Raw genomic sequence first — 280,006 nt, 5'->3', positions numbered from 1 at the left:
TTCCGCGGGCTCGAGAATCCCCGACTTGCAACTGTCTGCCGGTCGGGTGGCCGCCATGAAATCGGCAGCTTCCGGTTTTAGCCGCGCGTATTATGCATTGCGGAAAAGCGTCCGCTTTACGTTCTATTTGCGTCGGTGAATCGGGGGGGGAGGGAATATTTTCCCTGAGGTGGGGGGGGGGGGGGGGGGAAGACTGCACAAGCAAAGTGGCGTAAGATAGCACGGGACGAGGGCCTTCGCTGGGGGGAAAGTCGGGCCCGACCGGAAGCAACGGAAAAGGAATTGTTTCCGCAGCTCGAAATTAATTTGAATACTCGTAAGCATGTCGAGGAATGATTTTTCCCGTCAAAGCAACCCGATTAAAACATCGTTACTGAGTATGATCAACAATTTTACGAAATGAAATTAGGTCACAAAAAGAAGGAATGAACTTTCAGGAAAGGATTCCAGGCTCCCACCGGGAAGGGAAAATTCAAATAAATTTAAAAATATCACATGTACATCGTGTGTCAATTTAGGTGTCCATTTTATGGTTTCGATCCCAAGTGAAAATCACCTAAATTATGATGTCTGATGGTAAATACGACCTGCAACGCTGGGAATTGGTTCGGAAATGGAATTTTCTAAACCATCCAGGGAGTAGCCAAACCGGGCTTCCCGGGGTGGAAAATTCACAGTTGGGACCCTCAATTACGCTGCACTGAAAATAAACGGACAGTAGGGCAGGGAGTCCCCGTACACATACGTGTGGCATTGTGGGGCTTTTCCGGATGGAATCCCATCGAAGGTGCACTAATCGAATCGAAACCCTAGGAACCCGAACGGCAATATCGGTCGATTTTCCTCGTGCGTTGGATTAAATACGTACCGGCCATAAATTCATTACGAAAACAATGTATCGCAGGCGTAGGCGATTGGACAATGCGTAGAAACAGTGGGAACGTGAAGGAGGAGAAGGAGGACGGGACGATGCGTGAGCGAATGCACTCCTCTGATTACACACACGAGCCAATATGAACAATGTTGGGATGATAAATTTACTCAAGGAATTAAACTTCAATTGTTAGAAAGGCGTGCGGGTTGGTGGGCGTGCAATAAGCCAAAACTGCCCGGTATGCTATTTTCCGGCCTTTTCCTCCAGCGTTCCCACACCGGTGTGAACGTGCCGAAGTCAAGTCGTTGCGTTTTGTTGTGTCCTGGACTAAATTTATATTACTGTTTGTTCGTTGGGTTAGGGTTTTCACATTTTAATAAGCTTCTTCAACATCGACTCTTGTGTGTGTTTCACACGTGCGTGCGTTGAGTAAACTAGTTTCGCAATTATCCTACTCTAGTTTTACCTTGATGAAAGGCGTACCGCATCGTTTAACTCGTCCCTTGGGTGAGGAAAAAAGGCTCCAAAGTCAACTGATTGTAATCATCGGCCAATTGAGCGGCAGCCGGGGGAAAAAAAAACCAACGGGTCAGAAAAGGAAAAACGTACGCAGCAGCAGACTGATTTAGGCAACGCAACACGGCCATTTTTCCTTTATTCATGGGGCACCGTTTCGTGACGCTTGACCGAAAAATTGAAGCCACATGTGGACGCAAAGAATCCTCCCCGGTAGCTCAAGTAGTACTTAGCATCGACCTAAGTAAACTCAACCTTTTTTCCCGGAAAGGGGGAAAAACCTTTCCGTTCCGTACCTGACCATTTGCGGGGGGGGAAATTTGCATACTAATCCAAGGGCTCGTGGGTGGCTGGTTGGCCTTTTTTTTCCCGCCGAAAGTGGAAGTGGAAAATGAGCTGCTTTCAACCGAGTGGTTCGCGTCCCTTTCATTCAATCACCAGCGATCTTCCATCACACCGTGCATGTGGAAAATGGTGAAAAAGTGTTGCCCTCATTTGGGCCACATATCAGCATCTTCTCCTGGGCGTTTGATGTACGAGATAACGCCATTGTACCGGGGTTGCAGCTTGCGGAAAACCCTTTTCCCGCCCCTTGTTTACTTAGGAGCGTCGGTGGAGACGGCGTATAAATCTTTTCCAGTTTTTCCGCCCGCGGAGGAAAAAAAAGGAGGATTCCTCCTAGTTCCCCGGCAGTCCAGTGAATATGAGTGGCTTTGGTGGTTTTTCCCTTCCTTCTCCTTCTTCGGTCTTCGGCTTGCTTGTGGGTCAAAATATACGTGAGCAAACATAAACTCGCACCGAACTCGATCCCAATAGACGTTCAGCTTCGCTCGGCACATTTGGAATACATTTTCTTTACCCCCGGCGAGTCGAAATAATCATCCCGCAAAAAAAAGGCGCGGTGGGTTGAAATGAAATTTGTGGTCGGCGCTTCGGCGATCAAAACTAATGACCTGTGGACCGACCAGGGGAGGGGGAGGGGGAGATGTTGCGGTCAAAAGAAATACATTCACTGCGCCGAGAAGTGAATTTCGGGAGCTGGGTGGAGGGGAGGATTGGGTTTCGGTCCTTTTCAGTATTCGTTCAATTTTTGCCCAACCGTCATGAATTGTAAAGTGGTTGAGGAAACAACTTTTCCTGGTTATATCGTTTTATATTTCGTTTTGTTGTTCAGTGGGCTTGCAAAAGGAGGGGGAGAGACGTTTGCTGCACAAAGGGGAAAACGGGCAAAGGAAAACGCCGTGTGCATCTTTTCACCGCCCTCTTTTGGGGTGGCCCTTTTTTCTGGAGAGGAAAAGGAAGACATAAACGTAAATATAGCTTCTCGGCGGGATGCACCTCGTCCATTTTCTCGGCTGCCCCCGGAAAAAACCGCACACAACACACAAAACCCCGCATTCACAAACCCGGGAGAAAAGAAGCACCGAGCGAGCACCGGTCCAACAAGAAAGAATCCTCCCGAAAGGAATGATCGCCGCATGAACTCCGAAACCGAAAGCTGGCCAACGGACCAGCTTTCGTATCCCTTTTCGGAGCCTGGCACGACGGGAATGGAACCGCGTCGGCTGCACTCGATTAGTGCGGAAGTTCCGGTTTGGTGAAGGTTAAACGAGATGCGAATAATGGCGCTACATTTCGTTTTATGAGATGCAGTTTTGTGTTTTGACTCGGAAACGGGGAAAGGAAGCGGGGTCCGAAGCGACCAACGAAATATGTATTTATTCGTGATATCTGTATAATGAGACACAGCGAACGCTTTTTGATGGTCCGGTGGGGGTGAAGTTGTGCTTTCCTTATGCACACTGGTCCAGCATAAGCACCAAGTAATCGTAAAACGATCCTTCGTGGGATGAAATTAAATGATAACATCTCTTACGTCTGCCCGCTCTAGCGTCACTAACTCGGGTTCCACATTACGGCGCGACGTCCCGTCACGAAACGCGACGTCGCCTGACAGGCGGCTAAACTCCATACAAAAAAAGTGTCGCACAAACCGCGCTGGTGTAGAAACAGCGAAAAACGCGACGTCACGCTTGCTCTTGTCAAATGTCAATTCGAAACGAAAACAAGCCGACAGCTGGACAAAACGTAAACAAACCGAAACACAAACGCGAACAAAACGGGCAATATTCTCCACGAAACATCGGATTTTTCGTTGTACTACTTATTTCTAGCCTTCACAAATGTAACTCAGTTTTAATTGATATTTTTACCAAAGTTTTTTCAGGTGCCGAAACGTAAACAAACAGCTCTTCAACAAGTAGGAGATGACGGAGAAATATATACCTCCTACGGTGGGGCAAAATATCGTCGATGTTTGTTTTAGGTTATTTTCTCAGTAAATTTCAAATGTAGAAGCGCCAAACTCACTCAGGGTGCATAAAATGGACATATGGCTGTCACAGTCGGTCCTACAGCACGAGCCCCTGCATAGGAGCTCGTGTCAGAGTCGGTATGCCTCTGAGTACGAGTAAGGGAACTAACGTTCGACTTAACGTAGGAGGATATACCCCGACTCGCATAAAAGAAGAAGAAGAAGGGTGCATAAAATATGTAGCTAAACAAGTATCATGCATTACTACGTCCAAATACATAAAATTTTTGAGCCGAGTTTGCGCTCCAATTGCGTAATACATATTTCCACATACTCCCCTACCTCTGTCGCGCTTTGCTTGCGCGATTGTTCTGCCGAAACTGGGCTACTTTTGAAACGGGACGTCGCGCTGCAGTGTGGACCCCGAGTGACTGTCAAAATATCTTCCAAAGTACGGGAACGTAAAGAAACCGGGCTCCAATTTCCCCAACAAAAGGCACATCAAACATGTCGCTAAGAGGGAGAAACGGCGCACGGAGCGGTGGAAATTTCAATTATTTTGACCGGAAATAAGAAATAATGAAGCTATCTATCTGTCACCGAAGTCGGCAATCGGTCGGCAAAAGGGCGTCCGGGCGAAACCGAACGGCTAGGAACGGCAAAAAGGAAAACAATAGAAGCCAGCAAACTGTCCTTCGTGTGTGTGTGTGTGTGAGTTGTGAAGGAATGGCAGAAGTTTATTTTTATCGCCACGTGGTCGCTAATAATAAAGTGATGTGATGCTTCCGGTGGTTATTCCAGTTTCGATGTTTTTCCTTTCGGGTCGTCTGTCGTCCGAGTTTTTTCTGCCTGAAGAAACACATCCATCGTGAAGCCGGTGGGGTCGGAAAAACTAAACCCAGTTTTCCGTAAACGATCGCTTACAGCGTCAATCGAGATAACCGATGTGTCTTTGGGCACGGCAAAGAGAAAGGCAAAAACAAGCGGGAAAGCTCGGGCGATGTAAGCCTCGCACCTTGTTCTCGGCTATCCAGATGTAGTTGTTATCATCGTCATGATGATTGTCTGTGGAAAGACATTTTCTGGTAGAGAGTTTTTCCGTTGGAGAGGTGGGATGAAAGATGTTGATAGGTTGTACTGTGGAACGTAAAACACAATCAAAATGATAATTTATGTTTTCGCGCTTCATCGGTGTCGGCAGTTCGGTTGGAGAACAACACAACGACAGTGTGGATTATGTGCTGCAAACACTCGCACCAGGATCGGATAAAAACAGGTACAATTTATTGCCCAAAACCCCATGCATGGAAGTGAAAGAGAATTGTTTCTTATGGTAAAGATTTATAAATTGATACTAAATTGTCTTGGCGCGCGGAAACCAATTCCTCATTCAGGGCAAACTTTTGCTCAAACGAGCCGGAAAAGCCCACTGTTCGGTGAAACCGTTCGTGTTGTTCGGTGTGGAGGGATATCGATTTGCTCGAAATAGACACGAAATTTAATCTACGATCAACATTTATTTTCTCCTCGTCCCAAGATGAATGCATCGAGAATTGAGAAACAATCAGATCCCGCGTGGGAAACGTGGGAAAAACGCGGGGGAAGGAAGTGATGGGTTTTCCTTCGACGTCTTTGAGAAAGCCCCACGGGTGCCGCAGGCGTGAGATAATAAGTGAAACGATTGATTTCACTTGGCACGAACCGTCCGTGTTCGTGGAGGAGGGAACGGAAAGGAAAACCGGATGCGCATCGGAAGGAAAACCCTGGCGAGCTCTAATAGTGCCCAAAATGGGTGTTTTAAATTAATAGCAACTGCCGAATGTAATGGCGTTGGTCTGGAGGTAGGTTGGTGGGTGGGTGGGAGGCCCGCGGGGGAGAGAGATATGCTCATCCACCATTCATTTGCTGGGGATTTCGTTTCGGTTCGATCTCGTGCTTTCTGCGTTTGGGTGAGAGTTCCTTTGGAGCCCAACGGGGGGAGAAAAAAAGTACAAGTACGATACTTTTGCAAAGCCCCACGGGCACCACGACACACACACACACATACAGCTTGGCCCGGTTCGGTAACATCATTTGCAGGCCGGGTGATAAATTACCCACCACTTTCTAGGCTATTTAGGGTGAGTTATGGTTCGCAGTTGAAATCGTTTGTAAATTAGGCGTTGAAAGGCTGCGTTAGGCTTTCTCTCACTTTTAATGTTCACACATTTTCTGCTCCCATGCGAGAGAGGGAGAGAGGGAGAGAGGAAACCAAACGGGATAGTAATAGTGGACAATGAAGCATTTATTTCAGTTGGGCTCGGAACGGAACGGAACGGGCTTCGTTTGCCCCGTTCGGAAGCCATTTTGCCAGAACTGAATAACTTGCCCTCGGATAAACAAATACCGGATGTCTGATAATGATACTCCCAAAAGGGCTGGGGCACTCCGAAAAGTGGGGCCCTTTCAAAATTGGGGGCCTATTGTTCGGGAAATAATACGCCCGATTGTGTCTTCGCCTTCGCGCCGGATAATTTCCTCGCGCGTGTTAATGGAAATGGAAACTTGTGTGTGATTTGAAAGCAAATAATGCTGCTTGATTTTGTGTTCGAAGCGTACGGGGTTCGCTTGTGGTCGTACCGCCCACCCACCGCTACAAGATGATGTACGAGAACTCACGCGGGAAAACCCCCGCTTTTCGAGCCCTAGGTATTAGCCCCTAGAAGGGTTTCGGGGGAAATTCGACTCCAATTTTCGCCCGCGGCAGGCAGGCAGGAAAAACGATCGCACCGCGCGGAGGTGATGATATGAAATTGAGTTTTCCCCTCGGCGTTGAGGGTTGGAGAGTTTTTGGTAAAATTAATTTACAATTTAGATGTACAACTACTCGAGCCCGTAAGCCCGGGAGTCAGTAAACACGACTGACGTTCGAGTGGTTGAATTCACTAAAACATCGTTTTTCAACCCGGTTTTCCCCGCGGGCGTGGTGTGGGGAGCGAGAGGGGGAAAACCGCGTTGCCGTTTTGAGGAAAGGCTTTTGCTGATAATTGGCATAATATTCACTGCTACATTTGCGTTCGTCGTCGTCGATAACGTTGGCGTACCGAAAAAGGGAAGCGCGTGCTGTGGAAAAGCGAAGCGACCAGCGCGACGCGCACATTAGTTGGGCCTGGAATCGAAGACCGCAGAGTGGGTTAATTGAAGCAGTCAAACCTTTTGAAACGCGTACCATTCCGCGCGGTGGTGTTGCGATAAGTCCTCCCCGGACGCTTTCCACTTTTCCGAGCAAACACAAACGTCGCGGCGTCGTCGTTTTGAAGGGAAATCGTTCTGTTCGCAATGACACCGATCCGGGGTACTGCACCGGGAAACATGCTTTCTGTCGCGCTGATATCTTTATTGTTCCCCCCCTCGGTTACACACCCGAGCCCCGGCGAGGTCCCGCAAACTAGTGATGGGTAAATTTGACAAAAAAACGAAACCGCTTCCGAAGGTAGGTGCAATACTCCGAGCTCAGAACCGTCCGGAACCGTCCGGAGCCGCTAGTCGGCAGCCGGAGCCGTCCGGAGTCGTCGGAATAGTCGATAGCCGGAGCCGGCTCCGGACTCCAACGACTCCGGACGGCTCCGGACAGCTTAGGACGGCTCTGGACAGCTGCGGACGGCTCCGAACGGCTCCGGACGGCTCCGGAAGGTTCCGGACGGCTCCAGGCTGCTTCGGACGGCTACCGACTATTCCGACGACTCCGGACGGCTCCGGACGGCTCCGGAAGGTTCCGGACAGCTCCAGGCTGCTTCGGACGGCTCCAGACGGCTTTGGACGACTCCGGACGGCTCCAGACGGCTTTGGACGACTCCGCACGCTTCCGGACGGCTCCGCACGGCTCCGGACGGCTCCGCACGGCTCCGGACGGCTCCGGACGGCTCCGGACGGCTATCGACTATTCCGACGACTCCGGACGGCTCCGGACGGCTCCAGACGGAATCGTGGGTTTTGCTAAGCAGGACTTAGAGCCGTTTTAAGGATGCTCAAAAGAGGTTCCGGGCGGTGAGTGCGGTTCCGAGAACCCATCACTACCGCGAACTATCTGTGGCGGATGTACGAATGTCGCTGAAATCATCATTAACGTTTGAAGCGCGCGGAACCGAAGCGGCCGCCCGGGAAAACTGATGCAAGTCGCGATCTCATCAAGGCGGGCGAGGTGTTAATGTCACGTGCCGATCACGGGCGTGTCAGGGGGCGCTCATTTAAGGACACATACATACAATCTGGCTCGCACGTACGGGCGTCCCCAGTTCGGTCGTTACAGCAACGTTTTGCGGCAACGCCAGGCCGGTCCTAGGACGGCTTCGCACCGCCATTAGCTTCCGCCGGCGAAAGGAACACATTTAGTGACTGGTGCAATCATTGTACCACCGTTGTATCATTGTGATGAGGCGCGTTGAAGCGTGGAATTGGAATGGAATTGCCTACAGAGCTCAAACGTCTCATCAAAATCTTTCGGTACGTGTTTCGGGCAAAGGTTGCAGAAAATTATCTCAAATGCGATTATTTGTGTTTATAATTTTGTCTTCCTACGAAGTGTCATAACGTTTTACAGCGAAGTAGTTAAACCATGGTATCCATAGTAACGTATGTAATTTCAAGGAACAAATGTAGTATAACACGAAATCTGATAATAAACGTAGAGTTAAATTTGTAGAATAGTTGTCCAAGCAAATAAATTTAGTTTCGAAGTAAATTTAACGACCGAAAACATTCATCCTGAGAATGGTTGAACCCGTTGAGGACAAGGAACCAGTCAACTATCCAACCTCGAACTGTTCGAATCTTCAAACCAACAATAGACAGGCGTTTAGTGTGGAAGTGTGCTTGTACCGCTTCACACGAAACATGCTCGAAGGCAGCGACCACTTGCCCTCTAATCGCGTGGGATTAACGTGTTAGCCAACGGCTAGCTTCTTGCCGTCAAACCGTGAAGCGTAAAGCATCCTAACGCCTCCATGATTCCGCCGGGGCTTATGTTTAACACTTTCCGGGTGCCAAGAGCCACCCGTGCCGGTACTTCCCACAAACGTTCAGGGTCAAGAGTGGTGTCAATGTTTCCATGGCGCAAGGTTCACCTTTCGCTGGCGGATCTCTGGACTGTTTACACTGCCCCTTTCCACCTCGCACTTTCCCTGACAAACGCACCGAATGTGCTCATCAAATTAATCGAATCATTCACACCCGATAAAAAGGGAATCTTTCACGTGGTCCGAGGCGGCTAGAAGGATCCTTTCGCAAGGGATCCCGGAGTGATTGCACTCAGCCAAAGCCTACGGGGCTTTCCCGGAGACAAAGCCCCCACCCAGGAGGTGGTTGGTTGTTTAATTTGAATCGTAAATACTTGACCGCTATTAGGACGACTTTGTGTGGGTGTGTTTGCGTGTGTGTGTGTGGGGATGGAGCGGTGGAAGGTTTTATTTTCCCCTTGGTCAACGAGCAAAACGAGCAGTCTTACGACAGGACGTTGAGATGCTTCAAGTTCAAGAGAAGCTTTTCCGGGAAAGGGGAGTTGAGATGGCTGACAAAGCAAAGTCACCCACTTTCTCACAGAAAAACGATTTCAAAGCAGTCACCAGCCGTAGGAAGAATTACGAACAGAATTTAGATGGCGGATTTCGGCGGGGAAGAAACACAAGCCGTGCCATTTAGGAAGTGTGATCTTATTTAATTATTTCTTTCCGAGAGGCATAAGCTCACAGAAGTCATCAGCAAAAACGACGGAGAAAGGAGCCGGGTTTTAGAGCAGAAGGAACTAGGAACTGGCAGCCTTAACTGAAGTGTGAACACGATAAGGGATAAGGAGGCAAACGTTGGATGGATTCTTCACGAACTCCGGAACTAAAGGCAGAACCGAGTGTAGAATCGAGCAACATTCCAAGGCGAGGCACAGTAGTTGTCGAGTCGTTTGCCAGAGAATGTTGCCAATAAAAGCGATCGGGGCTGCAAATGCCCGGGGGATGGAGGAACGTCCCAGTTCAAGCCCAGCCCGTGGCCGGACATTTGCTGAAGATGAAGGAAGGCTCGGACTTGGATGTTGTGTGGGTTGAAAGGTCGAGGAGTAGGGATAAAGTAAACAGAACTCGTTGAACCTCATTCACACTCGTGCTTCGTGTCTAAAGGCAAGTGATCGGCTTGCTTGTTGTTTACCCGTGCCTATAAGGCATGTGATTCCGTTCCGCATCGGACACCGGAACACAGTTTCTCATTTGCTCTGCCACTGTGTGTTTATCCGGGCTTGAGCCAAGCGAAAATGTTTTCGCAACATCACCTTTAAGAACTTTCCTTGGAAGAGGGGCTACGGGGAGTTGGTGTAACTTTTTCATTAGATTCCTTGGCGTTGGACACGCAGGGAGGAACGGTGCATAAGAAACCCTAAAGACCACTCCGTTTCGGTCGTATCTTTCGGTTAAATGAAACGAATCCTTCCGATACGGAACATGCACTCGGGGTTGCATACTTGTTTGCTACCGCTTTTCTCGATAAATATGCCATTGATATCTGTTTGGACCATGTTTCCTGAGCTTCGGGGACTACTCCCTGGGCCGGAAGTTGAAAGGTAAACATTTGCACAACAATTTGATTTCATTTGTTTGCTTCGTTCGGATTCATTGACCTCGCTTGGAGCACAAAGACAACCAGGTCTTTGATGTCCAGACCTCCTGGACCTAAATTGGAAGTGAAAAGACTCTTCCAAATGGGGCAAGAGCTAAAGCGTGTCATGGGAACACACATTACGTCAGAATGTCAGTGGTTTGACGTGAGACTCTGGTCTTCAGGGCTTGTTGCGGTTTTGTTTGGGATCGTTTACGATGCAATCTGCAGTTGTGAAGCGCACTTCATTTCCATCCAAAAAGTTGTTTAAGCTTGTTAAATAACGATCGCCGCACTTGCAAAGCCCTGCGGTTTCGTCAAATTCCAATCCCTCTCTCCCTCTCATCCTTCTCTGGTTCGTATCCCTTTCCGGATTGTGTTGTGCATAAATTTGCGATGGAATTTCCCGACCGACGCCATTGTGTGGCGCGATCGTGAAATGATATAAATTTTAATCCTCCTCGCAATGACCTCATCAGCATCATCGTGACATCACTCACGTCCTCGGCTGGCCGTGGCCGTACAAGGGGTGACTTAAATCACGCGAGCTCCTACACTCCATTAGACGGAGGCCGCGGCCATTGTGCCGGGGATCAGACGAAAATGTGACGAATTTTCCGGCGCATCGGACGGGTTTATTACTGGCAGACTCTGACCCCGAACGCTTTCCATCGGGGATATGATGATAACTTTTCGCACGATGGCTCCCGAACGAGGCATGCTTTCCCGCACGTGATGGTATCGTTCGGGTCGTTGGAATTAACAGCGTCATGCTACACTGCACCGGTGGGCGTTATTTATTAGATGCCGCTTATCAGCATGTCAATTGGCCGATGCGTTCAAAGCGAGCTGCCCGACAGCTTTCGGGGATGGTGTTTTTGTTGCTTAAACCCTTAGTTATAGTGCGGAACTCCAGGATTGCCGAACAATCCGTCAAAATGCCAACGTTTCGTGACGCGTTTTCATGATGTGGTTCAGAATTTATTTTGGTAACTCCTAGCTGATACCAAGCAAAAGCGAAATGGATGAAATGGATACAAGTTATCTTGTACTGGAACTCAAGTTCTGTTTACTCTTAGGATATATCCGCGTATAGCGTTGAAATATTCAACAGAATACATCGTCGCAAGTCCTTGTCGACGGCGACATTTGCTCAGAAGATGACTTCTACTGACAATAAGTTGTTAATCAACGGAATCCGCTGGAGATCCGCGGCCCCGGCATCGTGAACAATGGATTATCTTAAAGGGTCGCTGGCCGACATTGTACCCTTTCCCATCCTCAGGGCTGCTTCCTGCTTTATGTGGCGATTATCAGAATCCGCTGCTTTACGATTCCACTCCCAGAGGGAGACCGGAAGCTTCCGCTTACCGTTTTGTCTTCTTCCTTCCAGGGAAAGTGCCCGGGCAGGTCGTTACTTTGGTGCACGCTTATCATTTCCTGTGGTTCGTCTCCCGGAAACCCGCCCCCCTGGTTCTCCCTGAATTGTTTGGGATCGCCATGGGAATGCACCTGAAGCATTTGTCCCCGGTTTCCGGTCGTGCTTATTGTGTGGAGCTATCTAGGCGAGCTGGAGCTTATGTTTTGTTGTTCCCCGGATTCCTTGGTAAGTGATGACTTTAATTGCTCATTACTCCTATCGCCAAGGATCCCCTTTGAGTCGGACATTATCTCGATCGCACGCTATAAGCGTTCGTGAGTGATTTCTTTCGCCTTGTTCACCCTATTGATCAACAATGGGCGCATTTCTATAGTTGCACGATTTATTGGTGCGCTCGCTTATCATCGGAAACGCCTTTGTTACCGCCAGGATTTCCTGCAAATGCATCATTCATTTGGCAAAGTCCTGTTTAAATAGCGCACCGAGAAACAGTAAACAACAGCGCCGTGTGACGAGAGTGGAAAGTAATTAAAAGCATATGTTTTTAATGGGTCAGCACTGTCGCCATTTGCTTGAATGCGGTTTTCACTCTCTTCCTTCGCTCGGTGGGGGGAAAACCCTTTTCCCGGGGCTCTCGGTTCTGCCCTGATCCTGCTTCCTCGTTAGTTTCCTCCATTTGCCGTATCCTTTTCAATTAAAAGTGTCCATTTATTTTGCAATGAACCATTGAGCGCAGCCGTCACAACTTTCCTCCCGTGGAGAATTTAATGCCGCGTCGTGTGGAAAAACTAAAAAAACAAAGAACCAAAAACTCAGAAAAAACGCGTTGTTAGTTGTTGTTCCCTCGAGCCGGGCGAGTTGGTCGCCCTTTGGTCAGCACTGGTCGCTGTTGTTTGAAGAATGTTGATGACGTTGCAAATAGCATTCCGGCCAACGTGAAACTCGCAGCTACTATGCAAATATCCACGCGGAAAAGTCAAGCCATCCGGGGGACGGGATCGGGGTGGAAAAGTTTCGCGGAAAATATGCAGTTTTGACGCGATTTTTCGAATCAAATGAATACAAAAAGGGAACGGAATTTCGGGGAACGAGATCCGAACATGACTATTTGCAGCATGTGTCGGAGAGTAATGAGAATGAAATATGTTTTACACTCCTTTCCTTCATTTTATTCCACCTCGTTCGGTTCGGGATGACTTTCTATGCTGATGATTGCCGTACAGTTTTTTTTCCTGGTCTTGGTTGTATTGAGGGAGTAGAACTAAACAAAATAATTCCCAGCAACGTTAGTCGAACTCTCTCTCTCTCTCTTTGTGCAGTTTTGAAGGCTTCCTTTCTCCCTTCGGTAGTAAATTTGGAGAGTAATTCTGAAAATGGTTACCTCCATCCCGTTCCCGCCCCACTAAATCGCACAACGACAACAACAAAACATGTCGGGAAGGACGAAAAGGAAAACGAGGCGACGATCTCGTAAAAATCACGAAGGAAACGATCTAACTTTAATAATGTTTTTAATGAGAAAAAGTTGCCACCGATGGGCGGCTTCAGCACGTTGTGCAGCTCGTTGTCTTCCTGTCTCTTTCCCTCCCACGACTTACTCGACGAACTGCGGGAACCGGAACCACCGGAAAAGGTAGGAACCAGCAGAACGGGTTTTTCCTACCGTGCGCGGGGGGGCCGGAACGTGAAAGTTTAAATATTTCCGTTTGTTGTTTATAATAAAAATTTTAATTTTCCTTCCAGCCAGAACGTGGAAAGTGTGCCACCGGGAAAAGCCATCTCTTCCACCGACTCCGAGGGGTGGGGGGGGGGGGTGGGGGGGGGGGAGGTGATGAAGGTTCGGATATTTTCCCGCCTTCGTCGAAAGGATTTTCCCGGCCATTGGATATAACGGCGCGATGTGAGGTACGGGGTGCGACTTAACAGAGTGGCTATCGTAGTTCGCTCGTCTGGAATCTTAACCTCGTGGCACGGTTTGAATTACCTCTCTTTTTCCCGACCCTCCCGAGAGGTGCGATATTCGTTAATTGAAAACACTTTCCCACGCTCTTCGAGTGGTAGCGATTAAAAGAAAGGTATGTAAACGACTTGGATTATTGGCGCGTGAAGGTTGTAGGAGCAAAAAAAGGAGCTGAAAAATACATGGCTCTAGGATGCTTTAGACGTGCGTCAGCTGCACAAGACCTTGTCTACTTTATGAGAAACGAGTGTAGCTTTTAATTATTGCGAAGATTTGCTTTAAATGTCGGTCATTTACTTTCCGGTGGCGAATGATGAACTGCTTGCAGCACCGTTCTGTCGAATGAAAGCTGACGGAACGGATTTCATTACGTCAGGAGCTACGGAAAATGGAAAAGAAATTAAATTCTCATCAACCATTTGCTTGCGAAACGTTCCGGACCAAGTGGCCTTGCCTCTGCCACTGAGTGGTTTGCTTCTCTCGCTCGGACTCGTTTGCTGTTAACAAACTGTTTCCAACGTCCATTAGGAAGTATGAGGTATACTGTGGCAATCATCGGTGTGAAACATCCGGACAGTTGCATCATGTCAAAACTGCCCTCTTCTGATGGATATTTCCAGCATCGATACCTTATTCATGACGTACTCAGGCTGATTGCATATCGGTAAAATGCTGGAAAAACTGATAATAATAGAAATTTCGTTCATTTCCCCGAGATGCTTAACTGTTTTTCCCAGAATCCGAAGTACGTAACCATAGAGTCGATTGGTTCGTTGCATAACTCCCGAACAAAAGGCTATGATTTTCCCAATGTACCATACAATCTTCCATGGTGAACTGGCTTTTGACGGGAAGGAATAACAAACGACACTTTTCCTCATCGGGAAAGTTTGAATTAGCAGGGACTTTTCTTAAAAAAAAAAAAAAAATAAGGTTCGAGTGGGCACAAGTGGTTTGAGTTTTGAAGAAAAGAGATTAAACCAACGCCCAACACAATTGCCAAGCAAGCCATGAAGGAGGGATTCTTTTGAACAGTCTAAGTCAGGGTATTCTTCATAATTGAGAGCTGCCGGTGAACCATTCCGGTGAAGCGATTGGCCATTGTTTTGTGCACTCTTCAACCGGTGCATCGTCCCCCGGGGGCTTTGTTGCCCAGCAATTGGTCGGTTGTCGAAGGGTTTCCTTGCTCGCTCAATGGAGATGTGAAACAAAGAAGAAAAGGGGGTAAATCCTCTTTTAACTTTCCCGATGGCGAAAGGGAAAGGGTGGGCTGGCCCGGATGTCCTCGAGATGCACAATGCATGCAGGTCTTCTGGTTCGAGTGCAGGTGCTACTTCCGGGGTCCTTGAGATAGCGTCGGATAGAAGAGATCGGTATCGGGCATAAGAATGCTTTTGATTTATTGATAAACGTGCCAGTGGAGGTAGTTAAAGTTGGTGCTGTTGTTTGGTTCTTTGTTTGGAATCAATGAGAAGTGCTTTCTTTCGCGATATCCAGACATCTTGGCGTCGTCTTTTGCCGAGTCAAAGGAACTCTAGTTTGAATCCATCTGTGGTCTGGGGTTCTTGGAGCGGGCGAAATGGAGGTCGTCTTTGCCAGCCGGCACCATCGAGTTGAACTGAATGAAGATGATCAAGTAGGTGACTAAACCGGCCACCAGCTGTAAAGAAACTCGTCCTCAGTGGCATGTAAACTGTATTGCCTACACCGTGATTCACTTACCCCGGAGAGCATGTTGTAGTTGATGGTGAAGAAACCGAGCGCCGAGAAGCGAACGCTCGCGATCAGGTTCGAGAACCAGATGGACGAATGCTGTGCCTGTTGCCCTGGTCTCATCGACAGCTTGGATAGGAAGGACATCAGCAGCTTCGACTCCTGCTCGACACGCTCGCAGATGAACGGCAGCGCGACGATGGCGATGACGTTCGCTAGGATGATGCCTCCGGAGAGGACGAGTGACTCGACCGAAAGTCCCCGCCGTTCGTCGATGGAGTTGAGGTGTAGGTAGCAGTAGTACGACTGGATCGTGGTCACCGTAAAGAGCGCCGTATAGACGGTGAGGAAAAGTGGGCCAAAGTAGGACTCAATCTTCTCCGCCAGGTCGATGGAGCGTGAAACGATGGCGAGGATCTGCAGATCGTCGGCGAGTTCCCGCCGGTTGGAGGTATCGTCCAGCACCACGTTGACAAGGGCCGACCCATCGGTCAGCTTGATCGGAGTGGCAAAAGCGGTGGCGACCTTCTTGGCGCTGAACTCAAGCCCTTGACGGTAGTATTGCTCGACCAAGGCGTTCAGGTGCTGGAACCGTTCGTGGAGCCAGCTGATGAGGAGAAACGCGTGGAAAATACCCATCGCCTGCACGACGAAGGGTATCTGAGTGGCCAGCCAGTACCACTCCGGTGGGGAGTGTGGCTTCCCGAAGCTCACGAAACCATCGTACGCGACTAGAAATGTTAGTCCCAGCAGGACCAATCCGTAGCGAAGCAGGAAGTTGCCCTTGGTCGGCCGCGTTAGATCCGGGAGCTTGTAGCTACTGAGCTCCCGGTCGATGACCAGGTATCCCTCGAGGATCGCCTGCAACTCGGACGCCTTCAGCTGAGGAACGATCCAGGCCACCGTGAGTGCGATCGTGTTCGTGATGAGCTGGATGTGATTCGCGATTCCGGTGATCAACGCAGTTCCGTAATCCACTCGAAACGACTCCACCAATGCGATCCAGACCAGCACAACCAGCACACTAACGGTCAGCTTCATCCAGCGAGTATCGCGCACCACAAAGCCCTCCTTCTGGCTCGTCATCTGACCGGGAGTTAGCGCAAAAAGGCGGAAACAATTGAACGCATACCGGAACAACTGCTCGAACTGCTTGCTTTCAACGCTCGGTGCCTGGAGAAACGAAGGCCGTTGCTTCAGGAAGGAGTTCTTCTGCCTATCAAACCACTTCGACATGGCTAACTCAACTGTCGTCGTCGTTGCCGTCACCGTCGGATATGGGTTCTGCATCGGCTCGCGGTCTTGTTTTAATACCTCCGCGCAAGTTCGCTCTCCCGCTTCCGGCCGGATAATGGTGCCTATTGTGCAATCTCTCTTGCAGAAGTTATCCTTCGCTTACTGGTTGATTACACAACTTTTGTGCTTTCTGCTTTTGATGAGTCAACCACTTCCACTGGGGGAGTCCGATGTTCGATCCAACTTTACCATCGATCCATTTCGAAGCAAAGAGGTCCAGAAGGCGAGGAGAAAGTTTTCCGTTTATCAATGAGCCAAGAAATATCGCTGGCCGCGGCTGCAAACAAACTTTGGCCCGCATCCATTATGGATGCATTTTCGTTCAGCGACCGACCGACTAATGGACCACAGCCGAATCGTCGGTCTGGTGACCGATGGCTGGTTCGCATTTCTGTAGATTCGATTTTCCTTCCTTCGACTCCGGCTCAAAACTGTTTAATTTTGGTGAGCAGTTGCTTTTCAAGTTTCCCTAGTTCGCCTCCGGATTTTGCTGGACAAGCAGCTGATCGCGATGGGCGAATGGAAGAAAAGTTGTCCACAGCCGTTTGGTTTTATGGGTTTTTTTCGTGGTTGGTTTTCCCTCTTTTTCCCTTTGCTTGATTCGAACTCTTTAATTGAATAGTGGAATAAATTGTCCATTTCGGAGTGAACTTTTTTTTGTCAAAGTCGACATTCTCACTGGAGTTCTCTCGATAGAATCAATAGACAAGAATCCAGAGGCTTACGTGGGTTTTGTGGTTTGCATTATGAGCTTTTTTGTGCACTTCTCATTGGTTGGTAATTTATGCAACGTTTGTTTAGCAAAAAAAGAGTGGAGATTTACATAAATTAATGAAATTATCTCGTTGAAAGGGAAACATTAACCGATAGAGGGAGCCTTAAGGGTGATAAATTTAATCATTACAATTGCAATCAAACTTCAGCTACACTTTTCATCTGTTCAGTAGTGAGAATGATTCCACGCGGAAATGCGATAACAAACCCTATCGTAACTCATATTAATGGTTGGGGTGTACTCTATCGTAACATATTTATTGTTTCGGACGTACTTAAAAAAGCATCTGTTGAAGTTTGTACATTAACTACATTGGAGTATTTAATTACAGCTAACGATGGTTGATACGAAGAAAGCTAAGGAAACAAATTTCCTTGTGAGAGACAAGCAAAATATATCTCCAGGTTTGTTATATTCATCATTGACTGGATGTCCAAGTTGAGGCTTCAAGCTAATAAGGAGCATTCAAAAAACCGCTTGTTTGCAAAAGTCAGTTCGAGAGTGACTTTCCGCCAAAGAAAATGTTTTCCTTCACCAGCAGCGAGTGGCCACGATGAGTACGATAACGTCACCGAACGATGAGGCAACCTTGGCCAAGCCGAGAAATCAGCATCGTTACTCATCGACTTCGGAATTGAGCTGTTCGTAGCGTGCCCGAGCCAGCGTGGCCAACCTTTTCCGTGGCCGTCGTTGAGAACGTTTATGTTTCATGTTGATTTTTCAACACGATTTGTTATTCGCCGTTGCCCTCGTTTGCTCTGGGTCGTCATCATCATAATCATCGTCGTCATTAAAATTACCGGCTACCCCTGGGTTGCCGTTGTGTTCGTGTGCTTAAATTCTATGTTTGCAAATCATTTATTGAAGTGAGCGAGTGCACTCGGTGCGTCAACGACGGGGGAAACCGGAACAACTCGCAGCGGGTTGACAAACAACTGTGTTAACCGCCAACATGTGTTCCACGCAAATGAACCCGCACGGGGGACAAAAGTCCAACAATAAGAAAAAACATAAAAATTGAAAAACGTGCAATAAGTCATACTAAAAACGCAAACAACGTGCTAACTCACAACAAATACAGTCGGTTATGTTTGTGTGATTATTGTCGTGTGATCCGTGCGGGATTCCGAACCAACCGTCTGCACTTCATTAGTGACCATCGACCGATTTAAATAATTCGTTTTTATACGATGAAAAGTTTTAACTTACCATTGTGTTATTCGTCGAAAAAAAGTGAGAAAAACCACAATTTTAATCATGCACAATCATGGTCCATTCGTTTTGCATATTTTTCATTAAATTACAACAGGATTCGTCGGCCACAAACCTGTTGTTTTTTGTCCGTCTCGAAAAATTCTATCTCGTTCCATATCGATTGAAGAGAGCAGTCCACGAAATTTCATGCTGAAGAGCATTTCGCGCAGGCGAAAAAGTTCGAACGGGTTATGCTGTAGTGCTCTCTACTTATGAAGGCTATAGTGGAAGGAAATTGTGGGAAAAGAATGAAGTACACATTAAAATTCAGCACGTTGTTCACACGGAATGAAGTGCAGTTATCCTTAGGTTTTTTTCATCATCCAAGGTATAACCTTCCACGAGGTTCTCGATAGTCTAGAAACAAGTCATTTAAATGTCTATTTGAGTGCTCTACGGAAGCTTAAGGGTGTAAAAATCTAAACGGAATTCGTTAAAAAAATAAAACGTTGTTGATCAATTTTAAAACTTTATCAAACAGTAAATAGATGCTTTACAGCAGAATGCACTTTTAAGTTTTTATAAAAGATGGACATTTATTTCGATGCCTATCATATTACTTCATGCTCTAACAACTTAAACAGACTTCCTTTATCTTGTGATACAAAAGAGATCTGAAATATGCTTCTACTGTAAGCTATAAAATCAGCTTTATTATTTAATCATCTTATCTACTTGCCACCATTCCCTCTAGATTGAATTAAACGATAGATTATCGGACTTTTCTCATGAAAAAATATCGCACATCGACAGAATGATAACACAAAATTATCATAATTCTCAGTGTGACTTTTCTTATCCGAACAATTTTTATCTTCACGATGCATAATGCCTTTGTCTGGCAGTCAAAATAAAACCGTATCATCGAACTGATAAAAAGGTGGTCGAAACAAAAAGACCAAACACTTCTTCTTGCTCCAATCTGGCTTGGCATGCAATCAACATGCTGAAGAAACCCGAGACGCCTTCTGGGGTTCGATTAAAGGACCTGACGGACCGTTCCGGTGGGGGGCAAATAAAATATAACGATCTCATTATCCGCTGCCAGTCAGCTTGTGTTCACACATGTACGCCCACAAATACACACACATGGCTCGATGGTGGGTTTTTCTCTGCCGTACAACTCGAAAGGCTGACGGTTCTATTCCCCCGGTGCATTGCGTGTCATTCGAGGAAAACTGTAAACGGAACATTGCGTCTTGCATCCATCTGAACATGGTCGAGTGTGTGTGTGTGTGAAAGCTCGATTTATTCGATATATTTTATTTCACATCGATACCAGACAGTTACCGGCGAGCTGCGGGTGGTAAGAGAGATAAATGCACCGGCACCTTTTCTATCCCGCTGTTTAAGGAGCTAAGCGAAAAGAAAAAAAAAGAAAAAAAAAGCCGGGAACAACTTGAAGAAAAACCGCTAGCCAACAAACGAAACAAGCTGGTGTTCTGTTTCAATCTGCGGTTTTTTCCATCGCTGTTCGATAACGAATTGTGGAAGATTCAGCTCGAATGCAGCATGTGGGCTTGTGTCGAGCTCGTTATTTCGACTCGGTATCGTTACACAATGCGCCTTAGGTGTCGATGTGTTGGTGGTCAAGGTTTTATAGATATCAAAATGTAAGTGGGGATTTTTCATAAACTCCATTTGTCTTACATAACTAATTACAATATTTGATGGCGATTAAAATAATAAGCTTTGTGCCTAAACTAGTTTATATTTTCATTTTGTTTTAATTTGATGAAACACTTACACTATGATCAAGGTAAGAGTAAGGAGTTCATTCATTTATATGTTCAAGTTTTAATAGTGAAATGACAATGATTTGTTTTGGAAATATTTTCATGTTCCAATACTTTGTCTTGTTGTCTTTTTTTCATCATAAAATACGTTGATCATAAGTTTTGCTCAAAAGTGTTTTCCTTTTTCGATCCGGTTTGTTTTGTGGAGATAAGAGAAAAGCGCAGCGACTGAAAAAGGTACAATTTTTCCGATAAAGAAAGCAACGGGAACCGCAGTAACGAACCGAACAATCGTAAGGATCGCAAAGGAAACTACATTCCTGTCAATTTCATATGTGCTTTAGGTGGGGCTAAGCCTCACACACACACACATTGTTGCGATGATAGCAGGTCAATAGAACGATTGTCGAGGATGCCCGGTGAGAGGTCCTAGAACATAATCATCACCAATCTGCCGCTAAATTGAACCCCGGGAAATGTTGGCTACCTGGGGTTTGCCCAGCGTTCGCGTGTTTTATTTCGGATAAAATTGTTGCCATTTTGGGAAAGTGCTCGTTGTGTGGATGTGTTTGTTTTCCGATTCGTTTCGGCGTTCTGCCATATGTGGCGCGCGCGTTTTAGAATAATTCAAACAAACGACGCGAATTGGCGGAAAATCCACCCTCCGATGATGCGATTGCATCCAAGTGCCGGTGGAAAACTAACCCCTTCACCGCCGGCTAATCGTCCATTCAGGTGGGAAAACCAGCGCGACCGAAGTGAAGTGCTTTTCCGAAAGGGTTGCAGTGTGATTGTTTCGGCGAACAAAACAATGCAACACCGACACATTTTCCGACCGAGCGCGGGTAAGTGTTTGGAGGGGGTGGGGGAGGAGATGGCCATGATGGAAATAATGTCACGTGCCGCGACGCTACTTGAGAGCGTGTTTTCGGTGGGTAAACTTTCGAGCCCGGCGTTTCCTTGCGTCCTCCGTGGCAAAACCGTTGGAAAAAGGGACGCTAGCAAACTGCCATTAGCAGCGTTTTCCCGCTGGAAGGCGTGGGAGTAAAGGAGGAGGTTCGTATCAGTTCCCGTTTGAGAAGCTGTTAGCTGTTTTTCCACGCTCGCGCATTTTGTGGGAGTGAATGGCGGCACCGATTCGAAAACCCCTTAAAAAGGAGCATTATTTAGCGTGGCCACATTCCCCGGGATGGATGGAAAAAGTATTCATACTCCCTTCGCGAGCTGGGGGCGGAGGGAGGGAAAATGAGAGGCCTTGCGAAGGCGCACCCACCTAACTTATCCGGTTCCGGTCGGGTCGAGTCGAGCGACTGCGATTTTCATTAAATCCTGCGCCAGATGGTTGTTATGAAGTCGAAAATTGGTTTTTATGGGTGAAAGCGACGCTGCTGGAAAAGTGAAACAGGGGGGGGGGGGGGGGGGGGTGGGGGGGGGAAATGGGGCATTTTTCCATTCGCGCTGGCTTGGGGTTCGGGGGTCATAAATTTGACCACCCGTTGAAAAACGCCGACCCACTTCTTGGGACGGGGAGGAAACGCGAGGGGGGTTGCCAGAGGAAGTAAATAAAACATCGTTGGCAATTGGGAAGGGGGCGGCCATTGCGTGAAGCGTCCGGGAAAAAGTTCAACCAACACCGTTTACCTTTTTTTTTTCGTTGGTTGTTTTTCGCTTCCGAATCGACCTTTTGCTAAGACTTGAGCTGCGAGCTGATTTGCGAAAGTCAAAGGACCTCTACAGGTTTAAGCCGTGTCGTAAGCAGTCGCGGGATGAAGCGTCCTTCGATGGAATGCGCCACCCGATGGGAAATTCCAACCCTGACAAGCTGGAGGAAAGCTGCGTGTAATCATGTTCGGGAATGAAATTACGTTTTACGACGCGACAAGCGATTGGCTCACGAGGAAAGCGCTACGTCGTTCGTCGTCGGGTGCGTGCTCGCTTTTTCCGGGGCCGACGATGACGATGACATTCGATGCAGTTATGCCAACGTCAACGTCACCCGTGCTCGCGGACGACGGTGAACGTCTGTGGAAATGGAAAACGGCCAGCCAATTGCACCGGAAAGCCGATCCTCCACTCCCTGATAAGATGAGGTTAGGTTATGGTTTGTGGTGGCGACGCCGAGGTCACTGCTGCAACAGATACCGGTTTGGATGTGGTCCAGCAGTCCTCGGGTTTGACGTCTCCGGTGGTTCAAGCATGCACAACACGGCGTCGTCCAACATCGGCTTCATCGGCATTCAATTCGAAGGATTCCGATCCGGTACGGCTGAACCGAACGCCACTCTTCGCGAAACTGATACACTGTTCTACTCTTACAATGCCCTTGTGTGTGTGTCGTTATGTGCTGCTCGTTGAGAAGTGATTTATTTACCCTAGACCCACTCGCCCCTCATTCCCTTCCAACTTGTGCCATGTTTTCGAGTTCGCTTTCGAAAAGCTGGCACGTGCTTTGGCATAACTTCATTTCGCATGTACACAAGGGTGCACGGGGACGGCATACGAGATCTGCAGGCTCTCGGTAGTCTGGTTCCAGGTATTGCGTGGAAAGAATGAACGAACTTTAACGTAAAGGACGGTTGGAGCGCTTCGCATCTTCGAGTAAACACGACGACCCCGACGGCCATAAACAGCGACCGGATCGGAAGGAATGTCTCCGGTGACGTCAATGCAAGGGCATTTTGACCGCATTTGTATCGGAAATACGCTTCACCATCTCGCGGATATATACTCTTCCTTTCGCTTCATCTCTCTGGTTTGGGCTTCATCTGGATCGCGGAAGGAATGTCTGATTCGAGTTCAAACAATGCACTATTCGTTTTCCTCACAGCTTACTACGACTTCGTTTGTAGTTGAAGAACCTGCCACGGTGGTGTAATTTGGCGCTGGTTTCCCCTTGCGAGTTCCCGCTTGTTGTTGTGGGTTTTCTCTAGTTGAATCCTTTTGGAAATCAGAGCGAATTATTTTCACGCTCATTTACTTGCTGTAACAATTGGATTCATTTCTCTCTTGATGTTAAAAATAAAAATCTCCTTACGATTGCAGTGCTTGTTTCCTTTTCGCTGCGATGGAATAAAACAGCTGGAAGATTGTTCAAAGAAAATGATGGAATAAAACATTGCTGGGTTATAAAATGGCCGGTGTAATAAAAGTTGGTTCGTTGTTTTTAGTAACGCTAGGCTGTAATTTATATAATCAACACGTGATCGATTGGAAATTTATCTTCTATTACGGCTCATCTTCTTTCGGAACGTTTTGAAACTTTTCTCATTTCCCTGAATGTGTCCGTAATAAGTTCTTTTTTTTTAGAGCAACTAGTTTCAGCACTCCACAACACGCTCTTCACGGACGAAAGACCCGTGTGTTCGATCAATTTACACCCAATCACTGTCCAATAAGCGGATCAAACCCGGGCGGTCGTGTAATGCCCCATTTTCCGAAACCTAATCCACGGGCCGGACATCACCGCTTAATTAGTGATCCGCCGAAAACGAAGCCCACGGTCCATGATGATGCGGGGTGCTTCTGATTTTCCAAACGCCGGAATGCATCAAAGAGGAAGGAAAGGAGAAATGGCGAAAGAAACACATATCGTTCCCAATTATCGTCTGAAGTGGCCTTTTTTTCCCAAACCAAACTACGGAGTGTTTTCCAGTGTGGGGGAAAATGTGTGTCCAACTGATGGAGCGGTTTCATTGCGGTGGGAGAAGAAAAAAAAAGGACTGATAATCATCATGGCTGGAGCAGTTCTTCTGGGGGAGCTCGTTCTCGGGTGAAGCATGAACACGACCGGTCCGTTTTCGTACAGGGAACATATTTGCAAAAGGCCTGTTGTCGAGTGAGTTGTTGGAAAAGGAAAAAGAACAACACTCCCAACACTTGAGATGACGAGCCATGGATTCGGAAGAAAAGCCCATCACAACGGGGACGGGTCCCGGAATGGGACATCGGACTCGCATCGAGCATCGTGAAGACTTGCTTCATTAACTTCAAGAGGGCTGCTCGTACCGACGACAAAGAGGCTCGAGAGGGGAGCGGAGACTCGGCTGAAGGTACCCGAATTTGTCCTTTGGCAGTAAATGAATCGGCATCGTTTAACAGAATTGTCGAATGACTGAACGTCCCTTACCCGGGGAGGGGCACATTTTCCGGTACATATTCATCCAACCACCCTCCGCCCCGTGTGGAAGTTGGGCCGTTGACCCAAAAGCCCACAATCCGGTCGGACGGATGGGGATTTGCTGAATTGACTGAAAAAGACCGCACATACACACACACACACACTCTTTTGTGAGGTTACGGTGAGCGCCTTCGATAACGCTCGCCTTCACGTGTGCAGGGCCGGAAGTTGCACGTCGCCGGTACCTCGAATTGCGCCATTTTCCAAGAGATCAACTGCCATCCACGAATCCCTTTTGGCAAGTTATCAGGATGGCCCGGGGACATTATGATCCCGACTGTTCGATGGCCGCCCGTTTGTTCGCTGGAATGTTTTCTACTCCCGGGGGAAAGGCTGACAAAAAGGTACGGAGGCGAGGTCATCTTCATGTTCGGCTTGACCGGAAGCCGGAAGCGGGGACAGTCGGACAAAGAACACACTTCACCCAAAAGCCCATCCACAAGACATTCATCATCGTACAGATCATCGCCGGGGAGCGAAAGTGGGTGCTTGAAAGGAAAATTCGGGTGGGAAAATTCCCGCAGATAAAAATCCGGGATTAGGACACGGAAAAAAGAGTATGTTAGTCATTCCTATCCAACGTCAACGGGTGAGCAAGGGGGAGGCTGAGGAAAATCAAAACACAAGCAAAAATTGAGTTCCACTAAAACTATGAGAAGATTCCTGTGAGGTATTAAACAAACCCCGTTGATTCAATGAAATACTAGCTGATTAAGTGGAAAGCCAAAAAATTAGAGTTGTGTAAATTTGATTCAGATTCATGAATGTCAAGAGATGAAACGTCCACGCCTATGAAAGAATCGGGGAGATTCGTTACAGATCCATGAAAGATTCATGAAGATTCATTATATTTCCATTAAGCTTTCAAGATTAAAATCCGCAAAGATTCATGAATCCATCTGAATGAATCTTAGGTGAAAGATTCATATGAATGAATCTCGCGAAATGATTCATGAAGCACAACACTATCAAAAATAAATACAAGTTTCCCATCGCGTGTTCATTGACGTTTCACTCCTTTCCAAAATAATTGGAGGAAAAGTAGGCGCAAAACATGAAACGACTAATTCTAAGGTGATGTTGGGATACAATGTACACTCAACCTTACTTAATTTGATGCTCTTAATTAGCATAAGAGCTGGTTCTTGTTATAATCCTTAACGTGTTAATAACCAACGGTAGTTACTCAGCTCAAAAAGAGAAATAATCTGACTCAAAACAACATCACTTAAAAAGAATGAAATACCGAAATCTCAACCCGAATGGTATCGCTTTCAAAATATATTTTCCCACAGGTTCCTCAAAAAAGAAAAAGGATAAACCCTCACGCTGTAGCAGATTCGAGCAAAGAAAAGAGCTCCCTGTGTTCTTTCATGTGTGTGGTATAGTTATCTTTCCCACGCTGCCGGTTCCGATCGCGTGAGCCTTCTCGTACCGCACGAGTTTTCACTTCGTTCGTCGTCTTTTTTCCCTTTTTTATATTGTTGTTACGTTGAACGGGGGGTTTGCGTTTGCGTTGAGGGGTATTTTTCAGTTTGTTGATGATGGATTACAAGCGAGCGCACGCAGTTCGTGTGAGCGATTTACTTTTGCGGACCCGATTGAGGTTTCCCGGGATATGCTCACTTCACAATGCGTGTGTTCCCGAAAGCGTCGCGTGCACAGTTCCGGATGTAGTGCCCCCTTATGCCCTCCCCCTCCCCTCCCCGTTTGGCACAGGCCGGAAATTGATTACATTGACGAAGTTGCTTCCTTCCAACCGGGCGGATCGGGTGAGTTCCTATATGCTGGATGTGTGTTTTCATTGCTTTTTCAATCGCTCGTGTATCGCTTTTTTTTTCAACCGGTTTAACACACAAGTGCGTGTAACTCGGTGGGGAGGTATAAAAATAAAATCAAAGAAAGTAAGGATAAGGAGAATATCGAAATTGGTTCCTCGAAATATTTCTCAAGGACGGAGGTCTCAACCGAGGAACCCAATGGAACGTTCGGTTTACTACCGGAAGGAGAAGATTTATCCTCCGGAGATAAGTGAATGAAGTAAGTAAGAATAGATGCCAGTTCGTTCGTTCCTTCTATTTTAGAAATCCTTGAACAACATTCAAACGTGTACGTCTTTGTTCTTGCCGAAAGTTAATCTAATTGATTGTGAAGGAAGACGAATTCAACAAAACACAATCAAAGTGAGTGGTGTATTTCAAAATTTCATCGAACTGCCGAATAATGTATCTAAGTGAAGTCTTATGCTAAGGCTATATGAACATAGCACTTTTAGTCAAGGCCAATTTGGTTGGAAAAGTATTTCCCAGAAAGGTCCCTCCCGCATTGATGTGCTTTATGGCAGCATATCGTCCTGCAAAGGATTGCAAATTTACATTCCACTAGCGTTAGATTATTCCTGGACGACATGAACTTCGACGTAGAGTGGTATCATGCTTGACCACCCTCTCGTGGCCATTTTCCAGGTCCAGGTAGCACATGCTTGAATATTCTTTCAGTAGTAAACTTTCATGTTCGAACGCAAAGGGGATAGAAATAAACTCACCTTCGGTGGCATAAAGTATCCCTCCCCCATTCCCGCTTTTTTAACGAAAAACCACAATGCAAAGGCACCTGGTGGTTGCTTTCCAGCCTCCCCCCTTCCGATCTACCTTTTCCGCTCCATTTCCACTCTCTTTCTTCACGGCGGTGTGCATTACGTTCCACGTCACTGGAAATTGAGAACCGAGTTCCTTGACTCAACATCCGAGGTGGTGCAAGAAATGCCTTGACCCGATGCTGTGGGGTTAATAAAACTTCACCAACGCACCCGGAATGTACCTTTGACCTGTCCGAGCTGTTCGTCACACAAAAAAAAAACGCCTCGCAAGGGAAATGGGGGGGGGGGGGGGGGGGGGGGGGGGGGGACAAAAATTGACACCCAACCTCTATGCATCTGTGAACGTTCAATTTGATAGCGATTGGAAGAGGAGACAAGTTTTACTTGAAAAAGGAAAAGATGGAAATAAGTGAATGTTTGAACCTTAGGATGAGAAAGAAGCCGATCTTCCTGGCAAGAATCCGATACACGACGGGCTAAAGCAAGAATGGCCAGGTAAAGAACGTCCGAGATAGGATGGTTTTCGTGCAATAAACATGTATGGTATCAATATTTCTTGGCTTTCGTGTCTTGCCTCCAAAAAACCACCCGGAGTTACAAACACGTCTCAGCCTTGTCTCCCGGGAGCCCTTGGACGAGCGTGTGCATTCGAGAAAATAATAATAAAACACCGTTTGGGTGACACAAACACACACACACAAGAGTGAGGAGAAGATTGTCCTCCATTGCAGGGGGGGGGGGGAGAGAAAAGATGAAACATAATAATATTTTCCCGCTTCGTGATTGAAAAGTGAACCGAGCGGAAGAAACGGCTCGAGACGAGAATGTGAACATGTGAGCCGCTTTTTCCCTGCTTTTCCTTATATTTTTTTTTTTCTCGGGTTCAAACCGAATCGATGCTGGAGGGATGAAAAACAGGAAGGGGAACGATGGAAGAAGATTGAAATTGAAGAGCTGGTGCAGAACTTGTCGTATTCCGCTTCTTTCTGCGCGAGCCTACGTGAGTGTCATCCGAAGGAAGAGCTTATAAGAACGCGGCACCAACTTTCTCACGTACACCACGCCACGCCAAGGACCGAGGAGGAGTTTGTTTGGAAAAGGTATTAAAAATTGAATAACCTTACGTGCATGTCCCAGACAGCGTCCCCCCACCACCCTCTCACCCCACGCCGAAGGAGCATCCGAATTAAATGTGTCACGAACACGAAGAGAACGAAGGAGGTCATGATGGAGGCGCCTGGTGGCTCTCGATTTCGTTCACCCTGTTATTGTCGTCTAATTGTGTGCGGGCCGGCGAACACCCCGAAAGGCGCACACACACACACACACACCCGACGGACGGTTGCCATTTGGTATTCATAAGGACATTCCGGTGCGCCGGTGTTCCCGGTTCATTTCCGACGTAATGCGCATGTTAGCGCGGAACAGGGGGGGGGGGGGGGGGGGGGGGGGGGGGGGGTATGAAGGCGCTCACATGTAATGAGTGTCCCAAGCTGCCGGTTAATGCCGGTTTTTGCAAGTGTGTCTGAAATATTAAACGACATTTGAGATTGTGCAAATTTAAGAACACACGAAACCGCCCGCTCGAGACATGCGTTTGCGACGCGAAAGGAAAGGGGGAAAGTGAGGCAGGGAGGGAGGGAACGAAAATGTGCCGGAAAATTATATTTAACTCTCACGAGCGACGGCTCGCTCTGTGTGTGTGTGTAAGCCTAGCCCGGAGTCTGTGTCACCGAATTGGGCCAACGGGACTACGGTACAACTTTCCCGGGCCTCGATGGGGAGGGGGGAGGGAAAACCACGGGCGAGAAAAACTCGCATTCGGACGCATCGCCACGATGTCCGCAATGCATCAGCATTCCTCGGGGTTGCGGGCCACAGAGAAAGTTAGTTGGCCTGGAAACATCAACCCGGCGCCGAGCCGGGAGCGACCCGACTTCTGACATTAGCATCGTTTTAAGGGTTGAAAAGCCTGCGCGGGGGGGGGGGGGGGCGAAGGGGGCTGTAAACAAGGATAAAGTTCGGCAACGTGTTGCCCCAAACTGAAGCGGCTTGCTTGCTGGAGGCCATCGAACTGCACTGGGGCAACGTCGGGGACGCTTCGGACGGTTGGCTTTTCCCACATTTCCACAGGGGGGAAAACCTTCGGGTATCGGATGTGGTCTGGCCGTGCGCCACACATCCATCCCGGAATGCGACCCCGAGCGAAGGTGGAAAGAAATGCAGATGAGTGGGGAAAATATTATAGGGGAAAAGTTGGACACGCACGGTGGAAAACTCTCACCCGCTCGGGTGGAGATGGAGTTTACTTCCTTCGAGGTGCATGCTGCATGCATAAAACCCCCCCTCCCCTTGATGCGCTTCGGTGATGATAAAGTGGGAAACCCGGACCGATCTGACGTGGCCCGGCCGGCATCGATCCGGAAAACTATCCGCCCCGGAATGGAGTGTAATGCCACAAATCGTTCAAGGCAAGGCTGCAGCGTACCGTGGACGTGTTGGTTTGTTTGGTCGAGTGGAAAATCGATCGGAATGTGGGCGATCTCGACGGAGGGAAAACCCATTTCTCGCTCGGACTACGGGAACTATTCACTTCGAATATTGTGAAAATCTGTTTTACACACAGCGAGCCTCATGAACGTAACGAACTTTACGCTTATCGACACTTCGAGGAATCGGAAATGTTTACGGACGAATCCTTTTGAGTTTTCCAAAGACCAAACGTGCTACAAAAGGTAACAAAAGAGTAACAACACATTTCAAAAGCTAAAAATCATTCTCGAAACATTCTAAGATGTTTATTGCCCCCTCCTCCTCCTTCCATTTCGAGGCTTCCATCGTCCGACGAAGCGTTCTAAATCCGGCTCAAATCTACTTATCGGCCATTGTCCAGAGTCGGTGAGATTGCTCGGAAAATCGCTCAATCCGACCGATAACGACCATCGAGTTTGATGGAAATTTGCATCGTTTCACCCTACCCCCATTTGTCTGCCGAATGCATTTCGAAGCAAGACGCAGGCAACATTGGCGTCGTGTTCCGGGGGGAAAAATGTCCAAAGTCAAGGGGATGTGGATGGGTGTGTGCGTGCCCGATCAGCATATCGATTTTGAGAAGCCATAACCGTAAGGGCGCCGCCAACAAGATGGTCTCGTCGTTGGAGCACCAACATTCGCGCTGGAATACCATCGAAGGGAAGAAAAACGAACGTTGTTGTGTTGTGGTGTCTGTGTTGTGTGTTGCTGTAATACGTCGGAGATGATGCCGATGATGATGGCGGTGATGGCTGATGAAGCAGTTTGGTAAATATGGCAGCGCGATGGCCGACCGGGTGAATGAAAAAGATCCTTCGCCTAGTTCGCCATCGAATTTCCAGACGCTGATGTTGCTACTTCTTCGTGCGTGAGGGTTTTTCCTTCACCCTGCAACATCGAAGCAGTCCGAGCATAAAAAAGCGCCATCTAGAAATAGGAGCTCTACCCGAAACGCGACCTACTACGATTGACGTGGGATTTACCATTTCCAAGCAAGCGATCGGATCCGATCGTTCTCGAACCGATTGTTGTTGTGTGTGTGTTTGTGTGCAGTGAGCGCGTCGTGTTCGGCCATGTTCTTAAAAGCCACAGCATCGTCTCAGCATAAGCAGAAGGTTGTGGCTTTCGCAAGCATCATAAAAAACGACACTCTACTGCCACGATGACGCGTAGAAGAAGCTCGCCATTTTTTTTTTCAGGCCGTCTTCAGGATAAAAGCGGATCTCGTTGTGCTCGAGCACGCTCTTAGTCCCTCTTACCCTCTTCTCTCCCCCCCATGTCGAACCCTCTCCACCCCCCACGGACGCATTTGTTAGGAGATTTTGTTTCGACATTCGATGTTTCAGTTTGAAAATTATTAGTAAAGTTTGTAGCCTACCGTCCCTCAAAGCCCTCCTCCCACTTCATCCTCCCTCTCCTTCCCAACCTTGTCCCTTTCTCCAGTTTCTTTCGTATCTAGTTCCACAACGCTGGCGATGATGGCGACGGAATACCTACTGTTTCCGAAAAGCTGCCCGTGATTTGATGAGCTTCGGAAATGGAACGGGATCCGTGTTCGGAATGTTTGAGCAGCTTGAGCACGCCATGCAAACCAACCCTCCTCTCGGAGGCTCTGTTTATCGAAACCGAGGCGCTAATCTTATCAGCGGGTGCGTATTTCGTGCCGAGATAGTCGCAAGTTTTAAATTGGGATACTTTATCGGGCACTGCATCGGTACGCGCCCGGCTACAGTTGAGAGATTGTAATGGCTTCCGTGAGACAAAGGCCCACCGTCGGTTCCGAAAGGCTGGCCGAAGTCTAATTTTCCTACCCCATGCCACCCCCGCTCATCCCTACGGTGTGTTGCGTGTTTGATGCTGAAGTCAATCAAAAGTCAATTTTCTAACTTAAAATAACCCGCCATTTTGACGGTGCTCGGAAAAGGTTTCTTTTCTTTGGCGAGGGAGTGATTTTTTTGCCGAAAATAACATTTATGTTCGTATCTTTTCGTGGAGGAAAATGTGTTACCTAAAGGTGCAGATAAATGACAGCAGCTTTCATGCAACAGAAACTTTCAGTCGTCTTCATTTCAGTGGACGCGTTTACACGACTCACAACAAATTAACGCTTACTGTCAACCGGCAATGATGAGTCGATAAACAAACTATGTAGAATTGTAAATGAGTTGTATTATTTCGTCTCTAAAATTACTAATAATACTCATTAAGCGTTGTGAATCATGGAAGTGAACTTAAATCGCATAAAACGACTTTGTGTATTTCGTTCAACGATCATTTCAAATGGTTTTATACTGTTGACTCCTTCTAATGTCCTTATTAGACGAGGAATTTATCTGTCATCTTTGCCCAGACTTTAACTATCAAAGTAGGCTCTGGCAGGGCGTTTGACATAAACATGATGTCCGCTCGTGTAATAACGAAAAGTTCCACAAAATAGATTTTGCAGTTATTTGATCATTTTCATGTTTGAATTAAGCGTATTGTTCAACCTGGAGTAATGAACAAAATCTGTTGCAAACAATAGAGCAAAAAGTAAACAAATCGTCACTTTGACATATCAATTCCAGTCGAAAGAAAATCGGAACCGGTCGTGCCCGATTCCGATTTTGAGGAAGGAATGTATCTGTCAAACGCGTTTGGCAAATAACTTCTGGAAAAATATGACAGATACATTCCTTGTCTAATAAGGGTATAAAGCTGTCAGTTCCACGAGCTGTCAAGAAAATTTCAATTTTCTAGTCCGGCTACATTAAGTGAAATTTTAGTTGCGCAACTCAAATTGTTTGTTTATTTCACGTTTAGACGTGCTAAGTTGGGTATCACATGAGTGAAATCAGTGTTTGACAGTTGCTGTTAAATGAAAGTTGCAATCGTTTAAATCGCCTTTAAGGGACACTTTTAAGGCCACAGAAGAATCCATTGTTGAGTTACATTTTCCGACCTAGTTGAAGACAAGAGGAAAAGTATTTTTAAATGAATATGAACATTTGAACACTTCCACTCCCTTCAACTGTTTTGCAAGTCATTCATAGCTGAAAATTGTTTAAAAATAAATATTGGCTTTTGATGTCCTCCGGAAACGACGACAACCAGCTGTGTTTCATGAATTCCACGAGATAAAAGAGCCAAAGGAAAGGCGTTCTTCCACCAAAGAGTTGTTTCAACTTCGGCTCGAGCTCGGTAAATAGGCTTGGGAAAGGATTCGGCTTGTCTTGTTTGTCACCTTTGTTTTGCCACCACACGGAGGCGGTCTGGTGATTTTTGGAGAATTCGATTAATTTCCCCACCCCGTGGGAAACTGATACCTCTCAGGGCAAATATTGACTCAAACGATACGCGCCCCTCCGCAGCTTCCGGGTGTGCGTTAGTCAAACAGCGAAACCTTATCTCGCTGCCACCGGAAGCCGTCGGCAAGCGTGTTCGATATGGCGTCACGAGACCTTCGGGCCCATCTGAGAGCGTCACGCGAGCAGCTTTCTTCACGCGATGCAAAAGACGCACCGGCCCCGGCTCGTTATCTTAATTAGATCCATAAAACGCAAACGACGCTGATGAACTTGAGCGCTGTTGCTGTTTGAGTTGTGTTCGCCTGCATTCGGGGTTGACTCGATCATGTTTTACGACGCGTGTTCTGCACACGCACGCTTTCGGCAAAGCGAGATTGATGAAGCATTCGAACGAGTTTGGCACCTGAGGCGTTATTTTCTTCTTGCGGTTTGGGGAATCCTTTGAGATAGGTATGTCATACATAATACAAAGAAATATACATGATGCAGCTTTTCATCTCTTGGTTGTTGTTTTTCGTTTTTCTATTTTCGTATCTAAAAGCTCCCGCGATGAATCAAAATTCATCCAAGCATGGTTTAAAACATGAACGCAGCAAGATTCATGTTTCGTTTCACTTGACTTTCGTTTCAAGCATTCGTCATTTCGATTTACTAAATCCCTGCCCACACTGACGACGTCAAATCTCCTTCTCCGACTGAAATGCTTAACTCGTGTCAAAAAGATCCCACCGAAGTCCGCCAAAATCACGACAGCTTTTTTTTATAAATTTCTTTTTCCTTTTTCGCTTTCGGATGCAATCTACAAAATCACAAAACAAATCCATCCCCAAAACACAGCTTTTTCGTTTATGTACTCTGTTGTTGTTGTTGAAACATTTATTATTATCGTCGACTTTTTGCACCAAAAACAAAAGTCCCGCGTCCGAAATCACGCCCGTCTTTACAGTTTGCGAGACGGGTTTTTCGACTAGTATTCGGAGGTCGTGGCGTGTGAAAAGTGTGTCTATGTGGGGGAATTTCCCCGCCCGCGCACGTGTCGAGCGTGAGTCGAGCTGATCGTGAATCATGAAATCGGTTGTTTTATGCTAGTTCTTTTTTTTTTCCTCCAACGCCTTGCCTTCGTACGTTACTTTTTACATTTTATAAAACGTTCAACATGTTTCTTGCCTCCGTTTGTTTGTTTTTTCTTTTGTTGGCGAAAGATGAAGAGTAAAGCTAGTCTCCGATATTTGAGAGAACCTTCGACGATTTGTTTCTACACGTTTTTTCATTTTAGTTTTCCAATTCTTCTCCCCCAACATTGGGAGGGACATTGTGTGTGTTTTTCCTACTTCACAGGATTAGTTGGGACGTCATTTGCTTTGCAAACAACGATCTCAAATTGAATCAACTAGTTACACTAACCGCGACCTCAATCCCTTTCGTTTATACTATTTTTCTACTTATCCTTTTTGCTAGATAGACTCTACGCTATATGTTGCTTGTTGGAAGATGGGTTTTTGGTTGGTTTTCTTTTAGGTAGGGAAGCTTTTCGACGAGGGAATGGTTCCATGAAAATCAAATCACTCAGTTTCCTACTTTCTTTCGTCACGCGGTAGTGTTTCTGTTTCGTTTGGTTAATTCCTTCCATTACGCTGTTCATTGTTATTTACAAAACGGTCGACGGTCGGTCGGATTGTGGGCTTAAAATGTCGATTACACTTGTTTGAGCGTTCGCTTATGTATAAACCATGGTTTTAGATGAGATTTCTACAATTCCTTTCACGCGGCCGCGTGTCGCGCTTCTGTTTACCGATAGGGATCCTCGTTTCGTTCCTGATGCGTTCGTCGATTTGTAAATGCTTCCATCCTTTCCCTAAGTTTCCTCCATCGCCGGCCATCGTTTCCTCTTTCCCTGGATCGGTAAACGGACCCATCCACAATCCCGTACCGAACTCTACGAGAAAGGGATTCGAGGGATCCTTGCGTTGACTTTTTTTCCCTTCCTTTACTTTATTTACAGTCGAGATTTATCCTCTCGGGTTTGGCGAGAGATTTCTACAACCCTTTCCATTTCGCTACGCTTGATTTGGTTGGTCGAATCGGTGCAATAATCGATCGCAAGGGTAAAAGCTACCAAGCTGGTTGCTTTTAGGGGGGAAAACGAATGGGTAACGGAAACGAAAAGCAGTGCCCCATTCAGTTCGGGACAAATGGGGAGAAAAATCAAATGGAACATGCTTTTGCTGAACTAATCCGAACAATCTGTAGCACAAATCTATGTCCATTGGATGCCGGTGGAGTCAACTTGTTGCAGAATCTAATGGTTTTTGTGTACGTTTTGGTAAAAAAACCAACGAACGGATTTATCGTTTACCAATTTCGTTGAAGACGCTAATAGTGATGGGTTCTCGGAACCGCACCCACCGCCCGGAACCGCTTCCGGAGCATCTTTAAACCGGCTCCGATTCCGGCTTAGCAAACCCACGATTCCGTCTGGAGCCGTCCGGAGCCGTCCGGAATCGAAATCGGAGCCGACTCCGACTACCGACAACTCCGACGGCTCCGGACGATTCCGAGCTCGGAGTATTGCACCTACCTTACGGAGTCGTTTTCGATATTGGTGGAGTCATTCGGAAGCGGTTCCGGTTTTTTGTCGAATTTACCCATCACTAGACGCTAGCAGACGATTTTGGGAGATGGTATCTTATTTTCTGGAGCTTGAAGTACATGTTTTTACATAGTTTAAAAAGCAAGTTATGGAAAGACAAAAATATCTACGAGGTTTGTTTTACCTTTGGGACAACTTTTGCACCGGATCGAAGGGGACAAGCTTCTACTTCGAGTGTCATTTATGTTGACTTGTTTCATTTATGTCTTCACACAGCTTCCTGATCGTCGTCAGCTGTGCTGTACCGATGCTATACGGTCACCTCCTGGATTTGGACGCGCTTTTTCAGCGTGGCAGTGTTGCCAGCCGTTGTCGCCGACGCCACACCTGCCGCCACCGTCGCCCCCGCCGCTGACCCGGACGTCCCCACGCCGGACGGGTTCGTGGTGTGATGGTGCGCGTGATGGTGCAGGTGATGGTGATGCTGATGGCCGCCGCTGGATGCGGGACTTCCGGTGCCGGTGGTTGAGTTCACCAGATCCACCGTGATCACCTTGTCCTGCCCCGGGCCTTGGTAGCTGTGGTGGTGGTGGTGGTGCTGATGGTTGCTGGTGCTATTTACAAGGATGGACGTCAGGGGCGCCGGCGAACCGGTGGACGTACCGAGCGAGGAGGTGGTCGTGCGGATCGGTGGAAGGGGAGCCTTGCTGGCACGGGGAAGTGTCAGATGGTGGCCATCGATCGCCGCCGGCGTTATTGTCACAGCCGTATAGCCGACATTGCCGTGAGGTGAAGTGGCCTGTTGAGTGAGAAGAATACACAAAAACGGTGGTGAGAAATCATTCTGTCTCTATTCTCACTAAGGAACTCCCTGAAAATTGAAATCTGATTCCTCTTTTTTCCCCTAAACCAATCTGTGGAAAGTGGAATCTCCACTGATTAATCGTGTTTCGACCATCCATACGACCTAGAGAGGATTTGTTGGCATGCATTTTATCCACAACATTCCTCCCGCGCCCCTTGCAACCCCCACAATCGGGGCTACTTCATCATCATCAACCGTTTTAGTGGAGTTTCACTTTCGCGACCACTCGGTCGACCCGAAATGAATTAATTGAGCATTAAAACACCTCCACCACGGTGCAAAACTCGGTGACTCGGTTCTCCAGCTTTTCCCAGCTGGTATGCATTATTCATGCGGCACGCCAAACGGTACATATAATTAACTGCGGAATAATCAGCGACGAATTTATCATACGGGATATCTGCTAAATGCCGTCACCGAAATCTCATCCGTCACGCGTGTGTGTGTGAGTGTGTGGAGGAATTTCTCGCCTCCACGAGATGTCTGTTGCGTTGGGATTTTATTACCTTGACGTACGTGAGCTTTAGACGAGTCACTTGAGGGTCGATTTCTTCAACACCAGAGGCGCTCGATCTTTCGGTGGCGATCGTGTCCTTAAGCGGTTTAATGAGTGAAACCTTTTCCGGTTCACTGGACAGCCCCAAACAGCTCGGTAGCTTTTACGGACCTGCTTTTGAACGAAGCAGCTTGCCAGTTAATCAATCAATCAAGTGCAGACTTGTGGTTAGACGACGGACATCCGACACACACGCACACACTGGTGGGAATTTCACATGCTGTCCGGAACGAGGGTCACCTTGGTTCGGTCCATGCAAGATGTTATGTTAATGTATGCAGCGAATCGCAAATCTGCCCTCATTTTTATCGCTCGCCTCTTTTCCTCGGCTAATGTTCCCCACGCAAGATAAATCGATATGCATGATGGGGCAGTTTCTGTCCGTGATGAGATTATCCCGGATAAAATATGGCTCACACTATTCGGTGCTCGCACGCACGCACGCACGCACTCACTAGCGGACTTTGGGGCACACAATAGCAATGGTGTCCGGGACGTCAAGACTGCCTTTTCGAAAGCACTTCCAAGGGAAAAGTTTGTTAGTGCGGGGAATGGGGAAGGAAATAACCTTCACGAGACGAATTCTTTTGTCGGGATGAGGTGAAGTGATTCGTTCGTTCGTTCGTTAAGCCCGACCCGATGGTGGAAGGCATTTTTCCCGGGGCAGTTGATTTATTTGTCACGAACCTAGTGGCACCGACTTCCGTGACCTCCGGGAGGGAAAATGAGCCGCACAAAACAGGTTCACCGGGGAGGCTGGTATCATATTTTGTCACCCGAGGAGCTCCATTGTGGGAAGGTTACAGAAAGAAAAAAAAAACAGGAGATGATGAGGGAAAACAGGAAATGGAAATTTGCCGAAACCACTTGTTAACAGATGAACGCGAAGTATTCAAGTGAGTGAACAACAGGCTTCTTGGAACACTTCAAAAATGTTCTTTTTACGTTCGTTAGATCTTTTTTTTAATCTCGTATTCAAGTACCTTTTTGTTATATCACCATTTTAGCATTTTTGCGTTCATTTTCATTGAGTTCTTTTCCCAGAATTAAGTTGAATAAAAATAACATTTACCACGCGAAATGATGTTAAAAATAAGACCACAATTGCGTTTTGGCTTCACCGAAATCATTTAATCAGCAAAACCCACAAGCAAGTGGCTCGAGATTGCCGAATTTATTTTCCTCTGCTTCCCAATTCCTTCTATTTTTTTTTTTTTTTTTTTTTGAACTCAGCCAAATGATTGAGGCCAGCAATTGGCCCGCTTCCACCGGAGCAGCATGATTCCATTCCATCTATTTGTAGTTCAGCGAGGGGTTTCACTTTAAAATGCCTCATTTGTGTGCACTCGGGTTTTTGTTTTTATCTTTCTCTATTTCGTTTGCATGTTGATGGTTACCTTCGACGGTACCTTCGCAACACGAGAAGCGCACCGTTTTCTGTTTGGCTGTTTTTTTTTTTTTTTGTTTGTTTGTTTCATTCCAGCATCTCCAGCCAGACATCAGAAATACGTTCCTTGCGAAGCAGGCGGTGTGTTGCTCTGGCGCTCGAGAGAAGGGTAAATATCAATTACCATTTTTTATTTCATCTTTTCCGCTTATCTTTTCCTTACCATTCTTCCGACTCGTAGAGCCCGTGCTGGGGAAGATTCTCAGCGTGTGATAGCATTTCCATTTTTGTTTTTGCCTAGCTTTTTGCTCAGCCAACTTCCCATTTAGACCTTTTTTTGTAGCCCTTTTTTCCAGATTCTATTTTCCGCACGCACTTTTCCGTCCGTCGCCTACTGCAATCAAAAAATGGTGCCTCCGCTGTGGGGAAATTATTGAGGCCTGCTGCGTTTGTATTTTTCCAGCCGAAAGGGGCCCCCTCAGGAATAAGCTTGTTTGTAGCAAATTCGTTACCGACCATGGGGGCCTCACTTTATTCTGCCTACCGAAGGTTTCTTTTAAAGGACTTCAATTGGAATTGTTCTTGGAAAATTTAAATAAAATTATCCACTCCCAGCTCGGGGTTCACCGAAGTTGAAACAAACCGAGTTTCCCTCAGTTTGTGTGTGTTTATTTTCGCATCGTCGGTGCGGGGAGAGTTTGGTTGCGGAGGGGGGGGGGGCAGCCGGCTGGACAAGATCTACAAGCCGGTACAACTTCCGGTTGTGGATTTGCCAAAGGCTAAGACTATCCGATTCCGATAGCGTCCGAGCATCAATCAGTCATCCGTCAGTCCAGGCTGCTGACTCAGACGGAAATAAATCTCCAAATGGTTTGGTCCTGCGCTGCCTGCACTTTGTCTTTCCCCTCAAAAGGGACGCATCTGGATATCGATTTTGTTCCGGTCGAAAGCTGGGGGATAAAATTCAATTCCACAACACGACCAGAAGGATTCCGGTTTTTGCATAGATTGAAAAGATATGCGGCAATGTCTTCATTTCAAACATTGGAATATGCAGGCGGGTACAAAGATAGATCGATTCCTAAAATAGTCCCCCCCCGTTCGATGGGCTGGATGGAGATGAGAAACAAATCAACCTCCCTGTGGGCGGAAGACTTCCTTCCTTAAATCAGCCACCGCTGGACGTACGAGTAATTAATGAAACTCAAATTTGCTTGCCATTCGGAAAACTAGTTTGCATACGTTTCAATCAGGAAAATACGCACCAATGTTATGGGGAAATGAGTGATAAGAAAACGAATATTTAATAACCAAGCCACTCACATTTCACTCATCCATCACCATTAGTTTGCCGACCCGGAGTCATGCTTTCAAAACACGCAAATTTTTCGTTCGCAATCAAGAGCAGCTTTACATAAAGATTTTCATTACATGCCGGAAAATGCCGGGCGCTGCCTTCGGTTTTTGACACAAATGATTTTCTGACCATTTGACTGCTCCATGGTCAATTATGGACTTGTGGCGTTTTTCTTTTTTGACGAAAATTAAGCCAAACAAGCCCCGGTACGAGTTGATGAAAATGTCAGCAAACGATTTAATCAGGAGAACGTGTTTGCACCTCCTTCTCGTTTTTTTCCCGCCCTAAGACCTCAACCGTAGACGAACTAACGTCAAGAATGGGGGGAAAGAAAACATGAAGGCTCGGTCGACTACCGACGAAAGCAAAGAAGGACCAAATTCGCAAGGGTGAGAATAAATTGAAAGGAGAGCTTTTTTCGGGATGAAAGAAATTGATTCGTACCAGAGGAGAGAAGGAAAACATTCCCTCGGTTGGGTTGTGCCGAGGGACTCGAGACACCGTTTGTCCGCTTTTCCTACCCCCCCCCCCCGCCTGCGTGGCATGGAAAAGCTGGCTCGGCGGCTGGCTGGCAAGTAAGCAAGCGGGCACCAGCTTGAAGCTCCGGAAAAAGGAAGCTCGGTCGGCTGCCCCCTTTTCGTGGTATTAATGGAGTCCATTAACGACATTCAGCTAGCATTATTCGTCAGCAAATTGAGATGAATGAACGATGGCGTCGTCCGGTTCTGTTTTTTTTCCTCCCTTCTCTTCGCTTCTCTCTCTCTCCCCACACTCCCCACAGAGCGAGCTGATACAATGAGCGTGGTTTTGTGACGTTTATTGGCATTTCCTTCGGTCGAATTAATGTTGACCTAAACAATCATCGGGGGGGAGAGATTGTGAAAGGGGGAAGGCGGTAAAAGTGAGCTGCAATCAGATTTCGTCTTTCCGGAGCTTTCTTTCGTATTCATTAGAGAGCTTAGAAGCGACGGCTTCGAGAGTAAGAATCACTTATTCACCGATGCATGTCCGTGGGGTGAATAGATTTTCCGACCAATAGATATTTATATCACGCGCAAATCAATCTTCTTTTCATCTTTTGCGATACGCTCTTGTGGTGATCTTTTCAGTTTCGCAATGTGTTCGTAAGTGGAATGAATCGTTATGTCAAAGATAAACAAGTTTAAAGTCTTCTCTGGTATTTTATGTCCTTTCTACGATTGTATAGAAAGAGATACTTTGCTGGATAAAAGGTGTGAATCTAAGAATTTTGTAAAACATCGCGTTAAGAAAACACTCCAACGGAATGAACGTCAACATTTGCACTTGAATGTGAGTAAACAAAAACAGACAAAAATGGTCCGTTTTTCCTACTGCGTTCAAATTTTGTGTGAACATGTCAAAACTCAAACACCAGCCGGTACACGAGGCCGCGGCGCATGTGGAAAACTTGCGGTTTAGACAGAGACGTTATTTGTCTTTCATTCGCTTGCCACTTTCACGTGACGGGACCGAGATGGCCAACCAGAAGGGAAAAGCGTGTTGCGATGGCATTTGATTTATTCAACACTCGTCGCCGAGGGGAGCCGAGGTTGTCAACCGAAAAGGGGCAATCAATTTACAAACACAAATTCACGTCGTCAAGTCGGTACTGCTTTCCCATGCAAAGGACGAGGAAACTGTACTAAGGAAAGTACGGGCACCAGCTGTGTGTGTGTGTGGTCGATGACGGCTCGAGTTTTAACTCCGAAAGACAAACAAGAATCGTCTAAGAGAATGGATAGATTGGAGCGTGCATTTGGAATGGTTTTGCTTGGTTTTTTTTTCTTTGGTCCGTGGAAAACTCGAACTCGTATAGGAAATAAATCAATCATCATTGTTTTCTTATTTACATAGTCCGTAAGTCAGCGGAAAAAGGGGAAAGAGAAGGTAATAAAAAAGTAACGCAACACAAGTGTTCACATGAGACATTGTACCGGGGGGGTGGGAAGGAAAACCAGCCCTCGGGGTGCTGGTTATCAAATCCTGACGTCCAATGGCAAACTCACCTGTTGTTGGGAAAACGGCTGTTGCCGGCCGCGCGAAGACGAATCGCAGAAGCTTCCGGTGGACGAGCGGCCCAATGTGCTCGCTCCGGAACGGCTCGCCGTCGTCGTCGTCGACGGGGAACCGAGGTTCGTTTCCTTGCACCCCGTCCCGTGGCCCCCCGTGCACGTCGGCACTTGCTGGTGCAGATGGTGTTGGTGCTGATGGTGCTGATTGTGGACGCCGGTTTGGTTCGTGCCGCCGCTTCGCTTCGGAAGTGTCGCGTAGCTTGGCGGTGGTTCGATCGAACGCTTCGCCTTGACCGGCGACGGGCTCGGGAGGGTGGTGAGCGGAATCTCTGCTCGAAGGACATCCGGGAAATGTGCACGAGCAAAAGCGATGGATCAAATTGAAGATTAATCAGCGGGAAGGAGCGTGTCGTGGGGGAGGGAAAGATTTATGAGAGACACTCACCCGACTCGTCCGGAGTTCCGTTGCTGCCGGACAGGGAAGTGGACGTCCCGCTCGTCGCCCCGCTGCCCCCGATCCCCGCCGTCAGCGTCCCCGACGTCGACGACTGCGAGGCCTGCGATTTCCGTTTCGTGCGGTCGCGCTGATAGTAGATTCCGGCGAAGATCAACATGTTGAGCAGCAGCAACAGACACCCGACGCCGACCGTCACCCCGAGGGCCGCCGTATAGCTGTCGAGGGGAGGGGTGGGAGGGAAGCGAGTGATTAGAAGGAAATGAAACCATCAACATCGGGCGGATCGCGCGCATCAATCACCTGCGGACGGCGTTTTACCTGTAGTAGTGACGATTGGCGAGCTTTTCCAGCAGCTCCTCTTCCTCCTCCTCGGTCAGTACGTTACCCGGGGTGTCCCCCGGTCCCCCGCCAGCCTCCTGCAGCACCTCGCCCATCGTCGGGTCGGGCGTACACTCCGTGCCGAACGACTCCTGGCGCGACTCCTGCGCGTCGTTGATCAGCCCGTTCTGGTAGAGGGACTTCGGTCTGCTGAAGGATTCTGCCCGAACGGAACCTGAGACGAAAGGGTGGGAGAATCAACAAGGTACACTGATAAGCATTCATAATACACTGCCAACTGGACAGGTTAGGATCATATAGCGTTGTTAGGTCAGAATCTTTCCCGACCTCTTGATAATTTGTCTTTGCAACTCATAGAACATTATTCTCCACCAGTTTACAGACGTTGCCAGCAAACTTTATCTCGAAAGCGTGTGATTTTGTCTTTAACGCACTTTTGTTTTGAAATGACTCATCAACTCATCAAAGCATCTGGTATTGACATAGCTCATCGAATTTTGCCTCTAACGCATCTTACTTTGTCTCTAACGCATCTGAGTTTGTCTCAAGCCGAAAATCACTGCATAAACAAAGTACAGTAAACATTATTATTTTTATACGCTTTAAAGTAATTCTTATGTATTTTGGAATGATTTTCCATATAACTTTGTTGTGTTTGAATATCAAAAAAGATCAATAACAAGTCTAAGTAACCTTTGGTAGACGAAATATAATTCATTACGATAGTCTACTCCTTTTACCCTAATTAGACGTGGACTTTAGAAGGAATTTTATTGTCAAAATTGGCTCTGGCGTGACATAAGGGGGCTTGACAAAAACATGACAGAGTTTGACATAAACATTACGTCCGCTCGTGAAATAACGCAAAGTTCTACCAAACGAGTTTTGCAAAGAAGTTAGGCATGCTAGGTTCCAGGTTTTCGGAAGGAATATTTCTGTCAAACGCGATTTGACAGCAAAAGTCTGGACAAAGATGACAGTTAAAGTCCTCCTCTAATAAGAGTATTTAGAGCAACAAATTGATTAGCTAAAAAAACTACTTGCTGGATTTTCTTACTAAATTAAATCAGCTTTTTACCAAGACATCATGGTAAACTACAGATTTTGAACCTCCGACGGAGATCGACGGACGTTCCACGGACGGACGGCTTGTTTACCATATTGCTTCTTATTGTGGGGCGAACTGTGATCAAAGGTTCATGCTGTTTTCTACCTCATAGACGTGAACGTTTCGTTCCAGGAATTTTCGCGGAACATGCGGAACTTGCTGAAAGATTCTGCCAAGTCATTAACCAACGAACTAAAACCTACTATAAAGCCGTCCGCCTCAGGTTCTTCGGTTCTTTTCCGCCAAGCAAGCCTGGTCAAGCTCCGGAGCGTTGGCGTACTGCTCCTGCCAGTCATGGCCACTCTCGCCGGCGAGGGGCTTTCGAACACACTGGTTTTTCTCGCACCAAAGTCCCGTTTCCGCCTCGATGCAAAACAACCGACCGCAGAGACGGAAACGAGTCGTTGAGATTCAGTCGATCATTCTCGTCCACCATCGTTTCGTTCGCCCAAAGCATGGGTTTTCCACAAAAAAAAAAGGCGGAAAACATCGGCGTTCCCGTTCGTAAATGTGCTTTCGTGCGCATCCGGACGGTTCGTTGGCCGCGCCAGAAGCAAAGATGGCGCGGTCTGGGTCCTCTCTCTTTGGGAGTTATGCTTCGGATGGCGACTTGGCGGCGCAAAGTGGCTAGCCACATTTTATTTGCCGCCTTTCGGACTCGCAATCTGAAACTGGGAGTGAATGCAAGCGTGGTGTGTGGCATTGAAACACGGTTTGCAGGTTTTGCAGTTTGTTGCCTCGTTTGGAAGCCATTTTGTTGTAAGCTGTAAAGCTTTTCAAAGGGGCATGCGTTTGCTTTGTCAGTTCAGAGATGTAGTTCTGTTTCAACTTTACTAATAATCGATCAATTGAGGGTAAAGTTTTCCAACATTTCCACACAATCTTCCATCGAACTTCAAAATAATGACGCCCAATTTATTTAAGTTCCTGCAATTTAGATTCAAGTCGCTCAATCTCACGCATTTCTTATCAAACATCGCTTGATCCTCGTCTCAACTTCTCGAACCAACCGACACTTTGCCTAATCGACAAACTTTCCACCCGAGCGAGGGAAAGCGCGGTGTCTTTTTCCAATCTTTTCGTCACGCAACTTTTCCACGCTGGGAGTTGCGGTTGCGTGAAAGTGTCGTCCGTGGAAGCGCAGACACAACCGCGAAACCCTGTTTGACGTGTCACCTTCACCTTTGCCACCTCCCACCCCCTCCCCACCCCACCATCCTTGGTTGACACGTCGTCCAGTGGACAAACTTTCGCTTTAACTACACAACTACGCCGCACTACTTCTACTTCGTTCGGGGAAGAGTTTCTCCTCGAGGTACTCGTGATTAGGATCAGTCTTGAGGCGTGTCGGGGGTTAGTCGGTTGGCTTTTTCCCTCCCCCCCTTCGCACACCAGTTGATATGGTGTAACAGTTTTGAAAGTTTTTCCTGCAGGTTGACGGTTAACTCCCCCTCGTCGTCGTCCTTTTTTGGCTCTGCCAACAAAACGGTTGATCTTGAATAAACTGTTCAGATTGTCGGATGAATCTCTCGTCTGTTCGCAGCTTTTTTGTCACACAATCTTCTAGCATCGTCGTAATTGAGTCGGTGACACGCAACTGTGGCCCCGAAATTCAGGCCAGAAATAAAACGACAGAGAATCGTACTGTGTGGTGGAAAATAATTGCACGATATTTCGTGGCGACATGTGTGCGTGTGTGTTTGAGCGGGAAGGGAAAACTTTACCGAGATTCGAGCAAATGACGAGCGCTGACAAACAACGGCTTGTCGGGGGACCTTTCCCGGTGAAAGGTAGCGAAAAGTTTTTCCTTTTCCCCCCTCGCAACCCGGTTGCCCGTGATTAACGAATGGCGTTCCACACCATCGCACATATGCTCCTTTCCGATTTCGGGATGGATTCCTTCCAGGGGACACTCCGAGGTCGAGCCGTAGAACTACATTGTGTGAACTTAATTTTGTTTCCGTGTGCGGGTGAAATAGGCGAAAGTTGGGCTTTAGGGGACGGAAAAACTTACCCGCATAGTAGTGTGGTTCGCGTTCGCGAAAGTGGTGATGGCGCATGGACACTTCCGGATCGCCCGGTCGGTGCAGCTGCGGGATTAGGTTCAACCAGAGCGCCATCTTGTGTCCCCGGTAGTGGGTTCGCATTTTCGGCTTCGTTGCTGCAAATGACACGGGGGGGAGAAGAAGGAAATTGTGGTGTTAGAATGGGGAAAACCGACGGGAAAGTTCTGTATCTGATGTTCTCTATTTGTTACGGTTAGTGCAAGAGAAACGAGGGATTTTTGTTTAATGTTCATTTGTGATACTTTGTGTCGATTTAACATTCCTGAAACCCCAGTTAATCATCTTCAATTTAAAGTGAAAATACAAGTCCAAATATAATCATGGTTGAAATGATTGAGTAGCACGACCCGTTTAATGTTATTTAAAAACGTTTGACAGTGAAATTAATTGGTGACAGGTATTTAAAATACACAACACGCTACCTCAAAGCATTGGGAAAATAAAACTCCCTCCTTTCGAACGGTGTGCGCATTTTTGTGCCATAATTTTCCCGTGCTTTAAAAATTTAAAAACCTTCCTCCGCGTACGGAAACGTGGGGATCATGTGTGAGCGAAAATTATGATCCCCCGGGTAGTTTTTGGTAATTTTTCATGCGCATTCACCGTTTCCGAAGCAACCGGCAATAGTTTCGAGCTGCATCGCAATTTATGCTTGGAGACATTTTTCATCCGCATGGCATCACGAGAGACGTCGTGGGGATGATTTATTCTCACGATCGGGCGATCAAAACGGTGCAAAATGGGGAAAAACTTGTGGGGGGGACGCGAGAAAAATATATGACAACCAGCCCGAGGGAACAATGCGACGAAACTTATGCGTCGTTTGCGATGCGAAAGTCGAAGGAATCTATCAGCCACTGTCTCGACTGTCTGCGAACTCCCGAAAAGAAGGATTGCCAGGCAGCTCGAGGACGAATGTTTCGAGTTTCGAAAACAAAAAAAAAAAAGGTACACAATCCAATCCTTACACTAATGCATTTCACCTCCCCCTCCGAAGAGGGGTGGGGGAAAACGACGGCGGTGGTGTCGTTTCTCAAAGATTCTTGTCGTCCAGCACTTTTTTTTTGGCGACTCGGGCACCACATGGCACATTTGGCTTTGATTAGCATCGTTTGGGCAGGAAAGCGAGACGTGTCGAACGTCACTCCAGAGTGCTGCTGCTGCTAAGTGAATGGAAATTGGATGACAAATGAAGTTCGTTCTGTTGGCAGGGTTTTGTTTTTCCGTTTCGTTTCGTTCCCTATCGCATCGCACAATTTGTTTGTGATGCAGATATCAGGTTGACTCTCGTGTCGGAGAGGTTTTCAGAATGAGACATTTTTCATGCTATGTAGAAGAAATATCATTTTCTTTCCTCTTATTAGAGGAAAGGTATAAACATGATTATCTCGCAGAGGATTAATTTCATACGACATTCTTACTTATCGCAAAAATATACAAACAAATATCGAGTTTACCCGCTGTTATCTGCTCGGAAAAACAGCCATCGGTTTTGTTCTGACAATAACAACCTATCAGTGATCAGTCGTCGATATCACCGGATGTGAAACATGGCCTAGTTCCCGCTTCCAATGCTTTCTGGGAAACCCCCCTTCTGTGGAGCTCAAAAAGCCCCGGCATCAGGTTCACACACGAACCAAGGAGGAGCCAACTGGATCGAAACGAATCATCTTCGAAAGCATCACTAATGCGAAACATTGGCAGCCATTCGGGGCCGCAACCACTCCGGAAAATGGCCACCCCCGGAGAGTCGTACGTTGAAATGAAACTTTCAATTTGGCCCACGGTGTGTTTCGCTCCACGACGTGCGCATCTTTTACTTAACGGTGCCCGGCTTATCGGTTTGCCGGTTTTGGGAAAATGGTTCCTCCTAGAAGAATCGTCCAGGAAAGGAAAGCGTACGAGATTGGTTTCCCGCCCTCCCGGTACGCGAATAATCCGGGTCGCCTCCAACCGATGTTCGGTGGAAATTGGATGGAAACAGGTTCCCGCAGATCGTATACCTTATCCAACGCGGCACAACAACCGAGCGGATTCGAGCGAATTGACAGGCGACACACACGGAAGGCGCATAGTGGAAGGTATTAAATTTTCTTCACCTCGTGCTGGAAAAGTCGAGCCGCGGCGGCCCCGAAAAGTACGTGTCTTACCCGATGCACCCGAGCGGAACGCATTGTGCACCGATGTGCAAGTGCATTCGTTGCTAGATTTGCACGAATTCGCTTATCCATAAAAAAAGCGTACGCTCCCGGTTCAATATGTTCGATTTGCGATTGAGTCTTGTTGAACAAGCGCATTGCTATTAGGAAAATTTGTACCGCCTTGCAGCGAATGGAAACGAAGCGCTAAAAACGGCCTCTGGAGGTTGCGGAACTGACAAAAGGTATGAAAGATATTAAGAGGATAATATGAATGGAGAATGCAGGTGAAAGCCAATCTTTCTATTCAATGCAAACCAAATCCCTTTCCTTATTTTCCCACGAAATCTTTTCACGAAGTGTTCCGTGAACCGCTGGCATAAAGTTTTCCTATAAGACGTCGTCCTAATCACTGTTTAATCTGGCGGAGCAAATAAACAACATTAATTTACTCTCCGGTTTGTCACTCGCCGGACAAGTTTAGATTAGAAGTTTCCTCGATCGTAGCGAACCAGTTTTTCCTCTGTCCTCGCTTTCCATCATTCGAATAAGAAATACTTATCTACTTTGCAATAGCCAAAGACACGCACCATGATCATTTTTATCTTTCATTCAGATTCATGAGCGAAATGGCGCAACGGAGATAAATCCATCCGGAGCTCGGAGGGTCGCCCGAGTCGCCCCATCTTTATCATAACTAAGCCATCTTTAAGACATTTCCATCCCTATGACAACTGAAATAATTCACTTTCGGATGTCACTCTGGAGCCGTCCCCGGACGGATGCTGGTTCATTTTAAAACACAAACCGTAGCCATGGCAGCCATTATCCCTCGTCCGAAGGCTCTTCATTAGCGTTATCCTTGACGGAAAATCGTCACCGTATCACCGCTCGCTCGCTCGTTCTTTCGACGACCTTTGCCGTCGTCGCCTTTCGTCGCCATTGATTATGGTTGATTTATGCACGGAAAAGGAGAGAAAAGCTTCAATTCATTCTGAGGGCCATCCGCACGAACTGAACCGAGCCGACTCACTTCCGACGTCCGGGGCACGTTGCACTGCGGATTTCATTCGGAAAAGTGTCCCCGTTCGCTCGCAGACCAGAGGCGGAAGACGTTATGGGTGGTGCGGCCACCAAGACCAGCGTCGAGTTGTTTATTTTTCATTAGATTCTTTTCGCCTAATGAAAGATGCAAACAAAAATATGCTTCATTTCATCGTGAACCGGTTTCAATTTTCCACTCAAAGGGCCTCTGTGCCGTGCCATTGTCTTTGTCGTGGGGTTGTCCCTCGGAGGGCCTACCGGCATTCTTTTATGTGGCAGCTTTCACTCTCGCTCGAGAAGAGAAGTGGAAAGAAAAATGGGACCCCTTTTGTTTCGGCCTAAGCTTTGGTTCGGGGTCGTCATGGTTCGTCGGAATGCCGGGTTGGAACGTAGTTCTGTGTGTCTACTTATGTTGTTGTCACTCATTTTCTTCCGAAGAAAATGGATTGTTTCACGCGAGGCAAGAGAAAGGGCACGAAAAGGACGTGCTTGACCTTCGACTTCGAGCAGGCTCTGATTTAAAGATTTTCCCACAAACACCGACACACGAAGACGAAAACGAATGACTTTAATTTCGAAGAAACATCGTCCTTTATTGTTTGTCGATCAGATAAACGCCGCTTTAGAGCGAGCTTTAAATAGAAAATGATGCTTTCTAAGGCTGCCGGGAAAAAAGAAGGAATCAAATACAATCCCATTTTTGCTTTACAAAAAAACAAAATCCATAGAACCACACGAAACATTTTCACCGGAAATCAAAGACCACGCAAAGAATGTTTTGCCATGGGATTTCTTCGTGGGAAGCGTGCTTATCCTTGTTGCGTGATTTCGATTTCACTCGGGTCGGTGGGGGGATGGAAAAAGAAAATGGCCGGACAACATCTTCCTCTAAACGTTGTTGTTCAACGATGTGAAATATTTTCCACTCGAGCTGAAATTACATTAAAAACGGCCACGCGAGGCCGTTCGAATGACGTCCGATAGCAATTGGCAGAAGATGATATCGATTTTATGGCCACTTGAACACGAAATACGAAACTCCGACGAAACAAGCTCGGCACTGGATGGAGAAGGAGGAAAAAAGCGATTCCACTTCAGAGGAAAACATACACAACGATGTTGAAAGTTTGTGGTGTCCGGGATGAAAATCGATCCGTGATTTAAAGATGAAGAAGGAAACGGTGAAAGGGAAGAACCCGAAATCCATCATGCCGCACCTTCGTGATTCTCTCGGACAAGGAAACAAACAATAAAACTGGCCCCGACCGAACCGGTGCGCCGCGCACAAAGATGATCAAAAAGTTTTCCATTTAATTGTTTATCCCAAAGTTGACCATAAATCTCTGTCTGGACAGGACGAGTCATCGATTCGGTCTTATCGGTTCGACAAAGGAACGGGAAAACGTGCTACTAAACACCATCGAGGACTCGGACACTTCGGAGTGTTTCTCTCATCTCTCGGCGAGCCTGTTTTCTTGTCCCGCGGGACGCTTCGAACTTCTGGGGAACTTCTAAAAATCAGTTCCAACTTTTCGTCACCCACGGTTGTCCCATGGTGAACATTTGTCTTCACCCCTCCGCTTCCCAAACCCCTCCAATGGTCCATCGCCATGGTTGGGAGGGAAAAAAGGCCACAGATGTAGGTGACCAGCATCCAGCGTGAAACATATCTTTGTGCGAGCAAAAACCTTTGAAGCAACTGTTACATTCCACACATCCCTGTTTTTTGTGCGCATTTTCCGACCACTGTTTGAGGTTGATCTAGCGTGTTGGCCAGTGGTGGTTTTTGCTAAAACAACTCGCAAGAAACAGAAGTATATTTAAAAAGGGAAAAGGGTCCACGAGCAGGTCCGAAACCGGGTGGAAACTTTAGCATCCGCAAATTCTTCTTCTGCCCCGAAACCATGGGGCTCACCGGTCCCAGTAGTAAACTGTCTAGCCGACGTCGGCCATCCCATGCGGGGCCCAGCTTGTGCACTTCATAGATGGGAAAAAGATTTCCAGCTCCAGCTAAAGGGGGAAAACACTAGGGGGGCACTCCGATGCACAGAAAGGGGGTGTGGAGGAAAAAAACCCCGGCCAGAAAAAGGCGAAAGCTGTTCCGGAAAATGGAAACGGCCAGAGCGGGAAAATGCACACACACTGATACACACCGACTTTCGCTGATCCGATAAGAGCCTTATAACTAAATTGAATTTATCTCCCTCGTTTCTTCACTTCCTGGTGTGCTTGTTCTTTTTTTCCACCCCGTCCCCGGCTCGAAATGGGGACACGGGGACCTTTTTCTCGCTTTTGAGGTTTAGATCCTTCTTCCACTGGCGAGCGATAGGAGCGTGCAAGTGCCGCAAACCCTTGCAGCCAAACGGGGGGCAACAACGATGGAAACGTTGGGAAAAACAGATTTACTGGTAGCAAAAGTCGTCTTCAAAGAGGGCAAACGACATCCTTTCGTCCGGGCTGAGGGAGCTGATGCGTAGTTCATGAGGCGAAACACAAATTATTCATGCCAGGGTAGGCCAGGGTTTCTTTGAGCCCTCGAGAGAGGTTTCGCCCCCGAAACAATCGCAACGACAATCATTTCCATCGATCTCACCGTCTCGGATCCGGATTCTTGACTGTGACTCCACGGCTCAAGTGTTACTAGAGCGAAAAGACCACTACCAGGGGGTGGGTGTTATTTATCTACGTACATCTACATCCTTTGCAATGGGAAGATAGGAAGAAAGAGAGCCGAGGGAAAGGGGGACGAGAAAAAATTATGGCCAAAAATTAAAGAATCACCGTTCGGTCCGGGGCCGAGTCGAGTTTGCATAATTCACCGGAATGGACTTGACTTTCGTCTTCTGGCACGTCCGTACTAGTGATGAGCGGGTCGACCCGAACCTATCGGGTCGGAGCGATCCGTAAGCGACCCGGAGCGGTTCGGGTCGTATTCCCGATTCCAACGACTCCGGGTCGACCAGTAGGTGCAGTTGTCCATATGCGAGCTTGACCCATTGGTTCGGGTCCACCCGAACTCGTTGCACCTACGGGTCGGAATCGATCCTTCAAGGGACGGATTCGATTCCGGATCGATCCGTGAAAAGAATCGTACAACTCATCACTAGTCCGTACGAACGTGGGGGAGGGCCGTCCTGGTGCTTAAGATATCGCCCAGTGAAGTGTTGTAACTCTTGACCCCCTTGACAAACCTCACACCCCCTTCCACCACCGCTCGCCTTTCTATACTCACAGATGCTGAGATACTGCTGCGTGGTCGTTTCGTACGTTTCCCACGTGATCTGGCGGAAGCGGGTCCGCTCCTTGGCGGTACCGTAGTCCGGGTGGACGGGCGGGGGCGACTGCACCTGGCCCCCCTGCTGCTGGTGGCCGGCCTCGTTCGGGTCGCCCGTCTTGCAGAAGTTGGTCACAAAGTTGAGCACGGCCTCGTTGACGCCCATATCCTGTCGCGAGTAGTTCTGCGGGAAAACCGGTCCACCCTGCACGAGCGGCAGCCCGAAGATGTACGGCAGGTCCTCTCCCCGGACGCTTCCGAGGCGCTGCAAGGGGAAGTGGAAGAAAAGAAGCCCGAGCGTGACAAAAAAGAACAGGAACCACGATGGCGTGTTAACTCCATTACAGCGATGACCTTTTTATTCCCTCGCTCTCTCTCTCTCTCTCTCTGAGGAGCGATAAGAAACTCAACTAAATCATAGTTTTACATGGCACTCACCGCGGGAAAGTTTTAAATAGATTTCTCCGAACAACTGTACCTAAATCACTCCAAACTATAAATCTTGGTTTAGAGGTTAGAAGAGTTTCCCATTCAGTTTGGAAAGTTAAAATTCACCTTCACCGGAACTCAAAGTAAACTAACATACAAAAAATACTACACCAGCTCCCAACTCACCTGTGGATATTCGCTTTCCTTGCTCTGGTAGGCAAAGTGAAACATGTACGTCTTAGCACCGCGCCTCGCGTGCAGATAGGCAACCTTCACGATCGGCGCGACCGTGTGTCCGTCGCTCAAGGCTTCCATCGTTGAATCTCTGTTGGGAAATAAAAAAACAGTGAAACAATTTATTATAATCCTAAGCCGGGCCCCGTTGATGAGGAACCGGAACACCAAGTTCATTGCTTTTTGGAGGAACGAATGAAGAAAATTATTCCGACGACGGAAAAGCCCGACTGCCATCCATCAGTTGGGAAATAAACAACACCATCCAGCAAGCTTTCTTTAAGTCAGTATTCAAATACATTCTCGACGGACGTCCGGGCCGGGTAGGGAGGGAAGCTTAACGTGAAAATTAGCCACCCGGGGAAAAAGTATTCGGCACGTCATCGGCCGGCGTCTTCGTCATGGCTGGATGGTGGCGGGAAAAACGGAAGCAGGTTGCAGCAAAAGAGAAAGTCGGTCGGTTTTGAGCCTTAAGCCTTAAGGTTTTCAGATTTCCTTGACCAGCACCATTCGGTGGGAGGGCTGGCTGTTCTTCCGATTTTTTCCCCCACGACCCACAGCAATATTTTTCCCCGCCCCGGTGGAAAAAGCTACAAATGACAGAGTGATGACAATAAAAGTAGACGCTAGCAAATGGGCGAAAAAAGGTGGCGAGCCAGAAATCGAGAAAACACACCGATAATCCCGATGACTGGCAGGGATGTGGGTGGGGGTGGAAAATGACCGGCCTTTTTCTATGGCGAGGATTTTACTTTTTGGGGATGTGAAAAATACAGCTTTCAGCACCCGGTACTCCCCTCCCACGGGGGGAAAGCGAACGTTTTCCCAGAAGAATAGGGCGTCGCCGGTAGACATTTAACTGATGTTTCAAAAGCTTACAGAGAGGAAGAGAGAGAGAGTGAGCTCTACTGCTTTGTTTTCCGTGGGAAACTCCCGTGTGCGTTTCATCATCGCATCCTTCCCCATTTTCCATTATCATCCTAAAGTACGATTTCAATTGAGCTGCGGATTGGAAAAACGGAAAACTTTTCGCAACCGCCGCTACCGAAACAAAGGTAAAAAGGAAAAGTGATGGTGACAGTTGACACTTGCTTTGCGGTATCGATGGTTGAGCTGGGTTCCTTTTCCTCGGAAGCAGTTTCCTGGGAAAAGCTTAAGGATTCAAGGAGTGACACTGCAGATCTCTCCATTTGCTCGCTGAAGCTGCAGCCGGTTTTCCCGGGGGAAAGCTGTCGTTTGTCAGTGCCGTCGACGATGTTATGGCGAATATGTCAAACCATCTTCAGGTTCGATTGACAGCTTTGTCAGTCGGATTGGATACCATTTTACCGTACGCAAGGTAAGTAAGAGCTGTCCAGTAACAGCTTCATCAGGTGTTTGCGTTTTACTCGGGGGGGAAAAAACATTGCCAAAACCCCAACGGGAACATTTCAGCTCTCAAGGGCAGGTTATACATTTTGTATCAGCACAAGTCCGGAAGGTCGAGCGGAAACCGTTCATTTGGAATTTATGCACGTCGGAAAAATGAACCCACGAGCCTGAGGTCTAGGATTATGATTTCGGTTCCTCATTTCACGCTCTGCAATCGAGGGTCGGGAAGAAAAAGGACGGTATAAATCCCCGAACCTACGGTCTTGGAGTTGAAGGGCAAGTAATAATTTTCAGTACAAGCCGTTGATTGATGAGCTCGTATAACTTTCCGTTTTTCTTTTTTCTGGGACTCCACATCGCCAACCGGCCGAAGATTATTCCAATCACCATCGATATTAAGGGCTTTTCTTTTCGCCCCCCCGTTCCGATCCAATTTTTCCGATCCGAGAGGTCAACCCGAGAGCGGGTATTAATATTTATTGCTATTCTCTCCTGCCCCCGCTTGACCCCCGGGGGTGTACCGGTTCCATTGTTTTTCCACGTTGTGTGACAAATGAGCAAGAATTATTCACATCGCGTACCAAACTCGCCACTCATGCCGGATTAACTGCTTCCCAACTGTTTGATATGGAACTTGATTTCCTGCCCCCCACCTAATCTCCCGTGCAGCCGCCCGCGAACGGGGGAAAGTAATTTGTTATTTTAATTGCAAATTGTTCTCTTCCAAGGACGCGAACAATGGTTCAGATAAAAATGGATTGTGTTCCGCGTATAGTCTCACACACACACACGCGCGCGTTTCGGGGGCACGGAACAGGAAAACATTAGCAGAAAGCATGAGCGATTGGAATGTTCGAAACACCGATTAGGAAACATCCATTTGGGGCTTAGTTTTGCTATGATTTATCACAGCAGAAGTCAACTTATGCTCAAGCAGGAACATTCGCAACTGTTTTAATTGTTTATGCTAGATGGAATGCGGTTTAAGATATAGGGTTTGCCACCTATGTTCAGCTCTAACCCACCGATGATTGAAATAGCTCCTTAACTGTTGTCTCTAACTCGTCTCATTTTGTCTCTAACTCATCTGACTTTGTCTCAAGCCGAAAATTAAGAAATAAACAAAGTAATTGTGGTTATGATACATTGTAAAACTCCAAGAACAATAAACATTATTATTTTTGTATGCTTTAAAACTATTCTTATGTATTTTTGAACATTTTTGCGTTTAATTTTTGTTCGATCATGCATACGTATGTCAACTAAGAAGGCTACATTGTGGTGTTTACCTCGGTGTCATAAACGTACTTGCTTGCATCAATGTATGTCACTTGACAGCTAAGATAGTGCGTTTATGCCACCGGGTTAAACACCACAATGCAGCCTTCTTAGTTGGCATGCACGAGTGAAAAGCATACGCCAAATTGTTTAAAAATACATAAGAATAGCTTTGATTGTATGCTTCAAATTATAATGTTTTTTGTTCTTGGAGTTCTACAACGTATCATAACCACAATTAGTTTGTTTATTCCCTGTTTTCGAGACAACCCAGATGCGTTAGAGACAAAGTCAGATGAGATAGAGACAAAAGGAGATGAGTTAGAGGCAACAGTAGATGAGCTATTTCAAAATAAAGTGAGTGAGGGACAAAATCACCCGCTTTCGAGGCAAAGTTGGCAACGCCTATATAACAAGGTTTGAATAACGATCGAAAGTTCCCAAACCGAAATAGTGTAAAGGTAATACTAATTCTAGACTTTAAGAACTATGCTAGAACAAAAGGCTCATTGTAGAATAATGGAATATTTGTTCGGTCACTGACTCACAAATCACAGGCTTATTAATGGCCTCGTTTAATGGTGATAGGTTCGCGATCCAAACCGTCCCCCTTATTGACATTCGAGAGTGCTGTTCTGTGTTGACATTTAATGCCCGATCGATGCAACAGCTCGGCGGAACGTCATAAAACATAAACCGGAATTAGCGCCGAGGAGTATGATTCAATGCCCCGGCATAATCAATGTGTATGTGTGCGCTTTGGAATGGAGTTTGGGGTCACTAAAACAACCCCATTCCATCGACAAATCGGACGGTGATGTGCATATGGGTTCGAACGATGCACCCGACTAATCCTATTTCACGCTATTAATTGGCTCCAATACTACCGATACTCCAGTCTCGTGTCTCGTAACAGCTGCCCCTCACCCACCCCCGAAGAGACGGAACCGGAAGCGAACTGCCCGGTAATCAATTGAGTAGCCTCCCTTGAGAGAGGGAGAGCTTTTTCCAAACAACCGACCGTCGCTTCATTTGAGAACAAAATTTCATTACGGAAACACGTGTTTTTCCCGCTTACAGAAAGTGCCCCCCCTGCGGACTGTCATCCCACTCCGGCCCTTCGAGAAAATTCCAGGAAATCCGGCCCCGGATTACTATGCTAAACCGTCCACTGGGAGCCGGTTCGGATGAAGGTATTTTTAGCTGTAATATTATTGCTGCTCCCATCACAATTAAGGCGTCCAGTCTACACATCAGATGTACACACACCGGTGTCGGTGTTGGCCGGTGTTGTCAAAAATACCACTGGGAATCGACGTGGGGAGGGGCGTGGGGGAAATTATGCCAACCCCGGGGATTGGATCAAGCGTTGCAGTTGGATCGCAAATGTTATCAAGCTACCGACAATCATGCCACTTAACAACCTATATCCTATGCCGGGGTCGTGTCCGTCCTCGGGTCCGGGAAACTGTGTACATTTCTTGTTCATATTCCACACTGCAGCACCGGAAGGAGCCAGATTGCAGTATCACTCCCCGCCGCTCCACCCAACTCCACCCCGGTGCGAGCAAAGTTTAATCTCATGTTGGGAATTAAAATTTCACAAAATCCAATTTGGAATCAAAAGTCTCGTTTTACTATTTCCGTGGCCTGGTTGTGGGAAAATCCACCTTTTTCACACAGCCGAAAGAGGGTGGAGATGGGAAGGAAGGGTGGACGTGTGCCACACATACGCATCGATGCGATTTTTCCCAAAACGAAGAGGTTGAAAACGGGGCCTTCTTCCTGTTCGACTCTATCCACAACGATTGAATTCCTCTCGGGTTCTTATTTTTCCAAAAACCAAGAAAAGAGACTGCTTTGAAATTCGAACATCGTAGGCCGGGGGTAAAGGAACGCCGTGGACGGAGAGGATGGGAAAAATTTTCATTTTCCATTTTCGTTCCAATTTCTGGCCCGTTCCGTTTCGTTTACGATTGTGATTTGGGGCGGCGCGCGTGTTTCGCAATCGCGTCACGTTTTTCTCCCGGGCGCCCAAATCTGTTTCCCAACTCCCAACTTCCCACTCCCCTTGGCTTCGGCTCGGATGGAAGCTTTTAGGAAGCAAATTGTGTTATTTTAACCAATGTGGAAAATGGTTCTTAGGAGTTTTTTTCTCTTCTCTCTCGTTTGTGTTTATGTTTGGGTTCGGTTTTGGATACGGTGAGTGATTTGAGTGAACCAGTCTTAAGACTGGACAAACAAGTTCTTCATTAGATTTTGAAAAGATTTGCTCACGTTAGGACATATCAGCTTCCCCTGGGAGCTCACCGCAATTCGCAAATTGTGCCAATACCGGGAGTCCCTCGGGATTACGGGGTGGACTTCCGTAGCTCGACACAATTACTCGTACCTGATATTGATTGGATGTTGGATTGGTTTGTCCCAGTCGGTGTACTCGTTACGGACGGCCGAAAAAATCTCGTTCAGGTGGAACGTGTACGCGTTGCGAATGTACGTCCGCAGCAGCCGGTTGCGCTGGTCCTCCTCGAGTCCGTACTGTAAGGTGAACGAAAGGAGAGTCGCGATCAGTGTTCAGTGGGAAAGGGCAGAAAAAAGAGGGCAACCCACCTGAATGTCGGAGGCGCTGAAATCGTTGTAGCTTTCGGTGGTGGTCGCACCCAACATCAGCTCGCTGGTGATGAACCCCTCGCCGGAGTGCTCCATCGCGAACTCCGGATCGAGCGAATCCTCGAGCGGAAGGAACGGGCCCCAGGAGGGCATGAAGCGGACGCTGGTCAGCCGGACGCCCATCAGCGCCTCGATCGGCTTATCGCGCAGACACTCGGTGATGTCGTCCGTCGATGGCTTACGTCCGTTCCGACCCGGAACCAGATGGCACGCCATTTGCTGCGAGACCTCGAGCCGAACCGCGTCCGGATCGGGGATGAGTGCCCACGGACTGAGGGCTGATCCGCTCAACAGAATCGCCCTTTGAACCAAACCTTGAGTGGAAAAAGAAACGAACGGCGAGGTCTAGGTGAACACGTGGACACCAATTAAAAAGATAAGACTCAATAACTCACCCTTTCCGGACTTGGCGATGAGCACGAGGTTGGCGAGGGCGGCCCCGGTGTCGTGGCCGACGATGGTGATGCGCTTCGGGTCGCCCCCGAACGAACCGATGTTGTCCCGGACCCAGCGCAGCGCCAGAATGATGTCCATTAATCCTAGATTACCGCCGGAACCCGGTGACAGTGAGGCACGAGTTTTGAGAAAACCTGCATAGAAAGCGAAGCGAAAACAATGAACCATCTCATGATAACCGCTTCCTGGAAGAATGTACACCATTTATCAGCAGGCGAAAAAGTATCGCTGGAAACAGGTACGCCAACGCGGTTCATTTTCTCATCTCACAGAAAATAGGGGGTTTCCCTAGCAATTTTCATTCAACTCGCTAATTTCCCTCCCCCGAAAATGGCTCGCTGGAAGCTCCTTTTCGGGGTCGGTGCCCATAATAAATATCTTGTTATTTGTTACGGTTCCGGTGCAGATTCCACGGCCAAGGCCCCACACTGTTGTTTATTATCCTTGCGAAAGAAGCCACCGTCATCTTCGAGGCACGAGGAACCATTTTTCAATCGGACCAATCCTTCGGGGAAATTTGAAACCAAAGAAAAACGCAACCACGAGCTCGAGGGGAGGGAAAATAATTCAATCAATTATTCAACCGAAATCACTTTTCTTGAGGCTACTTCGGTACTACGGCCCAAGAGAGCTTGATTTCTCTCTTAAGGGGGTTGGTAAAAAAAAATGCTGCATTCATTTGCAGCGAACGTTGGGGCCAAAGGTCCAATGGAGCGACCGTCCGGGTCATCGACAAATAAAACAAATAAACCATTTCCTGATGTTTATCTACTGATTACCTTTTTGCCAGCTCGGAAAGGCAAGAAAGGGGCCACCCGGGCCACAATCCATTTCCATTTTCTTTGCCATTGCGGTGTCAAAGACAAGAGGTTCGAGTCGAGAAGAAGCAAAAAAAAGGCAGACTTCAGGGAAGGACAAAGGGCTCGTTGGACTCGTAAAATTGATAAATGGTAATCTGCTCGGCAAACATATGCTCACTAGCATCATTGAACAAAAGGTGAAGACGCCCGACCTCGCAACCGTTTCGATCCTTCTCGATCAATGCACAATTGTGTGCCCCCACCTTCGTTTGGAGAGCAAATAAGAAGCACTTTCCCAGCTTCTTATCGTGCCGTTATCGTGCCTTCCTGGAAAACGGACGCGCATTAATCTAATTCCAATAACGCGAGGCAGTTTACCTTCACAAAAAAAGAAAAGAAAACACGGAAGAAAGGATTTTCCGGAGAGAAGGAAAGTTTATTTATTGACTCACGGTTGTTAGGGCCAGCGCAAAAGTTGGGGTTGCAATTTTTCCGTAAATTTTCCCCGCTTACTTTTTAGCTGCTTGATTTATGGAAAACTCATGGGCAAAAGTAAACATACGCCCTTGCGCGCGTTTTAAGCATGATGGCCAGCTCTTTACCACCTAGCTTTTCTTCCCCCTCACCCCTTTTCTCTTTGCTACATTTTTTCCGACCTGAAATTTAGCTGCTTCACTTCATTGGCGGGCAGGAATGGAAAATGCAGAGCAGCGATGTGAAACAGCGAATAAATTCGATTATTGCACCGCATAAATCAAACGATGCACTGGATAGTTTCAGCAGCCATTGAGCCGACGTCGGCTCATAAACCATTCCCTGTGCTTTTGGGGTGGGGGGTGGACCCGATGCCGCCTCGAAACAGACAGCTCACCTTCGTCCCCCCGCCCCGTTCTTGTACAGCAGCCGTTACATCCAGCTACACGATTTTTTCGCAGCGCGAATCTCGGCGGAATTCGTACGACACGGCCCACGGGAGTCCTTGCCTTTGACACCAGGTGGAAAACTGCAACCAAACGGGTTCGGGTTTCGTTTCGAGTCACAATTCAATTCCATTTGCATTGCTCCACTCCCATTCGGGACACTTTTTTTCGAAACCCGCGAGTCTCCTGCTTTTTTTCGTGGTGATTTTGTTTTCTTCTCCACCGGATCGTTTCACCGAAATCACAACACCACCACCACCAACCTAAAGAGGGGGGACGGGTTGAATTTTCAATTTGGAAGGTTGTGATTTACAAGCACCTTTTGCAGCAGTTTTGTGTAGTTTTTCATGATCCTGGCCTGGCCCGATCCGCCTTTGTTTTTTTTTTTGCCTGTCCGCTTTGCTTAGATACTCATTCGACCGAAATCGATGCATGTTCGATGCACTTTCCACCATTTCGCGCTTTGTAGCAATGTTGAAAACAAGTTGAAACGATATCAGGACGACAGGGAAAATCGGTAACAAAAACCCTCCTGACCAGGCCTGACCGTTGGCCGCTTGCTGCGAAAGCATTATCCATTATTTAAGCCGATGGAAATGTTGAAGGAAAAAATTTACATATTTCTCCTTGCGTAGCGAAATCGATCTAAAATGACGCAGTGCGGAACATAAACTCCAAATTGGTATGAGCATACTGTTTTTTTTTTCTTAATTTTATTTCCCCATCGATTCTTTCTACACACAGTGACGATCGAAAAAAAAACAAATTTAAATTAATAGGGAAAATTGCCCACTTATATTCCAAATCATGCTCTGATAGAAGTAGCGAAAATTCGTCAAACTTCTCCGGATACTTTTTTTCTACTGTGTTCCATTTTTTTACTAAAGACAAAAAGAACAAAATGAAAAATAACAAACTTCAGCGAGGTGGAAAATTTGATGGCTCGCCCCCGGTACTAATGCGTTGCAAATGAAAGGGAAGCTTAAAATAAACCTAAAACGCTTGTTGTCAAAGTGTGCTCTGGCGGAAAATTGTGTTTAAAAAAGGTAACATCGGGGACCTGAGGGAGGTTTAAGTATTGCAATTCATCGGTGAAAAATGGGAGAGCAACTTTACAGGCCGTACCTTTTTTAGGTTCGGTTTTTGTTCGCAGCTGTACGCTGAAAGGAATGACAAATGATCAAGCGCTGAATGTCACAAGTTTGGATTGAGTTCAAAATAAATGTTACAATTTGCGTTAAATGGAAAAAGTGGAAAAAATAACTCCCTTTATCTATCGACAATCAATAAATAAGAGAAAAAGTTGCTTATATCGAATACACATTCACTCCCAACCATGCAGTGTAAAGGACTTTTTCCTCCACCTCTCCGCAACACAAAGCTTAACGAAGTGATAAACCGGAGTCGTTCATAAAAATTTGGTCAATTTGCACTTCAATGTTTGCAGAACAGATAAACCCTCCACCGTTCCTTCTCGCCTGATAAAGGTAACGCTATCAACATCAGACCGGGTGAAATCGATTCGCATTTACAAGCAATTTTCCACGCAAAATTTCACTCTCCATTTACTTTAATACACACGCACACACCGACCGCCCGAAATGGGGCGAGTTTTTCCAGCTCCCCCTGCTGAGAGTGAAGGGTTCACCATAATGCAAATGGGGACAGTTCTTCTCACCCACGCCACAAATCTTTTTCTACCATCTCGACGAAACGAACGTGTTGTGTTCGAAATTTTGAAAAGGAACTCCGGAGGGAAGTGAGATCAAATCGAGGCTCCCAGCGTGTGGCCCCACCCCCCGGAGGGTGAAAGTTTGGGCGTAGGTGTTGGAACACCTGCGGTTAAATTACACGTCAATTCAAATGCAATCTCTCCTCGTTGGCCCAGTTTTTCACCAGGTTTAGCTCCTTGCCTTTCGGTGGGGATGTATTTTTTTTTCACCTATGAGTTAGAGCCAATTTTGAACCGCCACCATCGTACAGGTACCTCCATTAACTGTTTCGTGCCGGAGGAAGGAAAGGGCGAAGCCCAACCACATTCCCGCTTTGCGGCTTCTCGTTTTCCCGAGACCGAGACTCGTATTCGCACCGCGGGAGGCACATACGTACCACAGTTTTCGATTCCTCCTCGGAAAACATCCCTTATTCACCATTCCGTTGGCCAACGGTAGTGGAGGAGTCAGGGAGTTTTCGCCCCATTTTTTTTTCCTTTTGTGGTGAAAAATAGGTGTTTAGGTGAGAATATTACGAAGATCCCGGTCGCACGCGTGCCGAATTCCAAATGTTAAGCCTCAATGCCAGCCACCCTGCACCGACAACCGGCTTCAAGTTCTGGATCTCGCTTTGAAATGCGTGCATGAGTAACCTATAAATATTTGTGACCCCGTGTCTTTCCCGTCGGCAACTCCGGGGGAGCTCTATTTATTTCCGTTCGGAAAGTTCACATCAAGTGAATTTTATGAAGGCACAGCTGGAGAATGACGTCTCGAGAAGACCGCGGCTCTGGAAGTCTTGTTGAAAATCGCTGTTAACTGAAGTGAACGAATGGCATGTTCGATCGTATTTCATTAAACCCCGCTGAGGAGGCATTCTTGTGTTTTGCATCGGAAATATGGATGCTGATTTATTTCCGGATGTTCTCGAAAACGTAAAAGAACGATTTCAAAATCGAGACCGCTTTTAAACAACTGTCATCAACCTTGTCAAAAATATAAATAAAGTATGTTTTATTTAAATTTGACTTATTATTTACTTGAAATTGATTCAACCTCAAAACTCCTTAAAAAAAAAATCCATTTTCATGCTTGGTAAATGCCTCAAAATAATTGAACGAAACAAGAGCGTAGTGAGACGTGCAACCAATACTTTTGCGGTCAAACAATCAATTCCAGATCGCGAGTCCTTCGTCTGCAAAGGACGTCCCCCGTGTCTACATCCACTCGTGCATGAGTTTTTCTATTCCTTCATCCACTGGACAGTCGCAGTTTCGATTAAACGAAAAACAAAAACTTTCACAGCAACTATCCAATGTCCACGTTCAACCCAGAATATCTTCCACAGCAGGTGACTAGCGTTCATTCCAGACAAGCCATCAAAATTGCCATTGTACGTGTTTCGCATAGCTCATCGCTGTTTACATTTTGCCAAAATATTTGTCAAACCGTGCGAGCTGGAATGGACAGCCCGGTGCGTCCGGATTTTTTTCCGACCACGGTAGAGCATGAGACAGAGTCGCGACTGATCATCTAGGTCCAGTTGGAGTTTGAAAGTCCGGGGAAAAAGCGCCCGACAACCCATCGATAAGACCGGGGAAAGCAAGCGAACTCGCACTCGCCTTGCGACTATAAACTTTTCCGTCGCAATAAATATAATTCCATAACGAAAACCTGGAATCCACTCGCTGGGCGCGTCCAACATCGTGCCATCGGTCCGGGTTTTCCGGACAGAGCTGTCCCATTTTCCCATCCGAACGCCAAACGCAGCACAGCTGGAAAGCGATAGAATCATTTTTCAGGATTTATTTATCGTCGCCCAGATTTCGCCTTCTTTCCCACCGTTAGCAACGCTCGGCAGGACGGTTGTATGTTCACCGAATTACACTCCGAACGGTGGCCATGGTGTCGTGGCGATTGCAGTTCGCGTCCCTTAGACGATTGCAGCCCACAGGGTAGTGGAGTAGAAAAGTTCTCCGGTGGAAAAGTTGAGTTTTATTTGACATGCCTTCGGTGGAATTGTTCCGATATTTCCTAGCGCGGGATGTAATTGTGGATGAAATATAACACATAGTGCAGCACGGACACATTCGTGCGCCACGTGAAATCATACGAGAGTCATTTTGTTCAATCTGCTAAAACAAGTGTTTCTCACTTAGTTGCCAGCAATTTCAGTTACTGTTTTTATTTATTACACTATTTATCTTCCGTAGAAACAATTCCTTTTCTCTTGCAACATGCTTTTTCATAACATTTTACTGCTTGCAAGAGAATAGTTATGTGCAGCATTACTTTATTTCCCAACAGCTCAACATTTGAATAATGGTATCTCCCATTAGATCTCGTTTTATTCCGGCGATTATTACACTCTCTCTCTTTATCGTGGCGTGCTGATAATAAACTAATTATATTACCGAGCATAAATATGCCGATCATCTACAAAACTTAGGTAAAAAAGCATAATTGGATGATTTAGTACCGTCATAAAATCAGGGGGGGAGCTAAATAAAATCCCCGAAACCTGCCCCAAAAGGCAATAAAAGAATGCGGACACACGCACATGAAAAATGAATCCTTTCCATCTGCCATTTCAGTCTTTTTGATAAGTAATGATTTATGGTATAATTGTGCGAAAATGTGTACGAAAGTGAAAATGTTATTTTTACCCTTCCCCGGGCGAAATAAAATCCAGTGCAGGAGAGGACAGAAAGCCACCTCCTAAGCCACCCGCCGACAGATGGCTCGTACGTGGGTTCAGTAGGAGGAGGACGGGGGTGAGAAAAAGGATCGGAGCGGGGCAGTGAATAATATAAATTTTCATTATCCCACCGACGGCAGCAGCGGTAGGCCGTCCCAGCATGGGCCCCTCGGGTTGTGGTGGTGACACTAGCACAGATTGTGGAGGTCACTCGGTAACGAATGGCAAAACGGACCGACGCGAAATGGAACTAGATTTACGAACGCATTCTACTGTTGGATCTGCCTTTCCTTTGTGGGAATTCTAGCACGGCTTCTAATGAACGATGACGCTGATGATGACTTAGCTGGATGCCGAGGGCAAGCTCACAAATATCTTGAATCGATCGTACCGGAACGCAAAACGTCGAAACTAGTGATGGGCACTCCGGAGCGCACTAACGCCTCCGGAAGCGGCTCCAGACCAACGGTTGCGAAGCCGGCTCCGGTATTAGCCCGGGAGCCGTTAGTTCGGAACCGGTAGTTCCGAGTCGTTAGTTCGAAGCCGTTAGTTCGGAGCCGTTGGTTCGGAGTCGTTAGTTCGGAGCCGTTAGTTCGGAGCCGGTAGTTCGGAGCCGTTTATTCGGAGCCGTTAGCTCGGAGCCGGTAGTTCGGAGCCGTTAGTTCGGAGCCGGTAGTTCGGAGCCGTTAGTTCGGAGCCGTTAGTTCGGAGTCGTTAGTTCGGAGCCGTTAGTTCGGAGCCGTTAGTTGGGAGCCGTTAGTTCGGAACCGGTAGTTCCGAGTCGTTAGTTCGGAGCCGTTAGTTCGGAGCCGTTAGTTGGGAGCCGTTAGTTCGGAACCGGTAGTTAAGAGCCGGTAGGTCGGAGCCGGTAGTTGGGAGCCGGTAGTTCGGAACCGTTAGTTCGGAGCCGTTAGTTTGGAGCCGTTAGTTGGGAGCCGTTAGTTGGGAGCCGTTAGTTGGGAGCCGTTAGTTGGGAGCCGGTAGGTCTGAGCCGGTAGTTCGGACTTGGTAGTTCAGAGCCGGCTCCGGAGCCCAAAGCTCCAAATTTTACCGGAGCTCATCGGAGCCGGCTCCGGTTGCGGAGCCGATTTTCCCATCACTAGTCAAGACGTACCCGATGCGATGGTTGAGTAAATATTCCGAAGTGATGATGCTAGCAATAAACCGGATGGAAAGCTATCTCTCCGTCCGGGAAGCGGAAGTAGCCAACGTATACTTACCGAGTATTCCTAAACGAAAATTGACTGTAACTACGATGACGTGACCGCTGCTGGCCAGAACCGAGCCGTCGTACGAGTTTCCCGAGCCCCAGTCGTACGCTTCGCCGTGGACGTAAAAGAAGATCGAGTACGGTGCCTCCAGGCCGCGGCTTCCTGCAAAGTAGACGAAAAGCACTGAGTTCAGTGAGAGCGGAGGCAGGCGGAAACAGATATGGAACAGATAAATCGAGCACTTGTGTGGAAAACCAACCAACCCGCTCCGATTTCCACCGACGATATACATTTGCATTCTGTGGTTTGGTCCTGGGCAAACCAAACGCGATATTGTTGAGTGGCACACTTTAGTCTGGACAGTCTATTATGTTGAGGTGTTGCGGTTGATTCGAGCAAACTTTCTCAGAACTTCCGTTTCCATGAGATGTAATGAACAGGGTTAACCTTACAACCGAGTTTGATGGTTAGATCGAAAACAGGACCGAGGAAAACCGATTATGAAGCCATTGCATTATGTTTGCCAGCTGAATGCCATCTTCTATGAATTCTCTTCAGGCTTGTGGCTAAATCCTGTTCATCAATTGCGACTTGCGCGATTCAATGAACTTTTATCTTTTATTTCAGTCGTTTTCAAAATCTCACTTGTTTGTAATTCATTTGAATCTTTTCAATTTCCATTCGTAGAATTCATTACTAATATCCAAAACATGACGCCATGACAACATTCAAATTCCACAAAATACGCTTCATTCGTTTCCTTTTTATGTTATTCAAATGTTGCCGCAAAAAAAACACTCCATGTTTCCGCTTGGATAACAAACCAAATAAAAAGCCCCGGAGATAATTAGAAACATCCAGCGTCCGCTTATTAGTCTTCGCGGTTTGATTTCTTCTACGAACATCACATGTAAAAGTAATTTATGGTTGCAATTGGCTTGCGGTAGAAAAAATGTAGCAAAAATCGACATCTGCCTGGCAAACAAATCCACCGGAACGGCGCGCAGCGGTTCTCATTAAAATCAGCTTGCGTCATCATGTGTAATGCCGGTTAGGCCAAAAAGCAAAATGCGGTGGGTTGAAATCGCTTTGAACTGAAGCGAAAGCCCCGACGGCTTCCCGGAAGTACACACCGGTGCTGCCTCGAATAATCCATTCGGCAAAAATAGGGCCCCGGATATGATGAGATCAACGACTCAACCTCCGCCCTCCTGCCCGTGCCTTCGCTCCGTCGCCGCCAACGATTCGAAACGTTTCAGTTGAAAATAATAAGAACTTGTGTGGCTTGTTGTTCTTTGTGGGCTTTCGAAAGGCCCCCGTTTTGGTCGATGGCAGACAAAAGCCCACCAAAGCCGCACACAATGGCAAGGTGAGCAAGGATTATTTCCACCGCAAATCCGATAGGAAAACGAGAAAATCATTTGAGGAGCTTCCTTTGCCAGCTACAACGATCGATTTCAATCTGCGCCGGCAAAGTTTATGGCAATCGTTTTTTGATTGTGGACCTCAATCATCGCATAAAATATAGAGTCCTGGTGAGTCCTGGCGAGTCCTGGCGTGTCCTGGTGAGTCCCGACCGATGGCTTCCGAAGGCGTCCAACAAGCAAGCAAAGCGTCATGATGAAACTTAATTAAAAATAAATAAATGGAAGCACAGGTTGACGCCCGCTGTTACACATTTAATTAAGATTTCAATTAATCCACTTTCCTTTGCCCTGTTGCTTCCATTCATACCACATATTTTCCACACCGTCCCTTCCTTCGATGATCGTTTTTCCCCCTCCGAACCCCTTTCCAGCGAATGCAAGTGTCCCAGGGAAGGGAAAGGAGTCAATCTTCGATTTAAAGTTGGCGAAAAGATGTCATTGAAACTCCCGCTGTCTATTCATTCTAAACCTCACCAGGGGAAAAGTCTTCGTTAGGACGTTCTGGAAGTGGAAAGGATAATTTTCTAACGAATCAAAGTCAACTCCTCACCAACGCGGGACCCATTTTCTTACTGTTTAACGACTTCAAAGAATTCCTGAGAAACGCAACGTTTTCATTACATCAAACCAGAGCTAGTTCGTCGGCTTCTTGTCGGGAATCTAGAAGCTTCCAGGACCAGGGCTCTTTCAACTGTGATTTAGCAGTCAAACAAGGATATTTTTATCGTAAATGTCGTAATAAAAATGGGGAGTTAATTTTCAACATTATTGATGTTCGCTGGTTGCAAATCTATTAACATTTTGTGAAAATCAAGTTTTGAGTAGAGTTGTGTAAATCTGCTTCAGATTCATGAATCTGAATGTATCTCTGCCTTATAAGGGATTCATGAATCTTTCGGCGAGAGATTCATGATTCCCAAAGACACCCCAACTGATGAAAAGTCACCAGCCAGAAATAGGTTGAGGGAGGTCTTTTGAAAGATTCATGAAAGATTCATGAAGATTCATAAAGGTTTCGAAAGATTCATTAAGCTTTGAAGATTCAAATCCGTAAAGATTCATGAATCCATCTGAACGAATCTTAGGTGAAAGATACATATGAATGAATCTCGCCAAAAGATTCACTAAGCACAACACTAGTTTTGATTTTTAAGTTGAGATTTTGCTACAATTCTGACAAATTTCAAAGAAAAGCTTGCCAACCCCTGCTTTGTGCTAACTTTAAACTTGTGTATCGAGCAGAAAAGCTTCGGCTCCCCCTTATTCGACTCGACTAATCGACCGATAGACCGAACTCTCGCAGCTGCTTGCGAAGTTCTTGGTATGCTTTCCCCTTCCCGGCCCTCACCCCCGCAGCTGGGGCAAATCTGGAATCGAGGAAAATCCCTAGTGCCATTTAATGGGAACGCCATCCGATCAGACAGATCCTCTCCCCATGGCATTCATCCTTCGGAATCGTAAAACAACTTCCAACGTACTCTCGCCCGCGTGCGATTGCTCTTTTCTGGTCGCGTTTGTCGCTCGTTAGGCCAAGATCCGAGTCCGATGATGGAAAACTGAAAATGTTAAAGTTGAAATTCAATTATCATTTATCATCTGCCACGAAGCCAACTGTGTCCCTTTTCCGAGCGGGGGCAGGAGCGCACACTTATTCCCGGTCGGTGGAAAGTCTTTGCAGCACCACCTACACATGCAAATCTCTCAGTTTGTTCTCGGTGTTTATTCGCTTCGCTTTTGGAAGGAATAGATTTGAACCGAGGGAGAAAAAAAAGCTGGTAAAATTAGATAAATTGTCGTAAAAGTGGATTCAATGCGCAAGAAGAACACATAAATCAGAAGAGAGAGACAGAGAAAAACGGTAGAATTTGAACAGAAATTAATGACAGAATGATTGCATCGGGAACGGTCCGACACGACCAACGACAGTTTTTTCCGAGGCGCAGATGTTGAATGCCAAAGAAAAGTTTATGTTGTTTTTTATACCGTCATAAAGATTTAAATTTGACGGTTATTTTCGCTGAAGCGAGTGTCTTTTGCTGGGACATTACAAAATCATTGCATAAAAGTCTCGTTCGCCATCTTCAGCAATCAAGTGCAATAAAACTAAACATAAACAAATCCTTTCCACACGTTCAATACCTGCATTTCCCCCACATTTCCACCTAGGCGTCATGGTGAGAGGTTCGCTGTTGAATATTATCCTAATCGAAAACAACATCAACATCATCTCGTCTTCATCACCGATCGTCATGAATTCCATTCCAGGCTCCATTCTCTCCTATGCAACCGAGCGTGTGTGTGTGTGTTCGAGGGAATGGATTACGAACAAAGCGCGTTGCCTTTGGGGGGGGGGGCGGGGTGAAAAAACGAAAGTTTTCGGGATTTTCGCACTACCTCCCGGATGGAACGGATACCGACTCTCGTGGTTGGAGGGATCCGATGGAACGGTGTATGTCCTTCTCGTGTGTTTGGATTTGATAGCGGCTTTTTGCAGTTTTTCCCGTGTGTGTGTGTGTGTGTGGGAATTTTATCCGTTTATCGACGCTCGCCCCGATCGAGGAAGCATATATTTTTGTGGCGCTAGCATATTCCGACTGAAATATTCATAAAAGTTTCAGCCACAGCCCGGTGGTTGGACGGGGGCGCGGGGGGGCTTGCAGCATAGTTGTGGGAGGGAAAACTTTAAACCCAATCCTTTTCCCCCCCCTTTCCCGAACGAAATTCCAAAAGCAGAGCAGCAATCCCTGTTGCTACAGGATGCTGGTTGCCGTTTGTTGTTGTTGTCCTGAAATTCGCTGTCCATCATTGAATTTTACTCGCTCTTTCCCGATATCCAAGCTGCGCCGTTCCGATTTATGAAATGAAAAAAACGGGCACGACGGGTTCGGTGACGGTGATGGGCTAAAATTGAATTTTTCCCCTTCAATATTTATTCGGTTAGACGTAATTTAATTCCGGTCGACTTTTTGGAGCGGGAAAGGGGCGATATTATGACAGGCGAAAAAGTTAATCCACGCCTTACAGCCGCCTCATTGAGGCGGTGTCAACCCCGTTGTTCGTGCCTCGTGGATTTTGCATGCCGCTTGTCCATTAACGTTGACGCCTTTAAGGGTAAGCGGATTGGAGAAAGCGCTCCGGCTCGTTGAAGAAATTGGGATAAATTGAATACAGCCGGTTGTAAACGCAGCACCAAGCAGCGCGCCATCTCTTGCTCGTGAATGATTTATTTTGTTCACATTTTATTACCGGCATCATAAATCGAATCATTTCTGGCCCGGAGGACAAATAAAGCGGCAGAAAACAAACACCAGCACGACGAATCCAGCGCTTTAATGCGATAAGCGGAAAATGCAACGGCAGCGGAATCATATCAATTCTCATCTCCGGTGGCTTCTCGACCATGAAAGGCGGGGAAAAACTGAACATAAAACACAAACAACCCTCCCAAACACATGTCGAAGCCGTGCCATTTACATTTCCCAGATAAAAAACGAAGCAAAAGCGGACGAAATCGGATCGAAAACTATCGCCAAGGTCTCGCGAAATGGCCCACGCAATTTCACTTTCGGTCATAAAGCCTCTCCGCGGTGGTGCTGAAAGAAGGCAAAGGCGAAGGTAAAGTGCGGCTCGATTTGAGTAAATACGCCTGAGCAGACGCTTTTCGGCGATAAAACTTCGGCAGAAAGCACTCCCCGCAACGAAGGTCAACACGCGAGTTTGGTAGGAAATAGCCAGAAGGAATATTACTTTGCGTGTTTCCCCGAAAACACACTCTCGTTTGCATTTCGCTGAATTTAAGACAAGATTTAAAGTACATGCGTACACTACCGACCGTAGGAAGAGGATGTTTGGGTGTAATATAAAACGATAAACGAGTTTTCGCACGCCCTACGCCTCGCATCAGGGAAAACGAAGCTTGATATCGCGCGTTTTACTGGAAAAATATCGCTCGCTCGTAACGCCTGCACACGAAGCACAGGTCTAATCTGCTTAGAACATCGTTAAATTAACTTGCCGGTGCTTGCCACTATTTTAATACGATCGTGCAAACCTTCTTTCCCTCTCTCTCTCTCACTTGCACTCCCTCGCTCGTTCGGAAGCCCTTTAGAGTTTTGATACATGGCTCTGTTTTCTACCGAACCGAGCCGGGATAAACGGTGAACCTCATCTGATAATGGGCTTCTGCCTCCACACACCCACCCACAACCTGGTGTGTGCGGGACTAATTCCCCTATCGGGCACACATCGAGTGGGCTGATGGAGGACAGTGGGGGCCGCCCACCCCTCGACCCGCTAAAACACACAATCTCTAATAGTTAGAACAATAGATTAAATTTTATTACTACAATTACGACACGCCACTAACTAGAAAAGCGCAAGGCCTCCTGTGTGGAAACATCGACCACGAAACCACGTGGACGTGTGGGAAAAACCACACGGAAAGTGGCATGAGGCCACCTTTTGGGACGGAGGACCTCGCTCGGACTTCGTAATTACCCTCGGTTCGTCTTTTTTGATGGCTCCATTTCTTCGCCTTATCACTCGGGCGACGGGTTGGGCTTTCATAATTTGATGGTGAACGAGCTTTTCACTCACCCCCAGTGTCGCTCGTTTTCACTCATTAACTCTTTTCCGATGACGAGCAGAGGTTTCCCTTTAATGGTTCGAAAATTGGCTCCGGGAGGGGGAGTAAACATTTAATCCAGTTATCGTTCGACACGAGAAACGGAAAAGTCACCCGTTGTATGAAAACACGGTTTCGGAATGAATACTTAAGATCATTAATGAGTCTCGGGGGAGGAATGATTTGAGGCGATGATCATAAACCATTTATCAACCATTATTCCGTTGCCTGGGGTCAATTTGATATCAATAATCTTCCTAGAGGGAAGTGGACGTTTTAAAAGGTTCCTTTCCTGGGTTTTCCGTGCGTTATTCATGTGGGAGTTTATTAATGTTTTCTGGTTGAATGACGACAACCAGAGGGAGAGAGAGAGAGGACACTCTTCCCTTCAAAGCTCATCATGAAACTACGCAAAAGCCAAAGATGGCGGCACTCGGAATCGTAATTTATGAATTCAATTAGTCTAGACAAGGAAAAGCGAAACCAACCCCCTCAGGGCAAGCCAAAACATAAAACACCCAACCGAACTACCGACAATCAATCGGATGGGTCGGCTAGATCCTGCTGGGTCAACTAATGGAGTGGCCCTCACTTTTTCCTGCCTGCCTGGAAAAAAATGGATGCGACAGCCATAAGAAGCGAATTACTTCGTTAGTAAAAGGGTAACTTGTTTGTTTGTTGAGATAAAGTTGTTTGTCCGGGAGGTTTTCGGCCCTCGAGGGGGTGAGAGTTGACCTCATTTCCACTTGACGGTGGATCCTTGGGCCAAACAAACTGCATACTTGCAGGGATTTCTTTCGCACACAAACAAACATTGGCCGCCGGAATGGAATGGAAAAGAAAGTCGCTCTCCGCCTTGTTAGAGGCACAACCGCGCTTAAGTGTTCGAAGCGGCACCTCATTCAGGTCCCGGCAAATTTACGGTCGATGAGCGCGGAATTTATCGCCACTTTTCGCAGCCAACGAAGGGAAAAAACGCCTTGGTTACGAGAAAAGGTTTGAACATATCGGTGGAAACCTACCGCTTCCGGGGACGTAGATGTTGAGCGTCAGACAGTCCTCGCTCTGATTGGCCAGCAGGGGCTGCAGTCGCTTCAGATGCTGGTAACGCCCCTTGGGCATCGACAGGAGCACCGCGGTCCGATTGCTGATGTCCGGGAAGTTCTGTGAACGGAAGAAGAAATCGAAAGCCGGGTGAGGTTCGCATGTTACAAAAGGCATGAAAAGAATAAACGGGATATGTGAGAATTATGAGTCGCTATTTCGGGTACCCCCGGGGGTGAGGCGAGAGGGGGTACAAATGGTAAGGAGGGGGGGGGGGGACCAAACGACCCAGCAATCGTCCCTTTGCCGTCGGGTTCCGATGATTAAATGTGCACTTTGCCGCTGCCAAGTTGGGGTTGGCTTAATGGAAATGTTCAATTTGGAAAAACGAACTCCCCGGAGCTCCTTCGATATGGCGTCGTCGAGGCGAGGGCAAGCCGCGGTGGACGGGGTGTCGAAGTGCAATTTTCAGTTCCAGGATTGTCGTGATTTACTGTCCCATCCCGCATGTCCCGAAGGTTGGAACCGGTTGGAAGCGGCATCTCTCCGCTCCGTTTCAAAACCAATCTCGACGGCGATGAGAGGTCGACAATTTTCCCCACAATCAGGTTCTAGTTTTTCGTCCAATTTGCTACCGTCCTCCAGCCAGAGACTGGTTCTCGTTCCTTTTTTTTACCACTCCCGCCTCTGATAATATCGATGATGCATCACCTCCAGCAGGATAGTTTGGTGGAAAACAGCATGGAAACGTTGGCACTTGTGCACTTAAGCTCCGGCCGGTAAACAAACCCAATCTGTTCCGCTGATTACTCGACTCGGCGATGGTCAGATTTTTAGCAGACGTCGAGGAGAGATAATGGAGCAGCTGGCTATTTATCTCCCGTCTTGAGGTTGAGTCATAAGCAAACAACATGTTTTAATGGTGTTTATTTGTAAAGACAACTCGGTTTGTTTACCGATCAATTAGTCGATGAGGTCGATTAGATTTAAAATGTGTTCAAAGTCGTGGCGTCTCTTTGCAATCTAAAGCATTGTGAGTGGGTAAAGCATAGATATTGTTCTTTGATCGTCCTATTAGATGATTGATGATTGAAGCGCCAATATAATCGAATTTAGTTAAATTATTTGTGTTGGCTAAACGCATTTTAGTTGTAAACAAGGATACTCCCAAGGTTCGTTTATGTGGAACGATTTGACAGATAAACATAGCGCCATCTTGGAATTTAGGATACCCAAAACAAACACTCGTAATGAACATTTGAACTCAATTCTGTAACAAAAAACAGCTAAACCAGGATGTAAAACACATTCGTACTGATCGACTGCTGCCAACCATATGATTCCTGTATCAGAAAATCAATTTTTTTTTAATTTCAAGAAAAACTGCTGTGCTGTGAAGAGCTGTGTCGACCCAACTTCTAGTTCTAGTAATCTTGGTTGTAAATAATTTCTCTTTCCATTCAATATTCCGTAGACTCTACATTTAGCATTTTTCCTTTGATCGATCGAAAGGAATGGAAATGATGAGTTAGCCACCTCAAATCCTTTGGACTTTTGCTTAAGGCCATTTTTCCATCCAGAAATAAGCCACCGGGCAGCTGCAGCTTTCAATTACACTAAAAGAGTGAACCACCCGACATGAATGGACTGCAGCCGAAGGCTCCCTCTTCTCGATCGGTTTCTTGGCATGCATGACGAAAGTGGTGTGCTTTGAAGAAAAGTTCCCCACACAAACACACACACATAAACGCTGGTGCAGCAAACGAAAACCTGCAAGAAATGTGCATAGCGATGGCCGGAGAGGTGGTTTCCCACTTTCCCACTCCACTTTATTCGCCGCCTATTGCATACAGTTGCCCTTTAGCCTGCAGCATTCCACTGAGGACCCTTTGGAAACGGGCCGTTCCTATGCACTGAAGATTTTCTTCCAATCCACTCGTGAACGAGCATCCTCTGTGTCAGCATACCCGATGCCTTCCATCCAAGCAAGCGGGAAAAACATGGAAAACAAGGGCAAAAGAGCCGGACCAACTTGAACGGCGCGTCCGGCGTATCGATCGATTTGTCGTTTCGTTTTGAAGGCCGGAGGAGATCGTCTGATGCATTCTGAACCCTTCGCTTAAAACAGAAAAGGGCGTCAGAAGCTTTGCTGCGCACAAAACCCCAAAACCCCTAAAACCAGACACGGCCGGAGGCTCTCTTCAGAGTAGCTGGAGCCTGGTGTCGTGGTTTTGCTGCAATTTCCCGACCCACAAAGCAAATTCCTTGGGCTGGCAAAAAGACGAAGAAGTGGGTCGTAAAGCGGAAAAGTTGCTTGCTCGCTCATAGCGTGCACACTTCACTCGGTTATCGAAATTAAAAAGCGATGACGAGGCGTATCACCGACGTCTTTGCCCGGTCCTGCTGGACCACTCCAGGCAGGGGCATTCATATTTACGGCCCTCAGGATGCGTCCCCCTCGTTCCCCGGACCAACCGGATCTCCATTCGGTGAAGTAATATTTGTAACGATAATGAGAAAAATTTCCACTTTCTCGAAATTTGTGTGCGCCACTTTGGCCACAACCTCGAACGGAGGTAAGAACGAATGCGGAAGGAGCCTCGAGACCAGTTGGTGTGCCAATAAACACGCCCATTGCACACTCGAGCAAATGACTCTTTATCGTCCGGGTTTTCCGTTTCATCCGCTTTTCCTAACGGCCGCATCACGAGCATCAAGACCACGAGTGATGGATGAATATTGACTTTTCCCTAACTGCCTGCTCGCCTTTTCCCACCGTTCCGCTGGGGAAGGAAGGAAGAGCGACCGAACGATGAATGGTATCGATCAAGCGAGTACCCGAAAGCCACGCCAAGGAAGGAAAAGGTGTCATAAATGACTTGTTCGAAGGATAGTAAGCTTCCTCCCGTACCGAGGGGGGGAACTCGATTAGACATCCTTCGGATCCCTTGGAGGACGTTTGCGCTCCATTCTCACGCTCCTCGAGTAGTTCAAGTGCTTTTTCTTTGTGTGTCTGTCTGTGTGTGTGTGTGTGTGGAAGGAAAAGTTTTGTCGAACATTATTTCTCGTTCGTTGATTTCGCCCCATTTCCTTATTGATCAGAGATTCGGGTAAGTTCTCCTTTACCCAAGACGGAAGACGTCTTTCCCGAGTTAGGATCCCGTCGATGCAGGATGGAAAGATGTTGAACAAATTATGTGCATCCACTGCTCTGCGCTCGTCCTGCATGTTTTCCTCGTCGTTTCCACCAACTGGGACACCTGTCCCAGCAGGGGATGGTTTATATCCTCCACACGTAATTCCACTCGTGTGTGCAAAGCACCGACCGTTTTCATAACCGATGAGAGAAAATTGCTTGAATAATTGAAAATCCTATCCTCGAAGCCGATGTGCAATTATATTACGCCGGCTGTACTTGTATTGATCGAATTATCTCAAAGTAATCAAAATTCTTCATAACAAATAAATCAGGTCCACACCATTGCCCTTGGTATTGCTGGAGAGTAAAAGGAAGTTTTGCAGACCACTTCTGTTTATGAAACAACTTCTTGGTAAACTTGTTGTTATAACGAGCTTTTGTCTTTTATTAAAAATGGTTCTTAATACAAAGCAATGGGTTAATACGTTGACTGCCATGTCACCCAAAAATGGGTGACAGCAAAAATCCGTTCTAACAACTTTTTAATCCATAAGTAATGAAAATGCAACATAATAATTATAGTAATATTTTATATCAATGCTTTGGAAAGCTAAGTTTTTGCTTAGCCTTCAAAAATCGTTGATTTAATAAATGTTATAAACAAATTATATTATAAAAGATTGTACTAAAAACGTGTGCTAAAAACGCTTGGCAGTCAACGTGTTAATGATAGTTTTGTTTTTCCAAGAAAATAAGTTAAAATAAACTGTTTCTAACAATCCTTTTCTTTCAGAATCATTTTTAGATTAAACTATCACGTAATGTGACTTGCTTTTGGTAATGCATCGTTAACATTTTCATAACACCTTACTTTGAAACGCTTTGTTCAAGAATGTCCTTGCCTTCCAACGTAAGGGAATGAATAAAAAAAGTCAACCACGAAGCACTGACCCAGGGGGAGGTCGTTCGCGATGTAAGCAAGGTCGAAGGTAGAGGAGACATAAGGAAGAATTTTCCCGCAACGCCTTTTTCCACGAAATGTGCCAGAAAATCACAGGCCAGCGTTACGCTCGCACAGAGGCTGGAAAATTCGAGCATTCGCTTCCGCACGCGGGCAAGAACGAGTTCCCCCGCCCCCTCCCCGTTATGAGTGTGGAAAACCTGGTGAAATATTATAATGATTGTGTCGAGTTCACTGTGCAGTTCGTCCCTGCCGGAAAAAAGGGCGAAAAGAAAATGGGGTGTCGGTTTCAAGGCACGTTGCCAACGCTGGCCGTTAAATATGAACGTGTTGGCGTGCATTTGTGGAGCGCATGTACGTGCGATGTACGTATGAGGGGGAGCGACTCCTCGGCTCGCTAACAATGTGCGAATTAAAGCGGAAACAGATGGGAACGGTGCCGGGCAGCAGGGCGGGCCGGTTTTTCCGGCTTCCGACCGGGGAAGCCGACCATATGGATGGGCCGTTACATTCCTCCAGGCACTTTCGACAATTTCCTTCACCAGAAGAGCTTATTTTTCATTAGCCATTTGTCGACAATTTAATGCTACAAGTATGTTTCCACTCCCTCCCCCCCCCCCCCTCCCCCGCCGTCTTATTCCATCACCAGTTGAAGATGTTTTTTGTTGCTTCTCGGGAAGCAGGTTTTGCAAAGTCATGGAACTGACCTGAATTTTTGACGAAGCAAGAGCCCGGTCGCCAGTTTTCAAGCGCCCTCCCACGGGGATACCCCCCCACCCGTGCAGGCTTCCCGCCAGGAGGTGGAAAAGTTTGCGCTCCGGTACAGCTGCCGACACGTTTTCTTTCACGTGGAGGAAATTGGTTTTTTAAGTGTTCGCATGGTTTGCTCGCAATTTGTGAACTAAATGATTTATACCATTGTGGCATCCATTACGACGAAGGAAGGAGGGATGGGGGGGGGGGAGTTGGAAAAAAGCACAGATGTTTGAAAAACACCAACATGCTGAGTGGAAGTGGAAAAAATTGTTTCATCTCGCCCGTTTAATAAAGGAAAACTACAACGAACTAAAACACTTTCAACAAGTATTTACAGCTGACATGAACTCTGCGCAAACTTATTGAAAGCAAGTATTGCACAATTTATTTCTTTGTTCGGAATTAATTTCTCGCAAAGCTAACAAACGAAAGAAGGTGCAAAAGAAGTCTCTTTCCTACAATCATCAAACTCTTGCTTCCACTTTCGGTGGCCAAAAGTTCCCCATTGCTCGAAAACAAGACATTTTCCACGACAAAACTCGAAAAGTCGAACTCGAACAACAGACGAAAACTATAACTAACCAACAACAAATTTCCACTTTAAATTCATAAAACATTTCCCGAACGCGAGATGGAAATGTGTCGAGCTTTATTTTCACGTTTTCTTATAAACCCACCCCCAAACCGAAATCCGTCCCCAACTCGCTTGGTGCCAAGTGGAGAAACACAAATTGTCTGTCTTGAAGCGGAAGGGGAAGTGAAAAAGTTGGAAAATAAATCAGTTTTCACTTCCACCCCGGGCTTACAGGAGACGATGCATAAGTAGTTTCCTTTTCTGTTTGTTTCGTTTTTAACACAATTATCTTCCTTTCTTCGACTGCATTCGTGTTTTCCACTGCCACCGATAGTCCTTTGTGTTTTTAGTCTTTTCCTTTTGAAGCAACTCTATTTCCCATTATTTAAAAATGCGTCCCCCCCAAACAGTTTTTCCCTTCCAAGCGATCGGCCTGGTACCAAAAATGGTTTCAAAATGATTTCCTTCCACTCCATCAAGAAAGAACAGGGAAAGGGGACAAGGAAAGTGTGCTTCGTGCTGAGAAAATATGTTCAGTCGTCTCTGGAACACTCCAACCCAACCATTCGCAATCCTGGGACTTGACCAGATTAACCTAATGCGGAATTGCGAAGTTGAAAGGAAAGGAAGTACAGCCAGCATACGCTCTGCAGACGGAACGGGCGCTAGTTCAATTTATCTTCCCCAAGATCGTGCCGAGATCGCTTTGGAGAGCTCGCTCGGACGGAATGGCTCGAGCTGAGGGTGAAATTACGCAAATGTAAACTCCCATTCCGGTCGAATGCACTCGACTTCGTTTGCAAATCGAATGGTGGCAATGCAAGCAAGCGACGAGCGGGCGAGTGTTGTGGCTCTCGCTCGATGAAGAGCACGAAAAAATTATGATATTAATTTCCTGGGTAACTTCGAGCGCTGCACTTCGGTGCAAGCTGGTACCATTGAATGATATAAAAACTCTCCACTGGATGGGATTTTGTTTTCCTTCAAAATAAAAGTAGGAAAAAACTGTGTCTGATTCACTCAACTTTTCCTGACTGGACTTTAAAAAAGCAAAGATTCCATCCTCAGTTTTTGTCCCCGCTTGGAGGGTGCATTTACAGAAAGCACGTGACAGAAGTGGTAGAAAGAATGAAATAATACTGTCCAGCCCTCGACTCGGACTGACTGGAGAGATAGAAAATGCATTTCCTGGCATTCCACAATGGAGTGGAAAAAAAATCCCCAACGCTGAAGTTACTTTCTAGCCGACGGAGGGAATTCAGAATTCTGCCTTCCAGTGTCACTTGAAGAATTTATCCTATTAGTGGAACAATTTATCCACTTTTTTTTTGGGTTCATTTTTCCAGCGCTGAAAAAAAAACAACCATTGGCCCTCGCTTATCGTACGGAGTGATGATGGTCCCATTTATCATCCCAGACCATCCGGAAATCACGTCACCCGACGGAGCGGCGCGGAACCCCAACCGGAACGCAACGTGGATGGCCATCGACGTGGATGGAATTGAAGATGGAATTTTCTCATCAGCCAACCCCCGGTCGGCATTGAATTCGGTGCGCGTCGTGAAAACCCCTCCAAGGGCTTCCGCCTCGGCGTGCCACAATGGGATATTGAATTTTTCGCCCTTGCAATGTGATTTTTGAAGCACACGCTCCGAGATTCTTTCGTCGTATCCAGTCGGGATCATTTCATTAGCAATAAATTTTCCCATCCCCTAACCCGGTGCCTGTTGAATGTAGTGATGGTGAAATATTATTAATGGCCGCGACGCTTTGTTTACTTCGTGTTTAACAAATCACCGCTCCGATCGGGAAATGCTATTTTTCATGAAACACCAGGCGCCTCCACCAAATGTTAATTAATTTATTCAATAAATAAAATCGAGCCAATGGAATGAAATATGATGCAAAATACTTTCCAATCCCTTTAAAACATAAATTTGAGCAGTACGCTTTCGCTTACCTGCGGGCAAACGTTGCCGAATGTGTCCGCTAGCTTAGTTCCGGTCCAGGGCGGAAGTTTCTTCGGTGGCTCGAACCGCAGGCTTCCAGTCGGCGGCGTTGCATACGGGACGGCCTTGAACACCTACAGAGGGAAACAAATAAATCGGTCACCTTCAAGCCACCCCCTCCCCCCCACCCGAAATATTAAATTTACCTCCACCGGTTCGAGGTGCTTCGAGTTCAGCTCGAGAATGACGCCCCGGATGGCGCCGGACTTGGTCTCGACGATCCGGGAGCTGTAGCGGGGGCCCGCCCGCACCGGCCCGACGGCAGCACCGAGGCAGCAGCAGAGCAGCCCGAGCCAAACCGTGGCGCGCACCGGGGGCAGGAAACTCGTGCACCGCGCGCTGCAATCGTTCACTTCCGGCGGGCGTTCCGGTTGGGTGTGGCGGTAGGATCGCTTTGGCCCATCGAGGGCCCGCATTGTACAGTGCGATGGGCGCCGGTGGGGAACATTACCGGTTCCCCGCGTGAGGATCGGCCATTCTACGCACGACCCGCCGGCTGAGCGACACTTTCCCGGGCGTTCGATCGCTCCGGCTGCGACATACCTTCCCCCGAAGCCGAGGGCAATTTTCCGGCGCAATTAATATTCCTCCCTCGCACCGAAACTCAATTCCATGCACTTGCTACGGACGGCACACTCGACACAAACAGATAACCATTACCGACCGGCCACGCCGAAGGAAAACGGGCTCCGGCTGCAGAGCATGTTTTTAACAGATTGCTTCAATTTATTTCAATTCACTTTCGGCAATTTGCTCGGGAAACCCGCGCAAAACATCACTCGTTTTGCATCACTGATTTAATTTTCTCTTGATGATTACACAACCTGAAAGGCAGAAGAGAAGAAGTACTACAATTAGTGCAATGATCTTGTTTGGTTCAGAGTTGGAATTAAATTTCCCTTTTCATCATGAAAACGTGGTTTGTGAGTTCGTCTGATTTTGAATTACCACAAAAGGTTCCCCCAATACCCATTCGTACTTGTAGTTTCCCAGTACAAATTTTCTTAGCATGTTTTTCCAGACAACTTCTTTCATGTTAAAGTTCAAAAGGATGAAGTAATCGGGACGACGGTCGTTCGCCCGAACGACTTCTTCATACATGCGGAAGTCATTGGAAAACTTAAAGCGAAACCAAAGGCACCCGTTGGAAGAAAGACAAGGCAGGCCTTCGGGGAGGCATTAGAAAATGACGGGGGGGGGGGGGGGGGGGCGAAAGTTGAACCAAAGTCATTTAAACTTTCCGTACAAGCCTCCAAATAGTCCTCAAGTGCATCCGTTCCGCTCCGTGGCGAGAGTTTTGCCGCCTTCGGATGCAATCTCAGCTCGCGAATGAAAACCGACCGCGCCGAGTGTCGAAGTTGAAGTGAAAAGTTCCTGAACACTTTCCCCATCGATGAAGCCGACACCTTTTGCTCCGCTGGCTCGAACATTCCCGCGCAAGGAGCCCGAACACATTCGGGGCGGTGGTGATTTGCATCGGTACAAATTAAATTAATTTGTTAGCGAAAGTTTCCCGCCCAAATGTGCAGCAAAAGTGCACCATTGGCTGCTCCTGGGGGTTGAGCTAACTTGAGCTGCCACACAACGCAAACAAACACGCCGCGAATTGAACACCCAAACGTCTGCGCTCATTCGAACGAGCGAGTGTGAAAGCCGTGAACGTTGTGCTACTTTTTGCTCCAAGGTTCAGTGATTTCTGAGTGGAGTGGGTTTGCCACGGGGAACTACTTAGCCTTTTACCACTTTTACAGCGCCCAGCCCGGTGTCAGCTTAAGGGTGTGAAAATCTGTGAAAAGCGTTCCCCCATCCCAGCCCTTCTTCCGTCGACGGTCCAATAAAGAGTCTTTCAAAAGATGCTCGTTTGCTAATTTCATGATTAGAACTCCCGGCCCGGAACGACGCCCAGCTCTGTGAGGCTGCAGTTCCTCTGGCCCGAAGAATACGCCGGCCTCCATTTGCCAGAGCTGACTAACACATTCGAAACGAAATGCGTCTTATGCGCCCTTGTCGACCAAGCGCCAGAAAGTCTGGATGGCCGGGAGTGCTTCGCGGCGGTTCGGTGCAATAGCTATTAGGAGATTAAATACTTTAACTAAAATTAAGCTGAAACACGAGTTTCAGACCCCCTCCCCCCTCACTCCTCCTCCCACGGACGGGGTTTCCTTTCTTAAGGAACTCGAGATCGCGACCCGATGCTGGAAGGAGTGCGTTTCGAAAGTTGATTAGAAAAGTTCTCCTTCCCAAAAAGTTTACCCACCGAAGGAGTCGAAGTCCGCCCGGTTTTCCACTTTGACAACCATATCAGCCATGTGTGTGTGTGTTGGTGTGGATCGATCCATTAGAAGTGCCCGAAACCGGTCAGAAGGGATGCGGATGGGGTCGGAACGGAAAAGCGCATATGTTTCCGTGCTGCAGAATGTTGTACGGCTGTTCTTCTTCAATAGTTGTTCGTTAAGAAGTTTAATAGAAACTAACCGTGGGAAGGAGGGACTGGCTGGCTGGCTTGGTGTAATTAATTCCTCCGCACTACTACCTTCTAGAATCGTGGTATTTCGTAGGAGTCGAAGCATGCCGCTTAGATGACTTAAGAGATTACCTCAACATTTTGCCGTTAGGTCCTCGGGTGAAACATGATACCGCTCGAGCCACGCGCCGAGGGAACTTCTGGAAAGCCGTTGCACTTGAACATGGGCGTGATTGTAACGAGAGTACGGCTTCCTTCCTGTACGCAAAGATGTCTTACACTTCGGAGTTACGCCGCCCCCCCCGATTCCGGATTAGGCTGACTCGTGACACGGAAACTTGGGTACCGTTGATATCGACCGTTTGAAGGCTTAACTTGGATAACGTCAATTGTTCCATTAATGGCGTGTGAAGCTCAACATTATGCTGCGTACCTTCCGGGTGCCGTAAAAAACTGTATTTATTTCGGCTCGCTCCAAAACCGACCGAAATCAATCAAAAGCCCATTCGGAAAAACCGGCCAAAGGAGCTGCTCGGTTATGCATGGTCGATGCGAACGTTTACTCCATCACATGAATCATCCTGAAGGGTCATCAAAAGTCGTTAAACAACGTGACCCCCGACGAGAGTCTCCGCACCCCCCGATGGAAGCGGGGGATGAAGGATGTGTTATGCTTTCTAATCACGACTCGGCGTCCCACCGAATTGTTTACCTCAAAATGGGGTATCTGACCCCGGGTCGATCCGATTGCCGATTCCGCTGCGTCGTAAATCGATCCCCAATTTCTCGGCGCGGTTTTCGGCGAGTTTCGGCCGCCCACGAGGCTCCCCATGAATTTTCCCTTTATGAATAATGATTTTTCAATCCAATAAATCTTCCAGCAGGCCTCTTACACCGATGTTTCACGCTCCCCGGGGACCAGAGCCCGGGGGTTTTTGACGGTAAGCATGCTTACCCGAAAGCCCGGAATCATCGCGGCACGATCTCCTCGTAGGGTTTCGCGCTGACTTTTGGAGGGGCGAAACACACACACAGTCGGTTTCAAAGGATCGAGGCCAAACACCAGCGCACCTCCGCGGCCATTACTCGCCGCACGGCGAAACCCGTCGATATCCTCGCATTCCATTACGATGTAATCCAATTCAGCCCATCTGTTCCGAAAGTGCACAAGTTGATTCCGCGCGTACGGCTTCACGGCCCGGCCCGTGGAATGGAAAAACAAACTGATTCTGCTTCTTTGTCATGTTTTCCAGATCAACCGTAGCCTACTCGACCCGAACCAGCCGGCTTTCTGTGTGTGCTTTCCTGTTTCTGTCTTTTTTCTCTCCATCGTATCTGTTTTGTTTTACGAGTTCGGATTTCGACTGCTCTACGGCTTCACGGAGGACACACACACACACACCGGAAGACCGGAAGCCGGCGACGTCCAACCAGGCGCAAATAGAGCGTATAAACTCGGGGAAAGAAATCCTTTTAGCCTCATTACGGGCGGATGTTATTCTTCATTATGACTTTATGCTCGGCAGGCTCTGGAACTACTAACGATGGGCAGTGCTATGTATGGATTGTTGCTACCGGCGACGTACTGAGCCTAGACAGATCGGTGTGGAATGGACGCAGTAGGCAGGAAGTAACGCTATTTGTGTCCACTATTTTCACTTCCTTCCAACCTTCGATACTATGCCGTAAATTCGATATTCTGAAACCAATTTGAGATGCAGCACAACTGTGCTATTCCCTTTTTTAGGTTAAACCCTTAAGTGAGGTAGAATGAAATTAACAGCGATATAAATAAACATTTGCCTGAACTCGGCCATCGAACTAAATTATGAAATGTTATACAGATAAACCATCTATATCTATATATATATAAAATTTGGTTAGTAACACCCCGGCTAAGTGAGGGTAAAAACAATTTGAAAAATCAATAATACTCCAACAGTCCTTCCCAGGAGTGTTTCCAAATGGCATCCCTAGCGGTTCCCATCGACTGCTTCGCTTCCGGTGAGCGTTCAGTTCATTCCAACGTGTTTGTTGTAGCTTACCTTTAGCACCTTTTAAACCCCACCTCTCGTTAGACGGCGGGAAGCCAGTGGTAAGCTAATGGTACTCGAAGCTTTTTCGCTTTTCGAATTTGTCTTTCATTTTACTTTACCTCCGACTTTATGCCCCCACGCCAGGCATTGTGGCTCGGAGTGGAGTGTTTTATTGCGACCGAACGCTCGATTCTCCATTGTGAATTACCATCGGAAGGCACTCGCCACCATTATCCGCTCTAGGTTCGAGTGTTGGGGTGAATTCTCCATGATCTGATTTGGATACCGAAGAGCTGCTCAGGACGCATTCGGTACGGATAGTGGGTTTTATTTCCAAACTCCTCATTCGAAGGTGATTTATAGTGGATCATCAAAATGAGCTTCCCATCAACTTTATCGACACACATAACCCTGCTCATATATGACTTCAAAACATTCACCCCGCCACCCTGCGAAGCAGTAAACCCGCTCTCCTTCCTCTCGGTAAACAGCCCCTTTTAATGCTTTTGATTCACAAAGTTAACCCATTACGACGGGAAGTACCCCCGAGGCCGTGGAGCGGAGATACTTCCCGGGACTTGAGTAAGTTTGGTTTTTGTTTTGCGCCATTCCAACACTTTACCTTGCCGAAATAAACGCCATCGATTGCCACGTGCAAGGTGAAAGTGCTCGTTTGCTTTATGAACTATTGGTTGTGGAGCAGTCTTACATCGAGTGGCGTCCTGGGCGACGGACGGTATTGTTGCTCGCGTTGTTTTCATTGTGCCCTCGAGTATCATTATCATAGGGAAGAAAGTGTGTTATTGGGTCCATAAACGGGAAATGTTACGGGACGTACGAAAACAGAATCCGTGACCTAGGATCGATGGGAAACAAAAACATACATAAAGGATACAGCAAACCTGCCTCGTTTGCCCTGAAGTAAAAGGCATGGCGCCCGATGAGCATGAACAGTCTGACAAGGCAGTTTTTTTTTTGACATGGCAGAACTCGTTTCCCTCGCTTTAAGGGGTGAGATTCGCGAAGAAACAAAAGAAATCCATATATGGGGGCCCATAAAAAATCGTCATACGGATTGGAGCCATCTGACAGTGGAAGATAACGATGGTCAAATAGTCATGGGCGCCATTTTGGTGCACTGCTCTATGAAAGCGGATGACAGAACTCGGCCAATGGTCGCAGTGATGGCTGCAAATAGGCAGAACGCTAGTCGCTCTGGTTAGGAATAGATAGAGCCTTTTTGTTCAAATGCTAACGTCCAGCTCAGAAATGATAATCCAGTTCGGTGGAAGAAGATTCTTCCAGGTCGCTTCACTGGACGGACATCAAGTGAGCTCTGGAAGGGTAGAGATCGGATTTCCTACCAAAGAAAACACGGAGAATGCGCTCTCTGTACGATGGTCCCAATTCCTGCTCTCCAGGGATACGAAAGAATGGTTCACTGTTTCGTTCTGCAGCTAGGATTAAATAAAGGCGCGTGCTTCTGTTCCTACACTGACAGACCAGAGTAAGCATCATGTCCAGCAAATAAAAACATGTTAGTTAAAGCACTAACAGCGAGTAGTTATCTTTTACGTCATGCACAAACTACAACTAAATTTTTGCTCAGAAAACATTAAGCGATGCGTTACTGAAGCGATTATACTCCGATGCAAAACGTCCTCATAAAAATAATCTCTCCGCATATTTACATTTTCCCCGCTCGAACAAAAGCCGACTTCTTTTAGAAACACCACCAACAGTAAAAATCTGTCATCTGCAACCAATATCTTCTGCGATGTCCATTGGTGCTGAATCTTTAACCATCTGCAAACGACCGTAATCGAATTAGGGCTGACCGTCCCAAGAAAACCGGTGTGTCCATCGTCGAAACTTATGAATAATTGATGTTCTACTTTGAAGCGTGGAGCGAAAAATCTCCATCGGATGCGACAAAACGATCCGTCCGGTCCGGGGTGGTTTCCGGGGTTTTTTTTTTCTCCAAAGCATCCCGAACTGGAGCAAAAAACATGGACGATCCTGCGGGGACACCGTTCTTTTTTTTGCGCCCTCTATTTCCCTTTTCCTACGTTCTTTTCATCTTATCGGGTGGATTCGGGTTGGTTACTTTTTTTTTTACTAAAGACAGGAAGCATCCTTTTTCAAAACGGCCCACAGGAAAAAAAAAGGAAAAACTTATTCACATTTCGGGAAAGATATTTATGCAAACTAAGCCTCAAATCCTATTATACAAGTGTCCCAAAAATTGAATCAAACTTTTTTTTCTCTCAAACCTGAACACGGCCCGTCTTTCTTTTTCACTGAGCTGTGGTTTCTATTTTCACACGCCCAGCTTTGTGTGTGGCGTCCTGCGTCTGGTAGTCACATTTCGACGTGACGGATCTACGCGAGAGAAGGGCCGAGGGAGCTACCCTTACTGTGCCCGTAAATGAATCGCACGTTCATTTTGCCTTCGTCAACTTGCGACAGAAATCTCACGTTTCCTTGCGTTAGTACGTTCGTCGCCACTTTGACCGGCGAAAGAGTTTTTGGGGAGATAAAAAAGCTAACAAATCAATGTAAACAACTTTTTGACAGTTTCAGCAATGGATGTCAGACCTTCGTTCGATTCCAGGAGGAATAAAAATAATATAACCAACTGTTTATGTAGTTCATGAGTACAACATTTGATTTTGAAGAATAAATTAAATGGCATTAGTATTAATCACATTGGCACAAGAGACCATAAACAGATAGAAACTGAAATAAACAATGAGACCTAGATTTGTTACACCTAGGTCTACCTAGAAGATCTAGGGTACCTAGAAACAATGAGACCTGAAGTAAACAATCAGACCTTCGTTCGATTCCACGAATAAAAATAATATAACAGTCTGTTAATGTTCATCACTAGTACAACATTTGCTTTTGAAGAACAAAGTAAATGGTATTAGTAATAATCACATTGGTACAAGAGACCATAAACAGATAGAAACTGAAGTAAACAATGAGACCTAGATTTGAATATATTAAATATTTTGAAAGGAAGGGAAAAACAAAATCAACTTGTTTAATACAGTTAAAAAGCAACAACAGTTCATTTAAGGTTAATGAAAGTACCAACAAAAAGTTGTCCCATTATAAACAGTAAAGCTACCTTCCCTTTAATTTCGGCAAAAAAGGGTTTCTTTTTGCACTCTACCTCAGTCCAACGGTAGTACGATAATGAACCATCGTTGTTTAGTGGAAGCGGGTCCGGTCCAGCAGACAAAGGGAACAGTGATGATAATTTATTCTAGGCTACCACCGCAAGTCCAAAAATACCAGTGAAAACTCGATGCCAACAAGCCAAACGTAACTCAACAGCGTTCGGATAATGAGATGGGAGACGGGAAAAGTGTGATTTGATTCAGTTCCGATTCCCTTTGGTGCACCTCATTATTTTTGCACGTTGCGGTTTGTCAAAGCGAAAGCGTGGATGTTAAAGAAAAGATGCTTTGAAGCGCGTCGGCAACATTCGAACGCAAACATGTTGGAACAGATGCAGGTGTTTTAACAAAAAATCAGTCAGTCTGCATCCTGAATGCCAGCGCTGTTTTGTCGTGATTAACATATCAAATTGCGTAGTGGTCAGTTGGAAATATATTTCTCATGCTGTCAGTCGGTGCAAATCCTGACATCTTATTTGGAAAGCTGAATCCGCAGTCCAACCACAGTCGAGTGCCACTCTGCATACCGCATTGCACAAATCGACTGCTTTGCGTGCCGATCAACAAAAACAACGATGTCAAACAGTTCCACCACAACTGGATGACCGCACGGCACAGTTGTCCTATGTCGCTAGGACTAGGAAGTGAAAAACAAATATCACTCGATACGGTCGAACAGCTACGGAAAATTAAAGTCAAAATCGCAAACCGACAGCAAACGTTTACTCAAGCGTAGGGGGAAATTATGCACTCGGGTTCCAAAAATTCAAATTTATGTTTTGTTTACAAACTTTTCGGCAAGCATTCACCAGGGGCGCGGGGTGGTGATGAGGGAATCTTCCGGGATGGGCAACGGTTGACAGAACTAACCGTATTTAGATTTCACATTCATGTTTTCCCCACATGTTCCGCAAAACCCTCGAACCCATCCGAAAGGATTTCGGATCGACAGAAAGCTATAACCGGAAAATGAAAACAAAAAACCATGCTGAGGGGGTGGGAAAAGCGGTCTGATTGGCGCTGGCAAATTACTGAGACCAATATGAACGGTGATAAATCTTCTCACACCATTCGTACGTACCCCCCCCCCCCCCCCCCCCCCCCCCCGTACCTCTACAACCCGGAAAACGGTATTTGAATATCATCCCTTTTTCCATCACTGCAACTGTTCCGGGGATGAGCTGGTCGGGTTGTTTGCGATGCCCTATCTGTTGCCGCAACCCGTTAGAACCGAACGGCTTCCGTGGGACACTTTTCATACCCTCGTTCTAGCACAAACCCATTTCCCGGGGCTTGTTTATTTTTTTTTTTTGAGCGAAAAATGGGCTGCGTAAATTTTCGGATTTCTATCAACTTTTCACCCGCTTCAGCCCAACATATTTCGATCGGCCCTATCCTAGCTTCCGGCTCCGCTGCCGGGAAATCAAGTTCAATTCATCCCCTTTTTTTTCTCTGTGTGTTGTTAGAAATGTCTCTCTTTTTGACATCCTTTGCGCGCAACAACCGCGTAATGCCGAAACGAGCGATTTACGTAAGCATTCGTACTTGTTTTTTTTTTCTTTTCTGCGCATTCCGAAGCGTTGCTGCGTGTCCTATTTGCGAAATCCCCATGTTTGCCGTTACTGCACGAGCTCTGGAAAGGATATTCTTTTAATTCCACCCTTGCAGCATCATCCACTCCGCCAGCAAGCCAGTGAGGCAGAAGTTTAATTTTCTGTTTCATTTAAAATCCAATGAAACTGTAGCTCAACGCAAGCTCATATATTTATACACACGCCCGTGCGTTCGCATGTTGGCGCTATAATTTCGAGCGTGTATTTTTTCCTTGTTTCCGGCTATTTTATTTTTTAAATGGAATCCTGTTTGGGTAAAACCCTTCGCTTTTTTTGTCCTCATTTTTTCTCTCTAGGACCCATCTGTGCCCGGTGATGGCGCCTTTTGAACGTTAGAATGAACTTTATCGAACCCTCGATTCGATTTAACATCATTCAGTGCCATCGCGTTCCCGAAAGCCGTGCCTGGAAATCACTCATGCGAATTATGTAAAAACCTTTTACCATCACCAAACGCTCCCACATTCCCGCTTTTTTTTTGCTTTACCCCACTTTCAGCGTTTTCGGGGGTAAATGAGAGTGATCCACATGGATAATACCCGGTGGCAAAAGTTGTCACTTCCACAAAATGGGAAAACATCGTAGCAAAGGGAAACACGAGCAAACACTCTCACACACATCTAGGCGTGGGTGAGAGAACAACGCCACCCCGTTAAACATACCACGGTGGCCATAAAAGTGTTTTGATGCCAGTAAGCAATTCGGGAGCTTAGCGGGCCCCAAAAAAAAGCGGTCTTCCCCTCGCCAAGCTCGACTTACGAGAAAAAAAGATGCCCAGCGGATGCTAAAATGGATCAGTGCCTATAAAAGCGGTAACGGTAGCCGGCTTGTGGGGGATTTTTCTCGATCCTACCGCGTTGGCATGCTTTTGGGTCCCCGAGCCGATACATTCTTTCCCTCGCAACTAAACTCAACAATGTGCGTAGGTGGATGAAGTTGGTGCAAAGTGCTAATGGCATATTTTTAAAAATCCCCCCCGTCCTTTGTGCAGGCGAAAAACATGCACGGAAACATGAAACAGTTTAAAAATTGTCCCCTGGCCATGTTTTGTTTTTCCGCCACTCACAGCTGGCTTATCTAGATATCAACTCAAACCGGGTAACATGACCAATTTCACAATTTTAGAAGATAAAACAGAAATAGATAATTCAGTCTAAAGCTGGAGTACTCCGAAAATTTCATAGCATGCGCACATGTTAGAACAGTTTATATTGGACTACTTTGATTCGTTTTTTCACGAAAAAAAACCATCCGGGTCCAAATTGGACGAATATGCAACGGATATTTAATCACAACGAAATCGGAATCGGCTGAAACAACCCGATTACGGGATGGATGAGAATGAGAAGCAAAACGTGCAGATAAAAAAAAACTTCGTGAGTGGTTCTGGATTGTAATTTAATAGTTTCCATTTTCTCCCTGTGCCCCACCGGGCTCCGAACCGTATCGTATTGCGGTTTCATTAGCGTAGCAATAATTAAACCTACCCACACGTTCCACCAAAACCCCCCGGGTAGTTTATTGCGTGAACGTGGATTACCGGGCGCCTCCATTTGCCTGTTAATTTACGTCAGGCTTCCCGATCGATCGTTACTCGGAACGACGACACTCGTCAACCGAAGTGCAGCAGCAGTAAAAGCGGGATGAAAGCCTTCGGTTTTGCGGGGAAGTATGCTATGCTTTAGTACTAACTAATTATCACACCTTTCGAACGGTGAAATTAATGCAGTACGTTTCAAACGAATCATGATTGAAAAAAAGGTTGGGGAAAAACCGATAGCTCCACAATCAGACCGATGATGGAGTTTCGATTGCTTCTGCATAACGATGAAACATCTTCCTTTATATCTTGATCCCACTCATGATATTTCGATGGTATGTTTATCGTCTTCGTCTTCCTGAGTACAATCAGCCCACACTCATATCCGTTCGTACCATCGAGCTTTTCCGAGGCTTCCTCCCGGGCAGACAAATCACTCCTCACCGGGAATCATTCTCACTTGCATAGCGTATGAGCCGACTATTATCCCCATTTTGTACACAAGCGAATTCCACTTGGCTTCCGATTGGAAAATTCGTATCCGCTTCATTCAGCGCTCGCTCTTCTCAACAATCATGCAAACAGCAATCAATAACAGTTATAATAGAAACGTGTTCCGTACCGAGAGCAGAAAGACATATTTGTTCGATTTCTACACTTTTGCCACCATGCTCCGCAAAAAGAAGAATGGTTTCGAATTTGAACGTTTCGTTCCCATTTGACCTTCTTGACGGGTTTTGGTTTTGTTGATTCATATTTTTGCTGTACAACAAACGGGTCCCTCACCCTCGGGTTGATTTAAGGGATACATGCATGTTTTTATCAATGTCGTGTCGTGTATGAGCAACGACGATGTCTATGGGAAGGTTTATGTGTTTGCATGTGTTGCCTTCTTGTTTTCCTTTTTTGACCCAACACCACTTCCTCCTGATTGGTTCGATTGCATTCTGTGGTCACTATGCTAAAAGCTGTGGCTGCTTGAGAGCCAGAATTGCTTGAGGATGGTATCCTTGGAGTTTTACGACAAGCTGTAGAAACGACACGTGAATATTGGTTTTCTGGTCAGCAAATAAAACCTACCCAGCGACGATTGTTTTCGGCTTCTCGTGGTCATGTGTTCTTGTTTGGACGTACAGCAAAATTCTTCGACCTACACCAAAAACCCCACAACAGCCCATCCCGAAAGGGCATGTGCATGAGATCAGCGAATATTTTCATGGGTCATAAATCTCATCCACATTCAATTGCGAGGCTTGTCGAAACCAGACATAAAAAAAAAGCGAGAGGTAATGGACAAACTGCTGCTTGTGCTCGGGCGAGCACATTTATGTTTTGCTTTGATGTTATGTGAAGTGATTGAATTGATTGGTTAGTGAGTCAGTGGAATACATTTTGAAAACCCTGCTCACGTGCACGCTTTTTGCTATGAATTGTACGCTTCGATATTCTATCACGCGAATCGCTAGCTGAATAATTCATTCCAATTGAAATACAGTGAACTACAGATAATAAAAATTAAAATTAAATGTGAATTGTTTTTTTTTTTATCCAATCCATTGATTCCTCAAACATCATAGGAAATAAATTTATTTAATGTTTAATAAAAATCTTAAGTGCAATAATACCATGATATTAAGGATACTTTACGTTCCTGAAATTATTTCAAAATCACTTTGCTTTTCTATTTCAAATCGACTGAAAACATCATTTAATTTCCGAAGCCAATCACAAAATTCTGATTTCCGGAGCTGAGAGAAACATCAAATCTTATTTGCAATAAAATACAACACGCTGATTCTCCGACGACAGTATTACAGCATTTTAGATTGCAAGAAAACTCTTGTCAAATCAGTGCCTATTTCCCATTGCATCCCGTTTTTCCTCTCGTGGACAAATTTACTACCATCCTGAAGTGATTTAGTTAAGTTTTTCTACTTTAAACGATTTCCTTTTTCACACAATTTACTTGTAGCCCGGTACCATCAATTTCATTTGAACAACATGGTTCGAAGCAGCTTCAATAGAGGGAAACGGAGCTGAAAACGAAAAAGAGAAAGAGAAAATTCGAAACCACCGCTTTTCCGGATGCATTTTCCTGAATGTACAGCTTCGTTTTTTTCTTCATCCGATTACCGGTGCCAGTTTTGGATCGGAAGCGAAAAGTGCTGTCTGTTCGGGGAAAGAAAGAACCGAGAATAAACCACCCCTTCCATTTTCCTCTTTCCTCAGTCCACCCACCCACCATCTTGACGTGCAGTAACGTACGAACGAATCCGGTTCGTTGGTACCATTTCGTAAGAGAATTCCGTCGAATATTTACATTTTATCTACAATTTAAAATTCATTCCGACCAACCGGTGCAGCTACGTGTTTGTACAACGAAACTGAAACGAACCCTCGGTCCCGCAACTGCACGATGATGTTGACGTAGCAAAGTGTTAAGTAAAACAGAACGAGTGGCGAGCGGGGCGGGACGGATGGGAAAATAAATAAACATGATCGAAAGGTGGTCCTCGATACGAGCGGACGGAAGCATTTGGGTTTCTTTTGCCCAGGAACAACTTAGGAACTTTGGAGCTGCAACTGCATCGATGCAATGGTATTGGGAATGAGGCGGGTAGAACGGAGAACAACTTAAGTGGAGATGGCACCCATGCGATTCTGTTAATGAACATTCCTCTTCCCTTCAACGCGCGGTGTAAAGTAAGTTCGCACTCGGAATTGTAAAAGAACACAAGGCTTGAGCCGCAAAAACATGGTAATGTTCATGAAAACATCCTTAGAAGGATGAAAACATCCACATTATGTTTCGTACCAATCCAACGTAATAGTTTTCTCGGCTTCGTGACGCGTAGGAAACAGAATTGTTACGAACGCAACGAGTGTCAGATGACTATGATGCAATTGATTATTACTGTCAAGCCAGCCTTACTTATCTTACGAGATCCTGATAGGCTTTTACAAGACTCTTACGGATTAATACTTTTTTTCTATACTTGATTTTCCGCCTTTGCTTGTTGCTACGCTCCAAGGGCATTTATTTCAAAGAGGCATTGAATTCATTATACCTTTCCAGCTAGATAATTCTAAATCCAAGCTAATCCTTCCTAGGAAATTGAAATGTTTTCCATCCCAAAATGCCTGTGTTCCAATTAAGCCGCATGCCGTGTGTGCCACTAACGATGCTCAGCCGACCGTGAAAACGTTCAAAAACGCCAAGAATGTGTTTTTATTTTCCGGGCTCGACAATCCGCTGCATAAACCTTATTTGCGCATTAATGTGACATCTACCATCTACCGTAAATGAATATTATCCGACGCACGGTTCCTTTGATGTGCTGCACATGCTGTAGAGCCTCCTCCCCGGCACAAAAGGGGGTTTTCTCATCAACCGTGCGCATAAAACATTTTTCTTGCATTAAGCGAGTGCGGAGCGAAAAGAATGGCACCAAATCCTCACAAATCCTTCTCTCCCGACTGACCGAGTTCGTTCCAGTGAGGATGTCGTAATTGTGTGAGTGTGTGTGTGTGTGTGTGTACGTGGTGCAGTTTTCGGGTCAAAGGATCGCGGCAGTATGTCTTGCGTTGTCAGGGGCAACACTTTGAAGCGGGCGCCGCACACAGGAAGCCACCCAGGCCGTCGAGTGCATCGTTGCATGCGGCCCTTGCGAAAGAAACCACCGAGCGGAACCGCTCTTGAAGATTAACACTTCAGGATTCACTTCCACCCCTGTCCGGAATCGAGAAGCCGCGCAACCGCGTGTAAAATATAGTTGAACTCCTGCGGAAACTTTATGATCTTTTCACGCTTTTCCCACTTGGCCCCGGACGGCAGCTCGGCAGCGCTTAGCGATGCGGTTGCACGGTTCGAGAAAAATCTTCCCGACGCGACGTTCTAGCCACTGAAAATGTGTCCATCCCATTATACCACCAACTTGCTCGACATACTATGTGTGTGTGTGTGTGTGTGTATGTGTCACGGTTTCTGTGCACTTGTTTCAGTACCGTCCCTTTAACGGAACGAAGGCTTTTGTTTTATGTCTTCCAGAAAGACGGTCGGTGAAGACGTCTGCTTCTCTCGCTTTTCTCCAAAGGAAACCCCCCGAGGCAGGATTTTCCAACCCATTCTTGGGGCAAAAAAAAAGGAACCGTACAGAACCGGTTGCGGAAGAAGAAATTAAAGTACTCGACCACTTCGAAAGGCTTCCTGAACTTTGTAAAAAGATCTTCGGCCCTTTCGCTGGTTGCAGAGTGCTTTGGAAGGTTAGATTTATAATGTTTAGTAACAAAAAAAAACAAGGTTGACCTCGTGAAGGTAGTAAGCAAAAACAGTTTTGTGGCAAAAAGTAAGCAAAATATGGGCTACAATGTTAAAGAGAGTGTTTGAATAAATCAGTAAGGTATTATAGAGAACATTTGTTCCTACATTCAAATATAATTAATTCTTATTTACCATTTCCTTACAATGGTGTTCTAAGAAGGATTACAATCAAAATGAAGCACTCTTCTCTATTTAAAACAAACCCCTGCCTCCTGTACGGTATGAAAATAAGCCACCTTACAGAATAACAAGTAACAAGTAAATAAAAGTATATAAGCAGAAACACCGTCAGCTTTCCCATCAACCGAGGCTCCGTCTTTCACGTAATTCGCTATATATCGCTGCCACAGCGGGTGTAAAAAGCACTCTGAAGGATAAACGCAAGAGTTATGCACACTAAGACACTGACATGCGACCGGGGTTTTTCCTGCGCGCGATGGAAATGATGCGACACAAAAATTTCATTGTCCCATTTCGGTCGTAGATCTGCGCGGGCGTCTCTTCACCTCCACCAGATCCTTATTCCTTTCCACTTTCGCTTCTTCACAAACACAAAGACACACATTACCCATCAAATCAGCTCGGTGTGTCTTCCTGGGGGGGGAAAAGGAAGTACATTGGAGCTGCGAGCTGGAGCGATTCACGTGAACTCGTGCGTTTCCCTCACAAGGCGCACCTTGATTGCCGTATGTGTTTGTTTGTCATTCCGTCCCAGGACACCGAGCTGTCATAAAGTATGTGACAAACGGGAGGAGAATTCTTCCGGATTAAAGTTTTGTTTGGTTGACTGACGGAAGCTTTCATTTAGTTTCCTCATCCAAGAACAGGTTGAGGAAGTTGATGTTTTAAATGTTGGAAAGCTTTCCCATTACTGTTGTTAATCTCTGATCGTTTTTAAAATCATACTAAATTTATCTGAATCTCTGCCATTCATGATGGTTCAATAAATAAAGCTGCCAGAAACAACACTCGTATATTTGCCAGAGCCGAGATTTGAGCAACTCCAACCAGTTCCCATTAGCTAGCACCGGTATTCCCGCGTAATTGTGTTGCCTACTGCGTTCATCCGATGATTTGGTTTGTTCGTTTTGCATCCTTTACGCAACCTTTTTTCCCCGTGCAATACGCTTTCAGACGATGCCACGCGGAAGGATCGTAAATATTTGATCAACTATTCGCCGAGCTTTCAATTCACTTGTGCGAGAAACGGACCGAAGCAAAATAGCTGCACCGGGGAAACGGGGTTTGTGGCCAGCATTTAGCAGCTGAAAGGTTGATGATAATTTCATTGGAACTTTTCGCTTCATTCCGACGGTGCTTCCCGGATCCTTTCGCCTATCGAATCATCGATCTCATCGGGACTCATTTCTCCGGTGCGCTTTTAAGAGCCAAACGGATCGACGAAAATCGAAAGCGAACGGTGAAAAGGCGTTTATTGCTTACCTTTTTGGATTTGGATTCAACTTCGTCCGACGTGGCCAACATGGCCCCGGGGTTTCTACTTCCAATGGGGGAAAATTAAATTAAAATGAGTTTTTTGTAGTTCCTTCTCCGAATCGGAGGTTAGTGGTTTTTTCGAGTGTAGTTTCTCGGTAGTTCCGTTTCCGTTTGGTTCGCTTTCCCAACATGCGCGATTCCTTCATACCGCTCATGCATTGCACAAGGGTAATTTAAACGAAGCACATCGGAAGTTTGAGAAACAAACGAGAGTGAAATAAAAAACTATTTAACAACTTTTCTTCGCTGAAAACAAAGTTAACAACATTCGAAAGCCGTACGAAAAACCAACACAAGCACACTCGAAACTTTCAGGCGAAATTCAATTTTCATTCCTCTGTTCCATGTTCATGTGATTTGCATCGTCCGGTGATAATTTGGTACTCCCGGGCACCAAATGGCCACCACCGCTGGCGGCGATTAGCCACCGTCCGGGGAAGCCCGTTCCAGCTGGTTCACTTCAAACTTTTTACCTCACGAAAAAAATGCTTTTGCGCCAAAACCAACCTTTACCGTCGCGAAGACCTTTTGCGAGAAGGTTTCGGCAGCGCGATAATTAATTCAGGGCTCCCCTCTGGTGCGAGGAGCGGGGAAATTCAATGAATGGAAAGTAATTTCGTTTCCACATTTCAATTCCCATGGAGCGCTTTCCCTTTTTCTCACGGCGCACCAAGTGGAAATTGGCGACATTTGAAAAATTGATTTATAACACAACGCTTGTGCTTTTGGGGAAGTTCATTATTCAAAAAACGAAAAAAATACGTTATAAACAGCATAAATGATTAAGTTGATGTTGGCTCGTTTGGAACCCAATTAAAGCCACTGTGCGGCGTGTGGTTATACGACTTTTTGCTAACAACCCTGAACAAAAACTGGTCGAAGGGATTTAGGCTATTCCCTTGAGCTCTCGAGTAGCGGAGAGAACCAGAGGAAATGGCTTCACTCCCACAAAATGAAGATAAAGATTAGCCCAACAGGCAAATCCTCTTTTCCCTGTAACAGGATTTTCCGTTTTTATTTCGCATGGAAACGCAGCTCTACATGTTGATTTATTTATCTGGTTGGTTCGAAATTAAGCACGCTTGAACGGATAAACCGCTCGCAAACAAAGTGCTAACAGAACACCGAACCTGCAGTTCATCATGTAAAAACCTCCTGGCCAGGGTATTTCATTTGGGAAACTAATAGACGAATTAAACCGAGGAACCGTACACACTGGTACATTCCCCAAAAGATTTCCCTTCAATCGCTCATCAGAAGCCACCGGGGACGGACAATTGCTAAGGTGTTTCCCGGATGAGGAAAGTTGAACACACGCGTTATCCTTTTCCAACGAAACGATATCCTGGCTTCTTTTCCGCTCACACACACGCAAACAAGAGCACAAATCCACTAACATCACGTATGCATTGCGGTCAGACGAGTCCTTTATCCCACAATCAGCAGCTATCCTTACCGACTTCTGTTCCCGTTTTTCCTGTTAGTAATACCTTTCTCTCGCTGTTGTTTGCACAAGGGCGAGGGTTTGGCAGCGAGGAGAGACGTTTCGAATGATGATTAAAATTTGTTCCCCCCCCCCCCCCCCCCCCCCCCCGGACCGACACACACACACCCACACACATAACACATTTTGCTTAAGCTTGAATCCTTCCCTGTGCAAACACCTGATACCTGGGGTTTGTTTGGCAAGTAGATCCTCCGGAGGGATAGTTGGCTTTTATTATTTTCCTCCGCAGCACTGGCTACCTTCTCTTCTACTGGTGGCATGCTTTCCCCGCGGCCAGAAGTCCATTGTGAACACAATTCTGTGTGTTGCTGTTGGCACAAACCCCCAATACAGACGATGGTTATGCTGATCGTGTTCCCTTCCAACCTGCACTCGTCAATGTATGAAAAATAGCATCGTCCTATGCTTGGGAAAAATGGATGCGAAAATGGACAAGCGCAAAAATGCGAACCTCTTTTGGTCCGCACGTTCCCTCGATGATCTGCCTCGAACCGAAAATGGCAACTTCAAGGGGCTTGACCGGCTTAAAGTGACTGGATTGGACTCGTCGTTGGTGCTCGGTTGTACATCGAATGTGAAGGTGAATGTTAATATGAAATTCAAATTACGTGTTTGAGAACATTAAACCCATCCAGCGGCGGCGATGGCGGAATGGTGACCACCCCCGGGCGAGTTTGTTGACCGACCCGAAACGCAAAAAGGACGCGTCAGTTGGATAATCGTAGCACATCAACATTCTAACGCCAACGCTAGGCTCAAGAGCGAAAGTTCCGGGCGATCCTTCCTGGCGAGCTGGCGTTCGCTGCATAAATTCCACAAATGAATCGTTCGCTGACCGCGCCGTCGTCGCCACTGGGGGAAAGGGAAAGTCCTGGGAATGTAAACATGGTTGGAATTTTTAATGACGCGCACCAACGTTACCCTCGACCGGCTGCATGCGCGCAGATGTTGACCGACGCCATTTTTTGGGGGGGAGGACGCAGAAGGAGAGTGCTACGAACCCGACACCGGGACGCGTTGGAATCCATAAAAGGATTATTATGTAATACCGTCTGCGTGGCGAACATGCTTCGGATGATCATATTTTTCACGCACTCCAGGGATAACACAAATGCAACAGAGGGTACAAATTTAACATAACATGGTTCTTTTTATCGTGAGTTAAGTGGTTTTAAGCCTCATTCACGAAATTCTTTTCCATTAGCTATTCATTTATCTGAACAAAAAATTTTTTAATAATCTATTGAAACATTAAGGTTACAAACGGGAGGTTACTCCGCCAAACGTCGAAAGGAATCAGTTTTATGATGCGCCGGCAACACATTAATCTATCACTTCATCAAGCCGCTAAATTCGCCCTGGAAGAATTCGCGTGAAAATAAACATTAAACTACGCTCTACCGGATAAAGGTGTACGCTGGTGCGTTTTTCCTTCCCGTTGTGGGAGCATGGAAATCCCCTTTAGGCGCTCCTTTGGTGACTGCATAATCTAATTTATGGGTCCATTTCGTTTGGCCCGATTTCGTGGCGATGTCAAAAGGATCGCAGCGAGGGTACAGAGGCAAGCGGACCGAAAGTCCCTGGATGAAGAAAATGGAGCCAAACGCTCGTAAAGGCTTTCGATAAAGGCCAACCGAGATTTACCCGTGACTCCGTATAGCAACAACAACAAAAAAACGGACATCAGTTTCATTGCGTTGGGCTGGTCTGGGCCGGGGTCGGCGCGAGGGTTTTCGGCTTAACGTCATTTTCTTTTCAACCCAACTCACTGTACGACGGTGCTCTAGGGAAAAATGATACGCCAACTTTACAGTTCGGTGTAAAAATACACCAAGAAAGTCCAAAATGAAACGAACACCCCTCCTAAACGAGGAAGCATGTCCGGATAAATTTTGCACCAAGCGTAACCTCGCAACGGGGAAAGACGACACCTCGGCAGGCGAACGATGAAGTAGGACAGTTAACGTGGGAACCCGATCCAGCGTGAACGAGGGACGCTTCTATGCAAGATAGCGATAAACTTTTAACGCTACTGGCAGGGATCCGTTGGAAGTAAATTGACTTGACAAGTGATACAAGCAAAGAACTCGTCGGATCTCGAATTCGTGTTTCGACATGCAGACAATATTATTTCAAGCCTGCAATGCGGATGACTACCTCGGAACAAAGCAGATGACATTGCCACATACTGGTAACATTACGATGGTAGAATTTCAAAAGCATCACAAATCTTAATCACCCAATAGGAAGATGCATGTTATTGCAGGACGGGAAGATACAAATCAACAACGAATACAATTGACACTTATCTCAATACACTTAACTAGAATATATTAACCCTCCCTTAGCTTAATGCACCCAAAAAACTACATTTAAATCAGTTTCGGATGTTTCAACATGTAAGAAGTTGTATCGAAAAAACTAACCACGTATCGTGTAAATTCATACAAAATAAATATTTATTCTTCTTACGCCGTTAAGAACACATGTACGTCAGGACATTTATCTACTTTGCAATGAGATTAATCGCTCGCTCGTTTTGTACGGAGAATGTGTTTTGTGGCTACGTCCACTATCTCATTTGAAATACCCGAAAGAAACCATTTGTTTTAAAATACAGTGGTAACAAACTACAGGCTGTAAAATTCAGCTGCACTACGACGTGATACGAGATTGGTGTACAATATATAATTATAAGTATACGATTAAATTTAAAATTCATGCGAGAACCTTCATTGTCTCATTTCTGTCATTGTTGTCGATGAATGTGTTTTGTTTTTTTTTTTTTGTTTTTTCTTAAGTAAATCCAGCTAGACAATGCACTAATTCTTTTCATTTTATAGGCATGCGTATGTCAACCTTCGTTCAATCAAATAAGCATATTCTGATTATCAAATATGTTGCTATATTTGGTTTGGGATTCCTCATTACGTCGACCACGCGGTCGTTGGGTCGATCGTTGGGTTAAAATTTATGATTATACTAATTCATTTCAATGGCAAAAGTAAGTATTTAACGTAAAATAAGCTTTGTCATGGCTAGTGTTATGTTATCGTATGAAAACAGATCTACGAATCGATTAGTAAATATACGAATATATGAATATGTACGTAGAAAAATGTGTTGCACGATCGTCGTTCGCTTCGTTTAGTGTTTATAGTTATCGTTCCTGCGTATAGCGCAGCAGAGTAAAAGGGAGAGTATCAGTGTCAGCAGCTCGATGGCCACAATCGCGGCCCCTACATAACAGATCAGTTTCACGTTTTCCTTTATTGCTTTCACCACTTTATCCATGCACCCCTAGAAAAACAGGTGGAGAGAAATTAAATTATAAAACAAGAAATCGACAAGGGATTAATAATTGAGAGCGAGACAGTGACGGCAGTTCATCTCAGTCCCACGTTCAACCAAGGCGTTACAGACATGAGTACTCCATGTAAGCAATCTTAGATCAAGGTACTATTTTTAGAACAATGTATTGCCCCAAGGCATAAAGCGATGAGGCCCCTGGTCACATATTTCTTCGATGAACATGTCCCATTGGAATAGGCGAGAAATGCCGAACCGATGCGAGATGACGTCTGCCACGCCGTTCAAAGCGGCACACATGTTCATGATAGGGCGTTACCAGAAGAGTAAACCCAAGATGTTCGCACGAACATGAACACTTATTCGTAAGAAAATAATTCTACTCACGTCCGAAAATATATGTGCATCTTCCGTTTTCGATGCCACGAGATGCATCTGTGTTGCTCTTTTGCATTCTTCCGAAGAGATATTGGGCACGCAGCATGTTTCCGGGACCTTGTAGTTCGACGGTTGATTGGAAATCTCGATGCTAGGTGTCGGACGCTCTACGTTATTAAAAGCACTGGACTTCCAATCATTTGGCCCTTCCGCACCACAACACTTGTACTGAATGAATAATTTGTATTATTATAGAATATTAGCAAGCCTAGCTTAGTGATGCATACGTGTTTTTGGAAGGCGTCCAATGTTTCCGTGCGCGTCGGAATGATGCCGTATTGGGTCTGCACCGCTTCTTTTACAGCCGAACGCACCACATTGTCCAACTTGTCGGAATTTTGAAACGCCCAGGCACCGGCAGCCAGCTCAGCCACGAGCACCATCAGCAGGCAACAGAAAAACTACGAAGAGGGTGGTGTACGGAAGAGCAAACCCCATTTCTTAATATTCATTTTCATTCAACATGGGCTACAAGATTGTTAACCATTACCGATGTAAGCATCCATTGAGATTCCTTAAATGCACCACAGCAGCCAAAAAATGCAACGACTAGCATCAGCCCACCAACGGCAAGAAAGATGTACAATGCAATCAAGTAGTGCGTTTCGTTTTGGGTAATGGAAATCAGGAAGGTGGGGTCGGAAAGCATCCAGATGGCCAGCGAAACGATCAGAAATCCGACAACCTACATCGAAACAATCCATTACTCCATATTTCATTACATTGAATGTCCAAAAGTAAGTATGATTGTTGGGATATTTACCCAAAACAATAAATTCACAAGCACCACAAGGTATTTCACCACTGAACAGCACCCTTTTATAGCCATTTCGATTTCCTTTTCTTTTCAAGGAAGTCACAAGCAGAAAACTACACAGGCAAACACTAGTGTTTCGGAAATATTTCGGATTATTATCACTACTCGCACAGCAAACGCCCTCGGTTTACAATTTGTTTTGCTTCTGAAAAAACGCGTCAACTTGGACAGCAAAAGCTGACGCTATTAGTCCTACCTGTTTATACCTGTGTGGTTCAAGACTCATCATGTCAGTTGTCATGTTGACAGCGAGACATGACCAAGATCAATCTTGTGACAACCTTGGTTGTTTGGCCGTTACATTACCACCACGTGCCACTTTGTAAATAAACTTTACGCATGTAGAAATAAATGCTACACAAAATAACCATTGAAAACATGCATTCATGTAATGCTTCACCCCTAGGCGGAGATATTGGAGTGTATTGTGTTTGTTCATTCAACACTTGTACTGCTTTTCCACTTCTCACTCCCACAAGATGTTGCTTTCCATGCTACGGTTGATAAGGAATTGGATTGCGCAGTGTTAGTTTAAAAACGGAATATTTGGAATACCTGTTTATTAATTTTACTGAAAGTTTGGAGCTTACAGTAAATTTGAAAAAAAATGAATTTAAAATTAAGAAAGTGAAAGCATTGTTTGAAAAAATGTATTGTTTGTCTGGTTGGTATAAATCTATTTATAATTTGATTCTGCACACAACCAGATCAGATTGAAAGATGCATTGCCAAAAAACTTTCCAGATGATTCAAATTTAAATACCAATTGTTAAAGCTATAAGCTGCTTCCTCATAGCTCAGATGATTCAATGTTCTTTTAGTTGTTTCTGAATGTCTTATCCCATTTCGTCGCATTAATCGCTTCTCATTGCGGAAGAATTGCTGTAATATATAAAACCGAAGAGTTACGAGCTTTTGAATGCTACAAACGTATCAATTATTTTATAATATTTGCATACTCATGCCCAAGAGATAATATCGAGAACCGTCGACGACCCGGAAACATGATAGAGCATGATGAAGAAAGCTATTCCCTCGTGTAGCGTTATTCATATCTCGTAAAGTTATTATAATTTCGTGCCACATGCTTCCGAATAATGTAATATGCTGCGCCATTTGTCCTCGCTCTCGCTCTACACTGGCAGGGACTTCCACTGTGACCAAACCGTGGAACCGTGGGGAGGAAAAAAAAAGATGACAACACGACGCGACGGCACACACACACAGAGCGCGTCGAATGCGAGATGTCGAGATGAATTATGATACAGCTTAATACAGCATAATCATTAGCATAAAAATGAAACCATCAGGGTGACACAGCGCCATCGAGCGCAAAATGATTTTGTGAAAATTCCCAAAGTGACATCAGGAGCAACATCGAGTCTCGTGCTGGAGTTTCCCGGTACCCCTTCCAATCGGGTCGGCGTCCACGTTCATTGAAAACGCGAGGCTCTTTCCGAGACTCTGAAAGCGATTTGTTCAGCAATTCCCAAAGCTCCCTAAGCAACGAAGAATTCCGCGAACCCTCGGAGGAACAATTTCACCCACCCGGACCAGTTCACTTTATCATAAAGCTATCACACGAACATGATATTGATGTAATCATTCTTCCGGGAGTCATATAAGCGAAGTCCCGGTTCAGTCGTTTGCAAATCCAATCGGAAGATCAATCGAAAGAGGAAGTTAATAAAGCCGCAAGTAGATTTTCGCTTGGCCAAATTGCACAACGATGAGTAAGGGAGCTTTGTTTAAATAGATGGCTTTGTTAACACAGTTTCATCACGATACATACGGCTGGCAACATCAATCACGAAAGGAAGTAAGAAAAATTGGATACCCCACCAATCGACCAAGAACATTAAGGAAAAGGATCTTATGATCGTTAAAATTCAGAAAACGTTTCCAGGATGCCCTCAAATTAATCTTAGGGCAAGATTTACTACAGGAAAAAAGAAGAAGAATGGATTTAGGCTGTGAAAAGTAGGCCATATACTAAAGACAGCTGTTTTAAGATTCAAAACTTTTCCTGTTCCAGCGATATAGCTAAGCGCATCCAGTAGACCTACTGCCGAAACGACGGACGATTCCTTTGTTTTACTGATGTTTACCGAGGTGGAAGGATTTGAGGTGATGTCTTGTGGGCATCTTTTGGGTCACTTCCGAACATGCCCTTTTGAACCGTCAATGGGGAAACTTTGGCACCGACGGCAACCGACGAACGAAATGGCTGCGTCGTCCGCCAGTTCAACACACAAAAGCAACAAACAGATTCAAAGATGAAACGGAAAGTTGAACGAAAGGCTTTTCGGTACAGACATGAAACAAAAAGAACGATGGGTGAACCCTTGTTAACAATTCATTTATATGTTCGTATCTGCGCTTCTCTTTTGAAATCCGGTTATTATGTACCGGAATGTTTTTCAGGTCACGTGGATCGATAGAGCGATGCTGTTCCTCAAACAAATATTGATCTGTTTTCTGAATATGTTTGCTTGTTCACTGAATCTTGCAAAGGATTATTTGGGTGGCTTCTTTGAACAGCTTGTAGAAAAAAAATTAACAAGCGAATGAAATTAAATTCTGTTATTTTCATTAAATTAAAATATATTGTTCTTAGACGACTAATTCCTCGAAGACTGATCCTATTAAACCTTCCTCAGTCTTGATGCAGAAGGCGAACCGGGAGTGATGCATTCTGTCACGTTATCCCTATTTTACTGGCTTGCTCTGATTTTCGAGGCGAAACGAAACCGAAGCTAATCATTCATATCGATCGTTCTGCAGTGCCATTCTTTCTGGCGGTGATTAATTTTCCCGCCTTTGCCCAAGGATAGACGAGGCGAAGAAATGACTAACGCCAACCCTGAGCGGCAAGAAAAACGATTGGTGTGTCGCGTTTGTGTTTTTTCTCGCCGAGCACAACGCTAAAGGTAAAGCCGGCAAGCAGGCTTGATAAGTTGAACTCATCATAAATATTCATCAGCGTTTTGACCGGATTTTCCATGTGGCACCGGCTCCTCGTTCGTCGTTGGATCGTTCGCCCGGGGCACGCTCGTGACTGTAAAAAGCCTCCAAACGATTTCGACGCCGCAGGCAGAAGGAAGACAACTTCACTCGAAAGAATGACTAATTAAGCTTGCCCACAAAACGACACTACTCCAGGTGTTTCCTGCTGTGCGGAGGAGGGCGCATCATGCCATCGGCTGCCAGTGAGGGGGAGGGGGTCCTTACCGAAGATATTCCCGCTCGGAAATTCCAGCAGAAGTTGTGAGCCAAACTTCCAAGCACAGAGTAAGACAAAAAATATGCTGGATGATTTATGAAGCCTTACACGGATGATGGATCAATGATGAATGTGGGAGGAGATTGGAGAAAGTGGCGGGAACAACTTTTCCGATTCAAAAGTGACTAAAGCTTTCCTTCCTTCTGCCATTAGAAGGTGTGGGAGGAGGTAATCTTATCGGCTGTGATGGCGGAAAAACTTTTACTAACGAAGGTTATATCTCATTTGATAAGGTTGATCACAAGAAATCCAATTGAACTTCGGAAATTTCGAGCGGTTTTTTCAGTAACCTTCTTTTGAGAACGAATATAGAAAATAGGCTAGAGTATAATTGTTAATTTGTAATAAATTTCGTTTGTCTAAAATCGCGTACAAAGTCTCCATTGTCAAATTATCACAATAATACCAAGGAGCATCTGTAGCTAGTGTTCAGTGAATGGTCAGATAAAAGCATCTAAGTTGAAAATCTTTAGTTACTGTCTTCTACGTCAAAAGTTGAAGAAAACTTAAGAAAAGAATAATCCTGCTCTTACAAAAACCATCTTAATTTTAACGTTCAGCAAGGGAGATAGGTTCAGGGGTGTACTTTCATAAGCCATCATAAATTTCCAATGCAAAAGAATATAATGTTTCCAGAACGGATTGATTGCATGCAAACCCATCAACCTTTCTTCACTTAGAGGTTACCGGTGCATCGGTCGACAAAGAAACGTCACCTGGCCACAGAAACGACCAAATGATACGTGAGCGGTTTACTATTCCGTTCCAGTGCACCGGATTTAGCAGTTTTTTCACGTCAAAAAGTCCATCCCTGCCAGATGACCGCACTGCGGATCATCCGTTTGTCAAAAAGCTTTCGCTGAGCGAAGGAAAAACGACCGTGGAAAAGAAATACACTTTTTGGTGTGGGTTACCTGCACAAAGCAGCAACAAGATTGATAGAGTCCCTACGCCACAGGAAGACGAGATTTACCATGGAGTATCAATGTCCGTGAGTCCGCTCGAGTGCAGCACAAATCGTTTGTCAAGGTGCGCCACGTTGAGAACGTTATTTATAACCAGATGGTATGGAATTGCTTACTATTGTGCTTCGTTTTGAATTTACCCAAAAAACAAAAATTCTTATAACTCGGTCAAAGTTTCAGAGAATATCCTAGAGCTATTACATTTTGAATTTGTGATGAAAAATTGAAGCAATTTAAAATGGGAACACTGTAATGTCGGAAACGTTGAGAAGAAAGACGTTGCTAGGCTCTTGGGAGCTTTTTACAGGACCTTGGAGTCCTACCACCTATCTAAAAATAAGCTTAGACACATTCCTGACACATCCTGCTCAATTAACGTGATCCTAATTCATCGCCACCCTTTTAACGCGGGAGCTGTTACATGGCGTTACAAGCAAGTACTTGAAATCCACCGTTGTTCCATCAAGTACCTTCTTATAAAACATCGTCACTTTAACACGTTAAAATCCTTGTTGAGCGCAAACTAAACGTGACAGTGCAGATTGAATCAATTTTCATTATGTTCGTCGCAAACAAAATGGAATTTACTGAGAAAGAAATGAAAAGACTACAAGCTTTCTTTAAAATTAAATTACTGTCAAAAGTGGAGATAACGTCAAATCGTTATGCACTAAAACTAAAGCTTTTATTACTTATATAATTTTCTGTGGAAATATGTGATATTGTCAACAAGTTTATTTACAACAATATACTTCCAGTACTTTTTACAAGAAATTGAAGCAAAATGTTAACACTTTCACGCGGTCATAGAATACGTCCATCATAAGCCACGTTTCACTCAAAATGCGCTCGTTCTAGTTCACGGAACACGATATCTGACGATCCTACATGACAGGGCTATGAAAAAACAAAACCCAGTCCCGTACGGGGTAGATGTTATGTACTTTGCACCGAATCGAAAACAAACCACCAGGCATACCGCAACGGTTAAGCTCGCCCAGATTTACGCCGAACCGGAAAGAAGCGTCCCAATTAGCTTCTGCGCGTACCGTCTTCATCTTGCCCCCGAGTAAATGAGACGTCCACAGCAGACCCAGGGAAAGTCGCTGAACCCAGCGTTCAGGCACCTTTTCTCGGCGTAGGTTTCCCGGTTTGCAGCGTAATAACGATAGCGCTCATTAGCAGCACCCCGGCTGAAATGGGACCCGGGTTTGTGTGTGTGTTTGTGACGGGCTAGGGGGGATGGCGGCAGAGAAGCGGGAAGGGGTTGTTTGTAAACCGTGTTGATGGGGATGCTGGGAGAGATAGTTTTTAAGTTGCTGCTCTATTATTCCACCTCGTTCGGAAGCGGTTTTGCTTTCACTTCAGGCCACAGTAAAATCGACCCGAAGCGTTATCCTTGTGCAGTTGGAAAGCAAAAGCAAAAACAAAAGCTTGCCCACTACGGCGGGATGCCACCGGAAGGAACGGTATGCAACTGTCACCTGCAGGCAGTTCCTGGGTCAGTGCACACAGCACAAACACGGTCCAGAAGGATGCTTACACAAAAACACACAGACAGTTTCACTCGAGTTCGAATGAACAAGTGAGAGACGATCAGGAGCAGCCAAGCATTCTTAGCATGTTTAATTAAAAATTGTGCTCTTTGCATTTTCCTCACCACTATTCTTTTTCTAATTATTCTTCTTCTTCTTCTTTCATCAATCAGATTTTTCATATTGAACTCTCCTTGCTTTAAAGTATCATTCGTTTCATACTTGTTTACTCTACTTAAACCGTCAAGTATGCTATTCGGTATGTGTATGGAATTCAGCATCGTTATTTATTCTCAACGTTTGAAGAGAAAGAAAGAACTTGTGAGGAATTCCCCGCCATCTTTCAGGGAAAAAATAAACCTTAAAATACCTGCTGCATTCCATTGCAAACAACACGGGTGGTGCAATTCAATTAATTCTCCCATAAATTCCAATACCAAGGTGATAAATCTCCAAGCAAATTTAAAATCCACTCTAGCGTAACTGCAGAAGCTCTGGCAATTTGTTTTTTTCTTTAGTTATTCTTCTTCGCTATTGATGGCGAGCTAAATGCACTCGTCGTATGCTGCACCCAAGCTGCTCCGTTTCGTGTGCCTGTTTATTCACATCTCTTTGACCACATTCGCATTTTTCCCAGCCCGTATGCGCCCATTTGCTTCTCTTAGCCAACCCATTAGGCCACGTCTTTTGTCGATGGCTGTGATTTCGAACCGAGGCTTAGGTGGTTTCTGGTTCCTCGCCTCCTATGATGTCCCATGGGAAAACCACCAACCGAACCCCGTACGCCTATCAAAAGAGTCGCCTATCGATTTCGGAACAGCCCGCCGGTGTTATTTGCCAAGCAATCGAAGGATATACAAACGACTCCGGATACGCTGGACAGGTGCAAACAAGGACGAGGGATGGGGGAAAAAAACGGAGGGAAAAAATGGCAAACGATGCCAAATTAGGGATACAACACGCGAACGTGAAAGGATGCAAAAGAAGAATCAGAGCGAACAAATTGTTGAGATAGTACCGAAGGCCTTCTTTTTTTCAATTTTGTGAGTATGTGTGCTTGTGTGTGTGTTCTGCAGGTTGCGGGCCAGATTCTGCCCGGATGCGGAAAGTTCAAAGCGTATCCCGGGCGAGATGCTGGGAATCCAGAACCGGGCGGCGTAAAGACGGGTGCTGTACGTAGTATCGAATATCATCAACGAGTATAATCGCATATTCTCTGTCCGGAAATAAAAGAAAAACTCCACACAACGCAGGCAGGAATGGCAGGCAGGATAATAAAAGAAAAATCCGAGCGACTCTTTTTCCGCATCAGCACCGCACTAACGGATAAAATCAAATAAAAGAACTGATAGAAATTCATGAGACTATCGTTAGATGGCTATCGGGTGCGCGTTCGTATTGTGTACGGAACCGCTGGAAACCGAAATCCTAGGCCCAGTGGGAATTTCATGCTTTTTCCATACTGATTTGGACATTCTTTCTTCCTTTTTCTCGCATTCTAATACATAAAAACTCCCGCTAAACTTCCGGTAAAAATGTGTAGACTGCATTTAGATTTCCACGCTTGCTGCGTGGAGATCGAAACCAAACTTAAATACACTAGGCGTTTGTTCACTTCATATTGCCTTATCTGTAGACTTCTTCAACAGAGTCAATTTAAAAATGCTTTAAAAATTATATATTATTTTGAGAATTCATCTTGGTAAAACACGATGTTATACTTCTTCAATTCTTCAACGACTATATTATCTATCGATTTGTTGTTCGAGGAAAACAACATCTTGAATTTTATAAAAAGATGCTGCCAATAACTATACAACATACTTTAACACAGCAATCTCAACCAATCTTGCAAAACACATTCTTTTCGCCGCAAACAAACCACCTACTTCCCGATCCCAACGGTACGATAGAACAATCCCTCAAAACCAAACGAAATTCTTCTCCAACCGAATACCGGTTCCTGAACGACGTTCGCAGCTCGTAATGAATGGGTTGCAACATAATCCACAATCATCCTCAGCCAAACAAACAGCCCGTTTCATTATCATTATATCTCCCCGTTGGGATGGTTTTCCTTTCGTTCCGTTCTCCCGCCTTTCCGCCAGCAGGACTCATTTCTATTTATCGCGTATCATGTTTATCTCGTTTGCTCGATGCCATTTTCCACCGGCGAACAATAACACGCTCCGCAACAACAACTATAATTCAAACAAACAACAAAAGCGGCCAAAAGGAAATGGGGGGGAAAAAAACCAGTTGGCAGAAACGAAGGAAAATCTTTCTCCAGCCGCCTCGAGGGTTTTTCTTCTCGCCCGCACGATGCCAAAGGTGGTTTATTATGTGTGTCTTCCAATCGACCTTTTCGTTCGTCCTTTCGTTAAAATGGCAGCTCCTGCGGACGTGTGTGCTGCTGGCGGGGACACGGGCGTGTGTGTGTGTGTGTGCTTGTGTGCAAACGCCATTCGTTACCCGACCCGCTTTGTGTCGTCTCGACAGCGAAATGGCGACAAAATGCTACTTTTAAGACCACGCGCACCGAATGTGACAAGCATCTCATAATCATTTTCGTCCACGTGCCTCCATTCTTTGCCTCCTTCCCTGCGGGTTTCTGCTCCATTTTGTGACACACATACGACGTCGTCGTGGGAGAATGAAAACGATCGTGGTATTAGCGTCCTTGGCGCTGACTGTTTGTTTATTTTTTCCCTTTTGTTGATGGTCGTTCAGTCAGCCCGAAAACCTGGCTCATGTTGTAAAACCGTGATCTTTTCTCATCAAAAGGCATCAATTTCACACCTCACCACCCCTGCCGTACCCTTCGCCCCGAGTGTAATTCTAGGATTAAATCAACAACGTTTTACTTCTGCCGACTGCTCGGGAACGTCGTTTGCCGATTTGTTGTTTGCGCCGGTAGAGTGGAGGAGAAATTTGCCAACCATGGCCTCCCGCACGTCATCGCCCGAGAAAGACAGAGAGGCAGACGAACGTTTGTCAAAAGGCTTAGAAGAATTTTCAAAATCTCACCACTCAGTCATCGGGGTGCCATCTGGACTCGTCCGGCGATCGATCCAGCCAGGTCTTCTAGCAGCAAGTGAGCTGCTAAATCCTTACCAGCGATACGCTTTTACAAACTGCTAGGCGTTAAAATCCATCAGTAACGGAAGACGTGTCGGGATCACTCCGTTCTCTCAACACCCCCCGGATGATGAACGAGGTTTACCGAAAGGCTCAAACGCTCACACGCACAACGTATCGCCGGCCATCGCCATATCGTTTGGGAGGAACGTGAAGATGATCCATCCGATGGCCAAACGAACCGAGAAGCGCTGGTGTAAAGTGTCTTATGTACAAACACGAGGAAAAAAACTGGAGCCGTTTCAAGCGCCTTCGACGATCCATTGAGCGAATCCGGCGCCATTTTGGAGTTTTGGTCATTTACTTTAATGTGTTTATCCCTTAAATCCCGCACTTTTCAACCAACTCCAAAGCAAACAAATTTTAACCTCCGACCACAGTTATGGAGCGCGCTCGGTTCCGTTCAACAAACCACGAACGTGACGTGCGGAATTCACGTTACATTTAACCGAACCAACTACCGGCACAAATGGCAGGACGAGGGCAAGAAAAAGCAACACCAAGTCGACCAAGTCAAAGCTCGCTTTTCGGCACAGCTTGCTGAGGTGCCCGCTTTTCAACCCACCGCCATAAGGTAATGCGAGGTGAACGTTCTGAAGGTCAGGACCATGGTGGCAATAATTATAAATCATTTCTTTTTCGCTCCCGTTCGAAGAACGAAAGCACGAACCGCCGCAAATCGGTAAAAGAGTAGCTCCTGTTTACATTTACCTCCGATGGCTGTAACGGTTTTCTCTTCTTGCCTTTGGGGGGTTTGTTATTTTATGCTTCAATTTGTATGCCTCGATACACACGCACGCACGATAAGCCAACGGGCGAGTAGGAATTGAATTTTGATGGTGTTACTTTATTTACCACATTTTAAGAGAAGAGAAAACGTTTTCAACTGGCTCAGGATATACGAAATGGAAGTCTGATTTCCTATACATCAAGTTATTAAGAGTAAAAAGAAAACACTTTTCATACAGTTGATATTTCCTCACTATGTTAACCTAATAATTGAATCTGACAAAGCAACAGCTTCAAAACAGATTTTAAGGAAATCCAAAAATAGATCTTTTTATCCCATTTCATTATCAATTCTTACTTGAAATTAAAATACAAGAACAAATCAGATTACTTCCACCGTTCCTTTTTATGTTTGCTCACGTGTTTTCTTTCTCTTCAAAAGGCAGTGACGTGTTTTTATTTATTTAGTTTCTACCTTATTCTCTTTCCACATTTTTTTAAAATATTAAAAAATTGTTTTACGTACTTTTAATAAAATATTTCTCTCCTTTGCACGATCGCATGGCAAGATTTATTAAAAGACGTGTTTCATCTTTCCGCCGCTTCGTTCAATAGAGCTCGGTTCGGAGTGAACCGTCTTTCAAGCCTTCTGAGAAACCAAACCCCGGATCTTGTACCGTGTGATTAGCTTAACCGAGGACTCTTTGAACCTATCTTCCTTGAGTGCAGGATGAGACATGGCAAATGTTCATTAGCAAGTGTCTCGGCTTACCGTCTTATTTTCTTTTTACGTGCACAACATCAAGCTTACAGGAAATAGCTAAGAGTATGGTTAATTAATTACAACGCAAAATCCATCAGTTCCGGTTCGCATTCACGTGGACAGGAAATGATGGGCCTTTTTCCTTTCATCTCGTTCATTACAGGGTTCCTTCTTCCGGCATTGTTCTCAACGTGAGCCGGACCTACGGTTGGTGACACAATCAAATGGATGGATGTCAAGGCACATTTTCTCGCTATTTAGCGCAAGATGCCGTGATAAGAAGGAGCTAAAATACTTTGCGGAGTCATCAATATTCAACCAATTTGAAATGTTTCTTCCTCAAACATGCGTATAAGAGGAAAGATATGAAGCTTCCTGCTTTTCCGATTAAACCAGGTCGCAACTAATCCAGCTAAACGTTGCCATATCCGGCGAAAGGTTTCTTCCTGTTACCTCGAAGATTGCAATATTCATCTAAAGCGGATGCCACATAGGAAGATAAAGAATCGAAGGTAGTAGAACACCCCATGCGGAACCGGAAATTGAAGCCTCGTCGGTGCGGTAAATGAGCAACGATACCGTTACACGTGGACGTTTCCGAAGGGCGAAAGGAAAGTCGGCGAAGGAAGGAAAACAAATCAAATCATTCGTATTCTTTCGCAACGGATGAGAAACTCTGCATCGAACATCGAACCCGATGTCACCGATATCTCACTCGGGGTTTGGCCGGGGGTAAAAAAAACCTATTGCAGCTAACACCGGAAGTTCGGGAAAATTCTTCCCATCCCCCGGGAAAGGATATCCCAAGCGCGAGCTTATGCACCATCTGATGAAACACGGTTTCCACATACGCCCAGCTGTTTCCGCTTCAATTCTACCCGAAGAAGGTTGCTTAAGAAATGGTGTCAGTGAGTCCGCACGAGGTGTGACAGTGCGAACGGAGCATTTGTAAATTTTCACGCTCTTTTGGTTTGTGCTGCTTTTCCGGCCGAGCAGAACACGGTTTCCTCTTTCCTTCTTTTTAGTTACGGAAGAATAAGCTCGTGCGAAATGGATGAAACAAAGTAAGTTACTTCTGCGAGTCGCGATTTTTGCCGCACACAAAGACATTGTGGTTTTCCGAACGTCTGGTAGAGTCATTTTCTCGGTAAAACCAGGGCCCTGCCAACGAATCCCATCGAGCTCTGTTTCAATGGAGATTCTCCCTTTTCCAACACCTGCCGTTGCTTTTCCAACTATCCGCTCGAAAGCTGTTGAACCGAATGAAGCAACTTTCTTGCTGTGTTTCCCTCAACATCCCTCCATCACCTGCATACCGTGAAGAAGAAAAAAACGATCATGAGCATTTGGCAGCACAAGTGGAATCGATTTATTTACGCTTGCACAAATATTCCCCGGGAAAAGGCGAAAAGCGCTCCACCTCCGGGCGGTTTTATCCTTTCGGGTTACAAGTCAAGCCCGAACGCCCGAAGGTTTGGAAGCAGCGCGTGTGAAGTGGCCGTAAAGCGGACGTGGGAGCCGGCGTCTCACAATCGTGACACGTGATGCGTGACAATCAACATCGGTGGAAGTGGGCTGGAAAAATACACTGTCACACAGTATGTTAGGCATTTGTGCGCACGACACCGCCCGACCACCCCCATACCACACTCGAACGGGTGCTTGCCGGCACAAGTGTCATTCCGAGAAAAAGGATGTCCTTAAGTGCTCCGGAAGAAGCCGCAGCCCATACGGGTTTCGACAGCTTTTCGGGCTAGATTTACTGTTGACATGATTTTGACGCCACTCCTCAAAGAAGGGGGGGAAGAAAAACGATGTGGGAACCTGTTTTTAAAGGCACCCCCTTCAAAAAGCCTTAATGGATCCTAACACTTCACACTCACACGACACACACACTCACACGAAGGGTAAACGTATCGGTGGAACAGGTGACTACAATTTGCATCATCGACGTGGTAAATGATTGTTTGCCGGAGTTGTGGAACAACGGTGCGGAAAACCCTGTTGAATCGTGGAAAAATGATGCCCAGCTCGTTCTACCTTTCGCCCAGGAAGTTGGTGAAAGCTACCATCCATCTCTGGTGTGGCCTCGTTGGGAGGTGATTGATTGTGACATGATAGACATGGACAAAGCAATATGCTGATCAGATGATTTCGAGGAAAAGCCGATCCAATTGATTGCCCGGAAGAGTAATTGGCGTCATTTTGAAGGGAAAACTACATTAGAGCATATTTCTCTTTTATTCGAACGCAAATGGATATTGTTGTGATGCGTTTTACATCCTTTTCCACCAGTGGGCGCTGTTTCAATGATTGCATTTGCAAATATTACAATTGGATTTTCATTTGTTGTGTTCATGTCAAAAACAAAGTGCATTGAACTAAAAGGTCAAAACGATTAAAAGTATTTACAAATTGCCTGTAAAATACCATTTTCCAGCAAAACAAACGATTGCCTGACTTTTGAAGTTTTTCAGTGAAGTTAATCAAGAACAAATGAAATACTTGCTTGACAATCAAAAAGTTGCTCAAATTTCGCATCATCTATGACAATTATTTCTGAACCAAAATTAATTGATGCTGTCAGGGCAAACGAAGCTAAACATTTCACCCATATTTCCCTGCCTTTGTAGAAAATTCCCTCTCATAACTAACATGCGACCTTCTGGTACCAATTTCGGGACAATTACTTGCAACTCATCGCATCCGGAAAGCAGGACACCTATAAGTATAAGGGAAACAACAACGACAGGAACCATTTTTGGCCGGAGGAGCTTTAGTAGACCGACTAGCTGGTTGACTCTTCGGTTACACTCACATCACCAACAATCTGACCAAAAGGTTTCGGGAATGGAAAACGAGAGGGAGAGAAGGACATGATGCTTGGGAAAACATTTTCCTCGTTTCGGAAATTCGAAACTGCGGAGAGGGAAAAGATCACACTAGGCTAAGCATTTTTCCTCCGAGTTTCAGATTCACTACTAACATGGACCATCAGCTGCCTTGCATCGAGCACAATGCCCATAAACTTACATTTCCGCATCCGGAGCAAGGTACAAACAGTGGCGTAAAAGTTGCACCGAGGTTTTGCGATGATCGATGGAAAGAGAGCGAGCAACACAGAGGTTGTGAGTCTGACCGATGTACGACGAGCTGGCTCGACGAGTGGCGAAAGTTTGTGCTGGCAGCAAAACGAACAAGGGCCCGCGGTGAAGACTCGGTCTTTCCCGTCGGTGCCGTGCACTGATTTTCCGAGCGAAAAACATGACAGCAGCATTACATCCGCTTGGCCGTTGCAATCCCTGGTTCGGGCAGCTGCAACTGGCACACTTCCCTTACCTTTTTTTCCCGGTCCCGGTACTTGTCATCCAAGGTAAAAGGACACACTTCAGCCGGACCACCCGGGGATAGGTGAATCATGGAAAAACGTTTCAACCCGTTCCTGCGAAGGAGTGGACTTATACGCCTTCGGAAAACGGACGACCAACGGCGGCGGGAAAAAACGGAACCGGACCTTGCAGCTTATAGCGTCCGCGTGAGCCCCGTGTTTGCCCGTGTCGTGTGTCAAACTTTCTCCTACAATTTTCCAAAACGATGGCCACCTGATGGGACCACCTGGCAAGAGAACGAGCTGGACATTGTACGCTTTTGACCTTCACTGTCAGAACAGGAGGAGAAATGTGCGAAAAAACGTCCGGTGTTTATAAGCTTCAGCTCAGCTTGTTTTCTTTTCCCTCTCGATTTTCACACACCATCCCCAAAGGAAACACCGAAGTGTCCGAACGGCGGCACGGTGGGCTGATTAAGCATTTATGCTAATTAATTAGCTTAGCCCTAACTCTTGTTTACTGCTAACTCGAAATGGTTATACCTTCGACCAGGTGGTGAGAGTTTTCCAGCACCACCAGCACCATTGCCTCGAAGAAGACGCCTCCCACGGCGTTCCGTGTGCGTCCGGTCCGGAAAAAGGTAATAACATCCATGAAACAAACTGCGAAAAAGTTGTTACCAAAACCGGTAACGAGGACGCGCGGCCCGGCTTTTTCGCCGTCGTGAAACAAGTTTTATGGTTCGAGCATCGAGTTCGACCAACTATAATCGCATCGTCCCGTCCTGTCCCACAGTTTTCCCACTTGAAACTACATCGACGCATGCTGTGCAGTGGCAGGGGGGGATGGTGGCGACGTCTGTTCCAATTATTTACAACTCAACCAACCTGATTATGCCCTCTCCACCCACCGTTAAGTGGCCCTTTGGAGCAGGTTTGCGTCAACATCCCCTTTTTCGATGCGAAAGCTAAAAACGCAATTTCCATGCCCGCCTTTTGTTTCCGTCGTTTTGCGTTCGGTACTTTTTTTTCTCTCGCGCGCCGCAGAGATCCGGCTCATTTTCCGTTTAATTTATTTCATCAATGAACATTCACCACAGTGCTGCTTTCCCGTTCGCAATGTCAATTGCATTCAAATGGTCCAATCGAGCGTACTCCCCGGTGGCGGTGGGGGCTTTTCTCGATAGTTTTATTCCTTCCGTTCTTTCGCCACCTGTGTGTGTGTTTGGGTGCGTGCTTTCGAGAGGACATCGATGGAATTGCGGTTCATTGATGGTTAATTGGCAAACTCAAAGGGGGGAGGAAGAAATATTGCTAGCAAAACAAACGAGCAAACACATTGCATTGAGCGTGAGTACTAATAACGATCGAGCTGGAAATGTTGGCATTTGTGCTTCTATACATTAGAACATCAAGTGCTTGTTAGCCCATACAGAAGCGACTTGTACAGAAAAAGTTTGTTATAATAATTTCAACAGCATTCAACGTACGTTTTTTCCCCCCTATAAAACCTGTATCGTTCAACCATTTTTCCGCATGAAAATGAATGTGCAGAAGAACTGACAGGCGTGTTTTTTCCTCGAAATCGAACTATCAACATACATCATCATCGGTCCATTCAAGTGGAAAATGCAACATATATCAAAGAATGAAAACCAATGAATGGCTGGTGAATGATTTCGGAAACAATTTTTCCCCCCCAATCTTCCGTTATTTCCATCTCTCGTGCCAAAAACATACATCAATCATCCATCAACACCTGTCTAGTAGTGATCCCTTAACCGTGCTCTCATGCTGTTGCATCTGCCACACACGTATCTCTTTCCAAACAAGAGCAAAGCACACAAAAAAGGCGAACCGAACACACGCCCATTTGCTCCCATTATTTTCCACCGGGAAAATCGCTGATGAAAGACCCCGGCGGGGATTCGGATCAGCCTTTTGTGAACTATTGTTACATGATTGGAGATGCCAATATAGATATTTGTGATGCGCGAACAGCGAATCCCACTCTCCAATCAAAACTAAATTTGATGCCCGGATACGATCGTTGCTTCATTGTTCGAATTTCAACCGACCGCTGATCTAACATTTTCCTATCCCGATCCGATTGCACAATGCCAGAAATAAATGATGATTTAAATCATTCACTATGAATGAACCGGCTCGTGGATCATCGTATATCCGGCGTGGAGAATCAAACTCGGTTGCGTTTTCAAAATTTCCAACCGTATACTATTGATAAATCATACCGAATGGTTCGTACTGATCATTTCATTCCCAACCGTGCATTTAATTCGATAGGCTGTGATGAGAAACCAGAGAGCATCGAAGTGTTGATTTCATGCAACTCAACGGAATATTGATTATTGCGATTTCATTCATTTCATTCATCCAGCGAAGATCACTTCTATGGAGAATTTATGCCTCAACGAAGGCCCGTTTAGGTTAACATTCTTTGATCCAAAACCGCGGCTCTTAGCCACGCTGGTCCTAATTAGAGTAAATTACTTCACCGACAACCACCCAACCGTCGCTAACCATCCACGACGGGAATTCATTACTTACCCGGCCCGGCTGGTAAATCTAATACCAATTACGATGATTTTGACGCGACCGCGCGTTCGTTAAATGCCACCAAATGACGTCGGAATGACAAACGATTATGGGGCAGTTTGTCAAATTTCGTTCCCTCCAAACAAACGCCCTGGCCTGGTTGGGAGTCGACGACATTGTACCGACACCAATCGAGCGCGTCCGGTTGAGCACGGTGAAACTTTTCGCACCGAATCGCACCAGCCTGCCGTACCCCCGTACGCCTGTCGGCGTATTTTGACGACTCGAGCGAATTTATTTATTTGAAGGTGAAACAAAACCCCGAGTGGCTCGAAGGATGTAACGACGACGACACGGCATGATTGTTTAATGGCCGGTCGATTTGGTCTCCGGTTAATTTATGGCACTTTACTGCTCGCTACCTGTGGATGAATGGGAGGTACAATGGGGGAGTGGGAAGCGGGACGGTTGGCCCATTTATCACCATGATAGGCGCGAACTCGCTGCTTTTCCTCATTTTTAAAGCCGAAGTCAAAAGCACTCCACAATTCAGCAGTTTACTTCTGTTAACATTTATTGTTTCAGTTCGTTGCTGTTTGGTTTCTTAACCACGCTCGTTTGTTGGTTCCATTATAGATTTCAGACATTTTAAAAAGAGCCTTCATTAAAAAAGAAAGTAAAAATTTCTTTTGAGAATGGGAAAGGGTAAAAAGTATTTAATTTGTTCTTTCTATCCTATAAAAGTGGGATATCAATTCTCAAGCTAAACAATTTTCCTTCCTTTGCATTTCAAATGAAAGAAACATTATTTAATACCAATTCTTAGAAATTTTATGATTTTAAATTGTTAACACTGTTCATACGAGACTGGTTTATAGAAATATTCCATACATAAACTCCTTCGAATCATATTTTACAGGTATATCCTATCGATTCATAAATTCCAGAATAATTTGAAAAAGAAACTTTCCTCGCCCTCAATCACTATTCAATCAATACTATGCACTTCGAGTAAATTGTCTGCCATATTTAATGGAAGCAACCGGAAAGGAAACACCATCGCCCGAAGAAAGTCTAATTGAAATCACTGCCTGCTCGGAATATGATTTTAATGGATTTCCCTTTCCTCCGAGCGCTGAGGCGAAACCGAAACCGGTCTCGGAAAGCTTTATTATATTGCAATGGTGCGCGTGAAATTGAATTCCCCTTTTTGTCCGTCCGCCATTTGCCGGCCCACCCCACCTCTACGGCACGTTCGTTGGTCTCCAATTAGAGGGAAAAGATTATTGGAGACGACGCATTGTGCGCCCACCCCACACCAACAGACGGCACACGATAGCGATTCCGATGAATACGATTTCGGAAATCTGTTCAAATTTTGGACATTGTTACGATCGTAAAAACTAACGACCCCGGCCCCCGGGCGGTAACTTTCTTGAAAAGTACCGGGCGTCTCCATTCGGCATGCCGAGCTCACCAAAGCAACCAGGCGCCTCCATTACAAAATAAAATCTGGTGTCGTTCGGCGTGAATGCTGACAATAATTGTCCCAAAACAGCTCCCGGCAGCGGTGACAGTTTGTGTTAACGGAATATAGTCTGCCCGTGGTGTTTGTGTCGAGTGGCACTAGGTCGTTGATTTCGTTAATTTTTCACCAACCAATTTGACGTTGACACGTGGAGCTTATATTTGAAGGGGCGTAAGTGCTTCCGGCAAGCGTGCATATATATGAAACCGTTTTCCATCGAAAACCCTTCTTTGGCCTTAGACAACTTTATTTTTAAATTTGATTTCTTATACCAACCACCCCTGTTTCAACCAGCTGTCACCGTGTGACTTTCCGGCCAAGTTTGCAAAAAGCAATTCGGAAAAATATCGTATTACACAGAAACATTTATCACACCAAATGGCTTCCCACGGTGCATGAATTTTCCCCCCAGGGGGGCTTCGTACTCATTGCTCTAAATATTTACCAAATTTTAAAAGCTCTCGATTAAAACAAGTCCTCCTCGAGTGAAGAGGGAAACCGTTGACGCTCGAGTACTCCGTACAACATTGAGTGAGACTACACACGCGTCCCAAATGCGAACCAGCAGTTTCATTGGCTCTCGAAAGCGCGAGGTGAAACAATACTCAACATGGGGGCTGTTTCCATCCATCACGCTTGGTCATCGCAAGCTTTTACCATCGAGATCGGGGGCAGCCTTTCGGTACGCTTTTCCCCAACGGGAACGAAGCGAAAAACAATAAATAAAACAAAAGAACAAATGAGGCATCACTACACAACGGAGCTTAAATATTTTCCGTGCCAAGCGGAAACCTGCTACCCGTTTTGTTTTACGCGCACAACATACATTTAAACCGTGGCACAAAAATATCGCAACCTGATTTCTGTTTTTCTTTCCCCCACAAAATTTTCCAAAACCGGAACCAAGCAAACAGTTTGCATGTGGAACAACGAACAGTGTGTGTGTGTTTTTTTTCTCTCTTGTTTGAAGATGAACTTCGGCTCACAACGTTGTTGAAGAGATTGGGCCAAAAGTGATGCTTGTGGTCACCCACAGGGCACTCTAATGACAGGCACTCTCGCCTTCCGGTGCAGAAATGGCTGATGAATGTATGTATTTCCCCCCTCCCCTCTGTCCCACCCATTTTACAACCATCAACTGAACCGGAAAGGATATCAGAAGGCTTTGAAAAAAGCGGGCGTGTGTGTGTTATTTTAGTGTTTTTCGACCGTCCGTTTGTTCAGTGCGGAGAGACACAGTGAAGTATTCTTTTCCAACACCGTTTCATGTCAACCGCGCGCCCTCTCGAAATAAACCGTTGTTGATGGCCACTACACCTCTCTCTCTCGAAAAAAAAAAGTTGGGGTTCACCCTCAAAGGTAAATATTGAAAAACACGTATAAGCTTAAAGCTGTACCAGGATAGCGAACGGTATTTGCTACACACAACACACTGTATTTAATTAGCTAGCAAACAGCTACGGCAAACATTATCGTTTCTTTCGCGCGGTGAGAGATTTATTTCGGTTGTTTACGATCGTCATGGAAAACATCAAAGTTGAAACGGTTGTTCCTGTTTGTTGCACAATGACATAATGTTTGTTCAAGAAAACCTAATGAATCACAATTTAGAAACTTTAAACAACGAATAGGAAACGCTTTAAACTACTCTGCGCCCCCCCTCGATGGCCATCGCTCGCAGATGGCAAAGAGTTGATAATAAATGAGGCCTACAGTGTACCTGACATGCTGTAGTTTGTGATTTAAGTTATACGAGCAACTCGACGCCACAACAAGCGAAGTGAACGAACAAAAACCCGCAAACCCGGAAAACCGAAACCACAACCACCATGTAAAGCTACACATCATCTGCCGCATGCCTGACACCAAATCGGAAGCGTTCGGGTTTTGGGGGATGCAAATATGTGCGCCCACCCACGAATACCGGGAGTGCCTTTTTCAGCTAGGAAAGAATTTTCACCATTAAGTTCGGGCGCGATGTTTTGTTGCACAGTTCTATATTTTTGCAAATGTTTCGCACGATAAAGCGGCAATTCGCCGGATTGGAAGTGAACGCCGCACACAAACACACACACATGCACTGACTTATGCGGAGTACTTTACCGTAGGGGGAACTGCCCTTTCGACGACTCTGCTCGTTAACCTCGGGCTCAGGCACCGCAAAACTTTGGCACCGAAATGCATCGCTTCGAGGTCCCAAGGTTCCAAGGTTCAACATGGCGTCGGCAATCGGAAGCAATGCACTGCGACAACTCTTATCCTTCCTTTCCCACACACTTTCCCCATTGCACTGCAGGAGTGTGGATTTCGATCGAGGGCAACGCAATCCTCTGTGCGCGATATCTAGCTCCGAGGGCATTCCGGCAAACCGAAACAAAAAAGTACTTGAGCAAGGAAAGAAACGCAAAAATACAAACCAAAACCGTAGCCAAACTGGGGAAAAAAAGTTAATTAAATTTTGCACTCTCTCTCTCAAAACTCTCGAGGGTCGGGAGGGGCCAGACTTTCTGGACCGGCGCCAAATGTGCTAATCCGGATAATTGAAATTAAAAATTAACAGAAAAACAGCAGAACGTACATCTAGCGCCCGGCTGACCACTCCCGGCGGGTTGGTATCTGAACTTTATTGGACATCTTTTCCGGTATTTTCCACTCAAAGTCGGGAATGCGTGAAGCAATGTGATCGTCCACTGTTGACCGTGGCCTCCGGTGACGCCATACCTAATGGATATCGCATTAGAAAAGATGATTGTGTTGCACCGGTTTCATACAAACCACTGCTACCCTATCCACATAATGCCCAGTCAAGAGGCTAATGGACTAATTTTATGCTTCGAGGGGAGCTTTTTTAAATTCTTTCCACCTGTACCTAAGACGTGGTTTGTTCCACCCGTCAATCCATGATGTAGCTTTAAAACGGCAGCTGGGCGTGAAATTACAACGGCTTCAGCTGTTCGTGCTGGGTGGAAAACGTAATGAGAACCTCCGGGAGCGAACGCCCCCTCCGACTCTAAGAGGATGAAATTTCGACAACCACAAGATACCAAAGTTTGTCACGCGCCTTTCCACTTTTGCCCGAGTGAGCGGTGGCGGCGGTGTCGGGAAGCGTAATTACAAGCACTAATTAAGCCCATGATAGATGTCGATTGGAGATGGTTGGCACCTTTCCCGCACCAGAACGACGCCCGGGCATGATTTCAGGATTTAAGGTATAATTATGAATCATTCGCAAGATGCTGCTGATGGTTGCGAAAGCTGGCGGACGGCTGGTCCTGGGATTAACCACAACGATGGCGTTGTCGACTGCGAATGCCAAAACACCATCTTCCTCCCTCCAAAGTTCCCGGTAAGTTGGGGAAGGTTAACGATCCGGAAAAATGAAACGACAACCGTCGTCGCGGTCCAGACAGGTCGAATGTGTCGTCGCGGTCACGGCAGCTCAAGATGGTAAATGGGCAGGCTGTTTATCTTTTGGACGGGGGCGGCACAACACCTAGTCAGCAAAACGCAAGGTCCAGGGACGTGCCGACATGATGTCTAGGAGTTAATTAGGCTACTTCGCTGCCATTAGAAGCTTCATTATCATCATCAACGCGGGAGCGGCGAGGAGAGTTTCATTGCGTGTCTAGTATTTATCATTCCCAGAACATTGTTGTCTTCACCGATTTTTACCATCTAAGTTCAACGAACCTTTTCTGGGTAAAAGTACTTAAACTCTCAAGCAAAAAACCATTACTCCCTCTTCTAAATTCATGTGTCTTAAAATCGTCCATTTCGATCTTTCTACATTACGCGTTATTGGGGGTTTCTTTAATGCACATAACTGTGGCTTTAAATACGATTGTTCGCCTCAGCTCTTACAAGCAGGTTTCCTTAAAGCGATAGCATTTAAAAAGCTTTAATTGAATTAAACCACGTGCCTCACCACATATAATGGTAGACCAGCACACGAGACCCTGCGAAGAATGAGCTCAAGCCAGTAGCCTCGTTTTAGACAGCTTACATTTATTCCAGTTAAGGATACTCAAAGGAAACCTTAAGACTCTGACACATACACACAGCTGTCGTCACAAACCAAAGGACCGGATCTTTCTTTCCAAACCCCGAGCAGGTCTTTCTTTTCATACTGAAAACTCTCTCTCGGTAAAAAGTACCTTTGAGCAATCTTTCCCCAACAAGCCAGCGGATGTAAAGATGCAACGGTGTCTCCTCCATTCCTCCACTTGCCTGCAGAGCCTCGCTTCGTTTGCCAAATGCTAACCATGGACTCGTTTCGAAATGAAATACCATTGTTGACAAGGCTTTAACACAGAGAACGCTTCAGTGGAGTGGAGGTTGGCAACTTGGCAATAATAGCAATGCGTGCAAATACATCCATCCTACGCTCATACCTTTCTGTGTGTGTGTGTGTGTCTGCTGCGTTACCAATGCTCCTTTACATTGGGACCACCCCGGGGCCAAGTTTTGAGTGTTGTAAGAAGAGAGAGAGAAAGAAAAAGGCATCCTTCAACTTCATCTTCATTTCTGCTGCAGACGAGCAGTTCTTCAAAAGTCTCGTCGTCTTTCCCAAAGCAGCAGCAGCAGCATCGTCGACGCGAGCGTCAGGGCATCCTTTTTCACCATTGTTATCCTTACCACTCCACGCGTGAGGTTTGTTATAGCTCGTCCCACTCATAAACTCGCTCCGGGCGATAGAATAAACGTTTTACTAACCTTAGTTGGGGAATGTAAAATATCAGCACAAATGGCGCACCGTCGTGCGGTGACGATAGGTACGGCTATATGGACATGTGTTGGTGTGTGTGTATATGTGTATGTGTGTTCCAGTTTGTGGCTTTGAATAAACGACCTAAAAGCTGCAGAAGAAACACCACCAAAGTCAGCAGAATGAATCATTTTAATTTGAAGATATCTTTCGTGTTCTGGCAAACTACCAACTGTCGGCCATTAGCAACAGCCCTGCTCTTTGTCAAGCAAGGTAGTTTTAGGTTAGGCATACATACATACACCGAGTACTAGTTCTCAGCACATCTCACTTAACGCTAAGTTTCAATGAATTCTCCTCGGCGTGACGCTTTTACGATTAATTCTATCAGTCAAAGACGAGTGTGTGTGGCAAATGAATTCATGCTAACTATTCAAACCGCTTTTGTAGAGTGCTTGTTAAACTAACAAGTACTTCCTAAACGCCCTTTCATTGGAAGAGCTCACACTTTTGCATGATTGAATAGCATCTTTCCACGTCAACTCAAACGCATTCACGACCATTCCGCTCCGCAAGGGGAGGGTGGAGCCATTAATTTTCCATTTTCCACACTTTTTCCAAACAAAAGCCTTAATGAGGCCGAATTTGGAACATGATTAATGGGTCTTCACCGAGCACCATGTTGGATGAATTCACTCTGCGATGTTTGCGCATCGGCATGAGAATGCTTTTAAATATTTACATTTGATGGAAAATAAGACTCTCGTGAATTACACAATCAAGAATATCAAGTCATATATACTCCTAAGTTGCAAATTTGCTAATTGGTGAGAGTTTTATGAACGCATTACGTTTCCGCTATTAAGAGTTAATGAACCATCGCAATGTGTTACCATTACTTGGGGCGTGGGAAATGAAACATCTACGCTTAAGTGGAGATTCACGTCCACTTCCTGGCAAGATATGGATGGCAATTATTTATCAATTTAAACTGTCGGATAAAATGTACCCACCGAAAGCTCCTTGCGGCGAGAGACGTTTTCCAAGATTACATTATGGGTATCATTTCTCACCATATACATTTCGGAAAACTTGAAGCCGGAAGGGCGTTCGCGGTAAATAATAATCCATTTTCAAGCCACATTATTAAGAAACGCACCCCCCCCGGATGGGGCGGAAGCGCCGACCTGACCGCAAGCTATCCTACTCTCTCATCCCATCCCTGAAACTGTTGTCCAACTAATTAGATTAATGGAAAATGCTATCGTCGTTGTCTTGGCCGGTTTTTCGGTTCCCAGCACCGACAGTCATCTGTCCGAGCTTAATGCCAGCCGAAACGAAGACATCTTGCAGAGCAGGCGGTAAGAAGTAAGGTTAGGGATCCAAACCCACTCCCCCCGTCCGACATACCGCTAATGCCATTCCGGTGTACGGCCCACAAACAACAGCGCTTTAATTAACTATTTTTGCGCATCGCTGGTTTGTCCCAGTGACGAAGCGGAAAGGTGGGAACCGGAAAAGTTCCCGGGATGACTCCGGAAACCGCACCGGCATTTCTGCGGATAGCAAACACCCACACAAACGTCCGCCCGGAAGCCTTGGAGTCATGTAGAAAACTTTCCGATACAAACACGATAGGTTCGTTCGAGTGATAAGAGGCTGGATGCTTTAGGGCGCGCTGATGAACTCCCATCGCAATCCTAGGGTGCGTCCATCCTTGGATGACCAAGGAGTTTCGCTGAACGGGAAAATCTCTCGAAACGCGCTTCAAAGAAAAGACACTGTCCGTATTTATCTTTCCACCCAGGGCTGGGGAATGTTCGTTTCTCTGTCATGATGCTATCCACATTAAATCGGAAACTGATCTCCTTTCTTCCTTCCGGTGCTTTAACTAAAGGCAACGTTATCGTTGCAAAGCGTAGTTCCATCCCGATGCTGTCATCCATAACGCTGTTACAGATGACCGGCAAGCGAGGTGGGCAGAAAGTGCCTGCGGAATAATTTATGTTGCCGCAGTGGAATTTTTCATTTCTCCACGCCCCAGCAGTGGGTATTTCCACCTCCGATTTGTCACTCCTGACAAGAGATGTGATGTGTTTCACGTGAAACATTCGGTCCATGTTCATTTGTCAACACGCCATATTCCTACTGAAAACATTGGAATGGGATTTCGACCTGTACTATGGTGAGGAAAATTCAACTTCCCTTCGGTATGAAATTGAAATAAACATCTTTGTAATGCTGGTGCGAATCACCCCGGAGGAGGAAGGTAAGCTCTCCTTCATAACCACCGTAAAATACTCCAACTAACGAGCTTTAACCATTACGCAAAGGGGCAGATGAATCTAACCCCTCAATTTTAACCGAACAATCAGCCGGCTCAAATTCTCAAAGACCGGAGGGCAGGAAAAACAAAAGTGCTCCCAACGGAAGCCGCCACTACAACAGCTGCTGTCTTGATTAAACCTGAAAATTCATCCCCGTCAAGCGTCTACACGAAATGCCAATTTGCAAACTCATTTTCACTCTTTTGCTTTTTCCCATCCGTGTTGTTTTTGTTTGCCTTCGTACACGGGGGGCCCTCCCGTTTTCGACTTTCACCTGTGCTGTCCGGAGGGGAGGACGAAGACAAACTGAAAATGATAGGCTGAATTAAATTTAAATAAATTACCTTCTTGCGGTACGGTTTTTTTTCTGTCCGCCATTCATGCCCTCGTGGCAAGTAGGCTTATCATTCTAGCTGTCCTGATGGAGGTGCGCGTACTGTTCACGTGAATTTTCATCGAACTCTACCCACGCCACGACTCAGTTTTGCGACCAACCAGGTTTTGGAATCGACGTAAGAGATATTTGTTTACCTTGCCTTGTAGAAACGACACCCACAACCGATTGAACCACCTGCTAGCACATAATGAATGATGGATTGTGGTGTTTGCCACGTTTCAAAGGCGGCTATACAAAGGCATCACTTATTATTGTAAACGGATATTTGTTTTCAGCACTTCGTCCCATCGTACCATGGTGAATCTGTAGGATCTAATTATGAGAAAAACTCACGAACGGGTTGTGGTTCGATCGGTCATAGGCAGTTTCACTTTTATTTCATCTGAAGTTTCTGCCATCTCCATGCGAAAAAATCTGTTCCACTTGAGCACTAACGTACAACTTCAAACTTGATACAAATAAATCAAAATCAAATTCCATTTCCATGGCAACATAACAGCTGAAAAGTTGCGCTGATCCCACGTCACGTTCCGATTGAATTATAAAAGCGTATACATGCGCTTCTCGGAAGGAACGTTCGGTGAAGCATCTACCCAATTTGGCGGCCTGTTTTTAATGTTGTGGAAAATTTGCTTCTTTTGTCCGTTTTTTTTTTTTTTGCTTTCGAATCCAATTCAGTTTCGCTAGGCTTCAAGGGGAGAGTGTTTTTCTATACATTTAAGGTAGCTGCTTTTGTTGCACACCCGGAAGTCGCCCGGTCAGTCCCTTTTTCCTCTGATAACGTTTAGCTCGATTAGCTTTTGTCTGCTTTCAAGGTAATAACAAATAAAAGAACCTTTTTTAACATGGCCCAAAGAGTGGCCATTTTTTTTTTTCGACCAACCGTGAAGGCACATTTGTAAGTGGAAAATTTTTTGACGCAGAAGAAATCGCCAGCCCGCAAAACCCGTTTTACCCCATTCATCGTGTTGCGAAGCAGCGCTTACCTTGCGTTTCCATTGGCAACGAATCCGAATGTTTCACCAGCGTTAAACTCTCCTCGAGCAAGAAGGTCCACAACGACAGTTCCACTCGTAAGTTAACGTTAAATCGATGTAACCTATTTCTTTATTTCAACACTCTTCACGCCGCACGCAACCAACACTACTATTCACTTTAACTGTAGAGAGAGGAAAACAGCAACGGCGTACAACAGATGCATCTTACCGGACGATTATCACACGGGCGTTAAATATCATCATCATCACCATTACTATGAATATTTTATAATCCCAGCGTATCGTAACCAGCACGTTTCGTGCGGTGCAGACATACAGGAACACACTCTTTCACACGCAAGCACCAACGAGAAACACACAACAACACACCAGCGCAATTTCGGTATCGACCCTCGCAAACCTTGTGGGTGGGTTTTTCCGACGTTTAACAGTAACACCTACGAAAAAAAAGAACCGTAACAAAATGAAATTGATAAAACGAACTGACGGAAACCATGGACGGGGCATAGTTTCCGGTTTCTATCACCCACGATGATTCTGCAATTCCTTGAAGTGGGTTTTATTTCCAGCAGCTCAATAGAGATATATGATCACTTGTTGAATTCGATTTATAACTGGCTAACACGAAGGAACTTGCCCAAGTCCTTTAAAATAAACGAAACAATTGGAAGAGATCTTTAACGTGGTAACAATTATCAATCATTGCATTTTAACTGTCGCACGGTGCGTTATCTTGTCATTAAATTCCAGTGTCATCAACTACGTAGCGTGTATCTGTACATCAGAAATCTGTTTGATAAGAATAATTGATTTCCGATAAAACACTCTGTTGGCACCAGGTAACTCTAACTGCTCTTTAAGCAGTTTCGGGGTAGATGATTGGTAGTGTTTTATTATTCATTTCAAACATCGCACGAAGAATGTCAATTTTTCAACACACCTCCGAAACATCACCTTTCCACATTTTTTTGTGCTTCATCCGGCCCACCGGGAGGGGTGGTTGGGGAAATTTTCATCCTTTCCACTCGCCATCAATTGTTGTACACACTTTCTAAAACCAGGCCAGGCTTCTCGGAAGCGGTTCAGCCGTTCCAAAACACTGGCCCCAGCATTTCCAAACAATTCATCTCAAACACACCGGCGCCTACAGCACCACCACCACCACCACCCACACTGGCAGGGAAAGCGAAGTGGAATGAATTTTTCATTTCCATCTGGGACCGCTTTTGCTGCAGCGTTTTGCAGGCCCCCCCTCCGGAACTCCCCGGATGGCTTTTGCTCGTGGAGGCTTCCGATAAAAGCGCACTGAAATTGTTTCACCGTTTGTCGGCACACACACACACACACATACACCGGGAACATACACACACGTACGGCACGTCGTTTCGGGCACGCCCGGAGGGCAACATTGTCCAGCCCTCGGGGAGACCGGAAGTACGGCGCGGTATTCCACCTGAGTAAGCGTTTGCTTTTGCCAAGCTCCGTTTGTGACTTCATACAACGGTAAAACGCACGCTTCAGGGCCAGTGCAACCGATGCAACCGATCCCTTACTCGGGGTTTCGGTGGTTTGCTTATCGATTGCAGATAAAACGAGCCCGCGCCCTCAGGCGGAGCAAGAACGTGGGATGAGCTTTCCCACCGCTACCAGCCCGAATTCCATGCGACCGCCTCCAATGGATTCGTACCGCCGACACCGAACACGCCGCGCTCCGGTCGAGGTTGGAATGATACTGACAGGCGATCTGAAAAGGCGCCTACGATTTCGTGCCACGTGAAAAGCGTGGTATCTCACGCCGATTCCACTCACTCTCATGCTTTAGTTTTATCGCAAGTTCCCTTCTCTCGGTTTTCCAACAAGGACGATTACGTTCTCTCCAAGTGGAAACACTTTGGGGTTTTCCGAGAGTTCCTCCGAAAATGTACGTACAGTTGAAAAAAACATCCCAGCTGACATTCGTCGACTTCCCAAGAAGAGTTGGTGTGAGAACCAAAAAGCAGCTGATTCTGAGAAATTCAGTGGTTTCTGAGTTCCTTGAAACTCACGTAGAAACCAAACCGGCCGCTTGTTGACAAAATGGCGCTACTGTCGCCTCAAAGGATGCAATATCTGGTAGCAACAAACAAGTATTTCCACAGGTTTGTTGCATTTTAGTTTGAGATTTTTTTCTTCTTTAGTTTATGGAGTATATTTTAATAAATTTTATATTTTGCTTTGGATTCTTTCATTATTAGTTTCAAAATTTAAAAAACCATTTATTCTTTACAAAAAATTCATACATTTTTTCAAAATTTCCTTACCCTTGACAAACAGAAAATAACGAATGCAACGAAAAGAGAAACGAATCGCGATAATACAGCACGCAGGGCAGCGAAGGGCAGAGAGGGAATATTCTCATATTGCAAAAGTTGAACCAGTGTTTCGCCACGGCCAAGAAGCTCATCTTAACTCTAAACCGAACTGGGAAAACTGATTAAGCAACTCTGAAGTGCGGACCATGTAAAATCGCTCGCTGCCGGGGGAACCCGCCTGTCCAACCGGTGAAGTCAACGTTCCCGACACCCGGGAGACGCAGTCAAGAAGGAAACTTTTTCCGCTTTTGCAATTGACTGCCTGTCGAGCTGGTTGCCCTTCATCCCTGAGGGGGGCTTAGTTTTCTTTTTCTTTCCCTCCTGCTTGGCACACGGATTCACATCAAAACCATGACGTACGCGTCCATGCATCGAACTACCACCAATCCATCGCTATGCTAAACTGGCTGTTCTTGCCTTGCTGCTGCATCATCTTGTTGGAGTTTTAGTGAATAGGGTTCACAGCAAGACAAAACACAGGTTTATTAAAAAATCTTTCGAAAATATCAGTCTCAATACCTGTGTCTTACACTTTGGTGGTAAAAACAACCCCAAAGTCTTAACTGCACGTTGCCAAAATAGTACCACATACGTTCGCTATCATCTGCAACAGACGAAGACCAATCTTTCACGAATCAATTGCTCGCCAACACTATACGAACGATCCAATTCGCTCGATGGATTGAACTGTGTGTAAAAGGGATCGTTTTGTTTCGTAATTTGTACCGCTTCGTTATACTTCTCCTCGGCGGTAGTGTCGTGCATGCGATGCGACCAGGGATGAAAAGCGTGAAGGAAAATGGACGGCAGCAATCGCAATTGGACATCAATGTCGTCGTCGTCGCTGTCGCCGATGTCGTTTGTCGGTGGGCCAATTTCACTTTTCCCCTTCCAACAGCATCGGCGCAGCTCGCGTAACGTTCGCTTATAATGCCACCGCTCATCCGGCACTACTTACCGAAGAAATTGGATTCTGGTTTTATTTCCCCACCTTACACCGGGCAGGCGCTTGTACCCGCCATGGTGGACGATGTTGTTCGCGAAAGCAAGCGATGGAAATCGATTAAAGCGGAAGCGACGGCATCGGTTGAATGTCGCCCAAATTAGATCAGCTAATTCTTGGCGACTTTAATTTGGTCCAGTCTAATACCGGTGCAGTTGGGGGGGTGAACGAGTTGAGCGGTAAACTGGAAGATAAACATCTAAAAATGCGATGGGTAGTTCCAGGAAATAGGAGCTTATAATTTGATTTGGCGGTGCACGAAATTAAACAACATTCTCTGTCTATCGATGCTACTATACTGTTTCCATCTCACAAAGATGTACCGATCATTCGAAAGTAATCGTAGAAGCCACCCATTTGGGAAGGAAAACCCCCGTACTTATTATTATCAAAGATATGTTATCGTGTAGATAAAACTTATCACAAACATCACAATTATCTTAGATTTAATTTGAATGCATGCTTTATTCACCGGAAAGAAGCACTCGAGCCTTATCAAACCGTTTAGATGAAGTTAAGAATCCAGCTGCGCACGGAGGAGATACGCGTGAACACATCCGGACGACCAACCGCACAGGGAATGCCCCAGGATACCACCCCGATGGCGTAGTTGTCTAACACAAGCGCGCCACCTTCATCACCCTGAAATGTGCATGCAAACGGCTTTGTTAGTGAATGTTTCGATAACGCCAAAACTCACTGTTCACGTACATCGCAGATACCCTGACCCTCGCGCGTCAGCGTGCACAGCGAAGATGGTCCAACGCGCCACCCTTCGGCTCCCAGGAAGTTGGCACAGTCCTCGTTGCTGAGGGTGTTGACGTTGAGGAACTGAAGAGCGTTGGTATTGCTACCTCCAGCCTACAATTGGTAAAATCCTCGAATGACAAGGGTTCAAACTTTGAGGAGGGAGCTTGGTAAGTCACCTGGGAAGCGCCCCATCCGAAGACACGAGCTCGGACAGCAGTTCCGATCACTTCCGCTGAAAGCGCCAGAGGTTGGATCGACTGCGTCAGAATCAAAGGCAGAGCCGTCTGGAACAGGGCCACGTTGTTCTCGAGCGTGTTGACGTTATAGTTCGGGTGGGTGATGATTTGAATACCCCAGTAGGGTACGGCAACAGTGTTCAGGAAACGGGAACCAGCCACAGCCATCGTGGCCGTTGCCAACCGTCCCGATAGACATTGGGCCGACGTAAGAACGAACCGGTTGCTGAGCAAGGTACCTCCACACTGATGTATGTTGATGGAATTGCGCAGCGAAACCATCCACGGGGCGTCACCGGCCACTGCATCGATGCCACCGACGACACGCCTATCCGGACCAGCTGTTGCGGCGGAAAGACCTAATTAGATCCAGCGTCTTTTCCTCCTTCTCAGGAATGTGTTATAGCTACCGATAGCTGCCGCAACCACCAGAATGGCGCTCAACATCAACACGAACTGCTGCAAACGAGCCATGATGGGAATCGACCAGAATTGACTGACTACTGTGATGGGCTTCCGTTTGGCGGACACATTTTATGGGCTCGCACCGTGATTATCAGCCGCAGACCCCCACCGATTCCAGAGATTAGATTTGGTGACGTGCGTTAATGGCAAGTCACTCAAACTCAAAGAAAATTCCATCTACAGCTGATATCCCTTATCGGAGGGGGTCTGGGGTACGATGTGTAGGAGCAAGATATCGTACGATTGACGGAAACCTAGACACCGAAGTGTGACATCAAAAACTGGTTTATTTTGAAAGGTGGATCAGTTTGAAGGCTCCCTGACCGTTCCTAGCTTGAGCAACAAAAATGGAGTAGCTCACATTACGTTCGGATGATCGAAAAGGAAACGGGAATCTCCGGTCTAGTTTTTTCCAAAATCGAATGTTTATTTTATGATGCACCTTTTTCTTTTAGGACGTGGAATGTCTTCGAGCGGCCTCAGTACACTCCAGTCATTGCGGAAATCCAAGCACGGAACGATGCAACGCGCACATAGACGTCCGGATAGCCGGCCGCACAAGGAATGCCCCACGAAACCAAACCAACGAGCTCACCATCGTTCACCAGCGGACCTCCGGAGTCTCCCATGCAGGTGCCCTGTGTCTGCCGGCTATAAGTACACAGACTGGAATCGACCACGACTCGGTTCTGCAGGCGCTCGAACCGCACCTTGCACTCTTCGTTGCTGATCGTACGCAAAGCGACGTACTGCATCACGTCCTTCTGGTTCGACACGGCTGTAAGTGAGGACAGACCCCAACCAGAAGCGAGAACCGCGCGTCCCTCCGGAGTGAAGGTGCGTGCCATCCTCACCGGGAATACCACCGAGTTGAACGACATCGCCGTACGGGTGCGCACTATGGCGACATCGTTCTCCTGTGTCCATTCGTTAAAGTTCGGATGCACAATGATCTCCCGGACGTCGTAGCTGTGGCCTCCGATAGACTTCGAAAGCGCTCCAACTACGGCCACCATCTCGGCGGGCTTACGCCCGAGGCCACAGTGTGCAGCCGTGAGGATCCAGCGATCACCAATTATGGCGCCTCCGCAAAAGTGAAAATCTGCCAAAGTGCGCAGCGACACTTGGTACGGAAATTGACCCATTACCGCATTGAGACCACCGATGATGCGTCCATTCCATGGAGACGCACCTAGGGATTCATCTGAGGGTTACAAAAGTTGGAAACCGTTAGCGATAACCTTTCACAACTTTTCAGCAAACAACGGGACCCGTACCAGCACTGGCCAGTGCGGCCAAACAAAGCACCACCAGAGCGGAATAACGGTTCATCTTGGCACACAATTCACTTTCTACTTGGTGCGGGTATCTACTATGTCCGTTGCGATCGTTCGTACTATTTTATAGTAGGCTCTATTTCATGTTTTTCTTTTTGCTATATCACCTGCCAAAATTCGACACTCAACGGTCGCAAAACTGACAGCCTACAAACCGCGATCTGATTGCGATACGATAACGGTGGCAAACGGTAAGCTCTCGCTGGATCTTGTCACCTCACTGTCAGTTGATTATGATTGAGCGCTGCGCCGTCTGGCTGTAGAACCGTATCTCTATGCTCCATTGCGTTTTCGGCTACTTCTACTTAGGGCATAGCATTGCACTTTTATGAAACAACCTGCTTCACACCACGTTCGTGGTAAGAAAAAGGTGAGAGAGTATAGCGAACTGCATTTCAGGTTTTAGAGAATAACCGAGGGCCACAGGCCAGTGAAGATAATTTTACACATAATTTTATAACACCTCAAGCTTTGTGGGGCACCAACATAATTAGGTTCGGTTTTTTTATCCAAACATGGAAGAAGAACCATGCCTATAAAATGTGCTCAACTTTTTCTGTACGCTGGCGAACATTTGCTCGACTTCTCTGAAGTAATAAGCTTCAACACCGAGCGTGACCCGAAGGAAAGAATGAAACAATGGCCATTAGAGCGAGAGAGAATGCTGACCCACTGAAAGCTCCCGTAAGCTTCAGCTGCTCGAATAATGTGTTTCGTTTAGAGTTGTGTAATTTCAATTCAAATCCATGAATCTAAATGGCTCTTTGTATTGGTTTCGAAATACATGTATCTTTTTTGGGAGATTCATGAATCCTAAAGATTCATGAATGTTTAAGAAAACCAGAAAAGGGAATCCCAAAAAATGGATAGAGAGTTGTCGTTTTCTTGGTCGCACGCCAATACATGAATCGTGAAAGATCCATGATAGATTCATGCAGATTCATTAAGGTTTCGACAGGAAATTCATCAATCTTTCAAGATTCGAATCCCAAAAGATTCATGCATCAATCTGAATGAATCTTAGGTGAGAGATTCATATGAACGAATCTCACCAAAAGATTCATAAGGCACAACACTAGTTTCGGACGCTGTAAAAAGCTCACGTTCAGCACCTCGGTAGGATATGGCTCTTTTCGTTGATCCGATTCATTTTCATGTTGGTTGTAATTTTTCGATCTTTTAATTTGTGTGATGAAACTTATCGATTAAGGATTTATTTTACTAGAGCATGTTTAGATGAGAGTGTGGGCCAGAATCCAGCCACGGTGGGACGAAACGCGTGCATACACATCGGGATAACCTTCGCCGCAAGGGATGCCCCAGGAAACGATTCCGTGCAGTTCGGCACCGTGCACCAGCGGACTTCCCGCATCTCCGAGACAGGTGCCCTGTCCGACCGGGCTGCTGCTGCACAGAGTCGAATCGTAGATACGAGCGTCGTACGGTGCGGTGAAGCGAGCCCGACACTCCAGCGGAGAGATGATGTTGACCGCGATGTACTGCAGGTTATCCGGGAACTGAGGGTTTGAGAACTGCAAGAAAAAATTTTTGTTTGGTGAGAGTTCAAAATTGGTTAACGAGAGTGATTGTACCAACCTCAGTGCGTCCCCAGCCCGAAACGAGAGCTCCGTATGCCACATTAACGTTGTACGATCCGAGCTGCACGCCCTGCACGGCGTCACTCAGAACCATCGGGGAAGCAACACGGACGACCGCCACGTCGTTGGCAAGCGTCTCCGACGCAAAGTTGGGATGAATGATGATGCGTCGTAGGCCGAGGTTGAATCCACCCTGGCTCAAGCGGTAGGCACCGACAACTGCGAAGGTATCGCCCGGAGTACGGCCAAGCACGCACGACGCTGCCGTCACGATCCACTGCCGGTTGAGGACGGCTCCACCGCAGATGTGCATGTCGGTGACCGTGCGGAGCGACGCCTGGTAAGGGAAATCACCGTCCCTCGCATACTGCCCACCGACGATACGACCCCTCCATTGCTGATACTTAGGATCTTCCGCAAAGTTTGCACTGACGGCCACCGTCAGGAAGCCGAGAATCAACACAGTGGCGGCGGTACTGGCGCTACGGAACATCTTGTCACTTCGTTACACTTTCTATGGAAATTGTCCTCCACCGTGCGACGATCACACGATTTTATACACCTACATGTGGCTAATAAAACGAAAAAGAAGGGCGCTTATCATCCAGAAACAAGCAGCAGCCATCGCAGCTGCGCCTTTGGTTTGGATTAGGATTGCCGATAAAATTCGCCACAACCCCCACCACACCCTGAAACGAGACTATTACAGCACATTGATAACAGAAGGAGTAACATTCCACCTATCAACGTGGAGAAGTGTAATCAGTCTCATGGGCGCTATCATCAAAACGAATGCAATCCTACCACGCACCTGATGCAGGTGTTTATTACAGGTCAATCAATGCAATTAGCTAACTTAATCGACTAAAGCTTCCCTCGGCGCTTATCATGCAAGACTGAATGATAGAGTTGCAAACCGACAAAATAGAAATATGTCTATCCGACTAATTCCTACCCGTCATGCTCGTTATCATGGCTATCGCCAAATATAACCCTAAAATAGAAAGCTATAAGGTAAGTGCCTTGCTATGTCGCTTTGATAATTGAAATATAATCGTTTGTGTTCCCAGAGATTATTGTCGATCAAACCCCGTCTGCGCGTGATGTATATTTTTGGATCGAGCCTGGTTTCAATCGTAGCCATGAAGCTTCGACGCTACATTGATTGTAAACTTGTGTCCATGAGAAAAAAAGGATATGGAAATTTCGAAGTTGGGCATCCACATTCCTGTTTTGCTGATTATGATCTTCATATTTAGAAAACTAAGTAATAAATACAAAATACTTCGCTTATTTACGTTTTAAATTGCAATGTTTATTCACTTCTTCAATTTCTCATTTTCCAAAAATCATACAACGCTATTATCATTTTCCTGTAATCCAGAATACTAAACAGCATTCGCAAGTATCCAGGTGACATAGGAAGCAACCCGAGTGAAAACGTCAGGACGTGGGAATCCACAGGGTAACGCAACCCATGAGGCTACCCCATGTAGTCCTCCGTTGTGCACCAGTGGGCCACCTGAATCTCCTTGACAAGCTCCTTGACCTTCCGGATTGGTGGTGCATATGGTACTGGTGAATACTGTTAAAGTTTGTGTGACATCGGACCAGGCATCGTAGCATTCTTCAAAAGAGATAATCTCCGTGTTGAGGAATTGCAGATGATTTGGAGTGGGTCCCTCAAACTAAAATGTATAGAAAATGTTATCAGTCCTTCACTTCTAGATTTACCTTCATTTATCTTTACCTCAAGGTCGCCCCACCCAGAAACAACAGCCGGACCACTTTCAGCATAATGAGCTGCGATTGGCATCGGTTGCACTGCCGCGTTATAAGTGATGTAAGGGCTCACTTTCAATAGATTGATATCATGCTCATAAGTATCGTTATTGTAATTTGGATGGTTGGTGATCCGAACCACTTCGTGTGTAACACCTCCATTGTTTAAGAAAATGGAACCAACCACTACAAATTTGCTCCTTGTTGCGTCCACGTCACAGTGAGCCGCCGACAAGATATAACAGTTGTTGATGATCGTGCCGCCACAGAAATGACCCATGTTAGCATCCCTTAAAGACGCTTGATACGGAAACTGGTTCGGTGCCGCATCTTGACCTCCAACGATGCGTCCAGGATAGTTATCGGGAACCTTAACTAGAAAGTGTAGATGAAGAGTGCGTTAAAAACCCCCAAATAGAAGACTTCTATGAGACTACCTACTCCACCCGAGAGCCGAAGTGGCCAAGCCGATGGCGATCAGAATGCTCAGACGAAACATTTTCTTGAACCGGCCTTCGATTGAATGATTGTCTTGCTGCTAGAGATTCCTTTTATATGCTCTTTTCTTTTGGCAACATTTAATTGAAAAGCTCGGACACATTTTCTACACGTAGAGCCTATTGTCAATAAGGCGTATTTCCAGGAAATTGCACTCAATCACCTAATTTTTACACAAAAGAACCGGTGATGGATCAAATCAATTTAGGTTATCTTAATGTTTTATGACAGTGGCACCAATGATGTACGACACTTCTTTTGCCGTGATTTGGACATTTTCCGCGAAATGATGGCTGAGGTCAACATTTGTAAATAAAAGGAATAATGTAGCTTAGCGCAAACAGTATTAATAATAATAATTTAATATAAATAAATTCTTGTTATTACTATTCGAACATGATTGTTAAACCTCATTTGGCTCATAGTTTTATCAACAGTAATTTATATTTAATTAATAATCTAAATTTCAACCCTTAAAGGGTAAAGGGCTCATATAATTCAAACACATATAATAATGTGTTACTTCAATCATTTTCGGTAACATTTCTTCATTACATTTTTTTAAACCAGCCAAAGGCAAAGCTCCTATTTTTTATTTTTTTTTTATCGAGTTTTTATTTGTTTATGGGGCAACAACTTCTTAGAACCCTTGTCAACCAGTCACCCTTGTTTAGTAGTACTTAGTTTCACAGTCTCGTTCATTGTAGAACAAACCCAACTTTTCTTGGTTTTCCCAGCACTCAACTAAGGCAGTTGTTTATAAAAATCCTACATGCAGTTAGCTAACGTAATCTACTAAACCCTCCCTGGTCGTATGTCAGATAGAAAATAGGAGTTGAATTGCTTGTGCAAATAAAAAAATGAGAAGCAGGTGACAAATTTACATATGTGACATTTGTATTCAAATGTATTTAAAATGTATAAAATTTAATCCTACACATTGCTGTCACCAAAAGTGTCAGTATGATTTGTAAATATGATATATAATAAATAATATATAATAAAATTCTTTCTGCATAAAGCGCATAAATTGGCATTGGCTAAATCAAAAATAGTTTAGGTGTTTCCGTTTAACAACTGTTCGATACGTCAAAAGATGAAGTGGAGGCTTAATATCTGTTACCCCTATCGCGGCGTATTCAGACTTCCTTGCCACTACACAATCAGACTTCCTTGCCACATACATAATTCGATCCAGTATTTCATAAAGCAAGTAGAGTTTATATTTGAAGCTTTAAACAGGGTGTCGAAATATTTTTATATTGCATCATTTATTTTAGATTATGTTCAATCGCTCATATTCGTAAAATCAGATATAATCGCTCATATTCGTAAAATCAGATATAACGCGAATGTGTTACACTCGAGTTGCTTAAACCGCATTAGCAAGAATCCAGCTGACAAAATAGGCCACCCGAGCATAAACATTGGGACGAGGATCGCCACATGGTCTTGGCCCCCATGAAACTACCCCATGTAATCCTCCGTTATATACCAGTGGGCCACCTGAATCTCCAGAACAAGCTCCTTCACCTTCTGGATTGAGAGTACATATGTTTGATTCCAATACTGGAAAATTCCCTGATGTATTTTCAGTACACTCTTCATTTGAAATTATCGGTGTGGGTAAGAATTGCAGATGATTTGGAGAGGGGCCATCCGTCTAAAAAACATGTAGTAAATTAGATATTTGTCACTTAAACAAATAATTATTTTCATCTGTCATTACCTCAGTACTTCCCCAGCCAGAAAGAACGGCCTCACCACTCTCTGCATAATGTGCTGCAATCGGCATCGGTTGCACCGCCGCGTTGTATATAATGTATGGACTCACTTTCACCAAATTAATATCGTTTTCGAAAGTATCCACAACGTAATCTGGATGGTTGATGACCCGAACCACATCGTGTGTAGCGCCTCCATTGTCTAGGAAAATTGATCCCACCACTACAAATTTGGTGTTTGTTGCCTCCGGGTCACAGTGAGCCGCCGACAAAATGTAACAGTTGTTGATGATCGTTCCGCCACAGAAATGATCCATGGAAGCACGCCTTAAAGACGCTTGGTACGGAAACTGGTTCGGTGCCGCATCTTGACCGCCTACGATGCGTCCAGGATAATTATCGGGAACCTTAACTATGAAGTGTAGATAAAGAGTGTGTTAAAAACTCACAAATAGACGACTTCTATGAGACTACTTACTCCACCCGAGAGCCGAAGTGGCCAAGCCGATGGCGATCAGAATGCTTAGACGAAACATTTCCTTGAACCGACTTAAAGTTGAATGACTTTCTTGCTGCTAGAGACTCCTTTTATATGGTCTTGTGTCTAGACGACATTGTATTTGAAAAAGATCGGACACAGTTTTTACACTTAGAACCTGTTGGCAATAGGCAACGATTAGGTGATGGATTGCGAATTTCCAGGAAATTGCAATCCATCACCTAATTTTGCACAACTCGCGTGCACTAAAGAATTGGTGCTAGAATCAAATCAATCTAGGTTATCTCGATGCTATATGATACTGGTGTCCAACATTTCTTTCGCCGTGATTTGAACTTTTTCCTTGAAATGACCACTGAGGTTAACATTACTAGATAAAAGGAATAATGTAGCTCTGCCTCGGCATACAGGTTTGTTCACAATAATTTATATTTTAATAAGAATCTCAATTTCAACCCTTTGCGCTCATACAATTGTACAAACCATGTACAACATAAATGTGTAGAAACTATCCTGAAAATAGAATAAAAAGTCTGTTGACTCGAAGGTATCGATGAAGTTTTTATTGGAACATTTGAATAGTTTAAGCCGTAACATACGTTTGGACTTAAATGTAGGGAATCAGTTCATGGCGTGTTACCAACTGCAGGACTGACTAAAAAAAAAAGTTAAGAATACATTTTAATACAGTCATTTTTGATAACATTTCTTTATAATTTTTTTTAACCTGGTAAAGGCTAAGATAACGGGGTGCCCATGGCGCAGCGGTAGCGCGAGGAAACACCACGCCACAGGTGTGGGATCGAATCTCTGGCACCCCCCGGTATTACGAACGGCTGACCACCGACCGTCTTTCGATCACAAAAACTCTCTTCGGAGAGAGGCCTTATTCCACTAGGGGATGTCGTGCCAAATACAAAAAAAAGGCTAAGATTCCAAAGAACTTATTTTATTTACTTTGTTATAAAAGGCTAAGATTCCAAAGAACTTATTATTAGTCGAGTTTTTACTTGTTTATGAGGCAACAACTCCTTAGAACTCATAACTCTTGGAATCTCATGTCAAATGAGCCTGTCACCCTTGTTCAGTCTTACTAAGTTTCATAGTCTCGCTCATTGTCGAACAAGCACAACTTTTCTCAGTTTTCCCAGCACTCAACTAAGGCAGGTGTTTAAAATCTAACCAATGCAGATAGAGTCCCAGCGTGCAAAATCGTCATGCTTTCTTCTTTTGTTGTTAACAATTGTCAATTAGACAGAACGAGAAAGCATGAAGATTTTGCGCGCTGGAGTAATCTACTAAACATTCCTTTTTCGCATGTCAGCCGAAAATTAGAAGATGATTTTCTTATGCAAATGAGAAAATGAGAAACATATTCATAAGTCAAATTTTTATTCGTACCATTTATAATCAAATGTATTATGAAATTTAATCCTACATGAGTTCGTCATTATCGTCAGCAGAAATGTTTTTATAATTTTAAAATATTGAAATCATCGTTTTTATTCCTTTAGATTAATACCAATGGATAGCATTGATAGATGTTTTCGGATCAAGCCTGATTACGAAACTCCGTAGATAATCAGCCATTTCCATTTAACTAACAATAAAGTCTATACGATCTTCTACCAACAACATAAAAATACAGTATTCGAGCAGAAATTTCATAAACGCTGGAATGAATATGCGAAGATAATGATGCGAAGAAATATGAAACGCCTTCAAAATGATGTCATAATGCAATATTTATTTAACAAGTTACTCGATTGTTCGTTATCATAAAATCCAATCCAGTCGTAATCTTTATCTGATGAATCAGAATATTAAACAGCATTAGAAAGAATCCAGCTAACATACGAGGCAACCCGAGTGTAAACGTCTGGAAACGGACCTCCGCAGGGATCCTCACCCCACGATGCTACTCCATGCAATCCGCCGTTATGGACCAATGGACCGCCTGAATCTCCACTGCATATTCCTTGACCTTCTGGATTGATGATGCATATGGAGTTGGGAGAAAGCACTATGTTTCGAGTTACACCGAGTACATTATTACACTCTTCGAAAGAAATTATCTCCGTATTGAGATATTGCAGATGATTTGGAGATTCGCCACCAGTCTAAAATACATGCAATATGTTTGACGTTTATGATGCTTTCACCATTTATCCTTAAAAAATTGTGTTAATATCGTAAACTAGTTATTACCTCAAGACGACCCCATCCAGAAACAACGGCCTGACCACTTTCTGCATAATGTGCAGCAATTGGCATCGGCTGCACCGCCGCGTTATAAGTGATATCAGGGCTCACTCTCAGCAGACTAATATCGTGTACCAAAGTATCATCATTGTATTCTGGATGGTTGATGACCCGAACCACATCGTGTGTAACACCTCCATTGTCTTTGAAAATGGATCCCACCACTACAAACTTCGTAACTGTTCCGTCCGGGTCACAGTGAGCAGCCGACAAAATGTAACAGTTGTTGATGATCGTACCGCCACAGAAATGAAACATGGTATCATCCCTTAAAGACGCTTGGTACGGAAACTGGTTCGGTGCCGCATCTTGACCGCCTACGATGCGTCCAGAATGACTATCGGGAACCTTAACTAGGAAGATAAAGAGTGTGTTAAAAACTCACTACTAAACGATTCTATAAGATTACTCACTCCACCCGAGAGCCGAAGTGGCCAAGCCGATGGCGATCAGAATGCTTAGACGAAACATTTTCTTGAACCGGCTTTCGATTGAATGACTTCCTTGCTACCAGAGGTTCCTTTTATATGTCTCTTGTGTCTTGGAGACATTGTATTGCAAAAACTTGGACAATCACACATTTCCTACAAGTAGCAATTGTTCTTAATCGATCAAATTTCCAGGAATCGGCACCCCATTTCGTTATGTCACCCAAGTCACGTGCACTAAAGGATCGGGGTTGGATCAAATCAATCTAGGTTATCTCCATGCTATATGACAGTGACAACCTCGATGATCAACAACGCTAACTACGTTTGCCCCGATTTGAACATCGTTCATAGATAAAAAGCAAATGAATTTTATACCCCAACTGTAGTAATTAATCGTAGTCTGCTTAATTTTAAGACTTTATTGTTATTTTTATTGAAAGTTTGTTATGTTTATTAATCATTAGCAAAGACAGTTAAGATTCATGTTGCTCATCTAAAGCGACTTGCATCATTACGAACTCCTCATTTTTAACCCCCAAACCTTTTAAGTCTTTATAACTGTACGGTACCTAGCCTAAATGTTACGGTTTTCTTCTTTGCTATCATAACGACCGTCTACGGACATGCCTGCTCCATTAAAGGCTTACTAGTCTTGTTCCCTTTCTGTACGTGGATAGTCCGCCCTCTCGTAGAGGGCTGTGATGAATAGTTTAACAACCATTCGGCTGGTTCTTGGTTAAAATATGCGTTTCTTTACTTATACAGTCCGAAATGCCAATGCTTCAACTGAATCCAGATTGTTCAGTTAGTTTTAACTGAGCATTGGATAAATTTTCCATTGTCTAGGGAAAAATGATCCAACCACCACAAATTTCGTCATGCCCGCCTGCAAATCAGCTATGATTCGTGCCCGTCTGCCTTAAAGACGCTTGGAATGGAAATTAGTTAGGTGCCCCATCTTGACCCCCGGGATATTTTTTGGGACCTTAACTAAAAAGTATAGATAAAAAGTGTTATGACTTCTATGAGACTACTTACTACACCTGTGAGCCGAAGTGGCCAAGCCGATGGCGATCAGAAGGCTCAGACGATACATTTTCTTGAACCGGCTTTCGATTGAATGACTTCCTTGCTGCTAGAGGCTCCTTTTATATGCCTTTGTGCTTTGACGACATTTTATTGAAAAAGCTCGGACAATCACACATTTCCTATACGTAGAGCCTGTTATCAATTGAAATAATTTCTAGGAAATTGCATTCCGTCACCTAATGTTACGTGCAAAAGTCACGTGCACTAAGGAATCGGTGCTAGGATCAAATCAATTTAGGTTATCTCAATGCTATATGACAGTGGCACCAATGATGTACGACACTTCTTTCGCCGTGATTTGAACATTTTCCTAGAAATGATTGCTGAGGTTTTTAGTCGATCGTTTTCTAGTCAAACTGCTAAAAAACCTCATGGTGTAGTTCTGAGAAATAGTTTTCTTATTTGTATTACTTTCTTGAGTCTGTATTCTGTATCGATTACTAATAAACAATACATATAAGGTCTTATAACTGATAATGAACTTAGATATTATGGCATTTTGAAAAACAGAAAAAGCATTCTTTAGCTCGAAGGTACCATCTGGTTCTGGCACAAAATTTTAATTTTTTAAAGTTTAGAATTTTTGCAAGCAGTTCGTGTTGATAGCTTGGCCAACTCCATGATGACGGTCTAACAGTATTAAAAACTAGATATGAAAACTCTATTGCTTGACTTTTAGAACTGCTATAAAGGAACCTGTTGGGGCCTTTACTTTGTAGACCAATCATTGATTAGATTAGAGATTGATAGACCCCTTATTGCATACTATGTCTGACTTTAACGTCGTTGGCCACGTGATTGCCACAACACATCCTCTGTCAGTTTCCGTTCTCATCTCTAGTATAGCGCTTCCTCTGGTATATTGTAAACGTTATCCCCTAAAGGGTACTTCATTATCGCCAGCAGGATTGATATAGTAATTTAGTAGTTTAAAAATAATTATTTGTGGTCTTAAAGAATAACGCCGGCGAGAGCGGACTGTGGCTGATAGATATGTCTAGAAACTTCGTTAAATATTTTATGATGTTAGCATTCGTTCGGTATAGAGGAGAGAGAAACAAAATCTAAGCTAATAATTTAAAGCTTAAGCTTAAAATTTAAATAAACACGCTTATGCTGCTCATCTACGTTTACATTATAACGTTTAGAAAGTAATGTAAAGCTCGTTTAAAATTTTATTTTATGCAATGTTTATTTGACAAATATCTTAACTATACGTTTTCATAAAATCCAATAAAGCCGTGCTCATTTTCTTATAATTCTGTTCCTTAAACAGCATTGGCAAGAATCCAGGTGACATAGGAAGCAACCCGAGTGTACACGTCAGGACGCGGAGCTCCGCAGATTGATGGTGCATATGGTGGCGTTGTATACTGTATACGAGCCCGTCAATCCTGACCAGGCATCGTAACAATCTTCAAAGGAGATTATATCCGTATTGAGGAACTGAAGATGATTTCGAGAGTCACCCCCAGCCTGAAAGAGAGTAGTAAAGAAGATGTTATCAGCCTTACACTTGTACATTTACCTTCATTTATCTTTACCTCAAGGTGGCCCCATCCAGAATAAACGGCCGGACCCCTCTCTGCATAATGTGCAGCAATTGGCATCGGTTGCACCGCCTCGTTATAGGTGATGTATGGGCTCACCTTCACCAGCTCGATATCGTTTACCAAAGTATCATGATTGTAATCTGGATGTGTGCTGACTCGAACCACATCGTGTGTAACACCTCCATCGTCCAGGAAAATCGATCCCACCACTACAAATTTAGTATAATTTGTATCCACGTCACAGTGAGCCGCCGACAAAATATAACAGTTGTTGATGATCGTGAATACTCAGAATGCTCAGACGAAACATTTTATTGAACCGGCTTTCGATTGAATGACTTCCTTGCAGCCAGAGATTCCTTTTATATGTCTCTTGTGTCTTGGCAACATTGTATTGCAATAGCTCGGACACATTTCCTACATGTAGAGCGACATCTTCGACGTACTACAATGTTAACTACATTCGCCCCGATTTGAACTTTTTCTATGAAGTGAACGCCGAGTTTATTGTTTGTAGATAAGCAGCGAATGAATCTTGTGTCCCAACTGTAGTAATCTTAGTCTGCTTAATTTTAAGAATTTATTTTTATTCCCATTTTATTTTTCATTTATATTTTTTATGTTTTATCTCGCTTCCCCTACTTGTAATAATTTGATTCGCTTGCTAAAACTATATGATTCTCTGAGACGAAACATACAAATTAATAGCCCGGTCCTTAGGTAATACAGGATACGCTCTGCGCAAACGGATGCCTCGCGCGCCCTTATGTCGATCCCAAGTCGAAGAGTGTGATCGTTGGATGCTGCACATTGACCCCGATGGATACCAGGCGCCCACATTAACTGATAACGGCTTCTGTTTTTAGTGAAAAACCCAAGGCTTACCCATCTGATCAAGTCCCATTACAACATTATTAATCATTAACAAAGACTGTTAAGACTCAATTAGCTCATCTAAAATAATTTGATTCATTACAAAAAACTCAATTCTCACAATTTTGAACTATGTACTACCTCTTGCATTGCTTTTTTTTTAGTGACCGGCATTGTAAAATGCCTACCTTGGTTTTATTTTTTATGACAATTGACGATTTGATGCAAGACTGAAAGATAGAGTTGCAAATCGACAAAATAGAAACATGTCTATCCGACTAATTCCTACCCGTCATACTCTTTATCATGGCTTTCGCCAAATATAACCCTAAAATAGAAAGCTATTAGGCAAGTTCCTTGCTATTTCGTTTTGATAATTGAAATATTATCGTTTGTGTTCCCAGAGATTATAGTCGATCAAACCCGCCTGCGCGTGATGGATATTTTTGGATCGAGTCTGATTACGATCGTAGCGAAGAAGATTGTATGCTTCGAGGCTACTTTGATTGTAAAATTATGTCCATGCGAAGAAAAGAAAAAATTAAAAAAGTTACAAAAGCTAATTTAGTAAAAAAGGATCTTAGCTGAATTGTGGCAGGGATTTAATGAGCAAGTAGGATTCATTTCGAATGTTTAAACTTGAAACTCCAAATAAAACATTCGAAGCTGGTCATCCACATTCCAATTTTACTGATTATATTCTTCAAAACTCAAAATTGAGCAATAATAACAAAATTCAATGATTATTTACTTTTCAATATGCAATGTTTATTACTTATTCAAACATGTTTTCCTAAAATCGTGGAACGCCGTGACCAATTTCTTATAATTCAGAATTTTAACACATTCTCGTTCAGATACACGCATAGGTGTAATGGCTCCGCATCGGTTTGCATCCGATCACATCATTTTGGTATGCTGTTAACGCTGTCTCCTGACATGCGCCACAGCTTACTGGGTGTAAACAAACATCAAATGGAGTGTAAAAGAATTTTACAAGGCGCATTGCTGTTCTACGTAAAATCGATTAAAGATTGGAAAAGAATGATTAAACAAGGCGGCCAGATACGGAGGAACTGGTGTAATCGCGCCGGTCGTAAAGCGTTGCAACACCTTGAATTGTACGGACATTAAAGTGTTAAACAGCATTGGCAAGAATCCAGCTGACATAGAATGCAACCCGAGTGTTAACGTCAGGACGTCCATCTCCGCATTCAATTGAACCCCATGAGACTACACCGTGTAGTCCTCCGTTGTGCACCAGTGGGCCACCCGAATCTCCCTGACAAGCCCCTTGACCAGCCGGATTGGTGGTGCATATGGTGGTGTTGAAAATTTCAAAAGAGTGTGGATCTCCATAGTAGGCATCGTAACAATCTTCAAAAGAGATAATCTCCGTGTTGAGGAATTGAAGATGATTTGGAGAGGGTCCCCCAGTCTGAAAAAGAGAAGTATAGAAGATGGTTTCAGTCTTTTACTCCTATATTTACCTTCATTTATATTTACCACAAGGTGGCCCCACCCAGAAACAACGGCCGGACCACTCTCTGCATAGTGTGCAGCAATCGGCATCGGCTGCACCGCCGCGTTATAAGTGATGTAGGGGCTCACTTTCACCAGATTGATATCGTGTTCCCCAGTAACATCACTGAAATTCGGATGGTTGATGACCCGAACCACTTCGTGTGTAGCACCTCCATTGTCAAGTAAAATTGAACCCACCACTACAAATTTCGTATCTGTTCCATCCGGGTCACAGTGAGCCGCCGACAAAATATAGCAGTTGTTGATAATCGTGCCGCCACAGAAATGACCCATGTTAGCATCCCTTAAAGACGCTTGGTACGGAAACTGGTTCGGTGCCGCATCTTGACCACCTACGATGCGTCCAGGATAATTATCGGGAACCTTAACTAGAAAGTGTAGATAAAGAGTGTGATAAAAACTCACAACTAGATGACTTCTGTGAGACTACTTACTCCACCCGAGAGCCGAAGTGGCCAAGCCGATGGCGATCAGAATGCTCAGACGAAACATTTCCTTGAACCGACTTTCGATTGAATGACTGTCTTGCTGCTAGAGATTCCTTTTATATGGTCTTTTTTTTTGTCAACATTTTATTGAAAAAGCTCGGACACATATTTTCTACACGTAGAGCTTATTGTCAATAGGGCGTATTTCCAGGAAATTGCACTCCATCACCTAATTTTGCACTAAAGAACCGGTGATGGATCAAATCAATGTAGGTTATCTCCATGCTATATGACAGTAACACCTATGATGTACTGTACTTCTTTCGCTGTGATTGGGACATGTTCCTCGAAATGATGGCCTATGTTAACATTTGTAGGTTAAAGGAATAATTTAGCTTAGATCAAACCGTACTAAGCTATTTCTGCTAAATTTTAAGCGTTTTTTCGTTCTTCTGAAAATAATAACTATTTACTACTGATCAAAAATGACTTTTAAACCTCAGTAGACTCATAGTTTTATCATAACTGTAATTTATATTTTAACAATAATCTTAATTTCCACCTACAAACCTTTTAACTCATACAATTCAAACCATGTACAACATAAATGTGCTAGATATGACGGAATTTTGGAAAATTGAACGAATAGTCCGTTAAATAGAAGGTTTTTATTGTCAGATCGTCAGAGTCTTTATTGGAAGTTTTGAATAGTTTAAGCCGTAACATAAGTTTGCGCTAAAATGTAGAGTGGCAGATTATGGTGTGTGAACAGCTCCTCGACAGACTACCAAAGGTCTTAAGAATACGTTTTAGTACAGTCATTTTTGATAACATTTGTTTATAATTTTTTTAACCTGGTAAAGGCTAAGATTCCACAGAACTAATTTTTGTATTACAAATACAGTATTCAAGCAGGAATTTCATAAACGCAATTTCATTGATGTAACAGCAACGTACACTAAGAAATGTTAAACACCTCCAAAATTATGTTATAATGCAATATTTATTTAACAAGTTACTCGAATGTTCGTTATCATAAAATCCAATCCAGTCGTGATCTTTATCTAATGGTTCAGAATATTAAACAGCATTTGCAAGAATCCAGCTTACATACGAGGCTACTCGAACGTACACGTCGGGATTCGGACCTCCGCAGGGCATTCTAACCCACGATGCTACTCCATGCAATCCTCCGTTATGGACCAATGGACCACCTGAATCTCCCTGGCACATTCCTTGACCTTCTGGATTGATGATGCATATGGAGTTGGGGGAAAGCACTATGTTTCGTCGATTGAAACCGAGCATATCTGCACACTCTTCGAAAGAAATTATCTCCGTATTGACGAATTGCAAATGATTTGGAGAGTCGCCACCAGCCTAAAATACATACAATATGTTTGTCGTTTATGATACTTTCACCATTTATGCTTTACAGAAATGTATCGTTATCATAATTTAGTTATTACCTCGAGTGCGCCCCATCCAGAAATAACACCCTCTCCACTTTCTGCGTAATGTGCAGCAATCGGCATCGGTTGCACCGCCGCGCTATAGGTGATGTATGGGCTCACTCTCACCAGATTGATATCATGTGCCAAAGTATCATCATTGTATTCTGGATGGTTGATGACCCGAAGCACATCGTGTGTATCACCTCCATCGTCTAGGAAAACTGATCCCACCACTACAAATTTCGTAACGTTTGCATACGGGTCACAGTGTGCCGCCGACAAAATGTAACAGTTGTTGATGATCGTGCCACCACAGAAATGACCCATGGAAGCGCCCCTTAAAGACGCTTGGTACGGAAACTGGTTCGGTGCCGCATCTTGACCGCCTACGATGCGTCCAGGATAATTATCGGGAACCTTAACTAGGAAGTGTAGATAAAGAGTGAATTAAAAACCCCCAAATAGAAGACTTCTATGAGACTACTTACTCCACCCGAGAGCCGAAGTGGCCAAGCCGATGGCGATCAGAATGCTCAGACGAAACATTTTCTTGAACTGGCTTTCGATTGAATGACTTCCTTGCTGCAAGAGATTCCTTATATATGCTCTAGTGTCTTGACATTGTATTTGAAAAAGATCGGACACATTTTTTACACGTAGAACCTGTTGTCAATAGGGCGAATTTCCAGGAAATTGCACCCCATCACCTAGCAGTTGCACAACTCACATGCACTAAAGAATCGGTGCTAGGATCAAATCAATCTAGGTTATCTCAACGCTATATGGCACCGATGTTCGACAGTTCTTTCGCAGTTATTTGAACATTTTCCTCGAAATAACCACTGACGATAACATTACTAGATATAAGGAATAATGTAGCTCTGCCTTAGTCGTACGAATAAAACTAATTTAATAAAACTAAGATCTATTCATTACTAATCAAAATTGATTGTTAAAACAAGTTCGGCATAGAAGTATGTTAACAGTAATTTATATTTTAATAATAATCTCAATTTCAACCCTTTACACTCATACAATTGTACAAACCATTTACAACATAAAAGTGTAGAAACTATCCTGAAAATAGAATAAAAAGTCTGTTGACTCGAAGGTATTGATGAAGTTTTTATTGGAACATTTGAATAGTCTAAGCCGTAACATACGTTTGCACTAAAATGTAGGGTATCAGTTCATGGTGTGTTACCAACTCCACGACTGACTGAAAAAGAATTTTAAGAATACATTTTAATACAGTCATTTTTGATAACATTTCTTTAGGAGGTAAGGGGGTGCCCATGGCGCAGCGGAAGCACGAGGAAACACCACGCCACAGGTGTGGAATCGAATCTCGAGTCTGGCACCCCCCGGTATTACGAACGGCTGACCACCGATCTATAATATACCGTCTTTCGATCACAAAAACTCTCTTCGGAGAGAGGCCTTGTTCCACTAGGGGATGTCGTGCCAAATACAAAGAAAAGACTAAATTCCAAAGAACTAATTTTTTTAAATACTTTCTTTTATGTCGAGTTTTTACTTGTTTATGGGGCAACAACTCCTTACAACTCATAACTCTTGGCATCTTATGTCGAATAAGCCTGTCGCCTTGGTTTAGTCATTCTTTGTTTGATAGTCTCGCTATCGTAGTCAACTAAACCTTCCCTTGTCGTATGTCAGACAGAAATTAGAAGTTGAATTGTTTGTGCGAATAAAAAAAACGAAAAACATCAACCACTCCAATATTAACTCCCCTTCCTTGCTTGCGGCTATGCTTCATTCTACCAACTCTACGAGCGTCTGGATTGACGATACATACAGTTGGTGGAAAGCACTATGTTTCGAGTAACACCGAGTACATTCCAAACTGGCGATTTTTGTCTCGTTATCATATCGTTACCATCTCGTTTGTTAATTTTCGATCTCCATAACGAGACAAAGTGTCCAAAAAAGGGGTGGGGATGCAACATTCAATCGGTTAAATTGTGGTGGTGTTAGTGCCAAACAGAGGTTACGAATGTGTGCGTGCTATTTCACCATAATGGCACGCACACAACTATATAATCCATTTCGGATGTCAAATGAGACGGAGAAGACGGTGTTGTATTCTGCCCGAGCCGCCAACGCAGAAATTTTTATTTTTCGTAGAATTCCTCCGTTTCTTCAACATTCTGCTCTCCCAAGGGCGGCTTCTTCCTCCGGTGTTATTTCTGTTGAACGAAACAAACCAAGGAATAGAATTAGTGAATCGCTGTTATAAATGGTTATGATTTTGCACTACCACTTTGTTTACTTACCGATTCTAAGATCCGGCCAACGCATTCGCCTGACACTGTTCCCGACTTGTTGATGGATCCTATTAGTTTCCGTTTAGGTGCCATGAACATTGAAAATTCAACACACTTTTGCGGAAGGTACAACACTTTACACTTTCTCACTCGACTGTTCTAGCGCTGGATGTTTCGAAGACTGAAAACTTCATCGCGTCGCGATTGGCAGTTGGTGCGTGATGGCATGCATACAGACGACCTTTTTTATTCTCTACATGATTGACCGACATAAAGTGCACCAACACACATTCGGGTTGCTGTGCAGTGTGGGAATGCTACACGATCGGCTCCGCTATTGTAATGTGTCAGACTGAAAGGGAAGATGTGAAAGGGCAGATGTGACTTCTCCCCTAGCACACCGGTTCATCATTAGAACGAGAAGGAAGACAAAGTGTGCAAGAGAAAGCTGACAGTTCTAGACTCGCGGGGGTAGGAATCTGTAGAAACGGGGCAATGTTGCATGTCGCCGTCAGTTGGGTTATCACACTCTTCGAAAGAAGTTATCTCTATGTTGAGACATTTCAGATGATTTAGAGAGCCGCCACCAGCCTAAAATACTGGTGGTTCGTTCGTTTATGATACATTCACCTTTTATGCTTCAACAAATTGTGTTGTTATTGTAAACAAATTATTACCTCCGTATATCCCCGTTTTCGAGCAAACGTCCTACTTCATCCTACTCACCATACAAAACTGCTTGATATTTGTTTCGTGTAGGACGTTTTTGAGGACAATTTGCTCGAAATCGCCTAACGAGTTGCCGTAACTACATGATAGCAGCAAAAAAAAATTAACATTCTGTCAACCGGGACCCTTTCTGCATAATTTGCAGCAATTGGCATCGGCTGAAATTAAAATAGTTTATAAATAATTAATAGTTATTGAAAATAGTTTCCGTGCAACAGCTGTTCGTGATAAATAAGGTATTGATGTACTTATCTGAAAAAAAGAATTATTTCTAATGCTAACCAGTCACGCCTTTTACCAAGTGAAATGTAAAATAAAACCCAATGAAATTACACCATTATCTTTCTTTTGGAATTAAAAATACATTACATAATTCGATCAAGTATTTCATAAAGCAAGTACAGCTAACATTCAAAGCTTGAAACAGGGTGTTGAAATATTTTTATATAGCACCATTTATTTTAATGAACATGTGTTACGCTAGAGGTGCTTAAACTGCGTTAGCAAGAATCCAGCTGACAAAATAGGCCACCCGAGCATAAACATTGGGACGAGCAGTACCACATGGTCTTGGCCCCCAAGAAACTACTCCATGTAGTCCTCCGTTATATACCATTGGGCCACCCGAATCTCCCCCACAAGTTCCTTCACCTTCTGGATTGTAAGCACATATGTTTGATTCCAATACTGGAAAATTCCCTCCTTCATATGCTTCAGCACACTCTTCATTTGAAATTATCCCTGTGGGCAGGAATTGAAGATGATTTGGAGCGGGGCCATCCGTCTAAAAAAATGCATCAAATTAGACATTTGTCATTTACTCGAATAATTACTTTCATCAGCCATTACCTCAGTACTTCCCCATCCAGAAACGATGCCATCACCACTCTCAGCAAAATGTGCAGCAATCGGCATCGGTTGCACCGCCGCGGTATAAGTGATGTATGGGCTCACCCTCATCAGATTGATATCGTTTTCCAAAGTATCATCATTGTAATCTGGATGGTTGATGACCCGAACCACTTCGTGTGTAACACCTCCATTGTCCAGGAAAATGGATCCCACCACTACAAACTTCGTATCTGTACCATCCGGGTCACAGTGAGCCGCCGACAAGATATAACAGTTGTTGATGATCGTTCCGCCACAGAAATGACCCATGTTAGCATCCCTTAAAGACGCTTGATACGGAAACTGGTTCGGTGCCGCATTTTGACCACCTACGATGCGTCCAGAATGACTATCGGGAACCTTAACTATGAAGATAAAGAGTGTGATAAAAACTCACAACTAAACGACTTCTATCAGACTACTTACTAGACCCGAGAGCCGAAGTGGCTAAGCCGATGGCGATCAGAATGCTCACACGAAACATTTTCTTGAACCGACTCTTGATTGAATGACTTCCTTGCTAGCCGAGATTCCTTTTATATGTCTCTTGTGAATCGAGCAATGTCTTGACGACATTGTACTGAAAATTCGTATCCAAAACACACATTTCCTACAAGTAGCAATTATTCTCAATCGGTCAAATTTCCAGGAAATGGCTTCCCATTGCCATATGTCACCCAACTCACGTGCGCTAAAGAATCGGTGCTGGATCAAATCAATCTAGGTTATCTCCATGCAATATGACAGTGACATCTTCGATAATCGACAATGCAAACTACGTTCCCCATATTTGAACATATTTGAACATCGTTTATAGATAACAAGCAAATGAATCTTGTGCCCCAACTGTAGTAATCTTAATCTGCTTTTTGTTATAAATTTATTGTTATTCTTGGGAAAGTTTTATATGTTTATTAATCATTAACAAATACTCTTGAGACTCATTTAGTTCATCTAAAGTAACTTGCTTCATTACAAAAATCTCAATTTCAACCCTTTAACCTCTTAACTCCTACAATTTAAACCATCTACTACTTTTTGTATACGGAACTGTTACGCCGATTGCCGCGTCTAATTTGCAACGTTTTCCAGGAAGCAATTGGCATAAAAGTTGAGTAGTATGGCTGAGTAATGTAGTAATAAAAGAGCACCAACATAATAGCCGAGGATCATGGCATGGACGACGGTATGGAGCGGTAATGAATGTATATCGCCTTCCAAAGTATAAACATTATAATGACCCGAATCACATCGTGTGCAACATCCCCATTGACTAGGAAGAATGATACCACCACCACAAATTTCGTCATTCCCGCCTGCCTTAAAGTCGCTTGGAATGGAAATTAGTTAGGTGCCTCATCTTAACCACCTACGATGCGCCCTGGATAACTGTCAGGAACCTTATCTATGAAGATAAAAATTATGTTAAAAACTCACAAACACTTGATTACTTCTATGAAACTACTTACTCCACCAGAGAGCCGAAGTGGCCACACCAATGGCGATCAGAATGCTCAGGCGAAACATTTTCTTGAACCGGCTTTCGATCTAATGACTTTCTTACTGCTAGAGATTCCTTTTATATACACTTGTGGCTTGGCGACATTTTATTGAAAAAACTCGGACACTCACACATTTCCTATACGTAGAGGCTGTTATCAATTGAAAGAATTTCTAGGAAATTGCACCCCATCACCCGATGTTGCACAACTCACGTGCACTAAAGAATTGGTGAAAGGATCAAATCAATCTAGGTTATCTCATGTTATATGACATCAATGATGTACGATACCACTTTCGCAGCGATTTGGACATTTTTCATGAAACGATCACTGAGGTTGTCGTTTTCTAGACAAACTACTAAAAACCTCATGGTCTTCTTCTTCTTCTTTTTGGCGTAACGACCTCTTGGTCATGCCTGTCCGTTAAGGACTTACGAGACTTGTTTCCCTGTTGTACGTGGATAGTCAGTCCTCTCGTACAGGGGAGGGTCCGGTCTCGGTTGGGATTCGAACCCACGCCGTCGAGGTGGTATAGCTCTTGGAAAAACCTCATGGTATAGCTCTTGGAATCCTAGTCTTCTTATTTATATTACTTTCTTGAGTATGTATCCTATTTCCATCACATATAAACAATTAGGAGGAGGAGAAGGAGGATAATACAACGATTATTGTGTTCAAAAAATAATGTAAAATTCGTTTGTTTTTTTTTTGCAATGTTTATTTCGAAGTAATCCAATAAAACATACTCAGAAAATCCAATAAAGCTGTCATCATTTTATTATAAATCATAGTCTTAAACAGCATTGGTGAGAATCCAGGTGACATAGGAGGCAACCCGAGTGTACACGTCAGGACGCGGAGCTCCGCAGGGTGTCGGAACCCATGAGACTACACCGTGTAGTCCTCCGTTGTGCACCAGTGGGCCACCCGAATCTCCCTGACAAGCACCTTGACCATCCGGATTGATGGTGCATATATTACTGTTGACTATTACTAACGATTGTGTGATATCGGACCAGCGATCGTAACAATCTTCAAAAGAAATAATCTCCGTGTTGAGGAATTGCAGATGATTCGGACGGTCTCCGTCAGTCTTAAAAAGAAATGCATAGAAGATGTTATCAGTCTTTCATTCGAATAATTACATTCAATTATAATTACCTCAAGACGACCCCATCCAGAAACAACGGCCTGACCACTCTCAGCAAAATGTGCAGCAATCGGCATCGGTTGCACCGCCGCGTTATAGGTGATGTAGGGGCTCACCTTTATCAGATTGATATCGTTTTCCACAGTAACAGGATTGTAAGCTGGATGGTTGATGACTCGAATCGCATCGTGTGTAACACCTCCATTATCTTTGAAAATTGATCCCACCACTACAAACTTCGTAACTGTTCCATCCACATCACAGTGTGCCGCCGACAAAATATAACAGTTGTTGATGATCGTTCCGCCACAGAAATGAAACATGGTATCATCCCTTAAAGACGCTTGGTACGGAAACTGGTTCGGTGCCGCATCTTGACCGCCTATGATGCGTCCAGGATAATTATCGGGAACCTTAACTAGAAAGTGTAGATAAAGAGTGTGTTACAAACTCACAAATAGATGACTTCTATGAGACTACTTACTCCACCCGAGAGCCGAAGTGGCCAAGCCGATGGCGATCAGAATGCTCACACGAAACATTTTCTTGAACCGGCTTTCGATTGAATGACTTCCTTGCTACCAGAGATTCCTTTTATATGGTCTTGTGTCTTGATGAGATTGTATTGAAAAGTCATTTCCAAACACATTTCCTACAAGTACCAATTGTTCTTAATCTGTCAAATTTACAGGAATTGGTACTCCATTTCCTTATGTCACCACAACTCACGTGTACTAAAGAGTCGGTGATGGATCAAATCAATCTAGGTTATCTCCATGGTATATGACAGTGACATCTTCGATGTACGATAATGCAAACTACGCTTCCCGATTTGAACATCGTTTATAGATAAAAAGCAAATGAATCTTGTGCCCCAAATGTAGTAATTAATCTTAGTCTGCTTAGTTTTAAGAATTCATTGTTATTCTTGGGAAAGTTTTATATCTTTAGTCATCATTAGCAAGGACTCTTGAGATTCATTTAGCTCATTGAATGTAATTTGCTTCATTACAAAAACCTCAGTTTCAATCCTTGAACCTTTTTATCTCATAAATATAAACCATGTACTACCTTATGTAAATGAATGTTCGGTACCTAGCCAAGACGTTACGTTCTTCTTCTTTTTTAGCAAAACGAACGTCTACGGTGATGCCAGCTACTTGAAGGATTTACTATACTTGTTCCCTTTCTGTACATGAATAGTCAGCCCACTGTCCATGCCGCTAGGCAAAGTTCAGTTTCGGTTGGGATTCGAACCCATGCCGTCGAGGGAGCGAAACCTTTGTAAAGTACATCATTATCTCCAGCAAAAAAACAGAATTAGCATGGATTGTGTACTTCCATGAGACTACTTACTTCACCCGAGAGCCGAAGTGGCCAAGCCGAAAGTGGTGATCAGAATGCTCAGACGAAACATTTTCTTGAACTGGCTTTCGATTGAATGACTTCCTTGCAGCTAGAGATTCCTTTTATATGCACCTGTGCTTTGAAAACATTGTTTTGAAAAAGCTCGGACACATTTACTACACGTAGAGCCTGTTGTCAATTGGGAGGATTTCTAGGAAATTGCACCCCAACACGTAATGTTGCACAACTCACGTGCACTAAAGAATCGGTGAAAGGATCAAATCAATCTAGGTTATCTCAATGTTATATGACACCGGTGATGTACCATGTTACTTTCGCAGTGATTTGAACATTTTCCATGAAATGAACTCTGAGGTTATCGTTTTCTAGACAAACCACTACAAACCTCATGGTATAGCTCTTGGAATCCCAGCCTTCTTATGTGTACTACTTGCTAGAGTCTGTATTCTACATTTGTCGCTCGGAACCCATACAACTAGCAGCGCACTTAAATTTGTTGTAACGTGTGACTTAGTGGCTAACGGCGGCATCCAATACAAGGGCGATTAGTAGGTCGAATCCAGTCCACAGCACTTCATAGTTTTGCTTAGAGAGTTCCCCGCATATTGGGTTCCCCTTCATGTTGGCAGGCCCCCGCAATCCTGAAGAAACTATCTGGCTGGTCATTGCAAGGTGCGAACTAAGCTCAAGGCATTCTCCAGAGAACAAGCCGGGGGCTATTGGCCGAGCGGTTTGGTTACTGTATTCCAGCGGTAGCACCGGTTAGAAAATCGGCTCATGAGCTCTGGGGCTCTGCGCGGCGTGGGTTTCGAATCCCAACCGAGACCGGACTGGACTCCCCCACGTACAGGGGACGAGAGGACTGACTATCCATGTAAACTTAGGGAAATAGTGTCGTAGGCTCTTAAAGGGCCGGCATGACCAAACACGGTCTTTACGCCAAGACGTCCTCGTGGCCAACTTCTCCCGACGACTCGTCTCACAGATTGCGCACCCTCCTCTCTATATTCCTACATGCCGGTGTCTGCTCACCCAGAACAACCCCTTGTTGCATGAAATGTCTGACTTAAACGCCGTTGGTCACACCACATCCTTTGTCAGTTTAGGTCCTCATCTCAAGTCTACCGCTTCCTCTGAAATAATGTACATGTAAACCGTGAAAAAGTACTTACTTCATTTACGCCAGTAGGATTGATTTGAGGAGGAGGAGAGAAAAACTAAATCTAAACTAAGAATTTAAAGGTTAAGCTAAGAATTTAAATATACACGCTTATGCTGATCATCTACGTTTAGATTATTGTGTTCAAAAAGTAATGTAAAATTAGTTTAAGTTTTTGTTTTTGCAATGTTTATTTAACAAGTAACTCAACTATACGTTTTCATTAGATCCAATGAAACCGTGATCATTTTCTTATAATCCAGAATATTAAACAGCATTGGCAAGAATCCAGCTGACATAGGAAGCAACCCGAGTGTAAACGTCAGGACGTGGAAATCCGCAGGGTTGTGGAACCCATGAGACTACACCGTGTAGTCCTCCGTTGTGCACCAGTGGGCCACCCGAATCTCCTTGACAAGCGCCTTGACCATCCGGATTGGTGGTGCATATGGTGGTGGTGAATACTGTTAACGCTTGTTGGACATCGGACCAGGCATTGTAGCAATCTTGGAAAGAGATAATCTCCGTGTTGAGGAATTGCAGATGATTTGGAGGACCTCCTCCCGTCTGAAAAAGAAGGAAAACAGTGGATTTATTAGCATTTACACGAATCATTCCTTTCTTCGTTATTACCTCAATTGCGCCCCATCCAGAAACAACGGCCTGACCACTCGCTGCAGAGTGTGCAGCAATCGGCATCGGTTGCACCGCCGCGTTATAAGTGATGTAGGGGCTCACTCTCAATAGATTGATATCATGTTCAAAAGTATCTGGATTGTAATTTGGATGGTTGATGATCCGAACTACATTGTGTGTAACACCTCCGTTGTTTAGGAAAATTGATCCCACCACTACAAATTTGCTGTTTGTTGCGTCCGGGTCACAGTGAGCCGCCGACAAGATATAACAATCGTTGATAATCGTTCCGCCACAGAAATGACCCATGTTAGCATCCCTTAAAGACGCTTGGTACGGAAACTGGTTCGGTGCCGCATTTTGACCACCTACGATGCGTCCAGAATGACTATCGGGAACCTTAACTATGAAGATAAAGAGTGTTTTAAAAACTCACAACTAAACGACTTCTATCAGACTACTTACTCCACCCGAGAGCCGAAGTGGCCAAGCCGATGGCGATCAGAATGCTCACACGAAACATTTTCTTGAACCGGCTTTCGATTGAATGACTTCCTTGCTACCAGAGATTTCTTTTATATGCCCTTGTGCCTTGACGATATGTGCAATACAATTATTGCAAAGTCATATCCAAAACACACATTTCCTACAAGCAGCAATAGTTTTTAATCGGTAAAATTTCCAGGATATGATACTCCATTTCCTTATGTCACCCAAGACGTGCACTAAAGAATCGGTGATAGACCAAATCAATCTAGGTTATCTCCATGTTTTATGACAGTGACATCCTCGATGAACGACAATGTAAACTACGTTCCCCATATTTGAACATTTTCGATGAACTGATCGCCGGGCTTATTGTTTATAGATAAACAGCAAATGAATCTTGTGCCACATCTGTAGTAATCATAGCCTGCTTAATTTTAACAATTTATTGTTATTATTGCGAAAGTTTTACATCTTTATTACGCATTAACAAGGACTCTTGAGACTCATTTAGCTAATCTACAATTTAAACCATGTAGGCACATACATATGTAAATAAATCTGCGGTACCTTGTCTAGATGTTACGTGTTTCTTCTTTGTTAGCATAACGACCATCTACGGACATGACTGCCCCATTAAGGGTTTACGAGACTTGTTTCCTTTCTGTACGTGGATAGTCACTGCCTTTTCAACTTTTACAATCCGAAAGCCCAATGTTTCAAATTAATCCGTATTGTTCAGTTAGTTTTAACTGAGCATCGGATAAACTTACTCCCGTTAACACTCCTTGCCGTCGTCCATGCCATGATCCTCGGCTATTGTGCTGCTGATTCGTTCTTTGAGCAAACTAGCTCAACTGTTGCACCGATTACCTCGCCTATCTAGCAATTGTACCACATCGTGTGTAACATCTCCATTGGCTAGGAAAAATGAACCAAACACTACAGGTTTCGTCATGCCCGCCTGCACAACAGACATGAGTCGCACCCGCCTGCCTTAAAGTCGCTTGGAATGGAAAGTAGTTAGGTGCCCCATCTTGACCTTCTGGATAACTATCGGGAACCTTAACTATGAAGTATAGATAAAAAGTGTGATGACTTCTATGAGATTACTTATTCCAACCGAGAGTCGAAGTGGCCAAGCCGACGGCGATTAGAATGCTTAGGCGAAACATTTTCTTGAACCGGCTTTCGATTGAATGCCTTTCTTGCTACTAGAGATTCCTTTTATATGCTCTTTGTCTTGACGACATTTTATTGAAAAAAACTCGGACAATCACACATTCCCTACACGCCTGTTGTCAATTTGTAGAATTTCTAGGAAATTGCACCCCAACACCTAATGTTGCACAACTCACGTGCACTAAGGAATCGGTGCAAGGATCAAATCAATCTAGGTTATATGACACTGACATCAGTGACGTTCGCCACAATTTTCGCGGCGATTTGAACATTTTCGAAGAAATGATCTTTGACGCTGTCGTTTGTCGATAAAAATCGAACGCTATTGCTCCTATTTTCGTATTCTTTTTATTTATAAGTATTTCTTTTCGCTCTAAATAATGTAATGTGTATTTGTCACTTACAAACATAACTTTTAAGTTACCAGACTTGCTGCTTTGCCACAATAATCTAAATTACAGCCCTCAAACCTTCCTATAGAAATTTTAAAAAAATAGTAATTACTTTTTGTAGGATAAATCTTTTGAACCTAGCCCAAATATTAATACGTTTCTAAGAATGTAACATATCTAAATACGTAACTCCGATTCTATCGTTTGATTTACAGTGTTTTATAGCAACTTTTGAAATTTGCTAAAGCTCTGATGTAATTCTGCGCCAAAATGTAGGCAATTAACGACGCATGATTTTTGAAATTTGAGAACATTACATTATTGTCTGCTTCTTAGTTCTCCTAACTTATTGTGTAGTTTACCTCAAATCTTCTCTCAATCACATCCCATAAAATATGAATACAATTCTTTACATTCCGTTCATTTGGTGTTATATATAATTATATAGTTCTATCGGTTTCCGTTACCAAACGGGACTTTGTCAAACGTGGAAAACCGAGGCTGACGAAAACCGGGACCAGACTGTACATTGTTTTTCATTGCACTTTCATTCATGGCATTACGTCATACGAGAAACTTTGGCGCCGTCGAACCACGTGAACTCTACTCGATACTAAGCTTGCTATTAAGGACGCCAATGTTGCTCTGATTATAGTTAAACTACTTTTAAAACCACCCATCAATGGTGCCCTCAAATGGGATAGCTTATCTTTTATTGTATAGAAGTTGATCTAGCGCGAAATTTCTGGTCATTGTTTCGAATTGCGGACGCGTCAAATAACTACCCAAATGAAGACAACGAAGTGCGAGAAGCAAAAGATAGAGTTAATTTATTGCACTTTTTTGTATGCATTTCTAGGACCAAGAGACGAATGACCAATAAGGTCAAAGTCTCTAAAATCTAAGGAGGTAAAAGAGTAAATGAGGCCCCGGCCGCCATGTTTTCGATCGTGGCTACACCTCTTGTGAACGTTTAAACTGAATGTATGCAATTGGTGATACATTAATTCGTTAAATTCAACCTACGAATATTTGAACCGTAGTGTGTACCGTTAATTTCTGCTACGCAATCAACCTAGGGTGTGCGGTATGAGGGGGGCCCACGGGCCCCGCTTATTTCTGAAAACTATAACAAACTCTCTTTTTCGGTAGACCTAGCGCAGTCCGCTCGCTGCGCTCGCTGCGGGCGCGCCGCCGTTTCCAAATCATTTCTTCGGCTAAACTCATTGTTTCATGCTGTCCATCATGTGTGGTATAGTTTACTTACTAGTAACTTAACATGTAAAAGTATGTTAACCCGCATTCAACCTCCACTGCGTGATTAGTTTAAACCGTTATGTTCTTTTAAGCGAACCGTTAGCGTTCAAAAATCGAAACGAATGCATGTGTCGCGCTTTGCATAGCTTCAGGCGCTTAATGTGAACCAGCAGGAAGAGGAGAATCTAGCCCGGGGCCTCATTTAACCCCTGGTCACAGCGTTTTTTCCCATGGGAGAGATAGGAGCTGTCATGGGCTGTCACCGCAGACGCAAGACCTTGCGGTTTCTGTACTAAAAAATCAAACGAGTTTGATTCTTGCCGCAGACTCTTGCGTTTTTATATGTCAACAGTAAATATTGTTCCTAGTAGACTTTAATGAGATTGTATGCTCACATAAGTGGTATATTCAAACATAAAAGTATTATTTTTGGCAAAAAGCTGTGCTCGATTGACAGATCAAAAACGCAACCGCATGCGGTTGCGGAAAGCTGTGACCACAGGTTTACTCTTTTACCGTCTAAACTTGATATTTCTACTAGTACACACAGAAGTCTTGAAAATTAATGGATACCCCGTACAAAGGATGTGCTGTTGAGCAATAGTCTATTCATGCATTAACGGCGTAATTTTCTCGGTGGTTTAGAGCGTTTCAAACATATGATACTGTAGAATCATATTATCTTATTTTCGCTTGTCATCCCGTGATACTGTACTAACTGGGTCCTACGACCGATCTTACCTAGGCTTTCCCCCGCTTCAACAACAGACATACACTTTTCTCTTACAGTGTGATTGGAACAACAGCTGTTGCTGCTATGCTGCGCATACCCAGCAAGGCACACAAATCTTAACGAAGGCGTAAGGCGATTTTGCTCGAAAGTAATGTTGATAAAAAGATCCTTTATTCACTACAAATCAATTCCCGTTCGCATGATCACAATCAAATACATGTCTTTAAACGATCTAACGACCATTTAGACAGCGTTGGCCTGGATCCAGCCGATGAAGGAAGAGACGCGAGCGAACACATCAGGCTGGCCAAGTCCGCACGGGATGCCCCACGACACAATACCGTGCACAGCGCCTCCCTGAACCAGCGGGCCACCGGAGTCTCCCATGCACATGCCCTGGCCGTTCGGGCTGAGCGTGCAGACGGTCGAGTCGAAGATGCGGCCAGCGTTGCCAGTAGCAGTATGGCGATTGCGGCAGTCAGCCAGCGTGATGATCTGGGTGTTCAGGAACTGCAGGTGGTTCGGGATACCAACGTTGGCCTGACAGAGAGAGAAGAAACGGCTCGATTACAGCAGATGCTTGCCGAGAGCTTCATGCAGTGGACTTACTCCGAGCTGACCCCAACCGGAAGCGACGGCACCACCGCCGGTGACGAAGTTTCCTCCGAGAGCGATCGGCTGGACAGCGGCGTTGTACGTGATGACCGAGGCGGTCTGCACCAGCGAGACATCGTTGGCGAGCGTGTTGGCGTTGTAGCTCGGGTGGTTGACGATGCGGGCCGTGCCGTGAGCAATTCCGCCAGAGTTCAGGAAAAGGGCTCCGACGACGGAGACCGTGTTACCGGTGGTGCGGCCAATGGTGCAGTGAGCCGCCGTCAGGACGTAGCGGTTGTTGATGATGGAGCCGCCGCAGAAATGGGCATTGCCTGCCGAACGCAGCGACACCTGGTACGGGAACTGGTTGGTTCCGGCGTTCGTTCCACCAACGATACGTCCAGCCCACTCGGTGAACTCCGGGGACAGTACTAGAACGACGAGTAAGCGATTGATTAGACCCAAACGTCTCCCATGAGTCCTTGGGATGTCGTGTACATACCGTTTCCGAAGGCCGATACGGCCAAGCCGATGGTGAGCAGAACGCTAAGACGGAACATTTCGATGAGCGGTTTCCTACAGGATGAAAGTACCGTCGCTACTGGTTGTTTTTATATACCACCCACCTTATCTAGCCTAGTGCTAGAGGGTGCTAACCCCTAGACACCGCGGAACGCCAAAAGTCCAAGGATTTGAAAAGTGTGTAGCAGCGGATTTGATTTATTACGGTCCAGTTATCGGGGCACTGATAAGAAATAAACACACTCTCAGAGGTGAATGGGAAGGGGGAATTGACCGGGGGATTTCCCAGAGCACCTATCACCCTAGGGCTATATACTAAAGTATGTCCAAATCAATTGGCATTTAGTAACCTATTCTTGTTTCTCTATCTTCTATCTATCTATCTATCTATCTTCTATCTATATCTATCTTCTATAATATATAAAATTTAGCAACTTGTAAGGTGTACGATTGTACAAGTCGGTAGTCTGCTGCAGAATTAGGAAAACAATTCCAAACCAACAGTCCCGCAACAGAAGAACTGAATTAGCGTCTTCATGCGCTTTGTTCTCGATTTGAAGTCACTAACTTGCCACGGATGTTTAGTATTTTCTTTTTTTTATCCACAAATATGGAAGATGAACAAAACTTGCTAAACGTTTTTACTTTTGACATAAAGTACCGAACAGCTGTTCCCATTACATAGCATTGATTGCTATAGCAACCAGCTTGATTTGGGAAAGTGTAAGGATACTTGGATTATCAAAATACTTTTCAAGCTGAAATTGTGTTTTGAAGCAATTTTAAAATGAACCGTAGCACCGGGCCCAGGCCTTATGAAATACTTTCAATAGTGAAGATGCACAAATCAACCAGAACGCAATCCAGAGCTAACTCCGATGGAAAAACACGCAGAAACTGAAGGAGATGTTTGATAGACAGTTTTTAGCAAGAAATAGTTTCAAAGCTTCCTAAGATTGATATGAAGTCGGACAGTACCGATTTCAATGGTTTGAAAAGTGACCCAACTGGACGTGAAATAAAATGTTGAATGAATGTTACACTTGACTAAAATTCCATATTTCACCTCCTAGATAGCTTTCCCATAAAAACTACATAGTACAGCCCGTGCAACCGGGCAAATGAGCTAATAGTAAACAAACTCCGTTACAGAAAAGGCAAAGGTAAAAAAAAATGTATACAATTTATCTCAATTATCCATCGAAATGGTAGATTGTAAAAGTTTTGTTTTGCCAAAAATAAAAGCGTAACTCAAATCGAAACGTCATCGTTGACTTATGGCGATAAGTTGTGCGTTCGTTCGATGCATATCTGTATTTTTTTTTATATAGGTCTCGATGACCGACATCAATTACGGAATAACCAACAATGCCACACATGTAACGACACCGATCACTACTTGTTGCACTTTTAACGGCTCGTGGCGTGGCGAGGACGTTATCAGTCCGATCAAAGTGATACTACGACGTCACGGGAAATGTCGCTTCCAGGTTACAAGGTGAAAACCCGTTCCCGGCCCCCCCTCGGCTTTGAATCAATCTGGGTAGTCAAATTGCACGCGACAGTTACAACTTTGGAGTCACTTAGGATGGCCTAAAAATAGTCGCTAGTCAACAACGCCATCAGTCTAGCGAAATCGGGTCCATTGTAGAAGCCACCGAACGATTGCGGTGTCGAACCAGTTACTTTTTACGTGGTTTCTGCAATTGCAAAATAATGTCGGTTGTCGATAGCACGCTGATAAGCCAAGGAATCTGAATTAAGCAATCGGTAATCTTACGGAGCTTAGCCAAGATTATCCGTTATTGGAGGTTCATCGTCGGTCGTACTGATAAGGGGTTATCCCGAATTGGAACAGTGGTTGAGGCGTGATACCGAATTAAGGGTTCAAGTTTTGGGAAATTCTCACCATGGAGTTGTATATCATTTAATCTCGTATTCAAAGATGACTCAACCGATATCCGATAGTAGCAATGTTTTCTCTATATCTCTCTCAAACATGTTGTGAAGTTTGCAAGGCGTGGGACAGAATGGAGGAAAATCAATTTAGCTCCCTTAACCCCGGTGGGGTGTCAAGGAACTGCTTCAAAAGTTCTTGAATAAATTCGCCCGCCGCTCCTTCCCACTTCCCTTGGAATCAATCCAACTCACCCGAAACGAATGAAACGGTTATTTCTCCCCCGGGGGGAATAACCCGAAACTAATCCAACAGAGGAACGTGCACCGTACGGCATGGCGCGAACGACAATCGCACCCGGATGCTAATGTGTTGTGTCGCAAAAAAAAAAACGGGTCAAACAAAACTTTCCTACGCCTCCGTCGTCCGGTGAACTTCCAGTACATATACGGCGCACATACATTGGGACGCCTAGCTGACTCCCACCCCCGGGGATCCTATCGATCCAACAACGAATCAGACCTGGGGCGGTTCGGGAATCAAAGCACCGGGCACACTTCCTGTGCAGCAGCTCATCCATATGGACGCACCCGAGGCTTACGGCTCCAGCGAGGATCCAGAAGTGCGGCAGGCTTTCTCTGACAGTATCCTGCACATTTTACGGCCCTTGTCCGTGCTCGAGGTGGCGTCCAGGGTAGGTTCACGGCAGGGCAAGCTGGACCGTGCCTCGCCGGATGGCTCCGACTCGACCCGCAGTGCGCTCTCGGAGCCATTCTCCGATCTGGATGAGTCGTACATCCTGCTGGATCAACGGAAAAAGGTGAGTTTTTGCTGCAACACTTCCGTTCCCAGCCGGATTTAACAACTGGAGTCCCGTGTTTCAGAAACCCGGCAAAGATGACGGTGACGACATGATGTTGCTCAATCAGTTCACCTCCGAGTTCCGGCAGGTGTACGACCAGCTCGTCAGCGACAAACAAGACAGGGTTGAAGAAAGTATACTTCCTCCGGATGACTCTCCAGAGGATGGGATTCCCACCTCGGACGAGCCGATACCCACCGACTTCGGAGTGACGGACACGGACAGCTTTAGCCCACAGTTCCAGAGCTACATCGCTGAGATGCTGCGAAAGTGCGACCTCAAGTATCATCTAGACGAGAAGAAGAAGCGACTCGATCAGCACCGACGACGCCATCGGCGGGTGCGGAAGGTTCAGCCGGTTGATCCGCGCGATCCGTCGGAACCGGCCGAGCGGGACTCGCTCTCCGGCATGTGGCGAATGCTGGATGCCGTCTCCGAACCCAACGGGTTCCCCATCACCGACGGGGAGTACGACCTGTACGAAGACGAACGGTTCGAGTGGCTGATGCGGGAGAAGCTTCCCTGGCATCGGCTGGAAGTGTCGAAGAAGAAGTGCGAACAGTGGCTCAAGATGGGCCCAACAGTGACGAAGGCGGACGAGCGCCGATCCCGCGAGTCTCAGCGAGCCTCGGGACATCGGCGATGGTAAAAGCGAAGGAAAGCCCAATGCTCAGTCAGTATTAGGAACCGTTGTGTGGTAGGACCTTGTGGAAAAGACGAAAAACTCTCATATTGGTGGTTATGGAATTCCATAAACATTAGTATTGAGCTATATAAAATATAATAAGCAAGAGCTTTGGTTTATCCACTCAAAATGCTTTCGTTTTACTTCTGTGAGAGAAAATGTTTGGGAAATATTGACCTTCTACAGCAGTGATGTCAAACTCGTTTGACCTCGCGGGACACATTTTATCCCAAAACAGGTTTGCGGGCCAAAACGTAGAATTGATTGGATTGATGAAAATTTGTTCTTATTTGTGTGTTTTTATACAAACACTCAATCATGTTTTACACTTTCATATTTTTTTATATTGTAGTACTTGTTATAAAATTTACAATTTCGAATAAAACAGACGGTTTCTTGATCTATCGTTTTTGAAATTTTAACGAATTCACATCAAGTTTATTTAAATATATGTTGCAGTTCCACACTATTGTGCATTTTGGTAATGATTTTAGAAAAGTAAAGCTGGATTTTTACTAAAGCCAACTTATTGCTCCACATCTGTTATTTTATTTAGAATGCTCTTGTAGTTCATCACGTTTGTTTTCTATGAACCCTATTTATTCGCTTGTATTGAAAAATCTGTGTGAAATCTTTGCTCTTGTCAACCGCTATATGTCGGCGTGATGTTGATCAAAGTAGTATATCACTTTCTTATAGAAATTGTTTAAATTGATGTTCGTTCAGTTCTCTTGCAATTCGCAGTTCTTGGAGACATTCACAAAAAACATATTGCTATTCAAACGAAAGCTAATACTGAATGATCCAAACTTTCGATGTATTGTTTTAAAGGGGTCGCGGGCCGCATCCAATGGGCCGCATGTTTGACATCCCTGTTCTACAGCAATTATTTCTATCTGAGCAAATGACAAACAATCCTTGAGTTATTAAGTTATTGCTGAACATTTGATTTAAGATACAAATCGATCGAAGCGTGCATCGTTTTTCAATGTCTTACGATCAATATGACTCGCTTTAAAGCCAGCATCAGAAAGCCACCGCCGCCGCCGGAGCCTGAAAGTAAACTCTAACGTGCCTATTCGAATTAATTAAACGAAAACTTTACGCTCGTGCCAGCGAAGCAAAAATGACACTGCTGGGAAAAGTATGCTGTTTGTGATAAAGCCACGTCGAAGGAAGATGGTACAGGACACCGGTGCGAACGATGCGAACGGCGCTTCCTCAATATCCTGCTGACGTGACGTGACACGGTACGGTGTGCCGCACAAAAGCATGCGGCAAACACACGCACGTGGCGATCGTGCGTGCGTGCGTGCGTGCGACCGACAAACACGCCAACACAAGACCCTGGTATTAGTAATGCTGGGAAGCCCCCGGGCCAACACACATAAACCTGCTCCCGGTTGGAAATGACTCAACGCACCGGCACAATCCATCGTCTGCCGGTTTGCGGCAAGCAACAACCGACCAACCGGCATTCGACCGAGGTGTGAGGAAAAGGAAAACACAGGGAAACGTGTGCGCGGGACGAACTTTTCCGTCCTCCTTCCACCTGCCTGATTTTACGATCCTTTTTAAAGCTTCCTGCGTCCCTTCCTTGGCAGCTTTTTACTACAAAATTTTCCCCACCAGAGAAGACACACAAAAGTGCAAAGTACGTCAGTGTCATTCAGATATCAGGGGAAACCGAAAGCCCCGGACCCGGTTTCGGGGCGAACAAACGAGAGGGAGAGCGATGCTTTTGTTTCGTTTCATAAATTTAATCAAAACTAATGACAACGGCATTAGTATGCCAAGTCAGATTTTGCCAATTAATTCAGCACTGCGTCTCCTGGTGGGGTCCGGTGAGAGGGGGAAGTGGTGGTATCGAGCCTCGAGTGAAAATTTATTGAAGCGAGAGAAGACCGGGAAATCTAAAAGGGCCATGCTTGGGCGCTCTTTTGCAGCAAAGGAAAATAACAAATAAGTGGCATTTTGAGACACACTTCGGTACATGCGGGAAAAGGATGAATGGTTGCCAAAGATACGAAAAGATAGAAGAAAGAAGAACGGCATTTTTAGAAACCATTTTTAAAATTTTATCGATTGTCGATTTTGTGAAAAAATGATTTGAAATTGTTTTATTAAACTTACATGTTTCACAAAAACAAAACTCTAAAATTAATCCCTCCTTCTTTCAGATTTTGGTCGTACATTTTAGAGGATTTAGAGGAAAAATCGATTTATGCTCGTTGTTCAAGAGCTTTTTGTCCCCCGTTTTGCATGAAGCACATCCAGTGTGAGCTATTTTTGGAATGTCGACGCCATGAAAAGGGTCGTCGGTCGGGGAAACGTCGTTTGTACGAATGCAACGGATGTTGCAAATGTGTTGCATCGTGGTTCGGGACACTCTAATGATCGATGGAAGGTACTTCTAGCCTTTCGTCAGGGGCAGGACATTACCGGGAAAACTTGTAAAGTAAACTTTCACCGGGAAAAGCGATCTTAACCAAATGCGTCGGGGCGGAAACGAACCGTTCCCTTTTGGGACGGTTCCCGTTGACGAACGTTGGAGCGGAATTTTTCGATAATTAGTAACGGGAGATGGATCCACTTTTGTGAACATCATTTTGGACCCCGAAACAAGGTGAATAAATCAGTTTTATTGATTGGGATTTGGAACGGAAAAACGGAAATATTCCTAATACTTGTTTTATTACCAAAAGCCACAGAAGAGGGGTCGACGTCCAACCAACGACCTGGACGGTTCTTTCGGTCGTGGTTTTGCGGTCATAAATGGTGGCCAACGAGCTTAATTGAATTAAACCATCACTGACCGACCGCCGGATGCCGAGCCTTCCATCAAGCAGCATTACATCATTCTTGGCACTCGTTAACCAGCTACGGATGAGTTCTGCCGTAAGCCGAGACCGGGCTTTCGTGGACCTTCATTCTTCCCCCACGCATCTCCCCACCTACCCCATCGAGGTGCACTTGTCAAGATTGTTCGCAAATGTTTCGCTTTTACGAGCCACATCCCCCCCTCCCCCAAAAGCCACCATCTAAGCCCGGAAGCCCCGGCGAAGTACACAACTCGGCACAACTTTATGTTAATTGTCATAAAGGATTACAGCGGAGCTGACGGTAAAGCTGATGGTTGACTCCGTCTGTGGTGGTCCGTGGTCGGTGGAAAAACTCCTAACTTCAACCCTCCCAAGCCAAAAGGGACGAAGTGGATCCGCAAATCGCTGACTGCACGCGGCGTTGGTGTGAAGTGAAGAAAAAGGCGACCACCGAAATATGAAAGTGAGTGTTGTAATTTATCTTGATAATTTATGAGGTGTCGCTTCCAACCCCCGTGGGTGGAGCGAGTGAGCGGGCCGGGATTGAGGAAAGCGCCCCAACGTCTAACCGACTCATTTATGGAAAACGACAACGAGCCAAGGGATTAGGCAACTCGACGTAACCGCAAGATGAAAAACTACGACCAACGACAACGCTCTTACGTAGGAAAACCCCCGCGCAAACGTATGCTGTGTTGCTCGCGAATCGGAACCAGCTCTCCCTCAAAAAACCGGTGCCAATTTACGTACTTACACTGAGGCAAACACTGGAAAGTGCACCTGCACTTACTAAATGCAAGCAAGCTTGCGGGAAAACTCAAACTGCGGTTGGAAATTCTACGTCGGACGGGATGTGGAAATCTTTCCAGAACCAGCCGAAGACTCACCAAAAAACCAACACCTCCCCGACGTTGCCTGCTTAAGAGGATTAGGAATGCGTTTTTGGTGGCAGTTTAAGTTCGTGCTCCCCCCCCCCCCCCCCCCTTTTCCCCGCAGGGAACAAGTTTCCCTACCAGAGAGCGAACCAAAAGCAGCTGCGCAAAAACCAAGCCCGGCGGACTCATGAACACGTTCTTCCGTTTGTCTTGACCGAGGCGTGCAAGAAGTTGGGAAAAGCGGGTGTGTGTGTGTGTGCTTTTTCTGTTTGCAATAGTTAAATAGTCCTTTCCCCGGGCAAGTACTACTCAGCACAAGATTTTTGCAAGACAATTCACTTTGCTTAACATGCAGGATATAATGGAGCCCGCTGGTGTGTTCAAAGTTTTCCCGTGCATGTGGATGAGGAAAAACCCAACCGTAGGAAGAAAGGTGGAAGTATTGTTCAACACACGCCAGAAGCGCTCTCGTGTTTAGATGAAAAGAAACTCTACTCGAACGACTTTCACTTTATCTGAATTCAAAAAAAAAATCCTGGACGTAGAATTGAGTGAATAATTCAATGCTTTGCTGGTTTTCATTGGGAAATAGCTTTTCATTTGACCATTTCCTTTTTTTTTAGTTGTAAATGTACTAGCCATGCTACATTGTATGAGTCGAACGAAACCCAATTGTGTGAAAGAAACAGTTTTCCTAGTGGAATCAGTGTTCAACCAAAGCCTTTCTTCTCAATAGCCACCTACGGAACGTATTGCAGATCCTTTTCAGAAGAATCTACGACCGCATGTGGGAAGAATCTTTTCCTAAAGGAATTGTTTATTTTGCCTATGCAACGTGTAACATCATTTCGCGTATCATAACCGCAAGCTTCATTCAACAAAACTCCATGGGACCTTGAGCTCGTTTGCGACCGAGACACAAAACGACAAAAGATACACCTGAACACAAGCGTTTCCCAGGATAGACATTCCACGTCAGTCATGTGAGATGCATGCAAAACCGCGTCAGTTTCAACGTTTGAGAGCTTAACATCTTTTGTGAAACATTTTTCCACTCCATCGACCATTGGAAGACGAATGACGATATAATCTTTTTTTGCGAAAAGTATACAGAATCCCTTCACCAATAGACGTCCCATACCGACTCAGACATGGCTACATCCGGATCGGACAATTGAAGTAATTTTATGCTTCTTTTTATCTTGTTTTGGTGGACTTTTGTACAATGAGCATCAAAAAAAGAATTCATACGATAAGCCGGTCCAGACATGAAAACAATAAATGAGTAAGGAAAGCTTTACAAATGTCCTTCTTCGGGAACAAGAACTATTCACTCGCGGCCGCACACAGACACACATCCACCAGGAAGGAGTTTCTAACCGGGTTTAGAAATCGGGAACAAACGGAAGGCAAAGTCAACTGGCGCGAATAAAATCGTCACTAGATAACCGGTGTCCTTATGTCATTCGCAAATAAAAACCAAACCCAGAGACGAAGTGGGAGAGGAGAAGAAAACCCTCCCCCAGCGAGGACGAAGGGAAGTTTCGCCGGATTCTGGTCCCCCCGACATTCGGGGCCCGGATGTGGCTTTTTCTTTTTTGGAATTCACATTTTCATCATCGAGATCGGATGCCATGCCATCGTGGATAGCCCCGGGTGAGGAAGGAGGGTGGGGATGTAGTTGAGAGTTACGAAAGAAAAATATGTTGGACATACATTTTTTATCAGCCACCCACTTCTCCCACTTCCATCCTCCGACCCGAAGGATTTCTCTCCCATGGAAATAAAAATCATCCACACACGCACACGTCCTTAAGCAGCAGCCAAAGGGAAGAAAAGCAAATGGAACATAATGGTGACGGGCCCTTTATGCGGCCTGCTTCTTCTCCCCGTGGCAGAGTGGCAAGAAATAACGATCTCACAATAAAACCTCGTCTCGCAGGGCGATACCAACGCCAAGCAGCCACCTTAACTCTTTGCAGCAAATTATGGTACGGCGAAGTGTTAACAAACTACGCGAGACCGTGTCCATTTGTTTTTTTCCCTTTTCCCTGGAATCGTCAGGAAAAAGACGCCAGCCAGACAAAGACACACACACACACACGCACACCTACCCGTCAAAGTATGCAAATTACAGCAAATAAATTCTCACGCCATTCCATGTGCCAAGCAAAGGGCGAGGAAAAATATGGAGAAGCTCATTCAACGCCGGCCGTCGTCCCCTTGCCGTTTCCCGAAGCGAAGGATACTCCAGTCCGTCTTCCTGTGCCTGGTTGAGATTGGGATCGCCAAAGCCAACCGCATGCGACCGAGGGGTGTCGTGCTCGTGCTGATAAGACCAAGCGATGCGGGGAAAAGCGGCAAATAAAACAGGTGAAAATGAAGATACATACACAACTCGCACCGGGGCGCTGGCAACAACTAGAATGTTAAATAATCAAAAAGGCATTCCTTGGCGTCGTCATCGTCGTCGTCATCGTCGTTATGTCACTTAGTCACAGCGGGCCGCCAGCGAGACGATGTTTATCGTCTGCCGCATCTCACTGCCGGTGTCTGCAATTGTGTCACCGAGGATCCGGAGCCCAGCATTCCATTCCGCTCATCATCCGACATTCCGGTGAACTTCTGCTTCACGACGCAACGGCTGAGGAAAACACATATCTAGGTAAGCATGTGTTCAACATTTCCCAACCCAAGGAGCAAAATTTTGGACGCACACAAACACACACGCCACAATGGCACATAACAAACAGAACGATCGCATCAACCGAGATGGCATGTGGTACGCAAATCAGAGATTTTATGAGAATTGATAGCTCGAAAAGAATGTCGAATGACATAAAAAAAGGGGCACTAAATTTGCATCTTTTCAGTACTTTTCATCCCGGCACACCTTTATGGCACGACGGTCGTCACCATTACCTTTTTTCACCAAAAGATCAGATTGATGCATCATCATCAACATCATTGGCACCACCAGGCATACGGTAAGGGAGGGGAGGAGGGCAAAGGTAATATCCATACATTTTATTAATATTCATTTCCATCGGCTTTCCTCTCGAGAATGGATGCAGCCAAGGTTCATCATTGAATTATTAGTATCAAACTTTTCCAAACGGCCTCCCTAATACCTGGTGTAGAATGCCTTAAAAAAACGGGAAATATAATTTAAGCCACTTTTTTACATTCTAACTAAAAAAATGTGTGTCCTCTACCTCTCAAGGGACCAGATTGAATCATAAATTAGTCATCAATATCGTAAAGTGTGACCACTTCAAACATTTCCTGTGTGGGACATAAAGTTTTAAAGCTTTTCGTTTATTTTCCTCCCCTTTTTTATGGCCCCCGAAGAAACGACCAACCATTCGCTAGCGAGGTGACCCGAAGCTGTGTCTTTCGGTGAAGTGTGGTTTTTGGAAAATGTCTTAGTTTTCCCCCCGCCAACCCGCTCGAACCGATACCCGGGCCGAGAGCAACAGGTCGAACTTCTCGCGGTTGCAAGAATGCACGCTTCTTTGCCTGGCATCTTCTAACCAAATTATAAAAGCGTACGTACGCTGCTCGGTTGTGGTTTGCACTTTACGGAAAAGTTTGCTAGTGGGGCTGCGTTTTCTTGGGCGACACATGTGCAACTTTGGCAAAGTGGCTCCTGTATGAACAGCTCGCGAAAATAAACTGTCGGTGGGAAGACAAACAAGCGAACAGACGGACAACTAGCTCAACGTAAATACAGTGCTCCGTTATTACCTGCTCCAAAGCGGGGTTGGTTGATTTTGGTGAAAAGCTTCCTTGGCGAACAGGGAACGAGCTTCTGTCAACGAGCACGCAACCCGGGATGAGTGCATTGTAATGCGAAAAGAAACTACACTCTGCATCCCTTCACACAATGTACTCTTGCTTGATGCAATCGCTTTTTACCCCAGGTCCTTTTAGCACGCTTTTATCCCTCGCCTTCCCGGGCTGGCGGCTTCCGGTTTTGTTCTTCTGCTACAAAACGAACACACCTCTCCCACGTAGCTTAACCGTGATCCCTTTTTCCACCGCCTCGTGGGACAGTAGTTTTCCGACGCGTTAGCCTTAAAACGATCTGGCAAGAGTGAACGGAACCAACAGACCCTCCTTCTTTCCCCCCGGCCGACGAGAGAAAGGTGGTCGAGCAAGCCGAGAAGATTTCCACGCAGCGTTAAGATTCGTAGAACCGACAGAAACACTCCCCCTTCCCCTCTTCCCCCCCATTGGGGTGATCCTGTTGTTGCTGGATTCACGATCTGGAAAGATAAATTCACGCTCAAATTGTACCGACGGGACGGGAGGACATGACAACGGGCCCGAAACCCTGGTAGGGGGAATAAAAGGCGGAAAATGAAAAGCAAAACACACATCTCCCGGACGGCCGGAAACCAGACGTCAACGGAATGGTATATGGAATAGAAATTCCTCTCTTTCTCTCTCAGGACATTCCTTTATTCCCGAGGCCAACCCCACGGGCCCCATCCGTGCGTGAGAGTTTTTTTCCCCAAAACACACGTTAGGTTGGCCACCAACATCATCGTCGTCGGGTAGATAAATTATACGCCATGTCCACCCGCTCCATCTGACACTCCTCCCCGGGGGGCGGAAATCAAGAAATGCATAAGAAAACTGCACTTCCTGCGATCGCATTTTGCTTTTCCGCTGCGCCGCACATTTCAGCTCGGCACCGGAAGCCGGCCAAATGCACTGCACTCACGCCCGTACGCATGTTGAAAGCGTTGAAAAGATCTGCTTCGAAGCAGGAACGCAACGAAAAAAAAACCAGAGTAAGGTAAGCTCGGAAAAGTTTCCGGGAGCCGTTGCGAAGAGCTAACTCATTTCGCTGCATTTCGGCTCGGTGAATAATCTACAAACACTTGTTTTCCGGCATCTCTTGCTGTTGGTTGGTAGGAAAAAAAAAAAACAAGACAACCACCAACCACCCACGGTGCCTTTCTCCATCCATCGGCATCGTTGTCGACATATTGTTACTATGAGAAAGTTTTCCACTTTTCGGCACTCTCATACACTGGAGGAAACAAGAATAGCACCACCCTGTTTTTTGCCAATATTTTTTATATTTCCATAAAATTGGAGCTTTTTCGTGTTTGGTACGTTATTACAATCAGTTTCACAACTTTCCAGTAGATTACGGTCGCTTTAATGCGGAGAATTACCATTTAAACCGAAAAAAACCTAAAAATGGGGAGGAAATAAAAATAGCACCACTTTGGTTTTCTGTTCAGCAATTGAAGATATTCTAACAAAACCTCAATTAAAATAAAGTTTAATCATTTTATTAGTAAATATAAGCTTATTTGTATCTAATCCCTTCAATATGCTGGGATTTGGAGGTACAAAATACATTTTTTCAGAGAGTTCTGCTCATGGCGCTCCCAGCATTCACGAATACGAATTAGCACGTAATTGTTGCTTCATTGTTTGACATTTGAAGTCAACCACGATGACCATGAATAGGCCAAAGGTTTTTTACGCGATTAGGATACAAAGAGCCTGCTGGCCACCTTGATAGCTCCATTCTTATATCAGGAATTCAGCCTGTAGTTAACATCAACTCATGGAATCCGTTATATTTTTATTGGAAAACGAAGTCTAAGCTCATCCATGTTTAATTTTGTGCAATTAATCTTGTTTCTAGTATATCAAACTTCATTCTCAGTCAGATGCATGGCAAGGTAAGCTTTCGTTGCAGTGAGAGAACTCCCCATATCAATGGTTTAACACCAAAAACGTTCGGGCTCATTTTAACACCAGGTTCTTGTTGAAGATCTAGCTAAAAGTATTGTCAAAAATGTAGGAAACCAAGAATGAACTTTATTTAGCCTGAAAAGAACTTTTTTTCATGCGTCGCTGCAACAAGTATACCTTAAAGCGAATTTGAACCGATTCAATGCATGTCGCTCTGTCATGTTGGACTTGCGGAATCTTTGTGGCTACTTGTAGTTTTCCCCGTTCAACGTAATTTGCTACAAACGTCTTATTGGCATCTTAAGTTGAATTCTGCATGATTTAGAATCACTATTCGTCCCTGGTTTGCTCCTTATTTATAAATTATTCGCATATCCATCTCCGTCAGCTGGGTTTTACTCCCGCGTTGGTCCTTGTGGCCGTCGTTACCGGAATGTTTCATCAACCCTACAGCTATGATATGTAATCGGAAGGTTTTTAGAACGATTTTCAGGGAACAGGCCTCTGCTACCATGGTCAGTTTTGATGTTTAGCTCGGTTTTAACGAAGCGATGCTGTTCCTGACCCATGTCTTCTAAATGGCTAGGAAAATCAAATAACACACGACTAATAATATTTAATTTCTATAGTTTAGGTTCCATACTAACTACTAATATCTTAAAAACTCATTTAAGATTATTAGTTTTTTAAATATCTTCAATTGCTGAACAGAAAACCAAAGTGGTGCTATTTTTATTTCCTCCCCATTTTTAAGCTTTTTTCGGTTTAAATTGTAATTCTCCACATTAAAGCGTCCTTAATCTACTGGAAAGTTGTGAAACTGATTGTAATAACGTACCAAACTCGAAAAAGCTCCAATTTTATGGAAATGTAAAAAATATTGGCAAAAAACAGGGTGGTGCTATTCTTGTTTCCTCCAGTGTATATCGATGCATAAGGATGAAGTATGCCTTCCGCTATGTTCAGAGGAGGTTTTATATTTCTCCCTCAATTTTTACGTAGCTACTTTGTTGAAACTCATCAACGCAACTTTTATTGTTATTGAGGAGATTTATCGAAAATTGATAGTGGTATTGTGTATGTTGAGTTATCGATTACAACTTCAACAATCTAGTAGTCTATAGTCATCTAGTAGTCCAGTCTGTTCTGAGCGTGGAATAAAAGAGGATTGTAATAAGCGATGTACATAACCAACAGTGTATTGGTTTTTACCGATTACCTAATTATGGTTAACTCAAGGATAAGCGCTAAAGCATGACTAAACAAACACAAATGAACCAAACTGGAAGATTAGCAAATGATGGTACATGTAATTTCCATCCTTCCATTGGAGATTAGTACCCTCGTGTGGTCATATCAATCCCGAAATGTATGCACCTCCATTGCACAAGCTGACAATTTAACGCCCATCGTGATGCACCAAGGCGTTAAAGGGCGCCAAAGACAGTGAAAGAAGACCCACGCCGATCCGCGGAAAACCGCAACCGTTACATTCTAATTGCCTGCTACTATTAACAGTGTTACTCCCGTGGCCATGGGATGCAACGCGAGCGACCGAAATAATGCAGATTCCATGTATCGAGGTTTATAAGACGACCACGACATCCTTGATGACGACACGCCGAGGCCGGGGCGCTGGAATCTTTTCACGCTCGACATGGCACGGCCACAACCGTGCAGCACAAGCACTTGCATCCGCTGCGAAAGGATAATGGCGTAAATGCATTATCCAGGCTGCGTTCCGGCATCTTCACGCTGGATGAACAACGACAGCGACCCCAATTGGCAAACCGGTCCGTGAGACGGTGAGTCATCTTGTCATCCCCCTTCCAGTGCATCCACTCATCATGTTTTTCATACCCTGCGATGCACTCAGCAAAGGGTGCACTTTTATGCTGCACAAGCCGGGGTTAAGATGGTGCTCCGGATTGCACGGCCCTTTCTTTTATTACTTCATCGCGCTGTAAAGTGTGGCCCTCAAAGGCTTGAACACATTGCAACTGCCTCACGACGAGTTCATGAGATCTTGCTTCGTCCTTTAGGGATTTCAAAAAAAGGAAGGAAATCTTCGGGCAAGACGGCAGGCTAGTTACCCTGAAATGCAACCAAGTGTGCGGATGAAAAATTGGACGAAATGGAACAACCAAGTTCGTTCAAAAATGTATCCGCATGATCCGCACCCATGCGCTCCCGGTCCTAGTCCTGGTCAATTATTCATCAATCCATCCATCTATCCGCAATCCGACAAACGGTAAGGTAAAGTAGGGACCAAAATAAGATCCGTACGGACGTCGAACGGGAAGGCAAAAGTTCCCGGAAAAAGGGCACTTTCGAGTAACAAAGGTATAAAACTTGGTCGCAGACATTTCCTTCGAATGGGCAAGTTACAAAAGATGGTGCGAGTTAGATCCTCTCTCGATATTAGAGGCCACACTAAAAGATCGTGAAATACGTTCAAAACATTTTATTTTCACCTACGTTCCATTTAAACAAGGGTTTAAAGCTTTTGAATCAAAATCAAAGCAGCCTTTTCCCGTTATGTCACATGCTTGATGGAAGAAATTTCCACAAAAATCGACCTGAAATCAGAACAGCAAAGCCCAATGCGGGCAGACGAATGAAAAAAAAGGTATCCCCCCGTTTGATCTTATGAATTATTGCTTACATTTGCCGTATGTGCAGGCTGGGAACCGGCATCGATGCTGCAAGCAGTGGGCAAGAGTGATCCGTTTTCTCAAAAACTGCATAACTCCTAGAAGCGTGTGAAACTTGGCCATTCCCACTCCGTCATTGTTTCCGAGCGTCTAGAATGCTTGCTAATGGTTCATCGTACGAACCAACTCGAAAATTTCTCCTGGTCAACAATCACCTCGGTTGGAATCTGACATATTCGAACCGTCGGAAAATGCTCCGTTCGTCCGAGCCTGTCGGAAGCTTATAAAAAATGCAGCCATCGCTAACGATGGATTTCAGGTTTTCCTGCTCCGTTTTTTGCCGTCATTCTCTTCCTGTTAGCCCGGATATTTAGATCGCCTACCAATTCCAATTTTCGATACGACAAAGAGGAAGAAACCGGTTGGGATTTTTTTTGTTTTAGCAGGAAAGAAACGAAGCTCTTCGAGAGCGTAGCAAATGAAGAAACACGATCCCATGTGAGATTGGATGGGGTTTTTTGCTTTGTTTATTTGCCATCCTTATTGCCTCCCGGCGTGAAGGACGACGGTGCTTATGAACGATAGGGAAACAGGAAACAAAAACGGCAATTCTATTGCTCGTTCAATCGTACATAAAATTGCATACAGCAAAGAGCGTAGCAAATAGACTATCAGTGCTGGTTGTTTCTTTCATTGTGTTTTAAGTTGCGTTTTTACTTTTTTCTTGCGCATAAATTGACTAAAATTGACACCGTTTTGGCATTGGCATGCATGGGTGCCACGCTTAAGGACGCCCGGACTGCTGACCTTGCTGTTGCTGGTGCTGGTGCTGAGTGTAGATGAGCAAACCGGCTGCCATGAGCAGTCCCGTGACCAAATAGCTGCCCTCGATGGCACCGATAAAGCGACGAATGGTGGCCAACAACCAGCGAAGCGGCCCATTCCACGATGGCTCCGACAAGGGCACGGATAGTGGGAAACTCATCTGCTTAAGCTTTTGCTGCAGACGCGCATCATCAAGCGAGGACACGTTGAAGTAGTCGCGCAGGCGTTCACGCACCCAGAAGTCACTCTCGGCAAAGGATGTATACGCGTACCGGTACAGGGAGGCACGGATGTACTTCGGGGGCTTGGTCGGCACGTGTTTGCCATCGAAAAGATCCAATACCGGGCGCTGGTGCTGCAGAAGTCGCTGCATCATCGGATAGAACCACTTTTGAGCGTCCGTCTTGGAACCGGCTGCATCGTAGAACTTGAAATCGAACCGTGGAAAGTAGAACCAACCGTAGGAAAGCGACGAGGCGCGCTCGGGCGTCCACGGTTTGTAGGGAAACCCGAACTCATGCCAGGTATCGTTTGTGTCATCCGTGTACTCGAGCACTATTTCGTGCCGTTTCGGACGCATCTTTGTCAAATGTGTCCCGTACTGGTTCACCACGTACAAGCTGTGCAGGCCACCGTAGGCACGGGTCATCACGGGGGAGGTGATAGCGGAGCTCGGCAGAAGTCGCGAGTGTGGCACGAACGACATAAGGAGCACGGTAAACGCGACAATGGTAGAGATCAGCAGGCCAAGATTTTTAGAAAACAGACGCATCCCTTCGGCCTAAACAATTAGAAAGAAAAATCAGTTATGGGTCCTCTGCTGTGTCCCTTTTGTTATTCTCCTACTTACCAAACTTCCTACACTGTCTTGGGATGCTAGCAACTTCAGAAACTTTCTGATCATAAGACCGAAAACCATCAACGGAGCTGCCCAAATCATTGCATACATCACATTCAGGTACTGGTCCTTCGTAAACGCTGGCTTAAACGAAAGGAAATCCTCATTCGAAAAGCCAATTCCGAAGCATATCCACGATCCGACGGCCATAAGCAACCCTATCACTTTCACGATGCGTCCACCATGACGATCCGGATCGTTCGCAACCGGCGCTGTGCGTCCCGGAGACTTTCGTGGTGAACGTTGCCGTCGTTCGCCTCCAAGATACTCCTGCGCCCACACAATAAGTTTGTCGTTATCGTCCAGCAGCGTCAGCATGAGGGTGAGCACGAGCGGGGACAGAAAGCCGTAATTTCCACATCCGATAATGTTGAGGTGAAGAAATACGTGCCACCCGAGGGCAAACCGACGCACGGCTTTGCTCGGGGCGAAAAACAGCCACGGACAGACGAGTTCGCTTAGGTACACGTAGATGGTGCTGAGACGATGGAATGCATCGGGAAGCTGATAGGTGAACCAGCTGTACGATGTCGGCAGGGGCATTGTTTCGTAGTGCCGCTTCAACCCATCCAGTGACCACCACAATGGGCAACCGCTGGCCAGCTTGACCGAGCCCGAGGCGAACATGAAACGAAACACCAGCCACTTCAGCAGCAGCAGTGCAATTTCTTCCATCGGATTGCGACCGTCCGATAGCTGCGCCGGAGCCAGCAGGATACAGAGAAAGCCGGCCTCGAGGAGAAGATGATCGGCTTGCTGACGGAAGGATTGTGCCACCTGGACCAGTGAAAAGTAGAGCGTCCACATGGCGATGAAGCTGACCAGACGGCAGTGCGCGCGCGAGACGAGCCCAACGAAAGCGATGGTTGCGCCGGCTAGACACAGCAAATCGATCGCCTCGTGGCCATTGTCCAGACCGATGAATGGAGCAAATTGAAGTAGGTTCAATCGTTCCTTGAGCGTTCCGTTCACCAGCACTCGTCTAGCCGGTAGAATGCCCGCATCGCCGTACAATCCTGCAAAAGACAAATCCGGATGATTTCGAACCGTGTCCTGGGGTGGACGAATTAATCGAAACACTTCAAATGTATTCCGTCCTATCCTAAACAAGATTCTGAGCTACTGTCTTGTGTCATCCTTCAATCTACCCATCGAAACAGACCAGCAAAGGAACTTGCCATCTTATGATTGACTGCCCTTGGGGAAGCAACAGAAAGCCACAAAGCGACGCGGACGAGCGAATCGATTGCCGAGATTCTTCTTAAATTGAGAGATAATTAAATTACAACATTCATTCATTCGATTCGCTCGCATGAACAAAGGGAGGGACAAGGGTGGTTGCTTACGGAATCAGATTACCGAGAATGGGTCGCCGGAGTCAACACGATGGATCATACAACCAGTTTTAGAAGTTTCCGTATCCTTGAAGTAGATTTTCTAATTCAAGTTGAAAGCAAAATTATGTCCATAAAACACGCAGGATTTTTTATATATCCATATAGCTTCTTCTTCTTAGCGTAACGACCGTCTTGGTCATGCCTGCCCGTTAAGCGCTCAATAGACTTTTTCCCTTTGGGTACGTGGATAGTTAGTCCTCTTGTACAGGGGAGGGTTCGGTCTCGGTTGATATTCGAACCCACGCGGTTGAGGTTGTGAGCCCCGGAATTACATAGCATTAACGGTAAGAAATTTAAAAAAAATTTCGGGTCTTCGGTCGCTGATAAATCACTATGCCTACAAATTTTGATTATGAATAGGTTTAATCCGTAACAGTTTTTAGGAACAACGAGTATTCTTTTATAACATTTCTCATTGAAAACAATTTCCTTACAAGTGTTGTAGACAAGAACTAAATATATTCGTAATTTCATAATACTAATTTGAAATGAACAGACTCAAAACAAGTTGGATAAACACTGTACAGCTATCTACCGTATAGTGCCATCTCTTTTCTACACACTCTATTTTCTCAAAAACAAGAAAATATGGCAATATACTATTTCGTTCAAAGTTGTTTGTCTTAAAAAGACCTTTAATTTGAGGGGTATATCGTACAAATCGGGTTAGGCTTGGAAAAGTTATTAACAAATTGGCTATTTTAACCACTATTTCAAACCGTGACCAAGGAGGTTACAGTTTGCTCAACTAACCTTGGTCGCTAGGTAAATGCAGCCCACTATGTTTTTGATCGTGCAGACCCCTTCGATAACTATTACAATTTTTGTTTACCCACTTACCTTCAGCTTGACTGTAAAAGCTAACGAATGCCATCAAATACACGCCACACATTGCCCGGAGAAGGATATTTCGTACCCGTGGTACGTCGTTTATCTTTTGTACCTTTGCTTCATTGCTCTTGTCGTTGCTAACCTTTTCCATGGTTATGCGGTTGAAATAGGAAGGAAATGCCGGGTAACTTTCCACAGAAACTTTTCTTTTCTTCGAACAGTTCTTTCACGGGTAGTGAAATGTTTGCAGAAATGATAAAATAAGTACGTTGTTCATTTACTACGCCGCTGGTGCAGCTATCACGGAACACTGGTTCTACAAGAAATCAAAACAAAAACATCTGCGCATAACGAACGAAATGCACATTGTAAAACACACTCCAAAGACGCGCAAGACGTTGTGTCAGCCGTCAAAGCATAAAAAAACAACGCGATCCCCGGAAACAATAATACCGGCGTCGAACACAATCACAATTCTTCGCAAAATGCACCGCTATGGAAAAGACAACTGTTCCCGGCCACTGTTGGATGATAATTACCTATCTGATGTTACTAGTCGTTCGATTACGTTTCATCACGTACTTGACCGAAATCGATAACTTTGTAATATGATCCCATTGGAAAGGCAGCAGGCAAGAACGGTAATTTACACCACTTTTTGCCTTCGAACTGCATCGGGAGGAGCTTTATTATTTAACACGATAAGCGCTATGCGGAAATTGTACGATTCGAAGAAACGCCGGCCTACCAAACCGGCTTTGTCGGTCCAAACAGACCGACGTCGGCAGACGGGAAAGAACGCTGTTGGTCCCCCGGAATCGACGTTGCCCTTTACGTGTTAATCTTCGTTTTGTTATCACGTAATGATTTCAACTATAACTTCGCGTGTGCATATCTACGCTCAAGCGAGCAAAATGGATTGATCAAGCTCGAGCTGCAACAGGCGTATCATGCAAATCAAAACGAAGATTTCTGTTACAAAGAGATTAAACCCAGCACCAAGCATTTCTTTCAGTTTCCCCGGTTCATTAAACCCAAACAACCATGGCAATATATACGGTTAAAGGATATGAGTTTATTATAAAACTATTTGTTCTCGCTACTGATTTACATTATTCTGAGCGTCATTGAACTCGAACAATCGACGCCCTCTCGAAGGCTGCTTCTAGCTGTTCGATCAGCAGGCGATAGCCAACCTGCTGGAATTTCGGATAATTGTGTTGCCATAACGGTAATGCTTTCGGGTTATGACAACAAAATACATCAGAACATCGAGGACTTCTCGGCTGCTTACTGGCGTGCTCGCGGATCGTTTCTTCTTCCCGGGTAAAACTGCGTACCGGGGACGTGCGCTCGTCTCGGTCCCGCTGGTAAGCGCCTTCCATGGATCCACAGTCCAGTGCGTAGGTAAACGGGTAATAAGCAACCACTAATATTTCTGATAATTTTACTGCCATAACGCTGTCATGGCAGTAAAATGTATCAGAACGTTGCAGATGCACACGGCCGCATTTCTTCGAGTAAGCCATTATCTGCGAAAGAAATGGACAAACATTTCACGACAATTATAACCTCACTCCCGTAACATGCAGACGTGCAATCTTACCTTTTCACGATGAGACCAACTATCGGAATAGAAAATGTCAAATTTTCGCATCTATTTATACCCCTTTCCAGTGCTGCCAGCTCTATCATTCGTGAGATCTTGACTGGACGTTTGTTTATACTTAACACTCAGGGCGTTCAATAAATTACCTGAACTACAGCTGTTTTCATTCCAATTTAATTTGTTTTTAATTGAATGAACATAAATTATAGCAATAAATGATGATATAACGAATAATTTTCGCAAGCTAATTAGCTTTTCAAAAGATCATCAATGCTCAAGGCATATAAGCATAAAATCTTTGCAATCTTTTTCATAAGATACCGGAGGCCAAAGCATATGAATTTGATAAATTTCCTTATTTTGCCTAAATGCCGTATTTTTCTCACAACTTTCATAAATATGTAGCAATGTCCCCTGCCACAGACAGGTAAAACAGAGCAACGGTAAAATAATTGCTTTTAATCCTGAGGGTAGTTTGACGAGTGTGGTAAACTGAGCTATTAGTTGGTAGCCGTAAATAAATATATTCATAACGGAAATAAGTTTTTAACGTATGTTTGGGAAGTAATAAGTGCATGCCAAATCGACTCTTTTACCTGTAACCCTTGCCGAGGCGAATCGAATAATTTGCCTAAAGGCACATTTTCGGTTCAAGATAGGAAAAGGACTGCTCGCAATTCTGTACTGTCGTACATCGGGAACCGTTATATTTTGATGCTGCTTCACAATTTCCTCCGAACACAGACACCACTTTGGCAAGAGCATTTTCCCGTTTCTGCTTGACCCATTAACTCCCTCTCCCTTTCTTGGTGATTATATGGGAAATGGGGCCCTTTAGGACATCGGTTCCTTTGCGGAGAAAAGCGGTTCGAAGATAAAGGTGCGGCAATTTATTACGAACGATAAAAATGTCGTCAAAGGATACATGCGATCTATATTGTGGGTGTATGGTAATCCGCCTCAAGAGGACACACGCTTGCCGATTCCTGGGGGAGTTTGTCGACCCATTCAAAAAACTTTTAGCCAATTTTTTTTATTCTTCCGTGTGACCTTTCGCAAATAATTTCATATCACTCAACCGTATCGATCTTCAACATGTCGTTAGAAGGCTTTAATATCCGACTCCATTTCAGCAGCGCATTTATCACTGGCCAAAGGGACTTAATGTGGAGTAGACTAGGGTAGAAAAATAAGGTCAGGATTATTCAATACTCCCGAGTGCATGAAAAGTATGTTATGCAAAGCAACTGGAATGTTGTAAACAGGGGAAAATGAATTTGAAACCAAAAACAAACTTACAAATTCTACCGGAATGCCTAGAAACGGGATCTCTTTTAAAATCCCTTGATGACGTCGAAGATCAGGTCTCGCACCAGACATGACTTCGTTCTCTCTGCCAGTCAGCAACCAAATTGAACCATTCAAAGCGGGATACAATTCCACCAACCAACTTCCTGCATATAATTTTCCTGCATTTCGGAGCCTTCCCGGTTTGGAGCGTAAAAGGAAAAACATTTACGAGGCCAACCAGGGTGGACTGCTTTACATAAAACAGGCTCATGAATATTAAGGTATGGCATTGCAGACACGTTTTTATTTAGATGCTGAATTTCTTCACACCTCCAAGCCGGGGGAGTCAATTTGTCGTTTGTGCGAATACTTTTTTTTTGTCTCTGAACTTTTCACCCAAACGGCCAGGAGCATGTAAAGGGGCAATTATGAATGCGAAAATTCCCATGCCATGCCCTTTGCCGTGTTAGCTTATTGACACATTTTTTATAATTTGTATGCTAATGTGGGATCAATAAAAAAAGGCTTGCACCTTGGGAGTCGTTTTATGACAAGGTAATGCCATCAACATGATCGATTTTTGCTGCGAATATGGAAGAGAACTTTCACTTTCAATCGGTAACATCGAATATCATTTGCCAGGTATTTGGTGGCAGTAGAAGATATACAACTGTATCAGGCACATTTCTGCAAGAAAACGAGGAACAGCTTGAAACGGAAACAGCTTTGGTTAAAAATCAAATTTAAAAGTTTTGTATTGAAGAATAACACAAAAAAATGAAAAAAGTTTCGCTCTTCAATGTTGCAAAAAGGATAAGAACCACAATCAAAAAGTAAACCTGTTTGGACCACCTAACCAACTCGTCCCTCGTGTTCTCCAAACCAAATCCTTAAGCAATACCGGATGTTCCTTTCCTACACAGCGGTGTCGATGGTACTCTGGGGAAAATGGGAATATTTTCCCCAAAACCAGCAGGGGCCGTGTGAAACAAGTTTTGTAAGATAACACGGTGGAGGAATCACTTTTCTCGAGTATCCGATTTACATATTTTTATACGCATAGATAAATAGTAATCAAAAGCAAAAGACTCTGGTGTTTGCTCCTTCCGAAAGCTACTTCTGCATCACGAGCGTCAGTCGCTTTTTTTCGTTTGCTTGTGTGGAATGGAACATGCAATCAAACCTTTTTCAAAACGCATGAGAATGAAGAAATTAAATACATCTGCTGCTGGTTCTGGGTTCACTTTATAATCCAGATTTTAGTTAAACATATTATTGCTTGATAAAAAAAAGGAAAGGATGAAAAAACATTCACAAGCCTAATGATAATTTTTTCCGCTTTTATTAATAACGCTTGAACCATTTGTTCCCCCGAATTTGAAACTTCTTTGTTCGTCAATTGCTAAAATTGGATCAACCGTCTTATTACACGCTAGATTTTTTGTTCCTTAATAATTAACCAATTCATACGCATTTGGTGAAGGGAGTTTTCTTACAAAAGTACACAAGAGAAGGATGATTCCGCTGGTCACTAATTGACCGAGATTTTGTCGAGCATGTCATTATGTTTTGTGTTTTAGTGGTGTTTGCGCAAAGAGTACCGACCTCCTAGGAGTCCGTTGGGCCTCGTTTCGTGAAAGCCTTTACACGGTCCTTCTCACGGTGAGGGACTTTCAAACCGATGCACGTCCGCGGCTAGGATGGAAGTCGTACCGCAGCGGTCGTATTAGGCCCTCGTCGTCGGTTTCAAAGTCCTGACCGACGGAAGCGTGGATTCGTTGGCCACCACCGACGGTCGCCGCCGGCGAACGCAGCTGCGTCATTTCGCAATCCATCAGCGGGTAACGGTAGCTCGTATCGATGTAGCACCCGTTGCCGGCCTCCGTCATGTCGAACTTGGTCGGACAGTTGTGGCACACGGTCAGTGGGTTGATGACCGAGATCCGCTCGTAGCATCGTTCGTCCACACTGTCCCCCGTGTTGCCGGTGATGATGTCTCCATCCAGCTTGACCGCTATTTGGAGGGCCTGAAAACGAGCACCGTTTCGTTTAGTGTTGCCAAGTGCTTCGGTCGAGTCGATTAGTATACCCATACCTGTATGGCCTGTGCTTCGTCACGCTTTTCGTCCTCCGTGTTCATCGTCACGAACCGCAGCACGAGCAGATTCAACGAGGCGGCCACCACAGCCAGCCCAAAAAGGATAAAAATCAACGCAAACGCCACGTACTCGGGCTTCTTGTTGAGGGCATTATCCTTCTGGAGGGCCACCATATCGCCGAAGCCGATCGTGGTCAGCGTGATGAAGCAATAGTACACCGAGTCGAAGTAACTCCAGCCTTCGAACTTGCTGAATGCGGCCGCCCCACCCGCAATCGTCAACGAGCTCAGCGTCGTCACGACCAATATAAGGTCCACCTCCGATGCGATCGCTTTCTTACAATTGAACGACGTTTTGATCGCGTGTACGATCACACTGCTCAGTCGGTTCACCCGCTCGCCGATGCTCTGGAACATCACCAGCCCCAGCGGAATGCCGATGGCCGCATAGCACATCGTAAAGATCTTCCCGCTGACGGTCGAGGGCGTCGAGTGGCCGTACCCGATCGTCGTCAGGACCGTGGTGGCATAGTAGAACGCACCCGAGAACTTCCACTGCTGGCCCGCTTTGTGTGGCTCCGATTTCATAATAACTGTCTCGATGACTTTGAAGTCCTCGGCGCTAATGTTGTACCGAGTGATGAGGACATTTTCAATCGCTAAAAAAGAAACGTTAAAAAACGATAACCCAGTTTGGATGCCGCATTCTTCCTGTTGCGGTCGGTACCTACCACTCAGGGCCTTCCAGCGTTTCTTTTCCGTCTCCGACTCGAGAGCATCGAACACTGCGGCTCCAATTAACAGATACGTGAACGTACACACGATGAGGGAGATGGTCCGTACGTTTTGCTTTTTCATGCCTGGTTTCTACCCTGGACCTGGAATGTAAGAGAAAAATCACATTAGACCCACAAACTATTGATGCAAACATGCCCCCATACCATACCCTTCTTCTGGAAGTATCTGGTGTCGTGTGTGTTGCGTGTGTCTCGTGTGTCCGACCAGGAACACCACACACACCGTGGCAAGGGTTACTTTGGCACGTGAACTGAGGAACACCTAGTATCCGATGAAGACGTCGACGTAACGCTGTAAAAAACACGCTTCACAGCGCCTACTGTTGATCTTAGCTACGTGGTATCATGATGACTATGGAAGGATATATGGTACAGAGTACAGGGTGGCCGAGTCGGAAGAATGTGTTGGCACGGGGTTCGCGATTTGGCAACGATTGGTAACGCTGATTGGCAGCCTATCTACAATTCCTGCGTTCCACCTACAGCACGCTGTTCGCTGACGGATGCTCTACGGTACACGGTGGTGATGGCTTTCGGAGTACGGCACCATCACAAAACTGCTGCAGTACACCACCAGAGTCCTGCGATCCGATCGATTGATTTTTTTCCTCGTTGTTTGACTACCGAAAAGAATTTGACATTTGTGTCCACTTTTGACGGGGGGGAAAAGGCACGGCCCCTAGTGCGCATGCCACGCATCGAAAAAGGACCTAACAATACATACACAGCATTGTATTTATGGTTAGCCCGTGAGATGAACTCGTAGTTCACTTCAAGATACACGTGCAGGACACGTCCTTCTATATGCTTTTGTTGACAGCGCGCGGAAAAGAATACACAAATTAAAAAAAAAGGACCGTATTTGTCGTTCTTATATTTCTTTATTTATCTCATTTAAATCATTTATAAATAATAAACTTTCCCTACAACTACTGATAATCTGATCAGGCAACGGTTGTTGCGATAATCCTCTCCCTAACTCATACTCATCCCCATTTTCTTACCCCTCCTCTTGGTCAGCAATTCATTTTCCTAACTTTAAGAACTTTCTCGTGGCAGTGAGCCGCCTGGAAGAAAATGCCTAGCTAATTAAAATGATCACCGTCTTTTCTTCACATTCTACTACTTATTCTCTCTTTGAACACAATTCTCGTTTTTCAGGTAGCACGTCCTTGGCCATCGATATACACACAAAAAAGCCTCACAAAACACACACACACATAATTACTTTCTCCTCCTATTGCACAGCCATTGAAAAAGACATCTTATTCGCTAGCTTCTATTGATCACCGTTATTTAAATGTACACGCGTCTCCAACCGTTACGACATACAAGTTTCTTAGCACGAGGGATAGAATGGGGGGGAACGAGAAGGGAGTGGGGAACTATAGCTAAATCCTACTGGGAAGGAGAAAATACCTTCCAAATGGTTTTGTTTTGTTATTTGCATTGTAGATCACATCCGTTAATAAATCGCCTCCATTGTTCATTGGCTACATTGGTTTCAAAAATCAAGAAAATACACATTTAGGAAAATATATATAAAAATGTTCAAAATTAATCATAAGAATAAAACAGAGCCATAGAGAGAGATAGTGAGAGAAAAATAAGAAACAGACCAGTCGCTGTATTCTTGAAAGAAAAAACTAACCCCGTACACAACCTCCGGTCATTGCAAATAAAATTAAACATGTTTCCCCTACTACTGACTATCGGTTTTACTCTGTTTCAGATTCCGCTTTAAAACGTTTCAAAAATCAAATCCGGTGTGTGCAGGGTCTCACTTTTCATATCAATGCCAAACAAAATTGCAGGAATGCTCTTTTGGATTGTCTCTGCAAACCCCTTCTTTCGTGTACGGTCGCAATCGCTGTGAGTGAGTCTAACTCAGATCCGATTCAACCTTTTCTTCGAAAGATAAACAAGTAGCTGCCGTCTTTTTAACTTTTCAGGTTCCTGCCCATGAGTCCTCGAATGGAGTCTCTACCGAACCGCCATGTGTTCATCGTTTGAACCCCCTTTTTCAGGTGCCCATCGGGGACCAGCACGGCATCACAACAACCACCTATCGGGTGGTTGACATGTCCGCATGTCGCTTTTGAAGCGTACGCTATCATGCATGCGCAGCTGCTGCTTGCTCTAAGAAGGTAACTTTGGTTGCAGGTCAATATGGTAATATCATTCCGGTAAAACGTCGGCGTCGGGATAGAGGCCACTGAGTCGCCGTCATCGTCATGTTCCGTGTACTGGTTTCGTTTGTGAGCTCGTCCAGTTCCATTTTGCGGTTGCAACGCAACTACATCTCGATCGAGTACGACGAGGGAGGCTTGCTCAGGAGCAACGTGGCCGATTCCGACATAAGGCTTGTCTGCTGGTCTGCTTCTGGTTCTAGCGAGGGATCGTTGAAGTCACTCGGAAGCTCCTCGATCTGGACCTGCGAATATTCCCACGCGTTGACCGGATACTGCGTCGATTGAATTCCGTTGTTGTTATTGTTGTTATTATTGTTGTTGTTCAAATGATGATGATGGGTGCCATTCATAAATATGCTGGGATCGATAAACTCCTCGATGTCGATCATATTGTCTCCATCGTACGAGTTGGTGTAGAGGAAATCTGCATGGATAATAAGAGAAAGGAAAGTGGATATAGAATAACTTTCTTAAAATCCTTTTGCAACACAAATTTTCTTATTTTCTAAATTATGTCCCCCAAAAAACAATCAGCTATCTACCATAAGCCCTGAAGCCCTGTGTTGTTGAGAAACAACAGACTTTCGTGGGAAAAATTAAATAAATATACTCGAATACTGGTTTCTTAACACATTACACACATAGATTAACAAACAGCGTTCGGTGAGAAGAGAGTATTATGATTAGCTGAGGTGAAGGTTATTGAAGAAAGAACTCGCTCTAAACGCTACGGGTAGAGTTTCGTGAGGAGTCTGCGAATCGATAAAAGAAAACATCACACATGCATTACTGAACAATACCGCCTGCTGCGTTTTGAAAATTATTCAAATGACCCAGGGGTATCTACTAAGGTTTTAGAGCAAAGAACAAAATCATACGACTGGTGGTAAGTGGCACCAAACAACACTCTGGCGAGCTTTGGATGGGAAATGAAGGGACGTACACAATGAGCCATGGTTGATGTCCAACTATAACGTTTCCGCCCTGTACCTGGCTGTGTTGTTTCCCAGTCGGTATCGAACTCCAGCTGCTGATTGAGCTCCCGCTCGTTGGCCGTCTGTATGGCCGGGTTGTCACTCTCGCTCATGTCGAAAATCTCCGTCACCTTGACCTGCGAGACCGACGAGAACAAGGGTTTCGAATGAGGTTAATACATGGACGCTCCATGGCGGGAACGGAATGGAGTGGGTGACAACGCTACCTTATTGTCTTCGTCCATGTAATAGTAGGCGTACATTGCGTCATGATTGGAGGACACCTGCAGTATGTGATCGAACGCATCAATATCACCGACCACCGAATGATGGCCCGAGTAGCTTGGGGTCATCTCCTTGCCGAAAGATTTGCTGCAATACAAAACAGAAATGAAGCTTAGTTTATTGACCATATTTTCCGAAACACCAGTCCTCCTTTCGCTTTCATACATACCCTTCTTCCATTCGCATATCGATGATCGAACTACGGTGACTGTGGTGATGCTGCTGCTGCGTCGCACTTTGATTGTACTCGGTCAGGGCGATCTGGCATTGCAAGTTGGCGGTCAGTTGTTGCTGAGAAGAGGAAAATTTCATTAACTTACTACTCCAGGGCGGTGTGTGCACGAAGTTTTTTCCTTACCTTTTGTCGCCGACGCACCTTCAGCAGCATGGTGCTGAGGTTCTTCAGCACAAACTCACTGACGGCCCAAAGTTGTTTTCCTATCGATGGAGCTGCACCCATGAGCCTGCGAGAGGGGGGAATGAGAAACGGTAGTGGCTTTTTAGTAACCCATCTTTCTATATGGTCACCATGAACGAAAAACGCTACTGAGCACACCCGAATTTCCGCCACCAGCCACAAAAAAAAGGACAAGGGACACAGGTCAAACAACTGACAACGAACACAGGCCTTTGCCTTGCAACAGTTTGTAGTTACACCAACGTTGGTTGGTTTTGGTATAGAGAGACCGCGCTTACCGGTACACCAGACGGGATTCTAGTTGCGCCATAAAGCGCTGCCGATCGAGCGCACCCAGTGTCATCAGTCTGCCGAAGGGAAACGACGGATGGGAAACGGAGCGAGACGTGAAGGAGGAGGAGCATACGAGATGGTGGTTACAACGGTTGGTACGCTGGCAATCTGTACCGTTGGTGTCACTCTCCGTGGGACACACTACGTTACCGATCACTTTGTAGCTGAATTGCCTTTGCTCGATCATATCACCGACGGCACTAGCGGATTATTTAGCGGGGAGTTTTTGTTTTTTTTTTTGGGAAGAGGATGGCGGGACAGAACGGGGGTTGGTTTTTGCGGTTAGTTTAGGTTTTCTACTTGCAACTACATTAGCGACGATGGGAAGATGACGGGACAAACACAATAAGTCTAGAATGGAAGTAAACCCTGGTGGGGTTAGAACGCAATGTGTCTAACAAGAAATGGTGGCGATCAATTGGGGTGTGGTGGCGCGAGCGGAAGGAAAAAAGCATGATTTCGTATCAGATCTCAGGCTGTTCGATTCGGCGGTACTCACTTCGTCAGCGTGGCACAGACAATGTCGGCCGGTAGGGTTGCCGGAAGCGAAAGAGCCGTCAGCAGTTTGCCACCCCGGTGCCGGAATACCCAGTTGATAAGTCCCTTGTTCGCCTGCTCGATGTACGTTTGGAATACGGTAAGCACGTTGTCGGGCATACTGCCCACGAGGGCGTTGTTACGATGCTGCGTACACTCCTTGCACTCGCTACACTCCGGATCGTACTCCTCCAGGATCTTCTCCTCCAGGTTCGACGATGGCTGCTCGGCCACGACGAACGTCGACTGAACAGCGAGGCAGCGCGTGCAGCTGATCAGATTGTTTCGGTGCAGGAAGTTTAACGCATCGTCGAAGCCCTGCTGGCAGAAGGACGATAGGATCTCCGGTTTCGGTGGGAACAGGATGCGCCCGAAGCGGTTGATGTTTTCCTTCGACAGCTCAATGCTGGTGTTGGCCCAGTTTACGTGGAACATCTGGGAGCTGTTATCACGCGGGCAGATATCGCTCTCGCCACAGAAAGGGCTGACGGTGACCGTGTTTTCGTCCAGTGTTGGCAAGTTGTCCGAGAACGCACCATCCATGTACCGAACGCCGTGGAAGCGGGGCGGAAGCAAGCCAGAGAACACCGGAATAAAGCACGCGCACAAGAGGGCCTAAAACAAACAAGGAATAGATGGATAAGTGATGATGTTCAATTTCCCGCTTCGTAAAAGGGGAGATGATGGTCTCGTACCTGAAGCAGATCCTCGCGGCTGTTAAACTGCGACACGATCACGTTCTTGCCATCGTACACGCGGGTCAGCGAGATGTGCAGCTTTCCGTTGACGCGCTCGTGCGCATCGGGCGGCAGGAACTTCTGTAGCCCTTCCAGCAGGCACGTTTGGATGTTGAATCGTGGGCTGAACGGTCCGAGCGAGTGCGAGCGGGCTTCGTTTACCACCCGGAAGAAATCCGACGTCATTTCACCTACACGTCGTCGAGTGGGAGGAGAGACAAGTGGGACAATTATAATCTTTGATAAACACGGGTGCAGGTACAAACTGATTGATAGTTGTCGGCCTAACCTAGATGTTGTGCAACTGCAAGGTTAACCACTTGAACGTGATAGACTTGGGTCAAGTCGAGAAGAGTTCCGGGGATTTGCCTTGACTTGCTTAAAGTGGGTTCAAAGTTTTCAACAACATATGCGGGCACAGCAAAATATTTGCTTTCAATGTGGAAAATCAAAGCTTTTAAAAAAAACATCACAGCGTTTTACATTTCAGCTAGCAAACTCGGTAGTGTACGTAGAACATCAAAAATGCTAGCCTACTGTAAAGTATTTGATGTTGAATCGTTAAACCTCCAAATGGCAACACAAACGGGTCAAGTAGACAATTCATGGCTTTCTAGGATCTTCCGCAATGATAGTTGTCGCATGGATGTTTTTAGTAGACACGACCAGTCGAGAGGTGCAGGTAAAAGTAGGGGAAAATCGCTTTCCGGTCGAAAACATACTTTTGCGAGGATTGCTGTGATTCGCCTTCGTTTTCTGATGCGAAAAAGCGATCATAGCCTACCTTATCCTGTACGTTTATAAAAATATCTTTTTAAATTAAGTTCGACTAGTTAAAATGAATTATCTATTCTTCCTCTTGTAAAAGGGGCTTAGTCTTCGTAAAAAAAAAAATCAACGCGTATCTGTTGCGCGGTATCCTTAATTAGCCCCGTTGCAGCCGTTAGAGGCCGTTAGGTTGTCCGTTTCCATGTTCGTTTCCATTTCGCTGACGTCATCATGCACAACCGCCGACACACCTTTTTTCCATCCCTAGGCCAGCATCTGCAGCGGGGTCGATACCGGATCGTCGAGAGACGGGCCTCCAAAATTTTAGTGTGTCGAAAGCGGGCGCGTTCCCTTCAGTTCGACCGTTAGAGCGAGGCAAGTGCCGGCGCGCGGCAGATTATACATGCCACAGACTACCGTTTCCCTTTTCGGCGTCTCTTCTTGTGTTTCCCGGTGTGCGCTTCCCCCCGTTGCCCTTCCCTTGATCGACCCACCGTCGCCACACCGGCTATTTCTCAACATAAGTCGGCGGCGCAAGAGAGGAGGACGGTTGGAATCTGCTGCCTCTATATATATTTCGAAACGGCACCCTTAGGGTTGGCTTTTTGTACGTGTGTGTTTGTGTGATCGCAACATATCGTACGATGTTTTTCAGTTTCCCTCTCGTCGGGTCGACCAGCTCTCCCTCTTTCCCTTATATGCTTCCCTCCAAGGGCTTCGTGCGCACGCACAATTCGAAAGGGCCATGCGTCTCTACGCAGTTCCCGAAGCTTGTCGGTTGGCGGTCCCGGGACACTGTGGGCGAGTGGAGAAGTTTCTAGCAACACGTAACACCAGCCCCGGTGGCAGCTGGGGAAACGAAGGCAAGGGTCCACATTTTTGGAGGCCCGTCCGGTCGTCGGGATTTGGTGTGTCAGTTAAGCGAGGGGTTTTTTTTGCGTCGCAGTTAAACCAAATAATACCCCAGAGCCGGGTACGGACCCGAGATAAAATAACATCTCGAGGTCACACGACTCGCCAACCGACGCCACAATTTACGCACCACCCCCCCGACGGGGGACGAGCCCTTCGGATGGCGTTGAACACGGCGTGCGGACTGTTTGTTTTTGATTAGGAGGAATTCGTATCCGCCTCTGGCCGTGCTTGTTATTGCGTTGTCTGCGCGGATCATTGACACGATTTAGTTCAATGTCGCAAAACACGATTGCCAGCGGGAGGCAGAGAATAAAAATGTAAAGAACTCGTTAAATTGTTTAGTCAAAAATGGTCTCTTCTTATGCTTCTAAGTACACTTAAAAGTTCATCAACTTGGTGCCTTTTATCTAAGCAACACTTATCAAGCAAGTTTATCGCATGGAAACGGCATTAGCAAAGGGAACAGCTGCTCAAGGTAATACTCGCTAACCCTAACTACCGCCCCACATGGAGCACATCTAGTGGACGATTGTTGGCCGGAACCCAGAGGAAGGGGGCTCTGCCCTGCAAATCGACTACGCGTTAGAACGATAACAGGACAGGCATTGATTTGTGGCGAGACCTTTTCCTCGCAAGCGTCCACAAGCGAAACGAGCTGACGTCAATACACGACGACGGATGGGTTTTTCTTATCAGTGAACCACACCAAAACTCAACCGAACGCCATCAGATGTTACGTGGCGTTGCCTTTGAAACCCAATTCTATGCGAATTTTGCTGGACGGTAGATGTGCGACACGTCAACACCATTCCAGTTTGTCGCCCTAGAAAAGTAAAAATAAAAAAATCAAACCAGATTAGAATTGCTGCTTCCACCTCAGCACAGTTCTATTATTGGACGACGACACGGCCTGAAACCGAGAAACACATGGGGGGTCGGCGTTAGTGCGCGCGGGGTATAGGATGAACAACTTCCGATCATCCGATCCGCTCGCGCCATAACACCACGACCATGGCAATGGCATCTCAATGGCCATGCCGCCGCCACCGTCAACAGCCAGGTCACAGAGATCAACGTTCCCCGTCGGTTGGTGGTGGTGATGGTCACTACTCGCGAGCAGCTTCAGCCGTTCCAGCAGCTGCTCTGCCAAAGGGACGCAATCCATCACGTCCCTTCCCGGGGGGTCAGAGAGAAAGGTTATCGAAGGCCCTCGATCAATCAGGAAACTTTATCAACTAGGACAACGCGTCTCGAAGGGAGGTGAATTTCGGTGATCGAGCACGATGATCACGACTACAACCAGCCATCAATGAATGGAAAGGATCCGATTTACTACCACTCCATCGCGAGCGGGCAAGCAGGACGTTGGTTTCTTTGTTCCGGCGTGAACCGTTTTGTCTTTCCAGGTCAACTTGTGCCCCTGATAGAAGCGAGCACTAATCAGAGGCAAACCAAATGTTTACGTTCGCGAACAACGCTAAACGGTCCCCGTGTGTGTTTCGAACGGCTTCGGAACCCCGCCAGGCCGCAATATGGATTGATCAATCAACTACGCCCTTATCGCTCGCGTTCCGATGGCCCCACAACAGAAAAAAACGACGACCAACAGGGAGCGCGATTTGTATTGTACGATTGTGTTTTGTTTTCTAGGCGGTTGTTTTAAAGCTTGCCCCACAGCCACATTTGCGTCACAAATCCCGATCGCCATGTTTCTTCTCTCGGCGAATAGAATATTTTTTCACCTCTTTTTTCGTTACGAAATTTGATAATGACTCCCCCGGAAAGATACCACAAATAATGCAGCATAGCACACACGTTGGAGAAGACGTGGATGCCAACGTGCCTCCTTAAATTATCCTTAAACCCTAGAGAGAGCACGACATGCCACGTTTTTCACAATTGGTACTGATTGGACGGAGTTACTTCAAGACAGTGCGGTTCGCCTTATTTGTCACGTGTTATGCAACGAACGGTATCTGATATCCATGCAGAGCCTAACAAATCTTGCAAACACCTGACCCTCCACGTGACCAACTTGGATCACAACCTCGGAACATAGAAATCACAAAAGTAACATTGTATTAAAATATATTTAATGGCGATCGAAATTAGACATATCGTAGTATCGATAAATTGGTTTCCTTTTCTAGGTTAACTTTTGCGCACTTGACAAGTTGTTTACGTTTGTGCGGACTGGTGCGGTTCCGGTCACACATTCCCGGCAAGGCTCCATAGCGTAAACACTCGAGAACGGAGACTGTCGCAAGCCCACGTGGATTTGACCTTCGCATGAATAATTGCGCGCGTATGTCATCGCGTTACATCGGACATGTTTGCGAGATGGTGTGTTGGCGAGGCGTGGCGCAAAAGTGCAACGAAGGCCAATAAAACACGATACGCAGGCACAATATCATGCGTTGAGGGGGTTTTTTTTCCTTCCCTCGAAGCCAAACACAATCGCGTGTTGCTGTAAAACCGCCCCGAGGGCTGTTTACATCGGCCCACGTGCGCGAGTGTGTGCGTTTGTGTGTGACAGTGAAAGGCCTTCCTCCCTTCTCCCGGCCCCCTCTGCCACATGATAATCAATACACCGACCCTCATTCCCCCACTCTGCGCCCCACTGATGCAGATAAGACCATAAACAAGTGCATTCGTGTTTGCGTGGGGATGCGTTTACCGCGAAGGGAAAGTCGTATTTTGTTACCGTTGCTGTGCGGCAATGCAATATATCCCCACCCCATCCGTCTTCTCGTCTTCCTCCTCCCCGCCAGCGACGCATATTGCAAGCCATGCGCTTTCGAGATGAATTGCATCAAATGAAGAAAACAAAACGCATGTAACGTAATGCAATCGTCTCTTCTCTTGACCGACAACCAAGTTGTGGAGTTTATTTGGGGTAAGTTTGTCAATCGATTGTGGCAAACTCCTTGCCGGGCGGTCACATATAGCAAGCGGATGGTTAGGCAACTTAGACAGCTCAAATGTAAGCCGGCACACTTCGGGGTAATGGGAATAATTTATGCAAAGTCAGCCACACGGCACGCGCTAACGAGGCTAGGTTTCTATTCTAGATCTTGCGCAAAGTGTAAAGCACGTTGGCCGCAAAGCCACAAACATGAACGCGTACGTAGCGTGTGTCCGTTGTTATTTATTTTACCTACGATTTTAACACATGGGACAGTGGTTTAAATGTCTTGCATTTGCTTCAAAAGCGAGCAAACAATTCATAGAAAATCCTCCTTACGTTTACACCTGACCGGACAACTATCATGACAGCAAGTTCTTGAATCAATCGTCACAAAACAGCGTTCTAATCACCCATCGTTCAGTATAAGATGCTTTCCTCCAACACAAAACCGTGTGTACATTAATTCGCCCCAAGTATGTGGAGCAGCACAAACATCAACTACATGCAAAAAGTAACGTAAATACAAAGCATTGAATTCCTTCCCGCGATAACCTTACGAGGCACAGTTCACAAGGAACCGCGAGACGGAGTGAGACAGAACTGACCCAGCAAAACCCGCTCATTTTTACCACCAGTAGAGACTGATCAAGAACTTAACCCCCGGTTGGTTCGGTTTTGCGTCATAGCCACACCATCCCCAGGGCGAAGTGTGCGGTAGTTGCCCTTCACCTGCCTAATCTTGATCGCTTTCTTTTCAATCGAAAATTTTGTAGTCGCATTTCCAAATGCGTAGTACCACCGAATGTTGACCCCCACCTGGGGGTATGTGAAGGAAGGTAATTGCGCAAAAAAGAATTTCAAGGTTATTCTTAATGATGATTGCGCCGAGGGATATTTTCGGGAGCAACATAAATCCCCCCCGGTGGTAAAACCGATGCACTGGAACCGTATTAGAAGGATAAAATCAATCAGCATTGTTTTTAGATAACGCAGCGCCATGTCGCAGGTAATGCAAAAAGGCTCTAACTCCCTTCGGAGGACTGTCCGTTTAGATTAGATATAACGACACTGTGATTGCACGTGATAACGAAACTCCTACCCAGCTGGAAAGCACCAAATGTTCGATAAAGCCGAACACTGGCCTTTTCCCGCGAAGCCGTTCAAAGGGCATTCTGAATTCAAATCCGCTTCACAAGAATGATCTCATCGTTTGCGATTAGGGCACGCGACGTCAAACAAGCGACGTTTGGACTGCTGACTAACCTGCCGCCCGCCCCCAACCACCCACCCCCAACCTGAAATGAAACTAAAGGGTGGCGCGCGGCTTATCTTTCCGGTTGATGAAATTGGATCTGATTTCAACCTCATTCGATCACCCTTCCCCCATCTTCCCTTTTGCGTGTTGGAAGGCTTCCCTTGTCCGATGCAGCTTGCAAGCTTCTCCTGGACAAAGAGCTGAAAGTTGAACTTTAGACCGTGTTCTACCTCCTTCTCTTGACGCGTTCGGCATCAGCTGACTGATCGGAGATTAGTCGTCCCGGCCCTTTCCATATATGCATGAGCCTGTTCTTTCTTTGGTTCCGTGCACGATGGAAACGGATGGCGGATTTCCGCCGAAACGGAAATCCCCACAAAACTCTGGGGCCAGGTCGAGGTGCCGCCTGGACTGACCGGGGCTGTCTGAAGCTAGACACGCGTTTCCGTGTCTAAAGCAAATCATGATTATTCCGGTTTAGACAATCAATTGGTTCAGAACGTTGATCAACAAACAGAATCCCATTTGTTCGAACCGAATCCAAAGTTCATTACTCCTACGGGATGGCAGCGTATTGACGTCCCACAAGGCCATGATTCAGCCGGTCTGTAGCCCAAACGGTGACGCCAGCCGACAATTTTCAAACACACAAGAGTAATGATGTAGCAATTAGGTGCACCTTGCAATGTACCTCCTCTCTTAACGACAGCGATGTTACCTGACGTCAAACTTTGGTACCGTAATTTGCTACCAGGTTTAATGGTTCGCTAATTTCTTGCACGTCCGCCCTAGTCCTTGGTGGAAGTAGCGAGGCTCGTTGGCCATTTCCATAAGCCCGTGTTCCTCACGTTGCCCGACACACTCGTGTCGGCACTTTATCCGACACACGTTTCAAGGCGAAGGTCCCGGTCCGTCATGTCCAGGTAGGCTTTCTTCCTCGCAACACTTACCTAGTGGCATGTCGCACAGCAAACAGCAGGCCGCTAAGGATCCGGCGGAAGCGCCACTAATGCGATGCAGCAACAGGTGCGGGGCGTACTTCTTGAATGCCACCGCCACGCCGACATGGTAGATGCCCAGGAATCCACAGCCGGCGAACGACAGATTCATCTTGTTGGCTGAATTTAGTTGACTCATAAAAATTGTATGTGTGCTACTGTCGTACACACGATCACAAGGGACGTCCTTTTGTGTCGAATTTCCGCGGAGCGGATCGTTGTCTAAAACGGCTAAATCGTCTCACTCGATTGCACGGGAGGGTATTTCCCCAAGTGCTAGCTCAACAAATCACACCGCCACTACACAGTTTTTTAACCACTTTACGTAAAACTTTCTTCCACTGCAAGTGCCCACTTCAGGATTGGGAATGTTTGGAATCTGCTGTTTCACTTTTCAATTGACACACTTTTATTGCTCACGCGCGAAACGGTTTACATTATAGTAAGGCTGTAAAAGACAAAAAGAAAAGGAGGATAACATGTTAGTGATGCAGGACACTGTGCATTAGAAAAGATTACACCATAGTTATAAATGTTTGCACTTATTCGCACCGTGAATCTTTCTCTGAAACAAAGTAGATCGAAGTAGATCGAAGTAGTAGTGAAATCAACAAGGCGAAAATCAACCCAGACTGGTCACTTGCTCGTCCGGAAGAAGACTGAAAGTCGTGCGCCTGCTTGCATCGCAGTTTTATACACGCTAATCATTATATTATCGCGTAGACTTGTATTATCAAAACGTTCCACTACCACTCCTCCTGGCCCCTGCTCTAAGACCGCAACCAAAACACATACTGACAGCTGGGAGTTCGTATTGCGGATAATGTAAACAAACATATTTCTTCGACAGTTTTTACTCCCGCGTAACCAAAGAAACGAAAATACGATTCCTTCGTGGAACATGTTATCTGCTGTGAAGTACTACTGTAAACATGATGCTGGGAGGAATTGATCAAGCCTGCAACACATTTTTAACACCCGACCGTAGTTAAAAGGGGCGTAGTATGTAGTTTCCTTCTCTGTACGTTTTCTTTTAAACTCACTTTCTTCAGGTCCCACGGTATCAGTGATGCACCGAAATTAACCTTCCTCGAAAACTGGTATTCCAGCCGAATTCCGCAATCTTTGCATTCCAGAGCCCTTCGAAGAAGTGCTGCCCTGCGTCACGTACGAAACAACCCAAAGCAATTTCCGTTGCCTAGCAACGACCGACCGACCGACCTGGTAACCGTTGATTGCTTTTTCCTTCTTCTGCACGTTCGTTCGTCCGTTCGTTCGTTCGTTTGTGCGAGAAGGATCTACCTGTTTCTTAACTTTTTCCGGTTTTTCCCACCTTTTTCCCCGCACCAGCGGAAACAACTGACGAAAAATCAGAGGATCTCGCGCCAAAAAGGAAACGCCGATGGAAAAGCACCAGATGCTCCGCTTTACTGCATGCCATTTCGACACCGCTTATGCCTTTATTCTTCAATTTTTCTTTGTTGATATCCTTCTGCCATATCCTTCGACCGCAAGATCGTTTTTCTACAATGCACGTTTACCTGCAAAATGTTGTGCCATTCTCATTATCCTATCTGAGCATTCATCCCAACGGAGTTGCTTCATAAAAATTACGCGTTTCGAAAAGGACTGTAATGTATTCGACTGCCTTGCTTAGTGACTCGATTAGCATAGCGCCGAAGGACATAATTATTAATCATAGAACAAAAGCACTTACACTATACGTTTCGCGCAAATCTGCTTATAATGGACACACCCAAACGTATATTTCTCTTTTCCACTGTTTGTAAAATTTGATTACACTACGAACTTTTCTTCTAGCTTATATTTTCAAATACAATGCTTGCGAAGGATACGATCTTTTAACCACTTTACTTCGCTGTTTTACTTTCCACCAGAATACTATCACCAATATGTTTCTAATTTCACGCGCAATTCACTTGTACGTCCGACTTCCGACGCGGTCGACGAAAGAATGACTTCGGGTTGGCAGCTGACAAGCTTTAAAACCCCAAGGCAACTGCCTAAAAAAGCCAATTATCGAATAACTTTTTAGTTTCTTAACCGATTTCTACAAATGACCCCTCAAACGAATGGTCTTTTCAAAACGCGCAACTTTACAGAAGGTAAAATGGTTATGATAATGATTTTTAATTTATTAAGATTCGGATGGTGAGCAAGTGGATTGGGATTCGGGTTCGAAGATCCGGATCTCAAAACAGATTTGAATCAAAAGATTGGAATCCCAACCGGGAATCGATTTTCCCATCACTACTGCTGTCAACGACCAATCGGGAATAACCGGTTCGGTAAGAATCCATGGCCCGCGTTTATAGTGTAGTGTCAAAGGGTACAATGTTGTGTAAAGTGTCAACTCGGGTTTATGGCGGTTTAAATAGACTTGTTCAAATATACGTTACTAAAAATTAGTGGTTGCATCGTAGAATCGTTCAAATGCATCAACGAATGTTTTTGATATGTTATTTTCTTCTTTCCATAGTTTCTATCTACTTATGAACACGAGAAATCTACTTTAATATAAATAATCAAAGCAATTCGATTAATTTTGCCTGAGAAAAAATTGCGGTTGATTTGGTAATTGTGTTTAAAAATGGGATTGAACAAAATTGTTGTTAACCAGTATTCTTTCAGAATGATCATCCCGAACAAACGTATTGTTCACTAAAAGGATTCCTTTAATTTTGTTCCTCTGCCTGACACAAGTTTACAAAGGCCACAGACTAGCCTTCAACTCCAATTTTGCTGCTTCTATCCTACCTGTTTTACCAAATCTTTTAAAGTGTTGAGCCACTTTATCATTTACATTTACTTCGCTCTCATAGGAACGCTGGATACAAATAAAAAAACTCCAATTATTTTTACATGTTTATATTTTGTATTCTATCTTATTTAAAATTAGTTTAAAACATTTGTTGCTACTTACTACAAGTACTTTTGATCGCCTTTGAAATAACAAATAGCTCAAGTTTCAAAAGAGTGTACACCATGCCTCACTGTCGTACCGATCGCGATCATAAAACCCGGCAGCAGGTCGATGCTTGCTTGGTTCGGTACATCCCTGTTTAATCTTCGTGGAATGTTACGTGTCATACCCTTAACTATGTTTTAATACTGTTTTCTCTTCAGTATCTTTGCTTTCTCAAATGCTGGTGGTCTGCGGTGGAGTTAGTGGAGTCCACGCACTGCCGACGGGGTTTAGAGACGTCCGCCCAGGGCTTTGCGAGAGTTGATTAGCCCCAGCGGTGTTCGGTGACGAGGCGACCGAGTTGAGGGCGGACGAAACGACCGTTCCTGGCGCTGGTTCTGGACTTTGATTTTCGCTGCACTGGCCAACTCCCTGGCCGTGCTGGTGATGGGATGGCATCAGCGATGATCCTTCGCTCAAGTGATGGCTATGGTGATGCGTATGGTACTGGAGTGAAGACGCAGTTCCTGTGGGTTCCATGTGACGATGCGATGCTCCAACCGACGTCAGCTCGGTTATATCAGACGGATGATTGTACGTGCTAGCGAAACCAAAGGTAAGCGAATCAGATCATAAACAACAACCCATGGTCTGAAGTGGTGGAGTTACTCACTTGATCTCTCCTATCATGGGAATGTACTCGGCCGTCGGGTAGTGGTAAGTGCTTTGGTAGACACTAAAGTCGCTAGCGGCATGCCACGAGGTGGAGTAGCCTAGGTTGGTGATGGAAGGGGCATTCAGCACGTTCCCATACAGTTGGTGATTCGGTGATACCTGCGTCGGTGTAGGATGATAGATCTGGAAAGGAGTGAAATCCGATATATGAAGACAGATCCACAAGACCGTGGAAGTCAATCGTAAGTCTTACCTGATGACTCGAAGGTGTATAGACTTGCTGAGGAGACCCTGCCGGTTGATAGACTCCTTCCATCTGAGCACCGGATACCGGCACATACTGAGGATGCTGTGGAGTCAACGCCGGATGACTGGTCGGGTACGTTGGCGAGGATGTTGCGTAGGACGGCGAGCCATTTGAAGGCGTAGGAGAAATGTTAGGCGCCACTGAGTTAGGACTCCCGGGATTGACACCAGATTGCACCGTCCCCACCGATGGGTTGCTCCAGTAGGGCCCACTGGATGTGGTCTGCGTCTGCCAGGTCGAAGGATACGACGAAAAGACGGGCGTCGAGACGGAATCGAGTGGTAGGTAGGAGCTACCGTGCTGCGGCGAGGAACTCCCACTGGTGTTCCGCGAACGCTGAGTCGTGTAGGGAGTCACACGGTTCGTTCTCGGTACGGGATGTGAATGTTGGTACGATCGGTCCACCTGCGCCTGCAGCGGAGACTGGGCCGTCGCGTAGGACGGATGAAAGTTGAGCCACCCGTAGGTGGAGCTCTCACGGGAGTACACCGAGTCGGGCCGCTCCTTGGCATCCAGGAAGGCCTTCGCGAACGGATTGTACTTGATCTTGAGCGAGGTGACCTCCTCGTTCTGGTACGCCGTTACCGCGATGAACTGCGTCTCTGGGAACGGGTACGTGTGAACGTTCCGCTGATCCCGTCCGTCCGACACCACCTGCACCAGATGCACCCGTGGTTCGTACTTGTGCAGCGAGTTCAGCATGATCTGCCCGTTGCCGTTGGTTTTGTTCGTCAGCTTCACCTTGGCGAACGAGATCGGCTCCTTCATCCAGTGCTGGCCAAAGTTGGGTGACTCCGGGTGCACATACACGGGGTTCGGTGGGGGTGCTTCCGCCTTACCTCCTGCTACCTACAAGCAGGAGAAGAAAAAAAAGAAGGGCCAGCGCGTTACAGCCACGTTGAAACATTGCAATTTGCGGAGGGCTGGCGAAAGGACGAAGCAACAAGCGAAACCTTGCAACGGCCATCGGGCCGAGTTTTCCATTCTCATTAGCACCGCCAAGGGAGGGGTTTTGTTGTTCCCGTGCATTAATTAGCGTAATGTAAATAGTTTGTTACGGAATAAACAAGCGCTATTTAGTCTTTGCCTAGTTCGCTGCTAGTCTGCGCCCAAGTGTGCGGCCTTTGTGCGGTAAACTAGGAACGTTTCGCTTCCGATGGTCCGTGATGCACTCGCAACGGTTGATGCAGATGATGCACCCATCCTCAGGGCTGCCGGACGCCGTCCCGCGAGTAGATGTTTACCGTATCAATAGCGGGCACAGACAACAGCGCGAATGCAATCAAAGCCCGTATTCGGAATCGTGTTTGTCTAATCATTGCCAACGCACCAGCGGTGTCCGGATGTGGGATTTCTAGCTAAAAAGCTAGCCCTTCTGTGCCGTCGGGACTGACGGGATTGACGAACACTCACCCATTCGCCGTTGACGTACTTCCAGCGATGCGAGTCGACTTGGGAAAATTCCAGCAGCACCGTGTACATTGCCGTCGGGTCGAGTCCGGTTGCGGTCACCTTCACCACCGGGAACATGCGTCTGGTGTAGAAAAGGAAAAAGATTTACTAGAAAGTTAAAACAACTTTCCTAAGAATAATCCAAAATAACTTAAATCAAGTGCAGAGTTCTATGGATTCATATCTGTTCTGTTCTGTCATATGTTCTCATATCTGAATAGTTTTTCTTCTTGTAATAAAATTAAAATGCCATTATAGCAGTGGCAGATTTACACTCATGGGGGCCCTAAGCGGTAAAATAAACGGGACCGTAAAAAATTACAAATTTTCATCTTGTTTATATTCATTTCAACAAAATCAATGTGAGATATTACTTTTATTCAACAATCAATAAGTTTTCTGTCTGACCTCTCGAAGTTTGATTTTATAAATCTAGTTTAACAATTCTTATTCAATAGCTAGAGCCGAAAATCCGTAGGAAATATTATTTTAAACACGTACCTCGTTGTACAAGGACAGATGATATAATTATAATGTCAAACGGGATATGTCAAAAACGCATTGCTTTCTTTGAAAATGTTTTATTAATTCATCGCATTATTTTAATCCTATGCTTGATATTTTGAAAAATCTTGTTGTTTTCATGCAAATACATGCTTGTTTCCAATTGATAAATTATAAAACATGTATCTCCTGTTTCTGTAAAGGGTTGGATCCGACGCCTCCTGAAGGCTACTATAGGCTCTCCTCCCCAACTCCTACTCAATACGTCCGCGACGTACAGAACGGTAACTTGTCGCCTAAATATCCAAGCTTGGGTACACGGGGAAACCCACCCCCTTGGGCGGATGGGCGGCAAGGCTGAATTGAGAGGGGGAATGGACTGCTACTTGCTAGTAGTTCATCCCCGAGCGTCTGTTCTCCATGTTAGGAGCGGCTCGAACCAGCGTCTGTTCCCCATGTTAGGGGCGGCTGTACACCCTGTCCTGGCATCCTACGGGACGTAAAACAGCTAGGATGCGTTGTTCCACCGACGAGATAGGAGGCGGGGGGAGAGGCCTTGCAAGCCACCCCCTGTATAACCGCAACGAAAAGTCACTACGAAGAAAAACCGATTTGGACCAATCATGCCCGACCCTCGCAACGGAAGAAGGACTATGATTGGAAGCTCGGTACATGGAACTGCAGGTCTCTTACATCACCCGGGAGTACCAGAATACTCACAGAGGAAGTGAGAGCCCGCGGCTTCGAGATAGTAGCACTTCAAGAGGTTCGCTGGAAGGGAGTTTCGGAGCGCCGCTACCGCAGCGATTGCATGATCTACCAGAGTGGTGGAGATAAGCACGAGCTCGGTACGGCGTTCCTTGTTATGGGTGCTATGAGGAAGCGTGTGATCGGATGGTGGCCGATCAACGACAGGATGTGCAGGTTGAGGATACGTGGACGCTTCTTCAACCTGAGCATTATAAATGTGCACAGCCCGCACCTTGGGAGCAGCGATGACGACAAAGACGCGTTTTATACGCAGCTGGAAAGGGAGTACGACCGCTGCCCACAACATGATGTGAAGATAGTCATCGGAGATCTAAATGCTCAGGTCGGGCGAGAGGAGGCCTATAAACCTACGATTGGTAGCTTTAGCGTCCACCAGCTAACCAACGACAACGGCCTCCGGCTCATCAACTTCGCATCCTCGAGGCACATGAACATCCGTAGCACCTTCTTCCAGCACAAACCTCGTTTCAGCTACACCTGGAGATCACCACAGCAGACATATTCCCAAATAGACCACGTTCTCATAGACGGAAGGCACTTCTCGGACATCATCGACGTACGTACGTACAGGGGCGCAAACGTCGACTCGGACCACTTCCTGGTTATGGTGAAGCTACGGCAGAAGCTCTGCGCTGTCAACACACTGCGTCACCGGCCTACCCCACGCCTAAACACGGATCGGCTGCGAACACCTGCTGTTGCCGAGGGCTACGCGTCAGCGCTTGGGGAAGCGCTACCGGACAACAACGCGACCGCCACGATGTCCCTCGATGACCACTGGCGTATGATGGAGCGAGTCATCAGCAGCACAGCCGAGCAGACACTGGGCCATAAGCCACGTAACCAGAGGAAAGAGTGGTTCGATGACGAGTGCAGGCGGGCACTATCCGAGAAGAACGCAGCGCGCGCCCGAATGCTGCAGCGCGAAACCCGTCAGAACGTGGAACACTACAAACGACTGAGGACACAGCAAACCCGGCTCTTCGAGAGCAAGAAGCGCCGCTTCGAGGAGTCGGATGAACAACTGATGCAGCAGCTAACTCAGTCGGGGGAAACTCGCCAGTTCTACAGGATGTTGAAGAAGACACGAGGCGGCTACACGCCAAACGTCGCAATGTGTCGTGACGAGGAGGGCAACATTCTTACGGACGAGCGAGAGGTGATCGAAAGGTGGAAGTGCTACTTCAACGGACACCTGAACGGAGCGGAATTAGGGGAGTCCAGCAGCGGCGCAGGCAGAATTGAGCATCACATTAGCCAGGAGGTAGATGACGATGTGCTCCCACCATCCTTGGACGAAGTCACTAGTGCCATCAAGCAGCTGAAACAGAACAAAGCAGCTGGCAGCGATGGGCTGGTGGCAGAACTATTCAAGATGGGTTCGGTAGAGCTTGCCGTCAGTATGCACCAGCTAATTGTGAAAATCTGGGAACAGGAAAGGATACCGGATGACTGGAAGCTGGGTGTCATCCACCCAGTGTACAAGAAGGGTGACAGAATGGACTGTGCCAACTTTCGAGCCATCACAGTCCTCAATGCCGCCTACAAAATCCTATCCCAGATACTCTTCTGCAGACTCGCGCCCCTTGCTACAGATTTCGTCGGAAGCTACCAAGCTGGGTTTGTTGGAGGCAAATCCACCACCGACCAGATCTTCACTCTACGGCAGATCCTCCAGAAGTGCCGGGAGCACCAGATCCCGACGCACCACCTCTTCATCGACTTCAAGGCGGCCTACGATACCATAGATAGGAAGGAGCTATGGAAGACCATGCGGCAGTACAGCTTCCCCGAGAAGTTGGTTCGACTGCTAGAGGCCACAATGGAGGGGGTGCAGTGTAAGGTGAGGATTTCGAACATGCTGTCGGATCCGTTCGAATCTCATCGGGGTCTGAGGCAAGGTGATGGACTCTCCTGCCTTCTATTCAACATCGCTCTGGAAGGTGTCATGAGGAGCGCGGGCTTCGACATCCGTGGCACGATTTTCACCCGCTCTCTCCAATTCCTCGGCTTCGCGGATGACATCGACATCATCGGGCGGAACACAAGGACGGTGTGCGAGGCGTACACCCGATTGAAACGCGAGGCCGCAAGGATTGGATTGATGATCAATGCGACGAAAACAAAGTACCTGCTCGTCGGAGGCTCTGACAGTGACAGAGCCAGGCTGGGGAGCAGTGTATCAGTAGACGGCGACGAACTCGAGGTAGTAGAGGAGTTTTGCTACCTTGGCACTGTCGTAACTCCGGACAACAACGTAAGCTGCGAAATCCGGAGGCGCATTGTTCAGGGGAATCGTGCCTACTATGGGCTCCACAAACTCCTGAGGTCCAGATGGCTTCTCCCACGCACTAAGTGTGCCATATACCGCACGCTGATTAGACCGGTCGTCCTTTATGGGCATGAATCTTGGACTCTGCTCACGGAGGACGCTAACGCTCTCGCAGTCTTCGAGCGGCGCGTGCTCCGGTCTATCTTTGGCGGCGTGTATGAGCAGGGCGTGTGGAGGAGAAGGATGAACCACGAGCTAGCTGAGCTGTATGGCGAGCCGGACATCCTGACGGTGGCGAAGGCCGGCAGGATTCGTTGGTTGGGGCATGTCATGAGGATGCCGGACTCATGCCCCACCAAGAAGGTGCTCACCAGCGACCCGCCCGGCACGAGACGACGAGGAGCTCAGCGAGCTCGGTGGATGGACCAAGTGGAGCAGAACCTGCGAGACATCGGATGCGACCGGGGTTGGAGGGCTGCAGCCATGGACCGAGCTACCTGGAGAACGATTGGTGACCAGGCCATGTCAGCACGACGTGCTCAACTGCGAGCGGGCCATTGAAGAAGAAGAAGATCTCCTGTTACTCTTTAACCCTGATTATATACCGGATTATATATTTCGTTATGGATTACCCTTTATTGTAAAATTTTACCATATTAAAATCTGTTATTCTATAGAATATTTGTTTATGAATAAATTTTGAGAATTAGGCCACTTGAAGTTTCGGGGCCCCTTGCTCAGTCCGCGCACCGTTAAATCCGCCACTGCATTATAGTGAGAATATGTCATGATAAAATTGAAATCCTAATGCCAGGTTTAAACAGCATTGCGTAATGTCCTAAACAGCGTGGAAACTATGCTCTACAAATGTCTTCCATCACCTAACTCATTTCTCGATTAACTAAAACTTCTATTTTCTTGATTCAATCAGCTGAATCCGCTTCACTCTAGAATTGAACTAAGATATAATGATAATTGGAAATGATAATGGAACGATCGGCAAGTTTGCGTCTTCTTTACCTTTTGCTGAGGATTCGATCTCGTCGAGGGATATCGAAGTTATACGAAGGTTGGGTTCATATTAACTCAATTTAGATTTTTATTTAGTTGCATAACGAGTAGAATACTATTATTAGAATCAGTACAATCCTCACCTGCCGTTCTTAGTGACGATCATCTCGTTGGTAAGATTTTGAAAGCGCAACCACAGCTCACGATCGTCCAGGGTGACGGAGAGATTGCGATCCCCGTTGGCACGTCCGATGGCCGTCGATCCGCCGGACTGGAGCATGCTCCCCCCAACCGGCCCGCCGTTGCTACCCATCCCTCCGTTGGACCCGGGTCCCGCGTCACCGCCGTTCATTCCGCCGCCCTGCCCTCCACCACCGTTGGGCGGTGTGTTTGCCGAGCCAGTTATAACTGGATCAATGGCGGACAGTATGTGTGACGTTGCCATCTCCTCGACCGAACGCATCCGAACCTGTGCAGACCCCTGTGAAATGGAAGGCACGATCGTGCGGTGTGGTAAAACAAACAAAATTAGACAAAATGGCTGGACAGTCGGTCGCTCATGCGTTCATTGGTTATCGGAGAGAAAAAAAGGGGGAACTAAAGGAAAATTAAGGCAAGACGGGGGACAACGCGCAGAAAGGGTTTCAGATACGCTGGAATGCGAGCACCTGCGAGGTTGGTGTGCCTGCACCTGGAGAAATCTTTTCCCAATTGGAAAGTGCCATCATGGATGCCCCTCCCGTGATGAGATTCAAACATCTGATTGTGATTGCTTTGGTGAACCTCCAAACGGCTTGGGAGAGTCCACGGTTCCTCAGCTATTTCAGTCCGAAACGTAAGCTCTTATAAAACAAACAGTTTTCGATGGTCAAACAGGATCGAGAAAACACTCCATGGCAACATTAAATTTGTCGTCATCAAATTCCAGCGCAGTCCGGTGCGGTTTGCTACGCCTTCTCGAAAGTCGGTACGAAGCCGGGCTCGTCTTGGGGCAAGGGAGAAACCGAGTGAGGGGAGAAAAAAAACCCATGCGGCCACCAACGGATTCAACCTGAAACGTTTATGGAAAACCGATCGCTTGTTCAAACAGCCGATCCGGGCGAGCGCAAACAAATCGTAAAGTAATGTAGGCACGGTGTGGCGACGCACAGATTGGGATTGTGTGCGTATCGCCGGTCGAAACGATGCGATCGAACGTCTTTTGGACTTTCCGTTGGAATCGAAATGAGCAAATCGAAGCCAGGGAAACGGACACGGAACAAAATAAAAAGGAAATATAAATGAGCCCCGGTTGAACAAACGAGCCAAGAAGCAAACTAGTGCCATCGCATGGCACAGACATTACAAATAAATCAACCCAGCAAAACCGAAAGGTAATGTTGTTAGGGAGAAAACAAAGCAACAAACGATCGACTGCATTGAATCACCCGAAAGATGGTGGATGTCACAAAAAAGGAAGTCATGATCTGGAATATGGCCGCGGGAAAGAGCAGCCATTTTGATCTTCTTTACCCATGGTGAGGTCATGGGTATCGTAAACGCGTAGGATGCGTTTTAGAAGTTGAGAAAGAAGACCATAGACTAGACTAACTAGATTAACTAGACTAAACAGATTACAGACGAGTCTGTTGAGACTAAAGCTGGCTGTAGACGTCACATATTAATCTGTGCAGATCTTTGACGTCTACAGATTTCCTTTGTTCTCTCGTACCCATCGTCTGTCAAACATCCCTCGAGATATCCCGAATATCTCGAGGGATGTTGGAAAGAGCTAAGGAAAGGCTGTAGACGTCAAACATCTGTGCAGATTAATATGTAAAGCTGGCTGTAGACGTTACATATTAATCTGCACAGATGTTTGACGTCTACAGCCTTTCCTTAGCTCTTTCCAACATCCCTCGAGATATTCGGGATATCTCGAGGGATGTTTGACAGACGATGGGTACGAGAGAACAAAGGAAATCTGTAGACGTCAAAGATCTGCACAGATTAATATGTGACGTCTACAGCCAGCTTAACGTCTACGGCTTGCTTAAAGCAAGCCGTAGACGTTACATATTAATCTGCACAGATGTTTGACGTCTACAGCCTTTCCTTAGCTATTTCCAACATCCCCGAGATATTCGGGATATCTCGAGGGATGTTTGACAGACGATGGGTACGAGAGAACAAAGGAAATCTGTAGACGTCAAAGATCTGCACAGATTAATATGTAACGTTTAAATCCAGCTTAAGAATAAATCCTTGCTGCATCTTCAGCACAGTCTACTAGATAACTATAGACTACTAGATTGTTGAAATTGTAATCGATAACTCAACAAATTCGACCAACAAAAATGTCTCAAGAATGTATATGCCATGTGCCTCGGGCATGTTGGAAGAGAACTGTTTCATTCAACCGAATAAAAGGCAAGTGCGTATCGACGTCTAATTTACATCACACGACGTTTACACGCCAGCGACGTCATCGGTCATTCCCGTCCTTCCCGCCGAAACCAGTACGCCAGGTCTGCACCGGTACTAACAGGCTTTTATCTGCTCGGCCACAAATTTGCCTTTTTGGCTGGGAACCATTATAGGCGAATTAGCGATTTCCTGGTGACGTTGGCGCAAATTGGCTGAGCACATATACAACGGCGGCCCTTGGAAATGGTTTAGAGCGGTTCGGGAACAAATTTGCGCGTGCGCGGCCCAAACCTAATCGAACTTCTCCCGAAACCCCTGTCGGTATCCATCCGTTTCGTTGGCTTTCCGTCTGGTGCTCTTCTAGATACGGCATCACATGATCCCCCCAATGCGCTACGTCACCGTATACGCAATCATTGACGCAGCGTTTATCACTCCTAAAAGCGTGCCTCAGTGTTATCAATGTCTATTCACGGACCGTCGGCGTTGCGTGAGCTGCGAATGCAAGGGGACTGGATAAAACGAAACTCCCCCAGAAAAAAAACTCCCAAAAGTCCCACGGTTTGTTTGAAGAAAGATTGTGTGTGAATTTCGCTACCAAATCGAACGCGGAATCAAAGCGTTCACTGCGATCATTTGCTACTGGTTTTCCGGTCCGACCGTCCGCTAGAAAGAGTTGCGCGCGCAATCAAGCGACGAAACCGCGGCAAAAATCAAATTCATCACTTTTCGTTCTTTCCTTCCTTTGTTTCTCGAGTTTTTCTTCTGGAGGAGCATTAAATTGTCCCTCTCCTCCCTGGTGGACGGTTCCATCGGTTCCGTTAGCCACTGTTAACACCACCGAATGTGAACCACTGCCCGGGTGAAGTGGCCAAATGATAACCAAGGAACGAACAGTACGTGTGGGACCTGGTAGCAACAGAACGGACGGGCGTGGAACATAAAGCGGAGAAATATTAATTGATTCATCAACAAAACACTCGAGCATGGTTTTATGGCCTTTCGGTGCCTTTATGTGTGCGGCAACGGTTCAAAACCCATTCCTGCTCCCATCGGGCGATGTTCACCAGCACCCGGGGAAGCGCCCCGGTGCCTTGGTCGGCCCGATTACAGCCCGGTGCAGGAAGAGGAGACGATCGGGTTCGAAACACCGACGTGTAGAAACCGTGCTGCAGTCACCATTGGGTTGGCGGGTTCTTTGATTGTTTTTTCCCCAGCCACCGACCGTAAGCAACACGCTTCTGTATGGTAGTTCCTTTCGGACGAGGGAAAAGAAAACGGCTCATGCAGGAGGAATCTGAGGTGTCATAAACTACTCCTTTAGGATGTGGAGTGCTCGCGAGTCAGTTGAAGGTTGACCAATTACGTGTGCATATTGCAGAAGTTTTTCACTCGATTGCAATTTGTTTGCAATAGAAAAGTATAAATCCTTTTCAATTTTAAAACTTGGATATTAATTCTCTTACGATTTATGGGAAGCATTTCTTTAAATGTCGGTCCTGGATATGGCAGGAAACGCAGACCCCGCGCAGTCCGAACTTGACCTTGTGGTTCCCGGGCTTCCGTGCTTCTTGGTTCGGCGGGCAATTATTGCGTCCCGTTCTGGACCGGGATTGGTTCCGTGGCGGTACATCGGACCGAGATTGGAGCCGTTCGCGCGGGCTCACGCATTCGACAAGCGTCCACCACCGCCACCGCCACCACCACCCGATACGCCCGTGCCATAAAGCGATAAAAATTAAATGATATTTTCCAATAAAAGAGATAAAAATAATAAAATATTGATATTGCATGGGATCGGTTTTTCTTCACTTTTTTCCCGATTGGATGCTGCTCCCGTGTCAAGCTCCCGTCGGAGGCCCTCCGAGGGAAGACCATATTCCCGGCCACTTCGATGGAGTGAGAGACTTCAACGCCGTCGCCGTCATTTGTGGTTGTTCCGAATCGGGCCGACGTGCCATAAAGTAATATGGCAGGGAATTCTTTTACACCGATCGATCGAACGGGCCGTGGACCTGTGTCTCGAGTCCATCGTTTTGCTGTTTCGCTGGCACTTCTGTGTGTTTGCTTCTATGTCCGTCGGTCCGAACCGCGGACCGAGAGTTAAACGCTGCGTCCCGTTCGAATGCGTAATGGTGATCCGGAATAATTAAGACATTTCCGATGGTTGTAAAGACACACTCTCGATAATCCATCGATCCATCGGCGGCGGAGGCGATCGAGCCCGCGGATGGAGGGAAACAGCAAAATTGCCGGCCTGACCGCAAGAGGTCACTGGCGAATTGAGCCACAAAGCTGCGTTGTCTTAATTCGATCGGCTTCGACACCGGGTGCACTGCCAACTTCGTCTCGGAGCGGCACCTTTTCCGGCCAGATGGGGCAGTCACGGAGGACGTGGTCAAATAAATGTATCGCTACTCGGAAAGCGAATAGAAACGAAGGAATGGACGAGAAAACTTGAACGAATGAAATCTCTCGATGGTCCCGGTCAGCGTTAGAGGGCTTAGCGAGGCGGCTCGCGGCACGAAAACCCCGAAGCGACTCAACTCCTGTCGTAAAAAATTAACTCGTAATTTGAATTGTATCACTTTCGAGTGTTGCTAAGTGGCAAGCTACATGTCATGATGTGTTAATTAGGTGTTTATACATTCCGAGTGCCGAATGCGGGCCCCCGAATGGAAAGACGTGTCCAAAGTGCGGACGATCGGGACGAGGCGGAACGTAGGGATGCATACGTCATTTTCTTAGTAGGAAATAGTGCGTCAAGATTTAGATCAGATGCGATTTTACTCGTAGGCTGCAGGCAAAGTGCAATGAGTTCATTCAATGCAATGATATTTACAGAATAGAATCTTGACTTACTTTCCAAGCAGATATATTTTCAGAGATAAAGGGTAATTCTAAAATATGTCTAAAGTGTAATGACACGTTCCAAAAGATAACATACTGAGGCAGTGATTTGATGTTTGAAATAAGTTTTACCGTAAGTACAACATTCAAATCAAACGGGCAATATTTGTTCCTTCCTCGATTGATTTAGTGCTAGGTAATTTCTAAAAAAAATCAATTATTTATGAAGACTTTTAATGTGTGAAAATTGGAAATTGCCATCGAAACTTTTCCTATTTGGATTACGCTTACGATTATTCTCAACTGTTGTTGTTTAATTCCAATCCCAACCATTTGCATATACACACAACATTTGTTTTCCCACCTGTTGCCAAAAGTTTCTCCTCTTGTTTGAACTATCGAATAGTGTCATGATTTACATTCAGTTCGAAATCTTCCCCCACCACCACTTACCCCCTCGGTGGGTGGTCCCACCCTGGTGGGTGTGTAGTAAACGTTCCCACGCGTAGTAATAACCACCCGCTTACGGTGCAACCCGTGCGGATCGTGTGCAAACGGATTAGTGTTTTAATGTTGATTTCAAAGTTCAATAATTCCACCCACCTCCCGCGTTGGTGATTGCAGAACGAAGCTTGAGGACTGATGACTGAACTATCGTTAATCAGCTCCCGGACAAATGGGAAAATTAACTCCTCTTTAGGAACCGTTTGGCACCCGCTAATCGTCGTTTGGCGTACGCTGCTTGAGCGATGGGTTCTTTGCTCTTGATAATTATGACATCTCGAGTGCCGTCGGCAAATGATCCGCAGCCACTTTCTGGGGAGGTTTAGTACACAGTATCTCACTTCAACCTTTCCGTTCGTTAGTGCACTTTCGAAATTTTACTGCATAACTTCATTTGCAAGATTGTAAATCCATTATCCGAACGTAGTCTCACCACATCAGATCTAACACCTCGTTAGGACCTCATTCAACACACCTGTCCGGCTGGCCGCGTCTCGGTAGGAGGGTAAAAAATAACTATCACCTCAAAATAATCACACTCGAACTCGAACAATAAAACTAATAACGGTGATGAATGGAATCGCACGCGATATTTTACGCGTGTAGGCAAGAAAAAAAAAAAGAAACAAAACACACTAGTGAAGAACGCTACACCTCCACAAATATGGACAATTTTAATAATAATCTTTGTAATAATACTATGGATATACACTCATTAATTAGTATGGGTTTGTCAAATGTTTTATAAATAATCAACACTTCACCCACACGGCCCACCTCGGGTCTCAGGTCCCCCCGTGTCTCCTTGTCTCCTGATCTCGCACTTGATCGCGATTGTCGCGATGCTGCTGCACCACTAACCAGGGGTTGAAGACAGAGGGTATAGAACTGAACCGTTCGATTCGACACTTGACACACGCCGCGGCTTCGAATGTCCTCAACGCTTTGGCACTAATTCTCAGAACCCAACCTTTGCGCTTCCCCTTTCTCCCTCTTCGTCGCACACACAACACACACGCGCACACACACAAACACCAAAACCCACTCGATCGGTCAATCGAGACGGATCATAAAATATTCACCTTCAACAACGCCTCGTTTTCACCGCCACCGACCGCGCGCGTTCGGGGGTCGGAAAATAATTTGTCACTTTGTGGGAGGAGGGTTCGTCGCCGTACCACCGGCCGTGCGTAAGTCACCTAAGCTCGAACAAACTCGACTCGACTCCGACCGGTCCCTGTCGACGCGATGATGGCCGACAGCTGAGTGTGCCGTGCCGGACGGCTCGATCCACTCGACTCGACTCCATGACCACTGGACCGAGTCCATGCTGTAACAGCACAGATGCCTTGTGTCGAGCCGTCAGCAGCCATCTCTCTTTGACGATCGCGACGAATGGCGGCCGACGATCGTGTTGGTTCACCCGGTGGCTGCACGTTAGCTCCTCCCTTTTGCAGAGGCGAACAGAGCAGCGCACCGGACGCGAGCCTCAAAAGGTCGACCATAAACCATTATGGCCACCGGTACGCACGGGTCACGGCAGGGATTAGGGTTTGTTTTCCCTCGGGTACTCTCACGGGGTTCTGGTTTTTGCTCTAGTTTTTGCTTCTCAACCCATTCCCGCCGGTGTTTTCATCACAAAGCTTATATCGAAAATACATCTAAAAGATGATTCACATTTTGTTTAAAACAACTTTTCCAAGAAAAAACACAACATTGCTCAACAGATTGATCAAGAGATGACAAAGTTCCCATTTTCCTCGATTGTTCGCGCCGTTTCGCCAGCTTTCCCGTTGGCGTTGTTTTCGTTGATTTCTCGCGCAGTGTTTGTTCACCCCGATCCTCGGGGATGATTTACTTTTCCAATCAAACATTCATTTCAAACAGCAAACAGCTTGAAAATCCCTCGATGAAGCGTTGCTCTCCTTTTCATCCATCTAGGGGCCGCCGTTTGGTGTGTTTTGTTTGACCACTCCGGCCATTCCAAGCGATCTTATTTAAACGTCCCTCGCGACACGCATACACACGGTGTTGATCTTGAAGTCCCCGGGAGGGAAATGCGCGATCGCCATCGAAATTGTGGCCGGCCGGTCGTGTCGTGTCGTGTCGTGATACCGTTTTTTCCCAATCCTTCTAATTGCTCCGGCAAACAGCCAGGGCCACCTTCATCTGTGACGCTGAGCGCGGGGTTTCAGGCCGGGGCCCGGGGCGGATCAGCGTCACCAGGTCACAAACATAGAGGGAACAAAAAGAAAATGAAGAAATCTTTGCTGCTTACACCGTAAATGCTCCACCGTCGGAGAGCTTTTGGCGTGACTTGGAATTTATCCAAGCGAGCCGTCAACGCCGTCCAATGGAACGCAGAAGTCCCCCCTCCCATGGTGAGGGGAAAGAAGACTGCGGAGGGCTTAGGGAGGCCAGTCCGTGTCCAAAGTCGCTTTCAATGTCGCGCAACGTTTCCATTTTGTTGTCATTTAATTGTTTGCGTTACGCTGAGTATGGTCAAATAGTACCACCTAGTCCCGGGTATTGAAACGGTCATAAACTTGTGTACATCTGTGTGGCTGTGCCTATGTGTGTATGTGGATCCTTCCATCGTGCTCGGTTGTGTTTTGATTCCACATCCGCCGAGGAGCGCTACTCCGGTTTCTGCCCTGAAATCTGTTCTATGCACATCTGTGTTTGCCGAGTGCATTGTTTGAAAGTCGATGTTGTCACGATTTCTGCGCCTCTTCCTTCCAGGAAAAATGGAAGACATCAGGGGGCCCGTTTGCAGCCCCTCATGGAGTGTTTGTTCAAAATCGAAACGATCAAAACTAAGCCATCACGATGTAAGTAAATAATGCATGCCTTACATCGACGCCTGATCCGCTTCCTTTCAGAGACTATGAGTTTATTTTCCTATTCACACAAATTCACTCATTCGTTCTGGATGAAGGAAGCTCTTGCTTGAATTTTAAAGTTTTAATTTGTTTTACAATTACGCTAATCGACTTTGGAAATGTACTGAGTCTTGTACTCAGGATTTGTTTTATTATATTTTTTTTTACTATTATTTTTTAAAGAAAGTAGACGTCATCAAATCCAAGAATAGTTTTTCGTTTACTAATATTGTAGTTACATCTCCCCTGTACTTATTTAAGTAACTTAATTATGGCATGAATATCAAAGTATTGGGATGGATGTGCCTTAAAAGTTACCCTTTTTGTTTCCAACTTCTTCTTTTCTGCTTCTTCTTCTTCTTGCCTGGCCTGCTAACAGTTGGACACGTTGTACTGAAATGGCCTGGTCAATCGTTCTCAAGGATACTAAGTCCATAGTTGCAGCTCTCCATCCCCGATCGCATTCGATGTCCCGCAGGTTCTGGTAAACCTTGGTCCTTCCACCGAGGTCACTGGGCTCCTCGTCATCTTGTTTGGATCACTGGGGAGCTCCTTTTTGATAGGGTTTCCAAGTATAACAGAATCGAATTTATAAGCTTAAATTTTATTCATGCACAAGATCCTTTTTCTGCGCAAGAGAATTGTGATATCGAGAGAAAATTAAGCTTAGCTTTTGGTTTATTTTCGACTATTACAAATAACCAGCTTTGTTACTCAAATATAACATTTAAAAAGTATTCCACATCTTCACATTTGGCAAAATATTTGCAACCCCTAAGAACCTCAGCGAACAAGTTTATCGGCCTTACTTTCATTTCCTAACCCAGGCTCCTTTTGCATCAGTTCTTGCTAGCGATATGCATTTTTTATGTTTATTTTTTACTGCATTAAGGTGCTCCGAGCTCTAGAATGCACTTCGCCTGGTTCCCAACAAAAGGTAAAACAACAGAAAAGGTTAAAACCCGGCGGGAGTTGTTGGCGAGCAGTGGAACAACAACAGGGAACACAAAAAAAAAACACCCAACACGCATACAACAGTCCGGGTGGGGTGGAAAAAAAAAGTATCTACCGGTAGTCGGCGGCATTAGGATCTGAGAAGCACACCCGAAAGGTCGATGTTTAAAAACCCATCGGGCCGGCCAACAACAAGCGACAAGCGACGTCCACGGCGTTCCAATCCGTTCAAGTCCGTACCATAAAACAACACAAAAAATACACCGGAGATGCGTGCAATAAAATTATTAAATCATATAAATTTACTTCTGTATCTGCCGCCTTTGGCTCTCTCTCTCTCTATGTCTCTCGTTCTCTTTCTCTTCTGTTTTTGGTTCTCTTTCTTCTGTTGTACCAGGTCGTCTCGGTGGATGTTTACTTGGCAGTACGTTCTCCTCCACTCGCCCCGCGCTCCCGAAACCGATCTGATGCCTTACTGATGTCGATTCCTGTTTTTGGCCCACCAAAACTGTTGCTTCTTGGGATTTAACCAAAAATCCTTCCCTCGGCGTGCACTTTTTCCAAAGGGTATGTTTGCGCACGGCCACTCTGTTTGGGTTGCCTTATTTCCGATTCCGATCGTCCTGCCAGCCGCAGCCCGGTCTGGTCAACCTGTTTTTCCTCTTCGTTCCACCCCTATCCGGTTCCATCGAGAGAGGGTGAATGAAGGCGGTCCAACCCATTCCGAGAGTCTCGAGCGCGTAAGTCGGCGGCATCGTGGTCTTTGATGTCTCACAACGTAAGCAGCGACGGTTAATTAACCAAAAATCTTTACTGATCATTATTCCATCGTGCTGTGAAAGATGAGTGGGAGAGTTGGAGATGGCCAAAGGTAGGCTTTTGCTGTCTTGAGGAGTCATGAGGACATTTCGCTTAGTGCACGTAGAGAGGGTTAAAGGTGGTGGCGGTTGACCTCCGACGACGCAAGAGAAGTTGATTGACTTTCGAGCCGAAGCTGCGGAGGAGGAGAGAGAGATCGACCTTGAGTAGAATTTCGTGTTGGAAATGAGTTGAGGTCTTCCCATATTTTTCGTGACTCATGAACTTGCCTTTATTTACATCTAAACTAGTGGACGAAAGATTCTCAAAGCTCCTCCCGAGTGCTTCCGTACAGCTGCCGGAGTGACTTGATGGCCGACAGCCGCTTCTCGGCGTACGACGAAATCTTGATGCAGCCGCGAATGTTTAGCACCCGCAGCACGTGGCAGTTTTCGACGATGTACTTGATCGCCTTATCGGTGATCAGCGGGCAGTTCTGGAGCTTGAGCGTCGTCAACCGTGGCTCACACTTGGTGATGATCTCGATACACCGGTCCGTGATCGTGCGGCACTCGCTGAAGTCGACCACTTCCAGGGCAGGACAGCCCAGCGCAAGCTTCTCGATGCCCCGATCGGTAATCTGCAGCAACCGGGCCAGACTTAGCTCCTTCAGCTCCCGGAAGTGGAAGCAACGCTCGAAGGACGTGTCGGTGATTTTGTAACATCCGGAGAGCTTCAGCGAGCGCAATCCGCTCAAGTCGGCGATCGAGAACGTGAGCGCAATGTCCCAAATGGAAAATGCAAACTCTTCCAAGTTTTCCCCTGTTATGCCGGCGTCGGATACCTGTTTAAACAAGATTCACTCAGTTAGTATTACATTCTTGACGATTTATCCTTGAAATATCGTAAAGACAGTGATACGAACTTTTGCGCAACAGTCCAAATTGAGCTCCTGCAGCTTGGTCATGTGGTAGAAGATGTACTGTATCGAGAGGTCGTTGATGCTGTTCGAGCAGCCGCCGAGGTCGAGCACGACGAGGTTGCAAAACTCGAACGACACCTTCGTCAGCGCCGCGTCGCTCATGTTGGTCAGCAACCCGAGGTACAGCTTGCGCACGTCCTTGCGGTTATGTGTGAAGAGGCCGCCCACGAGCCCGGCGTCGGTGATGCGTTCGCAGTTCGTCAGATCGATGTGGCGCAGGTAGACCAGGCTCTTGATGGCGGTGATACCGTAGTCCGTGATCATCCAGCACCGGTTCAAGATCAGCGTTTCGAGCAGCGGGATCGATTTGGAGATCTGAATCAGCGCGTAGTCGTTGAGCGCGAGCGACTTCGAGAGGTCCAGGTGGGTGAGGGTGGTTTGCACGCGCAGCAGATCGATAATACCCGGCTCGTTGGTGGGAATCTTCTCACACACCATCAGCGCGAGGCTCTTCAGCGAAAGTCCCGCGACGTCGGCGAGTCCGCGAAGGAACACGTTGTCGATTGGCGTGCCGCCAAGGAAGAGATGCCGCAGCCGGTTTCGGTTCGTCCGCACAAACTCGAGGATGTGATTGAGCATGAGTACACGCTGGCGCGCCTCGATGCTGGTAAAGCACTCGGAAACGTCGAGCGACTCGAGATTCGGCGCCAAATTCATCAGATAATCGAAATGGAACTCCAGGAATCGATTGTTCCGTGCCAAATTGAGGTGTTTCAGCTCGGGCAGCACCAGATTCCACGTAATGGTCACGTTCTCGAACAGCTTCCAAGTCTTGAACAGATCCGGACAGTTGTTGATGTACAGACCCCTCAGTCGTGGCATGTACTTTAGGATCGACAGCAGCTTATGCTTCCAGATGACGCAGTTGTCGAGCGTAAGGTTTTCGATCGCCTCACCAAACTCGCTCCAGAACTCGCTCTTACTCCCAAACACCACCTTCGTGACGCGCACGTCCGTGAAGTACCGGAAGGAAGTCAGCAGGCTTTTCAGCGGATGCCCGTTATCGACCAGCTCGACGTCGTGAATGTGCAGACAGACGGAGCGCAGGAACTCCAGGTAGGTAAATGCATCGTACCAGGTGCGACAAACCAGCGATGCTACACTCCGATCGCTCGGGTTCAGATAGCGGAACAGATGGATGAGAAGCTGCAAGCAAGACGGTGGTGGTGAGTAAAGTTGGCAAAACTCCTGTAAACAACAAGCCACGGTGACACCGAACACGTTTAGCACCGATCTAACAATACCTCCGGAGGAAGAGCTTCAAAGTTCGGTTCGAAGAAGTAGACAAAGTTGTCCTCGTAGTGCGTATACAGCGTTCGTTCGATCCTCTCCACTAGCCGAGCCAAAGCCATCGCGAAACGCACTTGTGATCGTTAAAAATATCACCTAAACGAAGCGAAAGTGACCCAATCGTACAGTTTGTAATAAACACGTTCACTTTACACAGGAACGAACAACCCTTGGTTACATCTGACCGTTCTCAACGTTGGCAGTGAAATGACTGATCAGAGAGTTCTTTATTTCCTCCTCGTTCGACCCATTCGGCAAAAAGTGCATCGTGATTTCAATCGTGTACAATGCACGATCTCCCAAAAATACGAACCACTATACTGTCGAACAGAAAATGTACCAGTTCGGGTGTTCTAAACCCTGTGCATGACATAATTAGCAGCCCGGCAAGCCAGTGACGTGTACGACGTTCAGGTGAGGAGAGTTGAATTTGCAACAGTTAGAACTTGCACATTTGCCAACGTAATCGAACGATTTGTTGCTGCGACGGCGAGGGTAGACACTGGCAGAACTTGTCCCTTTGCCAATCCGCTATTGCGCATGTGAAAGTGTTTGATCGACGAGTTTCTGTAAAACTTTTCCTTGTTTTCTCTTGTTGGTGAAATTTTGATTTGCATTTCGTCTTTTCAAAGAATCACTTTCGCAATGGATTTGTTAGATAAATCATTTTGTTTTATTCAAGTAAAATTAAAAAAAGGGTTGGGATATTTACATTTCAATTTAATAAAATTAATTGCTTATAGATAATAGAGCGTTGATAAAGATAAGAAAATTACTACCATTTACTTTCTGATGTTGCTTATGATTTATACACCTGGCGAAGGGTGGGTATTTTCGACAAACGATCCGCAATGTCCGGTGGAAGCTTGAAGCATCCTCTGACGTACAAATACTGTTGATAAGGGCGGAAAGTTTTAAAATACTTTGATTATTTTCATATTTTTTAATTTTTTTTACTGAGGATTCACTACAAACCTTCAAGTTTTTGCAAAACGTTGTCAGGAAACTGATGCATGCCTCGGTCAACAGGGGACAGTTGGCCAACTTCAGCGTGCTGATGCGTTTGAGCTGTACCGCAATCATTTTCACGCAGTTATCGTTAATGTTTGGACATTCGCTCAGGTCCAGGTACTCCAGTGCCGGGCACGTTGCGACAAGACGCTCGATTCCGGCTTCCGAAATCTGTAACAAACAGATGAATTGTGTTTCAGACCAAATGTCCTCTGTTTGTTTGTGTCCCACCCGATTTGGTCATACCTGGTGACAGCGTGATAGACTGAGCTCCTTCAGTTCGGTAAACTTGAAACCGTAACGAAGCGCGAAATCGGTCATCCGATAGCATCCGGACACCTTTAGTACGCGCAGCTTCTTCAGCCGATCGATGGCGAACGTTTCCTCCACGTCCCAGATGGAGAAAGTTTTCTCCGGAAGATCGATCCCGGTGAACCCGGCGTCGGTGAGCTGGCAAAATAACAACAACTAGTATGAAAAAATCACTCTAATTTTAATCTCAAAGGTACAAAACCATGATCGTGTTAGTGAAACTTTAGTTACAACAAACCTTAGTGCTGCGTTCAATGTTTAAATGCTCCAAATGGACAAGATTGCGGAAAATGTACTGCGCTGACCAATCGCTCATGCACGTCGACGAACCGCCAATGTTCAGCACGGTAAGGTTAGGGAAGTTCGCCCCTATCTTCACGACACACTCCTCGTCCAGCGTGTCGAGCAGCTCGAGGTGTAACTCTTTCAGGATCACCCGATTGCTGAACGCCGCTCCGTCCATAATGCCATGCTTCGACATCCGGATGCAGTTGGAGAGGTTGAGCGTGACCAAATGCTGTAGGCGGAAGATCTGTTTGATGCCGTAGTCGGACACTCCCCAGCAGCCCGTCATGTTCAGCACCTCCAACCCGCGGATATGCTTCACGATCACATCGAGGCAGTAATCGGTGATGCCGGTCGAACTCGTCACATCCAGGAACCGTAGGTTCGTTTGCCTTCGGAACAGATCGACGATGGCGGGATCGCGGCTAGGCATTTTTTCATTGTACGTTAGGCTTAGCTCATCAAGCAGTAGCCCCGCTGAGTCGGCCAACCCCCGTAGGAAAATATCGTCCACTGGAATACCGCTAATGTTCACCGAGCGGAGATCGTACTGCCGGCGAACGATAAACTTCTGAATGCAACCGAGCAGGAACATCTTGCGCGTGGTGTCCATCTGCCGGAAGCAGTTGGAGAAGTCAACCCGCGTCAGGTTGGGCATCATTTCCACCATGGAATCGAACTGGAGCTGGCTAAAGTTGTTCCGCGCCAGCGACAGACTCTCGACGCCCGGGAAATCGATCGTGTAGAGGCCATTGTCGAAGAACTTCCACGTCCGGAAGAGATCGTCCCGCAGAAGATCGCACTCGACGAACCGTGCCACCCGGAGTTTGGGCATGAACTTGAAAAGCGAAATGATACGCTCCCGCCATATCATACACTTCTCGAAGGTAATCTCCCGCACGAACGGGCCGTAGTTCTGCCAAAACTTGCTGCTCACGTTCAGCTTCACCCGGGACAACTTGATCACGGGGTAGGTGCGATCGGCCAGGATCAGGTTCTGGACCGGTGGCTTGAAGTCGTCAAAGTCCACCCCGACCAGGTGCAGCACCATCTGTTCGGCGAACCGGCAATACTTGGACGCCTCGTACCATCGGCTGCACACGAAGCACGCGGATCTCCGGTCGCCTGGAGTGAGGTATTTGAATATCTGCACGATAAGCTACCACGAGAGGATCGTGTAGCGTAGGGCCGGTTAGAGCTAATATCACCAAAATCTCAACATTCGCGGGAACTTACCTCTATCGGCAGCAGCTCAAACTGAGGCCGAAATATGGGCAACGGTTTTCTGTGCAGGCGCATCCTTTATCTTAACTCCTCTAGAGACACACAGCGCGGAATAACAAACTTTAGACAATAGAACGGCCACGAGCTTGCCGGCCTGAGAGTTAAATAACTTCTGAGCCGCGGAGGCATCGATCGTGTTCATGAACAATCGGCGAGTCGCACGCGAATCAAACAAGGAAGCCAACGCTTCGCTCGATCGTTTGCCAAAAAACTGCAACAAGCCAACAAAAGCCAGCATCGATCGCATCGGCCGTCCCGCTCGAGCCGCTAGAGGTGTTTGAATATTTTTAATTTGTTTTCGGTTTCGGTATGCTGCAAACCCCCCGGCGTACGGCGCCATCCCCCGCATGGTTATTTTCAGGTTTGGCGACGATCAGCCATTACGAAACGGATAATGCGTTAAAACTTTCCATTTCAATCAACCAGGGAACATGCACGAATGGTTAGTTACGAACAAGAAACAATGCTGACCGGAAGCCGATATCCAGGGTACGTACCTTGGCGCAGGATTGTAGGTTCAGGTTGCGCAAATCCTGCGAGTAACAGCAGAGATACTGCAACGATGTGTCGGTGATGGTCGCGTTGCTGTCCAGATCGAGCACCTGGAGGTTCTTAAACATCAGCACCAGATAGTACATGGTGTAGTCACTGAGGTTGCACAGCAGCGAGAAGTACATCTCATCCATCCGCCGCGGACGCTTCCCAATGATACCCACACGCATGCCGTAGTCAGAGATCCGTTCGCAGCTCGAAACGTCCAGTACGCGTAGGTGCTTCAGCGTGTGCAAGTCCTGGACGCCTTCATCCGACAGTAACCAGCAGCGACGCAGCTTAAGAACCTGCAGCAATGGACAAGACTCTACGATGAGCTGTAGACATACGTCGTTCACTCCGATCGACGAGGTAAGATCAAGGTGGGTGAGTTTCGTTTGCACGGTGAAGAACTTCAGTATGCCCGGGTCTTTCATCGGGATTCGATCGCTATAGGTGACGGTGAAGTGCGTCAGGAAAAGTCCACTGATCTCCGCCAGCAGATGCCAGGCGACGTCGTCGAAGCAGGGAATGTCACTGATGTTGAGTGCCTTCATGATGTGCCGGTTCTTGCTCACCAGCCGGAGGACGCGCGAAATCATCGTCATACGCCGGGAGAGATACAGATTGATGAAGCAGTTGGACACATCGATCGACTCGAGGTTCGGTGCGGCTTCGATGAAGCGCTCGAAGTGATACTCATTGTAGTAGTCACACGCGGCCAGCGAGAGATGCTTCAGGTGGTTCAGCATGAAGGGAAACATCGGCTCGTCGGTGCTGTAGTCCAAGTTCCAGTGCTTGAACAACTCATCGCACTGCATCAGCTCGAGCCGCACGAGATTCGGTAGGTTCTTCATGATCGAGATAAACTTCTTCTTCCGGATCAAACAACATCGGAGCGTCAGCTCGCGAATGTACACGCCACTGTTGACCCAAAAGTCACTATGCTTGGTAAACTCCACAAACGTGAACGTCAGATAGGGGTAGGTTCTCATCGGTTTCGAGAAGTACTTGATCGGGCTGTCCTCGTCAGTGAACTCGATCCTATCGAAGTTGAAGTACATACGGCGCTGGAACGGTTCATAGTAGTGGGCCGCTTCCAGCCATCGCCGGCAGGTTGCACTCGCCGCCAGCAGATCGCTTGGGTTGATTTGCTTGAAAATCTTCAGTATCAGCTCCATCGGAAGACGATCGTACCGTGCGACGAATTTCCCATCGCAGTTGAACGGAGCCATCCAGTCACAATACTTCACTGGCACCTGAATGCTATCTTCCACCGTCGGTTTCCACTGCACGCTCGGGAACATGGTGAAGATGCTGTTCCGTTTGCGCATTTCTTTAGCTTGGGGTTTTGGTTCAGTTTTCTGACTCAAAGTAGCAGAGCCCGATGAGGAAGTGGTTGAGGATGAAGAGGAGGACGCTGCTATCGTTTCAGTTCCGCGATCCTCCACAACACTTGGCAGTGGCTGATCGAGGGACTTTGACCGCACAGCAGAAGCATGCCGTACAGAGACGGGAGCCGCTCTCACTGGCAAATGTACACTCACAGGACACACGAAATCCATCGCGTCACGATGCATGCGGATGGAAAACTTTCGATCGACTGAACCATCCGTTCGCACGCGACGATGAGGATATTATTTTCAAATCCTTTTTCCGATCTCGCTTTCATTCCGATGTTGGACGGCGGCGGTTCGGGAGTGAACGACCCGAGTGAATGAATAAATGAAGACGATGAACACGAGATCCTCGTATTATATAACCGTACGCGTGTCGAATGTTGGTTGTGCTGCCAGCTGCGCCATCGTGTGTGTCTTGGCATTAATTTGCCCCGTTTTCCCCGAAGAGGGGGCGTTCTACTTACCACACAATGGCTTATCACTTTTCTCTATTTAACTATTCATTCAATAAGGCAGTTATCGGAAGGTTGTTGGAAAACACATTTATTTTTTAACAGTTTTTAAATTCTAAAGATCGTTTAAATCATTTTACGAGTACTTTTAAGCTGCTTTTTGCAGAGTTCCGTCCGATAAACCTGTGAAAAAATAAGAAATACAAATTGAAAAGTTATATATAGCGGAATCATCTTCTTCAACGGACATGCAAAACGGAACTGGACATCTTCACATAAGGACATCAACGACTGCAACGGGACGAGACAACGGTACAAATCACTTAGCATTTGGGTATATTACGCAGGGTGGGAATTTTCTTCAGCCGCTGGGCGGAATCCTTCGGTAGCTTGTGGCAGCCACGAATGTGGAGATAGCGAAGCGCCCTACAGTTGTTGACTAGCGAGTCTACACTAGCCCCGGTGAGTAACGGTAATCGGACCAGTTTTAGTAGACGGAGCCTCAAGAGATTTTTCGAGAGATACTCGACACACCGATCGTTGACGTGAAAGCAATCGCTAAGATCAACCTGTTCCAAAGCGGGGCAGTTTAAGGACATAGCTTCGATTCCTTGCTCAGATATCTGAAAGCGACCAAGTGAGACGGAGAGTTAGTGGAGCCGAGAGAAACAAATGAGGATCATTCCATTACCTGTACACAATGTGCTAGATTAACTTCACGCAGCTCTCGAAATCGAAATGAATGCATGAGCGTGATATCCGTTACTTTGAAGCAACCGGACAGTTGAAGCTCCTGGAGACTCCGAAGTTCGCTGATGGAGAATGTTGTTTGAGCATCCCACATTTCAATTGCTGCCACCGCCAAGTTTTCCCCCGTCAGCCCAGCATCGGAGATCTGTAGAGAAGAGAGTACAGTTCAATCAGAATTACGTTCCCAAAATTTCGTTAGGAGTTATCTCGCTTACCTTAACACATCCATTCAACCGCAGGATGCGAAGACATTTGAGGTAGCAAAACAGAAACTGCACCGAGGTGTCGTTCATGCAATCCGAACCACAGAAATCTATGACGGTGAGGTTGAGAAGCGTAAGACATATCTTCAGGATGACACCGTCCGTTAATCCTGGCAGCATGCTGAGAAACAGCTGGTTCATGCAGTCCCGCTTTCGATCGACAATCGCCTTCATGAAACCCCGATCACTGATCTTATCGCAATCGGAGAGATCGAGCACGCGTAAGCGATCCAGCTTGTAGATCGATTCGACTCCAAAATCCGTTAACAGCCAGCATCCGTTCAGTTTGAGCGTTCTGAGTAGATGCAGCGAGTTGGAGATTTCTATCAACGCAAAGTCGGTGAGATTGAGAAACGAAGACAGATCGAGGTGCACGATGTTGGTCTGACAGCGCAGGATATCGATGATTCCCGGGTCCTTGATAGGAGCTCGCTCGAAGAAGGACAAACTAATCTGACTGAGCGACATATCTTCAATCTCGGCAAACTGCTTCAGGAACAGATCGTCGTACATTGTGTAGCTAAAATCGACCGACTTTAGCTTCTTCTTGCGCCGCTGCATGATCGCCAGGATGGTGGTAAGAATCTTCACTCGCGTCGGAGCGTCGATTTGCTTCAGGCACTTGGAGACCTCCAGAGCGGCCAGGTTGGGCCCCATCGCGATAAGGTAATCGAGGTGATCGACAGTGAAGGCATTGTTTTTGCGCAGGGCCAGCTTGCGAAGGTTCTTACAGGTCGGCTCGATGCGCTTCTTGTCGACCGGCGTCCAGCTCTTAAACAACTCATCGCACTCCTCCAACACCAGACACTCAAGAAACGGCAGCCGCTTCAGGATCATCGTGAGCTTCGACTTCGTCACATTCGGGCAGTTCGAGAATGTGATCTCGTGAATGTAGTCCCCGAACACGTCCCAGAACTCACAGTACCCGTTGAACGTGACGCGCGTCAGTTTGATGTTGGAAAAGTGCCGAAAGCTGCGCAGAAACAGCTCGATCGGGGGTGTCGCATCGCAGATGGTCACCTCCTCGAAGTGGAAGCACACCTCGCCGAGAAAGTCCCGGTAACCCATCGCGTCGAACCACCGCTTGCAGGTGAGTGCAGCCGAATCCCGATCCACCGCGTTAAGGAAGCGGAATATATTGATCAAGATCTACAAAGAGGAGCATGTAAAAAAATGTAGATGTGGAAACGCACTCGAATGGTCACACAATTAAAGCATTACCTCCATTGGAAGATTATCGAATCCGGTGCGAACTCGAGGGCCTTTTAGGTTTATGTAGAAAACATCATCATGAAAAGGAAACTCCCGATCATCGATCTCCTCAATCGGTTCTTCCGGTGTACTCTCTAAATCCTCTTCGTCCTCTTCCCCATCACTCAACGGTTCGCCGTCATGTCCGAAGCCGTAGTAGTGCAGGTTGAACCAACTCTCAATGGACATCTCCATCGTGACAAAATCAGCTGTCTAAATGGCGCGATACAACGGTGCAGGCACAAACAGATCGGTGAAAGTCACTCTAGTCACTACCGATACCGAGAACCCGGTTCCGCCTTACCACCGACGACGATTAGTCGTCGATCGATTGTTCTAAAAATAGACACACGATCACGCCAGGATATCACACACCCCAGCTGAGTATCACCGATTGCGTTAACGACCGTGTATTCAAGGGCTACGACATTGACATTGACACTTTCTTTCACACTCACCCATTGACGCTGCTTCCCTCGAAGACGAAGCGCCCACGATCTTACAATTGGTAGATCGTTGATCCTCGGAGGAATAGTGTTTAACGGTGATCAACGGAAGTAATTTGTTTACAAACAAAATACGTGTAGTCTCGTGGTGCTTCGATTGTGTCATCGATCTCTTCGTAATAAAATCGAGTCTGCCGTCTGCCATTGAACACATTATTGCAACATACATGGGACTTGCTTAAAATAACTTTTACTTTATTTAACGAAGAACATTCATCATTTGACCGTCGTCACTTTTTCGAATAGTTTTTGATGCTCTATAATAGTTCTTATAAATTCGAAACATTTAATTACAATATGAGTTTGCAATTTCCTTTCACTTTCTGTGCTAGATGCTACCACTCAACATAGACCGCCTTCAAAGACGTCAGGTGCGCAAGGCGCTCCTTGGGCTTCTTCAACCGCGGGCAGGCACTAACGTGCAGGAACTGTAGGGAAACTTCAAGCGTGTGAGGAATCTGGACACAGTTGACGGAAAGGCATCGGGACGGCACAGGATGGAGCACAGGAAGAAGGAGGGAAGCTAGGTGGATGGGACGAAGCTTACCTTTAGATAGCTGCAGTTCCGGCCGATGATCTCCAGGCAGGCGTTCGTCAGCTTTGGACACTTGTTAACCTTCAGTGTCCGCAGCCGCTTCAGGTTGGACGTGAGCATTTCGATGCAGCTATCGTTGATGTTGGGACACTCGCTAAGGTCGATGAATTCCAGCGCTTTCGCGCTTTCGGAGAGCACTCGAATGCCCTCTTCCGATATCTAGTGGATAGGTGAGGACGAAGAAGAGGTTAACTAAGAACCCGAGGATCAACGATCTCCGATTATTACCTGATAGCAGCGAGCTAGATGTAACTCTTTCAGCTCCGCCAACTTGAAGGCATTCTGCAGAGACAAATCCGAAATTCGATAGCATCCGGTCAGATTCAGCACTCGCAGTTTAAATAAACGATCCAGTGGAAACGTTTCCTCCTGATCCCACGTGATCATTGGCTTCACGGGAAGATCAATCCCAGTGAGACCCGAATCGGTGAGTTTGGTGCAGCAGTAAAGATGGAGCTGCTTCAGTGACACCAGGTAGTAGTTGATGTACTGCATCGTAGCATCAGTGGCCGCGTTCGGGCTATTGCTTAGGTCCAAGATTTGTATCATTTCATAATTGAGCGTCACCTGTATCAGCGAATAATCACTCAACGTTGGGAGCTCGCAAAGGTACAGCTCGGTGAAATTTTTCATTTTCCTCCCAATGACCCCACGGTACATGGCTTGATCGGAGATGCGGTAACAGTTGGACAGGTCGAGTACCTCCAAATGCTGAAGATTTACAATGTTCATAATGCCCTCATCGGTGATCAGAATGCAGCGGCGTAGTTTGAGTGTTTGCAGTTTGGGCAGACAGGTCGTGATCAGTTCCATCACCTCATCGGTAACGCCCAGGGAAGAGGTCAAATCAAGATGCACAAGGTTTGTCTGCCGGACCAGAAAACTGATGAACCCGGGTGCCTTAATTGGGTGACGGCCCACCTTCCACTCAAGATCCTGCGTTATGTTGAGATCCGGTTGGCGACGCAACAGATCTATGATCGCCGCAGGAATCTTATCACAAAACGTCATACTGAACGTGTCCAAGCTCAACCCATCGATCATCGCGAGCGTACTAAGGCAAATGTCGTCTATCGCGAGGGTTCCGCTGAACTTGAGCGTTAGCAGCTGGAACTGGTGCATGTTGATGAACCGCATAATGTGCTCAACCATGGCCACTCGCCGGTGGGAAGCGATCATCTTGAAGCAGTGTGAAATGTCCAAGTGCGCAATATTTGGCGCTAGGGTCATCAGCTTGTTGAAGTGCAGCTCGTCCAAGAAGTCATTGTTCGCGAGCGACACGTCCACCAAGCAGGGCAGAACAAAGTGAGACTGGCAGCAGCTCATCCGTTTCTCGAAATACCACGAGCGAAACAGATCGTCACACTGCTCTATTTTCAGTTGGCGCAGATTTGGCACGTTCTCCAAGATGTACAGGAGCTCGGTGTCCTTGATCAGGCAGTTCTTCAGCGAAAGCTCAATCACGTACTCTCCAAAAAGCGACCAGAACTGACTGTTCCCGTAGAAGGTGCACGATTTGATGGCGATACGCGGGAAGATTCTGAACGCATCGAGGAAATTCTTGATCGGTGGCTCGTAGTCGGTGAAGTTGACGTTGGTGAACTTGTACACGATGCGTTGATTGAACGGAAGGTAGTAGTGTGCCGCCTCCATCCACCGATGGCATGTCTGTCCGCACGCTAGACGATCGTCGACCGAGATTTGTTTCATTATTTTCAGCAGTAGCTAGCGAAAAAGGACACACATTTCATCACATCACTTGTGGTGGAAGTTCTAGCTTCTACTTACTTCCATCGGCAAATAATTGAAACCACTGAACACTGGCTCTGGAGAGGGCGCGGCTGGCGTGGGCTCAGCCAAGGCCTTCATCGAATCAAATCCATTTTGGCTCTCCTTCTTAGTATTCAAAGTAAGAAGTTCTACTTTGACTGGACTTTCGGAAGTGTTGTGATTCTTGGCAATGAAAAAGTCCATCATCTTGCACTGCTTTTACGATCAATGAGAGGAAACGACTGAACCGGTGGAACTCAGATGACTGACTGCGCGACCCTCCTCCACGGAACAAGCAACAACTGCACGGCAATGGTATAAATAAATTCGCTTAACGGAAAGACCGAAAACATCAGATCCGAACTGGCGAAGAATCCATTTGTTGTCTGATGTCTTGCCAAAAGAGTTTACTCTTACTATCATGTGCTGAGAATGTTGAATTAGGAGTGATTCGTGCGTCGATAGCACTCACGACATGCGTTGCTACAATTGAGATAATTTGTTGCAACTATTCAACTATTCTTGCCAACATTGTTCTCGTATACGGTAGTTTACTCAAACTATTCCTTAAGATGTTAAATTAATGTTACTATTCGTTAGTAGTTCAAACTATTCACGTGTCATGTTATTGTAGTCGATGTTAAAATAAAATTGAAAATTACTAAAACTAACGGTTATTCAAACCAAACACGTGAGGAATGTTCGCAAAAACCGCGCCTGATGTTTACAAACTGTCGTGAAACGTTTGACAGATGTTTCCCAAAGAGAAACGTCATTCGATACCGAAATAACGTAAACAATCACATCGTGGATAGATCGGTGGTGTTAAAATTTTATGTTTGCAAAGAAATTTCCGATTTTCGGGATTAAATAGTCAAAGTATCGAAATGTTTAACATAGCTCGCGTTTCTCTGTTAAGGTAACTATAGTTTTCAATCCTTCCCACAATCCTATTGATCATATTGTCCCGGTTGCCGGTGTTTTCATTGTAGGTTACATAAGATAAAGAGTCTCCGAGGCCTATTATCCAGCAATGGGTTTTCGAGCGATTCCAACACACCCGGAGATGGAAAAGAAAAACCCCAACCGACCATCAACCAGCGTGAATCGGAAGAAGACTCCAAAAAGTCAGCTAAAGCACTGAACCGACTGAACGAGCTGCTCGCAATGATGAGCACGGAAAGTGATGTGAAGCTCGTCAAAAAGGTGGACCTACCGCGGCCGAGAGGAAAGAAAGCGAACGAGAAAAAGAAAGATGCCGATTCCGACTCCGACTCGGATGAAGACGAGCGACCGAAGGATCTAGCGCAGGCCACGCGTAAGGTTGCCAGTGCTTTGGGAGGAGATGAAAAGAAAACGGAATCCGAGCTGCTATCGAAGCTGCTTGGTACGACTTCCCCTACGACCGGTGAAGGCAATCTCACCGACATCATCACGGGTATGACCGTAGATAGGAACACGCAAGGCAAGGAGGCCAGAGATCAGACACGCAGTTCCTTGGTGAAGAAGTCCATCGATTCCAAGCGAGGAGGCAAACAGAGACGTGACGGCGACGATCAAGACCAGCAGCGCACGTTCGGAGCCCCGAGAGAACGCTTCGAGAGACGACGAGCCAGCTCTAAGCTTTTGGCCCAAAGTCCCGGCGGTCCCGGAAGCGTGAAACTGTTCAACGAAGAGCCGCTTGGTATTTTTACCGATCTTGCATCATTGAAGGATACCCCGGACAAGCTATCCACCTGGCAGAAGCTGAACGATCGGGAACTCCGGCTTGCGGTCACACATCCACCGGCAAATTATTTCCAAAAGATGGCCATCTGGACGGAGCAGGGTAAGCTGTGGAAGTTTCCCATCAACAACGAGCAGGGCCGCGAGCAGGAAGCACAGGTGCCCTTCACGGAACACGTGTTCCTCGAGGAACATCTGGAATCGTGGTGCCCCCGTAAGGGTCCCATCCGACATTTTATGGAGCTCGTCTGTGTGGGTCTCTCGAAAAACCATTACATTACGGCTCAGGAGAAACGTGACCACATCTTCTGGTTTAGAGACTACTTTGAACAGAAGAAGGACATCCTGAAGGACATTATCGTGCAGGAGGAGGCCAAACCCAAGGAGATTGAGAAATAAATCTATAATCAATCGCGTAGTTATGAGCCGAGGAAACGCTTTACTTGTTTGTTTCTCATGAAGATGACTAAACAAGGGTTTTTTTGATGTCATATATTTATTCTTAAAACAAACACTTTTTAATTATGATTCATCCGTGATAGGTCTTTCCAACCAGTTGTGTGAGAAGCTTAAAAATATTTGACAATTAAAAGCGTGCGATTTCAACTGTGGAACCTCAGGAAAATGTTGGAGATTTTACGATTCCTGCGCTTTGTTTGTGTTTTTCACACGCAACATTAAAAAGGTGCGATTTACACAAAATAAAGTCAGATATTAATTTTGATACTGAGGATAACTAATTTTCCTTTTCACCGGTTACGTGGGCTTCATTTTAACTAATTAACATAATGTGGAAAGATATAAAACAAAATTTATAAGATAAAAAAATCGAAACAAGAAGCTGTAAATTAAATTCCCTACTACTAAAAAGTAGAGCTAATGCGTGAGTTTCAGACATGGGATATAGTTCGTTCATACAGAAGAATACTGTATCATACCGTGGCTCCGCTCTTTTATCCATTTGTGACAGATGCAATATACGTTCAACATATAATTAAATGCGTGCAATTTACGTCTATTGTGCTCTGTCGCACAAAATATACGGACAATACTACTTAAACATAGCATCACTTATGTCTGTTTTCTTGTATTCTTTTCTTAGATAACTTGTTCAGGGGCATTGAATTCAAGAGATCAGTTTAGATAAAAGGCCATTTGAAAATAAAATTTGCAATGAGCGTCAAACAAATTAGCCAAGATGCTACTGCAGTGCAGATGTTGCCGATATGCATATCGGCATATCGGTCCGATTCCGTTTCCTTTTTCCGATCGTCCGTTGTGCGTCTAAAACAGAAGAATACGCTTCTCCACCGTCTTGCGACAGATTGGACAACCGTCTATTTGGTCACCGCACATCTGGCATGTGCCATGGCCGCACAGGAACACCATATTTTTAATACGATCAAAGCATACCGGGCACATTGTCTGCGAGGGTTACCAGAAAAGAAAAGAAAAGTACAAATATTAGCATCTCTGATTAGTTCCCCATTATGACCATCTTTTCCTACCTGTTCCTTAATGTCCTGTAGCTGTTGCTGGAGCTTTTGGAAGTCGTCGACGAGGTTGAGATTATTCGGAGCTACGGTGGTGGATGATCCAGTCGCCCCAGTGTTGTTGGTCGTAGTAAGCGTCGTGCTGTTGCTACTAGATGCAGAACCGCCTCCTCCTCCTCCTCCCCCTCCTGCACTCAGGATACCGTTGCTAAGCACACCCGCCACCATCGAACTAGTGTTGGGCGACATTGTGTTGTTCATAGCAACGCCAAGGCCTGCCTTGTTTGTACCTTGCAACAGCTGGTGCTGAGATGAGTTGTGATTGTGCTGGTGGTGGTCTTTTTTACCCGGCTCGTCCGGATGGTGCTGAATGTTGATGACGCTTCCCTGACCTCCGCTGCACACCGACAGTGGCACCATCTGCTCGAGTTGTGTGCGACACTGGACGCACTTCTTCATGATCGGAGCGCAATGCTCACAGGCCACCATGTGCCCGCATGGTTTGAAGAATACCGACGCCTTCCGATCGGAGCAAACCAAACACTCGTCGATCTTCTCCCGCGCCAGCACGGACTCGCGACAGATGAGACACTTCTTGATACGAGGCCCACAGTTCTCGCAGCAAACCACGTGCCCGCATGGCTTGAAGACGGTGTCCCGTTTCTGGTCCGAGCAGAGCAGGCATTCATCGAGCGGACCACTACCACCGGCTGCGCCATTTGCAGTGACGGCTGCGATTGCGGTGGCAGCCCCACTACTAGCGTTACTATTGTGCACACACACGTTCGTATTAGCTCCACCGGCTACGTTCGGCTGAATGGACATTTTACTTAGATCCAACAGCAGGTTTGGATCGATTTGCGCATGCGATAGTCCACTAGAACTAGCTCCGCTGGAAGAGCCCGCGAGACATGCGTTGGCCGTGGACGATGAGCTCGACGTTGACGGCTCGCCGGATGTCGATGGACCCGCACCCGTCGGTCTCAGTACATTCGGTTGGACAAGGGCACCGCCACTTGCAGCCGTCATGTCCATATCTTCCGTCTTACGCTCGTTGTAACACTTAATCAGAGTCTTGCAGAGGTTGGGATCGGGACAAAGATCCAATGGAGTCTGCAGTTTCCGGTTCTTGATGGTCAAATCGGCCCCATTCGCTGCCAGGAAGCATGCAATCGAAGCCGATGCTTTCTTGTCCGTGTTCTGTTAATAACAAAAAATAAGCCCCGTTACAATTATATCGCACATTCTTTATCACACACTTACATTTCGCAATCCCATCAATATTTTCCCGAATCCTTCCACATCCTGCAGCTGACGCAGTTGTGAGAGTGTGTGATGCCGAAGCGCCTCGTGCAGCGGCGTATCGCCGTCCTTGTCTGGAATGTTTAGATTCGCGCCCTCGCGCACCAACAGCTTGACGATCTGCACGTGTTGTCGCTCGACCGCCAGGTGAAGTGCCGTCTGCAGGTTTACGTTCTGACAGTCCATGTTGGCTTTCCCCATTCGCACGAGCAGCTCCGCTATCTCCACGTGGTTGTTCAATGCGGCGAGATGGAGCGCCGTATAGCCATCGTCCTTTTTCTCCTCCACGATCCACAGGCGGTTGGTTTTGGTGAGAAGTATCTTCATCGCGCTCGGATTTCCCTTCAGGGCGGCATGATGGAGCGCGTTGAAACCGTTGTTGTTCGTCAGCCGTATGTCCGCGCCGTAGTCCAGCAGCAGCGAGAGCATGTTGTCGTGCTCCTTCGAGATGGCATCGTGCAGCGGTGTGTCACCCTCGGAATCCTGCAGGCTCGGGTGGCAGCTCAGTTCCAGTAGCGTTTTCACCACGTTGAAGTGTCCCTTATTGACCGCGATGTGCAGTGCAGTTTGGCGGCGTTTGTTGCGCGCGTTCAGGTCGGCCCCTGCTTTGGCCAACAGGCCCATCACGGCCGGTTCATCCCCGAACGCGGCATGGTGCACGGCACGATCGCCATCCTTATCCTCGATCTCAACGTCGGCCTGGTAGCGCAGCAGCACTTGAATCACCTCCAGGTGTCCATTCTGGCTGGCCGCTTGTAGCGCCGTATGACCGGCAAAGACGCCATTCACGTCCACCTTCACCACGGACTGCGATTCGGATGAGCTGGCGGATGAGGACGGTCCACCATTCTGAATAACCGTCGTTCCGGCGAGGAACTCCTCGACCTTCGAAACGTCACCGTTTGCGGCGGCCTTCACTAGCTCTTCGGTCGTATCGCCGGATGCGTGCGGTTCGAACAATTTCTTTAATATCGCCGAAAGCCGTTCACCGTTCGTCGTAACGGCGGTGGCAGCATCTGAGGATGAAGCCTGTCAATAAAAATTAAAGAATTTTGTTTAGTAAATTACTCCTAAACTCTTGAATCGTGATGTTTCTCTAAACTTACCACTTTGGTTACGGCAAGTGGATTGTACGTCCAAGATGTGTTACAAACCTCTACTTTCAGGTCATTATCATGATACACTTGCTGGACGCGGCCAACCTTTCCCAGGGTCTGAAATTTGTTTAAACCAAAAAGAACGTAAGTAGCTGATGGTTTTCTTGGAGTAGAATACCATTTTAAAGATTATAGTGCGCACTTTTCAATACAATTTTAAATACGGAGGAGTTAAAAATCAAGTTGGCAGGTCAAACAAAGTATGCACTATTACCCTTAAAACAAGGTATTGGCACGGTAAATCAATGATAAACATCTCTTGTCCAATAATCTATTCCCTTCCCTGAACTTACCGGAACCATCGCTTCGGCCCACTCGCCATGTCCTCGCTGAAGAATCTTGATGCGCTCCAGATCGCTGCAAATCTTCACAAAATCACCCACTGCAAACTGTTTCGGCTCGTTGTCGGTCAGCATGGAAACGGGCGAGGAAACGATCGTCAGCACCGTCGGATTGAACGTCCACCGGTGGGAGCTCGGGTACGCCACAACAATGTCGTGATCTTCATCGATACCAACGACCGTGCCAGTGGTGCTGAGACACTCGTACATCCCGTCGGTCCAGCCGCCGTGACCGTGCTGCAGCGATTGCACGATTTCGATGTCCAGATCCACCGTCACCTGGTCGCCGATCTGGAAATTGTGCGGACCCCGACCCGGTCCGTACTCGCCGAGCAGTGGTAAATGATCGCGGTACACCGTCATACCCTTGGCATCGTTCACCACCTTCAGGTCGGCCATTCCCTCGAACCCGACGCGGTATAGATTCTTCGCCCCGTTGTCCCACACAACGTACGCGGCGGAACGGGGTGATGCCGAGGACCAGTCCTGGATTTCATTCACCTTCCCGCGCCGCCCGTTGCCACCGTCCTGATCTTCCCATTGCCAGTCAACGCCTCGAACAACACGCGAGCCGGGGAAAATTCCCCGCACGGCAATCTTTTTCGTTTTCCTCCTCGGTTCCAGCAGCGTCTTCTCCCCGCCGGGGGTCGTAATCCGGTGGAACCGATGGCGCAGATGGTGTTTGTCGCTGTGGTAGCAGATCGAGCACAGATCGTAGTTGTTACACTCGGCACACTTCCACCGGATGCCGAAGATGGGTTGCTGCCGGCAGGTGTCGCACATCGTTCCCTCGTGTTTGATGCCGGTCGGGGCACTGTCCAGGATTCGCAAATCGTATGCGCCGGCGCACCGATAGTTGGCCGCCGTTCCGTTGTCCCACACGACCACCACCTCCTCCTGCGACTCGAAGTTACGAACCGTTCCGACGTGTCCTTCTCCGCCGTCCTGTAATGTGTGGTGAAGTGAAAGGGTAAATAAACGAGTTCACCCGACGAGCCACCCCCTTCGCTCCCTCATCATATTATATTTTGCTGACAACACCGGAAACAAAACAAAAACCACCGTCGCTTCGCCAAGCACGACGCCATCATCCGAGGGCGGAAATGTTTCCCTACGGTATTACCTTATCACCGATGATCATGACCAAACCGGCAAACTTCTCATCACGTTGCGAACGTGATGGTGTGATCGATAAAGGCGTAGTCCCGACGTAGGCGTGTGCTCCTCGCTGAAGCATGCAAATTAACCTTCACCGAGCTAAAGTTGCGGCGTGGTTTTGATGTTGTTTTGATTTTTAAATGCTCCATCAATTGATTAATTTTCAATCGCGGCGCCGGCTACCATGTTGCATCTATACTATTTACTGCTTAGCGCCTTTAGAACTATTGCAAGTGTGCAACTTCTCTGAAAGTTGGCCTTGATTTTGGGATAATTATAGTTACTTATACATCAATGGTGTCTACGATAAAAGCGTAATCAACTAAAGGGAAATATCAATTGTGTTATATATTTTAACTGTTGTATTTAAATCGGTACAATGCCGAATTCTTTTAGAGAATTGATCGATCCAGTAATTACAGCAGAATAATTTAATGTTTATATTCATCCTAAACGAAGATCTTGCAGATAGTTTCATTCCATCCGCTGTCGGTCCACAACAAGGATGTGTATTTCTCGGGCAACGAACTGAACCCAGCAAGTGAGTGTGGGAAAAGAGCCCGTTTTCCGGTGGTCTTCTTTACTCGATCATTCTTGTCTGCTATTTTGCTTTACTCGCCTCATTCATGTTCCTCCGTCGGCCTTACGGGATGGGAAGCATTAACGTTGCCCTTTTCCCTTCGCATTCTAAGCGCACTTTGGAGTACACCATGCATCCCTTAAGGCTTTATGTGCCTTAGGCTAAGCGGAAAAATAATAAATCGGATCCAGTTGTAATACCTGAGTACCTGATCTGCATGTTCCGTACCGTATCCGACACCTTTTTGTTCCCTTTAAATCACACATGTTAGCCATGTGTATCTTCTTTCAGCGCCTGTTCTCTCTGACCCAAATCAACCCGTGCGGACTGGATTCCAGCACATGAAAACTGAAACGCTCTACGCTTTCGCCCCTTGCAAAAATTACTCTTCCCGAAACGTCCGGGACGGGCATCGGAATGTACTGGATGTCGGAACGCTGGACGGAGTTGCACGGAGTAGGGGGGGGGGAGGATTGCCCCAACCGTCTGAATCGTAGTGACTCACCTGCTTGCCCCACTTCCAGTCGGGTCCGCGGATGACCCGTGACCCCACACCTTCCATCGTGAAGCGTGAGGGTCGGGCGGCCGCAGCAACGTTGGTTGGTGCCGTACTGACCACTTCCATACTGGCCGCTGACGACGTACTAGCACACGCCATGTTTTCCACAATTCATTCGATTTTCTTGAGCGAAACTTTTTTCGTCTCGACTGCGATTACGTCTCAGACAGTAATGGCTCCGCGGAGACGGCCGTGATGGTAAAGGAATGAGGTTTGCTCAAAGTCGTACAGCTACGCACTTGGAAATAGATTAAATCACAACACGAACACTTCACTGGCGAGTTTTCTTTTCCTCGAACGATGAAGGAAAATATCTTTACACTATTTTTCCGGGATACTTTTCTAGTCCAACCCACTTTCTCTACCTGTGATGTTTCTGGCACGGAGGACACATGAACTCGAACAAATTGTGCGAATGCAAACGCAAAACTATGGAATGGAACGTTTTGGGCTGTTGACAGTCTATTCCCGAAGGCAGCCAGCGTTTATATTGCCGTGCTATTGTACGATTATACGCTTTTGCGCATGGAAACAGAAGGTTTGAGGAGGTTTGAAATTCAATTTTTCAAACTAATTTGAAACGAACGAAAAGAACACGGATGGTAAAGAACATGAAGGTGAAATAACAACATGCATTTTACTGCTTTTAAATTTGAATAGATTTTGTTCACAGTTAAAAACCATAATTTATTAGGAAAAGAATTTGTCTTGCGTTGTAGAAAAGGCTGCTTAGAGCATTCGTTTAAAGCCAATTGAGATATGGATCATTACAGCTGGTATCTTTTTCAAAACTTGTATTTGCGAAGAAGCTATTCCGATTTAATTGCAATTTAAAACATCATTCTGCATACCTCGGATAGTTCCAGGCAGAAGAAATAATTCGATAACCCACAACATACCTGAACATTTATTTCAACTTTCCTAATCCCCATTGACTCATTTCCAATATTATTTTAAAAGGATGATGCAATCGAAATACTTACCCGCATAAATTCTGCTTTGCATGTAAATGTTATCGACTTGCCGCCATAAAATATCTAGTAGAAAGCGTGATTTTTACACGCGAATAAACACTTTAATGTAATGTTTTTGAATGAAGCCTTCGGGTTTGAATGTTTTCAGATAATGCTTATTTATTGATCCAATCTGTAACACGTGTCCGCTTGGAAACTAAGTTTATTCCAGTTTCATTGCTATTATGGAATTTACCCGGAAAAACCACGTACGTTAAGAAGTATTAGATGCCAGCAAACCGTACGTTAAAAACTGTCGGATCGTTTTTCACATTTAGAGTAAAAACTTCGTGCAAATTTTGTACATTTTCTGCATATGGTGAATCATAGCTTTCCATAGTGGATTTCCAACGAAATGTACTCCGAAACTGTTGAAACAATGCTATGCACGGTTGTGAGTTGACTTTCGTTTTTACATTTGATAAAAACTGCTGGTGCTCGAATTCTCTGTACAATGGCGCGCTTGTTTTAGTGTCCAACAGGAAGAAATCATCAGTAATGCTGTTGAAGCCATTTTTCACGTGCCCCATGCACATTTACTGGTTTATCGCCATTCACTCTTCGGAGCAAATTAACCAATCAACAATCCATTTGTAACACACCTTGATTTCTAGCATTTACTCTGCCCTGCATAACCCAATATAACGAAAGTATTCATTTAAGTCTAAACTTATGGAGTAAAGTTAGTTAGAAACAGGAAACAAATAAACGTCACTTATCGGTATTGGATTGCAAAAATAAAATAAAACCGTAAAATTGCCACAGTTACACAGCGTAGGACTGTTTTTTTAAATTAATTGTAGATGATCGACTATGAGACCACGCCGAATGGGGCCAACAATAAAGATATTTTGCACTCACTTATTCAATTCCACGACACGAAACGATATATTAACCCAGTTCATGTTTATGTACATACACATAAAACACGTGTCTTTCCATGCTGGAACAAAGCATACAACTTCTTGATCTTTCGATGGTAATAATTAATAAATATATGCCTATTTTCTATATTTTCCTACCGTCTTTAACTCTACTCCGCTCTACCCAGAAAAGCCAACAGAGCATCTCGTGCTCTGCTTAATCTGCTCGGGGAGCTGATTTACCTAATGCGTCCCTCTCGTCCACAAGAGGTGCGTGTGTTTATGCGTGTGTGTGTTGAGGTCGGAGCATATGTGGGGCATATCTTTTACTAATTTATTTCTTAACACACATCATTTCTTAAAGTGACATTCTGATGTCACTATGTTCTAGTTTGACGCCTAGAGTTGTTCGTTAATCCCATTCCACAAATTCAGGTAGTAAACGTTCTTTGTACATCTACTGTTGGTTGCATTACGTCGGAGAGAGTTGCTAAGGGGGGCAGAGGTTGCATCTGATGCATTTCGACATCAATTGCACCGGATTAGGATGCATTTTATCTATTTTGTCTAACTTAATCGATTTCGTTCTAAAACGTACAACAATGTCTGAAGCTTGGTCACTTAAAAAACAACTAATATCCACCCGGTCCCCGTCGGATCGAGACGACGAAGCGGAAGGGAGTGTGAAAGCAAACCTCAAGTTAACAACATTCTTGTTCGAGGACAGTGCTACTTGAGTGAAAGTTCTTGTTTATGTCTTTTGAAATTGATAAACGTGGATAAAGTTACTGACTACTTCCTAAGGCCGGAACATAGGGTGATTTAAGCTGTATGACAGATTTGCACTTGCCTTTGATCTCCCTATTTTCCGCCATTATTGATATCAATTCTATTGATGAAGAGTGGATCAGTGCTGAATGCGTATGTTAAAGACTTTAAACAGTCGCTGGCGTTGAAGGCTTACTTGCACCGGTCGTAACTTCAGGCGCCGTTGTCGTGCTACCGGGGGAGCTGGCAGCATTTGCGGAGCAACTTGTCTGCACCGGTACGGCTGCGGTGGCTTTATCACGATCCCGTTCCCGTCCCGGACGGAACGCTTCCAGCAGCGCATCGACACGTTGCTCCGTAGGTGCCCAACGTGCATGACCGGCCGCGTTCTGTAGCCAAACGACCATCGTTCCAACGATGCTTTTAAAATTGGCTTCCGTTCTGTAAAGGGAGTGGCAAAATTTACATATATTTTGCCTCGGAAAAGAATCGAACCCAATGATGGTATCTTACTTTGGTATACAATGCTGCAACCCGTGTCGATATTCGTGCTCCATTCCCATCACAACGACTTGCTTCCGTTTGTACGGACTGTCATCGATCTTCGAGAGACACTTCAATGGCGGGTCTTTCCATTCTTGCAGAAACACGATAAAGCTAAAAAAAAGATGGCGTTCGAGTTATTTTACAGTATAATGTGTTTGTAACAGAAGTATGACGGTTCGAAATAAAAGTTGACGTAAGTAGGAACATTAATATTCGATTGCAGCAACCTGATATTAATTTTGCACTTAAAAAATTGATGGTGAAAAAAGAATACGCCTACTACGTTGTGTTCTCACCTCAGTGGTTCCGTCGAATCGGTCAGCAGTCGATCGATATGCTGCAGGCTAGCGTCGATTAATTCTTCGCAGTACGGTGGATTCACCTGAAACGATCCGGACACGGGCTTAAACTCCAGAAACGAACCCCGCGAGCCGAAGAACGAATCCGTATCACCGAACGCCGAGCAGTACTGCCGGAAGTAGCAGTTTAGCGGGCTGGCGAAACACTCGAACGTAACGCCGAAGTGCACGTTCAGACACTCGAAAACGACGGCCGGTAGGGCGGCCTGCGTCAGCTCCGGCTCCTGCTGGTTCGGATTGGCGTTGTTCCCCAGGAACGTCGAGTAGCGCTTCAGCATGCAGTACGCGCGGCCAATGAAAAAGTCAAACTTTTTGTCATCGAAACAGTTGTACCGGTACAGTTGCTCGAGCTTCTGCAGGTGAGAAATGTTGATGACGTGCGTGTCCGCACCGGCCATCACGGCGGCGTTCGTGTACTTGATCACCATATGGTCACGATCGTTGTTGTAGTCGATCTGGGGCATTCTGGGCGAGGGAAGCGCAAACTGCACCGGATAGCACCACACTTTCCTCGTTATCGGCGGCTGCAGGGGCGCACTCAGTTCGGGTATGCCGTTTTCCTTCAGAATCAGCGCATGCCGTTCGCGTATGTTCCGCGCGTGCTGCATCGAGAGATGGTACAGCTTCGTGCACAGCTGCTCCACGCTGACCCTCACCGTCGCTATGATATGCGGTTCGCACTGACGTTGCAGGTGCATCAGCCGGTCCTGAAAGTCCTCGTAGCTGGCACCGACCGTTTTCCGCAGCCACTCGTACGCATCGTCCGCGTTCCATTTGACGATCTTCTTGCTTTCCTCGCTGGCTCCGCGCCGCTCGACGATCTTCTTCGCCGCATCGCAGTACCGGGACAGCTGCTTCCGGGCGTCACCCGTGAACTTTGGCTTCACAATCTTGATCGGAATGTCGCGCAGGATCTCGCGGTACAGCTGGGGGGAAATTTCCGGCGAGCATTGGCTCGGCAGCAGCGGATCGACGCCCTGATCGATGATCCTTCGCTCCATGAGCCACCGCTGGAAGGAATCCTTCGGTGGTGCGATCGATTCACGCTTGTTGCACAGATCCTCGTACGTTTTAGCCAACCGCATCGTCAGCGACCCACGGAGCGCTTCTATTTCCGGGTACGGTTGTGGAAAGGTTGTCGGTAGTCGCTCGTAGATCAGCACGTTCGTCGGCACCTCGAGATCCCAGGGCCCGGGAAGGACGTATTTCTTCAGCGGTGGTTGTCCAGCCGCGCCTGTCCCGCTAGCCGCCACGTTCGCATTGTGCTGCGCATCCTCCGAGGCACGTCGTTTCAGCGTGTGGTTGTGGTTCTGGGGTGATGCTATCGTGTTGTTAAAGCTATGGTGCGGATTGTGGGGCAACGGACCGTTCGGACCCATCGGATGACTGCTGCAGATACCGAGCGGATCCGTCAGCGGATCGAACTGTTGCGGACCACGGTTTAGCGAAGGCGGTTCCCACAGTGACTCGCCGGTGAGTTTGTTCCAGAAGTATGGGCGACCTTCCCGCTTGGACCAGAACTTCCGCCAACCTTGCTGCTGGAGCTCTGGGGAAATGTCTTCGTTGCAATTTGGTCCACCGGCCCCGGGTGCACCCATGGCCGGTGGTGCTGCTCCCGAGGGTGTGTGGGCCACATCGGGTGGGATCGTTTTTGTAGGAGTCATTGGCGGGGCGCTGATGGAGGTAGGACTCGACGCTTGCAGTTGCGATGTTTGTGACTGGTTTAGGTGTTGATGCTGTGCTTGTTGTTGTTGCTGCTGTTGTTGTTGCTGCTGCTGTTGTTGATGTTGTTGAAGCTGCTGCTGATGTTGCTCTGCAAGTGCTGGATTAGTCAGTTGCTCCCAAGCGGAAGGTGCTGCCGGTAGCATGGTTTCCGTTTTACTCGTTACGCCTACTTCATTCATTGTGAGCGTTTTTAAATTGTTTCTGAAAATGTATGCAAGAACAACCCATAGCAGGACATACATAATTAGAATATGAAATCCGTCAAGTAAATTAGTCTCCCAGCTGATCGTCACATATTAAATCATCGCAGATTTAACACTCTTCTCGGAACATCTCGCTCTCAGCTCACCAGAGCTATCGGATCGTACGGCATCATGCAGTGACGAGAGCGCACACCATCATTCTGACGCTTGCCGAGGTGTCACATGGTTTTAACATTCTTCCAACATGTTCCACGGAGCTCCCGCCGAATTGCTTCGACCTCCTTCGACAGTTCGCGAGCGACTGAATCGGGTGCGGGAAAAAATATCCGCCACTGACTCGGAATAGTGCGAGCATCGCGCTGTCTGCTACCACCACCCCACCCAAAGCAACAAACATTGTGTTTTGGTTTGAACATTCAGCGTCCGTGAGTTCGAGTCTCCGGAAAAGGGTAAAGCGTACGAGATTTCCAAGTTTCCTAAACAAATTTAAATGCATTCTTCCTTTACGTTCTTCTAATCATGTTTTTTTTTAATGTAATATTTAAGTGATGCCACCTGTCTCAGCTGCTTTTCCCGCGAGGGGATTCCAACAAGTGTAGATTTGTGTGCGTAAGAGCATCGGAAAGAATACAAACAAACAGTCTCCGCCGCGAGACAGGTTCGCGACTGCTGCTATTGCGGTGCGCTGGCGTTCGCGGTCGATTTTTTCTTCGACTTCGACGATGCGCTGAAAACAAATGCGAACGATTAGCGTTCTCCAACACTCACTCGATTGCGATGCGATGAGGCGAGCGGACGCGTATCTGCTGCTCGACGGATCCACTGCCGTCGTGGTCGTGGGAAAACGGCTGGTCGTTGCGTTGTGTCCGTGGCGCGACCACCGTCTCTCGCCTGTCACACAAGGCGGACTCGAAAAACCGCGAAAAATCTGTTCACTTCCGAGCGGGGCTCCCGTTCGATATGGCACCGTGTTGTGGTAAACTTAAACCAGGCACCGGACAGCAGCTAGCTGGGCCGTTGCTTTTCACTCGGCCGGTCGAAGATCGAGAAGCGCCAATTGCGCCCGCTCCACTCTGTTTGCTGGCCAACAAAACACACCTAGCGAAGAAGAAGCTTCCCGTTCGTCTTTTCACACCGATTCACACCGAAAATGATGCACACCCGAGTTTTCGGGTAAAGGGTCGCTTTGGTCCGCGTACTCCAACACGCTCAGCTGCGGGGTCGGTTTCACTTCACTTTTGCACGGAAAACACTGGTCAAAACATGACGTAAAGTATCGTACGAAACGAAAAACGGACGACGAAGAAAAATCCACTGCACTTAGTACGCCATTTGCATTTTCTTTTCGACTGACTAGTTTAGAGGGTTCGCAACTCGTTGCGCGTGCCGTTCCTAGTTCCTAGTCTAGGATAGTTCCATAGGACCGTATCGGTGTCCGCACTAGTGTTGTGTAGCGAGCGAAAGAGGTACCTCACCTCACTTAACTGATCGCGCTCTTGCGCTCTTAGTTAGAATAAGAAGTAGCTCTTTAATGGGTGAGTTTAGATCCAAAGAGGCGTAACAAGTGCTACGGAACACTGCAGAGCGAGTACGAATTTCCCTCCGAAGCACACTTCGCGTCGCGGAGCATTGCAGAGTAACATTGAAATTCCCTCCGAAGAATTCTGCTCCGCTATGGAGCACTGGAAGCGTGTTCTGCGGGATAGCGGGATGGTCCCGTAATCGCTAGTGCTCTGTAAAGCCCTTCGGAGTGATTATCGCAATCGCTCTGTAGTGCTTGGTAGAGGTGAGCGAGAGTAGCTCGCTCTACTGCTTAAAAAGAGCTACTTGATGCATCACTAGTCCGCACACAACGTGTTGTTCTGATAGTTCCGAGAAGCAGAACCCACTACCATGATCTAGGTTCGATGATGTTTATAGATTGAAGCTGGTTTGAAATCATGTTCTTAAGCTAGTTTCGAATTTTAAGGCTGGTTGTCCTGTCAAATCAGCTGTGCAAAGAGTCATCAATCAGAAGTTCTTGTAAATAAACAGTTTCACAGCTCCACTTTATCTGCAACTGCGGGAGACACAATGTCCCTCAACAATCCCGAACCGAATATAAGTAAATACTTCGCCAATGATCCTCCCAGCTGTTTCGACAGCTTGACGGAATCCAAAGGTAAGGCAACGGATCTTTCAATGCTTAGCAAATGAGGTATGGTTCCTAATTAACTATCACCCCACTAGGAGCGACGTCCCAAGGAGGTTCTGGAGTACCAGAATCCTATCTGTCGTATGATTACCTCGGCAATAATTCCATGGAACAAAAACCTGCATTTAACATCCTCGATAGCGTGCGTGACCTATGGGAGCCACCGACCGTTATTCCGGGCGTTCCGCCCTCCAACCTAACCATGCCGGGAGTGAGTGTCGCCACCGATCTAACAGACCCGGTACAAGATGCCGTTGGTTTGCTGGTTGACACGGCCGAAGCACAGCAGCGCAAATTGCTAACACCCGACAATGTTACACAGGACGAGCGAGGCCTACGGGAACTGATCGAAAATGGGTGCTTCCGTTCCGCGGTGAACCTTACCGCTCGTCTGTTGACCATAAAACAGCAAGGATTCGGACACGCCGGGTATCCGGTGAAGCATAGTCCAAACTCGCTACAACTATGGTTCACCCGGCTGGCACTGCTCGTTAAGCTGGGACAGTACGAAATTGCCCGCGTGGAGGCGGAACCGTTCGGGTCGCTTAGCAATCCGGACGTATTTTACGAGTTTTACCATCCGGACATGCACAGCGACCGAAAGGGTTCGATGGCACCCTTTTCCTTCCGACTGCTGCTGGCCGAACTTCCCATCTATCTTGGCACGCCACGGCTTGCCCTCGACCGTCTCACGGAGCTGTTGGCGGTTGTAAATCAAATCCGTTCCTACTTTTCCCGAGCGACCGTCCCTCAGGCAAAGGAAGCTACCGAGTTTTGGTCGGTGCGTGAAACACGCGTTCTACATTCCATCGTCAACTGTGCGCTGGCTGTGAAAGACTTCAGTTTGGTCGAACAATTGCTCGAGCGGCTGGTGGAGGGTACACCATCGGTGACGCAAAAGCGAAACCTGATTTCCGCCTGGGGCCGAATCCGACTGCAGTGTGGTGACATTCTTGGGGCGGAGAAGAAATTTGCCGAAGCTCGTCGCCTGAAGGACGAGTAAGTGACCTCCAGGGACGTCTTGTGAGCTTATTTTCTAAAACAAGTGTTTTCTTTTTTTTGTAGTAAAAATTCCGAAGTTCCCGATCTCATCGACCGTGGCCTGTTGGCGGTCGCGCAGAACGACTTCCAAAATGCATTCGATCTATTCCAGAAGGCATCGGCAGCCGCACCGACCAACACGATGCTGTACAATAACATGGGCGTGTGTCTGCTGTACTCCGGCAAGCTGAAGGAAGCGATCAAGCTGTACGAGGGGGCGATCCAGCGCCATCCCAAACCCTGCCTGAACGAATCCCTGCTCGTGAACCTTTCGACGCTGTACGAGCTGGAGTCGAACAATGCGAAGGAGAAGAAGATCAACCTGCTACGGCTCGTAAATCGACATCGGGCTGATCTTACCGTCGGGTTGGATGTTTGCCTTAAACTGCAGACAACCGTTTAGGAGGGAGGTCCGCCAAAAGGATGAGACTACATGCATAACCAACAGCGTAAAACATAAAATCGAAAAAAGACAAAAATCAATTGGCTATCTAGCTTAGGTATGTGCGCAATTTCCGTTAAAAAAATAAAGCACCTTATTACGACCAAACGATCGTCTTGTGTGTGCGGGAAAGGGGCGCGTCGTTTGTGGACCTCAAGGGTACCCTTTCTCGTTTTGGCCTACCTGCGCGGGCATGTGGTGGCGCCACGCGGGTTAAAAAATGTTTCCCTTAACGGTGGGTGTTCCTCTCGTGTGTTCTCTACCCTGTTTATTCGTGCTCTCTTTTCAACGCCCTTTCCATTCGGTTTGTTATGCGGCTGTGGCACGAAAGTGTGGCAAATTTATGGGTTTGTTACAAATACTATCCATCCCCGCGTATGCGTAGCATTAGTTTCGTTTAGGACGTCGATCAGCGTACATTGTTTGGGATGGAAGGAAAAATGTCCCGAGTGGTGTGTTATTTGGTGCTGTTTTTCACTGCATTTGGCATGGTGAGCCCATCCGGGTTCTACATCGACAACGGAATTGACCAGACCGTCCGAGAGAAAAGTGTTTCGCTGCACGAACGGCAGGAAATTGAGCACGAGATATTGGAACTGCTTGGGCTTCCGGATCGGCCCAACAAGCAACACGTGCATCCTTCGTTGAGGTAATTTGGGTGAAGAGTAATTTAATTTGTTTTCCCTTTTCGGTATTTAATTTGTTTGTCTTATTTTTTTTTACAGGAAATCGGCACCACAGTTCCTGCTCAATATCTACCACAAGTTTACCGAAGAAAGCAATGGTGGTCGCCCGCGGAGAAGGCGGTTTGCGGACAGTAACAACGTGTTCACGATCGCCGATGAACGGGCGATCGGGGAAAGTGACGTGATCATGTCGTTTCTCAACAAAGCGAACCGTCATTTACCAAAGATCCGGCATCATCGCGGGGGACATCGCCTTTGGTTTGATACGGCGGAAATCGCATCCGACGACAATCAGCTTCTGTACGCGAGCCTGAGGATGTTCAAGAACCGCAGCGCCATCCGACCGTGGGATGCGCTCGTCCACGGGCAGCAGATCGTCGTGCGGGCTTCACTGATCGGAGGATACGACGAGGCGAAGGATGGCCATCGGTTGGAGTTTGTCGGCGAGCAGGCGGTTCCGTTCAACTACGAGGGTTGGGTGGAAATAAACGCCACGCAAGCCATGCAGCGTTGGGTCGTCGATCGTGTGGGGAATAAGGGTATTTTTGTCGAAGTTTACTTCGCCGAAAGTCCCCGCAAGGAGGTGCTCCCGCACGAGGTGGGTTTGATCCTGTCGAACAAGTTCGGACGCTATCAGCCATTTCTCGTCGGTTACTGCAAGGGTCCGGAGCTCGTGAAACCAACCGTCCACTCGGGCAACGGTGGACGGAGCCGCACGAAGAGAAGTCTACGGCGCAAGGGTGCTGATGGTGGTGGCGCCAGGAGACGTACGGACCGTGTAAGAAATCCCTTTCTTGAACGCTTCGGTGGTTCGGAGCGGTCGAAAAGCTGCCAGATTCAGACGCTGTACGTGAGCTTCCGGGATTTGAACTGGCAGGATTGGATTATCGCACCGGACGGATTCGGGGCGTTCTTCTGCTTCGGCGAGTGCAACTTTCCGCTCAACACGCACATGAACGCGACCAATCACGCCCTCATCCAGACGCTGGTGCATCTGATGCATCCGACGCGCGTCCCCAAACCCTGCTGTGCCCCGACCAAGCTGAATCCGATCTCAGTCCTCTATCATATCGACGATGCGAACATCAATTTGAAAAAGTATAAAAATATGGTCGTCAAAAACTGTGGCTGTCTGTGAGAACAGGCACAGGGACATGTGACCTTCATGTGAAATCAAACCGTTAGCATAAATGTAGGAAAATGTACAGACTGGTTCAATAATTAAATATAAATTAACACATCAACACGCCATGGTTTTACTTTGTAATTTATTATCGTTTAAGTCGTCCCTCAAGTCGCACCTCGTTTTTTTCTACCCGGATTAATCGTAGCTTATGCACAACCCATCGTTTTTTTTTAACTTTGCGCTTTGGGTATCAATTTCCTTGCACTACCTTCCTTCCCCATAATGGGTAGATACCCTAACCATGTGTTCTATAATTAGTAGAGCAGCACGTGGCCTGTTGGCATGGTAACAGGCTCGCTTTATGTTGCAGCATTTTATATGTTGTATTCATTATGATGTCATGGCGCATATCGTTTCATTTGTTTATTTTGCATGTTCCCGTTTCACGTTCGGCTTTTTTTCATGAATTCTATGGATCACTCCTAGCTTCACACCTTTCTTAATACATTTTGTACAATGTTTAAAGCTGATAAATGTGTCCTTTTCCTTCAACGGTTGTCGCTCCTCCCGATGCGTACTTAAAACTTTGGAAAGCGGTAGGAATTATTTGATTTAATTGTTAAAATAATCGCATGGTTAAGGATTATTTAAGAAACGTTTCATTTTTTTGTTGCATGTATTTAGATTATGAAATATATTTGTATTTCGGTACTTAAACGGTTTAACAATCCAAACCATTCCTCTCCCATTCTCACTCTGTACAAGATAGATGTTTTTATGTTTTTTCTGTTTGGGTAAACCAGTATTGGATTTATTTACAAAAAAACATGACAAAGCAATGAATGCAAGCGTAAATGGTTTGGTGAAGTAAATTTGTAATTTGTTGATTCCTTTCATTTTTCTACCAATTTTTTTCTTTGCGGGTCAAACGGAATCCACGCACTATGGTTTGATATGCAACAAAGTGAGTTTATCGATGATTTGGTAGAGGAAGAGGAAATTTCCTGATGGTTTACAAACTTTTCCAAAATGCCAAGTAAATGGCAAACAATGTAAAGCTAGTTCTCGAATGTTGAAAGTTTAATATGTAAAGAATAGAAAATGCTATGAAAACGCTACCCTCCAATGTAAAGTGAATGGATTATCGATTGAATAATATGTAATAACTGTTATTTAATCACTGGAATTGTTATAATTAGGGACACTCTCCTTCTAGCGTGGAGGTGTATATATGTGTGTATGTGTATGCTTGTGTTTATTGTTTCTCCCTTTCTTCCTTCATCATATCCTTATGTATTTTTCTTTCCTTTAGCGTGTATGGATCACAGAGTAGAGTTGCTTTTGTTGCGCGAAAGTTTTCGTGGCTCATGGCCAACGCAGATTATCGCGCACACAGTTTTTGCTTAACGTATCGATTTAATTTCCCAATATGCTATTTACATTCGAGCGAATCTTGAGCATGATGTGCAGCGAAGCATCGAACGAACTACCTTCTTATGATGATCGTTTTCCTCTGGCTTAGTCGTATCTAAGGGTTACCGGGAGGAAAATGGGTCGAATCTACCGCGGGAACAAAGAAGCAAACATCGATTTTCGACATCAATTCAGTGATTTTTTAAAAGAAGTAAATTTTAATCAAGAGATTATTGTCTTTTTACCAAGCAACAGGTCACGCAAAGGTGTGTGTGATGCAAAGTAAGAGTTTAGTAATTCATAAGTTTACTTTTGCCCTAGCGAATCATTGTCGATATGCTACAATAAACAAGAAGGTGTTGAACAAACTACATCGGATAATCTAGGTGTTATCACTCGAGGTGACTAAAAGCATTCCACATCAGTCCAATTTGCTGGGATGAAAGATGGAATAAACGTACTACCGAATGATGATGGTGAGGGAACTGGCCATATCAAAACTCGTTTTTTTTTCACATGAATTTTCCTACCGACGCTCGTAAAACGCACTATGGAAACCGATGGTTTTAATGCCCTGGACACAAGGGTTTACCTTCAACGATGGTAGAGGGAATTGTTTTCCTTCCTAATCCCAACTGTTGTGTTTATTTTCTCTAAATTTGGCGAACTAGAAGGCAAATCAATAAGTTTCTGTTCCTTAGTCGTCCTGGGTCGGTTGTTTGGGGAGGGGATTTGCGGATAATCCCCATGATTGCTGATAGCAAGAGTTGTGTGCAATTGGCGAATGGTGGTGATAATTGGAGTGTGAGAAGAAGGCCGCCGGGTGTCCGACGACGCACAGCACTGAACACGACACACACACACACGCCGGCTCGTGTTACGTTTCGATGTTGAACAGCTTCCTGAACCCCGACACCATCGTCTTGTTCACGATCTGCTGCTGGAGCGTCGTGGCGATGGTCGTGGTCGCCTGCATGGTGGCCACATTCGTCGGGGCCAGGAGCAACCCTCACGTCCGCACGTACTTGTACACGACGAGAAAGACGAGAAAGCTCACCATCACCAGCACGCAGGCGGTCACCACCTTGGCGAACGTGTTGAGGCCCGACTCGTTCGGATTGAGCGGCCGGGACGAGCTCTGTTCGGTCGAGTTGCGCCGCTTGGTCGCGAGCCCGCGGGCCAGCGCCGGGAAGGCAAGCGATTGGGTGAAGGTGAGCTTGTGGAGTGATTCGCTGAGGGAGTACGGACCGACGGAACCACGGGCCGCCGCCCTCAGGAGTGCGTACTCGAGGTCCAGCGCATCGAAGAGGGACAGCCGGGCCGTCATCGTCGATGCACGCCGTTGGTCCAGCTCTGGATTGTCTTTATCACGCTCCGGTCGTAGCCAAGGATCAGAGGATCTAAGGGAAAAGTACCCGTCAGTGCCTACTACTTCATTATAATTTGGGGGAATCTCAAAGAACTCCCAGCTCAGATATTACCGCTGCGGATGGTGACCAAGTGTGGCCACCGCTATCGAGGTCAGCGACGAGGTGGTGCTCGAACTCGCCGTGCAGAGATGGTTGCTGGTGGTGGCGCCCCCATTGAACTCGGTGTTATCCTCCAGAGAAGTCTGCAATGGATGGGTAGGAGTAGGAGAGGTCCTATGATTGTCGAAAATGGGTAGGCTGGCCAGGCTCACTTGGTCCGGCGACGAGGGGGCTCGCAGTGCGAAGATCCGTGCGTGATCCGGATGCAGCAGGGACGTAGACGGACGCCTCGTTCCCCTGTCCACCGAGGGCGTTGGGGAGCCGGCCGTGGGCGAAGCACTTGGTGAGATGGCGTTGGACACGACGAGCGGATGGCACGGCATGGCGATCGGCGACGGAGACGCTTGCACCGAATCAATGCCGGAATCGCCAGCCTGCAGCTGATCGACGAACAGTGAGTTCCTTCGGCCATTGCTACTCGATTGCTGGAAGAGACCCAAAGCAGAAGGTTGTAGTCGCGAAGGTCGAAGACTTAGAACTCCAGGAAAGACCACTCACCTGATCGTCGGCGATGATAGGAAAGACAAAACTCTGGCCATCCGCCTCCCCGCGGGGCGAGTCCTGACTGGGCCACACCTGGAGCAGCGGAAGCGAGCAGGTTGGGTGCTTTGGAGGACTATAGCTGCTGCCGCTGGTGCTGGCGGTGGCCGTCCCACCCGTCTGCTGCTGGAAGGCCTTTCGTCCGAGTTTTGTAGGACTTTCGCCGCCGCCGGACTCCTCGGAGGATGTCGGCGGTTTGGCTGTGGTGCGCCAGAACCGTTTCAAACGTAGCTCGCGACGTTTTTCCTGTTGCTGTAGGGAAAAAAAGGTGTTCAGAACGGAACGGCTGGTAACGAAGAATGTAACGAGTAGATTCGAGTAGGCGTTTCTTGACTGCGTTTCAAGGGTGCATTTTTTTACCAACGCAGCAGGCTAGGTTAAGTTTTTCCGGTATTGTACATCTCTTGCGTCTTGTAGAAGCACGCGTTTACTACTTTTTGAAATAAAACACAACGTAGGAATTAGAGGAAACTAAAAGCGATAGTTTCAAGAGGCAGTTTCGAACAAAACAACAAATCAATTCGCCAAAGATGTGGTTAGTATCGGAAAGGAAAAATATCTTAAAGGTCTAAGAGCATGAGAAGTTTTCCGATATCAAATTTAGGATGAATAACCTTTCGATTCTTGTACGATATGACCTTTACACCTTTTCCTTACAGTCTACCAGGCTGTTTGCATAAAGAAAACATGATTTAACTCTTGTAACATGGTCCACCAAACACTAAACACCACCTCGAATCCGCCAAAAGGTGATGAGTTGAAAGTCGGGCCCGGAAAGAGGGAGAGAGGGAGAAAAAATCGTAACAGATTTTTATTGCAACCCCAGCCTTTTGATTTGGTTGATGGATCTTTACGACCTTCCCTCCCCCGGGGTGGCCTGGGGGACCATGTTATTCTTCGTGGCTTCGGGTTGGAACTTTTTAAGCGCGAAACGGTGTTGTTCTTCCGTTCCCGCTAAGCCGAATAAGCCACCGACCGAAAGCTCGAAGGGTTTGCTAATGTTTGCCACTCAATCCCTGACGTCAATGCCGGTGCGGCTTTGAAGCGAGCTGGCGAAAGCCGTTGCATCGACGCACTCGCGCGAAAAACCCGTTTACCCGCCGTGCTCGTAAAAGAGAGACACCGCAAAAGATTCCCTCGTGGTACCGAAACCCATCATAATAAATCTTCATTTCCCTTGGTGGCCCAGACCCATTTTTTTGTATGTTTCGGGTGGCCGAAAAATCTTGTTCTTCGTTGTGCGATTGTGTGTTGCAAGTGTTTCTGTTTAGCGAGTCAAAAAGTCTCGCCATCGCCAGAGAAAGAAACCCGTTGAGGTGATGACGGATGTTACGGAAAATATGTTGCAATTATTCACTTCCTCCCCCCCGCGGGGCGTATGAGTGCATCCGGTGGAAATAATACTATTAGCTCCCCCCGTTACGTTTTAATTCATTGACGGTCAATATGCTACCGGTGATTATTTGTTTCGCACCGATTTATAGCTGCAGCACAATTGTGTGTGAATGGGATTATGTTTGGTTTACGCTTCTGGTCGCCCGAAACCCGATGGAGCCATTCGTACCGGGTTTTCCTACCGCATCGAACGGGACTCATCCGAGCAGGCATTGGCGATTTGCATAAAGTATTAAATTTAATTAATATTGAATGCAACGTCTTCCTTCCTTCCTTCGTTCCATCGTGCCATTTTCGAATCGTTCTCGGGCAAGTGCTCAACCATGCAGATACCGTTGCAGTACGGTGCATTGCGACAGCAGCAACAATTTGTAAGGGAGCAATTGCATTCGGCTAGACACTGGCAAGGGAGTCGTTCGACACGAAGAACATTTTACTGTAGAGCATTTGAACTCAAGTGGGAGTTTGGGTTGTTGGGGAGTTTGAAATTGATTGGCGTTTCCGATTGGAGTATGTTAAAGCTTCCAATAGAACAATTTATCGACACAGCATAGCATGTTGTATTCCAATCGAAAAAGAAACCTTACCTCTGTATGTAGCTATCAGAATACAATAAATTAGCTTCACACACCAATAACAAAAAGCAAAATTTTTCCCGGTCGCAAAAACGAGTTTAATAAAAAGAAAAATCATCAATTCTGATACCTGATGAAAAATAGTGTTTCATCCTAGGTTAAAAACTCGATATCCACGTCAGTTTTTCTCTACAGTAAACCGAGAGGATAGTCATTTTGTATCCTTCCTAACTTTTGATGTTTTGCGCCCGGTTTTTTTTTCTTTCCTCACTACTTTTTAGACTTTTTCGCGTAGGATTGCGCTATCAGCAACGCAATGACAGCGGGCATACCCGGGTTGCATCACGTTTTTCCCGGGCGAATTCTAAATGCCATACCGAGAGGAAATGTTTCTCAGGCAGGCGCAACGGAAGCCCACGGGGGATGTTTCAGTCGCGCTCTTTGGATTATGAATTATGAATTGGATCACTAACGAACCGAGCTCGGGCGGCACTAAAGCCGTGGACTAGTTTCTTGCCCCGATTGAACGCAAGGGGCAGTTTTCTAACAGTCAGCACATACTTTCACGTTCGAATGACGAGGATATTGCAACTATGTTAACGATTAGCAACGGACGTATACATTGAACCTCTTTTATGATCAACAAAGGGGATACATTTTTCCATCCGATGTTACGCGTTTTTTAGAAGCGAATTGAAAGCAGTGTGTTTTATGCAAATGAACGGATGTGCGTTTCCAACTGCAAAATCATAACAAAGTTGAAAAATGAACAATAAAGAGAAAAAGGCTACCCACTAATGGTCGTCTCACTTTTCAATTATCGAGTTTCAAACTCCCAATTCCGAAGAGAAGATAACCGATATCTCCACGGCAATGCTGTCGTACTTTGGTTTGTTCTTGTTTCTTTCTTCTCCCGGGGCCGAGTACGATTTCGTTACATCGTCCTGCGAGGCTGGGAGATCGGGGAAGGGGAAGTTTCCTTTTACGTTAACGCCAAGCTCGCAAAAGAAAAAAAAAACGACCACAAGACGGGCGCAATGGGGCGTACCGCCGACCGCTTACGCTTACAAATTGCGTCGGGGAGAGCACGAAAGGCACGAAATGAAAGTGAAAATATGTGTCGCTTGGGAAATTTATTCCGATAAGCGACCGTCTCTCGCGGGTATTGGTTATATTGGCAGGCAGGGTGGATGATTATCACGATTATTTGCGCTTAATTCGATCCCTCCGCCACGCCGTGGGTGGGCAAGATTCGATGGAGATGCCGAAGCGACTGGCTTGCTCTCGTTCGGTTTTCCTCGATATCGGTGAGCTCTTTTTAGCACAGTGGTGCTTTTCTTTTATTCTTTATCACACACACGAGACGTGAGGTTCAATTTAGATTTGGAAAAGAAACCCACAGTTTTAAGTCCGGGGTTGGAATACATTTCGGATACTTTGTATCAAATGTCAAAGGTGTTTAGGGATAGAAGAAAACGTTTTTTAAAGTTAAATAAATTGAGCGTGACCTTCTTTCTACCATTCCACTGTTATTTCGCCTGTTTTTATCAAGTCGATTCCCTCTGTTCTCTGTCCGCAATATTCATCGTTGGAAGTTATAGTTCGTGCCTAATGAACTGGATGCGATTTCAGCCACTTGTAGCTCCCCCGGTATTATCGTCAGCATCGTTATCCTCGCCCCACCCTCGGGTAAATCCACCTGCACTGCATTAAAACACAAAACCAGCTCGACCGCATATGTTCCGATTTCTGGGCCGTATTTACCATCCCGCTGAACACTGCCTAACCGCTACTAACTGCTACTGCCGTTTGATGTTCTCGCTGCACACCGAAAGCTCAATCGACTGTGTGTGTGTGTGGTTGATCCTCGAATGCAAAAGTCACGCAGCAACATGCCCATCCCACGCCAACCCTCTTTTGGGGGGAAAGATAGAGAGCAATTGCGATTTAATTAGCGGTGGTTTTAAAGTTATGCCGTGGTACAAACAAATCCGGCATCGATTACAGCGTACCCGATAGCGTTTGCGCTCGGTTTGCTGAATGGGCAGATAAAGTGAGGTATTTAACGCGAGAGAAGGTAATTAAAAGTATTAAATTAGAAATAATTCCTACAGTCAGACTAAAAAAATGTAAAGTGTTTGCTTAGTTCACTAACAAATATTGATTTGAAAACAAGTAGTACAAAAAAGAAACAACTAAAGAAACAAAATCCTTCATTGGGAGTTGAAACTCAGATATCCTGTATTTAATTAAATCTAATCTATTTATGTACACATAAAGTATTCGTCCTATACCAATTATACGCAAAAATAAAGGTAAGAAGCTCCTAGAAAATGTTTCAATGCAGTTTTGAATCCAATTTAGCTAGAAAATAATTAGCATAAAAAAATAAAATAAAAAGTTAAAATACTCATGACAAACTTAGTTACGTATTTCTATTTTAACATGAGAATTTAAACACTTTCACTTTTTTACGGTATATGACAAACACTTACAACTGACTAACGCTTGGTTCAATGAAGCATCGGACTTTTTAATCTCGTCAAGCAACTTATAAAATTAAAAGTCAGAAGCGCATAAAAAATTGTTCAATATAGTTTTGAATCCAATTTAATTAGAAAATAATAAGCACAAAAATAAGATAAAAATTTTAATGTAAAAATTAATACAATCACTCATTAAAATACTGATGACAAACTTAGTTACGTATTTCTGTTTTAACATGTGATTTTAAACACTTTCACTTTTTACACACAACTGACTAACGAGTCATTCAATGAAGCATCGGATTTTTTAATCTCGTCAAGCAATTTATTGTCCTTCGAGAAATAAGCGGAATCTTTTTTATTCCACGCTAGGTAGCTGATGTGTCAAATAGGGAATTCCTTACTTCTAGCAAGTGGCAGCTTCATCTGAAGTTCAAGTAGAATCGTTCATTCTGGCTTCCGGAGGAAGTTTAGTAGCGTTATGCAATTTTGCATCGTTCCGTCATAACTTCACAGCCGTGTAAAGTGGCACACTCCACTCCCCCCTTTTCAGTCAATCAACCCGATGCAGCAGCTGCATCGCTCCCCCCCAATTAATTACGAATTATTTCGTCCCAGTCCCGCACTCACACTCACGAATGAACGCTAATGATGATTGAGTTTTGAAAATTCAATCACTCCCCATCACCATCATAATCATCATCATCATCGTAACTGCGGTGGAATGCAGGGATACTGGGCCGCCCCAACCCCGTGTTTCCGGACCGGATGTATCAAAATAACCCGAATTGTCGGTAGGTTTTGGTTGGTTGGCAAAAGTCCCGGCGTTCGGTTGGGTCTGCAGCAAGTAAGCAGTTCGCTTGTTGTTATTAGCGTCCGTGCCATTTCCGGGTTTGTTTGTGTTTGCGCCCAGTGTCAAAAATGGGTACGTGATGAGTTTCTGTTTCCCGCTGGAAATGACGTCCTTTAACTGCTCCGGCGTGGAAAACTCATTTGTTCCTCCACCCAAGGCCAACGTTTTGTGCCGGTTTGGTGGAAGCTGCCGGAGCAAAGGCAGAAGTATGGTTTGTGATTATTTTGTAATTTAATTTCCATCATCATCGGGTTGCAAATAATGAATGCCGGTGTGTATGTGTATGTGTGTGTGTGGTAATGGCTTGAGCTGGTTGCGTTGATTAGCAAGGACCAAACCGGGTAACCTCGGGTAGATCCGTATCCGGGTGATTTATATCGTGCTGATCGACAGGCGACGAGACAGTTATGTGACAGGAGGTTGAAAGAGGTGGCAAATGGAGGCGCCGGCGGGGGGGCGTGCAGTTTCCCGAAGAAAATAGTACCACGAGCAGTGGCATAACTATAAATTTAGCCAAGCTCGCGCGGTATCTGAATTATTTATCCCGCTTTTCGCAACTATTCCGGTGTATGCGTCTGGGAAACAAGCTGCCAACCGCCGGTTTCCCTCAATTTTCCCCCGTCTCCCTCTATGTTTCTCTCCGCGTTTCGAGGACGTGCCCGGATGTTGGCTGTTTTTCCCGCTACCTCGGCCGTTGTTTGTGCAAAGTATGTGCGCTAGAGAGAGAGTGTGTGAGGGCGGAACGCGTTCATATTTCATGTCGAGATGGCTTCCGCGCGACTTCCTCCGGTGGCAGAGAAATGCACAGCAAGAACGAGAGTTGGCTACAAAAAGCCAACACTCCGGGCGGGAAAGATGAAGGTGAGTGGTTTTATGCCAAAGTTTTGGTCTCAAGATTTCGCGATGTCGGCCCAATTCTTTGGCCCAGCCATGTTGATGTTGTTGATCGTGATCCTGTTGGTGGAGGGGTTGAAGCGTTTTTCGTTGAACGAAGCAGTTTGTCTAGTGTTTTTACTAGCAGTGGCCTAGCGTAACGTTTTTTTTGCAGTTTTTACTGCATCCGTAAACACTCCCGTTTTGAATGAAAAATAAAATTAACCAATTTTAAATTAAGAGAAAATGAAATTATTTTAGACAAAGAAATTGACAACATTATTCGATCGATAACAGTGGGAAACAAAAGAAAGATAGTGGTGAATGACTAGATCAGCAAACTCACCTGCATCCTGTTGCTTTCGGTGTTCGGTTTCAACCAATGTTTTCATCCCCAAATCGATTCTAGGAATTTTGCCACCTCAGCAAAAGCGTAAAGCTGCATCCAGCTGCTACGTGAACCTGTTTCGAGAGTGATGAGGAACAAAAAAGAAGCCGAGAACGAATAAGTTGTCAGTTGAACGATGGAGAGAAAAAAGGAAAATTGTACACCACCCCGGGGGGTAGGGGTTGGGTTTAGGATTATTGATGGTTCATGTAGATGCTGCGCTTTCGATCGATGTGTGTGTGTTCCCCCCATTTCCGGGCACGGCGTGGCGAATACTAATCGAGATTCTAGTTCGTGAGGGAAAAAAAAACAGAACTCCCGGTGCAAGCTGGAATGCCGACGGGGTTCGTCTTCTGCTGGCGATGTCAGTGTGAAGATGGGGGCATGTTGGCGTTTGGCAACAAATAGACCCGAGAGACAGGTCGGGCCAACCAGTGTCCTGTGCGCACCGGATGCAGAAAGTATGCAAAATACAATATCCTCCCTCCGATATGTGCCGACGATGCAGGCCAACTATATATATTTCCCCTCCACGTGAAGTGTTTTCCATGTGCCCTTCAACCCCAAAAATGCACTTTCTTTCCGCCCTCTCCGGAGGCCTCCACAAAAACCCCAAGACAGCGGGTGAGTGATTTATGAAAATATTTAGTGGAAATCAAAGCAGAAAGGCAAACATCGTTGCGGCGCTGGCCCGAGCCGACATATACATACAAAGAAGTGGCCAAGGACAAGTAGGAAGGAGTAAAACAAGATTATTCCATACACAAACCATCGATGGATTGAGGGCAGAAAAAAAAACAAAAAAAAGGGGGGGAAAATAAACGAATTGCAACCGCATGGAGTGCAAATCCACTCGATCGCACTCGACCTCCGCAAAGTGGGATATTGAATTTTGGGATTGCGGGGGGATTTTTCTAGGTCAATATTGGCAGGCCAAAAGTGGTAAGCTTTCATTTCTGAGAAACGTGTGCAGTTTTTCCCTTGCACTTGCACACACAGCATCCCGTAACAATGATGACGCTGCATCGCAAAGGCATAACCGGAATGCACATCCCGTAGGTAATTTTTCCCGATGAGATAAAATCATTAGAGGGAAACTTTTTCTAACATTCAACGAATTGCGTTTCGTCATTATGGAAGGGAAAATCTCCACGCGGAACAACTGCGCAGGCCATTAGAAACAATTAAAAAAAAACATTTACTTTAATGTCGCACCAATCTTTTACAGAGAGATACAATCACAAAGTAAATTATCTTCGAATAATACCCATAATTGTGTTATGTAGTTGAATTTGCGACTTTGAAAGCTATCGATAACACCTCTTCGTTGATTGCAATGTTTCCACCATTATCGGTTCCAGGTGCAGACAAGGCTGATGCAACTACACGTCCGTAAAACACGTACAAACACAGTGATATAGCAATTTTCGCACACGGTAACACATTCAACACAAGCCCCGGTATGTGTTCCGCCATCCGTTAGGGTAATTTTATGTTAGTTTTCAGTTCACTGGCCACATTTTCTCCGTATGTTTCACGATGGTGGGTGGGTTTTTACCCGCCCCCCTTCCCGGCCATCATTGCGTGTGACCATGAACGTTGGCATAAAGGCACAGCGTTGTTCCTGTGACTTTTGCCTGGCCGCGATGAGGGGGTGGGAAAATCGATGAAAATGTTAGTGACACTCGGATTGAATAAAGGAAAAACGGTGATGAGGAGGGAGGGAAGGGAGGGGAGAGATTGCTGCAATCAGTGTCAACCTGTAGAACGTGCCAAGCGGAACACACGAAAACGCGAACCCGTAAAACCGTTCTTTATGGCTGCGTCATTGTAATCACGATGGTTTTGGAGCCGGTGAAGGGAGTAAAGGGGGTGAAGGGGATGAAGGTTTTCCACCATGTGTATGCCATGTACAGCCAAATCAAACAAGTAAACATACGCTACCCTTGTGGGGGTTGAATGAGTAAATTTTATAGTACTCTCCCCCCCGAAAGGGGGATGACTAATAAATTCGTTCCGAGGAACAAAAAGTAATTTCCCAAAAATTTGAAAAGGTGGAAATATGTGCTTTTTTCCCTCTTGTTTAAAAGAAAATTGACGATCGAACGGGTGCAGGAAAAATGGTTCCGTCAAGTTCGACGAGCTTTCCGTTCCGCAATGAAAAACCCGTGTATTGTACATTTCTCCACATTTGTCAGATTAAAGTCTTTTGTTTCGTGCAATGGTGAAGCGTGAAAAGCATGATCCGTCCCGGGGTTCGCTGCCGTGAACGTGAAGAAACGTGAATAGATGGCCCCGGCCAGTGCTGCGGTGTCTGATGGCTTCTGTGGCAGCGAAACTACCATATTTATACATGTTTATGTCTTCATTTCGTGCCGAGCAATTGTATTTTGCGACAATTTCGCCTCTTTTCTGTTGTGTCGCAGTCAGCAGAAATGGGAACAGGAAAAATGGCAACCCGGCGTGCGGTGAGGAGTTCCAGGCCAAAATAAAGGACAACTGAAATGATAACTGGAAACGAAAAGTTTCTCCCGCTGAAAAGAGTGAACACGGAACGGGTACATTCATGGAGCACGCAAGGAAAAGTGTGACTGGAAAAATAGACCGTTGGCAAAAGTACAATGATAAAGTCTCGGCCGGGATGAATAACGGAAGGAAACAAAAAGCCGGCGACAACGACGACGACGACGACGACGAGTGACTTATGTCTATGAGTGACTCTGGTGATGAGAAGGGAAGCCGTAACGTCTTTCGCTGGCAGGTAAAGACAATGATGGAGAAGTCATTTTTTAATCCCAACCCATAAAAGAACGAGTGTGCCCTTGAGTTAGCTCGGCATGGTGCCCCTCCTCCCTCATGGTCCTTCCCATCCCTTGACGCTAGGCGAAGAGTGACATAGGTTGGAAACATTCTTCCGACCGGGAAGTTTGGGGAGGGATGTTTTGGAACAATATTAAACGACTTCATCAACGGCCGACCAGCCATCGTGTGTCACGATACACAGGGCCAACGTCTTTGTCGAGGCGCTTTCATCGAGGCGAAAGGAGGTTTTCTAAGAAACCGGCGTGGAAAGGTGTGCTACAACATCTTCTGGCGAAACCGTTGGATTTAACTTTCGCCGCCGGCCGTCCAGCTCGAGGTCTCGAAGACGAAAGGGAACGGATAATTGGGCGTTCGCTTGCCCCCTTTTTCCCGTCTCGTGTGTATGTGTGTGTGTTTGAACTATGGCGTCGGTCTATCCAACTTGCCCTTTCCCGAGAGGTTCGTGACACTTTATTTCTTCCGGTTCTTTGTGCCGTGGCGTGCCTTCGGGGGGGAGTGGGAGGGTGATTCAATTATTGCACGCTCCCTGGCTCCCACCCTGATTTATAACCTTTTCCATACCACTCGATATTGTAGCATTTTCCCCTTAACACGAAGCAAAAGAATCCACATCGGACGGAGGCATGTCGTAAATCGGCGTGTTCAGCCGCCATTAAATGCTTCAAATAGCAGTTTAATTTTACCGAACGGCCTGTTCGCAGGTAAACCACACGGGGTAAGAGCTTTTTGGTACACACTTTTCCAGGTCCCAGGTTTTACCAGACCGATAACATCGGGCCCAACAAGTTTGTTTTGGAAATATTTTCCTCGGGAAAAGTTTACTTTACAACCCGATGGAGACGCCTGGTTGTTTTTGGGGGGCGGGGGGAGGGTTCAACGATTTTTGGGGGGTGTTTATGTTTTCGCACCTTATGCTAATGTTTTGCATGTGTTGAGTTTTTTTTTCTTGCGCGATATTCAGCAAACCTGGAAAGGAAAGTAATAGACCATTTAAGCTATTGATTGAATGTAGTGAATTGTTGTGGCCTTTCCACAGTTTCCTGTTATCAGAGCGCTTCACAGGCGAATGAACAAATTTGATGTTCGAAAACATTGCTTTCACACGTTTCACTAAACAGCACGGCGTCGAAGCCGACCGCGTTCGGTTTGGGTTCAATCAACGATAACCTCTTCATCGTTATCATCTTCAGTCGATGGTCTTTGGCTCATCGTCCGAACGGAAGTACAAACGGAAGTACACTGGCATTTGCGCACACACGCACCATCATGATTATCCTCGTTTGGCCGCCTTTGGGATTTAACCGTTCGCATGTCACAAGGTCCGCAATAATGCCCCTCCCCGAAAGACTGGCATCGTATCATTATTGCATAAAGCAGCCCCGGGCACCATTAACGAACGAGGTGCCCATAAAAAGGGATTTTATTATCTCGGAAAACGGACCAGGTCAGTCGTGCCATCGCAGTGACGGTTTTGCACGAAGGTTGCGAGAGCGTGGACCAAGACAGAGAGTATGGTGATAATTAATTGTACGGATTTAGCGTATTTACGGTATCCGTTTATTCAGTGGGATTCTTGTTTCGTCTTAGTTGGCCATGTTCGAGCATTCGAGTAGAAAGTCTGCAATTGCATGCTTGTTTTCAGTTTGTTCTGTTTTAAATTTAATACGAACATTTAATTTTGATGTTTTCATGTTTTAAAGAAAAAGTTTTCTTCAGTATAGATTTTTATTCTAGTTTTGTAAACGACCTTATTTTTGTTTTAAATGAATTTAAATTGTATGCAATTGCATGCTTGTTTTCAGTTTGTTCTGTTTTGACTTAAATATGAACATTTAATTTTGATGTTTTCATGTTTTAAAGATAAAGTTTTCTTTAGTATCAATTTTTATTCTAGTTTTGTAAACGACTTAATTTTTGTTTTAAATGAATTTAAATTGCATGCAATAGCATGTTTGATTTCAGTTTGTTCTGTTTTAAATTAAATACGAACAGTTATTTTTGATGTTTTCATGTTTTAAAGATAAACTTATCTTCAGTATCGATTTTTATTATAGTTTTGTAAATGACCTAATTTTTGTTTTAAATAAATTTAAATTGAATGCAATTGCATGCTTGTTTTCAGTTTGTTTTGTTTTAAATTAAATACGAACATTTAATTTTGATGTTTTCAAGTTTTAAAGATAAAGTTTTCTTCAGTTTCGGGTTTTATTCTAGTCTTGTAAACGACTTAATTTTTGTTTTAAATGAAACATATAAAATTCCATCCTAGGCTAATTTATAATGAAGATTAAAATCACGAACTCAATGTTTTTTTTATCACAAGAAGATTCTCATACATATTCAACTACCAGATTGATTAAAAGATCCTTGACAACAACTCAATACGTTGTCCAATGGAGAAATCGTGTGATTTCCAATCAATGTCGAAAACCAACCTTTTCCGTCTGAACACGCTCCAGGTTGGAGGTGTGCAAGCCCGATGGTGGCAGATAAGATGTTGGCGAAAAGATAGACACATTCGATTGCATTAGGCAATTCCGTCTGACCAATCGAAAGCGGGTCAGCGAAGGTGAACTTGAAATCGTCGTAGGATGTTTGTCACACGGTCGACGAGGTTCTTCGCGGGGGCAGAATCTTTAATTAACAGATTTGGGTCCGTAGTGAAGTCAAGATAGTCTAGCATTCCGTTTTGCTACGAACTGACTTCATTTGAGGGCGATGGAAAATTGGAACATCGAGGCAAAATACCCAAAAAAAGAAGAGAGAGAGCCCAACCGTTTTACGAACACAACCGAGAAAGCTCGCGCTTGTAGCCGTTTGTTTTAGGAAAGAATATATTTTCTTCTTTATGCAGAAGAAGATGCCGATTTCGTTCGGCGACTCTTCGTGACAAACAGTGAGACACATAATGTGCCAAGTCGGGTACCCAAAAAAAAATCTCTAAATTTACTCCGATGCAAAACATTTCAGTCTGCGGGTGAAACCTTGCGCTCGAGTCTCGAGGTTTCTCCGCCGGTCCGGTTGGTTTCGGTGTAATTAAATCGACGAATTCATGCCTCGACTACTCAGAACAGGCGACCCGGCGACGATGGAGATTGTGATTGCGATGGAAATGTCGACAACGAGGTGCTATTTGGGAGCGTTTTTCTGCTTCACTTTTGTGGAGCATCATTTTGCGTCGAGCTTTTTTTAAAGAGAACATTTTCCGAGCGAATGATTCTTCAGAAGTTGTACTGTTGGGCGAATTTCTTGGTAAGATTTTCGCTTCAGACAATTGCGTTTGTCCCAGAATGAATGGTTAAATTTATGTGAATTGTACTAGGTTTGTGTGTACCATTTTCGTACTCTAGTCTCCAACTCCAACGTTGCAGTTCTTTAGAACGAAATATTCCTTCTTTAACAACCACACATGAAACCGCCATCTGTAGGTCTTTCCATCTGGAGAAGCCAGCAAGATGCCGTCTGCTTTTACAATCCGTCACATCTGGTTTGAACGAGTACACAATTATTTCCTTGCGTCTTGCGGGAAGCGCCATTATTTGGCTTTTGATCCCACTGATCCTGTTCCGCACGGAGATTACCTGCGCTTAACTTTTTACGACTCTATTCGGAGCCGTAAAGTGATAAAAAGTAGATAGTTTAGTTGGCAATAGGGGGACGCAGATGAATGGCAGAGCATGAGGGCGGCATAAATCTACACCACGTTCAGCTGACAATGTGTGTATGGAGTAGTAAAAACCGGAAATTTACTCCCTCCCAAAAGCAGAAGCTTCGTATAACAGAAAAAGGGAAACAAAATTGTGGTTTTTAAATCTTTATCCCTAAAAGTAGAGGAGAAATGGAGAAATTTTGTTAGGTCCTCTTCCTCGTAAAACTTATCCCCACGAAAATGCGGAGCGGAGACTTATGAATATTAATCTAATAACTTTGGGCAAAAACTTTCTCCTTTTTACGACACTTGGTTTATTTGTTTGAGCAGCAGCGGCAGCATTTTTTCACCTGTCATTTATTCGAGGTAACCTCGATTCGAACCAACTTTCATGTTCCAGATTTGGTTCACACGCTGAATGTTTTTGGGAAGGCTTCAACTTGCATTACCTTTTGCTCCGTTATCTATCTCGAACTATTCCGGGGCAGCAACTTGTTTGATCTTGTTTTCCTCTTTAAAGAATTTCAAAGGTCACGAGATGTTTTTCCCGAGAACAATCTCGGTATTTTGTGAATATAATTTAACTCATAAATATTAAATGATGTTTGTTTGATGTTTTGTTTCCAATGAGGAGGAAATAATCCAGGTATTCAGGCAAGGAAGGCCAGCAAAACAACAAATTAATTATTGAAACTGGGGATGAACATCGCGGTGGAGTTGGTTATAAATGGATATTTACATCAGAGTGTATATTTTGCATTTTACCTCACTGTGTCAAATATCATCGCAACAGAAAGTTATCCACAGACGACTTAAAGAATTGTGATGTATAAAGTTAAAAAAAAAAACATTTTAATTGCTGACAAGATAAAGAATGCAGAAGTTGGTTGCGGGAAAAGTTGTGCAAATTTCTTTCCTTTATTCCGCTCGGTCTCTACTAATTGCAAAGTTGGACCGGTCGGGCGTTGGACAGACTGTCGCCATATTCGCGACCACATTTCGTTTTTTCGCGCCTGTTGGACGCAACGTTCATTAGTCTAAATGTACTTTAAATTGCAACCGTACACTGCATACTAATGCCAAGTCAGGGAACAAAGAGTAATGCGGTAAAAACGACTACGCTACGAACTGGGGATGAAATCAAATCCTTGCGTCTGTTCCTTGTAGCAAAACATTTATCATGAACGGCGGAACGAAAATAAGGATAAACTCGGTGAGGAAACCAAAGTTGGAGCTGTATCATGAAAGTGATGTTGGATGATGTGGTGGAAGTAGTGAAAAGTGTTGAGATAAAAGCATCGTTGCGAAAACCTCAAATGCAATCGGATGAAAGCGATGTTGCACTTTGTGGTGCAACCATCTGCACTTTCTGAGTTGTAGAACTCTATGATGGCTGGACGTTGGGGGAAATTGAGTGTTAAAAATTGAAACACTTCAACAAAGATGGCCTGCAAAACTTAAAAAAAAGCCACTCTAAAGCTCGGCTCTTAAAGAGACGATTTTGAACACGTCCAGCAGAAGAATCGAATGAATTTCGTCCATAATGTTCACTCATTTACATTGCCAGCCTGGTCACGTTGACATTTGGCAGAATGCCCACCGGAAGGAGTGCTGCGGTATTGGAATGGAAACCAACCACGAACGAACACGGTTCGCAGGGTGCGGAATACGGCTACGCTCGGTTCCACTTCATTAAGCCCATGAATTATTAATTATTTGTTTTATCACCACTTGTAACCACTCTCTTTCTCTCTTTGGGTGGAGAGCGTCCGGTGGATTTGGAGTACTTGTTTTTACTACCACCTCGCTCGATTGAATATGATCGCCAAAGTATAGTTCTGCTCGATGCAGCTGCGCTCCACAAAGTTGAGGCTATAATGTTGAAAAACATGTTGCCTCGGGTTTATTGTGCATGCCTTGAGGACCAAGAAACTTTAATGCAAACTACGGCACTCAAGTTCGTTGCTTTGAAATGATCTAGTCTCTTAAGGTGCAGATAAATGACAGCAACTTTCATGCAACAGAAACTTTCGGTTGTCTTCATTTCAGTGGACTGAAAGTTTCCGAACGCATCACGCGTTTACACGACTCACAACAATTTAACGCTAACTGTCAACCGGCAATGATGAATCGGTAAACAAACTATGTAGAATTGTAAATGAGCTGTATTATTTCATCTCTAAAATTACTAATAATACTCATTTAACGTTGTGAATCATACAAGTGAACTTAAATCGCATAAAACTACTTTGTTTATTTTGTTTAACGATCTTTTCAAATGGGTTTATACTGTTGACGCCTTCTAAATCTGTCAGTTGCACGAGCTGTCAAACAAATTTCATTGCTATGAAATAAATTTCTAGGCCGGCTACGCTAAGTGAAATTTTAGTTGCGCAACTCAAATTGTTTGTTTATTTCGCGTTTAGACGTGCTAAGTTGGGTTTCAGATGAGTGAAATGAGCAAAGACAATTAACAGACAGGTCGCAGCATACCATGTAACGAGCCGAAAACCGTGGGAAAATTTTTGACAGTTGGTTAAAATTTTGTTTACTTCTCACGAACAGCGAAGAAAGTGGGGTAAAACTGCAAATTTGGTATGTTTCATCAAAAGAACAAAGAGTTGAGGCGTTCCAAATATGTTCTGGAGGAAAACGGGGTATAAGGCACACCAACACACTTAATTTCGGAAATCACAGCGAACAAAAGGATCCATATCACATGATTTCACACAGAAGAGCAGTTTCTATCCGCAAGACCATGGATACTGTGATCTAGAATTGCCAACTACCTATTTCGCGAAGATTTTGGCGGAGATCTCCCACAAGTAAGCTGGATTTTTTTGAAAACACTTTTTTAACCAACTGTCACAACAATAGCGGAGCAAAAAACAGCTTTGACCCGACCTGTCTGTTAATTGTCTTTGGAAATGAGTGTTTGACAGTTCCTGTTACGTGAAAGTTGCAATCGTTTGAAACGCCTACTTAGATTTTGAGATGTCTTCCAACGGAGGTACGAAAAATTGTTGCGATTCCGGTTCACACTTCACTTCTAAAGATTGACTTCCATCTTCCATCCAACTCCAAGCACTTGCGTTGCGGAAAATAATTGATGGCGTGCGTTAAGAAGCTCACCGTTTCCGGGGCCACAATGCTGGGACAAAGATCGAAGGGTCGTCGCTACCAGCTCATATATATAGTTTTTCCTCGAATCACGCGGCAATTCGCTTGACAAACAAAGGCCATTCATCTCTCTCGGGCGAGGGAGGGGGGCACAATGTCTCAATCGTGAAAAATTGCCGCTCGTTAAGTGCGGCTTGCTTGGTGGTGGCTTGAGCTGTTTCGCCGATAAACAGCGCCACTTGCATCCGTGCGCCAACGAACACCGGTTCGATAAGGTTGACGAATGTTTCAGAATTAGAAGCGCTCCACGGAGCAGAATGGAAGAAGTAGATAATAAATCAATGGTTTTGTAGATTACTGTACCCAAAGTGCTGGTGTTTCTGACCTTTTCTAGTTAACTCTCGTCCGCGAACAACTAGACCACAATTTATGTTATCAAATATGACGCGAACAATGCATGGATGTGATTACTTTGATAAATAATGTTTTTTTATGATTTAATGTCAATTATAATTGAACCTGATTGTAAACCAAATAGCTTTAAAAATGCTAAACTATAATTATATTTCTGGCTTTGCGTTGATCGAAATATCGACTGAAATCACGTCATTGCATCTTATTATGTCCTCAACTGAGCCAGTCTGCAATTCCAGCTCAAAGTGCCTCCCAACGACGGTGCTTACGATGACGTCGATGATTGACCGATGCATTTAGCTTCATTAACTATTCACAATGCACCTGAGAATGCAGACCAACCGTTCCATGACGATGATGATGATGTTAGCTCATCGTTTCATGTTATCATTTCGTCGGTGTTTCGGCACAGGACTGCCGATGCGAGATGAAAGCGACGTTGACCGTTATCGCATTATAACGGTTACCTCTGGCGAGGCTTTTCCTTACTCATCCACAAGGAATATGTCACATACGGAGTCGCAGACGTGCCCAGCGTGCAAAATAGTTCATGCTGTCCGTTTTCCAATTTACTTTTTCCCGCACACGGAATGATGAGCTCGACGACAAGCGTCGGTCAGCATGTGGGAAACAGAATAAGCCCCCCCCCCCCCCCCCCCCCGGGGGGGGGGAAAGTTTCCAGAAGTAGCTTAACTGTCCACCGAAAGCTCACCCCAGGAATGCACAATACGGGGTTTGGTCGGCGAAAAACTTTCTCCTTCGATTCTCACCCACTTCAAGCGTGTAATCGAGACAGTTCAAAAGGGAGGGAAAGAAAAAAACGCCGATGAAGAAAATGTTTACCCTCCGCACCGCATTTTCCGCAAACACATGGAGCAGCAAAATCTCACGTCCCTCGACGATGAGACGACGAATTTGAACGGCCGTGTCCTCAACCCATCCCAGCGTTTTGCGCTCGGCTGGGCAGAAAGGTTAGTTACTTTCCCTCATCCATTTTCTTCTCGAGAGCGTGGTTCAATGGGAACCACACAAGTCGCGCAGGACACGCTGACTTCGGCACCGCTCGGAAAAGAAAATCCGAGCCACCAACCAACTGGAACGGAAAATGAAAGTGGCGTTGCCTTGCTCGAGGCTACCTGAACCAGCAAACGATGGTACTATCTCGCTTCCGTAATGAGTCAAAGTTCAGAGACAAAATCACTCCAATCTTTCCTCTTTTCCCTCCCCCTCGCGAAAACTTTAAGTTCATCAAATGTAAGCTGTCGAATGGGGAAATTAATTTCAGCTTGACTGACTCGCTATGTTTGCGCTTTTCCTAGGTTAAAAAAAATGAAAAGAAGAAGGTCCCGATGATATCATGCCACATTGTGTAGGTGTCTGTTTGGTGGCTTTTCCGGCCCAACCGCCCAACGAAAGGTCACTCACGGAAATAATCGTTAAGCCATCCTTTTCCGCATCGTAGGTCATTTATTTCCCTTATAAAACACACGCACACACACATACAAAACACGGAAACTGATTCCTCGTAGCGACATTAGCAGCGGTAGATTCCCGATAATGTTTACGGGGTCAGCGAAATGTATGGAGTTTTCCCGATGGAGACGCCTGGTGGTTGATGGCGCGTTGAAAAAAAAAAGCGATTTCCTTCCTCCAAGAAGGGTAGTGTTGTAAACATTTGAACAGCATTTGTAAATATAAAAAAAGCATAAAAGTATGCACACTCGGAGGGGAAGAGATTGTCCAGTGTGCTTAGTTTCATGTGCGTTTACGACGGGCGTATGGATGGAAATGTAAATATTTTAAATAAATAAAGGAAAACGAAGCTTGTGCGCGAAGTTCCCTTCTCTTGGGGATAAAACATGTCTCCCCACAGGAGCGAGGATTTTTTGTTAAATTTTGAATGAATTTTCACTCACATCGAGACGGTCACGCGAGCACGATTGGACTCCGTAGTACCTTTATGCATGCGCTCGAAGGCATGGATTTGTCATGAATTTTAATAAACCACCGACCAACAGAAGCAATCCTGCCCGCGCCCGGGGATAGGCCATTATGAGAATTAGCGAAGATTTTATGCGTCAACCGGGTTGAGATTGGTCACGACCAAGAGTTGGTGCAGTTCAACGCGAAAAACAAGCACACACATTACGGGATAAGACTGTTGACGCATGGTCGGTTTTTCCTTTTTTTTTTTTTTTGGGAGGGGGTTCTTATAGGGCTTTTCCCAACACACCTGCGATGGTGACCGTTCCGCAACATTAATGCGAATGAGTCAACGCAGCAGCGGAACCTTCGGAGGGACCACGGTTCTGTTTATGACGTGACTTAAATCATTCATCACTAATTAAGGGGATGTTATGATTTGACCGGGAGGGCCGGGAGATTGTGGGAAAGTGTTGCCGATCCCTAGCGGGCCGACTTTTGGGAGCCACGGTCAACTCCCAGGGGGTGCGAACCGAGGCCGGGATGGTTTAATGAGAAACCGTTGTTGTCACGAGTGATGGAATGAACTCGAGCTTAAAAACGTTACGCTAGCGTATCATTTTTCGTGAGGTACAGAATTTTCTAAATACCAGGAACGCTTATTACATCAAAATGAAATTTTCATGAACTTATGAGTTTATTCAAAACATTAAATAAAACTCGTGTAAAAGTTGCTACCACAACTGTGCGTTAGAGCATACGTTTCTAATTACGTTGTTGACATGGCACTGTATGGGGTCGCTGGCATATGCAATTACTCTTCTCAAACAAGCGTACGCTTTTTTTCTCCTACCCAGACCTAACAGTCACGAGCGAATGTTCGTGCGCACCCAACACACATCCCTCCCCCCCACGAGCGGACGGGTGAAATTGACCAAGTTCATGAATAATAAATTGAGGCATGCGCTATTTATATATTTACAGTGCAACATCATCATGGACACGCGGGGGGAGAAGGGAACGGGGCGTGTGTGTGTGCAGTCTCGTTGGCCCGGAAAACTCCCAGCACGGAGCCCACGTTATGGCTTTTCTATTTACCGACCATGTTTCTGCCCTTGTGCCATAGGTTAGGGCTTTGGTGTCCAGACCTCGGCAAAGTGTGGCGAGTTATTAGGTGTGACAATGGCGTAACGATGGTTCTGCGTGTGTGTGTGTGTGTGTGTATGTGTGCCTCTTGTTCACGCACTTCCGGCCACCGAAAACCGGGGGGGAAGGATGGGCTGCCGACGTCAATTTGATTACTGAACCCCGACGTTCGTTAGACGAGTGAAGGTGAGAAGGTGTCGTGTTCTGCAGATGGACGATGGAACCCATCGTGTCCAGGTTGGCGTTGGGGCGAGGTCGTTGCCTGAGCCAGATATAAAAATAATATTACCTTTATCACACGCACGGCACGCGAGACTATCGCTTCCACTCTTTGGAGCTTGGTGTTTGGAAAGAGACCATCGCCTTTCTCGTGTAAACGTATCCTCCGAGGGAATCAAGCCACTGCAAGCGAGCCTGTCACGATGCTGTCTAGCTGGCCGCTTCCGGAAAAACGCTGCGTGTAGGTTCCGTCTGTTAGGAAAACCACCAGAACCAGAAGCGCATATACATTCTTTCCCGTGCACGCGCGCTTGTTTGAACTTCGCCTACTGGCGCTTCCGGTTTGCTGAGTTTCGTTCTCGTTCATTCGAAATTAATTTTGCACCCAAGGAAAACGCGAACCGATCGGCCGGTGCGTTTGGTTGAAAAATTAAAATATTCTTCCGCAGCCCCCGCGCGGAGGCCGTAAAACTCGGAATGTTTTTCTTTTCTTCGAGCG

The 280,006-nt window shown here is 45.8% G+C and overlaps 30 protein-coding genes and 1 pseudogene across 32 annotated transcripts; 4 read left to right on the top strand and 27 right to left on the bottom strand.

The window, feature by feature from the left end:
- Nucleotides 1-15,197: 15,197 nt before the first annotated feature.
- Nucleotides 15,198-16,666, bottom strand: LOC131270156 (uncharacterized). Its single transcript, XM_058272399.1, has 2 exons — nt 15,386-16,666; nt 15,198-15,323 (listed from the first exon to the last, which is right to left on the bottom strand). Exons 1-2 carry the CDS (start codon nt 16,664-16,666, stop codon nt 15,198-15,200), a joined length of 1,407 nt encoding a protein of 468 aa, XP_058128382.1.
- Nucleotides 16,667-35,932: 19,266 nt separating this feature from the next.
- On the bottom strand, nt 35,933-73,213 carry LOC131272756 (neuroligin-1-like). The gene is made up of 12 exons (XM_058274606.1): nt 73,099-73,213; nt 66,035-66,187; nt 58,624-58,818; nt 58,169-58,542; nt 57,951-58,096; nt 52,862-53,000; nt 52,205-52,511; nt 45,739-45,885; nt 42,596-42,830; nt 42,266-42,492; nt 41,815-42,149; nt 35,933-36,472 (listed from the first exon to the last, which is right to left on the bottom strand). The coding sequence occupies exons 1-12, from the start codon at nt 73,196-73,198 to the stop codon at nt 35,933-35,935; spliced, it is 2,898 nt and encodes a 965-aa protein (XP_058130589.1). The 5' UTR covers nt 73,199-73,213.
- Nucleotides 73,214-101,160: 27,947 nt separating this feature from the next.
- On the bottom strand, nt 101,161-103,441 carry LOC131272536 (tetraspanin-2-like). Of its 2 annotated transcripts, none has more exons than XM_058274294.1 (5): nt 103,236-103,441; nt 102,963-103,157; nt 102,700-102,873; nt 102,422-102,640; nt 101,161-102,025 (listed from the first exon to the last, which is right to left on the bottom strand). In XM_058274294.1, exons 1-5 carry the CDS (start codon nt 103,299-103,301, stop codon nt 101,873-101,875), a joined length of 807 nt encoding a protein of 268 aa, XP_058130277.1. In that variant the 5' UTR covers nt 103,302-103,441; the 3' UTR covers nt 101,161-101,872. The 2 variants fall into 2 exon arrangements, with proteins under 2 accessions (XP_058130277.1, XP_058130278.1); XM_058274295.1 differs by having other exon boundaries at nt 102,963-103,178; nt 103,236-103,341.
- Nucleotides 103,442-133,399: 29,958 nt separating this feature from the next.
- On the bottom strand, nt 133,400-134,355 carry LOC131258825 (chymotrypsin-1-like). Its single transcript, XM_058260209.1, has 4 exons — nt 134,292-134,355; nt 133,822-134,222; nt 133,607-133,756; nt 133,400-133,537 (listed from the first exon to the last, which is right to left on the bottom strand). The coding sequence occupies exons 1-4, from the start codon at nt 134,353-134,355 to the stop codon at nt 133,400-133,402; spliced, it is 753 nt and encodes a 250-aa protein (XP_058116192.1).
- A 470-nt stretch (nt 134,356-134,825) lies between these two features.
- LOC131271447 (chymotrypsin-2-like) lies at nt 134,826-135,678 on the bottom strand. The gene is made up of 2 exons (XM_058272880.1): nt 135,624-135,678; nt 134,826-135,550 (listed from the first exon to the last, which is right to left on the bottom strand). Exons 1-2 carry the CDS (start codon nt 135,676-135,678, stop codon nt 134,826-134,828), a joined length of 780 nt encoding a protein of 259 aa, XP_058128863.1.
- Nucleotides 135,679-136,915: 1,237 nt separating this feature from the next.
- On the bottom strand, nt 136,916-137,774 carry LOC131271719 (chymotrypsin-2-like). The gene is made up of 2 exons (XM_058273232.1): nt 137,280-137,774; nt 136,916-137,215 (listed from the first exon to the last, which is right to left on the bottom strand). Exons 1-2 carry the CDS (start codon nt 137,772-137,774, stop codon nt 136,916-136,918), a joined length of 795 nt encoding a protein of 264 aa, XP_058129215.1.
- An 895-nt stretch (nt 137,775-138,669) lies between these two features.
- LOC131270140 (chymotrypsin-2-like) lies at nt 138,670-139,562 on the bottom strand. The gene is made up of 3 exons (XM_058272398.1): nt 139,505-139,562; nt 139,016-139,438; nt 138,670-138,908 (listed from the first exon to the last, which is right to left on the bottom strand). Exons 1-3 carry the CDS (start codon nt 139,560-139,562, stop codon nt 138,670-138,672), a joined length of 720 nt encoding a protein of 239 aa, XP_058128381.1.
- Nucleotides 139,563-140,933: 1,371 nt separating this feature from the next.
- LOC131270124 (chymotrypsin-1-like) lies at nt 140,934-141,821 on the bottom strand. The gene is made up of 3 exons (XM_058272397.1): nt 141,764-141,821; nt 141,291-141,697; nt 140,934-141,224 (listed from the first exon to the last, which is right to left on the bottom strand). The coding sequence occupies exons 1-3, from the start codon at nt 141,819-141,821 to the stop codon at nt 140,934-140,936; spliced, it is 756 nt and encodes a 251-aa protein (XP_058128380.1).
- A 1,713-nt stretch (nt 141,822-143,534) lies between these two features.
- LOC131270108 (chymotrypsin-2-like) lies at nt 143,535-144,517 on the bottom strand (annotated as a pseudogene).
- Nucleotides 144,518-149,130: 4,613 nt separating this feature from the next.
- Nucleotides 149,131-150,029, bottom strand: LOC131270092 (chymotrypsin-2-like). The gene is made up of 3 exons (XM_058272395.1): nt 149,972-150,029; nt 149,499-149,905; nt 149,131-149,430 (listed from the first exon to the last, which is right to left on the bottom strand). The coding sequence occupies exons 1-3, from the start codon at nt 150,027-150,029 to the stop codon at nt 149,131-149,133; spliced, it is 765 nt and encodes a 254-aa protein (XP_058128378.1).
- A 1,016-nt stretch (nt 150,030-151,045) lies between these two features.
- On the bottom strand, nt 151,046-151,965 carry LOC131270079 (chymotrypsin-1-like). The gene is made up of 3 exons (XM_058272394.1): nt 151,908-151,965; nt 151,435-151,841; nt 151,046-151,345 (listed from the first exon to the last, which is right to left on the bottom strand). The coding sequence occupies exons 1-3, from the start codon at nt 151,963-151,965 to the stop codon at nt 151,046-151,048; spliced, it is 765 nt and encodes a 254-aa protein (XP_058128377.1).
- A 2,958-nt stretch (nt 151,966-154,923) lies between these two features.
- On the bottom strand, nt 154,924-155,808 carry LOC131270062 (chymotrypsin-2-like). Its single transcript, XM_058272393.1, has 3 exons — nt 155,751-155,808; nt 155,283-155,689; nt 154,924-155,217 (listed from the first exon to the last, which is right to left on the bottom strand). The coding sequence occupies exons 1-3, from the start codon at nt 155,806-155,808 to the stop codon at nt 154,924-154,926; spliced, it is 759 nt and encodes a 252-aa protein (XP_058128376.1).
- Nucleotides 155,809-157,619: 1,811 nt separating this feature from the next.
- On the bottom strand, nt 157,620-158,518 carry LOC131270046 (chymotrypsin-2-like). The gene is made up of 3 exons (XM_058272392.1): nt 158,461-158,518; nt 157,988-158,394; nt 157,620-157,919 (listed from the first exon to the last, which is right to left on the bottom strand). Exons 1-3 carry the CDS (start codon nt 158,516-158,518, stop codon nt 157,620-157,622), a joined length of 765 nt encoding a protein of 254 aa, XP_058128375.1.
- A 6,914-nt stretch (nt 158,519-165,432) lies between these two features.
- Nucleotides 165,433-166,343, bottom strand: LOC131271969 (chymotrypsin-2-like). Its single transcript, XM_058273566.1, has 3 exons — nt 166,286-166,343; nt 165,799-166,214; nt 165,433-165,729 (listed from the first exon to the last, which is right to left on the bottom strand). Exons 1-3 carry the CDS (start codon nt 166,341-166,343, stop codon nt 165,433-165,435), a joined length of 771 nt encoding a protein of 256 aa, XP_058129549.1.
- A 2,439-nt stretch (nt 166,344-168,782) lies between these two features.
- Nucleotides 168,783-169,713, top strand: LOC131259715 (uncharacterized). The gene is made up of 2 exons (XM_058261288.1): nt 168,783-169,022; nt 169,087-169,713. Exons 1-2 carry the CDS (start codon nt 168,783-168,785, stop codon nt 169,711-169,713), a joined length of 867 nt encoding a protein of 288 aa, XP_058117271.1.
- Nucleotides 169,714-182,320: 12,607 nt separating this feature from the next.
- On the bottom strand, nt 182,321-186,448 carry LOC131271766 (lipase maturation factor 2-like). The gene is made up of 4 exons (XM_058273294.1): nt 186,312-186,448; nt 185,782-186,088; nt 183,497-184,560; nt 182,321-183,427 (listed from the first exon to the last, which is right to left on the bottom strand). Exons 2-4 carry the CDS (start codon nt 185,921-185,923, stop codon nt 182,606-182,608), a joined length of 2,028 nt encoding a protein of 675 aa, XP_058129277.1. The 5' UTR covers nt 185,924-186,088; nt 186,312-186,448; the 3' UTR covers nt 182,321-182,605.
- A 385-nt stretch (nt 186,449-186,833) lies between these two features.
- On the bottom strand, nt 186,834-187,392 carry LOC131259266 (uncharacterized). Its single transcript, XM_058260720.1, has 2 exons — nt 187,379-187,392; nt 186,834-187,304 (listed from the first exon to the last, which is right to left on the bottom strand). The coding sequence occupies exon 2, from the start codon at nt 187,299-187,301 to the stop codon at nt 186,897-186,899; it is 405 nt and encodes a 134-aa protein (XP_058116703.1). The 5' UTR covers nt 187,302-187,304; nt 187,379-187,392; the 3' UTR covers nt 186,834-186,896.
- A 2,623-nt stretch (nt 187,393-190,015) lies between these two features.
- On the bottom strand, nt 190,016-191,813 carry LOC131272677 (two pore potassium channel protein sup-9). The gene is made up of 4 exons (XM_058274500.1): nt 191,716-191,813; nt 191,501-191,647; nt 190,767-191,428; nt 190,016-190,698 (listed from the first exon to the last, which is right to left on the bottom strand). The coding sequence occupies exons 2-4, from the start codon at nt 191,625-191,627 to the stop codon at nt 190,345-190,347; spliced, it is 1,143 nt and encodes a 380-aa protein (XP_058130483.1). The 5' UTR covers nt 191,628-191,647; nt 191,716-191,813; the 3' UTR covers nt 190,016-190,344.
- A 614-nt stretch (nt 191,814-192,427) lies between these two features.
- Nucleotides 192,428-204,150, bottom strand: LOC131260958 (1-acylglycerol-3-phosphate O-acyltransferase Pnpla3-like). Its single transcript, XM_058262820.1, has 8 exons — nt 203,839-204,150; nt 197,001-197,233; nt 196,268-196,920; nt 195,376-195,481; nt 195,187-195,308; nt 194,960-195,104; nt 194,749-194,869; nt 192,428-194,182 (listed from the first exon to the last, which is right to left on the bottom strand). The coding sequence occupies exons 1-8, from the start codon at nt 204,023-204,025 to the stop codon at nt 193,863-193,865; spliced, it is 1,887 nt and encodes a 628-aa protein (XP_058118803.1). The 5' UTR covers nt 204,026-204,150; the 3' UTR covers nt 192,428-193,862.
- Nucleotides 204,151-207,046: 2,896 nt separating this feature from the next.
- LOC131258859 (T-related protein) lies at nt 207,047-214,267 on the bottom strand. The gene is made up of 5 exons (XM_058260248.1): nt 213,948-214,267; nt 209,208-209,328; nt 207,741-208,643; nt 207,486-207,670; nt 207,047-207,413 (listed from the first exon to the last, which is right to left on the bottom strand). The coding sequence occupies exons 1-5, from the start codon at nt 214,265-214,267 to the stop codon at nt 207,047-207,049; spliced, it is 1,896 nt and encodes a 631-aa protein (XP_058116231.1).
- A 10,256-nt stretch (nt 214,268-224,523) lies between these two features.
- LOC131259623 (F-box and leucine-rich repeat protein 13-like) lies at nt 224,524-226,532 on the bottom strand. The gene is made up of 3 exons (XM_058261163.1): nt 226,425-226,532; nt 225,124-226,326; nt 224,524-225,042 (listed from the first exon to the last, which is right to left on the bottom strand). The coding sequence occupies exons 1-3, from the start codon at nt 226,530-226,532 to the stop codon at nt 224,524-224,526; spliced, it is 1,830 nt and encodes a 609-aa protein (XP_058117146.1).
- Nucleotides 226,533-227,269: 737 nt separating this feature from the next.
- Nucleotides 227,270-229,377, bottom strand: LOC131270030 (F-box and leucine-rich repeat protein 13-like). The gene is made up of 5 exons (XM_058272391.1): nt 229,315-229,377; nt 228,032-229,237; nt 227,728-227,931; nt 227,446-227,652; nt 227,270-227,362 (listed from the first exon to the last, which is right to left on the bottom strand). Exons 1-5 carry the CDS (start codon nt 229,375-229,377, stop codon nt 227,270-227,272), a joined length of 1,773 nt encoding a protein of 590 aa, XP_058128374.1.
- A 428-nt stretch (nt 229,378-229,805) lies between these two features.
- On the bottom strand, nt 229,806-231,458 carry LOC131270014 (F-box/LRR-repeat protein 7-like). The gene has a single exon (XM_058272390.1). It carries the CDS (start codon nt 231,456-231,458, stop codon nt 229,806-229,808), a length of 1,653 nt encoding a protein of 550 aa, XP_058128373.1.
- A 610-nt stretch (nt 231,459-232,068) lies between these two features.
- LOC131259687 (F-box/LRR-repeat protein 2-like) lies at nt 232,069-234,204 on the bottom strand. The gene is made up of 4 exons (XM_058261255.1): nt 233,980-234,204; nt 232,711-233,907; nt 232,437-232,640; nt 232,069-232,368 (listed from the first exon to the last, which is right to left on the bottom strand). The coding sequence occupies exons 1-4, from the start codon at nt 234,202-234,204 to the stop codon at nt 232,069-232,071; spliced, it is 1,926 nt and encodes a 641-aa protein (XP_058117238.1).
- Nucleotides 234,205-234,850: 646 nt separating this feature from the next.
- LOC131259688 (F-box/LRR-repeat protein 20-like) lies at nt 234,851-237,087 on the bottom strand. The gene is made up of 4 exons (XM_058261256.1): nt 236,899-237,087; nt 235,339-236,835; nt 235,063-235,269; nt 234,851-234,943 (listed from the first exon to the last, which is right to left on the bottom strand). The coding sequence occupies exons 1-4, from the start codon at nt 237,085-237,087 to the stop codon at nt 234,851-234,853; spliced, it is 1,986 nt and encodes a 661-aa protein (XP_058117239.1).
- Nucleotides 237,088-237,664: 577 nt separating this feature from the next.
- Nucleotides 237,665-239,488, top strand: LOC131259695 (small ribosomal subunit protein mS31). The gene is made up of 2 exons (XM_058261303.1): nt 237,665-237,799; nt 237,873-239,488. Exons 1-2 carry the CDS (start codon nt 237,768-237,770, stop codon nt 239,002-239,004), a joined length of 1,164 nt encoding a protein of 387 aa, XP_058117286.1. The 5' UTR covers nt 237,665-237,767; the 3' UTR covers nt 239,005-239,488.
- Nucleotides 239,489-239,496: 8 nt separating this feature from the next.
- LOC131259553 (E3 ubiquitin-protein ligase MIB1) lies at nt 239,497-245,593 on the bottom strand. 2 transcript variants are annotated; one of them, XM_058261183.1, is made up of 7 exons: nt 245,142-245,593; nt 242,851-243,843; nt 242,507-242,614; nt 241,362-242,429; nt 240,961-241,298; nt 240,114-240,855; nt 239,497-240,030 (listed from the first exon to the last, which is right to left on the bottom strand). In XM_058261183.1, the coding sequence occupies exons 1-7, from the start codon at nt 245,292-245,294 to the stop codon at nt 239,890-239,892; spliced, it is 3,543 nt and encodes a 1,180-aa protein (XP_058117166.1). In that variant the 5' UTR covers nt 245,295-245,593; the 3' UTR covers nt 239,497-239,889. The 2 variants fall into 2 exon arrangements, with proteins under 2 accessions (XP_058117166.1, XP_058117089.1); XM_058261106.1 differs by having other exon boundaries at nt 240,114-241,298.
- A 719-nt stretch (nt 245,594-246,312) lies between these two features.
- LOC131272636 (mRNA (2'-O-methyladenosine-N(6)-)-methyltransferase) lies at nt 246,313-252,001 on the bottom strand. Its single transcript, XM_058274450.1, has 4 exons — nt 251,441-252,001; nt 248,682-250,670; nt 248,353-248,496; nt 246,313-248,280 (listed from the first exon to the last, which is right to left on the bottom strand). Exons 2-4 carry the CDS (start codon nt 250,646-250,648, stop codon nt 248,007-248,009), a joined length of 2,385 nt encoding a protein of 794 aa, XP_058130433.1. The 5' UTR covers nt 250,649-250,670; nt 251,441-252,001; the 3' UTR covers nt 246,313-248,006.
- A 690-nt stretch (nt 252,002-252,691) lies between these two features.
- LOC131272657 (trafficking protein particle complex subunit 12) lies at nt 252,692-254,448 on the top strand. The gene is made up of 3 exons (XM_058274479.1): nt 252,692-252,833; nt 252,902-253,865; nt 253,932-254,448. The coding sequence occupies exons 1-3, from the start codon at nt 252,746-252,748 to the stop codon at nt 254,308-254,310; spliced, it is 1,431 nt and encodes a 476-aa protein (XP_058130462.1). The 5' UTR covers nt 252,692-252,745; the 3' UTR covers nt 254,311-254,448.
- A 389-nt stretch (nt 254,449-254,837) lies between these two features.
- LOC131258790 (protein 60A-like) lies at nt 254,838-256,173 on the top strand. The gene is made up of 2 exons (XM_058260169.1): nt 254,838-254,998; nt 255,075-256,173. Exons 1-2 carry the CDS (start codon nt 254,838-254,840, stop codon nt 256,171-256,173), a joined length of 1,260 nt encoding a protein of 419 aa, XP_058116152.1.
- Nucleotides 256,174-258,583: 2,410 nt separating this feature from the next.
- LOC131269998 (uncharacterized) lies at nt 258,584-266,177 on the bottom strand. The gene is made up of 4 exons (XM_058272389.1): nt 266,172-266,177; nt 259,602-259,895; nt 259,056-259,528; nt 258,584-258,974 (listed from the first exon to the last, which is right to left on the bottom strand). The coding sequence occupies exons 1-4, from the start codon at nt 266,175-266,177 to the stop codon at nt 258,584-258,586; spliced, it is 1,164 nt and encodes a 387-aa protein (XP_058128372.1).
- Between the last annotated feature and the right edge of the window lie 13,829 nt (nt 266,178-280,006).

The sequence above is a fragment of the Anopheles coustani genome, chromosome 3, assembly GCF_943734705.1.
Source record: "Anopheles coustani chromosome 3, idAnoCousDA_361_x.2, whole genome shotgun sequence".
NCBI lineage: Eukaryota > Metazoa > Arthropoda > Insecta > Diptera > Culicidae > Anopheles > Anopheles coustani.
The sequence above is the reverse complement of the archived record's forward strand: the minus strand, read 5'-3'. Positions and strand labels throughout refer to the sequence as shown.

Coding starts and splice junctions, on each gene's coding strand:
- LOC131258825 (XM_058260209.1), bottom strand. CDS start 134,355: ATGGCTCGTTTGCAGCAGTTCGTGTTGATGTTGAGCGCCATTCTGGTG. Junction 134,223..134,291: donor GGTGGTTGCGGCAGCTATCG/GTAGCTATAACA, acceptor CCGCCGCAACAG/CTGGTCCGGATAGGCGTGTC. Junction 133,757..133,821: donor TCGGATGGGGCGCTTCCCAG/GTGACTTACCAA, acceptor TACCAATTGTAG/GCTGGAGGTAGCAATACCAA.
- LOC131259553 (XM_058261106.1), bottom strand. CDS start 245,294: ATGGCGTGTGCTAGTACGTCGTCAGCGGCCAGTATGGAAGTGGTCAGT. Junction 243,844..245,141: donor ACTGGAAGTGGGGCAAGCAG/GTGAGTCACTAC, acceptor CACACATTACAG/GACGGCGGAGAAGGACACGT. Junction 240,031..240,113: donor TACAGGACATTAAGGAACAG/GTAGGAAAAGAT, acceptor TAACCCTCGCAG/ACAATGTGCCCGGTATGCTT.
- LOC131258859 (XM_058260248.1), bottom strand. CDS start 214,267: ATGCGTTCGGTCGAGGAGATGGCAACGTCACACATACTGTCCGCCATT. Junction 209,329..213,947: donor ATCGTCACTAAGAACGGCAG/GTGAGGATTGTA, acceptor TTTCTACACCAG/ACGCATGTTCCCGGTGGTGA. Junction 208,644..209,207: donor AGTACGTCAACGGCGAATGG/GTGAGTGTTCGT, acceptor TCCTGCTTGTAG/GTAGCAGGAGGTAAGGCGGA.
- LOC131271969 (XM_058273566.1), bottom strand. CDS start 166,343: ATGTTCCGTCTTAGCGTTCTGCTCACCATCGGCTTGGCCGTATCGGCC. Junction 166,215..166,285: donor CGTATCGGCCTTCGGAAACG/GTATGTACACGA, acceptor TCGTCGTTCTAG/TACTGTCCCCGGAGTTCACC. Junction 165,730..165,798: donor CCGGTTGGGGTCAGCTCGGA/GTAAGTCCACTG, acceptor TCTCTCTGTCAG/GCCAACGTTGGTATCCCGAA.
- LOC131259687 (XM_058261255.1), bottom strand. CDS start 234,204: ATGGAGATGTCCATTGAGAGTTGGTTCAACCTGCACTACTACGGCTTC. Junction 233,908..233,979: donor TCGATAATCTTCCAATGGAG/GTAATGCTTTAA, acceptor TCCTCTTTGTAG/ATCTTGATCAATATATTCCG. Junction 232,641..232,710: donor GGTTGAATGGATGTGTTAAG/GTAAGCGAGATA, acceptor TCTTCTCTACAG/ATCTCCGATGCTGGGCTGAC.
- LOC131272756 (XM_058274606.1), bottom strand. CDS start 73,198: ATGCCCAAGGGGCGTTACCAGCATCTGAAGCGACTGCAGCCCCTGCTG. Junction 53,001..57,950: donor CAACATCCAATCAATATCAG/GTACGAGTAATT, acceptor ATTTCCCAACAG/AGATTCAACGATGGAAGCCT. Junction 42,831..45,738: donor CGAACCACACTACTATGCGG/GTAAGTTTTTCC, acceptor CTTTCGTCTCAG/GTTCCGTTCGGGCAGAATCC.
- LOC131270062 (XM_058272393.1), bottom strand. CDS start 155,808: ATGTTTCGTGTGAGCATTCTGATCGCCATCGGCTTAGCCACTTCGGCT. Junction 155,690..155,750: donor CACTTCGGCTCTCGGGTCTA/GTAAGTAGTCTG, acceptor TTATCTTCATAG/TTAAGGTTCCCGATAGTCAT. Junction 155,218..155,282: donor CTGGATGGGGAAGTACTGAG/GTAATGGCTGAT, acceptor GCATTTTTTTAG/ACGGATGGCCCCGCTCCAAA.
- LOC131259695 (XM_058261303.1), top strand. CDS start 237,768: ATGTTTAACATAGCTCGCGTTTCTCTGTTAAG. Junction 237,800..237,872: donor GCTCGCGTTTCTCTGTTAAG/GTAACTATAGTT, acceptor TTTTCATTGTAG/GTTACATAAGATAAAGAGTC.
- LOC131271447 (XM_058272880.1), bottom strand. CDS start 135,678: ATGAACCGTTATTCCGCTCTGGTGGTGCTTTGTTTGGCCGCACTGGCC. Junction 135,551..135,623: donor GGCCGCACTGGCCAGTGCTG/GTACGGGTCCCG, acceptor TGTAACCCTCAG/ATGAATCCCTAGGTGCGTCT.
- LOC131259266 (XM_058260720.1), bottom strand. CDS start 187,301: ATGGCTTACTCGAAGAAATGCGGCCGTGTGCATCTGCAACGTTCTGAT.
- LOC131272677 (XM_058274500.1), bottom strand. CDS start 191,627: ATGAAAAAGCAAAACGTACGGACCATCTCCCTCATCGTGTGTACGTTC. Junction 191,429..191,500: donor ACGCTGGAAGGCCCTGAGTG/GTAGGTACCGAC, acceptor TTTCTTTTTTAG/CGATTGAAAATGTCCTCATC. Junction 190,699..190,766: donor ACGAAGCACAGGCCATACAG/GTATGGGTATAC, acceptor GCTCGTTTTCAG/GCCCTCCAAATAGCGGTCAA.
- LOC131259623 (XM_058261163.1), bottom strand. CDS start 226,532: ATGGCTTTGGCTCGGCTAGTGGAGAGGATCGAACGAACGCTGTATACG. Junction 226,327..226,424: donor TTGAAGCTCTTCCTCCGGAG/GTATTGTTAGAT, acceptor TCTTGCTTGCAG/CTTCTCATCCATCTGTTCCG. Junction 225,043..225,123: donor ATTTGGACTGTTGCGCAAAA/GTTCGTATCACT, acceptor TTGTTTAAACAG/GTATCCGACGCCGGCATAAC.
- LOC131271719 (XM_058273232.1), bottom strand. CDS start 137,774: ATGTTCCGTAGCGCCAGTACCGCCGCCACTGTGTTGATTCTCGGCTTC. Junction 137,216..137,279: donor CGGGCTGGGGACGCACTGAG/GTTGGTACAATC, acceptor TTTTTCTTGCAG/TTCTCAAACCCTCAGTTCCC.
- LOC131259715 (XM_058261288.1), top strand. CDS start 168,783: ATGGACGCACCCGAGGCTTACGGCTCCAGCGAGGATCCAGAAGTGCGG. Junction 169,023..169,086: donor TGCTGGATCAACGGAAAAAG/GTGAGTTTTTGC, acceptor CCCGTGTTTCAG/AAACCCGGCAAAGATGACGG.
- LOC131270156 (XM_058272399.1), bottom strand. CDS start 16,666: ATGCAGAACCCATATCCGACGGTGACGGCAACGACGACGACAGTTGAG. Junction 15,324..15,385: donor ACTACAACATGCTCTCCGGG/GTAAGTGAATCA, acceptor GTTTCTTTACAG/CTGGTGGCCGGTTTAGTCAC.
- LOC131272657 (XM_058274479.1), top strand. CDS start 252,746: ATGTCCCTCAACAATCCCGAACCGAATATAAGTAAATACTTCGCCAAT. Junction 252,834..252,901: donor CAGCTTGACGGAATCCAAAG/GTAAGGCAACGG, acceptor TCACCCCACTAG/GAGCGACGTCCCAAGGAGGT. Junction 253,866..253,931: donor GCTCGTCGCCTGAAGGACGA/GTAAGTGACCTC, acceptor TTTTTTTTGTAG/TAAAAATTCCGAAGTTCCCG.
- LOC131270030 (XM_058272391.1), bottom strand. CDS start 229,377: ATGCGCCTGCACAGAAAACCGTTGCCCATATTTCGGCCTCAGTTTGAG. Junction 229,238..229,314: donor TTGAGCTGCTGCCGATAGAG/GTAAGTTCCCGC, acceptor CTCTCGTGGTAG/CTTATCGTGCAGATATTCAA. Junction 227,363..227,445: donor CGTTTTGCAAAAACTTGAAG/GTTTGTAGTGAA, acceptor CCTTATCAACAG/TATTTGTACGTCAGAGGATG.
- LOC131272536 (XM_058274294.1), bottom strand. CDS start 103,301: ATGGCTATAAAAGGGTGCTGTTCAGTGGTGAAATACCTTGTGGTGCTT. Junction 102,874..102,962: donor CTCAATGGATGCTTACATCG/GTAATGGTTAAC, acceptor CCCTCTTCGTAG/TTTTTCTGTTGCCTGCTGAT. Junction 102,641..102,699: donor TGGACGCCTTCCAAAAACAC/GTATGCATCACT, acceptor TTATTCATTCAG/TACAAGTGTTGTGGTGCGGA.
- LOC131259688 (XM_058261256.1), bottom strand. CDS start 237,087: ATGATGGACTTTTTCATTGCCAAGAATCACAACACTTCCGAAAGTCCA. Junction 236,836..236,898: donor TCAATTATTTGCCGATGGAA/GTAAGTAGAAGC, acceptor CTTTTTCGCTAG/CTACTGCTGAAAATAATGAA. Junction 234,944..235,062: donor GGAACTGCAGCTATCTAAAG/GTAAGCTTCGTC, acceptor GTTTCCCTACAG/TTCCTGCACGTTAGTGCCTG.
- LOC131258790 (XM_058260169.1), top strand. CDS start 254,838: ATGGTGAGCCCATCCGGGTTCTACATCGACAACGGAATTGACCAGACC. Junction 254,999..255,074: donor CACGTGCATCCTTCGTTGAG/GTAATTTGGGTG, acceptor TTTTTTTTACAG/GAAATCGGCACCACAGTTCC.
- LOC131270092 (XM_058272395.1), bottom strand. CDS start 150,029: ATGTTTCGTCTGAGCATTCTGATCGCCATCGGCTTGGCCACTTCGGCT. Junction 149,906..149,971: donor CACTTCGGCTCTCGGGTGGA/GTAAGTAGTCTC, acceptor TACACTTTCTAG/TTAAGGTTCCCGATAATTAT. Junction 149,431..149,498: donor CTGGGTGGGGCCACCTTGTG/GTAAATATAAAT, acceptor TCTCTTTTTCAG/ACTGGGGGACCCTCTCCAAA.
- LOC131270140 (XM_058272398.1), bottom strand. CDS start 139,562: ATGTTTCGTCTGAGCATTCTGATCGCCATCGGCTTGGCCACTTCGGCT. Junction 139,439..139,504: donor CACTTCGGCTCTCGGGTGGA/GTAGGTAGTCTC, acceptor TACACTTTCTAG/TTAAGGTTCCCGATAACTAT. Junction 138,909..139,015: donor TGAGGTAAAGATAAATGAAG/GTAAATCTAGAA, acceptor TCTCTTTTGAAG/AATGCTACGATGCCTGGTCC.
- LOC131270079 (XM_058272394.1), bottom strand. CDS start 151,965: ATGTTTCGTCTGAGCATTCTGATCGCCATCGGCTTGGCCACTTCGGCT. Junction 151,842..151,907: donor CACTTCGGCTCTCGGGTGGA/GTAAGTAGTCTC, acceptor TACACTTCCTAG/TTAAGGTTCCCGATAATTAT. Junction 151,346..151,434: donor CTGGATGGGGCGCACTCGAG/GTAATAACTAAA, acceptor TATGTATTTTAG/GCTGGTGGCGACTCTCCAAA.
- LOC131272636 (XM_058274450.1), bottom strand. CDS start 250,648: ATGAATGAAGTAGGCGTAACGAGTAAAACGGAAACCATGCTACCGGCA. Junction 248,497..248,681: donor GATTCGACGGAACCACTGAG/GTGAGAACACAA, acceptor TCTTTTTTTTAG/CTTTATCGTGTTTCTGCAAG. Junction 248,281..248,352: donor TTGCAGCATTGTATACCAAA/GTAAGATACCAT, acceptor CTCCCTTTACAG/AACGGAAGCCAATTTTAAAA.
- LOC131260958 (XM_058262820.1), bottom strand. CDS start 204,025: ATGAGTCAACTAAATTCAGCCAACAAGATGAATCTGTCGTTCGCCGGC. Junction 195,309..195,375: donor AGGTGCGTCGGCGACAAAAG/GTAAGGAAAAAA, acceptor TCCTCTTCTCAG/CAACAACTGACCGCCAACTT. Junction 194,870..194,959: donor ACATGGACGAAGACAATAAG/GTAGCGTTGTCA, acceptor TCGGTCTCGCAG/GTCAAGGTGACGGAGATTTT.
- LOC131270124 (XM_058272397.1), bottom strand. CDS start 141,821: ATGTTTCGTCTAAGCATTCTGATCGCCATCGGCTTGGCCACTTCGGCT. Junction 141,698..141,763: donor CACTTCGGCTCTCGGGTGGA/GTAAGTAGTCTC, acceptor TACACTTCATAG/TTAAGGTTCCCGATAATTAT. Junction 141,225..141,290: donor CTGGCTGGGGAAGTACTGAG/GTAATGACAGAT, acceptor CATGTTTTTTAG/ACGGATGGCCCCTCTCCAAA.
- LOC131271766 (XM_058273294.1), bottom strand. CDS start 185,923: ATGGAAAAGGTTAGCAACGACAAGAGCAATGAAGCAAAGGTACAAAAG. Junction 184,561..185,781: donor CTTTTACAGTCAAGCTGAAG/GTAAGTGGGTAA, acceptor TGTCTTTTGCAG/GATTGTACGGCGATGCGGGC. Junction 183,428..183,496: donor AAGACAGTGTAGGAAGTTTG/GTAAGTAGGAGA, acceptor CTAATTGTTTAG/GCCGAAGGGATGCGTCTGTT.
- LOC131270014 (XM_058272390.1), bottom strand. CDS start 231,458: ATGGATTTCGTGTGTCCTGTGAGTGTACATTTGCCAGTGAGAGCGGCT.
- LOC131270046 (XM_058272392.1), bottom strand. CDS start 158,518: ATGTTTCGTGTGAGCATTCTGATCGCCATCGGCTTGGCCACTTCGGCT. Junction 158,395..158,460: donor CACTTCGGCTCTCGGGTGGA/GTAAGTAGTCTC, acceptor TACACTTTCTAG/TTAAGGTTCCCGATAATTAT. Junction 157,920..157,987: donor CTGGATGGGGTCGTCTTGAG/GTAATTATAATT, acceptor TTTCTTTTTAAG/ACTGACGGAGACCGTCCGAA.
- LOC131269998 (XM_058272389.1), bottom strand. Junction 259,529..259,601: donor CTATCATCGCCGACGATCAG/GTGAGTGGTCTT, acceptor GGTCTCTTCCAG/CAATCGAGTAGCAATGGCCG. Junction 258,975..259,055: donor CTTGGTCACCATCCGCAGCG/GTAATATCTGAG, acceptor CTTTTCCCTTAG/ATCCTCTGATCCTTGGCTAC.